At 41.9% G+C, this 269998-nt stretch overlaps 3 protein-coding genes across 4 annotated transcripts; 2 read left to right on the top strand and 1 right to left on the bottom strand.

Annotated features, from left to right (window-relative positions):
* Nucleotides 1-15783: 15783 nt before the first annotated feature.
* HDX (highly divergent homeobox) lies at nt 15784-52517 on the bottom strand. 2 transcript variants are annotated; one of them, XM_058032907.1, is made up of 11 exons: nt 52395-52517; nt 48481-48626; nt 44271-44417; nt 41267-42388; nt 37476-37529; nt 30244-30390; nt 26626-26833; nt 23639-23718; nt 21667-21750; nt 19505-19627; nt 15784-19293 (listed from the first exon to the last, which is right to left on the bottom strand). In XM_058032907.1, the coding sequence occupies exons 3-11, from the start codon at nt 44415-44417 to the stop codon at nt 19168-19170; spliced, it is 2091 nt and encodes a 696-aa protein (XP_057888890.1). In that variant the 5' UTR covers nt 48481-48626; nt 52395-52517; the 3' UTR covers nt 15784-19167. The 2 variants fall into 2 exon arrangements, with proteins under 2 accessions (XP_057888890.1, XP_057888891.1); XM_058032908.1 differs by lacking the exon at nt 48481-48626.
* A 19534-nt stretch (nt 52518-72051) lies between these two features.
* Nucleotides 72052-243926, top strand: LOC131088561 (connector enhancer of kinase suppressor of ras 2-like). The gene is made up of 24 exons (XM_058032712.1): nt 72052-72118; nt 134561-134724; nt 155381-155583; nt 156856-156943; nt 163267-163308; nt 165730-165849; nt 174647-174706; nt 179061-179129; nt 187739-187885; nt 191775-191908; nt 192462-192667; nt 196346-196431; nt 198527-198781; nt 208528-208562; nt 211696-211744; nt 214740-214788; nt 215856-216031; nt 217428-217501; nt 222834-222905; nt 232718-232788; nt 233522-233625; nt 234934-235441; nt 235721-235920; nt 236599-243926. The coding sequence occupies exons 1-24, from the start codon at nt 72052-72054 to the stop codon at nt 236812-236814; spliced, it is 3195 nt and encodes a 1064-aa protein (XP_057888695.1). The 3' UTR covers nt 236815-243926.
* Nucleotides 243927-244831: 905 nt separating this feature from the next.
* APOOL (apolipoprotein O like) lies at nt 244832-258652 on the top strand. The gene is made up of 9 exons (XM_058032900.1): nt 244832-244853; nt 247951-248055; nt 249480-249599; nt 250611-250665; nt 250805-250903; nt 251229-251320; nt 251674-251760; nt 253298-253454; nt 255097-258652. Exons 1-9 carry the CDS (start codon nt 244842-244844, stop codon nt 255192-255194), a joined length of 825 nt encoding a protein of 274 aa, XP_057888883.1. The 5' UTR covers nt 244832-244841; the 3' UTR covers nt 255195-258652.
* Nucleotides 258653-269998: the final 11346 nt, after the last annotated feature.

Below are 269998 nucleotides of genomic sequence, written 5' to 3'. Positions count from 1 at the left end.
TGGGGAGATCTCATGTGGGCTCTAAAATGTGGAAATCCTCTCCACTCAGGTCCTAAGGAGCACTTTCCAAAAACAGAGCAACATTTTCGCCATTTTAGACACTGATATCCCACTACCAAACATCTGTATATAGATTCAGTCGTGGAACAGCACCATGACAAAATCTTCAGTCAGTGCTACGTTAGTGTGAATATGAGATAGAAATGTGAGAGTCCCTATCCCACCCTGCATATTCTGATATTTACAATATGCACCTAAGCCAAGCTCAGGTATGTGCATGCACAGGGATGTGGTACCAAATACAAACAGTGGGAACTTGTTAAACAGTTTTTTAAACAGCTTTGCCCCAGTGTGAAGGCAAGAGGAGCAGCCAGAACCTCTCTGCTGTGGTTGTGTCAGAGTACAAAGTGTGAGGGAAGAGGCCCTTGGTGAGTCCCTGCCTCAGCTTCATTACATCTCCCCATCTCATCTCTGTGCTGCTGTAGCAAGGATTTAAAAGCTCACTTAGGGATAAAAAAAGGAAACCAGTTTGGAGATGATGCTCCCTGATCAACACCTTAAGAAAGATCTACTATTCCATTCTCACCGTCAAAACAAACATATTTGGGGGGATATTTTGGAACCACAGGACAGACTTAGCAGCAAATTTTGCCACATTTGTCCAAAATGAGCTCAAGAAATATCTCAGCCATATGGAAAATACAATGAATTTATCTCTGCTGATCACAGTGCTTTGACAGTAGGAGATGGAAACTGCACATAGGCACAGTGAATGAAGATTTTACTAGACATTATTTATGCTTGTATATACTTTTTTTCACTTAAAACCTTTTAGCTTTCCTTAATTTTGAAATACATTTTGAAATAAAATGTCCTACAGTTTATATTTTCCCCCCAAAACTGAGTTAATGCTACAAACCGGCCAACTGACACGTCTCAGGTCTTCTCTATTCCTCAAAGAAAAATATAAATTAAAGATGCAGTATCCTGTCTCCACACTGGCTGGTTTTACCCCATGAAGGGGCTGGTTTACACCCATGAGGGGGCTGGTTTTACCCCATGAAGGGGCTGGTTTACACCCATGAGGGGGCTGGTTTTACATCCATTATGGGGCTGGTTTTACACCATGAGGGGGCTGGTTTTACCCCCATTATGGGGCTGGTTTTACACCCAACAGGGGGCTGGTTTTACATCCATTATGGGGCTGCTTTTACACCCATTATGGGGCTGGTTTTACCCCATGAGGAGGCTGGTTTTACCCCCATTATGGGGCTGGTTTTTCACCCATGAGGGGGCTGGTTTTACCCCATGAGGAGGCTGGTTTTACCCCCATTATGGGGCTGGTTTTACCCCATTAGGGGGCTGGTTTTACCCCATGAGGGGGCTGGTTTTACACCCATTGTGGGGTTGGTTTTACACCATGAGGGGGCTGGTTTTACCCCATGAGGAGGCTGGTTTTGCCCCCATGATGGGGCTGGTTTTACCCCCATTATGGGGCTGGTTTTACTCCATGAGGGGGCTGGTTTTACACCCATTATGGGGCTGGTTTTACCCCATGAGGGGGCTGGTTTTACACCCATTATGGGGCTGGTTTTGCACCCATTATTGGGCTGGTTTTACACCCATGAAGGGGCTGATTTTACCCCATGAGTGGGCTGGTTTTACACCCATTATGGGGCTGGTTTTACACCCATGACTCACACTGCAGGGATGGACACTCAGCTTTGTGGGCCCTTCTGGAGTCTGAGCAGAGGAAAGCCCAGCAGACACCACAGGAATCCTGCAGCCTCCACTATGACTCAGTGAAACCCCAAGGCCCAGCTTTGTCCAAGCTCCTCCTAAGGACTCATAACAAGAATTTCTTTGGTAATTCATCTCTTCCCAAAAGCCACTGACGAAAACATGACCAAGTGTATTTCTGACAGGAACTCCCAAGGTTGGCTGAGCCAAGTGCAGTCAGAAAACGTCATTGAATACTGAAATAAGTCACTGCAGCAGTGTGCACACACCAACAGATGGCAAATCTACCACAAGCAATTGATCCTTTTTTAAAAAAACTGAATCTCACATACTTTTGTCTTTTTCCAGAACTTGCTTCGTTATGGTTGTCCAAACCTGATTTATCTTTGAAGCTGAAACCAAGCCTGAAAAATCCAGCTGGAATTCAGAGCGAATTTCGCCTTGGAGCGCAGAATAAACCACCATGGTGTTCCAATATGCAAATGTATCAACAATGATGAATACTTAAGGGATTGATTGCATCCAAAATCATCGTGATCTCCATCTTCAGGGTAGTTCTTGTGACAGCAGAAGGTGTTACTTCTGCAGCGAGAGAGAGCCAAAGATGTTGCCAGTGCCTAACTTTAGCTAGGAGCCCACATACCATGCCTCAAACCAGTATCCTAATCATCCCAGGTGAAAATTCTTCCCGTTTTGGAAGATTATAATTAACTTCCTACTGAGCCATGCTTAGAAAAATGCCTCAACCTGAAAGATTAAATAGGAACTTAGTATCTGTCAGAAATAATTCAGCAGTAGCTGTTTGTGTCTTGCAGTATAAAGATACCAATTTAAAATTATATATTTAGAAATTGTTTTCTCCTTATTGTGTAACAAAAGGACTTGACTGGATGAGTAATAGCAGCACTGCTGGAGCAGGGAGGAGGCCCTGAATGCCACTTGAGGGATATCAGTTTGGCTCTTCAGGTAATTGCTGCAGCAGCAGGGAGTGCTGAGAGGGTCCCATGCTGGAAGGGCAGAGATCCACAGTGACACGAAATCCAAGCTCTCACTTGCCAGCCCCTGCTGCTCTGGGGCTCCTGGGGGTCACCACAGCTCCTCTGCTCCCTCTTCTCCACCACAATCAAGGTTATTTTCCAGCCGCCTTGACTTTGCTCCTGCTCCAGTTGGGGCACAACTTGACTCATCAGTTCTTTATTTGGAACACACATCACATTTCTGCACTTCATCAGTTCTGCTCCCTGTGAGGTCACTCGTTTGTGGCCATTCAATACTTCCAGCTCTCAGTTTCACCCTTTCCCACTGCCCTGAGGCTGGAGCCACTCTTCAGCCAGGGATGCTCTTTGTGGCCCTGTGACTTTGGGCTCAGCAGGACACAAGCTGAGCACATTCTGGAATGTTTCAGAATCAGTCTCTTAAGCCCAACTTCTTTTCCCATTAACTCTGGTGACAATATTCATAATAACTTCAATGGGAGCATGATAATTCTGTAAGTAATTGCTATCAGGAATTTAATTTAAACCTCATTTGACTGACATTTCTTGTTTGCAAGATATCTATTTTAGGAACAATGTCTTGCTAGTATATCTCTCTTCATCTTAGTCATGACTGATAACAGAATAATCATCTCAACCACTTTTCTTTTCCTGCATAATGGCTTTGCTGCATTTTTACATAGCAAACACACAAGAATAGAAACAATTAGACAAATAACAGTATTATATGCAGATGAGCAGGTAAGTGACTAGAACTAACTTGAAACTCTTTACTAGGCTGAGAAGCCTCTCGAGCCATGATGGGGCTGTTGAAAAGATTAAGGAACGATGCAAGTTGTGTTTCTCTCAGCTGGGCTTGCCAGGTGTATTAAATACAGAATGTCATCATGCCAGAACTGCAGCCTGCTCCTGATTTCACTGCCAGAAAGACACTGAGGGGCTGGAGCATGTCCAGGGAAGGGAATGGAGCTGGGGAAGGGGCTGGAGCAGCAGGAGGGGCTGAGGGAGCTGGGAACGAGAAAAGGAGGCTCAGGAGGGACCTTGTGGCTCTGCACAGCTCCTGACAGGAGGGGACAGCCAGGGGGGATCAGGCTCTGCTCAGGGAACAGGGACAGGAGGAGAGGGAACGGCCTCAGGCTGGGCCAGGCTGGGCTCAGGTTGGAGATCAGCAGGAATTTCCCCATGGAAAGGATGCTCAGGCCTTGGAACCGCTCAGGGAGGTTTGGAGTGCCCATCCCTGGAGGTGTCCCAGGAATGCCTGGATGTGGCACTCAGTGCCCTGGGTCGGTCTCAGGCTGGATTCCATGATCCCAGAGGTTCTTCCCAGCCCCAGGGATTTTGGGATCCTGTGCTGCTCTGCAGGAGTTCACTGCCCATCCTCCAACTCTATCCAACAGCGCAGCAAAGTCAACGCTGTCCCAGCCACATCCAGGACAAACCTGAGGCAGCAATTTCCAGGCAATGGATCTTTGATCAGTGTCTTTGCTACAGGGAAATGCCACAAAACACTTTGCAGGTCATTGCCTTGTTCTCAATAACCAGCAGCAGCCACGGGGGAGTGCTGAGCAAGGAGGGACAGGGCTCTCCACCACTGCCACTTCTTTGTCAAATTTCCTCCTTTGCTGAAAACCTGCAGGGATGAGCCAATTATGAAGAGTCTTCTACAGGTTGACTTTGACACTGGAAGAGTTGCTTCTCCTGCCACTGAGGAGCTGTCCCAGGCATAGGTGGAGCTGTGAAAGGGGTAAAAATCTGAGAGACAAGCAGACTTCCAGGGATCAGGAAAAAATCCAGTCCATGCCTTGTGAGAGGCAGATCCTCACCGCCCTTAATGGAAGGGTTTTTAGTAGATGTTGTGAGTTGGCTTCAGTGAGAGGCAGAGCACTCAGTGGAGGAAACATCTCACAGGATGAGGTCAGACTTGCAAAGAATGGCTCAGCCACAGCCCAGCCCAGCAGCATGAGCAGAAATCACCTGTAAGCAGCAAGGATAATTCCAGTGGGGCATCTCAACCTCCCTAATGAAGCTACAAAACCCCAGCTCCAGCCTAATTGCATTTCACCAGTTTTGGGTGTTTTGAGGCAAGTATTTGAACTTTAATTTGAAATTTAATTCTGAGCATCAATATTTACCTTGTAAACGGAGAAGGAACAATCTTTGATTTTTCTTCCTGCAACAAGCACAGTGTAGTACCTCCCCTGGCAGGCCAGCAAAAAGCACCAGGGCAGGACTCTTCCAAAGAGGAGGATCTGCTATTTTAACACAAAAATTTAATAAACCTCACTTTAAAAATCTGCTAACAGTAATCTCGAGGAAAAAAAGAAATAATGCTGGGTTTGTGTGGGAAGGAAGCAGATTTAAATCTCAAATGAATGACGTACCTTGTAATTACAGGAGCCATTGAAAGAGATAGTCAGAATTAAAATACTTCCAATATTCACAGCGAAATATTACTTAGAAAATTTTCAAGGATGGATAACTGCACATAAACAGAGGCAGATGATCAAGGGCTGAAGATCAAATTAACTCAGAGAAAGGAGTCAGCCTTGTTAAATAATGATATCTAAAATTGTCCCTGAGCTCAGCAGCCAGGGCTGGGGGAGCAGCAACTTGGATTTACTGGGAGACTGAGCCTTTGTGAGTGCCACAACTGCCTTCCAACAATGCCTTTCAGCAGCACATGAACTCTGAGAATGCCTCGAAACTTAAATTAAAACACCTTTCCAGATTTTCAATCACCAAACAATGGGTGATTAAGCACAATCATTCAGCTGGCAGCAACAGAAGTAATGTATTTCTTCCGTTATGACAAAGTCCTCATTGCTTAATGCATTTTAATAAGACAATTATAAAGTGTTTTATGTTGCACCTAGCTATTAATATTGGTTCTTTAGCACTCTAGGTGGAAGGTGTTTTCACTCAGAGATGATTCCATCTGTATTAATGCTACAAATAAAACTATGAACCCATTTTATATCAATTAATGGCAGTTTTTTGGACTCACTTGGCCCAATGGACTCAATTAATGGCATTTTTTTGCACCCAATGGACTCAATTAATGGCATTTTTTGAGTGAGGGAGATGATTACCTGAGCACAGAACCAGCAGGAGACCCCCAGACCCCATAGATAAGATTTTAATGGGATAAAACACATGGTATCAAGTTTCTGTACAGAACCTTTTGCCATAAATATTTTCTCCACAGAGGATTTTTCCTCCATGAAATGCCACACTGATTGCTCAGCATTTCCCCGTGACTCCCCTCGTGTCACTCTGATGGATCTGCTGAGAGCTGTGCAAAGCTCGGGGGAGCCCAAGATTGTCACTCCCTGTTTGTCTGCCCGCGTTTCGCTCCAACCCCGCCGTTCTGGCTTCCTCCAAATTCCCTTGGAGACTCTGGGGGAGCTTTCTCAGAGCTGCTGGCTCCTCACAGTGACACCTCTGCTCCATTCTGCTCCTTACAGCTGGAAAACAGGGAGAGCTCCACGCACACACCTTGGCTGCTGCTCCCGTTCCTGGTGAGGAGCTCACACGGGCTGGGAAAAGCTCTGTGGGAAAAGCTCTGTGGGAAAAGCTCCTGCCAGAACAACTGCAGCTCAACAGCCCTGAAATATCCCAGCGTGGTCAGAGGGATGGAGCAGCTCTGCTGAAGGAAAGCTTGGCAGAGCTGGGGTTGCTCAGGCTGGAGGAGAAATCTCATTGTGGCCTTCCAGAGCCCCCAGGGAAGATGGAGAGGGACTGGATGGGCCTGGAGCGCCAGGACAGGGGGAATGAATGGGATGAAAGGCTTCAGACTGCCAGAGGGCAGGGTTAGCTGGGATATTTGCAAAAGCTGGGATATCAGCCAAAAATTCTTCCCTCTGATGGGGGTGATGCCCTGGCACAGGGTGCCCAGAGCAGCTGTGGCTGCTCCTGGATCCCTGGCAGTGCCCAAGGCCAGGCTGGACAGGGCTTGGAGCAGCCTGGGACAGTAAAAGTTTTCCCTGCCCATGGCACTGAATGGGCTTTAAGGTCCTTCCCACCCCAACCTATTCCTGTAGACCCCAACCTGTCCTACAGACACCTCCCAAGGACCCGATTCCCTCCTCCCTCAAGATGTTTTTGAGCTGGAAATCGTGGTCTGAACTTTTACAGGTGCCTTTAACCCCTCACTGCCCAGCAGGCTGATCAGCCCTGAACACGTTTATAATCCTCACTGGTTATATTGTAAATGACAACACACCTTGAAGCAGTTCAAGGAATCACCCCAAAAGCATGAATTAAAGTTATCAAAGGTCAGAGCTTGGCATGAGAAAGCTGGAATGACTCAGTTTATCCAGAGCATGAGTAGGATCTGTTCAAGCTCTCATACACTGGACTCTCATACATTTTCCAGCAAAAATACTCATCATTGTAAAGCCTTTAGGATATAAATAAAAAGAGTAACTCAACATTATTAGTAGATAAAGGTAAAAACAGCTTTTAAAACCTCTTAAGCAGTGGATTTTCTAATGAATTGTATTTTAATTTTTGCTTATTACTACACTGCTTTTAATACAAATCATCATTTTGCGCACAGATCTTCCTTTCCTCGCATGCATTCCGCTCCTAAAACATCCCAGTGAAAACTCCACAATATGCAGCTCATAGTGAGGCTTGAAGCAAACAAAAAAAATAAAATAAAAAGCCAGGTTGGGTTTATTTTTTTCCTGGTTGAGCTAAAAACCACCCGTGATGGCAGCCCACAGCTCCTCCCACGGCAGCGCTGGCAGCGTCACACATCCCCAGGGTGACACCAAGGGACACCGAGGGACACTCCAGGTGACACCCAAGGACACTGCAGGTGACACTCCAGGTTACACTGCAGGTGACACCAAGGGACACCTCAGGTGACAGCTCCGAGCCCTCCGAAGGGTCAGCCAGGGCCCCCCCAGCCTCGCTGGGCCCTGCTCCCATTCCCATTCCTGCTGCTCCTCTCTCCCCCAGAGGAAGGGCAGGGACAGCAAACACAATGACAAAATGTCCCTCAGCTGGCTGGACCAGTCACAGCCCCTGGGTGGGAAATCTGGAATCACTTGTGAGGGGAAATCTGCCATCAGTCTCTGGGTGTCCATGGTGGGCACTCTGAGCGTTGCCAGCTCTCCTCCTTGTTCTCCAGTTCCCCTTTCTGTTTCATTTTAACCTTTGTCACCTGCAGTTCCCCGCTGGATTGGTCCTGTTCTCTTCCTGCTGTGGGCTCCTGAGGCTGCACACACCCAAGGGATGGATGAGAGGGAGATTTCACAGAATCCTCTAGGCTGGAAAAGAGCTCTGAGTCATTGAGTCCAGCCTTGGGCTGATCCTGGGTCCTGGATCCCCCTCTAAGTCCAAGTGGCAAAGTTGGGAGGCCACAAATCCAAGCCTTTGTTTTATCTCCGTTCTTGGTGTATTTCACAGCTCGTTTTGGGCTAAAACAAGAAAAGCTCTGCATTGCCCAAGCTGGGCTCATGCCAGGCCTCAGGATTGGGGTGAACGCTCCTCTTGCTGAAGGAGCCCAAAGCAGGAATTTGGGAACTCGGCAGGCCCTTCCAGTCATTGCTGCTCAGAGCCACCCCAGGATGGGGTGACCTGTGTGTCCCTGTCCCTGTCCCTGTCCCTGTCCCTGTCCCTTCCCTGTCCCAGCCACCTCCCAGGGCACCTCTGCCCCTCCTGCCTGCTCAGAGCTGTCCCCTCTTGCACATACACAACTTTTCTTTCCAGGCATTGAAACCCCGAGCTCACAAGATGTGTGTGCAGCTCCAGGGCTCACAATGCTCAACCAGTTTCACCAATATTTCCACTTTTCTGGTGACTCAGAGGGGCCCCACTGCCAGAATTCCCCCTCAGAATTCCAGCCACACACACACCCTTCCCTGGGCAGCCCTTCCAGAGCCCATCTGAGCTGGCTATAAATACACACCCGGCTCATCCATCGACATTTAAATTTAAATATAATACCCTGCCAGGGAGAGAGAGGGCTTGGAAATATCTGAGGGATGTGGTATCTTGGAAACCGATTGCCTCGAGCTGCCCAAATCAATTTCACAGTGAATCAACACATGGCTGCGGCGTGGGAGCAGCGAGCAGCTGCTGCTGCCACCCCTCCCTGTCCCTGTCCCTGTCCCTGTCCCTGTCCCCAGCCCTGTCCTCACATCCGTGTCCCTGTCCCTGTCCTCAACCTGGCCCTGTCCCCAGCTCTGTCCCTGTCTCCAGCTTATCCCTATCCCCAGCCCGTCCTTGTCACCAGCCCTGTCCTCACATCCATGTCCCTGTCCCTGTCCCCAGCCCTGTCCCTGTCCCTGTCCCCAGTCCTGTCCTCATCCATGTCCCCATCCTGTCCTTGTCCCCAGCCCTGTCCCCATCCGTTTTGTCCCCAGCCCTGTCCCCATCCCTGTTCCTGTCCTCAGCCCTGTCCCCAGCCCTGTCCCCATCCCTGTTCCTGTCCCCAGCCCTGTCCCCAGCAGGGAGGGCACATCCATGGTTTTATATCAGCTCAGCTGCTAAACTAAAGAGGGGAAAACCCATTGAAAATAATCTGCAAAGGTGACAGGTGTCACTGACACATTTGATGAAAAATCCCTTTGGCCAGGATCTTTTCTCCTGAGAAGCTGGGAAGCTTCATCTTCTCCACAATGTGATTTGGGGAATTGTTTACCCAGCATGTGAATTGTTTTTAATTGATGGCCAATGACAGGCACCTGTGTCGAGGCTGTGAGCAGTCACAAGATTTTATTCTCCCTTTCCTTTCCTTTCCTTTCCTTTCCTTTCCTTTCCTTTCCTTTCCTTTCCTTTCCTTTCCTTTCCTTTCCTTTCCTTTCCTTTCCTTTCCTTTCCTTTCCTTTCCTTTCCTTTCCTTTCCTTTCCTTTCCTTTCCTTTCCTTTCCTTTCCTTTCCTTTCCTTTCCTTTCCTTTCCTTTCCTTTCCTTTCCTTTCCTTTCCTTTCCTTTCCTGCCTTCTGATGAAATCCTTTCTTCTATTCTTTTAGTATAGTTTTAGTATAGCATTTTCTTTTAATATAGTATATATAATAAAATAATAAATCAGCCTTCTGAAACCTGGAGTCAAAATTCTCATCTCTTCCCTCATCCTGAGACCCCTGCAACACCACCACAGATAGGAGTCTTAATTTGGGAATGTTTGCACAAATTGGGAATTTATTTGGGAACATTCCCATTTATTTGGGAATGTTTGCACAAATTAAGGGGGTTTACTGCTAATTGCTGGTGTTGTTTTGTATTTTCTATCTGTCTCCAGGCCATCAGCAGCACTCTGAAAATTGCCAGTCCTGCTTCTTGCTGAGGCCACAGATGAGAGCAGCCCTGAGCCAGCTCACAGCCTCCCAGGGCAGCAAGAAATGGCATTTTCAGCCACACACTCTGGGGTTTTGTATGAAAAAAAAAAAAAAAAAGAGATTAATTAATTAATATTTTAAAGAACGGAAAATCATATATTTCTGAAGTGCGGTTGTAGAACATGCAAAAATGTGTCCATCTTGTTCCCAGATGAGGCAAAATCCCATTCCAGTGGGATTTTTCCCAAAAAGGGGCAAACCAGGGAGCCTGGGCTGGGGCAAACCCTGCAGGTGTCTCAGGAGGAGCCACAGCCAGATCCCCACCCAGGAGCTGAACTCCTGCAGCTGCTCCATTCCTCCCGATCAGCTTTGGTTCCTTGGCCAGGCTCTGTAAAAAGCCTGAAATTTTAAATAATGGTCCAAAAATGGGAAGATGTAGCTGGGAGAGTGTGGGCTGCTGAGAGAAGAGAAGGCTGAGCTAAATATTTGGCAGAATTAAGCAAACCAGGAAAGACATGTGGGCATAGAGAAATAATTCAATATTCAATTTCTGGCAGAATTCATGAAATCTGTTTATAGTTCAGATCACAGTGAGCCATTTATTGCTATTATGGGAATGAAGCCTGGGGGGGTTGTGGGAATGGGTGTGTAACTGTGAAATGATTAACAGAACATTAAATTCAGGTTAATTAACCCGTGGTCCTTGACCTGATGGGGTGTCTGTGCCCAGGTGCCACTCCAAGGATTTGGCCTTCCCAAAATGGCTGTGGTATTTTGGAAAGGTGTGGTTGCTGCTCCCCTTGCTCTGTCCATCCTTAAGGGCTGGGACCTGTTGGGTGACTCCTTCAAATTCACTTCAAATTCCCCTGAATTCTGATTGAGCCCAAAACCTTCAGAAGAAAGAGGGGGTAAAAGGCTTTTAATTGAAAAATTCATATTTAACAGAAAAGATGAGACTGCCAGGGAAGATTGAGGCTGGGCAGAATTTTTCCTTCAAAGAAAGCCAAATGAGCTTTGTCTAGTGAAAAAAATTCTACACAGTCCCAGATTCTTCCAGATTTCCAGGAAGGAATAACCAAAAAGCAAGATCAAATAGTAGGTGAAATGTGAAAATTTTCCCATTTCTTGCCCTTTCCTCCCCCTTCCTTCCCCACTAAAATAAAAACTACAAGTAAATAAGCAGAAAACACCTTTTTTCCTCAGTTTCTTTCTCCTCTCATGGCTCTTTCCCTTAATCCTTGCAGCAGGAACGTGGATCTGGAGGGGCCACCGCAGCTGTCCCTGCTGCTCACACATCACCTCATCCCATGGAGCAGCTTTGGTGCTCCCGAACTTAAACCCACATGGGGAAATTAAAATATGCTCCCGGTTTATGGCTGCACCTTCAGTCTGATCTCAGTCTCCTCTTTCCTAAATGCCAGATTTATTTCAATATTTGATTTTTCATTGAGACCAAAATAGTTGTTCATTCTGAAATATGAAGTTATGGGGACAGTTCAAGGCATTTTTCTCCAGTTCCTGGGGTTTTTGCCACCAGGTGGCAATGGAGCTGCAGCACCACCCGACTCGCTTTGCTCCCAAAAACCCGACTCGGTTTTTTCCCAAAACACCCGAGTTCAGGGTCCCAGGAACGTTTGTTAATAAATCTTTAGTGTCAGGCAGATTTAACTCCTCTCCATCTATGTCCTCTCTGGTTTGATTCTCTCTCTGCAGCCGGAATTCCAAAGCTGGGGGGGCTGAGCTCGGAGTTTGGGTGACTTTGGAGCGTTCAGAGTTTAATGAATTAATCGGGATTGTGGAAATCGGCAGCGGAGGAGAGGAGCCAGGGGAGCTGCTGCCACCAAGGGCGGCCGGGAGCTGCGGGACCCGGGAATTGCGGGATCGGGAATTGCGGGATGCGGAGATGGCGGCATGTGCGAGTAGTGGGATCAGGGGATTGAGGGATCCGGAAACTGGGGGATGTGGGAGCTGCGGGATGCGGGAATTGCGACACGCGGGACTGCGGGATTAGGGAATTGCGGGATGCGGGAATTGCGGAATCCAGGAATTGCGGGACCCGATAATTGCGGGATGCAGGAATTGCGGGATATGGGAATTGCGGGACCCGGGAATTGCAGGACCCTAGAATTGCGGGATCCGGAATTGCGGGATATGGGAATTGCGGGATCCGGGATTGCGGGATGCGGGAATTGTGGGATCCGGATTTGCGGGATCCGGAATTGCGGCATCCGGGATTTGCGGGATCGGGAATTGCGGGATATGGGAACTGCGGGATGCGGGATTTGCGGGATCCGGGATTTGCGGGATCTGGGATTGCAGGATGCGGGAGCTGCGGGATGCGGGGGCTGCACCTCGCTCCCATCCCTGCCCGCACCGGGCCCTTCCCGTGCGCTCCCTCCGCTCTTCCCCAGCGCTCCCGGCTGGAATTGTTCCGGTCCCAGCCCCGGCTCCGGGGACTCTCCCCAGCCCCATCCACGCGCATTGGGGCACGGGCTGTAGGTCACGGGATTTCGCTCTGGAGATGATTAATTTAGGGAATGCCAAGGGATGGGATGAACAGAGCACAGAGAGCTCAGGTTTAGCTTTAAAAAACCCCTGGGGTGAGCTGAGCTGAGCTGGGCCAGCGCTGGGTGTGCGGTGCCTCCATCAGCAACAAATCCCATTTTGGGAAGGGACATTCGCTGCTCCTGGGACAGGGGGCTCCAAGTGCTCTATAAAATTCCAGTGGTCTCTATAAAATTCCAATCCTAAAAAGCCACTCCATAAATAATAATTTATATAGTGAGAATAGAAGAATTAAGGCTGAGCCCCGATGTGTATTTAATTCTTGTTGCTCTGAACAGAACCGAGCATTTATAAAGTCATTAATAAAGACAGAAACAGAGAAGTTCATATAGGAAAAGGAGTTAGTTCACCTTTATTTCATTTCTCCATAGTCCCAAACTTGACAGACGTAGAAAAATATCCTTGAGTCAGTAGACAAATTTACCAATGCTAAATAGCCCTTTTCTCTGACCATCTGGGCCACCCTAAATACATTTGTACAAGCATTACTTCAGGGGGTTTCAATAAAAGGTTCTTCTAAACTATAAACAATAAACTACAGAGGAAAAACTTGAGCTACCAAAGCATGCAGATGAAGGGATCTTCCAAAAATTAAAAAAAAAAAAATTAAGAAAGCAAACCAACCTTGAGATGCATTTGGAGAAGAAAACAAATCAGGACAATTTCAGGAAAAAAAATTAATTATTAATTAAGAGAAGTCAAAGCAAACTCTGTAAAGGATCTGTGGATAAGTTAAAATATCTATGGCACAACTTTTCACCAAAAAAAAAAAAAAAAAAAAATTAAGGCGAAGACCAACGTTTTATATAAAAATAGCTGAGCAGGCTTCTAAAGCAGGAAATCAGCATTTCCAATGATGACTCTGTTAATACAAGATTATAAATACCCTTTATATACAGAAAAGCAACTCAATACAAACGTCTGGACTGGTTCTCTGGGCACCTGGCACTGGAGTGCCCAGATCAGGAGTCCTGGACCATAGTGGAGGTATCTCCGTTGAAGGTTTGTAGTAGTTTCTTTGCTACACGTTCTGATACAAATCAGAAAAATGAAATATAAATAGTGATTTTCACACAGAAACTTAGGAATATGCTCAGATTACAAAGCTTAAGGAATTGGCCCAAAAGGAAATGATAAAAGATTTAAAATCATCAATTATTCTGTTTTGCAGGCGAAGGAAAGCATCCAAGTCATACAATAATATCTAAATCTTCAGAATATTTTTTTTTAAATGAAATGGATTGCTACAGTGAAAATAAAGCAGAAATTATCATTATCTCTTCATAAATACAGCAGTTGGTTTATTTGCCAAGATAACTTAAAAATATCATTATTATGGGCATTTTCATAAATTTCCAAGCCTAAAAGTTACCAGTTGCAAGGACATAACCAATAAACCATATTTGTATGGGTGTATTTGACTAATTTTCAGAACTATGCAATTGATATGCAGCAAGACACAAAAATAAGAGCAAATGAAATATATTTGAGAAGAATTCCATTAACATTTCAAGTTAAAATACCTTTGTAGAGCTACTGTGATCAGTGTATCTGTGCACATTGTAAATCTGCATCTGTGTGTTCACACACACTCAGTGATTCCAGAAATAACCCCAGAAATGATAAAATTCCTACTGGAGAACACAATTTTCCCCCAGCACAACTCAGTGGATTTGCCAATGACTTTTTGATCTGTATTTCACAAAATCTGCAGATAAAGCAGAAGCTCTTGTTTTCCACAGCACAGAAACCTTTTAGTTTATTGAAATTTTCCTGATTAAAACCCAGAACCTTCATTTCTGCCTCCTTGTGCCTCATTCCCTCCATCCCCCTTGTGCATCCTCCACCCTTCCCTGAGCTCCAGGGAGAGAAATGTGATGGGGGAAATTCAAGGAACTCTTTTCAGATGAAACTTGAATACAAACATGGTCTAAATCTACATTTGACCTCAGTTTGTTACTGACCCATTTGCATTTAACACTTCAAAATTCTTTCTACAAGGTCTCTATAAAGTTATGACAAAAAAGGGAAACAAGTGAAACAAAAATCTGTGGAGGTTTTTATGAACTGGGATGTCTCAGAAAGTGTAAAACCTTTTTCTTACAGTGCTGAGATCACTGATTGCTCTCTCAGATTAACTCATCTGATGCACTGAGCAATGTTCCAACAATCATTAATACCAGAATTAAGGATTTCACCCATTTCTCACAGGAACTGCACCAAAACCAGCACAGCCACCCCATCCTTCAGCTGTAACAGAAATATTTTCTCCCATTAACACATGCTAAGCTTTTCTCCCTAATATTCCATTATTTCCTTCTCCACAGATTGTGATGAGCACAAATACAGAAAAACAGCATTAAAATAAAAGCAAAGTAATGGCTCACACTCAGCAGAAACCAAACACAAACTGAAGGATGCATGTTGGGAATAATTTATTGCCTATAAAAGGTTAAAAAAAATTTCCTAAGTTCACATTTTCTGTGTAGGTTTAAGGGGTGTCACGTTTCAGAGGTAGCATTGTGTAAAATGTAAAACAGAGCTGGAAAAGAGTTCATGACTTAGTTCAGTGACATGGGGGACTGTCCCAGAGCCAAAGCACTGACCTGAACTGTTTCCCTTCCAGAGCATCCTTGCACAGCTCCTTTAGCCAGGAGGATTTGCTCCTTGGTGGGAACAGAGCCCCACAAGCCCAAGGCTCTGCCCGGTTTCTGTTGCCTTCTGACCAAAGCAGCTGCTGTTTCTCAGAGCAATGAACACTCACACTCTAAACTCCTGTTCTTCCATGGAAAACACCCATTCTGCAGTGCTGCTTTGACTATTTTTATCCCCCCAAACTTTTCAGATCTCACATTTGGTCATTGTGAAAACATTCTTGATTAAAGGGACCAACCACCACAACGCAGCCAGGTGGAATTTGCTCACTGACCAGCCCAGCCAAGCTGAGGATTTGGGGCAGAAAATGCAGAACCTGGCCAGGCTCCAGCCCTGCAGCCCCTGCTCTGGGGGAGCTGGGCAGGGCTGGAGGTTGGACACCAAGCTTTGGGTGTGAATTGCTCCAGGAATCCTGTGCTGCTCCCTCGGGGCACATTCCTGTCCCCCCTCACAGGCTGGGGCCAGCAGGGGTGTCGGTGAGAGCAGGGCTGTGCTCAGTGCAGGGACACACAGCACAGGGCAGATCCATCTGCAGCACAACTCCCATTCCCATTCCCATTCCCATTCCCATTCCCATTCCCATTCCCATTCCCATTCCCCATTCCCATTCCCATTCCCATCCCCAGCAGGATGCCCAGGGTGCTGCTGGTCTGTTCAGGACTCACCTGAGCCTGCAGCACCCCCAGCCTCTCCCCCTGGAGAACAGGCTCTCTAAAGCTGCTGCCCAGCTCAGGTGAGGACAGAACCAGGACATTTCTTCTCCTCACTCCCAGGGCTGCAAAGCCCCAAACTCCTCATTTCACACTTTTTATTGCCTTAGTGAAAAGAAATACTTGGAGAGATTAAAGTGCAGAGCTGGGGACTCCAGAGACCTCATACAGTTCATCTGCTCAGGTGCCTTTAAACCTGCCCCAAATTCACCTGCTGGAGTATTTATTGTTTTATTGGAGTATTTCCTGCCACTGTTACTCCTGTCAGACCTGTGGATGTGACTGAAGCATCAGCTGCAGGGAGAGGAAAGCAGGCAGAGCTCCAGGAAATGGGAATTTAACCACGAGCAAAACTTCCAGCACCCAAACCCCAGGGAGAGCCTGTGCTGCCTCTGGTGAAGTGTCTGCTCTGGGCTGCCTTCCCACCTTCAGAAAAACATCACTGATGCTCCCATGGGTGCTTTAGGGATGAACAATGCCAGGGAAGTCACTGTTCATGGACAAAGAGACTCTGCAGGATGGTCAAACATTGATACCTGGCCACAGAAAGGTGATAACACCACCAACAGGAGGCCCCTGATAATTCACATTACAGTCACTCACTGGGACAGACAGGGGGCTGATTTCTGGCACCCTGAGAAGCACAGCATGAGCTTCATCTCCTGTGGAAGGTTCTGGAATGATGAACTGCACTTACTGCAGGTGTTTGTCCATCCTACAGACAGGGAAACACTCTGAACCCAAACCCACCCCAGAGCCACCCCCATGCTCTGCACCAACATTGAACCACCACTAATGGTCACAGTCATTCAATTTCTGAAATACCCACTGCTACCAAAGAACACCAGCCAAGGAGCTGTGGAGCATCTCCCTCCCCAGATTCTGTTATTCAAGGATAGAATTTATACTCTATTTTTTTTTTTTGTTTTTTTCCTGGCTGTCCTGTGGTGTTGCCAAGTGTGCCAGGCTGTGTTTTGTCCCCCCACAGTCCATCCCCAGGGATGGGGTGGGCCTGGGTGCAGCTCACCTCAGCTGCAATCCAAGAGGATCCCAGCTCCCTGGAGAACAGGGACTGACATCACTGCTTGTGTCCAGCAAACAGCTCATTCAAAATCCATCCCTTCCATTTGTTTGGGTATGAAATAGCAGCAAGACAGCCAAGTAGGAATCATCAATGGAAGTTTTTCCTGCAGGAAGGCAGATGATTTAATTGACCATGAAATTGAGAACTCCTGTTAAAGAGTGTCCTGCTCTCTGTCATGGGAATTCAAGTGGAAGAGGCAGAAAAACAGGGTCCAAACAGTGGCAGCTCCCAGCACTATTTTATGTTAATTTCACAGAAAACAAGAGGTTTCATTGTCAGTGGCACAGATTTCCTGTCTAAAGAGAACAGCAACAGAAACCATTGTCAGCCTGGCATAGAAAACCCTTTATAAATGAGTTTTGCAGAGAATTCCAGCTCAGCCCTGTGTATCTGTGCAGGACAGCACTGTGAGCTCTGCTCACAAACCTCATTCCCACTCTGAGTTTTAAGGCCCCAGCTCACACACAGGCCTGGAACTCTGGATTTCCCTGTGGGAGGGTGGCTCTGCTGGGAACTTACTGAATGTACAGGGGGCAGAACTGTGAGATTTTGGTTTCTCAGAACACCTTTTAAAAGCATTCCTGCCCTTTCTGCAGCTGGTGTTTAACAGTATTGCTAAAACCTCCCCGTGCCCAAGGAGAGGAGAGACTGAAAACCTGAAAGATCAGAGCTCACTACTGATAATAAACAGAAAGAGCTGTACAAGTGATTAGGGAGGAACTGATCAGGCTGAGAAAACCCTAAAACCTGAGTTTAATCCCAGTATTAAAGGAAAAAAGGTGTTATTTCCCCAACACTCTGGATTTTCTGAGCTACATCTTGGACCTCCCACTGAAATTAAGGGAGTTACTCACTGCATGAACAAGGATTCCCCAGAGTCAATTATTATTTGGCATAAAATGGGAAGATCAGGTTTTTTACCAGACTGAAGCATCTGTGTGTAAAAATGCTTGCTGAGGGATATCCAGGTTGGAACTGGAGCATCAATGCCATGGGCAGGCACCTGCAGCATCCCACAGACCCACCCTGGAGGAGAAGAGCTCTAGGACTGACCCTGTCAGCTCAAGCACAGCACCCCTGCCTTGGCCAGGCATTCCCTGGACCCCAACACACCCCCTGAACCCACCTGGACACCTCTGCTCAGCCATCCCACCACAGGACTGAGGGGATTCAGTGCCAACAGCTCTGGGAAAGGAGAAAATTCAGTTCAGCCCCTGCCTGCAATCCAGATCACAGTTTAGAAATGGCATTGGCCAAAAAATGCACCAGGCAGGGCTTCAAAGCAGATCTGCAGAGCTCACCTCCAACACTGGGAAACCTTGCAGGGTGCAGTGACAGCTGGGGAATTCTGACAGGCTTGGTAAACTGGAGCAAAGTTTGTGGAGAAATATATACCCAAGAATTAAAATAATAAGCAGTACTTTAGCATTCAGGCTTTGACAAATAAAAACTGAGACTACAATCATTAAACTCTAAAGAGTGTAAACATCCAATCCCATTGCTACTGTATTAGGAAGTTGTGTCCTGCAGCTATCAGGGTTCCCATTTCCACCTCATTTCTTCCAACACTTATCACTGCTTCTTTGCATTAATAATTTATTCATGATAATTCAACTTTTTCAGTTAGCCTTTCAAGGTTTTTTTTCAGCTATTTTGGTCAGAAAAATGGAAGATTTAACAATCTCAAATCAGAAAACAAAAAACACTTCAGTTTAATTTCAGGTTTTCAAGCACAACTCAGAGAAAGCCCGTTATTCTATTTGGATCCCCAATTTTTAGTCCACCTACCTGAGTAAAAATGGGGAAAAATATAATAAACAGGCCTGGGGAGCACATGGAGCTGGAGAATTCACTGGGTGTGTTTCCCACTCTTGCATCCCTGCTCAAAAAAGACTTTGCTACAGAGCCAGAGTTGTTCTGGAGATCAAAGTTAATCCTACCCGAGGCCAAGCTGCTCCCGGTGCACCCTTCCCTCACCTCTTCCATTTCCCAAAGCCAGCACTGCCAACTCCTGGGCACTGCAAGGCTGTGAGGAGCCAGGCTGAGAACACTGCAGAGCAAAGCCTCTCTGTGTCTGTGTCTCTGCTCTGCACCTCCCTGGGGTTTGTGCTGGCTCTCCAGGACAGAGCATCACAAACTGTCTGAGGCGTTCTTCTCCGACAGCGACGAGAGGCTGAATGAGGTATCGTCGGGCTCCGGGGAGGTGTGGTTGAAATCCATCTCTTCCAGCTCAGGAGGTAAGTCTGAAAGCAGAGCCTACAAGGGAAAAACACTTCTAATATCTGCTATAGACACTTTTAGGTGTGGTTTTTGTGTTAGCAGTGATTTAAACAAAGTGTGAGAAAATTATTTGAGTTTTTCGATCATAATTTGAGCCTCTGGAATAAACCCAAGAGAGGGACACAACACAAAAGGACAAACATCTTCTGATATTAAAGACAGATATTAAACCTGCTCCAGGATTTACCTGCTGCTGTTCCTTATCATCTGCTTTAATTGCAAGTATCAAACTGCGGGTGAACGTCTGCAGCTCAAAGTATTTCTGTTTGTGGCTCTCCAGCTGACTCTCGATGAACCTGACTTCTTCATTCTGTGGGGAAACCAGAGGGTCTGGGGATGATCTCAGAACCAAGGAATCCTTTGGGCTGGAAAAGCCCCCTAAGGCTGAGCCCAGCCATCCCCCAGCACTGCTAAGGCCACCACTGTCCCCTTACTTGGGGACAATGCTTTGTCCCCAAGTGCCACATCCTTGTGTCTGTTAAATCCCTCCAGGGATGGGGACAGGACAAAGCACTGGAATAACCACACATGCACAGCCCTGGGTTAAAACTCAACTATTTTTAGTGACAATGACAACCAAAGCCCAGATCTCTTCCTAGAAGTGATTGGGGGGCTGTGAGGAGAGACAGCAAATAAATTCAATTATTACAGCAGAAGGCTTGACACAAAAATCAGGGAAAATCACTTGAAAATTCCTCAAAGCTACCACGAATTAAAAGATAACATCCTCCAGCAGCTGGTTTGATGTGGATCAAGTGTCAGCTCACCAAGCTCCTCAGCATCCCTCGGGTTACAGAATAAACAGGAATATCTCAGAGTGACAGAGCAGTTTGGAAGGGACCTTACAGATCATTCAGTTCCAACCTCCAGAGTTGTTTATTGGGCTGGAACTGAATGTAGTATATTACAAAGTAAGGAAATATCAATAATTTGTGTGCTTTGGCTAAAAAGCATTTTCCCAATCTATACTTGCAAATCTCTTAATTAAAAATTCAGACTTGTTAATTATTTCAATTTATTCCAAGTATCTCCTCTCTTTCAAACTTATTGGATCAAAATGCTGAACCTGTTGATTAGTGCAGAGCTAAAATTCATTTTCTCTGGTTACTCACTTTTGCAAAGATCATGAAAATCAAACTGTTTATTTAGGTTACAAGATCGAAGGCATTTCTCATTTTTTACAGAAGGGCTCTGCTTAATAGCACCAACTCATGAGAGAATAATGAAAAAATATGGTATTCATGGTCACACTGGCTGGAATTCAGCTTTAGGTGACATGAAAAGCTGTGACTACATGATGCTCTGAAGGTTTGCAACAAACCTTTAAAAATGGTTGTATTTTTGTTGTTTTTTTCCCAGAAAATTCTCATTTTTCAGTGAAAGCACTGCTCACCACACTGTTCAAGGTGATAACAGCTCTGAGAATGAGAGAAGAATATTTGGGCTGCAATTCTGAAGCTTCTATAAAAAATCAGCTGAGTTCTTCCCTACGAATACTTAGCAGTTGCCTGTTTAGCTCTGGATTTTGCCCAGCCCAGGAAGAATTCAGATTTAGGCAGAAAACTCAGGGAGTAATCAGTGCTGTCAAACAAAGGGCTGGCTCTGCAGGGCACTGTCACAACAAGGCTCTCACTGTGCTGACAGGTGACATTAAGAAAAGGTCATTCCCTCTCCTGATTCATTCTGCACTGCCCTTCCCAGGAAAACGCTGCTGGAAGGAGGAATTTCTCTTCTGAAGAGATGATCTGTTCATTATTTTGGTAATTGATTATTATCAGGAGAACAGATCTGGTTTCTTAGGGGAAAAATCAGCACTGGAGGTGAAAGCTCAAGGAGAGGTGGAATTGTGGAGACTCCTGGGAGAGCAGCACAGACACAACCTCAGCCTTGGGCTGGAGCTGGCAGGGTCCAGCTGCTTCTCCTCCTTCCCAGAGGCACCACTTCCAGCATGTCCTGGGGAATCCTTCTCCTCACAGCCCCCCAATCCAGCAGAGGATTCCTGCCAGCTGTTCAGTCCCTTCCAAGCTGGCAGCACCACACTGCAGGAAAAGTGTCACAGCATTCCCAGAACAATTCCAATGGGGTGGCTCCATAAATGCCTTTGTCCATAAATGCCTTTGCTGGGACACGGGGATGGAGCTGCAGCTCTGTAGAAATGGGGTTTTCCTGCCTCCATTGGGGTTGAAACATGGATAAAGTGGCTGGAGGTGGGATGAGGGAATGATGTGCCACTGGGAAAACAGCAGAGCAGCTCAGGATCCCACAGGCTTTTGCTGAATTCCTGACAGCTCCACGCCCTGAACTCCCTGGGGATTGTCCCACTGTCCCTGACATGGCCCGACCACTCACCTTGTAATCCAAAAGAGAACTCATCTGATCCACTTCAGAATTGCTGATCAGATCACTCTCCTCATCATCTAAAATTTCTATTTTCTGAAACAGAAACAAACAGTTCATTCCAACACACAGTGGAGACAAACAAACGGGGACCTACATCCCAAAGGGGCAGGAGGGAGGAGGGAGGAAGGATGAAGGATAAATGGAGGAGGAAGGATGAAGGAGGAAGCATGAAGGATAAATGGAGGAGGAAGGATGAAGGAGGAAGGATGAAGGTTAAACGATGGAGGAAGCATGAAGGATAAATGGAGGAGGAAGCATGAAGGAGGAAGCATGAAGGATAAATGAAGGAGGAGGAAGGATGAAGGAGGAAGCATGAAGGATAAATGAAGGAGGAAGGATGAAGGAGGAAGCATGAAGGATAAATGAAGGAGGAAGCATGAAGGATAAATGAAGGAGGAAGGATGAAGGAGGAAGGATGAAGGTTAAACGATGGAGGAAGCATGAAGGAGGAAGCATGAAGGATAAATGGAGGAGGAAGCATGAAGGATAAACGGAGGAGGAAGGATGAAGGAGGAAGGAAGGAAGGAGAGCTCAGTGCTGGCTCCTGAGCAGCTCTGAGCCATGCAGCCCCATTAGATGGCAATCATGCACCTCAGCCAGGAGAGCCAGCAGGAATCAGTGGGAGCTGCTGCCATGGAGACTCAGGCTGTTTACAGAGGAGGAGCTCCCTGGCCCAGCTTCCTGACTTTGAGTCCCACATTTATCCCCTCACAGCCCCTGCTCTGCTCTGTGGTTGCAAAGGAGGGTTTGGAAATAAACCTCTGGATAAACCAGCAAGTCCTGAGCTACTCCTGCCTAAAGAAATCAAGGATTCTCCTCTGACCCTGCCTGGCCACATCCCCTCAGCTGTAGGGGTGCTGATCCAAAGGACACTTCCAAATGCATAAATATGGACATTTTTACCTAATTCACAAAAATGTGGGGAGCTTTTTATACTGGGTTTCTAAAGATATCTAAAGCACAGTGTTAAGGCCAAGCTTAACACTAAGACTCAGAAATACATCCCAAGTTTTTTTACTGTTTTTAATTGTTTTGACAGTTGTGAATATTTATGAACCTGTCCATAATGAGTTACAGCAATGTTCCTGCTTTTTAGGATGGAAGGGCCCCCACTGACCCAATCCATGTCCATGGGTCATTCCTGAGGTGTTAATTCAGGTTTTTCCTGCAGCATGTGGTCCCTCCTGCCTGCACACCCTGAAATCACTGAGGAGAAATCCTTGAAATCCTTCCAGGGGCATTCCCAGCTCTCCCTGGCAGGACCCACCCAGCTCCCAAGCCTGTGCTGAGGGCAGGGAGGATAAAGCACATTTTGTGTGCTCAGTGTCTGCCAGCCCAGCTGAAGTGACAACACCCAGAGCTTTGATGTCCCTGAGTTCTGCTGCTCCCTCAGACCCTCAGGAACACGGGGACTCAAATATTTTGGGTTTCAGACTCAGCTTGAGGAAAAGAGTCCCTAAATAACTGCCAAACATTCATATTCCCCTTCTCAGACACACTTTTTAAAATAGGAGGGGAAGGAACAGATTAGAATTTCAAACAGGAAAACCTCTTATGCAAATACAATATATTTTAGTCCAATTTTAAGTGCATTTTTAAGAAGTTTTGTTACAGTGTTTCAGAACAAAGTATGCAGAAACTCTTCCTTGGTTTTGTTCCATTGTTGTATCAAAAGACAAAATTCAGGCAGGTTGGGGAGCTGAGTCTCTTGGGCACCATCTCTCCAAGCCATTTCTACTGAAGGTTTCAGGGTTTTTCCTGCCATGTTTTAGAATTTTTAGTACATCTTTAAAGCTCAAATAGGAAGGACTTTTAACACACACAGCTGAAGTTGTCACCTAGTGAAAAGCACAAATGCTGAACAACAACCTCAACATTAATTAAGGAGTTATTAATTGGTGGAAAAGGAAAGGTAACATACCACATTATCAGTGGAAACTGGATTCTGGTCATCATCTTTGTGGCCAATTTCTTCATTTTGAAGAGCTTCATTTGTCTCTTCTGCAGAAATAAATTGGTTTTGTCAGGTTTCATTCCCATTTTATGCTGAAGGACCATTAATGGTGTTTACCACTAAATGTCACAGCTGCTAAATCCAACAGCAAAGTCATGGTATCAATGTCTAATCATAAACAGAATATTTGCCTTATTAAAAAGACATCTTGTCACAAGCATTTCAGGCCAACATCAAACCACCTCCCCCCTGAAACAACAACAAAACTCTCAGTTATTCTCTGCACCAAAACTTTCCAATTTTTTAGGTTCAGGCTGGAATATTCAATGGTGATGCAGAGTTTCACATCAGAGATGTGCAGAAGTTGGGTTTGTTTAAATGAAAATGAATTCCTATGTGAAAAATCCTGCATTCTCTGAAATTCTGGGGTACATACCTAAATCCCACTTGCCCCTGGCAGACACTGATGGGTTTTGAACCAAAACCTGATCAGATTATTGCAAATTCTTATCCCCAGTAAACCTAAAGGATTTTTTATGTATAAACACTTGAAAACAGAGCAGATTTTATCCTGGTGTTTCAACCACAAAGCATGAGATGATTCCACTGACCTTAAAAGCCAAGGAGAACACAAACCCCAAAGAAAGTTAAGTTCTATTTGCCCCGAAAATTGAAGTTTGTTTTGCATATTTACTTGACTTCTGCATATTAAAACATAAATCTATGATACATGTTAAATATAAAAAGAGGGAAAGGGCAGCAAGGTTCTGGTGACTCCAGGGTCTGTCACCTCCACACAAACACTGGGATAACAGAATTTCCCTGGGACTACCAAAAAACAGGGAAATGTTTAGGCCAGACCATAGAGAGCCAGTTCATGGTTTTAAACAACTTTGAAGTTAAAAATCTTTACACTGAGCAAATCTGCTTGGGAATTGTTTCAAATGAGCTCAGTGTGCCACCAGTCACAGCTCCATAGGACAGACTGTGCCAGGAGCACACGGGATCACAGGGAGCAGGGAAGGGAGGAGGTGCCAGGGTGAGGTCACAGCTCAGGGACATTCCAGGGCACAGGAACTCTGTCACCCTGCCAGTCACCCCCTGCATTCCACAGCTGAAGGAAGCACCTCCCTACAGCATTCCCAACCCCTTAAATATTCATCCTGACCTCACAGAACCAGCACAGCCCTAATGGCCTCCACCTACACACTGTGGATTCAATTAACACACAATTAAAAAAGGTGAGGAAATATGAGAGCTTTCGTGATCCATTTTGCATCAGAGCAGAGCTTATTTTTTTATATTTATGCACTACATTTTAAAAGCAGAAGCCATCAACTTTAATCACTCTAATTAGGTGACCAAAAATTGCTTTTGTCTGTCTTTCAGAGTGGTTTTTTGCTGTTTTAGTTTTGTTTTTTTAATAAATTAGGACCAAAAGTTACAGTTCTCAAACACTGGAACAATTCCCTATCTGGGACTGAATATAACCCATGGCTATTGGGGGAAAATTTTCCAGGAAGTTCAAACCCAGCTGAGCTGCAGCAGTGGAACCTCCTCCTTTGAACTGGAGAAATGAACAGAAATAATTGTAGTGGGAGAATAAAGGATTGAAGGTGGGATTCCCGGATGCTGGGGAAATCCTCTTGTTTCTTTGCACTTCCTTAGGCTTTGGCACCAATAATGCTCCCAAATGTTCAGCCTCACCTTGCCTGTGAAAGCCTGGCTCAGCCAACACAGAGTTATTCCTCACTTGATCTGCAGACACTTCAGACTCTTCCCTGTCACCATTTCCTCTGAAGCAGATCTGACTTAAATCAGCTCCTTCCCCACCTCAGGCAAATCAAGAACTCTGAGATTCCTCATCTCACTTGGCTTTCAATCACTTGACCCATTTCTTTACCATCTTATTCCCTCCACACTCGAGTGTGACAAAGCTCCCAAACTCATTCCCAGCTGCCCCTGTTCCCCTGGCTCTTCCCTTCATGTTCTGAGGACATGACAGGACCAGCCTGGCACACTGAGAGCACAGCAGCAGCCCAGGGTCAGACTCTCTTTATCCTGCAGAGCAAAGGCCCCATTGATCTCTAAGCACAAGCACTGGCAGCAATCAGTGAGTGGGGATGTGCAGGGCTCAGGGACAGGAGCACAGGGAGACATCGATCCCATGGGCTCCTGGGGGGAAAGGGAATTCAGCTGGAGGCATTTCCCACTCCAGACCCTGCAGTTTACTGAGGACACCCCCTGTGTGTGCAGCTCCAGGGCTCCTGGGCTGTGCCCTGCTCCTGCTTTGATCTGCTGCTTGTGTTTGCCTGTCAGACAGAGCAGCAGGGGCCAGGGCAGCTCTGTGTTCCAGCTGAGCTGAGGGGTTCCCTGCCAGCAGAAATGGGAATGCACAGTCCCAGCAGCTCTGCACAGCCCCACCAGTGCCTGGGGTGGCTCAGGATCACAAGGATGAACTGTGGAATCATGGGTTGGGATGGAAGGGGCCTTAAAGCTCATCCAGTGCCACCCCTGCCATGGCAGGGACACTTCCCACTGTCCCAGGGTGCTCCAAGCCCTGTCCAACCTGGCCTTGGGCACCTCCAGGGATGGGTGTCAAATGGAACGGCCATCCCAGCTGGCTGGGGAGAACTCAGCAGTTGGCAGAGAGCATTTTCTAAATCTGGCTCTCAATTGCACCAGCAGAATGTGAACTCTTGACTTCGTTTCAGGTGAATCTGGCAGAAATGGGGCTCTTATGATCAAAGGTTTCTCCAATCCTTGTACAACAAACCCAACAAAACTCAGAGACACAGAGGCAGAAGAAAGAGACCAAACAGTACCTTCAGCCCAGGCAGGGTGGAGCACTTGTGACTCTGTCAGACGTGTTTGAATGTGTACAACAGAATCCAAAGCATGCACACTGCACAAAATTGAAAATATAGGCACAGTAGTAACTGCATTCCAAATACCTTGTGAGCTTCCTTCAGATAAGCAGATTGATACTTCATCATTCCTATCATTATCATCCCCCACTTCAGTAGCAGTTTCCTCTCCTGGATTAAGTGCTGATTTAGAAACAAATTCAGATTGATCAGAGAAATCAGCAGGACCTCCTCTAGGGGGTGGGACCTCAATCCCCATTAAACGATATTTCCGTCTTCGATTCCCAATCCAAGTCTTGTAAGAGAAATAAACATGAATGATATCAGAAACTATGACAAAAGCAAAAGGCCCCCAACCAAGTGACATCAGCACCTCTGGCCTACAGGAGCCAGGGTGCAGCCAGCAGCTCAGGGACTCAGCATTCCCCAGTGTGTCACCCTCCTGAGGCTGCTCCCCAAATCCTGTGCCAGGTTCAGCTTTCCAAGGGAAACAGGCAGGTGCACAGCAAAAGGAAAAGAAGCAATGGGCACAAATGGCAGCAAGGGAAGTTCTGATTGGAGTTGAGAATATAAAAGAAAAAATAATGTTTTACAGTGATTCAGAGGGACAGTTTGTCCATAGAAGCCTTGGTACTCCAGCCTTGGAGGTACTCAACATTTCAGTGGACAACATCCTGAGAAACCTGACTTGATTCCAAAGTAAATCCTGCTCCAGACAAAGAGCAGGACTAAGTGACTTTGTAAGGTCTCTGCCCCTCTAAATTATTCAACAAATTTAACATAAGATCTTTGATGCAGGTTCTCCTACTCTGCAACTTCCGACGACCCAAACACGTCCCCTGTTCTAGGATTTCCTACAGCACAGAGGGAGCTGGCCAAGGTGACAGATCCACAGCACTCCCCTTGGAGGGCAGAAAGGAACCTGGAAGGACAAAGCTCAGAGCAGCTCATCCTTCAGTCCCCTTTGCTGTAAAACAGAGCTTTAGGAAAAGCTGTTTGCAGTGTGTGCAGGGGAGCACACTGGGAACAGTCTGGGAGATGAAACCAGCCCAGGGAACCTGGAAACCCTCCCATGGTGGATGGAGATGGATGCTTTAAGTTCATCTTGCATCAATAAAACTGAATTTCAAAGGAGAAAATAAAAAGAAGAAAAGACCCACATTCTAAATTCTCCAAGTGGATCTGTACACCTGGTCATTAACTTGCCTTCTCTGATGAAGAATCATTTACACAAAAAATTATTAAAGATTCAGAGTTTAACACGATGTAACAAGAATTGTCTGCAACTCTTCATCTGCTGAGGCTCTCCTGTCCCTTGTGTCACTCAGACTTTTCAATTTCTCATCTCATCTCAACTCTGCCCAACAGCCCCTGTACCCCAGTGCCTGCATTCCACCAAATCAGCCTCCACTGGCAACCAAAAATCCTTCCCAGAGCCAGGAATCCACTTCTTCACCAACTGCTCCTCCCACTCTCCTGGGGCTGGCTCTCATCCCCTTCCCACCACCCACAGCCCCAGAAACAGCAGCAGCTCCTGGGTTTGGAAACATGACCAGGCCATGGCAAAATGCACATCCTTACATCCTGTCCATGAGGCCTCTCTTCCAAATGAGTAACCCAAGACATTAAAATATTTCAGGATTTTCTTTAAAGGCACACTAAGCATCACCCTGGCCTTATTTCAGAAACACCTGCCTTGTTCCTCTTCCTAGGGTTCTGAGAAAGTTGAATAAAAAACTTTTTGCTTATAATACCTTGATTACCAAAGAGAAAAAGTAAAGGAATATTAACAGCAGTCCCAAGTACTAAACACAGTTTCATGCTGTGCCAGCCTTGGAAAAAAAAACGAAGCCTTTTAAAGCTGCATCTCTAACAAGCTAAAAGATAACATGCTGAACACTATTTTTAGCAAATCTTTTTTGTTGGCTGGTATTTGCTTTCCCAGCTTGCTGATTTTCCTATTTGAAGAATGCACAACAGGTATGCAGAGAACTACCTAGATAATTTTTTTTCTATTACCTACAGTTTGGGGAAAAAAAAATAAAGAAAACCCCCACACAAGCAGCCCTTTGAGATCTAGGTCTCTTTTTTCCAAGCAGTGTATTGCCATTCTTTAAATTTTCCCATCATCTTGTGATTTTACCAAACAGTGCTAACAAAATTTAAAATTCAATCTATCTCTTTTTTAGTAAAGAAGGCACTTGGGAAAGGCAGATCTTTTCACAGGCTTTTCAAAGCAGAAAATCTTTCATTCAACATACTGAGAATGTCAGAGAAGATGAACATGTTTTGATAGTGTCTCAAATTAAATGGGGAAGAGAAGGTTCCACATCCTGTGTGCTGTGCTGAACAGAGAACATTCTGGAACAGCAAAACAGTGAGGGCAAGAGCAGACTGGGATTGCCATGTGGGAAATCAGCCTGAGAGCTCTATTCCTAAAATATATTCTCCTCAAACCCTTCCAGCAAGGTCTGTGAGTGGATGGGATCACTTGTGGTCTGCTCTGGTGCAGGTGATGGCAGAACCTTCTGGGGTGTCCTGGTCCCTGCCCTGGGCACAGAAACATTCCAGCAGGAGGAAAGGTTTGCACAGAACCCCACAGTGACACCCTGGTGTGCCAGGAAGGGAACACACCAAGGGTGTCACTGTGCTGTGCAGGAGGTGCTGCCAGGGGAAACAGCTTCACCTTCAGAGAGCAAAGGGAAGTCCTTGGAAAACAAGGAGCAGCTTTGCTCTCTGCAGAGAAAATGATTCTCTGCAGCTTCCAAAAGTACAATTGGGATTTTTAGAATTCCTGTGCCCACAAAAAGAAATACCCAGATTGGTGGTCAGCCCTGAAAGCAGCTTTGGGACCATGTGGATGCACCAAGGCAGAGGTCTCACAGCAGGAGAGCTTCACTGAGGGCTCAGCCCTGCTTCTGCAGCACTGCCAGGGATTCAGCAAACAGGTGCAAAAGGAGGATGAAGCCTGGAAGGAATAATCCCAATTGTCACACCTGTCACAAGGGAAAGGAAGGCTCCTGTCCTTGTCTGACTGCAAACAGAGGGGACATTTCCTGAGGCTGGGATGGGCAGAGACCCCAGAGGTGCTGCTGGGTGTGTGCTCATCCAGGACACAGTGACACAACACCCCAGCCTCTGGAGGAGATGATGAGCAGATTCTGGGAGCCAGGTCATCTCCAGCACACCTGGGCCTCCCTCAGCCTCCTACAGCAACCATCAAACCCAGCTGACCCAGAATTCCTCCATCACACCTCAACCTGCCCTCAAGACAGTCTTGTAACACAATTTTTTTTCTATTTTGGAGCATTTTCTTTCATACAATTTTCCCTATAAGCATGAATGAGAAGTATTTTCCCTGTATCTTTAGAAAAGCCCTTTTTTGGTATCTTATTAGCAATGTAAATAGTACCTTTCAGTCTTCTAGGATCTCCCTCAAAAATGTAACACTTGTACTTAAAATCTTCCTCAAGAGAATGTCAAACAGCTCCTAGTGCTGCTTCTGCTGCTGATCAATAAGACCCTGACCTGAGGGCTTTTACTAAATATAGACTGCAGAAAGAGCAGGAGAGAACTTCCCAACATGGTCATTCATTATGTAATACATGAAATCTATTTCAAGCCTCCCCATGAAAATTTTAAAGCCTTTCATCTGTCCTATTTTTGCTCCTGTGACAAGATAAGGGAAGACTCTGGATTTCTTACCCGAACTATTTCACAGTCAACATTTAATTCTGCAGCCACAGCTTCAATTTTCTCTCTGCAGACTGAGCCCAGGCTGGTCATGCCATTGTCCCAGTATTTCTTTAGGGTAGCTAAGTCTCGGTCACTAAATTGTGTGCGGTCCTGTAACTGCAAGATAAAAAAATACTGTTAGATTGAAAAAAATCTGCTCATCTGAGCATTCATGTCCACAGGTCTCCCACACAGTTACACACATGTTCCACTGTCTCCATGGCTCTTCTTCTCTTTTAAGTCTCCCTTAAGAATTTGGGGTTTTTTTGATTTCCTTTTTTTTTATCCAGGGCACTTCAGAGTTCCCTGGGATTTGCTGTAAAGGCAGTGGCAGCATTAACACAAAGTTTGAGGCACTTCAGCTTTGTTTCAACTCCACCTGATTTCTTTGGTAATTTGTTTTATCTCATTCTGTAAGGCCTTACTGAAAATAACTTTTTTCCCCCTTGTGCTGTTTACTCTCTCCACCCAATTTATGCAAATTACTCCTTAAAGGCTTTTCAAGTTTCTCACCCTCCCCCCTAAAAGTTCTTTTATCTTACTGCAAACTACAACACATGCATAATTCAAAGGATTCTGACTTCCTAAAGGGAATACTTTAATGTTTATGTGGTGAGCTTGAGTTTAAATTGGTTCCACTGTTTATCTGCGACTTCCCAAACTCTTTGTCTGCGTTTATCAAAACATGTGATAGTGGATCAGTGATAAAAGGAGTAACACTGAAAAGGAATTCCTAAACATCTTACCACTATTTGAACTGGTGTGAGCACAGAAAGTATTTCTCTGGTAGAGCTTCCAAGCTTTAACAAAAGCTTTTCATGCAGAATTTTATCTAAAATCTACAGTTTCATTGCACCAACCCATGTTGTTCACTTTTCCTGCTATTCAGAGGACAGAAAATCAACCACAAAGTCTGCACTGGTAACTTGAGCCCATGTGCCACACGTGTCATTATTTCAGTAGCTGAATTGTGTTCATCATTTCAATAGCTGAATTCTGGGTTTGCTCATTTAAACACCGTTAAAAGTTAGAAAGAAATAATTTTAAGTGGAATAAAAAGTAATTTTACAGAACTGGGATCATTTGACAGTCTTGTACGGTTCCCAGTTCCAGCTTTTGTTTATCTTCAGAATATTGTAATTGTTGCAATTTTCCTCTCTTAAAAATTACTATTTCTTAAAATGTTAGAAGCACTTGAGTCTCCTCAATGTATGAACCCAAAATAGGTGCATCAAACTTTTCTCTTCCTAAACTAGTCCCAGTAAAAAGAAGCACCAGATAAATTCAAATGTGATCTGGTTGCACTTGCTGACCTTGGAGGCCTTTCCAACTTTGATGAATCCCGAATTAATTGAGTGTCCACCAGGCACTCAGAGCTTTTCCTGGCTGTAGTTCCACCACCTCATCACTATTCAATGGTTTTCACCTCATAACTGCTGTATAATGATGTTAATGTAATTTATATTTTCTGCTTTGGAGTCTCTGTCTCATTTTAGCCATTTTGTTCTCCCAAGGCCAGCACTGAGGAGCCCCAGTGCTCTGCCAAGTGAGCAGCAGCTCTGTGGGACCTCAGAGATGCTGAAGGATCATCATTTTCATCATTTACACACCCTGCTCTCAATAGCTGCACCAGCATCATGAGATCAGTGTCACTCCTAAGCTCAGCAGATGTAAATGACACTTGAGCATGGCCAAATCTCAGCTCCAGATGAGCTGCCTTCTGTAACACGCTGTGCCAAGGGCCTTATCAGCACTTCCTTAGGGAAATCACAAACTACCTTCAATTACAGGATCATCCCTTGACATGGATCATGCCCAAGTTTGACTCCTGCATTATAAACTGCTTAAAAATTACATAATGACTTTTGTCAGAAAATAAAGGATAGAATTTCTACATTGTGCATGTAACTAAGCTTCCATCAATTTAGTTAATAACCTTCCCATGCTTAATACCATCAGAGGAAACGAGGGACCAAGAGCAAAACCTCAGAGCCCTACAAATATCATAATATTCATCATTATAGGAGAAAATATCAGAAGATAATGTTGGAAAGCTTCATATTTATGACAATACTTAGAGGTGAAGGCAAGCCAGTAACTCAGTTCTTGTTTTTTACATCATTAAGCTCTGAATACAATTCTCATTTCCTCTCTTCAGATAGCCAGCTTGCTAATTCAAGGCTTGGCTTTGACAGTGCTGGCTGTTGGCTGAATCCTTTACATTTCCCACTTCTGTTGGCCACAGTTTAGGAAGCAGCAGAGGCTTTGTCCAGCAGGATCCAGCCTATGCATTCCCAAGGAAAAGCAAATTGAATCAGCAGCTGTGCCGTGCAGGGTTAAACCCGGCTTATCCCCGACCTCCCAAGTGGAACACCACCATCCTTGGAGGAGATGACCCAGTTTATCAGAGACATTCCTGGCTCCTTGCCAGCCCCTCATCCCCCACAGAGCAGCAATTTCTGTGGTGCAAATCCGGTGTCTGTAATTGGGGTGAATAATTGCACACAGTGGAGTGTCCTCATCCTGCCTCTGCTCAGAGCCTGCACTTCCACAGCGGCTCTCACGCAGCACTCGAAAATGTTTCAGGCCACGTGCACAAAGCTACCCACAAATTTCAGATTATTAATCAAAGACATACTAAAAAATGGAAGAACTTGAGGTTTTATACATAACTTGCATTTATGCTGCAGCTGAGCACTGTGTGTGCTGTTCATTTCAATTGCAGTGAAATCATATTAAATCAACATTCAGTTCTGATACTTGCTGATGAATTGGGCTGAGGTAATGGTTATTTTTAGCAAACAAACCTCTCACAAACAAATTTGCCATGCCTTTGATCCCTGTCACTGCTTCTCTGTTATATTTTGGGAGAATGGGAAGATCAGAAGCACTCAAAGTATTCAAGGTATGAACAAATCCCAGATTCATCTGTACAAGCACAGTCTCATTTTGCCTTATTCACCTTTCCCAGTGACACCAGCATGGAGCTCTCTGAACCCTGACATTAATTAATACCTGTTTTCTTCAGAGATTATCAATTCCCATCTGAAGATCTTATTTGTATGTATTGACAGTGATTTCTGAATCATTCCACTACATTTCTCCTTTCCCATCCGTGCTATTCAATATCATTCTTGCTTTTCAGTTTATCATTTCTTGATTTCCCACATATAAATTCTGAAGGCCTGCATTTTCCCTTAACACACCAAGATATTTAACCTCATTAAAGCTGTTCCAGATGACACATTCCTTCATCCTGAGGTTTCAGCTTCAGGTTTCACCAGTGCCACAAAGCTGCCCCCTGTCAGTGACAGCCATGCTGAGCTCAGGCTGGACACTGCTGCTCACACAGCTGCACAAACTCAGGCACGGAGGTGTCTGAGGGCAGCCTTCCACTCCTCCTGCTCACACACTGCCAGGTTCCTGCAGCAGAGACTTTCTGCATCCCTCCCCACTGGCTGGGTAAGCATGAAGTTTGCTCTGATGGAAGCAGAGGTGATAAATATTTCATAGCATCCCATTGTGAGAAAAGCTGTAACTGCTTCAGCATGCAGCCAAAATTACAGATATTCTGTTAATATCTGTTTCTAAATCAAACTCAACTAAAAAGATTTAAAAAAACCAAAAAGAGATATCAATGCAATGAACAGTCTTGCAAAGAAATGACACTCTGAGCCCTATCTATCAATGTATTCCTCACACTGGACCAGACAGTTCTGCAGTTCAGGCAGGATGCATTCCTTGCCTGCAGGCTCCCAGCTCAGTGCCACAAATCACCCTGAGGTGCCCTGACTGCAGGAGTGTAATGAATCCCTGCCAGGGCTCTCTGAGGCTGCTCTGAGGTGTTTGCTCTCAGCTCACATTGGTTCTCCTGAGCCCTGCACACCCCAGGCCAAGGAGGAGCTTTCTTTAGGGTTGTTCTGATGTGTCTGCCCCAAAAATCCAGCTGTGCTCCCATGCCCAGAACAGCTGGGGCAGCTGTCACACCTCAGCCCCTCCACCTGTCCAAAGTGTGCCTGCACTCCTGTGACAGTTTTATTCAAATAGCCAATGTGCAAACAATGACACAAAAATCCAAATCTAGCACTCTCCACCCATTTCAGTATTCTCCTGTCCCCAGACACCCCAAAGTGAAGCTCAGGGCAGACAAGCTCCCCCTCTCTCCCCCAAAATGGAGCTTCACCACTAAAGCCCAGCTTACCCAGAGCCAGCACCTGTGTGATAAATGTTCTCCTTTAAATCTACCCCAAACAAAACCCATCCTGCTCAGACCCCAGCTGACACAGAACTGAAGCACAGTCAGTACACTCAAGACCTAAGAACAGAAGTGAAGATATTTTCTCCCTTTTAGTTCTCCTTAACTGGTACCTTCAGTGCTATTTTTGAATCCTTGTTATCCTTCCACCACCCTGTGATAAACCAAAAATCAATGCATTCATAAAGGCCACTGCACATGCACCAGGACACAGAACTCTGGCATTCCAAAGACACTCTCATGAGTTACTGACAGGGTGATATTTCTAGACTAATATTCATTAACAATCAGGATTACATCATCCTACAGCAGAGCTGAGCACACAAGAAAGAGTTTCTGCAGAACTGCACAGCTTTTATTTCTCTCCTGATACAGTTGAAGGACAGGGCAAGGGAAACAAAACATCAAGGCAGAAGATTAAAAATTCAGAGCATCTAAAAGACAATCTTCTCCATTTTAACCAAAATACAGATTAGCCTTTTTCCTGTTTGAATGGCAGTAATTGCCATAATGGCACTTCTACAACTCCATCCATTCTATTTCTGTTCCCTCACACTCTTTATTCAGAAGAATTTCACAGTTGAAATCAAAGTTTCTAGGAAGCAGGAGCTTCTTCTCCTTTGCTTGTCTCACCCCTGTGTGTACACAGCAGTTTCAGAGTGCCAAGTCCTCCACTTGCCCCCTGAAGGAGGCTGAATCTGCACTCAGGCTGGGAAAGTGCAGCCACAAATCTGGACACAGATGTTGTCAAACAGATTGGATTAACCAAAGGGTTTTATGCATTTTATTGATTAAAGAGACAAATGAGTAAAGGTTTAAGGAAAAAGAATTCTCTAATTACCATCCTTAATGGTCTCTCACTGCAGGGAAGACATTGAGAGGATGGGGACAGAGAAGGGAATGGAGCTGGGAAGGGGCTGGAGCACCAGGAGCAGCTGAGGGAGCTGGGAAGGGGCTGAGCCTGGAGCAAAGGAGGCTCAGGGGGGCCCTTGTGGCTCTGCACAGCTCCTGCCAGGAGGGGACAGCCAGGGGAGGCTCTGCTCCCAGGGAACAGGGACAGGAGGAGAGGGAACGGCCTCAGGCTGGGCCAGGGGACAATCAGGAAATATTGGATATTAGGAAATATTTTATCACTGACAAGGTTGTAAAGCATTGGAACAGGTTGCCCAGGGCAGGGATGGAATCACCATCCCTGGAAGTGTGGATGTGGCCCTTGGGGACACAGTTTAGTGGTGATCATGCTGATGCTGGGCTGACTCAATGATCTTACAGGCATTTTCAAACCTCAGGGACTCTATGATTAATGAACAGGCCCCTCCACATCCTTGAATGTTTAAATTTACTCCAGAAATGCCTTCTACTGCTGGGGTCAGGTATCCAGCATGACCACAATGCCCAACAACCCCCCGTGCTGCAGGCAGGAGCCAAAATCACCCCAGTCCCAGCCCTGAGCTCCCACTGCCAAATCTGAGCTGGCTCTGGCACACACCTGACCCCAGAGCAGCACTGAACTCTAAAAACAACCTCAGCAGCAGAATTTGTACCTGCCAGGTCACACACCCCACCTGGATAACCTTACAACTGGGTATTGGCTAAAACCTCCCCATTTAGCTGTGAAACTCTACCCAGGACACTCCCCAGCTCCTTGGTGAGATGCTCTGAAAGGTCATTAAGTGATAGAGGGAATGAGCCTTCCACAAAAGAGCTGCATTTTAAAAAGCCTCCTCAAGAGAATTAGCACTTAGGAAAGAAGGAAGATGGATTGAGCACAACAGGATTTGTACAAAAGTACCAGTTCCTCTGGGAGATGCTCTTATAAAGTGCTCTCTGTACAAAAAGAAGTCATTGTACCAAACCCTGCAGAAATGGGAAGTGCTTCAGCTGAGACCTAGAAAACGTCTGAGAGAAAACACCATTAACTGATGGTCCTCAGATTCCTACTTACACAGGAAACACTGCCACACTCACACTTCTTGAGGACTAAAGAACTGAAAATAATAAAGGAAAAAGTTCTGATACAGCAGGAGAAAGCAAGGAAAGGCTCTTCCATTGCCTGGACCTCACCTCCAACAGAGCAGTCACAGCCAGGACATTGCCAGGGCACTGCCAGGGCACTGCCAGGGCACTGCCAGGACATTGCCAGGGCACTGCCAGGGCACTGCCAGAGCATTGCCAGGACACTGCCAGGGCACTGCCAGCTCCACAGACTGAGCAGTTTGGTTTCCATGGCAGACTCTTCCCCAGCTGCTGCTTGTGACAGAGCTGGGGTGGCAGAGCAGCCCTGGAGAGCCTGGCTGTACCATCCCACCTGAGGCTGGCTTTGCTGCTGAGGAGGCAGAACTGACACCCATTCAAAGACAAGCTGCAAATGCTGAAGACTAACTAAAGAGTTGGGCAGGGTTTTGGGTTTTTTTCCCTGACAAAAGCTGTTTCATACCTTGTGTTATGGTTTGGAGTTGTCTGTGAATTGAGGACATCAAACTGGCTGATTCTGCTACTGTGAAATGACATTTATGTGGATAAAATTAGACTTGATCAAGTTCCTACAGCCAGCACTGACTGATTCTGTGCATGTGCAGAGAAGCTGCAGAGGGAGTTACTCTCCTAAGCATTCAGTTACTTCAATTAACAACCACTTCACTTTCAATATAAAAAACACTGAGCTCCAACCACTCAGTCCTGATCAATTCAGATGTTGTTTGAGCTAAGAGCATGATTCCTACCTGGGCATCACCTCACACTGAGTTACAACCTTGACCTGCTTTTAAACACAGACATCATCTTCACCTCAACTGAAACACTGCACCTGCAGATAATGTTTGTATCAAATGAAAAAGGAAAAAAACCCACCCAAGGTAAATAGAACTAACATTTTCCACAATGCATTTTTATCAACTTTTCATTGCTTCACGTGATGCATTAGATACTTAAATGGAAATGTACTTACTGCTCTCTTTCTGGAACAACCTGTAATCCAAGGCACAGTAAGGTTTCCTGAAATCTGCAGAGGGGAAGGAGGAAACAGAAGAGAAAACAAGAGCAGCTTAGGTTGATGTGAGAGCCAATACTGAGACTTCAGCACTGTGCATTCAATTCTGTAAACGTCTGTAAACAGGCTAAGACTGAAAACCAAAGTCCCACTCACCTTTACTGCCAAGAATAAAACATTGTTTCTTTGGGTGAGGGCAAGATAGCACAGTGACAACTGGGGTGTTCCTGTACTTTTGGTACCCCAAAACTTGTATTTCACAACAGCAGTTTCCCTTTCCATCTGGCAGGATGAGCAGACTGGAGTCAGACAAGGGCTGAGGACTGAGCTGCCCTCACATCTTTTCCAATTGCTTCACTTCAACTTCCAGAAAAAATGCTCTCGTGTTTGTCACTGAGCTGTTCAATGTCTCATGTTAAAGATCTGAGTACCAGCAGAAATTACAGGGATTTCAGGATGGAGAAGGAAGGAGAAGGGGTGTGAAGGCAAAGGAGAACTGCTGCCATTCCTGCTGCTTCTCCATCATTCCCAGAGGTCAGACTTCATTAAATAAAAATCTCAGAGTGTTTTCCCTGACCATCTGAGGGGTGTCATAGCCTGGAATATTTCAGGCTTATTTAAGATTCCATGTTCATCTTCTGCTGCAGACAAGCAATGCTTGAGAGACTAAACACAGCTCTGGAGAGATCAATCACCTGTGAGGAAAAAACCTGTGCACTCCTGACTGGCCCAAAGTGCTCTGAGAGTTTCTGTACTTGCAGAGTTCCTCACTGATGGCTCTGCAGCATGAGCACAACAAGCACAGCAGCCCTGCTACAGGTGGCTGCTCTACAAGTACATAAAACACTTTTATTCTTCAAGCTTTTAGCTGGAAGCACTTGGAGGTCACCCAAAGTCAGACACTTTCTCCTGACAGCACAAGGAGGGTGAAGGGGGATGAAAGGAGCACCCTCCCCTCTCAAGGACCATTAGGGTTTGAGCCTAAAATATTAATTTCTGCACTGCACACACTTTGTCTATTGTAACCCTGTATTCCACCAACAGCTTCACACCACAGAATCCCCTGCAAAGGCACCCTGAGGAATCACCCAGGCAGCTCCTTTTCATTCATTTAAAGGGGGCTACAAAAAAAAAAAAAAAAAAAAAGTGATTTTCTATGGGAATAAAGCAACATCTACCTGGCAGAGCTTTAAGGGTTGCTGGGAAGACAAATGCACTCAGTTCTGACAGGGACAGGGCCAAACCCAGCCAAGCTCATCTCAAGAGAACTCCCTGGAGTACAGCATGCACAGCACTGCTCTGAGCTGCCCTTGTCAAGGGCTGGGCTTGGGAACAGAGTAAATCAAAATACAGATTCTCAACAGTGTTCCTGTCCCTTAGGGTGGGGGCAAGAAACCAAGACTAACTCCCACCTCAGCCTGGAGGACAGCACAGGAACCTCTGCACTCCAACACACTCAAAGTCAAACTAAGACAAGCAAGTAGGCTGAAGAATTTGTTTACTGAAACTGCTCAGGCATTAAAATTGATCACTTAATTAAATTTAGTCTTAAGTTACACTAACATGAATTTGATTAATTGAACCAGTAAGGAAGCTATAACTAATTGCTAATTAGATACCCCACCAATATATGACAGTAATTGCTTCATCAAAACATGAATCACACAGTCCTGACTTTGAAAAAGCATCTGCTTGGATGTTCAACTACTCCAATAATCATTTAGCTCAGGTTTAATCTATTTTTAAACTCAAGAAGATTTCCCCAAGTTTAAGGATTTTCATCTCTGTGCTGATGGATAAATTAGCTAAACATGGGCACTAAATTAACATAAACTGGCTACAAAAAATGAAATGCCATCCTGTACAAGCCTAAAAGGATTCAAGCACCTTAGGAAGTCTCTAATTCCCAGAAGTGTCACCTCAGGGGCTCACAGGGTGTGAGCTCACAGCAATAAGGGCATTAACAGCTTCCTGCTCAGCTTTCCCAAGGTTTAAAACTCTGGAATGACAAGGGGTATGACAGAAGCTCCCTCCATCCACACTCCAAATCCAAAGAGCAGGGTGTCAGACAGGCATGGGGTACAGATGAATTCTTCACTTATCAGAAAACCAGGTGTGTTGTTACAACAGGGGGAAGTAAAAAATACCCCAAAACAAAATTCCAGAGATCTTGTTCTGATCCATAAAACACCACACAAGCAGATAAAATATCATCTACCATGAACTGTTCTAGCTCTTCAAAAAGACTCAGTTCCTACCCCATAAAACCCCCAAAAAAGTTATTCTTAATTTCACTTAAAAAAAATTAAAATAGATGAAATCAATCTCTCTGATGCTTTTTCAAGAGTGAAATAAAGCACCATGAGCACACAGCTGATGGAGGCATCAGTAATGGATTTCCCTTCCTGAAACTTTATAAAATGCCTTTAACTCAATTGTAAGCACTTTCACCAACCCTTTACTGGACTGATCTGCACATTTACAGCTTTTCCTCTCTGGTGAAACTGGGGTGGCAAAACTAAACAGCATTTCAGGAATTCTATAACCAAGTTATAAAAGTAACAGCAAACACTGAGAGACTGAGTGAGAGTAAAAGAGAGAAAAGCACATTTGACGTGCATCTACTCCCCAGAATTTACCCTCTGTCCATCAAACCTCTGCTTTACCCAGAGCAGTAATAATTCAGGTGAAAAGTGGCACTGACTTGGACTTAGAAGTTTTCCTTCAAATGTCACATGAGATAGGAACAAGTCCAGAAAAAAGGAAAAGAAAATCTAAAAAAATCTTAAAAAAACCACGATTCACAAAGTCTCATTCTCTACCCTGGTGAGCAAAGCACAGGGAAAGCTGATATGCTGTCGACATGGTTTATTTTCAGGAGAAAATAAAAAGGCAATAACAGGCAAGTGCATGCAGGTGACACACACAGAATCACATTCTGTCAGCCTTAAAAGACTTTTAACTCAGTGTCTCCAGGCTATGTCATGCCAGATGGTGTAAAAATCCATGAAAAATACCAATTTGGATGTTTCCTGCAAGTATCTCTCCCCTTGTAATACCAAAAACTAAAAAAATGTGTCAAGTGCTGCAGTTTCTCCTAAACATCTTTTAGTTCTTCAATGATCTGCATTTAATTTCCCCTCAGTATCACTAAAGGGATTTTAGTACAGGAAAAGGAATAAAGGGATTGAATGTAAAACTGATTATTTGAATTAGATGCTGTGGGAAAGGAAGCTGAGTTAACTCCATCACAGGGGATCCTAATCCCTGACAGAACACAGAGGCTGCCACCTGCACAGGGGGTACAGGATTCTAGGCTGACATCAATGGGGTGAGCAAATGCACAAATGTCAGCCTGAAACCACGTCCTGTGCCACGTGTGATGTGTTCTTGTGCCACGTGTGATGTGTGCCCACAGGACAACACCCAGGGAATGGCCACGGCATGTGCTGGAAAGCCAGGGCAGCACAACCAGCAGCTCATGGGTATGACCCTCTTGCAGACAAAATTTAGCCTGGAATCCATGAAATCCTCACTGATCTTCACCATATGGCTACCAGGGGTTCATTTAGACAGGCAGAAGTGCTACCACACTGCAGTGCTGCCTGCACTGGGTTTGAGGAGGAATTATCTCCACTGGAAGGCATAAAAGGAGCACAGCCTGCAGAAAGGTGCCAGCAACTCTGAAACAGCATTTATGTACAACCTCAGCTCTGAGGTTTGAAGACAGAGAGAAACTGATGGATTACCTGGTAATTATTTTGGTTTTGTGACAGCCTCAGTTGACTTGAAGATGTAAAATGAGGAGAAAAGGTACTTCTGGCTGCGTTGGCAGGGTTATAAATCGTGCTGGGTGCGGTGTGCAATGAGGTCCGTGCAGGCAGGTGGAACTCTCTGCTGTGGTACAGGAGATTGTCGGGCCCGTCGCGGGCAGGGCCCAGCTGTGCCCCGCAGCCCCCGCTGCGGCCCGGCCCGGCCGCGCTTTGGTTGTCCCCGCTGCGGCCGGAGCCGCTGCCCTCACAGTAGCGGGAGTAGCTCTGGATCTGCGCCCCCATGGAGGCCAGCTCCTCCTCGCGGGCGTACTCGTCCTCCACGTCGCCGGTCTCCATGGCGATGGACAGGCAGCTGCCCTCCAGCGAGGCCGCTTTCTGTGCCGTGCTGCCCGGCACCAGGCGCTGCGGCTGGTCCGTGACGGCCAGCGAGAACACCTCGCGGATCTCCAGGTTCTGGGTGCCGCAGCCCGGCTCCCGGGGGTGAGCCCTGGGCCCCGGGGGAACGTGCGGCGCCAGGGCCGCGGGCTCGGCCTTGTGCAAGCGCTGGCACGCCAAGGGCTCGGCCCTGCAGGGCCGGTGGCAGATCATGGGTTTCTGAGGTAACACCAGCTCCGCCGTCTGCACCGAGGAGCTGCCGTAGCTTTTCTTCGTGTGACTGTAGATGGAGTTTGCAGAATTGAGCACGCTCGTTTGCCTGGATAGAATAATGGTCTTTTCCCCTACCAAGAGGGAAGCGTTTTTACAGTGGGGCACCTGCCGTCCCAGAGGGATGTGCTGCTGCTGGAAGTCCGCGTCGCTCTTGCCCGGGAGCCGTGGGATGGAGGTTTTGTGCAGCTCCGCCACGGAGGCGTTCGTGTGCTTGGCGGCTCCCGGGCGGCCCGAGGAGCCGGCGGGGCTGTAGATCCCGGTCACTATCACATCATTGTTAGAAGAGGTCCAAGAGGATTGCTGGCTTTGGGATCGAGCAATATTCACCACGTTTCTCACGGCTGCCTCCGGGGGCACGGAGGGAGTGGCGGGAGCAGTGCTCGGGGGGGTGCCCCCAGATTCCACGGCGATCTTGCTGCTCATCTTCCGCCGCTTGTTGCCAACCCACGTCTGCAAACGAGACAGCAACGCCAACAAACACAAAACGGGGTGTCAGAGAGGCAGAAAAAAATTAGCAATTCCATTTTTAAGCAGGTCTGATGACATGTTAAGTGTTCGAGTTGAGATGTAAGTTTACAAATATGTAAATCATGTACTGATTATGCAGTGAACATGACAGGGTGGAAATACAGGCCTGAACAATACAGGGTAGAGATCCAGGCTCTCCTCTTTGGAATCCACAACTCATACACAGGACAGGCCCAGCCTCAATTCCAAAACCCCAGCTTCTCAAAAATCCTGATGCCTCCTGTCTTGAAGTGTCAAGATTTATTTAATTGACACCACCGTGACTAATTTCATACAGGAAAAAAACCATAAAAAAACCATCCCTGCCATACACTATTCTACTCTACTAATTTTTTGCAAATTTTACAAAATGTCTAATTTGAGGCACAATTTGTAACATGCAGTAAAATGTCAGTTACTGGTCAGCTTTGCAGTCCCATTCTCCTGACCAATTGTACTTAGGGAATTCATGTGCCTATTATAATCCTATCTGCAAGTGCCAGCTGCAACTCAAGTATCATTTTGCAAAGAACTCATCACTGACCAAGAGTTTTATAGGATAAAAAGAAAAAAAGGGAAAAGGGGGCATTTAGGAGAAGCAGAAATGATGGGTGTAGAGAAGAGAAAGGTAAGATCGTGCTAAAATGTGACAAATGCAGGACAGACACTGGATCTGTTTCCATTCTGAAGTAAGAAAAAGTTGAAGTGCTGCAAATCAGGGCTCAGGAAGAAAACAAGGAATGATCCTTGATTGCAGGAAGGGAAATGGAGAGGGAAGGGAAACATGAAGATGGAGAGAACTGCAAGGAGAGGGGAGCTGGGCTGCCTCCTCTAGGACACTCAATCAGCACAAAAATAGCAAAGCAGCCCTGGCTGCACCATCAGCATTCAGATTCCTGTTACAACTGCCTGCCTGCCCCAGGAGCCTGAACCCCTGCCTGACTTTCACAGCTTCTACCACCTCCAGCTGAGAAAGCAACTTGTAATGTTTCCAGAGTTCTGAGAGAGGGGAATCCAGGTAAGGATTTAGGAGTAGGGTTGTTATTGTCAATGTGCCACTGTTAAATCAACTAAAAACCAACCTAGCCTGGCCCCACTTGCTCCTCCTCAGTGCCACAGCAGCTCCTGGGAGCTCCACTGCCCTTTGTTATTTTTCCATCCAATGCCTCAGGATTTCTATTTCTGCTCCCTCTCGGACAACAGCCATTTTGTTGTCTAGTGTTTCACAAAGGGATTATTATTTCCCTTTCTGTGGAATTCATAGACTCTGGAAGAGCTCCTGTTAGCACTGGGACATTCTTGTTTTATAGGAAAAGAATGTCCCCACTGTGAATAACCACAAAGGATCACAATATTTATGATTGTGATGTGGAATGCAAGTGTGACAGAGTGCATCAAAAGAAATATTTCCACAATTGTTTCCCCCAAAATTATTAATTTATAGAAACTTATTTAGCTTAAAAATAGTTTCTTAATAACATGACCTTGCTCTGATATAATGTATCATACAAAGTTTCTATAGGGCAAGCCACCCTATAATTTAATAAATAATAACTTAAAAAATAATAACTTTGAAAATCCCAAAAAAAGGCAATAAAAATCACTCGTTGTGCAATCCAGGCCCCTGCTAAATTGAACAGTCATGTGAAGATATTTCAGTGAAAACAAACTCTAAATAGGCTCTCTGGGTATAAATAAATGTCACACACACACACTGAAGTCTGATCTACGACAAGGATAAAGTTAGAGACTCCAGACCTCTCTATATTTTCTGTAAAGCAATAAATGTGTATGCTTAACAAATCTGGAAGGCCTCAGTACTTACCCTGACCACGCTGAAATCCAGTTTAGTTTCTTGTGCACACTGCAATATGAGCTGAAAGCAATTTTTACTTTGATTTGTCATTCCATTTTCATAGTAACGCTGCAATATCCTTTGTTGTTCTACAGTAAACACAGAGCGCAGATTCATCTGAAAGGAAAAGGAGACACTGAAAGCTGGGTGGGAACTGAGCTGAGCAGGAGGCACAGCTCTCATCTGTGCCTGTGATAACACTCAGGACTGACATGTTTTCTCTACAGAACCTTTTACCAACACTTCCTGACTTTCCAAGAAAGCCTCTTGCAATCAGAGTTGTGTCAAGCTGAACAGTGAACTGGATGTTTGGAACAACAGAGACTGCTTTGCACAAATAAATAAGTATTACATGGTATTGCTAAGCCCATGAGGCTCTAGTTTGAAAGAGAAAGTTTCACCCTTAAAAATGTAAATGAAATAAAGGCATTAGGCAAAACAGAGAAACATGAGCAGCTCCAATATTGGCAGGTCGGTTTCCCACCCCTAACAACAAAAACCAGATACAATCTGGTATAAAATGAAGGTGACGGACATGAGTAAAGTTTCCACTGTCTCCAGCAATTCCTGCACTCCACAAGAGCCTGTCCTTCTGCTGTGTCAGTACTGGCACCTCCAGCTGCAAAGTCACAAGGATCAAGGACCAAAGACCAACTTGGGGGAAAGCCCCCAAGGAGGGGCTTTGGGGATCCCTGGTGCTGCCCACCCAGTTTAACAAACACCCCAGTTTAACAGAGGAGGGACACCCATGTCCCTGGCTGAGAAAGGCTCTCTGCTGTGACACCCCATGAAGACTGGAAATCTGGATGTTTAAGAACATGTAAGGGTTGTTTTCCTGGGATATAACCAATGCTGGCTTCAGCACCTTGGGATGTGTTTCTGCTCCTTGGCTCTGTCCAAAGTGGTGCTCGGCAACAACAGCAGAGGTGAATAACGATGGGTGTTCAAAGCTCCAGCAGCAAAAACCCCACTTTAATGTTACAGCCTATTTTTATCCTGTTTTCCAAGTTATCGTGTTTAATTCTAATTGGTTAGGAACTTTCTAATTGGTTAAGAACTTTCTTGCCACTCAATTCATTGGTGCTTGTGTGTGCACAAGCTAAGGCTCTCTCTTTACACAGGTGTTTACATCTTGTCTTTGTGCATTCTCATGGGGCAGGCTTCTTATTTTTCATAGATGCCTTCTTGCAAGAATAGACTGTTATGCAAACTGATTCCCATTCTTATGATTCTTTCTCATGGGAACTTAACAGGCTAGTTGTTAATTCAGCTGAAATAGCAAGGGCTGATTTTACAAGGCCTTTCTTTTATAATGTTTTACCTCTACACAACAGTGCTCAGAAGTCAACCAGGACAAGAGGCCTGGGTTCCTCCCGGGCCAGCAGCAACTCCTCAGGTCAGTTCCCAGCACTGGGTCCCCCTGAGCTTCACTGTGAGGACACAGGAGCTGGCCTGGACAGGGCAGCACTTTGATGAACACATTAAACCAGACATTGCTTTGTTATGTGTGAAAATTCATGCCCTGGCTTGGGAAAGGCAAACATTATTGCCAATATTATCAACATTATCAAGCACACAGCAGAATCCTAACAGCAAACTGGAGCTTGATGCTCTTGTTACACAATCTACACAGGCAAAGAGTGCAATCCTCTGGGTAGATATCAGACAAGAAGAGCCTCATCATCACAGATTTCCAAGGCAGGGCCTTTTTTTGTCCCAGACAGGAGGCCAGCAGCTGAGACAATGCAAGTGCCAGCAACAGCCTGCAGCCACCATGGTGCCTTGGGAAGCAAAAACGTCACCAGCCCCAAGTTATTTTAATGCAGTGCATAAATCACAAGAATACAGAATGAACCAAAGGAGAAGAAACCTGCCAACATCCAGTAGGAAAATAAAGGGGATGAGGGAACCCTTTGTAGCCAAGGAGTTTTGAAAATTCTGAATGGAAAGGAGAGGGATGATCTACTGAATCTTTGCACAAGAGCTGCATATATATAAAGCAAATAAAATTATCAGGGGCTCAAAAGCATAAGCAGACATCCAACTGCTTTCACTTTATTCTCCAAGATGATTATACTATGTAATGGTAATGGATGTTAAGAGTTCAACAGGCCTGTATAAAGAAAAAGATTGATATCTAGAATTTGGAGTAAAATGCTTGTAGGCCAGAGCTTTGACTTCAGAGTTTACTTTCCTCTCTATGTCAACAGGCAATAGAAAAATCAGTAATTACCAATTTGTATAATTTGCCGTTTCTTTGAAATAACAGATAAAATAGAAGATGATTTTTCAATTACATTTTTTACCTCAGTTCTCAACTCTTATTCCCCCTCTCAATCCAGTGCATTATTAAACACAGCACCAGCTGCATTACAAGTCAGGTTTGCCCAAGTTCTGCCTCCCCCCAACATTTATTCAGTCACAGCCAGAGCTGGCCAAAGGAGACTCTTGCTCTGAATAATCTACTCCTTAAAGAAATTTATAGCAAGCAACAGAGGAGACAATTATTAGTCCATTAACAAATCAATAAAGTTCATCATAATCTACTTTATCATGTTGAGAGCTGCCTTCAGATCTCCCATGTGGATACACAATGACAAGGCCACTGAATGATTTACATCACTCTGAAAGAACACAGAAGAGTTAATTTTGTGATTCTTTTTCCTCCTGCACAATTGGCAGCTCCCAGCTTCCACTCTACTCCTGTTTCAGCGCTCCTGTTTTATTTAGTGGAGCTCAGTTCCCACAAATGACCTCATCAGAAACAGTCCTGAAACTTCATCTGTCCAGATCCTGCTGAAGTCACCCCCAAGCTCCAGCATTTCCATACCCAGGCCCACCACACCACGCTCTCCAAACAATTCACAACTGCACTGGAGACTCTCCACTGGCAAGATGAGTTTTTAAAGCCAGACCTGATGACCTGCGAGGGAAGACCCCTGTCAGGTCCTTGACATGTTTTTTAATTATGTGGATTTCTGTATCCAAGGTCACTTCTGTGTTAAAATGCTTTCACTGTTATTTTTGACATCTGTAATTTAGATAAAGACAGGGTGGAGCATTTTGATTAAATCACTTGAACTTCAGATAAACCCTTGAGCATTGCATGACAGGCTTGGCCCAGCTAAGCTCAGGAGAGGTCATGCTCTGCTTTAATAACTCATTTTTACAGTGCATTTTAATCACTCAGGAACTACACCTGCCAACCAAAGTCCTGGTAAGATTCCTTGGTAGCCTCTGCCTTGAATCCAGTAAAGCAGAACTCAAAGGTTTCCTGCAGAGACCATTAGAAACTGATTTGAATAAACAGATCACAGGATCCTCCAACCACAGAGTTATGAACTGAGTCATAACTGCAGTTCACATTACAACATCTAAACCTTCAAACAAGCAGGTGAGATTTATTAAAGCTTTTTGTGTCATGGATATATCAAACCCTCAGTCAAGAGACAGCTCTGTACCATCTTCCACCAATTTCACACCAGTGTGAAGGACATCTAGCAATATTCTGTCCCTGGCAGGTTCTGACAATATTCTGTCCCTGGCAGGTTCCAAGCTCTCTGATTAATATTATGTCACCTGTAAATGCAGATGGAAATCAGTTCGCTATCAGCAGTTCCTAAGTGCTGATTCTGAATATCTAAAGCAGTACCCTGTTTAAAAAAACAATTGATAAATGTTTGGGAGCTCCCCTGGAAAACCACAGACTCCAGAGCCATCCCAATAATCCAGGAAGAGCTGGATTGTCTCTGCACATCCCACCTGCACAGGCAACAAGTTCTGCTCACTGTCTGTGCCTGACACACCTGGGAATTCACCTACACTGAGTATTCACACAGCTGTGAGAACAGAATGTTACTGTCTCTGAGACAAATTAATGCAGGATATGTTCATCAAAGGATTACACTGATTATTTTTTGGGGAAGTATTACATGTTCAGCATCAGTTTTCATAATTAGAACAAGAAATGAGCGCTTACATTTTCTTTAACACAGGAAGTAACTTGCAAAGTGCTAAATTAACTGAGCATTGAGGCATCAGAATGAAAGGAATGAGCAGGTCATTCACCTCCATCACAGACTATTATCCAAAACAACCTCAGGAACTTCCAAGGGAATAAATTATCCTTTTCCCAATCTGTGCACCTACAGAGCACTCCAGTCTCTTCAGGATTTCTCACCTTTGTCTTGAACCTCAGACTCCAAGTTAGAAATCCACATGGATTTTTATCATAATTTCATTTTGATCTTGACTTGCCAAGCTTAGCAAACAAGCCTGTGAGCTTTTGGGAAGCCAGGTGTCCAGCTGGTTGGCAACACATTGGCACTGAAAAGAGAGTGTGTTACAGAAAAGAACTCTGTGAAATTTAATAAAAATCAGGTAAAGCATTATGCAAACAAGTTCCATGAGCGTAAGCTGAATTTTCACTTTAATAAAAGAGGTGGCAAAGCTGTATTTAAGGATTCAACATCTGCCTGTTCTAATAAAATAAAGCAGCCTTGGCCAAGTGTGTTGGTGTCTCTGGCAGTGCAGAGAAGAACCCAGGACAGCTGCAAAAGCAGGGTTTCCAAAGTTCCCCTTGCTCCTGCTGCTTGTCCCAGGCCAGCCATCACTGGTAACTCTGCACTCCCACAGGCTCACCCCTCAGCCTGCTGTGAGCTCAACAATATAAAGATGTTTTCTCACTGCCTTTCTGAACTGAACACTAATTTAAAGATCTGCTCATTGTAAGATCCCTCTGCTGTGTTGTGGTTTGGGAGGTGTAAATGGAGCCCAAGTGCTGTCAGGCACTGGGGACACGGGGAGATCCCAGGCTGTGACTGAAAAGGACAAAGAGGGAACTCCATGGCCTTCAGTGTGTCCCAAGGACAACTCCATGGACACCCTGAGACCGTCACCAGCTCCCCAGCACATGGCATTGGGGTTGTTCTTACAGCTGAACTTTTTCAGGCTTCTTTAGTGGCTTGAGCAACTTCTCCCCAGTATTTCCCTTCCCTCCCTTCTCTGGGAATGAGTGGAGAGGGGAGATCGTGCAGAGCTCCAGCATGGCTGCTCCTGAAGCCGTGCTCTGCCTCATGGAACAGGGACTCAGTGCACAATCCAGCCCTTCCAACCCATTTACTTCATCCAACATTCCAAAATCAGCAATCTCTCCAGGGAGACCTGGTAAAGCCAGGTCATTCCTTTTTAGCAACTAATGGAAACAACTCAGTGGCAAGGAGTGCCACCAAAAAAGAACAACTATAAGGAAATGGAGAAAAACAATGTAACCAAATAATTCAGGAGTTACTGAGCTGTTCTGGAATTACTTGAGAGATCTTGGGGGAAAAAATAAAGAAAAAATAAAGGACCAGCATAAGAAGGAAAAATAATTTTTGCCTACAATGTACAGAACTATGGTCTTAGCCTCCAAAAGTCCCTAAATGTTTGCATTCCTGAATCAAGTCAACATTTACAAGGTAAATCTTTATGATAATACTAATTATTTGAAAAATAGGAAACAAACCCATGATTATACTCACTTAAAACAGCAATAGAAACTAGTCTTGGGTGTCAAATAAATAATAAATAAATCAATTAACTCAAGAATACAAGCCACCAGGAAGTAACTAAAATATAAAAATATTTATGGTACAACACATTCTAAAACTGTCAGGGATTAACACAGAATGATAAAAGGGAACAATCAGTTTCTGAGAGTTCTCTTTTTTAACTTCAGCTCCAAAAATGCATTTTCCTAGGAAAAAAGTCACCTTACAAAGCCTATTTCTGTTTTAGTCTCTCCATCTGTAAGAGGTACAAGAAAATTGGCACACTCCAAATGTATGGGGTTTTTTTGTTCCCTCCACAGATCTCCAGTGGCAAAAAATAACAAGTCTTAGTGCCAATATAAATGTGAGACAAAACTGGAACTATGGTAAGAAAACTACTATAGACATAAATAAAACAAGACTGCAGTAGTGACACTATTCGTCCAGCTTTAGAAACTTGAACTGAAACCATCTCATCCACTTTCCACCTTTGCCAAAATCTCACCATTTTTTGCACAACCCAAATGGAAAGAAAACAATCAACCAACCAATCCCCCAACTTACACACTATGTGGAGATACTGGACACACATCAAGGAACAACCTTTAATAATGTGAATTTGTAGGTTGGTGCCTCTCTCCTACACAGGCCAAACCAGTTAGAAGCACTCACTCTGAGGGCAGGGGATGAGGCTGATGCTTGGGTGAGTGTAATGTACACACCAGCTTGTAAAACTGCCTTTAAATATCCGTGACTCGCAGCATAATTGCTTCCCTCTCCTCTAAGTACAGCGTTTGCAGGATTGTATTACAGCCCTGCCTATAAAACGCAGCCCTTTATTAGGGACAAATTAGACAGCCCTCAGTAACTTAATAACATAATAACCCATGACCACAACACTGCAGGTTTATGCATCCCATCCTGCTGTATTGATGCAAATGAGACTCCTGACTGCAGCTGGATTAGCCACATGTTTTAAATAAAGTGTGTATGTGTTTGTGAGACCTATGTCAGAAAAAAGGGAAGAAGCATTACAATGCAGTGTTACTCTGAACATGTGGGCTGCTTCAGGACTGCAGCTGGGAGGACACAGCACAGCTTTAGGTGAGTTATGTGTGATTTTATCCACAGAATGAGAAACCCTGGGCTCAGCGGGCAGGGGACAGGGCTGGGACTGCTCAGGCAGGTGAATGCCACACAGGCACTTCCAGGGGTGAGACCTCAGGAACAGCACAGCCAAGGACACATCCTCCTTCTCCTCATCCTCAAACACCTGGGGAACAAAAGCGTGGCAGCACAAGGCCCCTCTCCAACTACCACTGGCTGTGCCTGGCACCACAGCAGGCCGATATCATGGAATCACAGAAGGGTTTGGGTTGGAAGGGACCTTAAAGTTAATCTTCTTCCACACCCCAGCCAACACAGGCACACTGAGCCACTGGGGACCCCGGGCACTAAGGACTGAGGCACCCATGACACAAGAGAACACAGTCTTAAGTTTTGGCAAGGTAGGTTTAGGTTGGACAGTAGGAAGAAATGCTTCATGGAACAGGCGGGAAGACAATGGCAGGGGCTGCCCAGGGAGGTTTGGAGTACCCATCCCTGGTGCCCAAGGAAGGATGGAGGTGGCACTCAGTGACAAGGTGGGCATTGGGCAGAGGTTGGACTCGGTGATCTCAGAGCTCTTTCCCAACCTCAGTGATCCTGGGATTCTGTGATTCCACCAGGGAATGAGGAAATTAGCAATGGCAGGAGCTGTGCCAGGGGAGGTTTAGGATCGACATTATAAACAATTCCTGCACAGAAAGAGTGCTCAGACATTGCAAAGGTCTGCCCACGGAGGTGGCAGAGTCCCCGTCCCTGAAGCGTTTAAGGCAAGGCTGGACATGGCACTGAGTGCCTGCTTCAGCGGGCGATGTGCTGGGGATGCCGGGGTGTTTCCCAGGCCGTGTGCCCGCGGTGTTTCTGTCCCTGCACTGTCCCTATGCCCGCGGTGTTTCTGTCCCTGCCGTGCCCCTGTGCCCGCGGTGTTTCTGTCCCTGCACTGTCCCTCTGCCCGTGGTGTTTCTGTCCCTGCCGTGCCCCTATGCCCGCGGTGTTTCTGTCACTGGCACGTTTCTGTGCCCGCGGTGTGTCTGAGCCTGAGGCACCCGCTGCTGAGGGGCCGCTGCCAGGCCCGGCGCGCACGCGCAGAGCGGTCCCGGTCAGCGCAGGCGCGCGGGTCCTCCCCTGGCGCGCGCTGAGCGGCTGCGCGCGCACGCGCAGTTCCTGCGGCGGCTCCCGGCGCGTGCCCGGCGCTGCCCCCCCCGCTCGGGGCCGCGCCGGGGGGGGCGGGAGGCGCAGCAGCGCCTGCGCGCGCCGGGCGGGTCCGCGCGCGCGAGCCCGCGCGGGCCTCCCCCCACCCCCACCGCCGGGCCCGGAGAAGGGGGGGGCATCGCCGGCATCATCATCACCATCATCATCATCACCATCATCATCTTCCTCCTCCTCCTCCCCTCCCGCCGCGCCCCTCCGCTCGGGGCCCCGCCGCGCTCTCCCCCCGGGAGGACTCCCCCGCGCTTACCGTGTAGCGCGGGGCCGGCGCGGGGGCTCCGGGCTCGGCCGGGCTCGGCTGGGTCGGTCCCGGCGTCACACAATGAAATCAGCGGCCCCGATCATTAATTCTCATCATGATCGTGACGTGCGCGCAGACAGCGGCCAATGGCGCGCTGCGATCAGCGCGGCCCGGACGGCGCCCGCCCCCGCCGCCCGCCGGGGGGGCGCGCACGGGAGCGCCGGCACCGTGAGGGGACGGGGCGGCCGCAGGGCCGGCCCCGCTGCGGCCCCGGAGCCCCGCACCGCCCCCGGAGCCCGCACCGCCCCCGCGCCGCGGGCCCGGCCCGCAGCACCCTGCGAGTGCTCCTGTACAGCCATCCCTGAGAGCTGGGGGCAGAGACGGGGAGGGAGCCCGCGATCCGTGTACATGTCCCCAGAGGGTGGTGCCGGCTCTGCCCAGCGACAGCACAAGGGGCAGTGCCCATAAACTACAACGCGAGAAGTTCCACCTCAACACCAGGAAAAACTTCCTTCCATGAGGGTGGCAGAGCCCTGGGAGGGTGTGGAGTCTCTGGAGACATCCCAAACCCACCCGGACAACTTCTTGTGCCACCTGCTCCAGGTGACCCCACCTTGCACTGGGTGATCTCCAGATCCTTCCAGCCCCATCCATCCAGTGATTCTGTGGGTGCCCATCCCTGTGACCCCATCCATCCAGTGATTCTGTGGGTGCCCATCCCTGTGACCCTGTTCCATCCAGTGATGCTGTGGTTGCCCATCCCTGTGATCCCATGGCAAAGGGCAAGTCATGAGGAGACTCCCCAGTGAAACCCCAAAAGCTCCAGGGTCCTGACGGACCAGGACTTGATTTACATCAATATTATGGCACTCAAGAAATAAACCTTTTATTTCTCAGAATGGATACATTTGGTCTGGGAAGGGAGGAAATACCAGTGTTTCCAGGTGGACAGTGCAGGGCAGGTGGGGCCAGACACCTCCTCAGGGCCATGGCCAGAGTTGGTGACAGCACAAACCTCACACCCTCACTCCTGTGTCCTTACAGGGTCCAGGTACTGCCAGGTGCATCAGTGCCAGCCCTCCTTTGGGCTCCATTTCCCCTCCAAATGGAAATCTCCTGAACAAAGAAGCAGGAAGCACCCTGCTGGCCCATTCTGCTGGATTCTGTGGTAGACATCATGTGAAACCACTGTTTATTGGCTCAGCTGTAGGAGCACCGAGAAGTCAGAAGCAGATTTGAGACCTGTGTTCATTCCAAAGCCTCCAGACAGGCCACATCCCTACTCCAAACTTCAGAGTTTCCTCTGAAAGTCACAATGTTAAAATATTAAACAGGCAATTAATTTTGTAGGATGCTTTAATCAGAAGTTCCAGTAAATATTTCTGCAGGACTGAAATGAAAGAATTGCTGCTGGTTCTCTGTAGGCAGGGAGGAGAAAAGCAGACAGTGTTTATTTTAAAATTGCAAGAAGTTGTTTACATTGTTTAAAAATTTTAACACGGAATCTGAACTAGTGGTGGCGTCCCTTTGGGGACTTGGGAACAGATGATCTTTAAGGTCTTTCCATCTGAAACCATTCTATAATTCTATGGTGTAGTAAACATCCTGAATTTAATAACAGGATTTTAGGGGGAGCCCATACATTTAAACCCTAAATCTTCTGTTGTGCTTTTTTGTCTCCTGGATATGTTCCCTTCCTCTGTGTGCCATCAACACTTGCCCTGTAAAAATCAAATACAGCAACCACAAAACTTCTACACCACTGCTTTTATAGAAAATAATATGGAACTATTCCTGAGAAACTTGGTATGTTTTGTTCTCATAATATCTGCAGCTTGGGAAACAAAAATGGTGAGACAGTCTCTCTGATATCCCTTGAAAAATACAGTGGTGTTTGATAAAATGCAGCCTATTAAACTCCTTTAAAATGGTGAATAATAGAAAGTAATATTTCAAGGGCTCTAATTTGACTAACAATGGGCTTACAGGTGCTTTTTCTATAGTTTTCATCAAAAAACTCATAGAATCGTTCCTGAAGGAGACATGAGATGTGTATTTAAGTTGTCAAAGAAACCAGTTTGCCGACTAGCAGCCCCAAAAGAAGATTTATTGATCACAGTAATGTTCTTTACAATGTAGGAGGCTGAACATACAGGTTAACAAAGCTGCTGTTTGCAGCACAGGAGTGACAAGCTCCATAAAGAGTCTCATGTTATGTATTTCCCTCCCTGGTAATGCCTCTTAAGGAGCCAAACCTTGAGGAAAAAAACTATGAAAGGATGAAATAAACCAAATATTCCTCTCCTGCTACCAGATCTAAGTGCTTCCTCCTTCATTAATGACAGATTTAAATTAGCAGGGGCTGGCAGATCGGTCTGGTGGTTTAAACAGCAGCCTGGAACATGAAAGGAGCCCTTCCATGAGGGAGTCAGCATCAAAGTGAGACCGTGCTGCTACTCCTGTGCAGGAGCTCATTAAACTGATGAACCCAGCTCACCATTAGTGACTGACCCCGTGTGGCTCTGCCCTGGGGCCAGGGCTGGGTGTGGGCATTTCCTGCCACAGCTGGGAACATCTGCATGGCTCCCTGGAACACCAGGGATTGGATTCCGCCCTCAGGAACCCAGCTGCAGGATCACACCAGTGTTCCAGAGCTTTCCCTTTTCCAGCAGCTCGTGGGTTCTCAGACCTTTAGCAGGTGAGAGGAGTCTGTAGGGATGGCTCAGAATTCCTGGACAAGGACTTGGGAGCTGCTGTGTGACAGCTTTGGTCACACAGTTTAGAGCAACAGCTGCTATTTCCATTTCTCTGCCTTTTTATGGAGCCTGGAAAACACTGAGGCAGGCGCAGGGGCAAACCCACCCCACTCCACAGAACCCTGTCCCAGGACAGCTTTATTCACTTATTATGCCATTATTTAGGGGATGTTTTAAGGGATGCAGACTTATTATGCCATTATTTTAGGGGATGTTTTAAAGGATGTAGCTCTAAGCCAGACCTTGGGCTCACCTATAAAGTCAGAGGCCTTTCAAAAAGGAGTGAAAACAGGGTGGAAAAGAGCCCATTTTCACCTGGAATTTTTGTATTTGCAATTCTCTGTCCCACTGAGTAATTTGGCTCTGGTGCTGCTCCAAGGCATGAAACCATGGGGCTGCATTGCATCAGCCAAAAAGGGACCTGCACTGAATCTGTCCCCTTGTCCCCAAAGGGTCCAACTTGTGCTTGGGAAAATGTGTGGAGAATCCAATATGGAAAAGCCTGGAGTTGATCTGGTGCTTGACCAAGCTCCTTTTGGGAACTTCTTGCTATCATTCATCCTGAATCTTCAATAAGTTCAACCCTTGTAAGAGATTTATAAACTTCAGGTTCAAGAGTGGCCACAGGAAAACCCCACTGGTCCTTTCATTTTGTTGGAGAAGTGTATCAGCAGTTCCCTGAGGAGCTCCTCAGGCAGTTCTGAGGCTTTGTCCCCTCCAAGAATGTGTCTGAGCATTCCAAAAACCCTGCTAAAGCCAAGATATGTAATATTTACTGCTTCATGTCTCTACAAGGCTCCTTATTCTGCCACAAAGGAAAGTTTGAAGTGATTTATTCTTTAAAATCCAATTTTTTTTTTTCACCAACATATGTATGTCCTTCTTTTCCTATTGCTGCTATTCGATTTCCAGGGAAAAAAGTTGCTCTGGAAATCAAGTTCTTGATTTAAGTTCCTGCTCTTTCCCAGTTTTTCTGCTCAATGAACACCCAAAATGACAACAGCAATGCTCATTTTACAGAAATACTATAAAGACCCACTAAATATGAGGAGTACAAGGGTGTAATTTAAAATCTACTAAATCAGGAGGTTCTGTGAGAAATGGTGATGGAGAAAGGATTACAGTGTGTAAACCTTAGGAAAAATGTTAATATGGAAAATTCCATGCAGCACATTTTCTGCATCTAAAAGCCCAGCCAGAATTAGTGGTCTTACAAGATTTACAAATTTTCTGTCTTCTTTGAACTTGGTTTTGCCATATTAATTAAAATTACTTGTTAATCCTCACCCAGTGCATAAACAAAGCTCCCATAAACTGAATCTGTAAATATGTCCTTTGTGCTGGTATGGAAAAAACAGCTGGTGCTTGTGGGAAAAAATGGAAAACAGCCTGGCTGGGTAGATATTTTAAGGATTTGTTCCACTTTTTATCTTATTGGGATATTTTTAAGAAAATCAGGGATGCTGTTTCCTTGCATTTTTATTGCCTTTGATAATTTTTCACACACTGAGCAGGGGAAATTATGAACTCGAGGAACATCTAAATTGCAATACACCAAAAATTTTTACAAAGAGGGACATAATTTCCGTATATTTATTTTTCACCCATTAGTATTCCAGGCATAGAAAATTTTATAGTACAAAGAAAAAGTTAAAATATTTTTAAAATAAAAATGCAAACAAAACCAGGCATGAGGAAGTAAAGAACCAGGGAGAGAACCATCATTAAAATAAAAAAATCTGTACAACCTCTCCTTTTGTCATTTATTTTTCCCCTACAAGCCCAATTCAATTGGTGAGATGATTGACCTAAAGGTGATGCCCAAGCAATTCTTATTTCCCATGATGTTTTTAGAAAAGCAGCCAAGAAAACTTTGAGTTGGAATCTTCAAAGCATTTATTAGTTTAGGCAGCAGTTTGCTTTTCTTTGCCTTGTATTTCTCCAGAGGTTAAGATGGTTTTTCCATGTGCTCAGGTCTCCCAACATCAAACATTCCTCTGTTCCTTCTCTTCCACCTGTGGGTCCACACTTTATTCCATCTCCACCAAAGAGATGGAATAAAGTCCAGTCCTTATTTTTTCTCTTATACCCCTGACTGGGCTGAAAGAGCCTGAAAAGTGGGGATTTTTTCCCCTTTAATGTAGTGGTTGTCCTTAATTCTTTGGAATAAAAATAACCATCACCCAGCAGTTCCTTCAAGTGTTTCTCCTTGCTTCTCTTACCTTGTTTGATTTAGTCAAGCTCATTTTTCTCCTCAGTCACAGCAAGCGAAAGTAAGGGAAAGAAATTATACAATAAAATAAAATGTAGGTTTAGTTCTAAAGGAAATAGTGCCTTAAAAGCAGAGATGAAGACAAAAACTTTGGAATCAATTTTACAAATAAAATAGAAGTACAAAGCACCTGATGGTCCTCAACAGCTCCACATTCCTGTTGAAGAGGAAAGGTGAGAATCTGAATGATTCCAGGGAAATCCTTTCAGCAGTGGTGAACCACAAGCACTTCCTGAAAGGAAAGCACAGAACTACTCAATCAATATTGACCCCACTGGGAGCCCTTGGGTGCCCTGCTGAAAACAGGCTCCTCACAGGACCTCCCAAAAATACAAGATTAGCTAAAAATGCCAGTTCTGGCAGTGCCAGATTTCAGCAAGGAGGGAAATCCCTGAGACAATTCCCATGAGACAATTCCCATCCCTGCTTGGCTGATCCATCCATCCATCGGTTTGCAGTTGGGGTTTCAAGAGAAGGCAAAGAGTCACAGTAGAACCCTGGTCAGAGGAAGTGTCCTCCTCGGGAAGGATCCACTCTCTTTTGTAGATAAAATTTCCGAATATTTATTCAGTCCCATAGCACCACTTTTATTTTACAACAAGACTTGTAAAGTTTGTCTTATCACCAACTGCTATCATTCATTACAGAGTTATCCTGTTAAATATATTTACAAAGTAATCTTCCATCTTTGTCTTTGAGATAACAATAAAGTTGAAGTATTGATGGCTTGATGCCAAATATTTTTCCCTTTATTGTAACCTTGTTTTCTTTTATCTACAGAGAAATTTGTTTAAATGCAAATTATTTCTTTCATGAAAGAAGACAGCTTTTGTATGAATGACTATTTGTTTAAGTAATTTCCTTAAATGAAGGAAATTAGTGGTACTTGTGGTAGCACTACATTATTGTTTCCAACCTGTTTTACTTCCTCTCCATTTAATCTTCTTTTATCTCAGCCCAGATAAAATGGAATGATGTGACATTAAAGGGAAGCTTTTGTAAGAAGGGGGGAAGGTTATTTCCCAGTCCCTGGTGATGTGGTTTGTACTTTGGGGTTCTGATGGATGCTTCTTTGGGAACAGCCATACCCAGGAAATGCCTTTAATCTCCTTTGAGGTGGGACTAAATGCCCAGCCTGGTTCAGGTGCAGGTGTCACCCAGCTGTCCCCGCGAGGCAGAGCTCTGGGGAGGCACTTAGGGCAGCATTTGGGGCACAAATGGAGCTGTCTCCTTTTAAATGCAAGGTAAGAGCACAGGAACTCAGGACAAATCTCTTGGATCATGTCAAAAGCCTTTTTAGTCCTGGCTGACTGTTTGGTGGGTGTCTTGTGTTCCAGCACAGGAGTAACTCCCACACAGAGTGATCCCCACATCTGGAATTCCAGCAGGCTGTGTTTGAGATGATAGAAATGCTGCATTTATCATATTTTAGTGCACCAAGGACGGGCTGTGTGATTTGAGTCTCCAGACAGTACCAAAGTGTTGCTGACCAGGGAATTTCCAGTTATGAAACCTTAATTAACATTACTCCTCAGCATTCATCAGTATCAATAACTGACTTTGATCTCTGCATTTTCCAATTAAAAATATATATTTAATACATTTTATAATAAAATAATAATATATTTTACATTCACATTGACCTTTTGCTTCATTTTGCCCCCACACTGTCCTTCTGGGGTCTTTCTTCTCCCAACCCCACAGACTCTTCCAGGACCCCCTTGCAGCCCCCCTGGGCCACCTCAGTCCTGGCTGTGACCCTGCTCTGTGGGGGCACCCACTCCTGGAAGCTGCTGCTTCCCCTGTGCCTTAACACATCCTATAAAAAAAAAAAAAGAAAAAAAGAAAAAAAGCTTTTTGATACAATATGGGGAAAAAACCCAGCTGTTAGCAGTGTATTTGAGTAAAGCTCCCAGAGCAAAAGCAGCAGTGAGCTGTCATGCCATGGAGCTGATGGATTTGCTCAGCAGCCCTAAATCACTGTGTTTATCTCGGATTCCCAGCTAATGAAAGGGTGCAGGGTGCTGCAAGCCACGGAGCTTAAGCTCCATTAACTAATCAATTTCTGACTCTGGGAATTAAAAAAACAGAGAGGGAAGCTGTGGTCACTTGTGCAGTTTCAGAGGAGCGGGGTTCAAAGCAGCATTTCAACAGCAGCAGGAAAATTGGGGACAAAGGAGATGCCAGATATCGCTGGGTTTGCTGAGGGAACAGAGGGCAGTGAAACAGGGCAATGAACACCCAGGATGGGCTTTGGCAGCGTGAAACACGGGAAGGAAGAAATAAATGTATCATTCTCAATGGGATATGGGAGCTGCAGCCCAGTGAGCAGCAGAAAATGATCTCTGTCCTTTGCAGGGTGAGAAAGGTGCCCTGGTGCCATTCCCCAGCCCTGGATATGTCCCTGCTCCTGGAGCATCTGCAGGCATCACCTGGGTGTTTGCAGGTGCTCAGGGAGGCTGCAAAGGCAGAGCAGCCCCTTCCCAGGTTAATTAGCTGTGCCCTTCAGCGGGGATTAGGGAAGATTTGAGAGCATCTAAAGCCAGGGAGGATTGAAGAAAAGCAAATAGCCCAACTTCATGGCACAGTCTATTGCCAGGGATTCGACTTAATCAGGATCTGTGTCAGCCTCCTTGATAGGCCCCCTCTAAGTCCTTTATGTTAGGTAAACATTTGCAAATGAACTTTTTGTATTCCTGGCTTCATTTGGGAAGGGATAAAAAAAAAAAAGGAATACCTTACCTGCAGTACTGGTGTCTGAACTCTGCAGAAACATTTAGACCTTTCAAACTAAATGTCAAGTTGTTCCTATTTAGTCAAATTCTTGCAAATTTAAGCTAATTAACATAACCACTTTCCAAGTCAGAGCAGGCCCTTATGCTGTGCTTAAGTGGTTTAATACATGAATTCTTTCTGATTGCCACAGCCCCAGTTTGTGTCTGTAGGAGAAGGGAAAGTTCTGAGTCCAAAGGATTTCTTATTCTGGCCAACAAATGGACATAAATGTCACTTCTTCATGGGCATAAATGTAACTTTGCTATGATCATTTTTAATACAGAATGATATTGTTTTCCTGAGCCAACTAAGAAATGTGATCCAGCTGAAATTTCTGGGACACAGAAGGGACACAACTGACTGGAAAGGAATATTCAAATAATCATGATTGGCTTTTAATCACAAGAGTGACCCAACAGGCCCACAAAGGGTGATGAACTGAGTTCCAGGAATGGGAATTTGATTCTGTATTACTTTCTAATGTCAGTCCTCTCCTTGTCACATCCCTGTGAAAGCTCACCTTGATTTTGTATCACTTTCTAGCTGCTGCACTGGCAAAGCAGTGTTTGGAAATTGAGATTCAAATCAAGTCATATTTTAGAGCTATTAACTTGGTACAGCTAAAATTATACAAAAGGGAATGCTTATCTTCAGCATAAAAAATTTATTTGCCTGGGGGAGATTTTAGTGTCCAAGACGTACATTTGTGATAAATAGTAGAATTTGAAAATGCTCTTTCAATCTACAGGGTCACAGCCTAGAAGCAGCAACTCAAAGCTGAAAAGATAGGAAAATGTGAGTCATTATTCCTGAAAAGTTTTGATTCTGGTGGCAATTTAACAGCAAAATAATTAACCTTTGTATTCTAGTCTGAAGATTGGAATTCCAACCAGGGTGATGTTCTACCAGAAGAGTTAATCAGAGATTTATTAAAAAACATTGTACAAAGTCTTTTACAATAAATTAATATATTTAAAAATTAATCTCTTTTTATGTCACTTTTTTCACAGCTAATGATACATATTTTTGTTTAAGTGTGAAAACATGTCACTTATAATTTTAGGGGAGAAAGCTTTCACCAAAATTTTCAGCCTAAGCTATTTTTAATCCTAACATTTTCTGTGAATAAGTAGAAATAAGAAAATGAATTGTGCTGTGAAAAGCCACTAAAACAGTTTTTCCCCCAGGAGATTATAAATATCTGTATATATGGGCAGAACATTCAATTAACATGAGAAATGTCCTGCTAAGTTCCACGATGATGTACTGGGAGAGAGCAGCAATACAGCAAAACTGGTGAGCTATACAAAAGGAGGAAGAACTTTCTTAGCAAGATACATGATTGCAGAAATTAGACATTTGTTAAAAAGATGTGATGCAGAAATGCAGCAAATGTGGCACTTCATCAGGAAAATGGGCAGGCAGCATTAAACATAAGTGACGGTGTGGGGTTTAGTTTAGAATGCAAAATGAATTTATAAATAATAGATGGAGATAATATGGATAGTTTTAGATAGATTAATGGAACCAATTTTTTCCCTAACTCTTTCAAATTAATTTAAGACGGCTGCACAGTTACACCCCTTCCCCAAAGAGTTAAGAAAATGTTAAATGGGTAGCTCACATGATGTAAAGTTATTATCCTGAGATGAGCCTTGGAGGAATTATGGGGAAGAGGGAGATAATATTGGAATATACGACTTTGATTTTTAGTTAAACATTATAATTTGAAATAGTCGCTAAAATCCTTGAGCTCTTCCAAGCAGAGGACACAGGGCCTTGTCTGCAGGGACCAGCAAATAAGGGGCAAGTCCTTAACAGGTTTCTCACCTGTCTCACCTTTTCCCAGCCCTGGCTCACAGCAGTAACACCTGCAGAGAAGCTGTGTAGCCCAAAATTGCTGCTGCTGCCATTGCACTGAACGGAAAAATAAACCCACAGCAGCTCAAACCACAGGAGAGGTTTGAAAAGCTGAGTCCTGGGGCTGTGGACTGGATTCAGCTGGGGAAAGAGCAGGAGCTTGAGGAACAAAGCTGGTGAAACTCAGTGACCTGGGGAATTGCTGGTGGATGTGCAGGAGGCTCCGAGGGCAAGGCTTGGTCGTGGTTATGTCTACATTAAAAGCCTTGGCTCCTTGGTTTAGGGTGAGAGGTTTTGATATGTGCATTTCTAATCATACTCACAGGCAAAACAAGCCCAACTAAGGGAAGAGATGAAAATGCAGGTTTTTCTCACTGTGAAGATGCTGAAAAAGAGAAGACAGACTCCTCATGGAGACCTGAAGGACTTGAAGATCCTGAGGAGATGCACAGGGGATCAGATATGTCAGAAATCAGAGAGCACTTAAAGAACTGTTGTTGCAGTAGCTGTTGAAAATCCCTAAACCAAGGGATCTATCCCTGGATTTTTGTGGCAGGGCTGTGGTTGGTGTTTGGTGGCTGCAGAACATGCTGTCCTTGCCTCCCAGGGGACAGGAGGACCGAGAGCTGCTGGGGTGTGGAAGGAAGGAAGGAGCAGGAGCTGCAGATGGCTCTGACAGCCCTTCCTATAAACAAGGTTTCTGGATGGCAGGCCTTTATTTTGGAGCTGAGCTGGTGCAATTTGTGACTGCAGGAAAGTGAGAGAGAAATGAAAGCTGGCTCTGAAGCACAGCTACAGAGCTCCCCAGCTCTTGGCAATTAGTTTGTGCCTTCCTCGGCTTGATCAGAGCACGTCTTGTCACCATCTAACATGGCTTCAGGTTGTCCAAAGGGAAAACATCATGTTGTTTGCTTGCCAGGCCCTTTCAAAATAAAACTACTGTTGCATGTAAGAGAGAGCAGAGCTGTTTGGAATGGAAAGAGCAGGGGAAGAGCCCTGAGAAATTAATTACAGGAGGAAAGCTGGTTGCTGATGCAAAGCTCCTGGTTAAGAGCAAAGGGCATGCTGCTGGGATGCAGAGGAAAACACGACAGGACACATCACCATCATCTCCTCAGTCTCTAAACAGCAAATCAAGTTAATTTGGAGAGACAGGCTGAAGGGAAGAGACCTTTTTATTCTGCATCCTTCTTTCGGATCAGTGTTTAACTCTGTGGCTGCAGAAAGGATGAAAAATCTCCAGCTCTGCACTTAGAGCTGAGGTTTCCTCCTTCACAGATGTATCAAGGGCAGGATAGGAAGCTTCACATCCTAAATTCTCTGAAGTGCCCCTGGTGAAGGCTGCAGCAGATGTTTTCATGTCAGGTTAGTCTGGCAAGTATTCAAGGCTCGCACGAATTTTCTTTTTCTACCTTTCAGATTCTTGTATCTCTATTTCTACTCACAATATTAAGGTAACACAAAACCTGGCTCCAGTCACACACTGGGAATATCTCTGTAGTCACAGCCAGTCCTCCAAGCAAATATTGAGTCTAACTAAACATGGAGAATGAAGAGGCTACTGGAGTATACAGCAGGAGCATAATCTCGGAGGTTTTAACCAAGGCATTAGGAAGACCTAATAATAGCAGGGCTTTGCAGAGATGGGAAGATAAAGAAAAAGCCATCTTGAGAATGCCTTGAAGAAAAGCTTTTGCTGTCACCAGTCACTTGGCAACATGAAAGACAAGCTTGGACCGAAAATCACGGGGGAAAATGAAGATGGGATGATAATAATTGTCACAATTTTATGAATCTGACATTCCCCGTGCCAGCACATCCTGGGTCACCCCATCAGATATCTCTACAAGGCAAAATGACTCTTTGAATATTGAAGTTCATGCTCAGACATTTCTGTAAGGCACATTTTGCTGTGGGATGGCAGAGAAGGAGATAATGATGGAACACAAATACTAAAGTGGTTTTTTCTCAGTGGAATGGCCCAGAGTGCACCCAGGCTCTCCTGGACACTTGAGTATGAGCTTGTCCCTCCTCTCCCACCACACTGAGGGTCCCTCAATGGCAAAACAAATCCATTTCCAACATTGCTGTGTCTTTTCTTCACACCATAAATGTCACACAGAATATACAGCCCAAGTTCCACAGAATCACAGAATATTCTGAGTTGTTTCCCTGAACGCTTTAGGAAAATCAACAGGCACTTGTGCTTCAAAGCCAACTTTCCAGCCAGCAGATAATGAATTGCAAGGGAATCTGGTATCAATAGTTTGGAAGTTTTATTACTGTTGTCAAGTTTTCCATTATTACTGCTTTTTTTTCCCAAAGTAATATTGTTTACCTAATGTAGTGAGAAGCAGATGGTCTATTGCTTAAAAGTTTTTATGTGATTCTTGCAGAGGAAGTACATTGAACATTTATTCCATTTTTATCAAATAAGTATTTTCCATTTATTTACTAGAGGAAGGGGAAAGGCAAATACCAATCATATTGTATATAAATGAATATGGATGTATTGGCAGGAAATTAAACATATTGTAGTAATAAATATTCTGACATTTTATTTTCCTCAATGAAAAGAGGCTGGAGTTAGCAGCACTCAAATTTTAAAATTCCTATGATTTTAGGGTCAAAAAGGAGAGGTCTGAATATTTAGTCTGATCTCCATAATATCTACAAAATAAAGGCCATTGATCCACGTGTAATAAATTTGGCATAACACAGATGATTTCTGTTGAGCTGGAACTTATTTTGGGAGAGATTGCCCAGTTTTGCCCTCAGAAATTCTCATGCTGACCCTGTAATGTCAGTGCTGTAAGCTCCATGTCATGGAAAACTGAATTAAGAGAGTGAATCCATTCCGAGCATGGAATTGCCTGCACAGTGCTACAGGATCCCTCTGAAGCTGCATGAGAGGCTCAGAGAGACTTGCTGCGAGATATTTCCCTGTTTCTCCTTAATTTAGTTCCTGTAGTCAGTTCTGAACTGAGCAGAGCTTTTTAGCTGTTCCTGGAGGAGTTCTGTGCAGGAAAACGATAACAAAGGATCTGTCTGCAGTTTCCCCTGCTTGCCAAACTGGTGATGGCAAAGTGAGGAGATCAGTGAAGCAGATGAGGCCCCTGTGCCCTGTGTTTCCCAGCAGCTCAAAGTTAACATTACCCAAATATCACCCAAATATCTGTGTCCTCATGAAGTTTATATGGGGAGGAAGCTGTGACTCACAGTGGTGGCACAAGTCCCCAAATGGAGACTTCCTTGGCAAGGTGGAAGCCTCTTCATCTGGTACTGCTTCAAGGGACTTTCTTCATGTGATGCCTCAGGTTTTAGATTTTATATTTTTCACACTCTGTGCTGCTTTAGTGTGTGGGTCTGGGCTTCACATCAGGGCATGGTGAGCTCTGTGCACAGAGCAGGGAGACAAAACAATTCCTGCTCCAGCTGGGCACCAAGGACAAATGATCCAAATCTCAGCCCAGGAGCACAAACACCGTGGGCTGGAGAGAGAAAAACAAGCAGGGTGGGACTGCCTGGGCTAAAGCTGCAATGGGACAATGAACTGCAAGGTGCAAATGGAGCAGAACTGATCCCAGGGACAGACCCCATGACCACTCGTGCATTTTGGGACCATTTTGGTTCATCTTGGGTGCAGCCCTGGCTGGGCTCTGTGCTGCCCAGAGTGTATCCATTGAGGCCTTTTAATAAATCCCTGCCTTATTCTTTAACTCTGTCCAGCCTCTGTTCTAGGGCAGCATTCACAAGGCATCACTTGTATCTCTGCTTTGAAGATTGTCTTGGGTATTCCTAGATGGGAACATTCCTTCTTATTTGGGGCTCTTTGGGAGACTGAACATGTTGGTGTATCAACAAACAGGCTGAAAACAGAGGATCCTGTTTCCCTTAACATGAAAATATTTCAGTGTTCTCTGCCATTTGTAGTCTGAGTCAAAGAACACAAAGTTCATCTTCTATGAGAAAAAATGACCCATATTGTAACTTCATAATGTCTTCACTGAAATCAATGGATTTCTCTTGTAGAAGAATGATATTTTTGGTTAATTTTTTCTACATTATATCTTTGGCATTAATACACTTCAGTTGCATTTAAAACTCTGGATAAGGCTGCAAAAAGTGATTATTTTTCCACAAGATGTGTAATCTAGAGAACCTGTTTTATAGAAAAGCTACTCTTGATGTCAAGGAAGTGAAGCAACAGCTAAAGGGCAGCTCCTGAAAAAAAAAGGTGATGTTATGATGAAAGTGATGCAAGACAGGAGGAAGTTTGCAGTGCCTCTGCTCATGATGTTCATGTTCTGTGGCTAAATAGAGGATTTCAGTCCCAAGAGGTCAGAGGAGGAGCTTTTGTGAGCACTAAAATACACAGAGAAAAAAGCAGCACACAAAACCATCTCAGCCATGTCAAATCACATTTTTAGCAAGTGATAATGAAATTATTTCTCTACATTCCTGAGAAACTGAGTATTTCTTGCATTTTTGTAATGTTAGCCCTGATTTCCAGACAATTTTTAAGGGTGTTTTAATACTCAATTAATGAGTAAAGTATCATAAATTATGACTAACACACATTAATAAAGCAGTTTTATCATCTAATGGAGCGTGAAAATATATAAATTTCTAATGAGGCTCCATGTAAAAACTGGGATACTAATACCTGTGATGGAAAAGCAGAGACTACAGTGAGTTCCTGTAGAAAAAAACCTTTATGTTGATAAAACATCAGTGAAAATGACATGCAATTAATTAATTAATTAAGCGGGGTTTATTAAGAGGGAGCTGCCGGAGCTGCCGGCGGGTGCGGAGCCAGCAGATGGCACTCCAGAATGTGGAACAGCATCCTGCCCATGCCGGGGCTCGGGCACGGGCAGCAGGGACCGCAGCCCCCAGAGTCCCCCCGGGCCAGGCTGGTGCCTCCCTGGCACGGGAACCTCGGCACAGGAGCCTCGGCTGGGGGTGCTGGGGAATCACGGGATCCTGGGCTGGTTTGGGTCTGAAAGGAGCTCAAAGCCCATCCAGAGCCGCCCCTGCCATGGCAGGGACACCTTGCACTGTCCCAAATTGCTCCAAGCCCTCGCCAGCCTGGCCTGGGGCACTGCCAGGGGTCCATGGGCAGCCACAGCTGCTCTGGGCACAGCAATGCACCCTAAACCCACCCAAGAGATTGGCACTGCTGGTTGGAGCGTGGTGCTGAGAGCGCCATGGTGTGGATTCCATCCCTGGGTGTTCGCTGAAGGGTTGGGCTCGATCCTTGTCCCTTCCAGCTCAGGATGTCCTGTGATCTGAAATAAACACTGATGGACCATGGGGAACCTATCCACTGACCCTCTCTGGGAGCTGGGAATGATCCAAACCCTTCCCTCACAGCCTCCACCCCTAGTGGGAACGTTCTAATTGTGAAAATGGAAGTCCTGATTCCAAAATAATAGTTGGAGGCCTCTTCTGTCATCCAAGGACAATTTGAATGAGTGGAATTATTCCCAGGCTGCTCAAAGCACAGGAGCCTGCCCCAGCTCTGTGAGAGCAGAGCCCAGCCCCTCAGTTTGAAAGCCAGGGTTAAGTAAGGCCGAGCTTTAGCCCTAAATAGGAGAATCTGTCAATCCCTATCCCAAACCTAAGCTGGGTTTTGTTCCTCCCAGCACATTTATTGCTCTCATGCAACTTCACCAGAGGCACTTTCCTTGCCATCTCTCAACAAGTGTCTCAAGGGTTGGAGGCAACATCAGGCAGAACCTGGCCTGGAACAGAACTGACCAAAACAAACAGTTTAGCTCCATTCTGGTTTTTAAGAATATGTTCTTTTCCATAAAAAGCAGCTGTATAATATGTGAATGTTACATGATAGAAAGCTTTAGTGATAACCAAGAGTTCAACAGTCATTTCCTTGGAGATTTTGCTTACTTTTCCATTAATAATATAAATTATAGATATCCTAAGTTATAACATTACATACCACTTTTCCAAGGCATTCATGACTTATTTAATCTGGAACTGCATGTTCTTGTTTTTCCATAATGGACATCAAATGCCATGTCAAGGCTTTATTAAACTAACCCTCTCCTAAAGGACTTATTTCACAACATGCAAGTTATTTCTTCATCAAAGAAGATGAGAATAATTGTTACCAAATGAAAACTGCGAGAAATACATGATTGTTCTAAGTGTTAGAGTGGCTGTGGTACCAGATTTGAACATAATCCTTAATTGGAAAGTTATCACTGGCCATGAAATACACAAGAACATTTAACTGCCTCCCACAGTGACCATGAAAATACAGAGACTGATGGTTTAATTAGCAATCCCAGAGATACCAGGCAGTGCTGAAAAGCTCCAGCACTCTCAGCATTATTGCAGGCAAGGAGGAGGGACTCCAAACCTTTCCACCAGTCTGTTCAGCCTTAGGCCTTTGCTGTCAAAGGCAGCAGCGATGATTATGGGCTGGAATTACCAGATTATTTTATATAGGCCTTTGACAACAACGCTGCCTCATGGTGAAAGCTCTGCTTCCTTTCTCCCTTTCAAATGCCTCCCTTTGCTCCAATGCTTATGCAGACTTCAGTCAGAAAGTATTTCTCATTTACATGACCTAGATAGAATAATAGTGAGAAAGATGTTCCTTGATCTTTTTTCTCTTGATTTGCTACATTCAGCCTGGAAGAAAAACACAGTCATGGGAATGCATTGTTGCTTTTATGTTGGCATTAGGAAGCAGTGCTAGGTAGGGTGGGGGATAGATCTAGGCAGAAGCCCTGCAATAAACAGGCAGAAAAACACATGGCACAGCTTTATGGATTGCACAGTTTTGCTTATTTTTTTTTTAAATTTCCTTGTTTAGTGACTTGAGCCACTTGATCCCACTGCAGTGACCCATGGCTGACAGGAATGGTGATGGAACCTGTCAGGGTGAGGTGGCAGCTCAGTGCAGGGGTGAATTCCATGATTTCTCATTCCAGAGTCATCACCTCAGACAGCAGAGTGACAACCTGCCTGGATCAAGACAACCTGCCTGTGTCAAAAAGTGCTCTGAGCTGACTTGAACCGTGGCTCCAGAAATAGTCTGGGCTCCATTTGGCCTTTCTGGTGCTCAGCTGGATCCATCACTGAGTGCCATGGCCTGCCACAGGCCCCTCTCCTGATCTTGCCGTGTTCCTGTGACATTCCCATGGGTGTGAGGAGTAAATCTTTCTGGAAACAACAAAAGAAGAAGCAGAGGAAATCCCCAGGTAGAACCATCACACTGAACACACCTCTGGGAATGGATGAAGGAACATTTCCCTGGGGTTGGAATGATGCGTGACAAACCAGGGCCATGTGCGCTGATCTTTGCAACAGAGAATGAACCTGAATAAATCATCAGGAAAGAGAGAAACTGAGCTTTTTTAACAGCTTTGAATATTTCATTCCAAGAAGTAGAACAAAAAAGTAGATGGTTGTCCTGGAGGTTGTAAAATCCCAGCATACAGGCAAACTGTGGCTGGTGATGATAAGGAAAATCACAGGAGTTTAACAGCCAGAGTCTCTTTCAGCCAAATTATAGCTCCTGTCTCAGCCAGCACCATGAATAACCCTGGGAATAAATGAAAATGCAAACCTTCTTTGGAGGGAGGAGCCTCAGTAGCAGGACATGAAGGATTTAGAAGGTTCTCGTTGTGAAAATGGAAGTCCTGATTCCAAAATAATAGTTGGAGGCCTCCTTTGTCATCCAAGGACAATTTAAATGAGTGGAATTATTCCCATTGACATTGATGAGCTTTGAATTCAGGCTTCATCCTCTTTCAAAAATATGTCCAAATATATTTTAAAAAGTGCCCAGTCAAGCCTGGGTAGGAAATGTGAGACAAAGGGGCATTGACAGAATGTCTGTCAAATGACAGGAATTAGGGAAATAGTCCAAACAATCATGAATGAAGATTTTTGTTGTTGTTCAAATGTCAAAAATGTCAAAATACCAAGTTTGTACACAACATAGCTTATCTCAAATTCTTCCATGCTGCTATTGAACTTTAAAAATTAAGAATTTGAAGAAATAATGGCCTCCAAACCACTTGCACAGTTTCCAATAGCTAATAGAAATATATATTCTCAATTCTAGCCCACTGTTGCCTAAAAAGAGAAGTATTGTGCCTTTGAGATCTTTGTCATTATGATGTCCATTGTAAACAGCTATTTAGACAGAACTGAAGCTGCTGAAAGTGGTTTCCCAAAACTCAGAGAGGGAGCTGACATGCTGTTCAGCCTTCTTGAAGGAGAATTGATGTGAATCCTTTTGTAAAGAAGATCTGTGCTCTGAGCACTCCAAATACATCATAGAATACTAATCACACTATTTCCCAAAGCTAAAGAAAAATAAAAAAGGATGGAGTGCATCACTGAGCTGAGAATGGCACATCTCTTTGGAGACGCTTTAGTGGGGGGAAGGATGCCTGTCTGCATCCTTAACTATATCAAAAAGAGCCTTGAAAGGGTGGAGAATGAACTGCCAGGGAGTAGGTTAAGATTGGATTTTAGGGAGGCATTCCTCCCTGTGAGGGTGGGCAGGCTCTGAGGGTGCCCAGGGAAGCTGTGGCTGCCCCTGGATCCCTGGAAGTGCCCAAGGCCAGGCTGGATGGGGCTTGGAGCAAGTGGAAAGTGTCCCTGGCCATGGCAGGGGCTGAAACGGGGTGGGCTTTAAGGTCCCTTCCAACCCAAACCACCCTGGGGCTCTGTGATAAAGATTCCATTGATATTTCGTGTTCCTCTGTATGAGAGAGAGAGAGGACAGATCTCAGCCTGGGGACTTCAGGCCAGCCCCAGGGGAGCAGAATATCACCATCCTCTTGCCCCGATGTGCTGGAAAGCTTGGAGCAGTGCAGGAGGAAAAGGCACAGAGGAAAGATCACTGAAGGGAAAGGTGGAACTGTTTTGTTCTGCTTTTATTCTGGTCTTTGAGTTTCTCCCCTTAATATAAAATAGTGGAGCTGCAGATCCCAGGCAAAAGGTTGGAGCCTGCAGCACTTTCTCAGCCACAGGCTGCAGAATTTGTGCTGCATGAGGTGCAGAGAGTCACAAATGGGTCCAAAAAGTGCTGTTTGGCATGTCTCATTGAAATGTTTCACCTTCATCTGTCAGAAAGGTAGTAAATTTAGGAATTAGGAATAATTAAAACATTTTTTTTCCTTCATAACAAAAGGGAGACGTTGACTAATGATCCCGGTACTGGGAGTCAAAATACTTGCTGTACTTGTCTATCCTAAAGTGCTGTAGTAGTACGAATTGCCCCCTCAATGCTGTCATTCTTCCCCTACAAAATGAGCAGCTCATAGGAGGAAATATCCTGGCTCTGAATGTGGCCAGAAAAAAAAAAAAAAAAAAAAAAAAAGAAAAAAAGAAAAGAGTTTTCTCCCAGCAGTTTTTTTTTTTTCTTGGGTAAGACTTTTCATACTGTGTTTGACATTCTGAATTACATGATTACACAGTACAAGACTCCAGCAACATTTCGCATTGTAAAGATGGAGCTGCTCAGCATTTTGCCAGATGCCAGGCGATATCCTGACGTTTCTCTCCTCACTTTAAGCCGAGTGACTGTCAGCATATTCACAACGAAGCCGAGGCAATCTGCCGTCAGGTCCCAGCAGTGCCATTTTCCCCGATGAGGATCCCGGGGCCGGCTGGAGCGGAGCGGGGCGAGCATCGCTGGCTCCGTGCGCGATCCGCGCCCGATCCGTGCCGGGCTCGGCGGGCTCGGGCTGTGGTAAGTAAGTCTGTACTGCACCATTTCCTGGCTCGGTGCTCCGGGTGTTGCAGGCTGTGTGCAGTGGGGGAGGTGCCAGAGCTGATCAAGCAGTGTAATTTTATACATTACTGAATCAGTGCAGGAGGAACCTGGAGGGACAAAGCATCATCTTCTCTTTGAACTGCACTGTAAAACCCGACCGCTCTCGTAGCCCAGCCATGCTCTGATACGATTTTTCTCTCCTTTTTCCCCTGATTTTGGTGTGAATGATAAAGTGATCTGATGATGGCTCTCGTTATGGAACCTATTAGCAAGTGGACGCCCAAGCAAGTAGTGGATTGGATGAAAGGTAGGATCGTTTATTGCCGTGTATTGTCTGTGCTTGGGATCCTGGCAATTTGCATCCGTGCTCTCGCATTCTTTGTTTTGGGAAGAGTTTATTCAGTTCCTAGCATCCCTGCGCTGCTTTTGCCCAGTAGTTGTTGGAGACAGGGCTGAGGAGAGGCTGCTGGAGCTGCGCCGTGCCCTGGGAATTGCTGCCGGCAGCGGAGCAGGGATCAGCTGCATTTGCTGGACAATGCAGACACCAAGTGTTTGTGTCTCACGGCTCCATTATGCCTCGCACAGGGTAACGCCGGCATGTTTGGCTGCTTTAAATTTGCCCTGCTTAGCTCTGGTTTGCTCACATCAGGTGATGTGATGCAGTGGCTGTGCAGCGCTGCTCTGTAGTTTTGGGTACCACAAGGAGCACCAGGAGCCGGGGGCTGGACTGAGGCATCCTGCTCCTGCAGGGACGTGTCCTGCCCTGTCCGGGCTCCTCCAGGGACGTGTCCTGCCCTGTCCGGGCTCCTCCAGGGACGTGTCCTGCCCTGTGCAGGCTGCCCAGCCGGTGTGCGAGGCTCCGCGCCCGCGGCAGGGAAGGCGCAGGGCTGAGCGCGGAAACTCGCCGGGATAACTTGACAGGAATGATGATTTCCCTGCTCGTTCGCAGCTTCGCAACACAGCCGTCAGCCGTGACATGTTTTGCCTGACAATGCTGGGCTGTGCTGCAAACAGAGCGGGATGGATGGCAGGGCGAGGGATCGTTCTGATGATAAGTGGTTTAAATTTCTGCGGAGAATTCCCCCCCCCCCCCCACAGTGTATTCCCACAGTGGGATGCATTAGTGTTGTTGTACAGTGCTTCTGATGAGCTGCCCGTCTTTGAGACAAATAATTCCTGCCACGGGGGATCTCTGTTATATAAGGAGAAGAGGTGCAAATTTGGGGTGTAGGTTACTCACGGAAATGATTCCTGTAATGTGATGACCGAACTCTATGGGAGGGTTGAACTGGATGCCCACTCGAATGCCCTCAAAGCTTCCAAAGTATTCTCATTAATAAGGGAATGGGTCTGATCTCATTTTGCCGAGCTGCATCTCCACACTTCGCTGATATTGGGCTGTTTTGGTGCTCATCAGACACGTTGCCATTATCAGCTAATTATTCCTCTACAAGCACAGAGCCTTGTGAAGCAAACGGTGTCTGGGGGAATGGATGTACTTTGTTTCCCAGGTGTTTGGGAACTCGGGGTAATTGGGAGGGTTTAAGCAGGTCATTGGGATGGATCCTAAGCCTTTAGATATAGAATTGATTCCACAGCTTCAATGTCATTAGGTGATAGCAAATCGTAATGTATTTGCAGAGGAGTTTACTGACCCACACCTTCATTCCCAGGACATAAAAGAGTTAAAAAGTGGACAGATCACTCTGCTAATTTAACTCCTTACTTGAATTATAATGTAAATTAAGTGTCAAAGCATGTAGAATACTTGTTGCTAAATTTAAAATTACTTCCTGCTACTTTTTCATTCTTCCTGATGCACAATAATGACATATTGGGGAGCAGTAACCCGTGGTGTGCAGTGGAGGAAGGTCACACCAGCAGCAGGTTTTTACATGTCTGGAGTTGCCTGACAGCTGGATTTCCATACCAGCCTGCACAGTGCACCATCCACAGGGATATCTGGAGTAGGCAGCACTGTCAGTGCTCTGCGTTCAAGCATTGGTAAATACAATGCAGTGAACATTGAAGTATTCACAACGTTGGTATTTTCCTCGGTAGCATGAGCTGCACGTCCACAAACAGGAAAGTTGCACATTTGTCCATTTCCCCCCACGTTGATTTTACAAGCCTCCTTTTTGTCCCTTTGCAGATGCATTGTTCAGCTGCAGCCAAAGGAAAGACCTAACCCACACAAATGGCAGAGCAGAGTCAGTTTAAAACTACTTGTAACTACCTTACTTTGCAAAAATTGCCCAACTGTGGCCACTGTGTGCCTGTAATTTCCATGTGTTGTGCAGCTCAGCTCTGTTTGTTACAGTCACTGTGCTGAATCCATGTGCAGGGAGGCTGAAGGTCTGCACAGGCAGTGATTGGCAGTGATAAGGTAGATTTTATGTAGCTCTTCTATTCTGAAAGGTCACTTCTTTCACAGCATCAAGAGATAAATTAGAGACTCTTTCAAAAAATTACCACTTTTGGAATGAGCATTATCTTGACTGTAGAGAGCAACATGTTAATAAACAATGGAACAAATATTGCCTCTGTAATATACCTTTGGGGGGCTTAAAAATATGTAGACAATTAGTTTTATTTGTAGAGATTGTAAATGACATTTCACAGGGAAATTTTGGCAACGTGCTTTTAAAACTTGCATTTATCACATCCCTTGAAGCCATTAGAACTTATTCCTAAAATCTGCTAGCAAAGCCCATGTTTTGAAGATAACTAGCAGTGAGTACCAGAAGCATCAAATAACTGTAGAGAAGATGGAAGGGAGCCACGAAAATGATGTTAATGGTTTGAGACCCAGGTCCCAGAACATGTCCTGGTTACAGCATCCCATGAGAGCAGCAGCTGCAGCCTGAGCCCCCCCAAGAGGAGACACCCTTCTGTTCTTTTCCTTTAGGAAATGTTACTTGCCAAAAAAGTAAAAATGGGTAGGCTTTAAGGAACATTGTAATGACAAGTTGGCATCTTGTATTTATCCCCAGCTCCTTTCTCGGGAGCGCACTCAACTGGAATTCAATTAGGGAGCTGCATCTGATGGTGTGGACAACCTGAAAAGGCCATGCAAGTCTGGGGAAATTCATTGCTGAGGCTCTCAGGGCTTCTAGAAGTTAAAACTCTGCGTACTTTTGCCTCTATACAAACATATTTTGTTGAGTTTAGCAGATGCAGCACTGTGGTTGAAAGGGAAGGTTTCAAAGGAGCTGACAACATTAATTGGGGAGGTGTTTTTAGCAACAGTTTTTAGTCAGTATTCATTTTTTCCCCCAAATTTTCCAACATTTTAAACATCTCCAAATGGTTTTCAGGTGTTTTCCCTGGTTACAGCCATTTCTTACATAACTTACCTGTTTTCCTGGGGATGTGTTCTGTGGACCCAAAAGAAAGGGTTTTTTAGGAAAAACCTTTGCCTTGCTCAGATTTCCCCACTGGAAAACAAACATTGCCCATAAAGCTCCCCAGTGCCTTCAGGCTCAGAATGTTTCCAACTGGTCACTTTTCCCTGGATCAGGTTTAACATATTAAATGGGAGTAAATGGCAAGCTGCCCTCCAAGATGTGCATCTGGAATGCTTTACCTGGGGATTTTTGTGGCTTTTTGGTGCAGGAGCTCCCTGTGAAACTCAGGAACACTTTGCAGGTCATCAATGAACACTCCAAACCCAAACCCATCCATTTTAACCTGCACTGAGAGTCCTGAACAGAGTCTGGGGGTTTGGGGTGCAGAGGGGAGCTAGGATGTCTTACTGAATTAACAAAAGAATGAGAGTTTGTGTTTCCATTGGAGGCAAAATCTGAGGGGAATTCTCTGTGCTTTTACAAGCCAGAGCATTGGAGATGTTGTACTTCCTGAGGGGAGCAGTTTACAAGTAGGTCATTTAAAATGTGAACTCATTTACAGGGAAGTGACACCTCTGTCCAAATAAACACTCACTTTTCAGAGCAGTCCGAGGAAATGAAATTAAACACAATGCAATGAAATACTGCTGTAACTTTCAGAGAATGCAGTGCTATTGAACAGCTGAAAATTAAAATGGGAAACCAGCTATTCCTTAAGTACCTGTAATAACTCCACACAGAGGCTGTGATTCAAAGTCCTGGGGGCTGACAGGTTTGTCTGCCAAAACAGCCTGCAGTGGAGGTTTCTCTCCTAATAAATGGTCTGCTGTAGACACTCATTTCACAACTGCGAGCCATTTTTTCCCCTTTAAATCCAGAATTTCTGCACCCTCAACAGGAGATGCAGACATTAAAAAAAAAAAAAATTAATTCAGTTGGTAAACTGATTAACTATGCTGCACTGATCCTGTGCAGAATAATTATATGTTTAGCTGAAGGGTTTTCCTTAGCATGTAATTCCCTGATTTCAGGCTGGCTCATGAAAGGGAAGGCAGGGAGGGAGGGAGGGGAGGATGGTGACGTGAGAGGACTCGTTAACATTCCCGGCACATTCCGGGCTCGGCAAACCCCTCTCCTCTCCCCCTGCTGCCCATTGGATCAGTACCTGTGCTGGAGCAGCCAGGGAGCCTCCTCTCTCTGCAGGACAGCATATTTTATCACATCTCAGAACGTGCTGGAAGCACATCGGGATCCGCTGTGGTCCTGTCTCACCCTGTGGTGAGATGCTTGGCATCCCTGATCCCCCTCCTGCCCTCAGCATCCCATGATGCAGGGGCACAATCCCACCAGGGGCAATTTGGAGCTGGAGCAGATAACCCAGGTCATCCCTTATGTAGAAAAATGTAGGATTTATAGCATTGGGCACATTGGCATCCACTGTGGTCCTGTCTCACTCCGTGGGTGCTGAGCTGGGGATGCTGAGCATCCTCGATCCCCCTCCTGCCCTCAGCATCCCATAATACAGGGGCACAATTCCACCAGATGCAGTTTGGAAGTGGAGTAGATAACTCAGGCCATCCCTTATTTAGAAAAATGTAGGATTTATAGCGTCTTTTCATCTCTTTCTGAAGACAAATAGGTTTGGGAGAGACCTGAGCCACAAATGCAGAATTAGAGTTCAATTTCCAAGCTGTTCTAAAGTAAAGGTTTCACTGTTTTCCTCTGCTCTCACCACTTGTCCAACTGAAACAAACAATTTGCTCTTGTGGCTCCCCCTTGGATTCCTGTGTTCCACTGGCACCACATTTCCAGTTGTCTCTGAGTCACTGAATCACAATTGGCTGCAATCCCTCCCCGGTTTCTCTCACAAGTTTGGGACTCTAATGCTTCTCAGTAATGAATTTTGCGAACAACTCCTGAGTGCTGTAAACTGTTTGCTTTTAAAGGGTCAGCAGAGCTCTCCTCAGAGCTGACAGCTTTGCAGTGTGAGTGCTAGAGGTCGGATTCCAAGGCACAAATTCCCAATATTCAGCACAGTTAAGTGTTGGAATGAGCTCTCCAGGCAGGTTGGGCCATTACCCTTGTAGGAGATTTGGATACAACTGAGAAGAGCTCCAGTGTCCCTCTGGAAGTGTTCCTGTGCCCAGTCTGTCCCCAGCAGAGTGACCTAATGTGTTCTCAAGTCTTCCACCTGCTCAGACAAGACCTTGGGATGGTTCTTGCATGGGAATCATCACCCTCATCTTTGAAATGTGAAAAGTCCCCAAGAGATTGCAGCTCTGCCTTCCTCCTGGATATTTCACAGTTTGCATTTCCCAGAATAACCATGGAGGATGATGCCCAAATTTCTAAATCCTGGAAGTTTTTCCTGCTGTGTTTCACAAGGAGAGCAGCAGAGCTGGCGATCATCAGAGCTGCAGCCCCAGAAGCGAACCCAGACCTGCTCCACTTCCACCAACATTCCCAAAATTCCCATTCCTCCCTGCCCCAGAGGTTAAGGCATGAAACAGAGCACGATTACCCAGAGCCAGTGCCCTCAAGGCTTTGACTCAGCTTTAATTCAGTTTGTTTAATTCAGTTTGTGCACCCCTGGCAGCCTGGAGGGACAACAAAACCCTTTGCTGAGCCCGTGGCTCCAGTTTGTGTCCTGCCAGTGACTGCAGCCATGCTTGGGGTCATTGCCAGCTGGCCCACAGCTAATGTTGTACAAAGACCTTCCTGAATCAAGTCTATCTCTAATTCTCTATGGAATTTTTTTTGGCTGATGTATTCCTGCATCCCTGTCACTATTACCTCATTTTCACTAACTCCACTTGGAGGACCAATTAGAAACTGGTCTATATATCTTCCAAGAACCAACTGGATTAGCTCTATCTCCATAAAAGATTTCAGCAGCATTTAGCAATTTAATGGTCTGTATTTATGATCAGGCTATTTAGGACTGTAATCTGAAATTTCCCTATCTATAAAGCAGATATGTTCAGACATTTTTAAGAAATATAATTCTGCTCCCAGAGCAAAGTCTGAGCTCCAGGAAAGTCTCTCAAGTCACATTATCAAGCGTAACTAATCTTTCAGGTCATTATGTAAAGAAATTTGCTTTATTGTCTTGCAGCTTAATACCAGCAGTCAGACAATGTGTCACGCCTTGCTGGGCCCTGTAACCTTTACCATGTGTTAAAATTATGCAAAATCCAAACTCCCTCCCAGTCCTGACCATCCCAGGGAGGGCAGAGTGGAAATGCAAGTTCAGGAGAGCTCAGCCTTCTCCAGCTCTCCATTACCTCACAGTGCTTCACCTTCTTGGAGCAAAATTCAGGATAAATTGGCTGCTGTGGATGACACTTTCAGACCGCATTAAATGAGATGTCAGGAAGCTGCAAAGACACTGGATCCTGCTCAGCAATGAGATGCTTTCATGGTTCCTTCCCAGACTTTCTTGCCCCACTCTTTCCAATTTCTAAATTTTTCCTTCCTTTGGCAGGGTTGACATCAGCCCATGTGCCATAACACTGAGAACTCTGTGTGTGACACTGCCACCAGTTTGTAAAATGTAGATTTCCTAGAAAAAGGGCAGAACATCTCAGTGCTACAGGATTCCTGGCTGCCTGGGTTGGAAAGCAGTTTGAGAAACATTGAATTGTGCAGAAAAATATATTATTAATATAATTTCAGTGCATGGCAAACCCTGCCTGGATGGGGGAGCAAATCTCTGCTTCCATCCTGTCTCAGACCCCATGGAAGGCAGCTCCTTGTTCCCTGGGCCTGTCCTCAAGGAATGCTTCCAAATGCTCCCTGTGCTTGGCTAAAGGAATATTCCTGACTGAGGAACCTCCTTGGGGCTCATTCTGAGGGGTTCAATGCCTTGTGCTTCTGTTTGCAACGAAGGAAAAAAAAAAGAAATTTAAAAGTAAACTGAGATTTGTCCTTTTGCAAAATTGTTTTAGCACCTACAAAGATTTCAAAGCTAAAAAAGGCAGAGTTTATCCTTTTAGTGCCATTCTTTCAGAGCTGCTGTTCTGCCACGCTGACAGAAATGGAGGTTGTGGCTCTGCTGTTGAAATTAGTGACTCTCTTGATATTAAATGAGCCATTTGACTGAATTAACCACAGTAGTATCAAATATTGCTGAGCAATAATCTGCATTCATCCTCTCCACCCAGAGTGATTTTGTAGATATTTTCTAAATGCTGCTTTGCATTACTAATTTCAGTTGCTGCTTTTGCAGTTTTGGTTTTTCAGTAAACATGACTTTCTCTTCCCTGAGGCCATTGCAGTGAGGGCAGGAGCTGGAAGGGGAAGGTTCAGGAGTTACTCTCAGAGGATTCAGAGAGAGGTAAAAATTATGGGGTTGAATTTGTGAAGGGCTCTAGTGATTAATCAAAATGAAATTATTTCTGATTAACTGACCCTCAAACAGCTCCTAAAACATATCCTCACCGACCCTCTGCAAAGAAGAGCTCAGGAGGATTCAAGGCCAAGGCAATGTTTGGGTTTTCCTACTCAAATTCTCCACCAACTGTTTTCCAGCAAAGACGAATTATAAAAAGACTGTGGAGCATTTTTAGTTCCAACGTAGGTGGTATGTTTGAAATAAAAACGTAGCAGGCAGTAATTTTACAAAATACATTCAGCTTTATTCCCTACAAATATGTCCATCTTTTTCATTCTAAGCACCAAACAGAGCCTAGAAAAAGTGTGGGGATTCCAGGAGTTCTTAAGGCAGAAATTGTGGTTTTTATAAGTGTGCTGAAACTGCTACGGCTCCAGAAAAGATTCGTTTGGCACACCTGCTTCTTTTACATGGAAAACCCTCTGAGAGCAGGCAGACAGGGGTGCCAGCCCAGACGTGCCAATGAGCACCTGAATTAAAGCATTTTTACTTCTCTCTCTCCCCACCAGCTTCCCCCATTCCCTTTTGGCCTCTCTCCTGTTGATTCAGATTTCTCTCCATTTTTCTTGCCTTTTTCTTAATGACATGGACAAGAAGCATTAAATTGTGAAGGAATTTGGTCATTTAACATCAGAATTTTTAAGCTTTGAGGACTGCAGTGATCTGGAAGTGAAGTGCATCCAAAATCCTAGGGGAGCTGAAACCCACCAGGCTCCAGAAGCCAAGCCCAGCTCCTGGGAGCTCTGGAAGAAGGCAAATGTTGCTGTTTCACTGATCCTTCATTAACATCTCCTGCGAACAGCCTGGATGTTCCTCGGGTCTCTTTCAGCCCATGAAATGCCGGTTCTCTGGGAGATGTGAGGGAGGCCCAGCAGTGATATCCAATAATGAAATCCTGCCCAGTGGTATCCAATAATGAAATCCTGCACAGTCTGCCCAGAGAAGTTTTGGGTGAATCATCCCTGGAATGTCCCAGGCCAGGCTGGACAGGGCTTGGAGCAATTTGGGAGAGGCAAGGTGTCCCTGCCATGGCAGGGGTGGCTCTGGATGGGCTTTGAGGTCCCTTCCCACCCAAACCAGTCTGGGATTCCAAGAGTTTGCACCACACTGGAATGTGCTGCACATTCCCAAATCCAGGAGAGGCCTCTGTCTGTCACTGATCACTCAGCACCATCATGAAATTGCCCTCAATTCCTGAGCACTGAGGGAGACTTTAATTGCCCATTGTCAAGAGATTTCAATTGTTCATTGCCAAGCCACACTGAGAAATTTCCTTAGTTATTAAAAACCCCCAGCTTTGTAGTTTACAGAGGAAAAAGACACTCAAACCAAAAAAAAAGAACCCTTGAAATTTGCATTTGTATCATGTGGTTGGAGGGAACAGGTAGAGTAATGTAAGAGAAGTTCAGAACCAACAGAGTTTAGAATCTTCATTACTTGAATGTCACATAGAAAGAAATGGATCCACTTAGGGCAGCAGCTCTGCAATGCTGTTCTTGCAGAAATAAACCCTGGAGAAGGAAAAGAGCTAGTGAATAATCCATCAATAATGTAACAAATAATTGTCTGAGTAACAAAAAAGATAAATTAGAATAATAGCCAGGAAATTTCCACATAGGATAGAAAAAGAAAAATAAACTTAAAGGATAAGCTAAAAAAATTACTGGAAAAATGGAGGAAGAGCCTTCTCAAATCTTTCATAAGTGGACTTAAAAACTTTGGGAAATGTGCTAAGGAAGCCATCACCTAAAGACAGAAATATACATTGGGACATCATATTAACTATTTCTTGTTTATCTGAAAATTCTCAGACCAAATTATCAATGCCTTTTGTGGCAGCAATGAGGCAATACTTTAATTAGAAACCAAATTGCTCAAATGATCCTGCAATGAAAGTGTTTTAATTCAATCTGTGAATCATTCCAAGAGCCATCAATATCACTCAGCACGTGGAAAGGAGTTTTCTATTCCCCATCTTCTTTGTGTGTCCCCCCCTTGCCACATTTTATTTATCTGAAGGTAGATCTGTAGTTTCTCCATTAAGAAGGTCTCCTCTGGTATCAAACCAGCAGAGTTTCTTCTTAAAATATTTTCTATATTTCCTTTTTCTTTTATGATCAACTTTTAGGATAAAAGGATGCTGGTAGATGAGGAATCCTGGCTTTTGGAATGAGTTAATTCCACATAACCTTTGCCATTTTATCAAATGGGTTTGAATATCCCATTATGGGTTTGAAAGTTCTCCAGGTTCCCTGTTAGGACATGCAGGCAGGAATTCCAGGAGAACCAAAGCTCTCCAGTTCTGTGCTCTGCCAGGACTCACCCCAGTGCTCTTTGCTTTCCTTTCACCCTCCAATGTCATACTTGATTTGAATTGCTGAAATTCTCATCAAATTATCCTTTCAAATCTCATTAATGTCCCATCTTTCCAGGGGAAAATGATAGACAATATTTCAATTTTTTTTTTGTTTTTGCCTGCAAACTGGCAGGCTGTCACATAAGAGGACAAAATGAACCCTTGTAGCTCAATACTAAAGCCTGGAACAGTCTCTGTTTGTCCTCATCATTAAATAACCAACAGTGGTGGAAGAGCAGAAAAATATCAATTGCACCTATGGTTAACCCTAGTAGGCATCCATGCCTGATAACATAATTATTACCATTTGGAGCAGTTCAGAATATCCCAGAATAATTTATATTTGACTGTCAGACCATCACTAATTCTTCTGGAGCCACTGTCTCTCTCTGCTCCACAGTTACCATCCCCAAAAACATGGCAATGAAGCTCCATGACTAAGCGTTCCCAAAATGATAACAGAATTTGCATAATTAAGATTTGGTGCAGAGAAAACCTACAAATTTATCAGAAAAAAAAAAAAAAAAAGCACCATGTAGTGGATATGTTAAAATATTGGCCAAATACAGTTTGAAACAGGAACTGTGACTCTTTGGAGAGTTAAAAATAATCAAGGTTTCCAAAAAACATCCAAGAAGAACAGAGGGGTTTGAAGGTAAGATTATTTCATATTATTTTGGTCTGAAGGACATTTTACCACTTCCTGTAGTCAAGGGCTTTTGGCAAATAATCTTGATTTGCATATCTAGATGATCAGTTATGCTCTGAGATAAATTAATAAGATGCCTCAAAAGTACTGGAAATTACGTATTTGAAAATAACTTATGTTGTCTTCCTTAATCTCCTGTAATAATCTTGGGAATTGGGCATTAACTGAGATTTTTCCTGAAGAATCAGAATTCCATAGTATTTACAGCTGGGCTGCTCTGATCTGTGTTGTGTTCAATCCCAATGACTGTCAACACCCCTTGCACCATAAAACACAACAAGAAAAGCATTTTTTGGTTTTAAATTTTCTGCAATATGTCTCCTAAACCTGGCTGAAGTTAAGCTTGTTTTAGTGAACCTCACACACAGGTAAACCTGGCCTAAAAATCAGGCTGATGAGAGAGAGAGAGACAGCTCTGAAAATAAATCCACTCTTGCAGTGCAGGATCCTACAGAAGTGTCAGTCCCTCCTGCAGGCTGGCTGCACTGATTAAGGTAATAAAACTGATCAAGCAGTTTAATTAGGAAATATTCTTGAGGGACACTTTGGATCACAGTGCAGTCATGCACTGGTGTAGACACATTTTTTTAATTTTAAAAATTGTAGTGATCTGCCAAGGGTTGTCTTGATAGAACCAATTTTAACAAGCAAGGAAGCAGAGTTTGTTACAGCAGCTTGTTAAACCAGAGTTTAGTAAAACAGGGTTTTTTAAACCAGAGTTTAGTAAAGCAGGGTTTGTTAAAGCCAGCATCATTTCCAACCTCCATTATCTTCCATTTTGCCTCTTTGCAATTTCTGTTTCCCACTCCTGTGTTTTTACTTGTTGGTTTGGCTCTAAAAATCAATAAATGCTTATAGATGAGCAGGATACCAACAGGACTTGAAACAAAACCTCCCTAGAAATCCTAGGAATAGAAATGACATGGCAGTCTGGGACTGCTATGGACAAATGCTGCAATGACTTCTGATAAAAGACACAGAGGAAAATATGCAACTGAAATTTTTAATTAAATAAGGACATTTAGTGCCAGGACAGGGGGAATGGCTTTAAGCTGAAGCAAGGGAGATTTAAATGGGATATTGGGCAGGAATTCCTGGCTGTGAGGGCGGGCAGAGCCCACACCAGGGTGCCCAGAGCAGCTGTGGCTGCCCTGGAAGTGCCCAAGGCCAGGTTGGATGGGGCTTGGAGCAACCTGGGATAGGGGAAGGTGTTCCTGCAGGACAGGGGTGAAAGGGGATGAGCTTTAAGGTCCCTTCCAACCCAAATATTTCTGGGATGCTGTGATTCTATGAAGTGAAAAGCACTGTTTGTGTACAGGTGCACTGACTCTGGTTTGCAGAACATCCAATTAGAAATGGACACGCTGATGTAAAGGTAAATATGGGATTTACAGCTCAGAAACTGATCATTTTTCTCAATCTCCATTAAACCAAGCCATCATGGTGGTATTTCCATTTTTTCCCTGATCAAAGTGTGATCCAAACAGATTCCAGCAGCAAGCAGTCGGAATGCTCTGAAAAACAAAGCTGAAAGCTGTGGCCTGGTCCCCTCCTGCAGCCCCTGGGGGAGGCTGGCACTGCATCATCCATCGAGCAGGGCACAAAGCTCAGCTTTAATGGACAGCCACGTCGTGTCCGTGCTGCATTTCAGGAGGGGATGGCACTGCCTGTGTGCCGGAGCTCGGAGCTGCTGGGATCATTATCAGCATCCTGCTGCTGGGAGGTTCTGCTCCTTATCAGATCAGCCAGCCTGGCACAAAGCAGTATTTACTGTCAAAGGGTAATGACAACCTTATCTGCACCGTGCACCGTTAACTCTTTTTTGGCTCTGGAATATGGCAAAACTCCAGGGTTTCATTGGTTTGGGATTGCTAAAGGGGCAGAAGGAGTTCTAAGGGGCTGAAGCGCAAACCAGTGATGCAAATAAAGGTTCTGAGTTTTACAGGTATTTCACAAGTCTTTTGCAGGTATTTCACAAGTCTTTTAAGAATAACAGTTATTAATAATGACAGGACAGCACAGGAAAATGCAGAGAAATGGCAATTAATACCTTTAGCATCTGCAGCACAGGAAAGTTTCATTTCGGGTGCTTGCATTTCAGAATTCCAATCGTTCCACAGTGCAGGAAAGATCTGGCCAGCAATGGCTTCACCAGGGAAACCACATCTTGCAGACTGAAGAGTTTTTGTGCACACACACAGCCCATTAATCAAGGGGGGAAATTGAAGTGTGTTATTCATCATATTTGCTGTGTTTGGGTTTGAAGTGATGAGAATGATAATAATGATCCTGAGGATTATTGCTAAGTAATATGAAGTGGTTTGTCTGAAGGAATAAATATGATCTGGCCTGTGAAGGTTCAGACATCTGGTACAGGCATATGGGTTGGAAATCATTACATGATTGTTACAAAAATACAAGGGAAAAGTCTTTTTAGTGATAGAACTGAGGCCATCAGGAGTGCTCCATGCGCTTCCCTCTGGAATGGAACCTTCCTGTCCCTGTCCCAAAGCTCTCTAAAAGTGGAAGAAAGTTTAGAGTTTCAGAGTTAGGGTATAGAAAAAGTGAAAATAGTTACAAAGGTAAACAAAGAGTTTAGAATTAGGTGCTGTATGTCATAATGTGCAGGATTAGTGTGTCATAACACAATTAGCTAAGAAAGCTCACACCGTAGCATGAGTCCATAAGTCAAAATATTTAAGGAGTGGGTCAAAAGCTTAAATATCCTTGTTGGCACTGTTTTATTGGTCAATAAATCCTTAAAAGTTCTTGTAACTAGAGGGTTTGTGACCTTCTGAACCATGCAGTGAAGATGTGAGCCAAACTCACCTTTCTTGCATATGTTGAAGATAAAGAAATAAATCACATAATCAAAAACAATTCAGAGGTCCCGTGTCTAACTCATCCAAAATTCCTTCCAAAAATCTCCATAACAAAAATCTCCTGAGGATTCTCCATCCCAAGACTGTGCTGAGCTGTCCCCAGGCCATGGAGAACATTCCTGTCTATAACCAAGCCCTCTGCTGGGCCATCACTAATTCACAGCCCAGCATTAACCAGGAATCATTTACAGATCTCAGCACCACAAACCAGGCACTTGGTGAACCAAAGCCTCTGGGAAAATACAATATTAATTCTCTTTTCCTTGCTTTGTGTATTTTGATTTCCTCTCTGATTCTGTTAAGCTGAAACATCTTCACAATTTATTCAACAAATATGACTTTGCTGCAATCTTCTTTATGCTAGGAATTTAAGGAAAAGGGCCTTGGGCTGCACAGCATTATTAACATTGAGAGCACCTGCTGTTTGCCAGGTAGCTGTCAGCTCAGCATAAGGAAAAAAGCTAATTATTCTAAGCAGGTCATTCAGGAAGAAAACTGAAATTCTATGTGGCAGGTAGAAACCTGTGCCCCTTGACTTCAGCTGAAATTTGCTGCTGCAGAAATCTGTGGCTGATGAAGAATGTGCTGGTAAAAGTACACAGTGCAAATATTTAACAGTGTCATCTTACAGGGCTTGAAATTAAAGTATTGCATACAAATAAGGTCCTTGATTTGCATTAGGGTGAGGCTGAGAAGGATGGTGAGGAAAACAAGAAGATGAAAATAAAATAAAATAAAATAAAATAAAATAAAATAAAATAAAATAAAATAAAATAAAATAAAATAAAATAAAATATAATAAAACAAAACTGTGGAGGTAGAGATCATTTTCCTTGATATAACAACATTTTCCTGTGGTAAAAGTGAATAATAATTATAGAAAACTTCTCAGAGAGTAGATAAGTCATCCTAAGTAATTAAACCATGATATATTCTGTATTTTTATAAAATATTTATAAATTTTAAAAGGCTGAAATTACACTTGGGAGTGTCAAATCCCTTGGAATTCAGAAGCATTTAAATACTTCAGTGTATTTACTTATGTTGAAGGAACACTGCTAGATTAAAAACTCAATAAATGCAACAAAAACATGAATTTCCTCTATCATGTGGTACCAAAACAAGTTTTAATAGAATGAAACATTTTACTACTCAGACTGCTTTTTCCAGCATTGCATGCTCAGCTTTGATATTTCCTTTATCTTGAGGGATGGAGCAAGTTGGAAAATTTCCTTTCCAAGAGTTACAATGGAATTATGGAATTTTTAGTCCAAGGCCAGGTTGGATGGGGTTTGCAGCGACCTGGGACAGTGGAAGGTGGAACTGGGGGGGCTTTAAGGCCCCTTCCAATCCAAAACATTCTGGGATTCTGGATTTATTTAGGAAAAATGATGGGATCCCAAAAACTGCTTATGAAACCAAACCGATTCAGAAACAAATGTCTCATAAAACACCAAGGAAATTATTTTTGTTATCAGATAATTCAAATCACTTTGTCACCCCATGGGTGACATCAGCAGCCCCTGCACTGAATGGGGACTCAGATCCTGGGACCCCTCCCAGAATATGGAATTATTCCATGGTTTTTTTTTGTGTCCATGACCAAACAAACTCCACAAATCAGCAGTGTTTGGTGGAACTGAAGAGCCCAATGGCAAAGGCATTTTTTGATCTTTTTGAACAAGAGTTAAAGCCAGGTTTGTGAGCTTGCTGTGGCTCTGGGAGCCCAGAGAGCTCTTGCAGAGATCATTTGTCTGTTCCTGAGAACCTCCAGGCACCTGTGGGCTCAGCTTGGCTCTGATCCCAAAACTGATTGCAGCAGAAATTCCTTGACTCCAGGAAACTCCCCTTAATAGCGCTTTCATGGTTTTAGTAATTTTTTAAATGGCATTAATTCACATTTTCACCACTTCGAGAGCTAACCTTGTATCTTAAACTGTGCATTAAACATATATTTTTGTTATTTAAATATACATTACCTGTATGTTCCTCTTAGAAAGAACAAACTTGTTTTTCCTTTCAAATGCAGGAGTGGAGTTTTTCAAATTACCTCCATTCCAGATATCTTAGGGGCTGCAGCCTCAAGAGAGATGCAGATACAGAAGGGGAAAAAAAAGAGGAAAAAGAGAGAAGCCAGTTCAGTTAATAAAAGTGATGAGCTGCCATTGATTGCTGCCAGACGGATTCCAGCTTGGGGCCAGGTTTTCCTGAGCGTGCAGTTCCCAACATCCAGGTTGGCTTGGAAAAGGAGGGAGAATGGGAAGTGCAGCAGGGATGATGGGAATGGGATCCTCAGGGAATGGTGGGGATGGGGAATGGATTGGGAATGGGAATGGGTTCCTTAGGGAATGATGGAGATGGGAATGGGATCCTCAGGGAATGATGGAGATGGGAATGATCTCCGTTAGGGAATTATGAGGATGAGGAATGGGCTCCTTAGGGAATGGTGGGGATGGGGATGGGAATGGGTGGGGATGAGGAATGTGTTCCTTAGGGAATGATGGGGATGGGGAATGGGGTCCCTAGGGAATGGATGGGGATGGGGAATGGGATCCTTAGGGAATGATAGGGCTAGAAATGGGCTCCTTAGGGAATGAGGAATGGAATGGGCTCCTTAGGGAATGATGGGGATGAGGAATGAGTTCCTTAGGGAATGATGAGGAATGGGCTCCTTAGAGAACGGATGGGGATGGGCAATGGGCTCCTTAGGGAATGATGGGGAATGGGCTCCTTAGGGAATGATGGGGTTTGGGCTCCTTAGGGAATGAGGAATGGGCTCCTTAGGGAATGGTGAGGAATGAGCTCAGTCCAGGTGCCTTTCATTAAATCCTGACCTGCTCTGTAGCAGCAGCAGAGATTCTCCCACATTTGCATAGCACAGGAGCTGGATGTGCCCAGGCTGCTGGGATGTCATCCCTAAAAACAACTTGACATCAGCATGGAAATGAGAAAGGAGGAGTTGGAGCAGGCTGGGGAAGACATCAGACAGACAGATGGACAATTCTGGAGCACTGTGTTTGAGCAGCCAGCTCTTTGGGAAGGATACAGCTGGAGCTTTGCAGGGCACTGTGCAGGAAACGCTGGCCTGGAATGTTGATCACTCTCAAAAACTGGAGTTGCAAAGATCAAACAAACATCAAAAACCAACCAAACCCCTTCCTCAAGTACATTAAGCCAATAAATGTAAGCACCACAAAGGGGAATTGTAGCAAAACGAAGAATTTTCTGCCACAAAACTCCCTGGAAAAGCTCTGGCTGTCATCTGCTTTGTCAAAACTCTTTAGTGTTCCTTTTTGATGGGCTATTTTGGAAGGAAAGAATAAATTTTAGGCAGAAAATTATTCTAGGAGAGCAGTGCATCTCCTCAGTCAAACTTCTCTTCCTACATTGAGAATCTGACACTGTAACAAATCCCAAGCAGGAATTCTGAAACCTGCACAGGTGATTAATGGCAGATTCTGGTACTCCTTGCTTGGTGTCACCTGGGGATCCCAGCAGCAGCTGAAGCTCCTGGGCCACATGAATTTGGGAGTGGGAGAGCTCTGTGCCCTTTGGAAGGGACTCAGGAGGTGACACAGAGCAGGAGATCTCATTCTCAGGGCCAGGAGAGGTGATTTTCCTATTTCCATTTGAACAACACGTTTGATCACCACTGAGACACGTAAATAATGGTCTCTTTGTGCATTAATTCCAGCTGTGGAACTCCCCGAACTAAAGCCATAGGTGATGTCCAAAACCAGAATGATTTCAGGGGCTCTTTCTTCATATTGCCAAGAACTTTGCCAATTGTCCCATCCTCCTGTCTCCCATGGGTGGGAGCATTATCCCTTCACAACCAGCCCTAGACACAGAAATATTTCGTCTTGCAATTTAATAGAGTGAAAATGCTATGCTCAGTTTCTTTTCAGTCCTGCGCTGCACAGATCTTTGAGACACAAAAATCCCACTCAGTGTTAGACATTAACAGAATATGTAAAATTTGCTGGTTTCTCTCTTGGTACTCCCTGCATTATAGATTTTTATTAGCTCATTAATCTAGAGAACACACTGGTTTTGTGTCTTGTTTCAAAAAAACACTACCCGGCCTGTCTCTTCTTCACTCAAAGAAGTGCATATAATATTTTTTTGCTTTTTCTGTAATAAATATATCAGGAAAGATTGCCACTTCACAGAGAGTGCAGCTGTCTGCGCTGCCATGCGTTGATGCCTCTGAGTTCAAAGAAAACTCCAGGCAATCCCCTGTGTTTCTTCACTCACTTCATGATACCTCTAATCACAAAATGGATTTTATAGGAATTTCCATCACATCTCTCCTTCTTGATTCTATTTTTTCCCACTGATGTAATCTCAGTCTCCGTTTTTAGAGGAAAAGAAAGAGAAGAGCAAGGAATTATTCTGACACTTTTTTTCCCCATGTTTCAGCCTTTTTTCCCATTTGTCAGGCCTTCCACTAATGGTTGTTACAAAATTAAAAGGCACAGTGAGAATGTGGAGCACTAAACACAGTCTGAGTTACACAATTTTCACTTCAGTTTTTTTGAATTTCTAACCAACAGCTCCATTTTAACAGTTCCATCAGGAGAAAATGGAAGTAAGCAATTAAGAGGGAAGAAAAAAAAAAAAAAAAGGAATAAAATGGTAACTAATTTGATTCCAGAAGAATATTTGTTTATTTTACACAGAGTTTCAAGGGCTTGTTCCTCAGTACATTTTGTCTCAGAAGAGGGAGTGCTTCAAACACAGGAAGCAGCTTCTCAGAATGCTCCCTAAATGCAGGCTGATGGGCATGTTCTCTTCCTGAAATGCCTGATCTTGCTCATCCTGAGTTCAGCTGAAGCTGAATCAACCCTGCAATCCCCAGTTCACCCTTCAGCAATGGCCCAAAGCCCAGGCAAAGTGGATTTCCCATGACCAAGGCACGGAGCTGCAGTGAGAACAGGACCTCAGGAAAGCCTGTGGCTGCTCTGAGAGGCAAAAACATGAATTATAAATGTGCCTGCACTTTGCAGAGGGGCTGAGTGGGAGCACAGAGCCCTGGGGAGAGGCACAGATCAATGCCAGCAGCAAAGGGGCGAAGCTGCACAAAGGAGCACGAGGGGAGGCACAGGTGAACAATTCCTGCACAAAACAATTCCCTGTGCTGGAAAAGTGGATTTCAAATCCCACAGAACAACTCTCAGGAGCAGGGCAGCTTCTGGATGGTTCTCTGGTGGTTCCTCAGACGCTTTTGGGTGTCCCTTTTGGCAGATGACCAGTCCAGGGAAGGTCAGTTCAGAAACACAAATGACAGAATTAGACTTCTGTCCATGGGTTTTCAAGGTATGTCTTTTCCTAAATAGCAAAGGCTCCCACATAATTTTTCAAAAAAGCCCCAGATTTAAAAGTAACCTTCAGCAGAATTAAAATCCAGTTGTTTGCTTTTGTGTGTTGTTTACCTCAGATACATCTGGTCAGAGGCTCCCACTGAGTGTCTACAACATCTTCACTGGGGTGTTAATTCTGGAATTAATTTGGCTCAGTTAGGAACATCCACAATTCACACTGAGTTTCACAAGGATGACTTGGCCAATTTTCAGAATACAGGCTGGGCCTTCTTGCATGAGGAATTGCCTCTCTCAGCAGCAGGACTTCACTCCAAAGGAGTACCTGTGATTCCATGCAATCCTTTGACATTTGGGTCATCTGCCTGGAAAATGAAGGCTGGTTTTGCTCACCACTGAAATTCCCAGCCATCACGTTACCTGTTTGGCAGATCTGATCATTTTTACTGAGTTAATTTCCATCTCAAAAGAAGTCCTTTTCCCCCTGACTTTTTAAGCTCTTTCTGGCTGCTGGCAAGAATTCGGTAATGCTTCAGATATTAATGTTTATTTTTAAAATAAGTTTGTCCTTTAGGAAAAAAAAAAATTAAAGGTACATGTGGCTCCTTAAACATTGTAGGTCTAAATGTTAAGTATAACAGTGGAGAGACCTCTCTTTATAGTTTGACACAGTTTAAATTTGAATTTGTTCAAATGGGTTTTGACCAGTTAATTTGTCCTGACAGCTCTCAGGGTCACATTTAGTTTATCCCCATAGGTGCCGTGTTCTGTAGAAGAATAAAGTGCATTTGTCTCATCCAGTTGCCTTTGATTTCCATGTTTCTGTGAGTAACTTTGAAATCATAAGAATTATGAGAATTGGATTAAATAAAATGTAAAATACAATAAATAAATGCCCGTATTTCCGTAAAGTCTTGCCTGAAAGATCCTCTGATGGACAAAATGACCACTGAGAGTATCAAATGTTGGAAACTTCTGATTGCACCCATAAAGAAGAATATTTCTTCCTTTAGTAAATAACCAATCTCAATTTTTTTCATAGAAGTATTTCCATTACGGTTATGGAATGTCTGTGTGTGGGAGGAGGCTCAATTTGGCTCAAATGATGATATTCCATCATTGGAGGACATCAAGTTACTCTGGAGGAAGCAAATCAGGAAGCACATGAAGCAATAGTTCATTTTGTGTGGGCACGAAGTATTAGAGAGTATTGCTCTCTAAAAATATATTGAATCCCAAACCAAGCTCTGAGGGCACAGAAAATCTTTGAAAATGAGCTGCATGAAGGGAATGCCTTTTAATGTCACAGCTGTTTGTAAAATGAAAGCAAATAATGAGTGGAGTTCCCTGGGCTCAGACACCTCGAGGAGCTTATGACGGAAAATGGGTGACTAGAACAGACTGGGGCATGCAGGAGCTTTGTGAAAATATATCCATAAATTGATTAATCCATAAATTGATTAATCCATAAATTGATTAATCCATAAATTGATTAATCCATAAATTGATTACCAAACCTACCAGCCATTCCAAATGGCAGGGGATTTTTCCATTTGACAGAAAATGGGTGACTAGAGCAGACTGGGGCATGCAGGAGCTTTGTGAAAATATATCCATAAATTGATTAATCTATAAATTGATTACCAAACCAAACCCAGCAGCCGTTCCAAATGGCAGGGGATTTTTCCTGCCATGGCTGTGGGAGCCATTCAGGCTTTGCTGTTGCTGTCAGCTGTGTTCTCCCACACACAAAGGAGCTCCGTTCCCTGGGACAGCAAACTGCACATCAGCACATGCCATGCAAATCACAGCCTCTCAAAAGCCTCTCCCTCTATAGAGGAATATTCAGAGACTCATCTCTCCTAATAACAGGCGTCTACAGCTGCCAAGGGGTTGCTATTGTACCAAAATTCAAAGAATTCAGTGTCTGCACAGAAGGAGCTCGTGGGTTTGCACGTGAGTGGCAGTGACAGTGGGAAGGACTGTCAGGCTACAGCACAAATTGGAATTATAGGACAAAAAGGGTTTATCTCACAGCCCTTCCAACAGTTTTCTTTAAAACTTCTACTCCTAGAACCCAGACAGGTGCTTCCATCCGTAGATAGGAAAAGATGTAAATGGTTTTTAGATGCACAAATCCCCTGAAACTTGGTGGGGTTCAGGGTCTTGCTCACACAGCAAATGTGAATTTCAGCTCAGGCCCCCCTGGCCTGAACCCCTCACAAAGTGAGCACCTTCCACTGTGAGCTGGAAGCAAAAGTCAGGGCACTTAATGAAGGACAATCAGTTCACATCAAGATCACTGCAGCAGGCAAATCATCCAGCCCTTGTGTTTTCAGGGGGAAAAAAAGACACTACAGAGGAGAGAGGTATCTGGCATTTTTCCAGAAAAATGAAGGTAGCAAAGCCAGAAGCATCTGTACAGAAAAAGGAGAATATTAAATAATTATTTAGGATAATTAAAGAGAAGCAGATGCATAGTGAATGACTGTGAAAGGTTGGAATCTCATTGACACAGTAATCAATAAAATACTGAAGGAGAAGTGCAGAAAAAGCAAGATTAGGTCATGGGGGTGAGATCTTGGCTGTGCACCTGGGGGATTCTTACAGGATCATGTTTGCAACTGGAAAAGAACTGACAGAAGGTTGTGCAGTGAAAGCCTAAATTTATTCTGCTGCATTAAATGCTCAGCCTTGAACTGGGAAAAGAATGATTTACCTGATACTGAGGGCAGTCAGAGACAACTGTGTTTAATAAAACCACAACAGAGCTGCCAATATCTGCCTCCATCTGTTGGTAACTTCCACCAGGACAGAATTTACTGGAACAACTTTCCAGCCTTTCAGTCCACTGTTTTACAGGAGAAGCTTTCCCAACTCAAACTCTCAGGAATGAACCACTGAACTAAAGCTGACTTGCCAAGGAAAACTGATCTGGATATATTCTATTTCCAGCAGGCACACTGATTGACATGAAACCTTTCAAATGGGGAGCAGAGTGTTAAAAAGCACATTAGTGTCTCAGGGACCCACATTCCATGTAAACCCTGCTGGCTTACAGCAGCTGAGGAGCACTCAGTGGTTCTGAGGCCTTTTCCAACCTCGATGATTCTGTGTCTGCAGTTTTGACAAGCAGCTGCATATCTTCAGGATCTGCTCCTGTGGAAAGTCAACTCTGAAAATTCTCTGGATCACTTTAGTCACTCTAAATGGGTTTAACCCATAGTTAAAACCATGGCAGGGATTTAACCTGGAGTTTTTGACAATCGAGTTAAGGAACAGCCACCACCTAGAATGTGGTGGGGAAAAGATGAATAATTTTGAAAGAGGATAAAGAGACTTGATGGAAACATGATCAATCCCCCTGTTGGTGCCTCTTAATGTGCCACTGAAACCCCCTGAATTCCACATCCAACCCTGGACTCAGATCCTAACGCATTTAGATGATCTTAGAATTTGTTTTGTTCTTCTTTGAACCTTCAGGTTTGAGAGCTCTTCACAAGCTTTGCAGTGTCCATCCTAACCCTGGATGGTCCCCAGGACATAAAATGGCTTTTGGTTCATCCATCTGGGACAGGGGATGACTGGAAACGCTGGCACAAAGTGAGAGCTGGAATATTCCCATAAAATATCCATGGGAGGAGTGGAAACCCACAGCAGGAGGAAGGGAGGAGGTGGAGCTGAGGGGTCTGTGCTGATGTTCCTTGTAAAGTCTTCCCAGGAAAAGTCAGTGAGGGAATTCTGAGCAGTGCCCAGCTCAGCAGAGCAAGGGCTCCTTGTGCTGCCTTCTCTTGAGAATGAGACCTGCAAGGCTTTTCCATGGGAGAGCTCTGCAGGAATGCTGTGAGCACACACTACTGCAGGGCTTGCAAGGGTTCCTCAGGGGTGAGGAGAGAGACGAGAATCTTGACTCCACGATCAGAAGGCTGGATTTATTAATTTATGATATATAATACATTAAGACTATACTAATAGGAATAGAGAGAGAAGTTCAGAAGCTGCTAAGCTAAGAATAGAAAAAGGAATGAATCAACAACGGAGCTCTCTCCAATTCTGTCCCAGAGAGAGGTTGTCTTTGATTGACCCTTAATTGTACACATGGAACATGGGCCAATCACAGATCCACCTGTTGCATTCCACAGCAGCAGATACCCATTGCTTACATTCTTCTTCTGGGGCCTCAGCTTCCCAGAAGAGGGAAAAATCCTAAAGAAAGGATTTTTCACAAAAGATATCTGTGACAACACACCTACCAAACTCCACCTGGATCCTTGGGGCTGACAGGTAAAGTGCACGTTTGGGTGGCTTTCACAGCTCATTTCAGTCCACTCCAAGGGTTTCACAGGAAAATTGCTTCCAGCAGCCCAGCACTGCCTTGGTCAGGGCTGTGTCCCTGCAAAGTGTCCCACAGGCTCTGCTGCCATTATTAAGAATTTACACCACCAGACCTTCATGATTTACCCAACGATTAGGTTGTTTAAATTGACTTTTTACAATTAACTTCACTGGAAATAAATGGGTCAGTTATTTCCTTTCATACCTTGTTGGCTTCAAGCATGTTTCTCTTGGTTTTTAAGGCAATGGATGAAGAGAATAATGTGGGTGCTATGAAATGCAAATTCACATGCATATGTGGATAATTTATACACATTTTTTGCTCATTTGTTTATTTGGTGCTTGCTTTTTTCTCATACATAGTTTTCTTTTGATTCTCCCAGATTTTAGAAAGGAAATGTCCCTGTGCAAATAGCACTATTTTAAATATACTACCAAAATTGCTTGCTCCAATAATCCATATTTTAATGATTTTATTGCATGATGGGTCCCAGCCTAACATTGAGCTGCTCTCAGAAAATTCAATCAATGTGCTCAGGTATTCAGACTTTAAACACCCAATATCCTGAGCACACAGGAACAGTTCAGGGTAGAAAAGAGCCTGAAGATTATGATCCAGTTCTCCCTGCAGCCTCCAGAAAGCTGTTTGGAAAAAAGGCTCTGGAGGCTCTTTGATCTCCAATACACAGAGAAATGTGTGAGGGAACAGTTCTGAAAAACTCTGGCTTTTCATTACCACCTCCAGCTCTTTTAGCAAGAGCTGCAGCACTTGTCACTGATTAAATAACACACTTGGTCATTTAGTTAATTGCCTGGGTCTCCAAGATAAACAAAATCACTTGAGCAAAACTTGCTGCTGATTTTTACATGGCTGTGAGGTATATGATAGTGGGCTTGTGTGGATTTAAAACATAATTTTCCTTAAACACTAAGATGATGTAGAGAGAAGATGCTTTAAATATATAAATCTGAATTTTCACAGCCTCAGCATGCTTCTCCTCAAGATCTCCATCCCTAAACAACCTAATCATGTGAACAAGCTCCGTGCATTTTGCTGTGCTAAAACATTCTGTGCAGGATACGGAAAATACAAGTACACTTCCAACACATAGTGCTGTTTGGAAACTGGATCCCTCCAGAGGCAATTCCTGCCTTCTTAATTTCATGTTCCTGTTTAGATTAAGTATCAGGGAGAAATCCTTCCCTGTGAGGGTGGGGATGTCCTGGCACAGGTGCCCAGGGAAGCTGTGGCTGCCCCTGGATCCCTGGAAGTGTCCAAGGACAGGTTGGACAGGGCTTGGAGCACCCTGGGACAGTGGGAAGTGTCCCTGCCATGGCAGGGGTGGATGAGATGATCTCCAAGGTCCCTTCTACCCCAGAGCATCCTTGGTGCAGGGCCAAGGCAGAAAATGTCAGGAAATGCAGGTCTGTGTATACATGGGTGCTGTTATACACACATCCATACATCCATGTACACATTGGTACCTCAGCAGAAGGAATGCCAGCCAAGTGTGAGGGCCCAAACTGTGCCCAAAATGGGTGGGAAGAGCTGAGCCATGCATGGCTGCACAGAGGGGCTGGGATGTGAGCCTGGAGCTGGGATGAGGCATGGCTGCTGTGAGCCATGAGCACACCCTGCCATGGAAATGCAAGAGCCTTTGCAGGGCTGTGCCCTGGGGGTTCCATGCCCATGTCCATGTCCATGTCCCTATCTATGTTCGTGTCCATGTCCATGTCCCTGCCTATGTTTGTGTCCATGTCCATGTCATGTCCATGTCCATATCCATGTCCATGGCTGTGTCCATGCCATTTCCATGTTCATATCCATGTCTATGCCGTGTTCATGTCCATGTTTTGGTTCTTGTCCATGTCCATGTCCATATCCACGTCCATGTTCGTGTCCATGTCCCTGCCCATGCCCCTGCCCGTGTCCATGCCCGTGTCCATGTCCATATCCATGTCTGTGTCCATGTCCATCTGTCTGGGTGCTGCCAGGCCATCTCCAGGTGCCAGAGCCTGTTCAGGACCATCATCCCAGGGATGTTCCCAGGTGTGGGTGCGTGCTGGTTCTTGCCTTCTTTTTTCTGTTGTGGTCAGGACTGAAAGCGCTCAAGGTGATATTTTGTGTTTAGACTCAGATGTGTATTATTTCCTATCAATATTACAGTTTCACAAGGCCTGAGTTCTGCAGCATTTTACTAACAAGCTACAAAATGGCCCTGTATCTATCTTTGTAAAATCTTTTACAGAAAAATTATCCAATTAAGAAATGACACCTAAATTATTTTTACTTTTAACCCATAACTAATGACTTGTGACCCACAATGTGAACTTTTCTGTCTAATTACAAAACACCACCCAAATCCAAGGAGAAGAAGGTGAAGAAGAAGAACTAGCCTCCATCCTAAAACCTCCATCTTGCTTCACATATATATTACTATATTCTAAAACCTCAAACTCTAGGTTTCCCACCACATGATATTACACACTTCTAATCAAACTTACAATCCCAGTTCTATCATTCAGCTTTGGAAGACTTCTCTGCGGCCTCAGGTCAGATGCAGGCACAGATTTGTGCACAGATCTGTGAGGGAGATGCTGCTACTGCTTCTGTTTTCCAAATATTGACGAGGAGCTGCTAAAAGCAGAGTTGTCACTCACCTCCTTTGCCTGTTTAGTTCCTAAAATTGAGCACAGATTGAGTAAGAGCTGGCTGTTAAGCAAAAAACAAACCCCACACTCACTTCTGACCTCACCCACACCTTGATTTTCTACTCTAATGTGCTTCCCAACAGTTTTATGTGCCTTCTGCCAAAAGGAACAGCTCGCTGGAGGGCTTGCAATTCCTCCCTTGGGTATTATTAGCTAAAATATGCCTATATTCAGCCCCAGGATGTTTGATGCTTGTCTGTTTATTCATATATCACATACAAATAACTGTAATTATGTACTGTCCTAAGAGAATGTGATGGAATAAAATGCCAAACCACATTTTGAATTCCTCACTTGTTGTCAATTTTTTTATGTGTAATTTTCTAAAATATGATGAGGTGTATTCAAGTTTAAGCCATATTACTTTCAAGCTGTTGAGGGAAGCACTAGCCCATTATTTTCCACTCCTCTCCTAGTCCTTTACAATCCATATGCACTGCAGTCAGGCTTTGGTGATAAATAGCTCTGCAGAAAGTAAAAGCTTCTCATTTCCTTTGATTCCATCTGCAGGTTGGCAGCTTAGTTTCAACCAATATTTCAATCCCACTGTTTAGCTCAGATAAATTTCAGTCAGGTGCATTCCACGCCATTTTTGCTTTACCAACAGGTTCTTGCTTCCAAAACAGTACTGGTTTTTTCCTTAAAAAGAAATTAAATATACTTGAAACATCCCAATTTAAGAGAGGGTCATGTAGAAAAACACAATTTTAAAAAGTGAGTTGGGTATTAATAGACAGACCTGGATGTCTTTTTATCTGTAACCAGTGGTATAAACGTTCCAGGAGTGAGTCATGCTTTGAGTTCTTGCCAAGAATGACGTGAGTAAATATCTCCCAAAGCCAGCTCTTTTTCAGCAGACTATCGTTAACTGGCATTTGATATATTATAGCAGCATTCATCACAGCTCTTCAGATAAGGCTCAGTCAGGAGTCCACTTACATTTGATATTTTCTTTTCCCTCCATCTTTTTTTTCAGACCATTCAGCTTTGTTTACAAACTGGAGCACTTGACCCAAAATAAAATAGTGGCGCAAAATTTCAGGCAAATGTTTTGTTATATCTGTATCTCTATATCCATCTATATATCCATTTATCTATCTAATCTATCTATCTATCTATCTATCTATCTATCTATCTATCTATCTATCTCTCTCTATCTCTATATCTCTATATCTATATATCTATATCTATATCTATATCTATATCTATATCTATATCTATATATCTATATCTATATCTATATATCTATATCTATATATCTATATCTATATCTATATCTATATCTATATCTATATCTATATCTATATCTAATCTATATCTATATCTATCTATAGAATCTATATTCATATCTCTCCACTTGAAGTGTCCATGGTTTAGCTTTCTCCAGCCTGCATTTCTGTGGCAGTGAGTGTTTCAAGCTGTGAATGCCACAGACACTGAAAACAAGTTTATATTTAAAAGCCAGAAGATGATTCAGAACTATCTGAATTGCTGTTCTTAGAAGGACTTGGTTTCCAGGAGCTAATCCTGGGGTAGGGTTTAAATTAAGGTCTAAAAACACCAGGCTACTATTCACAGAGGTTTTTGGGGCAAAATGACTGAAGCTGCATATTTTCAGTTCTGTGCATTATATGGCAGCAAAACCAAAGCCACATCCCTAAGAATATTTATTGAATTTCTCTGAGATTTTCTAAGTGCATAATTTCTGGAAGGCTTCAGTTACATCTTCAATATTCCCAATATTTTGTAGACAATATGGTGCTCAAGGAATTTTTTTGGTAAAATATTGGTACAATGTCACTAAAAATATTTGATAACAAACTGAAAGCAAGACCTTTGTAATTTAGGTTCATGATCATAATTTATCATCTAATGTAAAAATATAGTGATTGAAAAAAGCTTGTTTTTATTTTAACCAATCATTAAACTGGCAGCAGAATGCTGCAAATACACGTGAAAAAAGAGTGTTTAAATCTTGTATGGCATTCCTCTGAAATTCTGCTGCTATTTCCTGCCAGAGCCAGCTGGTAAATCCTGCCAATCGCTGCAAACCACAATGTCAAGCTCCTCAATCCCCCAGTTACTCCAGCAGGTTTTCAGATCTTGGGGCACCAGACAAGGAGCTCTTCTGTGAATCTCCAAAGAGAATAACTCTGCAGCAGAGATGTGCCTTGAAGCTGGAACATTTATTCATGGATCAATGGGTGGCATTGCTTGAGAGGAGCCAGCAGCCTCCCAGTCTTATTCCTGTCAGTGTGTTTTGATGTTAGACTGGAGGAGATTTGTCTAACACTTGAAAGGAGTCTTGGGATGAAGGAAAAAAAAACGGAAATGAGATCAAACAGAAGCCTGATTGTATAGTGTTTAAATAGGAGCTTCCAGGGCATTTCGAGCAGTTTTGAAATATTCATTTTATACCCATTTTTTTTGTGAAAGTAAAACTATTATACTTCTAAACAAACAAGTAATGGTCCAGATGTGCAGGGTGGAGGCCTGAGAGGTGAGCTGTTATTTTCATGTGGGAAAAAGGGCTATTTCACTGTGTGCCTTGGGATGTCAAAGGAAGCCATCACATTGCCCAGTTTACATCCTGGTCAGAGCTGCAAGTTATTCCTTTTTATAGGGGAAACATTATCTGGATGCAATTTTTTTTTGCTATTCTGCTATAGAAAAAGGGAAATGGAACTGAAGTGTGAGCACTCTTACAAGAAAAGAACCTGCTCAGGAGTTCAGAGCAGCAGAATTTTAAATTAATGCTCAGGGCTCAGATGGATCCAGTAGGAGAAACTGTTCCTGTGTGGGAGCAGGAATTTATAAATTCCTGGCAGGATTTTATAGAGGGATATTTGTGATGGGAGAAAATGTATAACAAAAAACTGGTCAGCTCTGGCCTGCAAACACTCCCTGCTGATGGGGCTGAGTGAGGGTCATGCAGGATTTAAACATTGCTCCAAAAACATCTCCAGGTTTTGCTGTGCAGAAAATCTTCCAGCTGCAACCTGGGGCAGAGCTCAACCTCTGCCTGTGCTGCCCAGGGAAATAACTCCTCCAAATGAACTGAAATGCTGCACAAACTGTAGTGCTAACATGGACAAATCTGATCATGAACATCTTGTTTTTCCAAGACCTCTCTTGGCATTAGGGATTGATTTTGGTGCTTTTTTAGTTATTTTTTTACATGTTCTGGGGTTGGTTTTAGCATTCAGGAAGGAATCAGTCAAATGTAAATAAAGGAGGTGTCTGTACTGAAAACTGCAGAATAGGGCACTGAAATCCAAAATATTTTCAGATATATCCACAGCAGGAAAAGTGAACCAACCCATGATAAGAAGATTGGTTCTCTTGTTCTAGACAGGTTTTAAGCTCAGCCATTTGCCTCCATTTCAAGGCTCCATTGCAGACACCAGAGCAAACACTTCCAGAAATATACCTCTTATGAACATACAGATGTGGGAAATTAAGAATTCACCCTTCGTGGCTTTATTAATGAAATTCTCTACACCTGTGATAGAGGAATTTTAGTTAGCTTACAGTGGTCCATAACCAATTTTACATCTTTCCTATGGATTGATCTCTGGGGAGTAATTCCCCTTTTTTAAACCAGAAAGTCACTGTGCTCCTCCCTGGGAAATTTTGCCTCAGCCCTAAAGGATGATTTTCTGATTTCCAGATCAGAGGCCTGGCAGCAATGTTGTTCCAGGTCTTGCTGGTGTGAATAAAGAAAGTGTTTGGTATCTCATGAGGAGTGAAAAATTAACTTGGACAGCACCATTGTAATAAGTTTCTCTTTATTTGCTTAGACTCTTATGTTTTTCAGTCATATCTAACAATCAAAAAGTATTTTAATTACTCAAGAAGTTCTGTGAATCCTGAGCAAATCAATCAAATCTAGATTCGGAAACCTACTTTTCTTTTGTTTTTTTTTTTTTTCCCTACTATTAAGAACTTAATTCACCCAGTGATTGGCACTCGGTGTTTAGCCCTTATAACTTATAAACTTCCAGTTTTATACCATAAACATTTACATCCAGTTTATTCCCTCCTGGTGAATAAGCAGCATCAGACGGGGGCAGGAATTAAATCCATCAAACTGAGCTTTGTCAAGGGGGCTCTGAGTGACAGATGCTGACCTATATATTCCTGAAAGATCTCTAAAACTTGCTCCCAGTTAGGAGATGGTGGTGATGCCTTAATGGCTTTGTGATTCCAGGAGTTATTCATGCTCCAGTTTTCCCCTCTGTGTTGATGCCAGCACAAGTATTCTCTGAAGGGGGTTTGGAACAACAAAACTGCTGCAAATGGAGGCGGGTTTGGAGCAGAGCTCTGTCACAAGACCTTAAACAAGAATAAATACATATTTTAAATCTATTTTTTTTTTCATTTTTAACAGCTATAATCAGAGTGAACTCAAATTTTCACATCTATTTTCATGGATTATGGTGTTTTCTCCCTAAATATATTAAACTAACAAGGGAAAGGGTAGAGTTTGGAGGAGTTATGCAATTGTTCCTGTTGCTATTTTTGTTGACATAATTACAGAGAAATTCTAAGTGAAACATAACCTTTCCCTATTATCTTTTCTACTTTCAGCTGCTTATTTGACTAAATTTTCAGTTTACCTTTAGAGTAGCTTGAAACCAAACCAAAAAATGCAAATTTTAAAGCGCATTTCCAATGATTGCAGATTGGCTCCAACCTGAAAGGCTGCAAAGGGGAATGAGCAGATATTTGCTCATTTCAATGCATTTTCTGAGGGCAGATTTATCCAGAACATAAAATATGAATTAAAAATTTTGCTAAGATATGCAGAATATCAAACAGAATATTTCCATTCCTCCATATTTTTTAATTCCAGCGATTTTTGGCAAAGCTGTGGAACGCTGCTGTTTTATTAAGGAAAGCAAATTACATGGCCAGTTGTTGAAGGAAAAACAAACAGCAATTAATAATGTTTATAAGCAGTTTTTATAGTGTTAAAATTCAGAAATCAGTCTTGCTGAAAATATTGCTGGCTGAGTAAGATTTTCTGATTTTATTAGTTAAGAGAGATTCATATATTTTCATTATTGTCTGAGTTCATGAATAGGATGTGGAATCAGAATAAAGGAAAAGAAACCTATCAGCCATTACAAGTTTTATACAAGTTGGGATAGAAACCTTCTCAGTCTGTAGAAATAACATTTTTTGAGGTACATGTATATTTATTTACTATACCTCTTCATTTTAGAATAAAAATTATAGGATGTAATGTTTTATATATGCACATTTTTATGATTGGCCATATTAATGGAAATTATTGAGTACCCTATGAAAATAGAAACATTAAATATTTACATTTTTGTCTGAATTATTTTGACCTAAATTAAGAATAAAATAGTTGTGAAAATGGATTCATTTAAGGAAAATTTCTTTAATCTTTTGGGAGTGTGTAAGTGATACAATGCTGTGTTTTCACACAACTATTGATCATAATTCAATTTTTAAATTATTAATTAATATAAATCAGAGCAGGACATTCACAGTCCATATATTCCTTTGCTTTCAGCCAAAGCACGAGAACTGCAAAGGGGAATACTGCTAAAAAATATAATTCCTACGATGATGGAAGCATTTATATTAAATTCTACATCAATGCAGCACCTTGAAGTCACTGATAGAATAACTGACAATTTATTGGGCCCCTTTGAAGGGGTTTGTGGATAGGAAGATCCTGAGGTTGACTCCAGGTTCTCCTTTTGAAAGGGAGAAAATCCTGTTGCCAATATTTAAATTAAGTCAATATTTTATTTATTTATTTATATAATATTAATTTTATTTATTTCAATATTTAAATTGATGGACTTGGAAAATTTCTCAGAATGCAAAAACCAGAAGATTCTGATTATTTCAGAGCTTTTGAGGGATCCCCACAGATGAAGGCAGACACGGGGAACTGGAATCAGATATAATGAAAAATATTGAGGAAGAGACATCTTTTTACAAAGCCAACAGGGATTTGGGGGTGAAAATAGCACCAGTGCAGGGAGCTCTGGCATCTCCTCAAAGCCAGAGAGCAGAGGGCTCCTGTGGAAGGGATTTTCAGCATTTTGGGGTGCCTGGCCAGCAGACATCTGCAGGCAATGCTGGCAAATCCTGCTGGCATTGCTTCCAGATCTGGAGAATTCTGCTGCACGTTATTTTTAATGCACAAGCTGTAAAAAAAATGATACTTTGGAGAATTCCATGTTTATGTTTATGCCACATTTGCCTCCAAAATAAGGAGCAGGATGTGTAATTCAGCAAGTGCCTCATTAGATGTTTTATTGCTCTTTTCTGTGCTTGCACAGCCCTGGAGCTGAGCCTTGATGGGTTTTAATACAGGAAATTCTCCCCTTTTCCTGCTTAGTATTGATTTATTTGGGGGCTTTCAGGGGGGGTTTTGTGTGTTTTAAAACCTGGTTTGAGGTCAGCTTCAGAGATGTGGCTACAAGGATTTCAGCTGATGGCAGCTTTAGGTCCCTGTTAGAGGGAAATGCATTCAGGGGGTGCCAGTAATGAGATTGGCAATGCCAGAACAGGGAAATGATTCTCAGGGTGATGAACCACTGCTACCCACTGCTAAGTTGGGTGATAATTTCTGAATTTAATTATGGGAGATGATGTGCTAATGATGAAATCAGCAGGAGGAGCCTCAGCTGGCAGGGAAATGAAGGCTTGGCCTTTCTCAGGTGCAGACTTTTGTCTCCATTATGTGATTCTACCTCATATCCTTTCTATGAGAGGATAAATACAGGCAGCCCTTTTTTTTAGGGAGGTATGAAATGTGGGTTTTTTTTGGTTGTTACTGGAGCTGCTCACCCACTCCACAGTTTTTATGAGCTTGGAGTACCATCTCCTAAACACTTATAGAAATTTTTGTTTTTAAGCACAAAGCTACTTCTGGTGCTGATGAGGATATTTGTAAAGCAGTTCCAGAATTATTTTTTTTTTAAGTAATACTTTTTAAACAGCCCTGTTTCATTCCTGTAGAGCACAGCATGTGCATGATCATAGAAACTGTGTCAGTGAGTTTGGGACCACTGGGGAATGCATTTTGTTTTCTGTGGATGCTCGGCTTCGAACCAAACAGGAGTTTGGTTCTCAGGTATGTTATGTCAAGTGCTGCATGCAATATTCACTGGATTTTTCTATTTCATTTGCTTTCAGCTATGTTTGATACTCCCAGCTATCAAACCAAGTATAGGGTAAAGTAACTGAGGAATATTTTGGATAAACTATGAAAATGTCAGATTATTTTTGGCTATAACATCAGAGCTGTGTTCTTCTATAGAGTCTGGATGGAGATGAGTAATTTTAATGCATACAAACAACACCTAATTTATTCTTTTTTACAATTGTTTTGTACCCCTTTCAATGTCTGTAATTTTACATATTTCTGCCATAGCATAAGCCACTGCAGAAGAGTCTGAGTCATAATTTCTGAGGAGTGAAATGAGGAAAAGCTCCTGGTCACTGTGGTTTAGGCAGCTGTTTTTTAATTGTGTATGTGTTATTCTCAAGGAAGAAAGAAGCCTTACCAATAGAGAAAATAATTCAAATAATTGAAGTTTTAAAATCTCCTGAACTTTGTCCTCTGTCCAAAGAAAGTTCTGTGCTGTTTGTGCTTCAGTGCCAGTGTGACATTAATTAATGAGCTGTCCCTCATCACTGCTGAGCATGGAGCTGTGAGCTCCCTTCTTTTGATCATCCATGACAACTCTGATGCTACTGAAACCTGGTGGTTTCAGAGAAGCTGTTTTAAAAAACAACTCTAGAAATGTAAGTTTTCTTGAAAATGCCAGGTTTCCAAGCAAACTGACTGTTGCTTTAATGAGAAATAGGGATTTCATTTCACCACACCCTTTCACCCCCCAGTTCTGTGTTGGGGCTGTGTTTGGGTTGGGTTTTGTTTTCCTTTAAGGGACTCACTGGGGAAGATTTTGATTCATATCCGAGTCAATAGTAAGAAAGTGCTTGGTAAATTTTGGTTGATATGTGAAATACTTGGCTACTCTGCCTTTCAGCTATTTGCCACTGTTATTTTACCTTCTGTGACTGAATTTTTATTGCAAAACTTTGCTGTAATATTTTGGATTAATCTTGGGGGTTTTGTGCAAGGAGGGAAGGGGATTAAAGCTCTGATTTATTGCTGAGCTCCATAGTGCTCATGGAAGGTCACTGTAAACATCTCCACCATCCTCTGCACCCTCCTGGCTGGGCTGGGGCCTCTCTGGGGCCCCACAGCTCCTTCCTCACCCCATTATCTGTGAAACCCCCTTTGGAATGCCTGGATGCCAACACCAGCACCTCCACAGCCTGTGCTGGATGTCTTTGGCCAAAATGATTTTTGCTGAGTCCTGGGACATCTGACTGCAGCTGGGCTCACTGGTTCTGCTCTTAATTCATCAAACCTAAGTCTTTACCTGTGATTGTCCTAAGAAAACTCTCCAAAGTCTCACCTACTTCTGAGCTTGTTTTAGTTGGGAAATTTACCCTCTATGCCCAGTGGGGCCAAATACAGCAAATAGAGATGTCAGACACTGTATTCAACCCCAAACAAAACTGCCTGCAGATGTGTGCTGTGGGGTTTTGGGGGTTTCCTATTCATTGTTGCATTTTTATCTTGCTGGCAAATGTGAAAAATTGATGCCTTTAGCACCAAGTCCGTGCATTTGAAATTAGAGTACAAAGAAGCTGCAGCAATGAGACTTTGAGATTGAAATTATAACAGGGAGTGGTCAAAGCATTCATTAAAAGGTAATAAATGAGCACCCTCTCCAGCTTTTTATCATTTTTAGACAATATTGATTTATTCCTCTGAAGTTTAGGTTTGGTTAGTTTTAATTTTATTACAGCCTGAATAAAGCCAGCATTGTTTGTTTTTATATACTTTTCTTCATTTTGGTTATGACAAAGGGGTGACTTCTACAGATGAGGAGATTTCAGGTGGAGATTATGGTTATTGATGCTTTAATTAAGGAGCTTGGGTAGTAAATGGCCTTCTCACTTACAAAGAGTTAGTTGCTTTCACATGGTAGTAAATTTAATAGGTATTATTTAATTCAATTGAATAATTAGTTCCATAACTCAAACTCAAAGTTTAGCTGTTGGAGCAGAGTGCAGCAATATTCCATTTTTGTCGTATTTAGTGCTTACTGTAATGCACAGATTTTCAGCATACACACGAAAATCTCTGCTGAAGAGCAAAGATTATAATTTTCCCATTAGATGAACTCACACAGTTTAATATACACTTAGATAAATCTAACTGAAGTGAGATTAATTAAATTCAGCTTGATCCAATTCAATAGGTCCCCATCTCCCTGACTGTGGTGGCAACAACCATTTGCAGGGTTGGCTGTGAAAACATCCCTGCTGAAAATGCCTCTTTCCCCTGCTCTCCTTCCTGCAGGGTCAGTTTTAAGCAGGATCGTGGCATTAATCCTGTTTGTAACAGGGATCCAGGCGTGCTCAGATGGGGCAGCAATCCTGCAAGGAGGGCAGAGACCTCTTGGAGTGGTTGATGCTGATGAAGGGGAAAAAGTTGCACAGAATCTCTTTTGCCAGAGATGTGACTTGCCTTGCCTGGTTCTGCTTGTCAGCCTGATTTCTGCAGGACTCCTGCAGCCCTAATTACAGCAGAGCCAAGATGCTCTTCAGAGCTCTGAGTTCTGTAAGTTTTTCTGCTGTGTCAGCAAATGAAAATTCAAGTCACAGTCTGTCTTTAAAAATCAGGCTGCAGCCCTAATATGATAGCAAAAGGGCCCTAAAACTGCATCAGCCTAAGCAAATATTGGATTTGTCATGATCTCCATTCAAAAAAAAAAAAAAAAAAAAAAACCAAAACCCGGAAACAAAAAAGTAAACAAAATTCAAAGCCAACTCCTTCACCCCAAAAAGTTCTGTTTCACTGTTCTGGATTCCTGAAACTGTTGACTGTTGTTCATCATTTTGCTCCTGTTTAAAAGTAGAACAAAAATGTTCTAGTCTTAGAATAAATCCAGACTGTATTGGAAAGCGATGCAGAGAGCATTATTGTTGTAATTCTGAGAGAATCTGAACTCCACACACACAACCTTCAGCATTATGATAATTTCTAAACTCTTGTTCTGTTATTATATTTTCATTCCCCTCCTCCTCCATTCATTTCTTCAAAAATAAGTCACAGAGATATTGAAGAGCAGCCAGATTGCTCAGCTTCTTTATCCATGTAATTATAAAAGAGGGTAAATGGGAGCACATGGACACCAAAATCCTGTCTGGAAACATTGCTGAGAGCCCAGGTCCTTATTCTGGGGTTTGGAAATTATCTGAATGGATAGTGATCAATAGTTCCCTAACACAGCCCCTCTAATGTTCTCCTTTCCTGGCCCCAAATCTGCTTTTTCACATGTTCACATCCTGCAGGGTCCAGCCCCAATACCTCAGATCTGTGTTCTGCACAGTTCAGAGCTTTGCAGCCCAAGGCAAGAATTTATTTACATGGAGCAGAGTTCCTGGAAGTGTAGGTTAGGATCAACCAAAAGTAATCTCAGGCAGGGAAGAAAAAAAGGATTATTGATAGAGCAGGGTGATGTTGATAAAAATAAAATCAGAACCTGCAGAGCACTGGTGGGAGCACGGCAGTTGTTTGGCTCTTTTCTTACATGTCTGATATATTCTCCATATTCCTTTAGTTTTTCCCACTTTTGGTTTTCTAAAGTTTTTTCCTAAGGCTTGTAGCAGTTGAGTTGATCTTCTTGCAGGTCTGCAGTGACAAGAACTAAAACTGGCAACTACACAGAGTATTTAAATATTTATTTCTATATATTGGTAATAAATGATGTGATCAATACATGATGAACTGTAGAGCTGGTGGCACCACAACTCCAGTGAGGATATTCCCAGAGGATCAGGTTTTTGTGCCACCATTTACAAAGCACTGGGCCTAAAACCTCTTCCACTAAAGCAGAATTTTCCTTCATATTTGAAAATAATAAGAACCAGAATTTCCATCCCTTCTCTGAGGTGCCACTTCTGTTTAGGAGCATTTGCTGGCTGGTTTGCAGTGTTCTGCTGTTTGTTTGTTTTCTGAAGCAGCTCATTTCCATCTTTTTGTCTGGCTTTAATCTTCAGCCTGTCCTCCACTGCTGAAATGAAAGTGCTTCAGTTCCTGGTATTTTCTTCCTTTGAACAGGTACAAATAAATTGGAGTTGGATCACTCAAGTCTTATTTTTATAAGCTGAATGAAGGGAAGAGATGAACCCATGATGTTCCTCTAAATCCTGTACCATTTTTATTCATTTTTTCTGATTGTTATTTTACCATCCTAAAACTACAGGAGCCCAAACTGGGTGCAGTATTTAAGCACAACTTCACCCATGGTGCATCCAGAGGTAAAATCCCTCCCCTGTTTCAGTCAGTGCAGTTTTACATATTTATCCAAGCTCAAGTTGAGTTTTTCTCCATGGCATTTTAACCTGAGGCTCAGATTTACTCACTGGACCATCTCAAGTCTTTCCCAGAGTATTTGATTTTCCCATTCTCCAAGTGTGCCCTTCAGTCCTCAGTCCTGCATGGGCAAAATGGGTTTGGCCACTTAAAAATTTATTCATTTGTGAAGTTCAAACCCACCAAACAATCCAGATTGTACTGTATAACTGCCCTAGCACCATCATTATTTACATTTACATTTTCTTATTTCTTGCTGGAATCTGTCCGTTTTATTTGCAGTGGCCTGATGTTTAATACCAGCAGAAACTTTTAATGAGGGGCAGAAAGAAATTGTGGTAATTGCATGTCAAAAAATGAATCACCTGCCAAGGGATGGGAATAATGAAAACACAGAAAAACTTGGTTGAAGGGAAGCAATGGAAAAAATAAGATTAGTAAGACTATGAAAATAATTGAATGGGGTCAAAGATGCTTGCAAGGTGAAAATGAGGATTTTTACTCAGTTGCAGAAGAAGACAAGGTGTAAATACTGCAAATTTCCTACCCAGTTCCAACAGAAAAAGAAGAGACTTCAAGGTCTCTTATGTGGTTAAGAGAGAAAAAAACCAGAACAAATAACTGAAATTAGGCCCTATTTGGCTGCTTCTCTCTTTTAAAGATCAATTTCAGTGTCCAGTCGGTATATTTTTCTTTATAAATCTAAAATACACTGAGAAAACCCCCAGAACTTCTCCAGGGATGGAAGCTGGGGGATTTTCCAGCTGTGTTTTTCAGCCAGGCTGTGGTGAGAGTTCTGTGAGATTTCCTGGCTCTTTCCCCTCTGCCCATGGAGGATCTGCTGGCAGTGCTGTCTCAGAACCTCAGAGGGTGAAATCACTGAGCTCAAACTTGACAACTGAGTCCCATATAAAATATTTTATGATTCCAAACCTTTAGGATCCAGCTTTATCTATATTTTTTCCTTAATAGTGATTTTTTTTTTCAGACATGCTTTCATTCTAAGAGCAAAAACCTCACAAATTCCCCCCTCACTCTGGTTAATAAATGCATTGGGTGGGGAAGGGAGGCAATCAGAGCTTTCTGGGAGGTTTTGGGGATGCAATCATGGCCAGGCCAGATCGTTTCCTAGAGGTGAAGTTTTGCATAATGCCTCCCCAGCATTATTGCTCCACCAGGAATCCCCTGGCTTTCCTTTGGAAGTTAATTAGAGTCTGTGCAGAGAATGAGTCAGACAGAATTGTGTGGCTGAGAGTGTGTGTTGATTACAGCACTGAAATCATCCTAATGGCTTCTCTGTCTGCTGCTAAAAGCAATTACTGGCTGGTAAATTTTTAAGCTGTGAAATGTAATTTTAAGAAATACTTTGCTTAAAATAACATTATGAAAATAATATACACAAAGAAGTGGTGGCCTTCACGCTCTGCCATGCTTTCAGCTGAGCAGATTTTTTGGAGACAGTGACTCCAGAACCTGGATTTGGGAGAGACTTTTTGGGAAAATATGGAAATAAATTCACTGAATTGAAAATGCTGTGAAGCTGTAAATCCTTTATAATATTAGAGATGGCAGAAATTGGTTTGAAATATTTGTAAAAGTGAAGGACATGCCTTTTAAAGATCTGACCATGAGAGTGTTCATTCCCTCACCTACTGAGCCAAGCATTGCCTTTTGATTCATGTATTTTGCCTTTCGACTCATGTATTTTGCCTTTCATGAAAATGAGCAAATTCAGACTTGAAGTGAACCAGGCATGAAGAAACAGATTTTTTTTTTCTTTTTCTTTTTTTTTTTTGCTATTCCATTTCTTTCCATCTGAGAGAGCCCAAGCAAAAGCCTTTTCAGGCTCCTGGATGGCTGAGTTCTCTTGCAGCAGTTCTCAATAGGAGATTGTGATGAGAAGCTGAGCATGGGAGACTCTGGTGAGGCTTTTCTCACAGAATGCCATGGATTTTACAGGCAGATAAGGATAATCTTCCTATGAAGACTTCACTCACATTAATAATACTTTGAATAATGGTGTGATGGCTATAGGGCTCTCCCAGATGCTATCAGAGGATATATTATCCCACTGGTGCCTGTATATTTTATTTTCCCTTGTGTGGTGATTAGCTTTCAATTTTTTTCAGTTAATTCCTTTTATATAGATCAGCTGTGGCTCAACAAAGTGATGTTTATTAGTAAATTATCATAAATTCTTTTTGTGTATATATATTTATTTTCAAATAAGGAAATGATGGCAGCATGGATGGATTGTGCTTTCCGAATTTGGTTTTGCCAGGAAAAGGAAAGGTTCCACTGAAGTTCAGGTCTGAGTCAGGAAGAAGCTGTGGAGCTGAAGCATTCCTGCAGCTCCCGTTGCAAGGCTGGGAATTACAGAATGACTGATATTCCAGATGAGCCATTTAAAGTCATCACAACATAGCAGGGAAGTGATGACTACAACTGACAAATCCTGGTTTTCTTCAGAGTGCTGTGATTCATTTCAGCAGCAGTCAAGAAGTAAGAGGTGTTTTGTGCCTTTTAGAAAAGCATTTCCTTTTTAAACCAACATTTTAAGGCTTATCCCAGGTTCGCAGCAGCAGCAGCCTGTTCCCTCAGAAGTTCCCTTTGTTGTGGTGCCTCCTGCTCTGTTTCACCTCCCTGTTTACTTTAAGGAAGAAAGGATCTCGTCTTGGGGCAGCAGGATTTGTTTTACCTCCTTGCTGAGCATCTGCTGCAGTTGTGCCACGCTGCGACCTGGAGCTGGGCTGGCAGCATCCAACCTCTGCCAGAGCTGGCTCAGGAAAGCTGAGCACACAAATAAAGTACAAGCTCTACAGAGGTTTAATGGATGTAATCCTGCAGTGAGGGCAGCTTCCCACAGCTGCAGGGTTTTGGGGCTTTTCCCAGACCTTCCCTTCTCTGAGGTTAGCTGGGCTCGCTCCCCAAACCCCTGAAGCCTCTTTGCAGTGGTTGTGTCCCACCTTCACCTTGCAGCTTCCAAGTCCTGTTACATTCCACATTACAAACATTTTCCTCTGAAACCTCTGAGGGCAAAAAGCTCAACACTTTGGTTGGCAAAATTTCTGCTTAAATGCAGGATTCCCTCCTTACTTGCTGGAAAACTCAAATTTCAAGAGGCTGTTGGAGAGCAGGACCCTGTTAGCAGAGTCATTACTGTCTGTGTTCCCTGCAGATTGACTTGCCCCCTCCCAGGGATTGCTGTGACCTGCACAGGTCTCTTGTATTTAAAGCAAACTTAGAAACATTTCGACAGCTGAGGTTGGTCACAAGGAGACTTCGTGTGTTCCCTCTGTCTCCCTCCTTCCTCTTGCTCTGTCATTGGAGCAAACACAGAACAGGCTCAGCATCCAGGTGTGAACACTCTATTTGCATTTTAGACTCTTTATTCCCTATCATTTCATGTTCTTGCTGTTTTCTGAGTATTTTTCTTACTGTTTTCCAAGAAGGTTCCCAGCTTCCCTTTCCCCTGCCTTCATTTTCCTCAGCCTGTTCCTCTGCTGACACAATCCCTAGAAACCACTAATTTGGAAATTAAGTTGCATAGCTGAACCCTGGAATTACTTTAGAGGGAGGAAAATCCATGCAGGTATGAAATAATTGGTGAGAGTGAGTTACTGTGAATTATGTGCTGTGGCAGGAGCTGATGGGGTGCAGATGAGCCCTTATTGGGTTTTCTTTGTGCAGTCATTTATCCACTCATTTTTCATCTGTTAACAATAGAGTTCCATTTTGATAAGAAGTTTAATTTGTCTGCTAATGATTCATTTCTATACTTGGATATCTGCATCAATTAGGGAGCTGAGGCCTGTACACAGTAGAGGAAAAATATTGGGAAAAGAACCTGATGGAGTTTAAGCACAATATTCATCAGAACTTTTCACAGTAACTGCTTAATTTGAGCGTTATATGTTCTTTTGTTAAACCACATTGGACACAATACCATTTGTCTCTTGTCTGTTGAGTTTAAAATATAATGTAAAACAAACAACTCCTTGCAGGAGGAGATCAGGAGGATGCTTTTACAGGAAATGTGTCTGGATCACTGTCTCCAATGGAAGTGGCAGCAGCCAGCTGATGTAATAAATTGGGGGACAGTAAGAGTTTGGCACAAGCTTTTGTACTGAAGTAATTTTGGAAGTTCTAATACTAAACCAAACAATATGTGACAAAGCTTCAAATGTGAGCTAACAGACGTGTCATGGTTTGTTCAAGTCAGTCCCAAAACCAGAGGGACAGAAATCTTTAAAAGGGATTATCACCTGACTGAGGTATAGTGGAGAAATAAATCTGATCTCCCTGCTGGGCAAGTTTGGAGGGAACTGCTGTTAAGAATTAGGATTTACATGAAAAAATATTATATGTTGGGAATAATCAATAAGGCTTTTATAAATGGGCTCATTGCCTTCTAAGTTAGAGTTTTTTGTGGGAGTTGTGAGTCCTTGATCAGCTGATGGTGTTTCACATCTCACTAGGATGTAATAGGCAATTCTTGTCATAGCTCAGGAAGATTCCCTTAATTTTTATACAGGTTTTGTTGCAGCTGAGTGCTGTTAGAATTCACTAAATAAAGGCTTATTTTCCCCTGCCTCATTCATTAGAACAGCAAATTCCTTTCCCTTGAAAAAGGAATCTGAAATTTTCATTTTGTATTTCCCATTTTTTACTGGTTCCAGCTGAAGGAGTTCTAAGAGTTTTACACTAAAACTTATGTCCAACTTTTACTTCTTGAATATTTGTGTGTTTGGAATTTTAATGTGCAACCTCATGGCTACAAACTGTGTGCATTGGAGGGAACAGTTTGTTCTGCTTGTTTTCTAGAGTGTAAGACCTGAAGATCAACAAGTTTTTGGAAAAAAAATTAAACCAAATTTTGAAATAACTTTTACATAGCTCCAAGCTTGTTTTTGCACAACCCCTTCTAATTATTGCTTACTCCAGTTCTTTACACTCACAGACCTTGCTGTGTTTATCCTTCCAAAACTGCACATTTGTGCAAATAATTTTGCCTTCAGCTCTACCTTTGTTAGTGCATTTGTGGTATTTATAGCCTTACTAGTTGTGAATAAAGTTTCACAGGCCTGAAAAAACTTATGTGGAAGTTGAATAAAGTGTGAGGTAATAGCAAATCATTCTGTGTTATATAACAAGCCCTGCAAGCGTGCTAGAAAAATGTGATAACTTTGGTAATCTGATAAATTGATAAACGTGACAATACCCAATTTTACACTGTATTAATATAATGTGATGTGAAAAAGTGCCTGGTTAACCCAGAAATTATGCTGGCAACTTACACTGGTAGCTGCAGATCTGCTAAATTCAGTGGCAGTGAATTAAATATCTCCTAAGGCACTCGAAACCTGACAAGGCAGAGGATAATTCTTCTGAAAGCTTGTAGGAGCAGATGTAGCAGGGAAAGAGAACTGTCCCTATGGGATCCCTCACTTGTTCCATACAGCTCCCACTTTATTATTTTTCTTGTGTATAGGTCTGTCATAAAGAAAGATCTGTTGATCAGTCACACACGAGGTTCTGCCATCACTGCTGCTTTTCCTCCTCCTCCTTGCTTTTTTCCCAAGGAAGTTTCCTTGATGTAAAACCACTGATTTGTGATAAATCTTGAAATCAGAATTGCGGTGAGCTGAGCAGAAAATCAGAGCACCCTCAATATGATCATCTAAATCTTGTGATTTACATTTTTTTTTTCTGGGAAATGAGGGGCTGAAAAATGCTGATGGAGCAGGATGCCTTGCATAAAACACCTGGAAGTGGGAACTAATTTTTCTGAGTGGTGCTGGGAGAAGGCTGCTCTGCTGATTTGATTGTGACCTTTAAGATGTTATTTGAAATTTTGCATGCTTTTACAAAAATTAATTAAGCAAGATGAGTCTGCAGCTAATTCTTGTGTTAGTGGGTGGGAGACGAAGATGAATCTCTCCCTCTGTTTTGGCCACTTTAGGTGTAGTGGTTTTTAGGGAAGGAAGAGCTGGAATAGGGATAAAACATGTGGACTTGTAGGTCTGGGTTACAAGACAATCCAGTATGGCATTCCAGACTTTTAAAATATGAAATAATTAATACAATCAGCTTGTAGGATGTGCTTCAAGTAATTTATACATGACAAAAACTGAGCAGAATGGTTTTGCTTAGCAGCAATAAAACTGATTATTAAGGAAACTTTGACAGATGTATAATAGAAAAGGAGGAAATCACCACAGATTTTTAATTAATTTTAGTATGAGTAAATTAAAATATGAAAAATTTATCTCCCTATTCACTTGAGCTTTGTATTTCCCTTCCTCCCAGCCCCTCTTAGCACTGTCAGGAGTCCTCTTGGAGTACTCAGGTTCTTCCCTTCCCCACTCCTCTTTTTTTGCTTTATCTTTTTTCCCTGAACTGATGACTCTCCTCACAGTAGTAGTAATCTGTTAATAGTCCCATGATGACACAGCCTGTTGTATTTCTGTATTTCATTCATTTCCTACTGGTCTAGTTCTCAGTCACACAGATCTCCTCAGACAATATTTCAGCCTTTTTATTGATGCAGCCTTTTAAGTTTCCTGTTAATGTGTTTGATGTGCACACCCTGCCTGCCATGGCTATGGAAATGAAAGGGAGCAGTTTGGGTGGAATGTGAAAGAAGCCAATTTTTAAAAGGCAGGGGAAAGGGAAAATAACGTCATGAGACTTGGAAGGTGAAGTGGTGGAGGAGCTATAAAGAGTTTGGAGGTGGATTCCCAGAGAGACTTGATGTTTTTCAAGAGAGAGGGAAGCAAAGGCTGCTTAAGATGAGAAAGGGCTGAGTAATTAAAGGACAAGGAGAGTGAGACTGAAAGGGGAAAGCAATTTGTGTGTGTGTGTGTGAGGCTTCACAAAATGGAACTGGGAGACAAGTGTGAATTGGAGGAAAATTGTCATCAGTTTAAGGTATAGCAGCAAATCCAGCAGCAGACAAAGAAAACAATTTAAAGTTCCAGGCAGGCCTTGCTCACATCTTTAGCAGTTGCTGTTGAGGTGAGCAGGGTGAAATCACAGGAGTTTTCTGGAGGATGCCCCTACAATGAGGAGTCTTTCAGCTGAGGTGTGAAGCTCTAAAACCCAGCAGAGAGGGGTTTCACATCACCTTGTCTGTGCCTCTGGAAAGGCAGGGTTTGCACTGGAGCTGGGGGTGAAAATCTGAGCTGTTTTCCATCCAGGGGGATGATTCGGAGCTGCTGCAGGTGCAGGAGCACCTCATCCCCACCTTGCCTGTGGAATGAGACAGAAATTAAAATTCCTCATGGTGCAGTCTAGGATGGCTTTCAGTTATGGAAACAACGTTGAGATGCTTCATGTATTGATGAGATATTGCAGTTGTGCATCTTCCTGAAGTGTTTCAGATTTGTTTCTTACTGCAGTTGGAAGTTGAATCTTCCATGGGCCCATCAGAGCTGGAGGCTGTGGAGGCACAGAGCCCTGGAGAACCTGAGAAAAGGTTCTGAGAACCTGTCCTACCTCTTGTAGGAGAGTTCCGAGAACCCTTTGGGCTGAAGTTATTGAAAAACAAGGGCTGGGAAAAATCCTATTCTAGTGCACATCTAAATTTTGGAGAAATATGCAGTAAAATGTATTTCTGGTTTATCAACTTGGCAATAAAGCCTGTGGAGGGGATGAATTTTGTGCTGTTTGGGAGGAGAGAAAAATGGCAACGGTGCATACTTGGAGTGGAATTAAAATTGTTTGGAAGGGGATGGAGTGGATTGCACAGAGGGATGGACTGCAAATTGTAACATGCCTGCATCATTACTGGGCTCTCAGCAGCCTCTCAGCTGAGCCTCGGTGGAAATGGCACCACAAATTGCAGGTTAGGAAGGAGGAATGGAGCTGTGGTTGCAGGATGCAAATGGAAGGAACAGAAGGGTCGCTCTCCAAACTGAGGTAGTGAGATAAAGAAATGGGAGTACAGAGGATTAAACTGAAAAAGACAAGATAACATTTGCAAAATGAACAAGAGATGTGTGGGAAAACAAGGGGAGTTAAAGAGCAAGCGACAGAATGTGTGAATACATAATACAGTGTAATTTGAAATTTTTGGCATGAAGAATGTGATAAAGATGTGGTAGACCAAGTGGATGTAATTTTCCATGTCTCATTTGCGGTACTTGGAATTTATTTTGATTATGAACACTTGCAAACTAAAATGCATTAGAGGAAAATGTGACTTGAACAGTGCTTATTGCAAATATTGAAAGATTCTTTTCCAAAAACAGAGGGTGAAGTGCATGTCATAAATTTCCCTTTATTCTCTCAGAGCTCATTAATATTTTGGTGGAGGATCAGGTAGTGTGTGAGCTCCCTTTCACTTCTGCTTAGAGAAGTTTCTAATTTTTCCCAGTTAATTAAGCCTATACATGAAAGCTGTGAACAGACACAGGGCCCATTTCTAGTTCTCCTGCTGCTCTTTGGTGTGATTTGATGAAAATTGCTTTACATCTCTTTCGTTCCGTTTTCCTACCTGTGAAATAGGGAATTTTAATGAGATCTGAGCTTTGCTAACAAGGAAAGTGCCTCAGAACGTGCAGGCAAGAGCTGGAGAGCAGCAGCACCACCCTTTCCAGCAGGAGGGTGATTGCAGCTGTGGAAGGAGCTCTGGTCTCCAAAATATTTCCTCTTTATTTATTTAATTTTTTTTAGGTGAATTTTGTCTCTCCCATTGTGTTTTCTCTGTTGGACAGGCTTCAAAGGAGAGAGGTCTCATTTCAGTGAGGTTTAGAAAGATTAACAGCATCCATATTCATTGTGAGAAATGAGATCCTTACCAAGGGCTGAACTCTGAATTCTGACTCTGCCTCTTCCCAGCCTGGTTCTTCTTTGTGCATTTTTAACTAAAATTCTGAAATTCTCTCTAAAATAGATGTCTGTATTCTCAAAGGAGCTTTGCTTCAGTCTGAAACCCCTCCTCAGACTGGCAGGCCTGATGTCTCCAGGACGGGAGGATTTGGTGGTGTTTGCAGCAGCTTTGTGATATTTGTGTGGCCATGGAAGCCAAACCCCTGCTCCAGCCAGCACAGGGACACCACATCCCTGCTGTCCCCTGTCCCCAGCCCCTGGAAATGGAATTCCCTTTCTCCAGGAGCCATTCCATACAGATCAGAATCTCCTCTGATTCTCTGTCAGTGAATTTGAACACTGAGACAAATTCAGCTTTTTTTTTTTTACTTCAAAGAGGAGATCCTTTGACTGTCTTTTTCCCCCCTTTTCTTTCGTAAGCAACAGCTAAATTCAGCTCTTTGGGTTGAGAAAGAAGTGTGTGAGAACATGGCATATGGCTGCTTGCCTGAGAACTGTGCCTCGTGTTTACTGAGAGAAATTGTAATGTGTTCTTGGCATTCATTGTAATTCAGCTTAACTGGGAGCCTGCCAGAACCCAATCAAAATGTGTTCACAGTATATCCAAAATATGGCACAATTGCCAACTTTGTAGTAGCAAGATGTAACAACCTGTTTGACAAAGAAACGTGACATTTTCCCAACATGCAAAATAAACTCATTACAGGTTGTTTTCAGCTTATTTAGCACTCTTTTAAAAGATATTTTTGTAATGGAACTGGAGTTGCTTGAAGAGAGTCCTTACGACACCATTTAAATTAAATTTGGTGTTTGATTGGGCATTTATAGCTGCCTTAACTTGTCCTCTGATGAGCTCCACCACTGGATTGCTTGTTCAAATATGGGTGATCACTTCATTTTGGAGCCAGTGGAACTGATAGAATTGTTTCCTCCTGACTCTGAAATGGGAGGTGGAAGCAGCTGAGCACCTTTTGAAGGTGTTTAATCATAAAACTGATGAAAAAAACATCCATTGAGGAACCATCTGTTATCAGTCAAGTCTCCAAGAATTTTTCCTTCAATCCTGGGAGAAGAAACTTGTTTTGACCTTTTGTCTTTCCATATGTAGAGCCAAATCTCTTTGATTTCAGTTCAGACTCGGTGTATTTACCAACCTGACCTTGCTGAGACAGACTTGTCCAGGAAAAATGGAAATAGGAATTTCTTTCATGTCTCTGTCTCACATTGCTGTCCCTGGGCTGAAAAGTGCCCAGCAGGACACCTGCACCTCTCTTGGCTGCTCGCTGGCTCCAGGTCCCCAGAGCTGACCCAAACATCAGTCATGGTCTGGAATTTTTTTCTCATCATCTCTTTGTGGTCAGTAACTTCACTTTGAAATGTGACCATTGTTCTCATATTTTTATCCCCTGGTGATTTTTTTTTTCCCTCTCAGTCCACTGAAAAGCTGTGAGTCCCTAAAAGGTTATGCAGTATTTTTCTGAGCAAACTAATATTTATGGACAATTTTAAAGGCTTTTGTAACAAATTTCTTAGAGTACTTTCCAAAGGTTATTACAGAGGAAGACAATTAATAGATTGAGATATAATATGAAATTTTCTCTAGTGTTTATATCTTTCTTCAATCAGCAGCCTAGTAGAATTGCAAAGAATGTAGTTTAAGTCACAGCACATCAAGTTCCTAGAGTGGAAAAACATTGAGAGGGGTGCACCAGTCAATTCTGGAAGATGTAAACACATTACCAAAAATCATCTTTCCTGAGGAAATTGGCACTCATGTGTAGCAGGAAGTATCAGGGGACACATTAATTCCTGTAGGGGATTTTTCAAAATGGAGGAGGCTCTAAGTGAGATATAAATTTTCTGTGGGGTGTCCTTCCAGAGACAGGAATTTCGATCTGTGAAATTGGATGGGACCATCTCCAAAGCTTTGGGCAGCCTGGGCTCAGCCCTGCACTGCTCTGCGTGCTCTGGCCACGCTCCAGCAGAGCACTTCAGTTTGATTTGAATCGTGAATATTCCCATGAAATCAATTGCAGGATTAGCATTTTACAGAGAAGTCAGGCAGGCACTTAAGTTCTTGGTTGAATCAAGGCCACGCTCTCACAAATCATCACTGCAGTGCTTCCTGTATTAAATAATGGCTGGTACCATGGAGAGGAGCCTCCACAGTCAAACCAGAATTCATAACAGAAAATATTTTTCAGGTATCTTTGTGTCCAGTACTGTTTTCCGTGGAAGGGGAGATCTTTGGGTGGGAATTTTAGTTCCAGTTATGGTTTCCAGAGATTCCAATTATCTGACAAACATCAAACGGGAGATAAATCTAATTAAACTTCTATTTTAAAAGAAAATGTGCTTGGTGGGGAGAGTTGTACAGGCTGGCAGCTGTTTCAGTTATGAAATTAAGCAATCACAGAATATGTCAAGTTGGAAGGGACCCACCAGGATCAGCTCCTGGCCCTGCACAGGACCATCCCCAAAAATCCCACCTTGTGCCTGAGAGCTTTGTCCAAGCCCTTCTTGAGATGGATTTCAAAAAGATTTCCTGTAACTGTCAAGGATTTAACCTGAAAATTAGGTGCTGCTGAATAAGAGTGGCTCAGGAGTAAGGTAGACATAGAAAGTACAAAATTTTGCATGAAAACAGAGGAAAATGGCAGAATGTAGAGCAGAATATCTTGGGTGATGAAGCCTTGGATTTCTGGTGGCAGACATGGAGATAGTAAAGGCAAACATGGAGAGAGTAAAGTGATTAGGTCTGAAGTCCTGAATTTCAATTAGATTTTATTTTAGTATATCAATTCTGTATCAAAAACTTGGTTAGCAGGATTTTCACAATACAGTCTTAGAGAAAAATTAAAAATAATCATATCATCAACAACATTTATTTGATGTATGAGTTTCCATACGTGCACTGCTTTAGATCTGTTAAATTTTGAATTCATGTTAGTATGGCACTAAGAGTTTAAAGAAAGTACTGATTCTCATAAGGAGAAAAATTGCAGGAAAACAAAGTTAAAATTGATTAACTTCAGCATTTCTGGTAACAATAATCACATAACCATCAGTTCTGGATTCTCTCAGCAGCACTGGGAAGTGAGAACACAAATCATGGCAGGACCATCAGGGCTTGACCTCTGCTCTCCACTAATTGTGAGGATTTTTGCCCAAAGCAGGAGGAATGAGAGCAGCAAGGAGCCTCTGTGACCCTCACCAGCACAGCCGCTCAGTGCAATCTAACTCTGACTTGGGAAATAATACAGATCCTGAAGCCCTCTAGAGGAAATACTAATTTTTCATTCTGTCCCTGAAAATGACTAAAGTAAGTCAAGGACATTCAAGTTTTGGAGATGACTTTTAGCAGTTTTGCAAGCACCTATTTTTTTCTCCTTTTAAGTTAGAATCTGCAAATTGTTCACAGAGAGAAAACATGGTTAGATGTGTGTTAAAGGTCATAATTTGAATTTTTTCCAGTCCCATTGATATAGTTTTAGGGAAAAGGCACACTGAATAGTATTGCCAATTTGTCTACATTATCAAGTTACTTAAACTACATTGGAGAATGTAACTTGTTATTGATAAAAGGATAGCAAAGGAAAAGTCCAAATTCAATCTTAAATAGCTGGTGTGTTTAAGATAAAAGTGACAACTTTTTGTTTCTGAAGTCCTTTAAATTCTTAATTACAGAGGCCATGAACTAGGGAGGGATACGTGGTAGACATGTCTTATCTAAAGTAGATCTCTTCAAAGCTTTTAAAAGGGGGAATCTTAATATATGTAAAATATATGAAATAAATTAATTTTCAGATTGAAGGTAATCAATAGCTTGTGCTCACTTCAGGGAAATAATGCACTTAACCTTTAATTTTTAAAAGAGACCAATTAAGACTGTGCACTGTGATTAATGCAACCTGAAATGATTTCACACGAGTGAATCCATTTCCATAATTCTTTCCCTGTGCTGGTTTTGCATTTTGGGCTGAGTCTGGGAGTGCCTGGAGCTGGAATTGGGCTTGTGTTTGGGGTCGTTTGTGGGGTGTAGGGTGTTTGGCTCGCAGATCTGCCTGGAGCCACGGTGGGAATGACACAATTCCAGCAGAAAATGGAGCTGGGAGTGAAATCCTCTTATGTTGTGAAGCCATCCGTGCCGGGGGCTGGAGCCAGGCTGGAGGTGCCACATCCACCTGCCCTGTCCCCCCTCAGCCTCGGCGTCTGTTCTCCTCCAGGCCTCATGTCCACCCGGTGTCTGTCCCACCCCTCAGCCCTGGTGTCTGTCGTCCGCCCAGTGTGTGTCCCCTCTCAGCTCTATTGTCCCCCCAAGCCTGGTGCATCTCCCCCTCAGCCTCGGTGTCTGTCCCCCCAGGCCTGGTGTCCGCCCTGTGTGTGTCTCCCCAGCTCTATGGTCTCCCCCCCTCAGCCCCAGTGTCCCCTCCAGCCCTATTGTCCCCCATCAGGCCTGGTGTCCCCGGCCAGGCTGGAGTGCCAACCATGGCTCAGTGCTCCCAAAATCCTCTCAGTGCTGTGGGGATCCTTTTGGGGCTACCTAAAAACAGAGGGCAGGCAAAATTAAGGGAATAAAAGCAGTGATATTTATTGAAGGGCCTTCAGGGACATTTGGGGCAGATGAAGCGCTCCACGGGCTACCCCCAGAAATGGACGATGGGTCACGAGTTTGCTCACTTCTATAAGTTTGGGCCCTTTGCACATTGGGGGTTAATCTTCCAATTACAGCCTCAGGTAATGAAGTCATTGATCCCAAGTTTGCTCCCCTCAATTCCCTTTGGTTTCCATCTCTCAGGGCCTGAGGCAGTGAGGTGTCCTTGGTTGCCAGGCCTGGAGAGGAATTGTTGTGTCTGCCCAAAATGGGGAGACAGTAGCTAACACTGTACATGGAGTTCACAGTTATTCATTAAAGAACTGCAGGGTTACAAATACATGAAAAATGTAAAAACTAAAATCTCAAGGCATCAAAAGGGACCAGAATTGTGCTGTGTCTGTGGGATCAGACCCCAGCTCCATCTGGTCTTTGCTGCTTTTTGGGTGGGATCCAGCCCTGGGCAGTGCAGAGAGCCCCTGGGAGGACTCTATGGGATGGACCCTTGGTTATAAATGGCAACACTTCTTTTATAAATGATACCCATTATAACCCTCACAGAAGAACTTTTCAAGGTTTTTTTATCAATTTTATCTTCGCTTCTCCTAATATTTAAATGTTGGATAGAAAACCTCATGGATCCTGGATGCACTGAGTGTTTCCATATGTGCTGAGAGTGATTGAAGCGGCCAGATTTACATTTTAATTTACCAAGTAGTGTTCCAGGAAGAAGAAATTGCAGCAATAGGTGGCACAATGCATTTTAATGGAGAAATTAATAATATCTTAATTTCTTAGGTTGAGGTTGTCTTTGTTTCGTGTGATATTTCTAAAAGTTCAGGAAAATGGCAACTTAGAAAAAGCTAATCACGCAACAATTTCAAGAAAAAATGTTTCATAAATATGAAAGTCATGCTTCTGACCTTTCTGGAATACCTCAGTCTTGGTTTTCCTGCTTTTTTCTCATCACAGCTCTTTTATACAGGAACTTGTAGTTTGTACACTCACCTTTCTCAGTAAATCATTGTTTGTGTGTTACACTTTGCTTGATCCTATTAGAGCAAACCACTTGCTCAGTGAGCTTAAGGAGCCAGCTCACCTCTCCTGTCCTTCATGTTCTGTTCTCTGGCTCATATAAAAAATAAACCAGAGGAGAATTTCCTTTTTTGAGGCTTTGCTGGGCATGGCTGTGAGGGAAGTGAAAAAGAAGCCGTGGGGAATGTCCCCAGAAACATTATTTCATATTGTGCTGCTTTTGCTGACACAGAATTGATTTATCCTGCTCAATAGAGTATTTTTACAGTTATTGCATTTACCTTTTCACCAGCAGCTCTATTTAGAGGGTTTATGGACAGCACACACACTGATGTGTTACTGTTGGGTGTCTCTTACTCCTTGTCTGATGACTTGAAAGAAATCTTTAACTATTTATCTGTGCAGAGCATAAAAATAACCAGGACCGGTAGTTGGGAACTCTGCAGTTCTTCCAGCCTGCTGCTTCCTTGTCAGAGAGGTTGGAATTCAAGCACTAGGTCTGCCCTATGTCCCTTTTTTGCATGCTGCCATGTCAAAGATTTAATCATCTTTAAGTATTTTAAAAAGTCTTATATCAAACATGAGTGAGTGACATTCTATGGCTTTGAAATGTTTTATAACTTGGTTTTTACTTTTTTTTTTTGTACTGAATTATTGCTTTGCTGGATGGATTTTTCTTATATGTTGAGTTGTAATCATATTTTATTCATGGACTTTAGGCTATGTAGTTCTTTAGGTATGATAAAATTCTTGCTTGTTTCATGTTACCTCACAGAACTATTTAATCTTGGATAAACTATGTCCAGATCAAATAGCAAAACATTTAGAAATGTTTTTGTTTAGAATTAAACCACAAAATAATAGTGATTTAAGATGTAGTAATATCTTTCATCATGTAGTTGAAGCCAGAGACTTAATCTATCTTAATCTGGCACTGCATGCAAAGTGGTAGTGAATAAAAATTTCTAACTCTCATTTTGTTCAATAACAACCATAATAAATCTGTCTGGTATAGACATGGGACAGAAACATGGAATAAAAATGGGGAAATGTAAGAAAAGGGAAAAGCTTCTTCAGGAGGATTTACAGGCTGTTGAGTTCTTCTGTGATTTCTTCCCATTTGCCTGCTTTTGTTAGTTTTGTACATTTCCTATTGATAAAAATATAGATTCCTAGTTTGGGAATTGCCTTAATTGACAATTCCTGCCAATGACCTGACTTTTAACTGAGCTCCCCACTGAGTGCTAGAGCTAATTCCTGCAAACTGCAGAAGGAAAGAGCCTCGTTTAAGATCATTCAGATTTACAGAGTCAACAGGATGACATAAACAAGGGCTGCAGTGCTTGTGTGGCATCCTTGGAGAAAAAGGAGCAGGAGAGATGTGGGTGAAACCTCAGATCAACTGATCCACAGCCTTTGCTGAGTAGGTGCCAACAGAAGCCATCACCAAAGCTTCTAAATATCCCTGAGAAAAGATCAAATGCTCCCCCTTTCCTTTGCTTCTTGCAGCAATCTGATTTTTGGCTTGTCTGTAAAGAACTGTGTGAGTTGCCAAGGCCACCTTCTACTTTGGGAATTTGCATCTTGCAGGTGTCTAAACTCTGACTCATGAATTAGGTCATGGACTCGTGGCTGCTGAAGAAATTGGGTTGAGCAGAAATCTGATTTGTTTGGGCTTTTCACTCCAAACACCCACGCTGGATTTGGCTGTTCTTTTGATATCTGGGATTCTTAGTAAAATATGTCAGTGAAGTCAAAACAAGAATTAATGTATTTTGGCACTGAAACATCTGTAGCACTTTTTGTTTGATTCTCCTCTGTCAGCTCTTTATCCCCCTCAGCTCTGCAAACCTTAGCACTTGTGGGGGGAGGATGTGACCCAGGGATTCTGCCTGTCCCACATGAGTTTGGTTGATTGAGAACATTCTGTAGCACACCTGTGGATGTGACTCGGAAAATTTCAGGTTTTTAGACATATTCTGGCTGGGAAGTCTGTTCTGAGGCATCTGTGACCCTGTGCCTGGATGGCGTTTGATATGATGATGAACTGAATTTAATGTGCAGCTCTGTTGCAAAGTGATCAGAGATACTTTTAGGGAAGGACTCATTTCACAGAACTTTAAATGTCTGTCTTGCTGTTACATGAATTTTGTCTGACAGGTTACCTCCTCTCTATTGATTAGCTCAGACAGGCTCGTTATCTCACTCTTCAGTAATTTTTTTCTTCACATTTAAGACAGGGACAAATGGGGCATATCTCTGTAGTACTTGTACAAGAACTTCCTTGGCGTGAGGGTTTTGTTTGATTTTCTGTGATACCAAAGTCGCTTTTTGAAGGTCAATCTGTGATTAAGACTTTCCTGTGCACAGTACAAGGTGGATAAATCCTCAGAAGCATGGAGGAAGGAGCTTTCAGTTATATTTATTTGTTCTTGTACTTTTGCTTTTAAGATCAGTGCTTGTAGATGAGACATGGTTAATGCTGCTCCTTCCTTATTAGACTTGTTAACCTTTCTAAAGTGGAAACTGTCTGAAATAAACTCACCTCAATGTGCTCAGGCTCTAGTGAAGGAAATACTGATTCCCTGTTTTACTCTCTGCCTAAGAATTGTTCCTTTTTCCTGATGGTTTTGGGGTTTTTGTTTAGTTTTGTTACAGTGAGAGGTTTTTCCCCTCTGCCATCTTTGGCAGCAAGTTAATGGTTACTGCAAAAACACTCTGGGGAGCAGAGAGCTGGAAAAGTCTCCCCTGTCCCTGCCCTCCAACCCAGGCAGAGGAGAACACAACCTTTGGCACTTGCTGCAACAAGGAGCAATGTGAACCCTGAGCACATCAATTCTCCACTTGTAGGCAGTGCAATCCCTCGTGTTCAAAGGGTGGATGTTCTTTCTCCTCAATGTTCTTACTGATCCCAGAGATCAGAGATGTTTGTTATCACCTGAATTATTCTGACACAGAGATCTTTTGTGACTGCACAAAGAGTTTAGGAATGTAATTGTGCTAATTCTGCACATTGGTTTTGAGTTGTTAATTGGCAATTGTTTGAGAATAAATCATGAAGATTCTTCTAGATAGATTCACAAGTCCAAAAATATGTTGTATTGTCTTTTTAGTTGGTTCTAAAAGTTTTGTTAAATTTGGACATGTATTCCAGGATGTCTGTGCTGGAGCCAGCACTTCTGCCAGGTCAGACTCCCATCAAACACTGACTCAAAAAAATAAAGCTGTGTTTATGTAGTCCAGTGCAGCAAATAAAGGCACTTGCCTTGCACTGGGCCAAAACATTTATCTTTTAAAATAAATGTAACAAATTCAGGGTCCCATGTCCTCAGCTCAGACACTCTGAAATGTGGAATAATTTCATTAATTACACAGGAGATCTGAACCTGGAGGCTTTGGAGGCTCCTGAGCACTTCCAGGTCATCCCTCAGCCATGCTGCTTCAGGAATGACTAGGGGCTGCGGTTATATCTGCATCAAGGAGAAAATTAATGAAGATAAGGAAAGATGTAGATTTTCATTAGCACACAGAGCTAATTAAGATGCTTCTGGGTTTTGTCACTTTTATGGGAAGTTCCTCAGTAACAGCATCAGTGACATATCTCGAGGTTAAATTGTTGGGAAATGTGGCAGCAAGGAGCACACACTCGGGCCTGAAAATGTGATCCATTCTCTGTGCATGACACTTGTGTTCCAGAAACCTCTTTGTGGTCAGGTCTGGTTCCAGCAAGCTTCCTGAAAATGCTGTTTATTACTTCTGTGGTAATCCCACAGCTCCACGGCACCTGTCAAGTGTTGGGGACAAAGTTAGAATGGCTTCACTTCCTATTATTCATTCATAGGTAATGAAGGCAGAGCTATATAAAGTCATTCACTTCATATATATGAATGTCAATTTAAGGGTGATGGCATAGCATTAAATCAAATTTTATTAGTTCAGCAGTTTGTTCGTTTGCTATTAATATTGCTTGACACATCCCCTTACAGAACCTTCTCAGCTGCTGTGAACTCTTAAAATATTGATCATTTGAGCCCAGCTTTTGTCTTGATAACACTTGGAAAATTATCTTGGAAAATGATCTTGGAAAATTGCTGCTGGAAAGATCTTGGACTTACAGGCACTGAGATTGTGGGAAAGCCTCTTGCTTTAGCCATACTGAAAATAAAATAATGAAGTTACAGGGGTGAAGTGGTTTTGCTTATGGGGTAGAGTTTGGAAGGCTGGTCTGTGTCTCAGACATGCCCTGTGGTGAGGGGACAGTGATGTTTGTCCTGATTTGGAGGAGGAACTTTGGAGGGGAACAACAAGGGCACTCAGGAACTTGCTGTGGGTTTTGCTGTTCCCTGAGGAGTTTGTCCCTTTGTGATCTGTGAGTGAAGCCCTGACCTGGTCCGGGGAGACAAGAGGAGCAAGGTTGGAAGTTTCCAGCTCGTGCTCTCCCAAATCTGCTTATCTGCTGGTTACAGAGGAGGCAGAGCTGACAAGCTCTTGTTTTTCACACATGGAAAATAAAAGAAGAGAGGCAGCGTGGAAGGAGAAAAAAATGAGATATGGGGAAATGGGAGCTGGCAGCGAATGGAGGGAGTTGAAGATATACAGGGCTTTTTTTTAGGCGAAGAATCTCCAGAATTCTGTGCTAAGAAGGGGAGAGGGTTCTTGTGGCAGGCACAGTTGAGCCAGGGACAGCTGCAGGATGAGGAGCAGAAATGCAGAAGTGCTCCAGCTGTCGAGAGCCCAGCTGGATCCTGGAGCTGAGAGTGTCTGCAGGGGGCTTGGACAGGGCAGATCCCGGTGCTCCTGTGGATCTGACACTCTCAGGAGAGAAGAGTGGAGCAAGGGCAGCACCTCATGGACTGCCCAGCCTGGAGCAGTGGCCTGACACCAGTGGAAGAGTTTATGCCCAGTGCACTTCCACCCACGCTGCAGCCTGGAAAGGCAGCCAGCACTTTTGGTGTCAGTTGGTGCCCGGGAAGCATCAATTCAGGGTGCTCATCCCGCCCCAGTTCCTGTTCATGCAGATGAGGATCTGTAAATTCAAGCAGCACAAGCCTGCCTGTATTTGCATCTAAAACATCCATCTGTATCCCTGTGAATATCGCGGTGACGCAGAGGAAACTCAGCCGGGAAGCAACATTTAAACACATTCTACGTGCACAGTCAAGCATTCAAAGGTCACATAAAGCCAGAACTGAGGCGTTCTTCTTTTCAGAACAATTGGAATTTTTTTTTTTCCTTTTCTGTGATGGTGAATTTATGCTGTGAATTTCTTCTACATTTAAAATCGCTATGTTGTGACTTTAAATATACTTTTTTGATGAAATTCTGTCATCTAGCTACTATATTTCTCTAGGTCAGGTTTGTGACATGTAGGCTTAAAGATGCAAAATACTGAAATCCTTAGATTTCAAATATACTCTGAAGTTTAGGAGAGTTGAGGCCTGAAATAGTCCGGACTTGGTGTTTTCCAGTGTTTTTAAACATGTTCCATCTGTGTCTTTCTGAATTGTGGTAGTATGAAGATACTTTTCTCTTGACGCTCTAAATAGTTTTGATTTTTCCTCCTGAAGAGCTTAAGAACAAATATCTGGTATTCGAGAGTCAGCTTAGTGTGAACATGGCCCTGAGGATTATGCCTTTTCTTTATTTGGAATGAATAATTCTTAAAAGGCTTTCGAACGTCACTGGCAAAAATACCCACCTGATGATTTTCCTTGTTACCAGTTACGTAAGAATTGGAAAGGCTCCACTGTGCCTGAGCCCAGGGTAATAAATCAAAAGGGTTTTGATCAAGAACACGGCTGAATTGATGTGTGTATTCAATAAAATTGCATTTAGGAAAAGGCATGAATTCTCTCCAGTCTCTCAGCCAGCCAGTCAATTCCTTCCAGATCTTTCGAGCTAGCTGCTGAATATTGCTTTACATGGAATATATCCCTTGTTCTTTAAAAAAAACACCAAACCCAACTTTTTTTTTTTGCTTTCTGCAAAAATTACACTTGGACTGAGCCTTTGGATGCTGTTAAATGCTGGATGTATTTAAACAGATCTGTATATATAAACTGAAGGTTGTGACAGAAGCAGAATTTCATGCTGCCTTCCCCAATTAATCAGAGAATTTCCAGCACAGTAATGAGAGATTTTATATTTCTTATGCGGGAAGGGCTGATTTTCTAGACTTGCAAGTCCAGAAACAACAGCACAACATTAGAAAGTTGATATTTGTCCCTGTTTCTCTTTGATCTCCTGATTGTTCTCAAGTCACCATTCTGCAAGAGCAAAGATTGTGTTGTATTACAGCTTTTAATAATCAAATGAGGCACATTAATAGGTTATTAATTTGTCTTGGCAGGCCAAAGTGTAATTCTTCTGAGCAAACAGATCATCCCATCAACTTCCAGCTTTTGTCCTTTGGATCCAGGTCCCACAGACTTTTCTCAGATTCTTCATTATATTTATTCTATATTATGTTCGGATTCTATACTGTATTTAGTTAGAGGCCGTTGTGCAAATGGGACTTTAGTGTGGTGCTGTGTACTTTTAATTCCTAGATATGCTTTTGATCAGGAAAACCATTGAATACTTTGTCAGTGAGAGAGAGGATCTCACCCCTCTTGCAGCAGTGCTGAAGCCAGGAGTGATCATTGCATTCCCACCAACTGATTTCCTCCTTTTTCACCCTAAAACCCAAAACCAACACTGCATTTTCCTGCCAGAGGGGGTGTTTTGCATCCCCTCCTGTGCCAGGGAGTGCCCCAGTGGGAGCTGCTGTGTCTGTGCCAGGCAGAGCTGGCAGGACCTGCCCTGCCCTGCCCTGACCCCCCTTTCACAGCCAGGCTTTGCTGCTCCAGCCAGCTGCTGCATTTTCCCCTGGGAATTCTCATGGAGCAGCAACAAGCTCATCCTTTGGGCAGGGATTCTTCAGGAGAGATTAAAAAGCCAGAGGAGTTTCCAGTAAGTTGCAAAAATCTGTTAAAATAGAGGAAAAAGGAGAAAAGAATAAATGAGTGTAAGTGATAGAGAGAGCTATGAAAAATTGGAAATTACAGATTTTAAATTTAGGAATTCCTGCTGGGATGGATCACACCTGACAGAGTTATTGCTCCTGCAGTTCTCCTGTGAGAGCTGTCCTGGCTCCACCATTCCTGCACAAAAGGCAACCCCTTGGGCTTTCCCTTCATTCATTTTATAGTCATTTTTTCAATAATGGTAATATTTTCACTGTTTCCATCCAGTGCAGAGGGGAAGGGACAGATATTTTTATAAATAATGGTAATATTTTCAGTATCTCTGTCCAACAGTGGAGGGGAAGGGACAGATGTTTACATAACATGGCAGCAATGTTTGTGCTTTTAATGGAAACCAAAACTGGCATTTGTTGACATGGATGGAAAGATTCATTTTAATCTCAGTGAACCTTATTGCCCACAATATGTGACATCTCTTCTGTAATGTTTGCTCTGAGTTACTATCTAAATCAGATTTAGAGATATTTTTAAGGCTTTGCTTTGTTTTCTGTTTCAATTATTCCTTTTTTCTTAATTATGCATTTCTAAAAATACACATTTTCAAGCTGACTGGTTCTTCTTTTCCTGCCCTTTCTCCCTAAAATTTTCTAACTCCTTTTTATTCACGTTTTCTTGACTTTGACTTTAGATGCTCTATTTGCAAAATAAGTTTGCAGTCAACATATCAGAGTTGCTGCCTTTCCTCTGCTCTTTGAATATGGAGATAAAGTTTTCCTAGGCCATGTGGATTCAATATGATTTTTTTTTAACTTAAAAATGGAAAGAGAGACTATGGAAAAGACCTTTGAGATCATGGCATCCAACCATACAGCAGGAAAATGTCAGAGTTTTCAGGTGGATGTGGTTTATGGGGTGTTTTCCCTGATTTCCCTCATTTTCCGAGCACAAGGGTTTATACAGCTTTTAATGCAATGTTCAGCCAGAGCTGACTCAGTCAGCACTTGGGCTGATGGATAACTCCTTTTTTCTTGTCCTCTCAAATAACACTGAGAGTTTAGTAAATGTCTTCAACCTTCATTGATTTTCTGTTAAAGTGAATTAACTCCTTGAGCCCATCTGGGTTGGAGAAATAAAAATTCTCCAACCCCCAGCTGTAATTTTCTCATCATGGGCTTTAAAGGAAAACAGCCATGTTTAAACAATTTTTCTTCAATCACTTTATTGTACTCTGAAGGAGATGTTGGTTAGTTACAAAATGCACACAAATAAAATAAGAATGTGCAGCAAGAGAACTGCAAATTTCTGTGTTTCTTGCCTGACACTGATGTTGTGTATCTTGGGGCCAGTGGGTTAATTTTATTTACCTACATCTAAGCAGAGCTAAAACCTCTTCTTTCTTCAGTTATGAATCTGAACTGCCTTAATAGTTATCTGTAAACAGAAATGATGTTGAAGGAAAATGCATAAAGAGCACTAATGAGACCTGAGAGGCTTGAGGAAATAAATATTTCATTGGGTTTGGGTGAGTCAACATCAGCTCGTTCTGTACCCTTTCTAATTTCATCTTGGATATTTTCATGTAAAAACAATTGGAGCCTTGAAAATAAAGAAGATTTTCCTGATGCTGAATTCCTGCTTTGGAATGTTTCACTTTTCAGTGCTTGGCTCCCAGAGAGACAGAAAAGCAGAGAGAAATGGGCAAATCTCTCTTTTTGGTGTGTATTTATTAAGCGCTGTCATTCTGTGAGACAGCCTGGCCCTTTAATGATATATTTCTATATTCTCTTGTCAACTGCCACACTGTTTGCACCAGTAAGTAAATGCCTTGTAAAGGTGCCCTGGGGAGCTATTACAGAGCAGCACAAATAATACAAATTTGATATTTTGCTCTGCTGTCATACATTCTCCCTGGCACAAAGGCAGGTTTAATACATCTGACTGCACACTTCTCACAGCGTGGCACATTCACTTGGGTTTTCCTAAATCTCTCTTAATGCTTCAAATGCTTGTTGGGGCTGCTGATCCTAAATGTTTTAATTAATTTGCTTTTGTTGAAAATAATTTAATATGTAGTAGCACTTTTGTGACTTTTTTTCTGAGTTTTGGGGCAATGTCCACTAAAAGCAAATCTGGGAGGTGTGGGATTTGGAATTTTTGCTCTAAAATGGTTTTAAGAATTGTTCTTGACCAAGAGAGAACAGAAATGTGCAACAGCTTGGAGTTGAAAATGTTAAATAATAAACAGAGAATTTGCAGTGACTCAGCCAATTGAACTGAACTATACTTATGTAAAATCATTCATGAGATCATTAAAAATAATGAACAGATGCAAAGAAGTTGTTTCCTATTAGCAGACCATTCTAGAATAGAGAAAAGGTTTAGGTATTAGTTACAGACTGCTGATTTGAGCTTTAAAAATCTCCCAAACTGCCTCATGCTTTTGAATTAGACCATAAAATATGACATTTTTATCACTGAACTAGCTTTGTATGGGACATAGGTGTAAGTGAATACAAAGCTGAGCACTTGGCTTGGTAAATGAGCTTTATCTATAACATAACTCAGGACTATCAGTTTGCAGAGCACATAATTGGATCGTGTTGAAAGAAGAGTTAATTAAATGGAACTGCATGTATCCCCTTGTATTTACTGAGTGAGGACAAACACTTTGGTTTGTTCCATTCTCGCCACAGTCCTTCTGTCCCAGCTGAGCTGTGTTTATTGGGGACACCCAGCACACCCACTCAAGGTGGCAGAACTCTTTTTCTCAGTTGCTCTGCAAACTCAAAATCTATTTGATGATGGCTGTGTGCAGAAATTACATTTCAAAGCTCTGTCATAAATGCCCAGGTTGGTTATTTCTGTGCTTTCTGGACCTCTGTAATTTTATGGATTTTGGATTTACCTGCATCACTGCAGGGCAAAAAACTGAGAATGAGTGTTTTACTTTCCTTGGTAGATGGAGTTATTGAAGATGCATTTTGCAGGTCTCTAGAAGATCATGTGCACATCAGATTTCTGTTGAATCTGACAGTCCTTGAGGGACCTCATGTAGCTTTCAGCAGTAGATCCCTGTGTTCAACTCATTGTTCTGGCTGGAAATTCAAGGCTTGTGTGGTTCAGAAACAGATTTGGGGGAAGAAAAAATCTTTCAGTGTCGTTAATCAGTTTCTTCTCTGGCATGAGAAACAAAATAATCTGTTTTTCTCACCCTATCAAGTTTCAGGGTGAAATGGAACAATTCCTTGTGCATGGGTAAATTGTATTCTTACTTGGAGGTGTTGTAACAAAACCATTCTTGTGTTGTTTGGATTCAGAAATCTGGATAATGTGGGATGAGAATTGGCAATGGGTGTAGCAGAGTCAGTGTGGGTGGGTACTGAGCCTGAAAAACTCTTCCTGGTCAGGGACAGCCAAACTCTGACCTTGAAGAGTCCTGGAAGAGTTACAGGAAGAATTTGTTCCTAATCATAAGATAAACTTATATTTAGGTCTTTGTGACATCACGAGAAAAAGGTTTTTTATAATGTCACTCTCTGTGCTGCTTTGTCCTTCCCTTGTCTCCATGAAGGTTTTGAATTACTATTAAAATGTTTAAAAATGTTGAAAATAATATCAGTGATACAAACTTCTCTCCCTAGCAGCACGTGCTGGGTTATCTAAGTGAAATTTTAATTTTCATTGCATGCTCTCCATAACAGCCCCAAACAAGGAAGCACGCTTGCACTCCCAATAAGTTTCTGTGTTTCTGAGCTACAGAACTGTTTCATTGGGTTTTTCTCCTCTCTCTGAATCTGTGCTGTTGGCTTTTCTAACCAGGCCTCGATGATTGCCTCCAACAATACATCAAAAACTTTGAGAGAGAGAAGATCAACGGGGAGCAGCTGCTGCACATCACTCACCAGGAGCTGGAGGAGCTGGGGGTGACTCGCATTGGCCACCAGGAGCTGATCCTGGAAGCAGTGGATCTGCTCTGTGCATTGGTGAGTGACTCCTTGCATCGCTCACCTTGATCAGCTGTGCTTATACATGTGCAAACCAAACTAAAAACTGAAAAACTGAACTAAAAATAATGTAGAGGTTGCTCTACAGCCCCACGCTCAAACAGCCTTTGCTTCAGTAAAGGACAGACATGTCCTGGCTTCTCTCAGCTGCATAGAAACTATATTTATCCATTTAATGATTATGTCTGATGGTCTTTGATTGCTTTTCCTCTGACTTTCTTGGTCCTGCATTCAAATGCTGCTGACTATCACTCCTGGCATCCATATGGTTCTGTAATTATGTGCCATATGCCCTCGTATTTCACTGACATTTGCCACACTGCGCTGAACCAAGTAGACCTGAGTGGTTTAACCATGCCAGCGTTCAGAGGGATGGTACCACACAGCCAGAAGGGAATGCTAATTAGACTGGAAGATTGTTTAAAATGAGCTTTAAGATGAGATTGGAGTGGTAAAATTGACTTTATCTAAACTACAGACACGTGTGTCAGCTAAAAGTTGGTTTTGGGTTTTTTCAGCAACCTGCAAGCTCTTGGAAAGACATTATTTGTTCATATTATTAATTACTAGGTTACTAATTTGGTTAACCTCTTAGCAAAGTATTTGATATCAAAAAGTTCTTTTTTCTTCTTTTATTCCTACCAGCTAACAAAATGTGATATATTAACTCAATTCTAAAAACAAAATAGCTTCTGTTCATGTAGGTGGACAGGTGAAAATATTAAAACACAAAATAACAAAATTACATAGGTAAATGACATGTGACAATCACAGGATTTTACTTTTTTATCAGCAGTTCTTCTTTTGAATAACTGGGTTATCCTGTGGGAATTTGATAAAGAGAAATTGATTCCAAGAGGGAAACTGGCACTTAGAAGTAAGATAGAAAAAATGTGAGGTAAAATGCACTTGATCGGGGGGAAAAAAAAAATTTAAGTACCTTTAATTCATCTTCTTTCCTGTACCTTGAATGACAAAATACCCTTGGTATGCCTTGAGATCTGCCCCTCCAAGTGAAACAGCTTTGTCAGAGCAGGGAGATGCTTTAGGGGCAGGGAGATGCTTTAGGGGCAGGGAGATGCTTTAGGGGCAGGGAGATGCTGCAGGGGCAGGTGTGTGCTGCAGGGGCAGGTGTGTGCTGCAGGGAGATGCTTTAGGGGCAGGTGTGTGCTGCAGGAGCAGGGGTGTGCTGCAGGGGCAGGGAGATGCTGCAGGGGCAGGTGTGTGCTGTAGGAGCAGGGAGATGCTTTAGGGGCAGGTGTGTGCTGCAGGGGCAGGTGGGTGCTGCAGGGGCAGGGAGATGCTGCAGGAGCAGGGGTGTGCTGCAGACCCCAGCAGCCTGGGCCTTTTGGGAACCCCTGACCCCAAAGTGGGGAGCTTTTCCCTGGACAAGATGTCCCACAGCCAGGAGCCAGCACAGCCCCTGTGTCACCCCAGCAGAGCCCTCTGTGCCCTGACACTGCAGCCCCCTCTGGGAAAACCTCTCCCTTCAGCCCAGTGTGTCCCCGAGGAGGGCCCTGCTGACTCTTTTATTGGGATTTTTTTTCCTTTTTTGAGCACAGAAAATGTTCCTCTTGCTGCTGGTCAATGGTGCAGCTCTCGCTGTGCTGCCTTCTGACCTTACTTTTCCTTTTGAGGCAGGATGGGGATTTTCCAGCTCCTGGTATCATTTATTTTGCCTCCTGCCTTTCTGCCCTTTCTCTTCCTTTCTCACTCTGGCTCTAAAATGCCTTTTTCTTTTTTTTTTTTCCCTGCTTCTAAATGTTTCTCTCCCTGCCTGTTCCATGTGCTTTTCTGCTGCCTGCAGCTTTGCTCCTGGGGGTGTTCTCCTGCCTCTGACATTTCTCCTTGCCTCTCTGCACATCATCTCCTTCAGTTCTTGTAGGATCACAGAAAAGTTTTACCAGACTCAGTAGAAAATCTATTTTAAATCTGTACTCATTTATTAGGATTTGGATCCATGTAATCAAAAAGCATTATTAAGAATCTAATTTTAATTATTTTAAATAATGGCAATAATTGAATGAGAGAAGAGCTGATGCTGCCTTTATGAGCTGAAATACATTTCTAAAATATCACTATTGTTTTCTTGTTCTGTGCTAACTCTTGAAAAATTAATAGATTGTTGCACTAATATCTGACTGCTGGCCAAGCAACCAGAAAAAATTGTGACTCAGAATTGCTCACTGATATGGATTTTTAGAACAGCTAGTCCAAAAACCTGAGGAAATATCTTATTTGAAATGTAATTTTTAAAGGGGCTAAAGAGTATCTCTATTTTGTTTATGCCCACCAAACAGGAGTTAACATATAGGAAATTATTGAAATCAGAATGTCTTATGGAACACGTAATTTTGCCCCTGATTCACTGAATTGCATTACAAATTTAAGACAGTTTATGGGCAGGTAAAACAGAGCCCCAGGCAGCCAGGAACCAGTACTTGAATGCCCTCTTTAATGTGTGCTGGAAATATGGACAGGGTGCAGAGCACAAGCTCTGTTTGTACATTCATAAATATAAATACTTGAATTTTATTTTCAACATTTTTAATGGAAAAAAAGAGCGGGAAAGCACCAATTCCAACAATCTGGTCTTAAAATGCCACCTGAGGAGGGGAGGCACCATCAGCACTTTGCTCTGTCCCTCTGTCCCTCCCTCTGTCCATCCTGGTGTGCTCCCAGTGGATCTGGGTCTCTGCTCTTGTCCCTGCCCCATCCCTGCCCTGCTTTTGCCCTGCCTGGGCTGTGTCAATGAACATTGATTTTTTTTCCCCTGCATGGATTTCTGGATGGATTTCTGGTTGGCAGTGGGCAGTGCCCAAGTTCATGACCCATTTCTCCCCGGCAGCCTCAGCAGGATCTGCAGTCCATCCCTGCAGGGTGGGCTGTGAGAACAGGAGAAACCCCCCAGGAAAGCTCAGGGTGGTCAGGAATTCACTCTGGGCAGGGGTTACTGCACAACAGCTCAGCTGCTCCAGGAAACCCTGGGAAATGGGACTGGGGGAGCTCCGGCCCTTGGGACACACTGAAATGTGCTTTTCCTGAGGGTGTTAGGGCCACTGCTTTTGTGGGATGGCACTGGGGTTTTGTTGGGGTTACACCAAGAATGGTGCCTCAGCTGCAGTTCCAGGGATGCAAGCACTGCAGAACCCCCCCAGAACCAAATGCTGACCTGTAAAGAAGGTTCTAAGTGCAAGAAGAAACTAAAACTAAAGGAGGAAACTCCTGGTTTTTATTTCTATTGTCACACCACCTATTAGCCAGGTTCCAAATGCAAATTATTAAAGGCAGGGAGGGTTTGTTATGTTGTGCATCAGCCCTTGACATGATTTTTACATCCACTTTTCTTTTGAAAGCAAGCTGAGTTCAGATAGGAAATTTATATGAGAATCCTGGCTGGGAAAGATTCCACACTGAAACATGACTTGCAGTGGGAAAGACAAAAAAGTCAGAAATGTGAAAAGGGAATAATAAGAGTATTCAATATTCCCGTGCAATATGGTGATACAGAAGTGTATGTATTTTACCTGCAAGTTAAATAATTTCAAATGTTAAAATAATCTCCTTTCTGAAAGGGTAAAATCAGAGTGCAAAAGGTGAGAGGAACTTTCTCAGTAGGAAAGAAAGTCCAGGCACTGACTGGGGCTTGCTGAGGGGTGAATTCATGTGCTATGAAATGCAAAGTCACAGGTGAGCTTTACTTTCAGCTTCAGTTCTTTGACCATTCTGGAAAGACATTTCTGAGTTGAGCTTTAATTATGAAGAAAATTGGGAATGATGGCTGTGGGGAAAAAGTCCAATCTGGAACATCAAAGTCCTTTCTTGCTAGGGTGGTCAGAAACTGCTCTGCAATTATTTATTTGAAGTGACCTAAATAACATTTAGGGACAAAAAATTGTGGGCCACTTGGATTTGGATTGTAGCCTTTATTGAAGTTGAAATATTAATTGGGATATCTATTGGAGGACTTGTTGCAGAGCGGCTGAATCTGCAGAAGTAGCAGGGTCTGGGGGAAAGAACTTTTTGATAGAGAGTAAAGTATACTGGAAACAAGAAAAAGGAATAATTTTGAGGTCAACATGGTTTGCTGTTCAAATCTGCAAATAAATTTAATTTAATTAGGACAGTATTGGAGTCAGTATATTGTTAAAGCCTGCACGAATTAAAATATAAATAGGGAAGAAAGATAATGAAAGGATGAAAAATGAATGGGAAATGAAAAGAATGCTCCAATAGAGATTGTATCTCAAGTAATTAAAAGTACTGTTAATTCACAGGCATTCAACTTGTGAAATAAGGCCTTGTGCAGGGGAGAAATTTCAAGGAGAAATAAAGATTAGAAACTTTGTCTGCAGTTTCTGCAAGGCCACAATCCAGGCAGGGTGGGATTTCCACCAGAAGGCACAATAAAGTCACCATGGTCAACATGTTTACAATAACTGTAGGAATTTCATTTATTTTTATATTTAAATGGGTTTTTAAAAAATAATATATGGGACACAGCTACCAAAAAAATTTCCCCCCTATAATTTTTCTAACATATTTCTTTATTAAGCATCTCCCTGAGAAAACTACAACAGCAAGGAATTTTTTGCAGTGATTTAGTTTGAATCACTCATGGTGAAGGTGAAGTCTTTCATGGCTGCCTCTGTATCTATTAAAACATTGTTCTTCTGAATTAAAATTATTCAAGTTTTCCCTAAATTAATACCATTTTAATGGCCACACCTACAATGATCTCTTGAGATCCTTTTAATTTTTCATTCTGCAAATACTTGACTTTTTGATTTGTCAATTTTGCAAGTATATTAGGAAGTATTTTTTCTTACTTCACCTGATTTGTGAACAAGTTTCACTTTTAGCAAGTCATTCTATGCATCAAATACTTCTTTTCCACCCATATTTCAGGGGTTATTCAAAGGTAATTATTCTAGACTAAAATCTTCATTTTATATATATATTGATGCTTGAGTAGGTGGAAATAAATCTCATATTTTTGGAGTGGAATGCCATCCCTCTTGGTGAGAGATGAAGAGATTCCATCTCCTCAGTGGAATGAGGAACCTGGCACACACATTATTTTTGTCTCCACAAACATGTATGCATCCAGAGAGTTTTATTAATTTCAACTGGAAAAGAAGTTCAGCTTTTGGCAGTCCAGTGCTATTTACTGTGCTGTGCCAAAACATTGAATTAATACTGTTGAATTGAGTGGGTTAATTATTGCACATATTAGAACATGTGTATCATCTTTTGATTAGTCTAATTAGCAGCTTCATTCTTTCTTGGCCTTTCAAATCATGGAACTTGGAAAAATAACTGATTTTAAGGATTGGGTATGGGTTTGTTTTTTGGTGGGTTTTTTTTTTCCCTTTTAAAAGCCTGTTGACAATTTTGGCATTTTCAGGTTTCTCTTAGGATGAGGGCATTGAAAAAGGATAATTAAGTTTGTACAAATAATTCAGAGTAGCTTAAAGTCCTGGAATTTTACAGGTGTGTACTTGACTTTTCTGTCTTACTTAAAAATTTCATGGTTTTTCTAAGGTGTGCTGGAGAAGTCTGGATGTAATTACAAATTATGTGTTGAGTAACCACCAAAATTAAATCTGTCCTAAAATCACCAGGCTAAAGGCAGCTCTTGGAGCTGATCTAAGCAAAGAACAAGGTAAAGGAGAATTTTTTCTTGGTGTCTTCTCAGGGTTCTCTTCAAGAACCACTGATTCCACCCCAGCTGTCCCACAGTAACACACAGCAGGAATATTTTGGGTACTGCAGCAGCGCCAGCAGTGCTGGTACAAAAGTGCAGAAAGCAAAATTTTCAGAAGTATATCCAAGCACAAGATGGTTACAAAAGGAATTTAGGACAAAATTGACTTTTGGATTTGTGTTTTTGTGTTAAATACGTTAACTACTTAGACTTGGACTCTCTAGAGAAGCTTATCCTCTCTGAATTTGTCACTCCTGCAGAGCAGCCATGGCCACACAACCTCTGCTGAAGGCCCAGATCCCTCTGGTTATAGGATGTGTGTTTATCCTGTGGCCAAACTGAAAATGATCCTGTTCAGGTGTTCCAGGGAGAATTTCCTCCTTTGCCATAATATGAGGTGCATAAAGTGGAAATAGGAGAAAGGAAGTTGGCTGCATTTTATTCAAATTTCTGCTCCTGCACACAGTCCAAAGGGGAATGCAGGGCAGCTGAAATCCAGGAGACCACATCTAATTCCTGCCCACAAACAATGATAAAGGGCTGTCAAGCTTCTGATAAATTACTTCAGGCTGCTTCTGTATTCTTCCTACTTACGGTTTTGTTTAGGAAACCAGGAAAAATACAAATTTGCTCTGTTGATTGCTGCTAATTCCTTGAATTTATGCATGTCATTTGCCTCTGGAGCAAGACAGTGTTAGCAGGCAAATGAGAGGAAAGAAACTTCTGTTTTTCCTGTCTTTTGACATAGTTGAGAGGTTTCCTCTTGTCACACAATAATTCTTTTTCACAAAATAGCGAGAAACATGTTCCATTCCAAGTGTTAAACCTGTTCCAAAGCTTGTAATTTTCCTCTGAAAATGCATCTGTTTAAGTAGCAGTGAGAATGAGGATCCCAATCCATGGCAGACTTGGCTGGTGAATGCTTGAGAAAGAAATGTACTTATTTCTATTTAGAAATTTATAAAAGAATCCATTTATAATAATCCATTACTGGATTTCATGTTGGTTCTGTGTCTGGTTAAGCTCAGTGGTATTCTGATCCTGAACCTTTCATTCCTTTTCATGCTGTGAGCTCCTGTCACTCACTGGCAGAGAGCAGCCCCCCAAAATAATTGCAATTAAATTGTATTGCTACTTATTAGGCCAATGCAGGAGCAGGAATTCATGCAAATGAATAGGTAGATAATGAGCTGGGGTTAAAAACCACGTGTGTGCAACTCTGTAGGGCAGGGCATGAGGGCTGAAATTCACTTCAACTGGTGTTGGGATAATATAATAGCATTATATTGTAATTTCCATATGTTCTTCTATCCCTGGTTTAGGAGATATTAATGGAACACTCATTTCTGACATAATTTTGATTTCTCTCGAGGTTTGGAGCTGGAAGTCAGGGATTGTTTTGTAATTTCAGCCCTTCTGGGTGTCTGGTTTCTCCAAGGCTGATTGATCCCAGTCACTGCTGGGGATAAAGAAATGGAAATTTTCTCTGCACAGGGATAAAAGAAAAACCTTTATAGCAACACCCTGTTCCAGTTCATGGTGTTTCTGTTGACACCAGCTGCCCCAGCATGGCATGGTGCACTGTTAAGGGACTGTCTATTGCTTTTGTGCTTTGATTTCTCAGGGTTTCACAGGCATCCTTTCCTGCACAATAATCCACTCTGCCAGTACCTGTGGAGAGCAGAAAGCAGGAATGCCAACTTTAATGTTTTAACCTTAATTCTAACCTAAATTGCTCTGTGTAAGCTCTCCTGAGTCCCCAACCTCAGAATAGCCAAGATTTGGATACTTGATTTTTCTGCAGCAACATGGAGATCCCTTGTGGTCTCCTAAGTCTGCCCACCCAGCCTTTGTGGAGCAATTAGAATTGACATATCCAATTAATTAATATGAATTATTGCTCTTCTAGAATCTCAATGTGAAGTGTATGGAACAGCCTTGCAGTGACACATGAACAAATTGTGCAGCAGACCATTCACATTTTCTTCTCCATCATTTTCTTTCTGCACTAAAGGAATTAGAAAGAAGGAATCTTGTAATATTTTCATCCTGTGTCATCTCTTACTCATGATAAAATGTGTTGCTGGATTTCTACATTTCTTTTAATCAAATACATGCAAATCTTACAAAAAAATTTTCTGAGTAAAGCATAAAAATCCAGATGTTGCGAAGTTCGCTTTGGTTTCACAAAAATGCAACTATAACACCAATCTTTCATGGAGGAATTGAGCTGAGTAATTTTAAATTCTAAATTCTGGGGTGGTAAGCCTTTCACTCTGATCTTTCATTGCAAACACAAAAATAAGAGTTCAAGTGGGGCATATGAAAGGAAAATATTGGTTTTCTAAAATCATGGCTTGGAGCACCGAGGGCTTTGTGCTCTCTGTCAGAAACCAGGAGAGGGTTTGGGTCTATTGCATCATAGCAACACTTAATTGTACACTCCTGTACGAAACATTTAAATACATTATTTAAATCCATTAGCCAGCTGAGGTTGCTAATCTTGACTTGGCAGCTTTATGAAAGGTCTTTACCAAAGCTGTGTGAATTGCCATATTTATTTGGGTGGGAGAACCAACCCCATGGGAGTCATTCTCAAGGCAGGTGAGGTTTCCTGAGGCTGTGCTGCCCAGTCCATCCCCACAGCACCTCTCAGTTTTGGGAGTTTTGTTTAATCCCAGCCCAGCTCAATGGAACTGAGTCCATGAGGATTCCTGCCAGTGCTGAGGAGGTCCCAGAGTGACATTCTGGGAGAAAATTCTCCTCATCCTCGGGGAGAGGCACCAGCCCTGGGCCAGGGGCACTCAGCGGGGCTGCTCCCGGCCCCAGGGCTGTGCAGGTGTCCTGGGAGCCATGTGGAGAAAGATGTGGGAAGGAAGAGGATGCAGACCATGGAAATGAATCCTTTTCAGTGGAGCTGCTGCCTTGTGAAGGCTGCCCCAGAACAGAGGCTGGATGGAGTTAAAGAATAAAATAGGGATTATTAGAAGGTCTCAATGGATCCACCTTGGGCAGCACAAGAGCCCAGCCAGGGCTGCACCCAAGATGAAACAAAATGGCCCCAAAATGCACAACCTATCATGAGGTCTGGCACTTTTATAAGTTCTGCTCCATTTGCACCTTGCAGTTCATTGTCCCATTCCAGCTTTAGCCCAGGCAGTCCCACCCTGCTTGTTTTTCTCTCTCCAGCCCACGGGGTTTGTGCTCCTGGGCTGAGATTTGGGTCATTTGTCCTTGGTGCCCAGCTGGGGCAGGAATTGTTTTGTCTCCCTGCTCTGTGCACGGAGCTCACCATGCCCTGATATGAAGATCAGAACTGCACACTAAAGGAGCACAGAATCTGAAAAATATAAAAGCTAAACCTGAGGCATCACCACTGCTCCCCAGAATGTTTTTTAGTCCTTCCAGAGGATGCTAAAGCAGCGTGGATGAAGATCTGTGCCTGAACCCTTGGAGTGCTCCAGGCACTGAGGGACAGCCCATTGACTGCACCCAGCTAATGGAATATTGATTCAGTCCTAGGTAATTATGTTAAATAGGAGGGGAATATTAGATTATAGAGGATAGAGGAGTCTATTTTTGGAACAAAAAGGAAGAATAATACACACTAGTGCAGGAAGAGATAAGCTTCCCCCCTTTAAATGGAAAAGGTGTTTTCACACTAACAAAATTTAAATTTCTTTTAGACAACCCGAGAACTCAGTGATATTTCCTTGGTTTATTCAGGTGCTGAAAGTCTTAACCATCAAAGAAATTGTTCTTTCTAACAATCCACATGAAATACTCTGGTAATTCTTAGTCTTTTAATGAAAAATAATTGCACAGTTTCTTAAATGGTATTTCAGATATTTAGGTACAAACAATATTATGAGCATTTGAAATCAGCTTTTAATAGTTTTTTCTAAGACTTTCTCTTTCCACTGGAAAGGACTATGTTGCCTTTATTCATTGTGTGTTTCATTTGCAAAAACTTTCCCTTGCAGAAAGCACCAGTTCCCTTTTTCCCTTTTCAAATCAATCTGATTGGAAATCTGTCCCCTGCAATGCATGGCAGCAAGCACTATACCCTGTAGCATCTCTGTGCCAAGGAAATAGAGGGAGTAGCTCAGTGAAAGTTCAAAAAAAGGTCATTTTTCTCTACCAAATAATTGCTTTTCTAATTTGCAAGGAGCGTTTTCTTTCATAAATTCCTGGTAAGATATTTTTCATGCCACTGTGTTACATTATCAGTGTCTATGAGCTGCCTGAATTCCTGAGTAATTATCTGTGATCAGTTATTGTCAGGGATAAATTCATCTGCATGCAAATATCTGAGCATGCACATGCATATTCATGTCACTGTTGTTGACTGAGTTGCTTGAGCAGCCTTCAGCAAATTCACAATCCAAATAGATAAATGAACTTTTTTCATACTCTCATTAATGCCCATTCAAATGAATCTTGTTACTAATTTAATTTCTATATGCTGCTCTGAATTGTTATGAACATATGGAACATTTCTCCAGATTTTGTGTGGTTTTTATGTGGATCTACCACTTCTGCAGGGATCTAAGCTAAATGTCTGACCCAAGTGAAATGGTCAGTGTGGATGTAAGATTTCCAAAACCAGCTTATAATTTATCCCCTGAACTTTGAATAATTCACCATTGATTCAAATTCTAATTTTGTGTTATTTACTGAATCTCTTTTTCTCTGTAATCTTACATTTCTGCCTTATAATTCATTTTAAGAGATACTTTAAAAAAATGAGGAAATGAGGCTTTCTAGGGTTGGATGGTTGGTTCTGCACAAAGCGGTTATGAAATAAATAGCAAAGTTTAATTGACCACAAGTTTTTAGTAATGAATAATGAAGGTTTGTGGTTATTAAACAGTGCATTATACATGTACAGCTCCCTTAGATATTGCAGAGAAAGGTGAAAAAAGAACACTGATCTGTACAGCAAACACTTGAGATACTTTATCCTTGCCACTGGAGTTCCCTGGATTGGTAACTGGGAATGCAAAGAGGACTTTGGTGTGATTTAGGTATTTCTGAGACAGAACATATCAACAGTGCCCAGTGCACAGCAGGGAACAGCAGCAGGCTGCTAATGACTCATGCAGGCAGGAATTGCTGATCATCTTTAGAAGTTAGCTGATGATCCAGTATGGTTTTGGAGGAAATATCTCCTGCCATCCTTTGCTGTTGTTTCTCACAGCATCCCCAGCCAGCAGATTGCTCAGAGCTTGTTTTCCTACACATATGGAAGAGGTCAAGCCACCCTGGCTGTCTGGCTTGCATGTGTTTTGTCATGAAAGCCATATGGAGATCAGCCCATCCTTAACACTGAAATAAAACATTGGGAACAAGAATCCTGGGGATGTGGAAAGAAGCCACAAAACACCCAAACCCCCTCCATCCTCCTGGGCCTCCCTTTTGTGCCCATCAGAAAGGAAATGCTGCCACAGCTTCATTTCCCGACTGGTGTTTTCCTGGGAGTTGACATTGGAGATGTTCAATGTGCCCAGGTGTCAGCTTGGCACTGCCAAAGGCTGAGTGGATGCTGCAATGCACCCACCACTTTGTCAGCAGGGCCATGAGAAGGTTGTTGTGGTCATGAGAAGGTTGTTCTGGTCATCATAAGGTTATTCTGGTCATGAGAATGTTTTGTTATTTCATGCTGCTGGGATATTAAGGTTTTGCTCAAAGAAAAATATTAGAAAGCATTAAGTGCATTTAGAAACAAAGAAATTTTTTTTAAATGCAGATTTGCTTCCAGGGATTTTAGATCTAAACTCCTGGTGAAGTCAGAGCTGAGCAGAAAATGTGAATTAGAGTGGGAGAGCAGCTCCAAGGGATGCTGTTGTGGTGTACAGGAAAAGCAGGAAAAACCTTCTCCCAGAGAAATCAAATCACAGGTTTGGATCAATTCTCCTGTTTCTGAATCTGAGGGTTCATCACCTCTGCAGAAATAACAAATTGGTGCTTCAGATATGTAAATAATCATTTATTATACAACTGAAATGAGATATGAGCTCTCCTCTCTTAAAATTTTCCTCTCTTAAAGCTTTGGTGAGAATGGGCATTAAATAGCCAAATAGCTGGGTTGATGATTAGATTATTTACAAATAGAGTAAAATTGAGAGACTTGCTGAATGAGTAATCTAAAACTATGAAAAATATAAGGAGGTTTCAGACGTTAATTAATATTTCTTCAAGGAGGAGGGGAAAAAAGGAAAACAGCCAAAATATACATGGGAAAATTGTAATTAAGGCATTCCTTGAGCATGGTCAGCAGACTCAAGAGTGGCAGGAACTTTAAAATTAAATGCACTTTCTTTATACTTCATACCATTATGGCAGTCAGGAGTCTGCATAACTGAAGAGCAGATCTCATATTTTTACAGACCTTATCCAAAAATGACATTGATGATGTGTCACAATGTGCTGGATCTCATGTGGGACAGAGAGAGAGAACTCTAAGATGCATTTTTGGAATATGCCCACAGATCTCTGTCAGGCTGCTCAGTGGATCAGATTGGTTTAATTCTGTGGGACATTTTTGAAATCTGTTCTGTGTGTAATGAGTTTGCTTTCCTCACAGTTTTTTGTGGTTTAGGCACTTGGCTCCTCTCTCTCCCCATAGATCCCTGTGCAGCTCTCCACACCCAAACCAGGGACATGTTCCAGTTTATTCAAGCTCACCCAATTAGGGGAGTATTTGTTTATTCCACAATTGAAATCACGGTGCTTCATTAGGATTAAGCAGAGCAAGGAGGCTTTGTGCAGTTTGCTCAGAGATCTGTGGAAGAGCTGCCAGGTAAAAGCTCCTTATAAAATGTTGAGGCAGGAGATCAGGGATCCTGTTAATTCCTGCTCATCTTAATCAGTCCAGGGCAGGAACTGGTGCATTGTGCAGCTTTAGGCTGGCCTAGAGTGGGGTGAGCCTTACATAACCTGAGATCCTTGAACAATAAATCTGCATCTCCATCTCTGACCTCATCTGCTGCTTTGCTGTCACCAGGAGCCCAATCACCTGACTCTTAAACATAAAGTTTAAATATAAGTCTTATACATATACATCTGAAGTCTTAAACATAAAGTTAACAATTTATTTTAAAACCTTATTCTGAAAAAATACCTGTTTCAATGGCTGGCCTTACAATCTTTTTGAGTCTGCTTATTAAGGAAAGACTATAAAGTTCTAATTCTTATCTGAAATAAAAATCATGTTTGTTAAAAATAAAAAAAAAATCCAGGACACCTTAATTATGCTTGATGACGTATCTATATCTAGATATCTGTATACCTAGGTATCTCGATATCTCAATTTCAGTGTAAATGCTAAACCTTCTTCTGTAGACAAAAAAAATATAATACAGATCTTAATTTTTAAAATAGGTTAAAATATTTAATCTTATTTCTAGATCTGCTTAATGTATCTATTTACAAGATAATAGGAAGGTGTGTGGAGTGCTGAGGAGCTCCGTGACACGTTCCAAATTACAGACTCAGGAGACAAAGAATTGTGACACAATTTGCTCCAGCAAGGTGGGATAATTATAATGGAAGGGAGAACAAGAGGGAGGAAAGCTGCACATAAAAAAGCATCGAGGTGTTTCAAATAATAGACCCTAATTTGTATTATGATGTTGCATATTTGCATAGCATCAGCATAGTTATTAATGAACTCCGTACTTTTATTTTGATGAAATGTCACGTTCTGTGCACATAAACTGTGCTGTGATACTGCAGTTAACTGGAATGATGGGCAAATGTTGTTAAAGAGAGGCAGAAGGATGGGGTTTATTATATATTTATGGTATGTTATTATGCTAATTTACTGATTTAGAAGGAGAAAAGCTTTTAAAGAAAAAGTTGAACCAAATTTGGGCCATATTTTACTGGAGCTGCATTCCCCAGCCATGAATGGAAATTATTTTCCTAATACATTTATAGTTTTCAAAACAACAGCACTAGGATTTTATATATACATATAAAATACATAAATTATTGAATATATCAGTGTATCTATAGACTGAATGAACTAAATCTGATGCATTCTCCTTAACAAAACTTTTACTTTCTTTGATTTATTTTAACTTTTTTCAAGTGGTGTCATGACTTGCATCAGATTATAATAATTATCCCTATTTTACCATTCAGGAAATTTTAAGTTTTAGGTTCCAGTCTCTTGACCTGAAGTTGTACACTGGTTCATAGGATCCCTCATTTAAAATTTATTTGGCTTTTTTCAAATTGCTATTCAGACAAAGGATGAGCAGCCTGTAAATTCCTTAAGAGGAAATCCAGGCACACCTGCTGGAAATGCACTTGGACTTTATGCTATTTCAATATCTTCAGTGTGAAGTTGTCTCATAAAAACTTCACCACAAAACTTTACTGAAATCAAAGAAGTGCTTACAGAGACAAGTTTTTCAGAATCAGGTTTCCACTGTTTCAAAGCCCCTTAACCTTTAAAAACATCCCTCCAGAAAGGAAATTCAAAAGAAAAAAAAAGTGTTTTGACAGTTTTCATTCTATGTATGTGCCAGAAGTATTTGTGCTGAAATCAGAGCGCATGATTAACTGTGGCTTTTGCTTTTATGATCAAACACGCTGTGTTTGCGTGGCTTTGTCAAGAGCTGACTGGCTCCATGCTGTCCCCAAAACTCTGATTCTCATGGAGCAGCAGCCAGAGCCCTGCTGCAGCAGGGGCTGCAGATCCCACCTGGCACTTTGGGTGTTCCCAGGGACAATCCCAGAGCTCCTCTGGGGGTTTCCCAGCGCTCTCAGAGCTGTGACCGAGCCAGGGGTGGCTCCAGGCCCTGGGGACCAGGGAGGGAGCAGAGCATCCCCACAGAGCTCTGAGCTGCTCCACACCCACAATAAATCAATTTATGGCAGATCTGAGAATGGCTGGACTGGGGAAGAACTCCCTGGAGATGGAGCTTTTAAATTCCCAATAATTTAGAGCATTCTTAAAGATTTTGCATGAAATGTAGAAATGGGGCTGCAGCTCAGTGCTTAGGCTATGGTGTTTTAAATGCCTTGAATGTGACAAATTCCATGTAAAGTGCTTGAATTTCAGTCAGTGCTGCTTCCTTTCACCTCCTCAGTCAGATCTCTTGTTCTGCCCTTTTACTTCTCTTTTATATTCAGTGAAAATTGTAACAGTCTCAAAGTATCACCTACAGAAAAAGCTGTGCATGCACCCATGTGTTTGTATATTTATACACATATATATATTTATATATATTACACTGACTACTCACACGAATGACAACATGAAGAAAAATTACTATAATTAGAAAGAAATCTGTTTTTAAGGTAAGTTAAAGTCATTACTTATGCAATATAAACTGTTTAGTTAAAATTACATCCTGTGTCTATTAAATTGCAATGTGCATACATTATTTCTATCTCTGTATGTCACATTATAGCAAAACAATTTCATTATAGCTCTACCTGTAAGAAAAAATGCTGGAGGAGGGTTTCCACAGAAGAAATAAACTCTTCATATGCTGTAGGTATTTTGTGCTTGACTTTTGCTCTTCGGGTGCTGGTGTTTGCAAAAAACTGATTAGCACTTGGATTTTTTTCCCCATTATATTCATTATTTTTTATCTTGATGTTGGCTACAATAATTTGATCTATTTTATCCTTGTAGCTAAAATTCTTCCAGATTGCTGTGTTAGCATAAAATCCTCCTTTTTATGTTATTGCTTACCTGCAGTAAGGTATGAGAACACCTGAAGCCACAACTGAAGATTTTTTTTCATTCCATTTCTTTGGATATGTAAAAAGCTCAGATCTTATATTGTCAGATGGATACAGAATTTGCTCAATTATTTAAAAATGGAACTTCAAACCAGAATGTACAAAACAGGCAGAGCTTTTAGCTGGAATTGTGGCACAGGGCAGGAAGGTTCTTTGGTGAATGTGTGTTTGGCTATTTCTGCATTTTGGGTTTATGACATTAAAAAGAGGAGGAGGCCGATTTCAGTTGCAAGATTCTTTTTTTAAGATTATCTTTTTGGAGGCAGATTTCAGTTTCCAAAATTCCAGTTTTGACTGTAGGGAACATTCAACAACTTCTCTTTTTCATTGTATCTTCTCTGAAAAACAAGAGTCTGGTTCAGTTTGCTCAGAAAAAAAAAAAAAGGCATTTTCTCCTGTCACCTGAATTGTACAGTTTCTGACAACAGCCACCCGTTTTCTGCTCTTCAGAAAACCCCACCAGGTGTGAAAGCCCTGTGGGGATCTGCTCCCTCAGCACCTGCAATAACCCCAGCCACCAGCCCAGCAGGAGAGGGGAAGCAGGACAGGGAGGCTGGAAATGGAGAATTCCAGGGGAAACAGCTGAATTTCAGAGCTGTGCTCTGCAGGCTGCCAGCAGAGTTATCCTCCCCAAAGCAGCTGCACACCCCAGTGAACGGTGGCACTGCAAGCACAGCTCCAGCCTGGAGTTGTGCCGCTGATGTTCCTCCCTGATGAGCTTGTCTGGCCCTGGTCTCAGCCTCGTTTGTGCCTCCTGCAATCCTCCTCTGCAGCTGCTGTCATGGAATGGGGCACCAGGAGCTGCTGAGCTCCAGCCTGGGACAGGGGATCAGTCTCTGAACAAATCAGATAATCTGTGCAGCTCTTTTGCATGTGTGCAGGTAATGATGCTGTCAGTGCAGATACAGAAGTTCTTACTGCTTGAGCTCTGCTTTTGTATGAAATAACTTAAATATTTAACAGATTTGCCAGCCATCTCTTTCTGTGTTCAAGGTGTGGTGTTATTTTGGCACTTTCTGCAGTGTTCCTGTCCAGATCCCTCTTTCTGAAATGGAGTGTTGGTGACTTTAGGGAGCTTTCTCTTCTCATTAAGCAGTTCCTTGATCCAGATTTCAGGATAATTTGACAAATTGTGTGGCTGTGTGGTTCTAGACAGGCAACATCTGGGGTCGTTTTGGCAGTCAGGATTCATTCTCTAAACTTGTATATTCATTTCCACTGATTGACTCATCGATGATGGAACAACCTGAAACATCACAAAACAAACCCTGCAAATGGAGCAGCCCTTTCTTGTTTATTTTCCCCTGCATTTGGGATGAAAAATAATCCTGCCTATGCTAATGGCACCCTCTTGCCCCCTTTAGAGGTTTTCTCTTTTATTTTTCTGTCTTACTTTTAAAACCAGAAATTACATCTGGGATTTACAGTGCCAGAAAGGAATCACCTGAATCTCCTGCCAGGAGACAGAATTTTCCAGGCTCGGGAGCATCATTTCCATGGTGTGGCTCACAGGAGCAGCAGATATTTAACTCAGGGGAGGCAGAGTGTGTGGCTGGAGAGCTGAGGTCTGGCCTGGCAGCTGTGATCATGATTCAGTCTGGCAGCTCTGGGGCTCCCTCAGTGACACCACGGGGATGAGGAGCCTGCAGGAATTAGAGAGGTCTGGATTTTGGCAGTGCCATCCACGAGGCTCCTCACCTGCTTCATCATTGCCATGAACTACTGTGGCTGTGAAAAATGAAGGGATGGGAGTAATTCAACTGATGTTGAATTAAGAATGATTTCTTGTTTAGATAAATATTAGTTTTAAAAGTTGTGAAGTTTTAGAGGAGTAAGTAGTTGGTTAAAGTTTGAGTAGTTACAAGTTTTTTTTGTTATAATGTAATATAATTTTTTTAAACTTAATATATAGTTGTTATAAAGGTTTATTTTATTTTTTTAAACTTATTGCTTTTACTTATTTTTGTTGTATTGTGGATACTTTTGTCTAATAGGCATTGTTTTACATATATACTTCTTTCTCTTATAACTTTTAAACTTTTAGTTTATTCTATACACCTACACTCTTACATTGTAAACTCTTTACTATTTCATTGGTACAGTTTTTCACTTAAGGTATATTCTTATAGTTATAAGTTAGAAATATATATGTTAGAAATATAAGTTTAATAATTTTTTTTTAATATCTGTGTGTTGTATTTTTACATTAATCTAAGTTTCTTTTCAGGTTGCAGACTAAATTTTTCTGGTTTTTTTGATTCCCACAAACTACAATTCTTTGTTTTCAAGCATGGCCACTGAATTAGAATTGGTGCAGTTTAAATTTGGGGGACACCCATTTCCTGGCTCTTTTCCCCTCTGGAGAAATCTCCTCCCTTCCCCATCCCTTTGGCAGCTTCCTTCAGTCCTCTCCACAAATCCTGCCACAGTGGGCTTTGGTGGCAGCAGAGCATCAGGATGTGGGGATAACTTTAATAACTTTCAGGGTTTATTTGCAAACACATTTTCTTATCTGATGGTTGATTAGAGTTGTTGGATTTAAAAATTAAAATTTTGGATTTAGACGTGCTTAAATCTAGAACAACCCAATGTCTCTGTCTTCTACAAAAGCATTGCTTTACTGTCATTTTCGTAATAATTTTATCTTTTCCCCTTTATTGTGCCCCACTCAGTCTCAGGTAACCACTGACTTGCATCAGCACTTCTGCTGTGCTGAAAAATTGCCTTTATGGATACATTTTTCTGTGTTTTGCTGTATTTTAAATTTTATATTGACACTAATTGAAGTTGTCATTGGCATGTAAGCAATGAACTCCAAGATAAATCAAAGCCCTTATTCACTAGGTGGATTTCCTCACACACATTTCCTGCTCAGTTCTCTGTGTTTTGCAGATCTCTCTGGCTGATTACACTTGCTGGGATCTAAAATACCCTCTGGTATTTATAGATACAGTGACCAAACTGTGTCCTTTGCTGCTTAACTCCCCTTAAAAGCAAAGTGACAGGCTTCCAGAGCTGTTTTGCAATAACAAATTATTGGGAGAGTTTTTTTCCTGCTTGTTTCCACAGGAATAATCAACCAGGAGGATCCAGTTCATCATCCTTGCAGTGTGCTGCTGAGTGTGCAGAATGAAACCTGTTCTGGGGGAAGCCAGGCCCTGCCCAGCTGGTTGGGAGCTGGAAAAGGCATCCCAGTGCATCCACTTAGTCATCAGCCTGGCATGAGTGCAAGTCAAGAGGAAAATAGAGCAGGGGAGGGAATTCCTTCAGTGCTGTAATGAGAAGTGATATGAAACAGATGACACACTACTGTCACATACAGCTTGCTCTTTAAACTTTTCCAAAGGAGAATTATTTTCTTTGGTTATACTCTTTGCTCTTGGGGAAAAGAAAAAAATAGTTTTTTCTCATCTGTAGCAATTTAGTCTTGAACTGGATGATCTGGCCCTTACCACGGAGTTTTAGCTGTGATACAGCCTAACAATGAAATTAATTCTCTCCCTGGTATTTCAATCTAATTCTCTGCAGTCAGCTAAGGTAGCAAAGTGTTTCATTTCTCCTAGATTTCCCTCCAAGCTGGAGGCAAAGCCTTGAATCATTTCTCAGAGTGAACTTTGACAGGGAGAATGGCTGGCAGGGAAGGCCTGTCCCCAGTGCCAGCTGTCAGAGGTCCAAACACTTCACCAAGTGCTTGTTTGTGCTTTGTTTGCTTTCCATACAACCCCAGTTTATAATCTTCTTATTGGTCAGCCTATTTCCCTTTTCTGCAGTTGAAAATTATTATTTCTAGTACAAATATCCATGTTGGCATCTGTCAAGAAGGGTATTCTTTTCAATTCTTTATTCTCTGCTTTGAGGAAGAAGTTTAGGCAAAAATATTAATGATCATGCTCTAATATAAGCATAAATTAAAAGTGGGCAATCAATTCAGGTTCTGAGAGTTGATTGTTTAAATGTTCATTAAATTCTTTCATGTTCTACATCCTGTGGGGGCTGCAAAAAATCTGGGTTCAATTCAGCGTGTTTGAGACTTTCTGTGTGAATTTGAATTATTTAATGGATTTGAACTACCTTTGTGCTTGTTATCTGAATCTAAGTGAGGAATAGGCCTGGTGATAAAAGGACTGGGACACAGATGAAGGAATGTGGATAAAGGGAAAAGGAACTTGTGTTTGGAAACCTACATCAAAACCTTCTTCTGCCATCAGAACCAGAACCATGAACAAAAATCCACTCAGAACTCTTAAATATGGAACCCTGGAAGTGGCTGGTGTTTCTGAGCCATGAGCAGCTGTTCCTGAGCAGCTTTGGGAGCAGGAGCAGCGCTTGCCCTGCCCTGGCTGGATGTTCCCTGTTCCAGATGTGCACAGCTGCTGTCCAGGGCTCAGCTGAGGCTGCTCCTGGGCTCCTCTGGGCAAGGCCACGTTCCACTTTACTCCTGGTTCACAGGGGAATGCTCTGGAGCTGGGATCCAGCAGTGGGGCTGCTGCAGAGTGAGGTGACAGACACCCATGGGCTCAGCAGAGAGGGGACAGTGCCTCCCTCAGCTCCCTCCCTGAGAGGGGACTGTGCAGTGCTCCTGTTCCAAGGAGGCAGGAATTTGAGCATTCTTGTGCTGCTAATAACTCCTCTCTTGACCCAAACCCTAAACCCTGTAAAAACCCCACAACCCTGCCTTTGCACAGTCCTTCATCTTCATCCTGTCCTTCCTCCCCGGGAGTAATAAATGGATTTTTGAGCTTTGTGAAAACAAGACCTGTCTCAGTTTGTTCCCATGCCCTGCACCAGCAGCTGCACTGTCCCTGGACATGATGAACTCTGTTGCAAGGTGACACAACATGGGACAGACCCTGAGATTCAGCACGTGGGATCCTCTTTTCCCTTCCCCAGGGACGTGGCTGAACCCAGTGAGTTATGTTGGACCATGAGTGCTGCTGGCAGCAGAGGCTGTGTCCCAGACTGGGTGTTGTTAAAGTTGTAAAGATTGTTTTTAGAGATCTGTGTGTCCCAACCCAAATATTCCTGTTTAATCTCAACCCAGGTACCCACAGCCACCGTCCCAGCCAAGGAGAATGTTGGGGAGAAACATCCTCCCTCCAGGATGTTTCTCCTCACAGTTTGGTTCATGCAGCTGACCTCACACTCTGTCCATCTTCTTTCCCCCAGAATTACGGTTTGGAGACTGAAAACCTGAGGACTTTGTCTCACAAGCTGAATGCCTCAGCCAAAAACCTCCAGAACTTCATCACGGGTAGGAGGAGGAGCGGCCACTACGATGGCAGGGCCTCCAGACGGCTGCCAAATGATTTCCTTACCTCTGTAGTTGACCTGATTGGTGCTGCCAAGAACTTACTCGCCTGGCTGGACAGGTAATTAACTGTTCCTCAGTCCCTTGTGCATGAGAATAATTCTTTGGGGAGTTTTGTGTTTGTTCTTTCTTTGCCTCTTGGACTCTTTTATTTTCGTATTAAAATGGCACGTCTGGAATTATAGCTCTAAATTTTTAGAATTTTGTGACATATTGGAAGCAAAATTTAGTACTCTTCTATGTCAGGAGAGTGTTAAAATTTGCTCTAGATACCTTTTGAGATTCTTTCAGTTGGATGTTTTGTGAAATGAGTATTTCTGTGCTATTCTCACTGCCACAACTGGTAATATCAGAAATTTTAGAATGAAGGGCAAGTAAGGAAAGCTTGTGGAGTTTGAGCTGTCTGTCAGCCATCAAAATGACACAGAAAATCTGGAGTTGAGCAAATCAATTAAGAATGCTCAAAATAAATGACAGTACTTGCTCAGTCTGAAAATTAAATGTTCTTATTTATCAGGAGTAGACTGAATGTGTTAGGTACAGGTGTGATGGTTAATGCTCAACAACCAGCATTGGTGTTTTAAATTTATAAACTGAGAATTTCATTAAAAGTATCTCTGTGACTGTGGCAAGACAGAAACCAAGACACAAACCAGAATTTTTCTTATTTGTAAAAAACCAACACTGGCTTGTTTTTCTTTGTGGTTCTAGCAGTGAATAGCTTTATTTGGAACTGGAATGCTCTGAAACATTTAAATGGCACCTTAGAAATCACAGTGAGAGTGAATCACCCTCCTTTACAGGATTTGTATAATCCTGGTGACATCTTCCTAACCTAATGCCAGCAGTCATATTCTCTCAGGCTATGACCTTGTCAGCTCTTATAGCTTCAAACAGGGTCAGATTCAGCCAGAATTTGGAAAGCCTGAAGAGAATCTGAGTGTGCAGGAAGCTGTGAGTAAGTGAGCATCACTGGGCTCTCTGAATTAAGGTGCTGGTTGCTGCTGAGGAGTGATGTCACACCAGAAATGCCATCTTTTAATAAGCACTACAAAGAAAATCTGGGCTGCTTATGTTATTTGAAAGCTCCTATTTCTACTCTGCATTAGAGCGAGAACAACTGATATTCTGGCCAAAATCCAGTTTGCATCCTGCCTGCATTTTTTTTTTTGTTTCAAAGGTGTATATTACAAAAGTTGTGCCACTTGCTGCTGGAGATGAAAATGATTTGGCATTTCTGTGCTGTAGGACTCACCCCTGTATTAGATATATCTGCCCGTAGTGCAAATTGTGGTCCCTAATTCTGCACAAACCTGTCCTTGCCCTGCCCCAGGTCTCCGTTTGTCAGCGTGACAGAATATTCACTGCTGAAAAACAACATTGTTCAACTGTGCCTGGAACTAACAACCATTGTGCAACAGGTAGGAGTGGCTCTCTGCCCTGTGGCCTTTCACATCACTGCATGAAAACTGCAATAGTAAAAATAACCCTATCAATACAGCTCTAACATCAGCAGAACAGTTGTTACAGCATTACCTCTGTTCTTTACTACTCTCCTTTTTTTGGGGGAGGAACAGGAAGATTTTTGGACTTTGGGGATCCTCCTGGATAGATTGAAGGATGGTGTGAAGTTAAAAATAATCCACTTTGCTCTTGAGTGGACAATTTCATGTCAGGTGCTTTGCTACCATGCAAGTGTTAGACAGAAGAATAAAGCCACAGTGGGAAACAGCTTAAGTACTGCTAGCAGGTTGTTCCAGATTAAAATGTGTGTGATCCAAAACGTTTTGGGGAAAAGTTCTTAAAATGCATGCAAATACATCCAGAACCTGCACTGGCTTCTTTACTGAAAGGAGAGCCAGAAGCATGGAAGTTTTTAGGGATGAACACAAAATATTCATAACATTAAACCAATTAACTGCAGAACAGATAATGGCAGCAGTGTTATCATCACTGACAGTCATTAGTTAATTGTAATATACAAGTCCACAAGTACATAAAAGTAATTTATGTGGTCTTTAGTTCTATATAAAATATAGAATTGTGGAATATCCTGGGTTGGAAGGGACCCATCAGAATCAGCAAGTTCAGGCACCCCAAAAATCCCACCCTGTGTCTGAGGGCATTGCCCAAACACTCCTTGAATCAGGCTTGGAGCTGTGACCCCTATAAAAACAGAATAGAATACAATATTATAATAACAGTCTCTAGCAATGTCTGCCTCTGAAGGGAGACAAGAGGTGACACACAGGTACTGAAAGACTGAGGGTAAATTAATTTTACAAATATTTACAATGAGCTGCTCCCCTTGTGAGCAGATAAAATATTGATGAGGCAAAAGAGTGTCACTGCAATATGTGGAGAGGTCAGAGAACAGGCAGGGCTGTCTTGGAATGAAGAAAAGGAAAAAGATGAGAGGGTTGAAGGAGGGCAAGCAAGAGGAAAGCTTAGCTTCAGCTGCAGTTATGGGGCTCTAGGCTGGGCCTGTCTCCCTGCCTGCCTCTGTTCTCTGCTGCCACAGATTTCCAGGCACATTCCCAACAGATCAACCACAGAACTCAATTTCGAATGTTTTTTGGAGCAGTGATAGAGTAGTAGCTCGGAGAACTTTTTTTTTTCCCCTCCACTTCAATTTTATTTCAGTTCTTGGAGCTAAAGAGCTAAGGCTGACAAATATGTCATTGTATTTTACACTATTATCCTTAATTTATAATAGTCAGCTTTATTCCTCCTGGAAATCCTGTCCTTTATGCATTTTTTTGCAGCAGAAAATAAAGATCCTTTTTCTCTTTTCTTAGTTTAGAAATTCCTGTGTCGGCATTTAATTATTTATGTATCTTTATTAAGCTTTCTCTTACAAGGTGCTTATAGCACCAGGCTATTTTTGATTTACAGACTAAGCAAAATGAACTTCTCTACAGTATAAAAAGTCCAGGTTCTGATCCTGTCCTTCAGCTGATATTGCACTTTGTTTGTGTGAGTTTGATTTTTCCCTGTGGTCCAGGTGAAAATGGAGTAATTTTGAATTGCTGCCTCCACTTCTGTTGTTCATGTCCCAGCTTTTGGCAGATGAAATTCTATTCTCCTCTCTGAAATTCTGCCAGCAATAGTTTGGTTCTTTGTTTTTTCCAGTCCTTCAGCTCCAGTCCCACAGCTGTCCTCCTTTTGACAACTTAAAAACAATCTTTTAGCATAAACTCCAAGTCATTCCAAGATGAAAAATGCCTGGTTAGTGCACGGGTTATGCTTTAAAAATGCTTCAGGTTGCAAACCAAGTTTTTTCTTTTCTTTATCTTATTGTCAGATCTGGCTTGTTTGATGGTTGTCTATTAAGTTCTTTTTATGTTATATTAAACTTAGCACCAGAAAGAGCAGATAAAACCAAATCAGTCATAGAGAGACAACGTTGCTGTCACTAAATCTGAGAAAAATTGACCTTAATGTGTGAAAGCAGAAATGTCTCACCTAGACCAGAACTGCAGGCTCAGCTGTAGGCTGGAATATGAATTGAAAGGCATAACTAATAGAAACCTGGGTCTCAGATCCTTTCAGATGCTCCTTGTTTTATGAATTATATACATTTTAAATGCCTCCTTCAGCCAGAGTGAAAGTAGCAGTCAAGGGTACAGATCTGGCACATTAAGTGGGAAATGTCTTTGACATTTTGTGCAAATTGAACATGGTTTGTGTGCACGACTTGCAGCTGCCACTCCAGGTGAATTTTCTAACAGGGGACATTACCCTGTAACCTTAGTTTAATGCAGAAAGTGCTTATGAATCTTCATGCTCAAATGTCCTGTGTGCTCTGGGTGACATAACCTTAAATCAAATATATTTTAACGTATTATTACTATTTACATACCATGCAAATGCTATGATGAATAGCCACTTATTTAACTTTAAACAGCATCTGCTCATGCTGGTTAGAGGAAAACCTCATTCTCTGATTTTAGAGGAGATCTGCAGCTGTCCATTTCTGTTGGGAAATGTGCTTTATTCTGCTCAGTTTTCTGGACCCTTTTGATCAAGCTACAGTAAAAGAATTATGTCATGCACAGAGCTGCAGAAACATCCTGATTTTGAGGTGCAATGTCCCATGAAAATGTGCTTATAATAATATAAAAAACCACAATAAACAGGATATTGAGATGTTTGAGCTCTCTGCTGCCTTTACCCTGAGCTCTATCTCAGTTCCAAGGTGCACTCACTGCTCCAAATGGGATCCACCAGAACCACTGAAACAAATTTGGGCTGGTCATAGCACCAAGGCTGCCCTGAGGGAAAAGCAGAGGAGCTGGGGAAGAATAGATTTGGATTTTTGTTCATAAAATGCAGCCATTGGTTAATTTTTCATGGAGCAGGAAGAGTTCCCCAGTCCCAGAGGCAGCTGGGATTCTAATTTTCCCTCATTATGTCCAAGATGTTTAAATCTGAGGTAGATGCTTTTGATACACCTGAAGAACAAACTTTCAACAAAAAGAATCTTTGTCTTGCTGAGGATGTCAGCACCACTCAGCCTTTTGCCAACAAAACCCAAACAAAATTCTGCTTGTTCTCCCCTTCATTACTGTCTAATTAACCTCACTGAGATAAATTCAGATGGATTTATCTTATAATGGATTTTTTTTTATAATGGATTTTTAAAAATTACCTTATAATGGATTTTGCCCTATTTTTAGCCAAATACTGTGTTTAGAATGAAGCATGGCTTTTCTGGTGTTTAAAAGCCATCTAGTTTGCACTGCAACTGACAGGAATTGTTGTTTCTTAGTAACTTCTGTATTTGGTGTAAATTTTAAATCAGCCTCCCCTGAGAAGGTGGTTGGACCAGATAACCTCCAGAGGCCACTCCACCTGAATTATCCTGTGATTCAGCAGCTGCCATGCAAAACCTGGGTGTTATTTTCAGTTTGAACTTTGCAGACTTCAGCTTTCAGTCCCTCCATCTTATTTTGCTTGCATTTGCTAAAGAACCTTTCATCAAACATCTGTTCACTCTTTTCTAAAAATACACTCTGATCAAGTCCCTACCTTTGAACCAAGGAAAATGAGTCAGTTATGTGCACTTGCATTGTGTATTTGCCTAATTCCAGAGGGATCTCTTTCTTTAGAATGTCTGAATTTCAGAAGTATTTCATTTTATGCATGCCAGCATTGTATTTTGAAATATCTCTTTGTCATATCCACCACTCAAAGGCTGCTGTAGAACTTTCCTCTGGTGTTGTGGTGGGAAATGCTCCTTTACGGGGTTTTTGTTTCTTTTCAGTAGTTGACTTAACTCATGCTGTTTTATAGAACTGAGTTAATGAACTTAATATTTCACTTTTTTTAATGTTTTAGTTAACTGTCCTCAAGAACTTGCCATAAAACACTCTTTATGGTATCTGCAAAATGTTGTGGTACTTGCACTTTTTACTTTTTTCAGAATTAGAAATTGAAATTTTGAGTAGAGTGTGGGTGAGCACAAGTCCCACTGACCTTTCCTCTTTATGAATATGCAGAGGAGCAGTTTCACTTTGTCACAGACAAAGGTGGGCTTTGTCAACTTTGGATATTCAATTTTAGATATTCAGGACAGTGCAGTCCTTCCCTGGCTTGCAACACTGCTCCTGTGACTGGTTTTGTAATTCCTGGGGTTTATCCTCTTACAGAGGGGAAATACAACACAGCTACTAATTTAAAGGTTATTTTAAACTTCAAGAACAAATATTTTTATCATGTCATCTTTCTACTGTACAGCATAGAAAGAATGTGACTATAACTATTATTTATTTTCTAAGAAAAATACATCAACATCCTAAAAATGGTTGTCCTGGAAGATTATTTTTTTAATGAGATCCCTAGTGCATTACTATGTATCAGAGAAAAATAAATCAGAAGGATTTTGTGACCTACATATCTTAATATTTCAGTGTAACACTGCAAGTGCTTTTAACCTCTCAGTTAAACTAGTCTGATGTATTTTAAAAAGAAGTCAATATGCATCTATTTTGGAAGGAATCCCAAAGCCATTAACATTTTTCATGCTAATGTAATCTTGAATGTGCAACATAAGTACAGCTAACATTAATTCTGCTCTACAAAACAGTAAAATTTCAGTTTTACTATACATAAGTCTTCTATTCTTTGACCTGAAGTAATTAAGTTTGTTCAGAGGGAGGTTCATATTGTATTTCTAGCACAGAAATTAAAGGAATCATTTAGACAGGAGCATTAGCTGGAAGCCCTGCTGTGATCATTTTGTTCTCTTGGTACGTGCAGGGTTAAAAGGAGATGGTGGATGAGCTGTTTGAAGTGTGCAGAACTTGGAGGGAAAACTGCCTTGGGCATTGCCAGCCAAACTGGCTAATTGAATTTTTTTTTTTGTGCTCTAGAAAATAACAGTATGAATACAGAGGAAACATCAAAGGGATACTTGACCATGAAATGCTAATATAAATTCTTCTGTGTTGCTTGGCACTCCCAATCTTCTGATTTTGACTTTCTTGTTCTGTAGCAATACTCTATAAACTGTAGCCACTTAGAAATTAATTTCTCCGCAGGAGCAGCAATCCTCCAAAATAAATATTGACCTTGAAAGCCGAGGGAGAGGCAGCTCCTTGGGCTGAGGGTTTGGAGCAGCTGCCTCAGGTGGGCTCAGGGGAAAATGCTCCAAGGGACACCCAGGGAACAAGGTTTGGGAGCTGGATGGGAGCAGCCAAGGGTTTGGGCTGCTGGAAAAGGGGGGCAGACACCTCCAGGGGTGTCCCAGCCCAAATGAGTGTGCAGGGAACAGGGAATGAGGGGTTGGAATGGTTCTGTGTGAGATCTGAAGCAATTGACTCATTGCTGATGTATTAAGATGCAGTAAAAAGAGGAAACCTTGAGAAGTTCAGGGAATCTCAAGCTGCTTGAAGGGATATGACAGAATATTCTGAGCTGCAAGGGACCCACATATCAAGTACAATCTTAAGACAAAACCCTCAGCCTTGGTGTTGTCATCACCAGGCTGTGACCAACTGAGGGAATCTTAAATTCCTTGAAAGGACCTTTCAGACATTATCAGTAATTTAAATTTTACTTAGAAGTTTATTTAAAGGAAAAAAACTAAATAAAGAAGACAGGTTTTTAAAATTATTCCATATCTTGCTGTGTAGAAAGCCTTTTCCAACATGGAAGAGCATTTGGAGAAGGATTTAACAATTTCCCAACAAGAGAAGGGGAGAGGGAGCCTGGCCAGGGCTGTCCTCAGGGGGAACCAAGGCTTGGGGAGACCCTGTTCTAATCTCACTCTGCTCTGAGGAGATATTTTCCTGTATTTTCCTTTTTATTTTTATATTTTAGCAGACTATAACCTGAGATTTGGAGTGGAGCAGAGCTGCAGGGGATGGGTCAAATCCCTTTGCCATGGCTGCCCCAATTTCCAGAGGGTCACACTGAGGGAAATTTCAAACATTAAATAAGTCATAGAGGCAGTTTAGCAATTTGTATGGTTTGTTTCATGAAAAAAAACCCCAATATTTTAACCCCTGTAATAATACTAAAGTAAAAAGCAAGGTAAGGGTGACACTAGAATTATGGAGTGTAAAATTGATTATTCTTAAAAGGATAAATAAATAGGAAAATGACCACTCCAAAAGTTACAAGTCTTAAGGTTCATCAGGAATTTGTAAGAGATTATTAACAGCATAAAACTTCCTTTCATTTCTTACTAGGAAATTTAATGTGACATTCATTTAATTGGTTTTGTTCTGTTTTACCACAGGATTGTACGGTGTATGAAACAGAAAATAAAATTCTTCATGTGGTAAGTAATTCTGCTTTGGTGTTCTCTATTTTTACCCCACACATGGAAATTATTTTTTCAAAAAATAAGGTTGCCATAGGAAAATACTTACTCTTAAGAGTTCCTTACTCTTTGGCATAATTTCTGATGAATTGTATCAGTTGCTAAAAATTAATATTCCCTGCAGTAATGCTCTGTGTTATAACTGCAGTTAATTACAAATACAGAATTGTTGATTGAGGTTTAGAAGCTGCACAATATTCTGTATATTGAATGTTCTGTATAGTGAGTATTCCTACCAGAAAGGCTGGTCAGATCCATGGACCTGCTGCATCACTGATTGTCACACTGAGCATTTTGTGCCTTCAGAACTCAAAAAAATCTGATGACAAAAGGGAGTGGAAGAATCTTATTCAAGATTATTGATTAGATATTGGCCTTTAAGTCCAAATACTTTATATTTTCCTGGTACCAGCACAGAAACCTGTACTGACACTGAGATAAAGCCTGTGGTGAGAGGGAACTCTCAGAGGATTTACAAGTTCAGATAAGCTTTTGACAAGCTCTGCCCAAGTGCCTGACTCTTTTTCTTCTTCTATTTTTTAAAGCCTTTTGCACATACTCTGCTTCCAGCAGGGATTAAAATCTGTCATAAAACATTGATGTGCTGTTAAATTTAGCAAGTGTGCAGTGACTTTTAGAGGGGGGAAAAAAAGCTTACTATAGCAAACCTGGGTGTGAATAGAACTTTTAAAATCACCTGATACCTTCTGGGTTTTGGGGGGTGTACACACACACACACACACACACACACACACATATATATAAATATGTTTATATATTTGCACATTTTAGCCCACAATTTTGACTGTGGCAGGGACACCTTCCATAGACCAGGTTGATTTGATTGAAAACTTCTTTGTTGTTTATTTTAATGAAAAGAGTATTTCCATGAGGCAACTCTAAGGTTAAAGCATTACAGCAGAAATTAAAAAGTGTTGTTCTCCCTGGGGTTTAGTCTGCATCTAATCTGGGCAAATGCTCTCCAGTGTTGAGGCATAGAGGGATTTTCAGTTGGAAATTATGGAATAAGGATAAGAATAAGGATAAAAATAAGAATATTCTTACACTGGAGATTTTCGAGATTTTTTGAGTTTCTCCATCCCTGCTGGGAGAAGATGAGACCCAAACTCTGCTCAGGGGCTCTGGCCCCGAGCTGAAACTGTGGAATATTGAAATATTTGAAATATTTGTGGAAATGGTGACCTTTATCTGCAGCCACCTCAGTGGGATGCTTTGCATCTTGCAGCTGATACAAAACCCAGATGCCGCAGCCCGGGCTCCAGAGCTGTCCTTGGATTTCCAGATGAGTAACTGCACAGTGAATGGAAATCCAACCTACACATTCAGGCAGTTAACTTATTCATTGTGACAACTTTATTTGTTTAACTTCTGTGGATAGTGTCAAATGAGATATTAGAAAGCCTCATGGTTTTGCAAATGTCTGAAACAAAACTTCCCTAAAGGGATTTCACTGGGATTTGCTATAATTAGGAAAAATGAGAGTACAGTCCCCAAAGCAAAATAGATGCACACAGCACAGCCTTGACCAGAATCCCATCCTGAAATTCTGTTAAATGAATTCTTTCAGGCACAGACTTCTTGAAGGAGTGTGCTTTAAGCAACACACAGAAATTTGGGAATAAATCTTTCCAAATGAAGGTTGTCTGAGAGTCCAGCTCAGCTCCTCTCTGACCTACAAACTTTGCTCTGACAGATGGGTTCAATCTGCTGCCCATGCAATGGGGCTCCTGCTCTGAAGGTGTTTCTGTGGATTTGCATTAAGAATTTGAGATCTTTAGCTGGAAGGCAGGATAACAAAGTCATTGCATGGTTGTGGTGATGTAGAATATCAGTTAGAGGATGTGCTCAAAGATGCATAAGAATTTTACTGCAGGAAATGGGTTAACTCAGGCACTTCTCTGCCAGGGTAATTTTTAACAAAGGAAATTTTCCAAGTTGAAGAGCACAATTCACCTAATTATCACAGTTGGTAGGGATGATGTCATCATTGGGTAGCCAAAATAGGTTATTCAGTTGCATAAGACATTTATTTTGACACATTTCATTCAACTCCCATTGAATTTATAATTATGAGGATAAAGTCCATTTGATTTGTTCTTTTATTTTTAAAGTGCACATGGTTGGAGTGGAGAAGATAGTTTAGAGATACAGATATTCTTCTACAGCAAACTGTAAATACATGTACCCTTCCTTGACATTTATGGATATTTTCTATTCCTTTACTTAGATACACTGTTAATTTTTGCAATGCTAAGAATTAAAATTATCTGTTTATCCTTGGTTAGTTCTTAGAAAAAGAACTTCCCTTGCAGTACCAGTTGGGTTGGAGGGATTCTATTGAGTTGTTTTCCTTTGCAGTGTAAAACCCTGTCTGGGATCTGTGACCACATCATTTCCCTCTCCTCTGACTCTCTGGTGTCCCAGTCTGCTCATCTCGAGGTCGTTCATCTCACCAGCATCATGCCCAGTGAGGGGCTGGTAAGTACCAGAGCAGCTTCAAGTTTAACTCTTAGTATGCCCAGCACAAGCCTCAGTTCTTCAGGGGGATTTGGTTCTGGAATTTATCAAGAAATCAAAATGTATTTTTTGTGAAATGTCATAATTTTTTTTTTTGTAAGCTGAATCAGATTTCTGAAGGTGGTTTAATTGGCATTTATCTAAACAAAGGGATTGTTTGGGGTCTATTCAAATTAAGACCTGTTTTACCTCCGGCTTCATATGTAACTGTATGTATGTTAAATCTATGATCCTTTGCCAGATTGCAGTTTTTGGAATGTACTGAAATAATCCCCAAATTCAAACACACACAAATAAAATTAACTAATGTCATTCATGTGCTTTCAAAATGATCCATGGAAAGTTTGTGCCTTGCACTTGCATAAATGGAATTACATGACTCTCTAATGATCAGTTCCAATAACTTTCAGAAGTATCCTCCCAGGAACCAAATAAATCTTTTATTTGTAAATTGTTGCTCACTGAGCAGCCTGGTTGGATGGCTCTGGACTTTCCAGCTGCTCTGCATTGTTGGTGGGTCACAGCAGTGAAATGTTCTGCAGGAATAGTTTCAGAATTATTGGGCTCCAGCTCTCAAATATTGATGTACTGATACTTTTTTTTTTGGGACAATGAATTTTTGTGACATTTTAGTGGTTGGTGGGTAAAGATTTCTGCCTCCCCTCTGCAGTCCATTACTTTGCAGCCATTTGCTATTGGTGGGCTGTAGGAACAGAAGGATTGTGCTTGGGAACCAAGGCCCCAATAAAAGCTGGGGTGGAAGGTTGCACTGCAGGCACTGGGCTGTTCTCGTTCTCCTCAAGAGCCAGGCTGCTTTTCCCAGCACAATCTCCTAAACTGCCTCCAGCTGCCTTCTCAGAATTCCTTTTATTTTTATTTTCTCCCTACAAGAAGAGTAATTCAGGAATGTTGCTTCTGGGTTGAAGGAAGCAGTCGTAGGAGGAAAATGAGGGGGAAGTGGGGAGTGAAATTGGCAGCCATGAGGCTCCTCCGCAGAAAATCCCCAAACTGACAAATCAAAACCCACTTGAGTGCCACTCTACACCTTGTGACACGTTTCCTGTTTGTAATTCAGCGTGATTTACAGATTTTCAATTTCTGTTCGTTGAGACACTTTGTATTATTTCAACATCTTCCTCTTTGTTCTGACATTGAATAGCGACAAACGTCATATGCAAATACTGCCAGAGTTACAAGGGCATAATTACTCTGAGGTATGCATATTAATCTGAGAATGACATATTTTAATAACATGAGGGGGTGTTGTGTGACTGCACAAGTTTGCTTTATTCTTAGGCTGATTTAGTCAACAAAGAACATTACCACAGCATAAAGCACATTCAATTTTCATTCCGTGGCATCGCAGATGCTCAGCCCAGTGTGTAATCCTGAGCACAGCTACAATGCCCTCCCTGTGCTGCTGCATCCTTATGGCCAAACTCGTTCCCTTTATGGCCCAGTTTCCCCTCTAGCTCTGATTTCTGGGTTAGCGCAGGGTGCCCAGGAAATACAGGTCAGTACATTTGCAGGGGATACACTGTGAATGTCCCAGGGCTTTTGACTTGCACTAGGATTCCTACACCCTGCAGACCAGCACTCTGCATGCCTTTCCTTTCTGTGCAGAAATGGGATGGATTTCTGCTGGTCTAATTAGGGGAAAGTTCATTGTCAGTGCTGCAGAGGAGGTGAATGCAGAGATGCATTTTCCTCAGAGATGATGGAGCGCCATAAGCAGGGCTTGGTGCTGCTGATGCTTCCCATGCAGTGATGGCTCTGCAAAAGGCTGGAGCAGGACAGGAGTGGAATCTACCCCAAAACCAGCATTTTCTGTGGGGAACTGAGATTTCTTGGTGTGCAGGCTGAGGCAGGTGTCTGTCAGGAGCTCTTGGAAGGAACCATAAAGCGCCATAAACTGTTGGAATGTTATTTGGGCTGTGGAGTGACCAAGGTGAGAGCTGTTGGCTGAGATGTTGGCACCTTTCCTGTGGTTCACATTCCCTTTTTCCCTGCTAGAACTTGAGGATCTGTGCTGGAATGGCCCTGCCTGGATGGGCTGAAGAACCCCTGTGTGGTTGTCCATCCACAACGTGCCCATGAGTTGAGAGCCAACAAAGGAGCAGGGAGTGGGCACTGCTGACAGGGGACATGAGACAAATACTGCAATCAAAACTGCCTGGCAATTTCTCCTCTTTTTTCCCCCTTTTTCCCTTAGATGAAGTGAAATCACAGTGAATGAGTGAGTTTTCTGTGCCTAATTGTGAAGGCACTGTAACGTGTTAGGTTGGAAAGTTCCTTGTAATCAATTTTGCTGACACTGTGTTCTGTTTAGAAGAAAATATGAAAAAAAGGACTATAAATGGGAATAAAAGAAAAATCATGTGAAAAGGAAAAGAAAACATTAATCAGAATCAAATATAGAACAGAGTAATGAATTACAAATGGCTTTCTCATGATTGTATAGAGGATTTTTTTCCACAGGATATCTGCTCCATTCAAGAGAGAAATGAGCACTATTCAGCGAATGGAAAGTATTCAGAGTTCCATTTTTATCCTTATCATTCAGTGTAGGGGTTGAGGCCTGATTTACCACACTCCAGCTAAGCTCTGCACTCCCTGGAGTTACTAATTTCATCGTGAGTTGTTTTATTTATTTTTTATATGGCCTTCCTGAGTGCTTCACAGACACTAATTAATTCATCCTCACAACACACTTGTGAAAAGGATACTGTAATTTTAGTTCTAGAGGTAGGAAGCTAATGCACAGCAGTTGGTGTCAAAAATCACCAAAAATGTGTTTTTCAAGAGCGGCTTAATGTACAATATTTCCGAACATTTTTTACCTTTATAGCATAAATTTAAAACAGAGGTTCTCTTGGGTTTAAATGTAGCTCTAATTTTCAGAGCTGCTGCAAACAGGGTTCATCCAGGGTTAGCACCTGGAAAACAAACACAATTATTTGCCATTGAAGAAAAGTGTGTATTGTAATTCACTCAGATTTACCAAAGAATTCAGTTATCTGGAATGATATTCGGCTGACTGAATTATGAGTCTTCCCAAGTTTTCAGAACTCCTTTTGCAAAATTTTTACTACATGCCTTCTAATTTCTCCCCCTATGAGCCAGGAATCCTATTGATGCTGCAGAAGCTCCCACATAAATGGAATTAATTTCCAGGTCCAGTTCCACGCAGTCTGCACGGAGTCAGAGCTCCTGCAGGGCACTGTCTGTGTGTTTAATTGTGTAAATAAATTCTGGACCATAAAGCATTTTCACAAAGGGACTCTGAGCCTTTGGAATGTGCATCTTCAGTTGTAGCATTTTGAACTTTTTGTCTGTGCTTTTATGAGCTTTATGTCACCCTTTTCTTTTTTTCCTCTCTAAAATACCTTCTTTGCATTCAGCTTTATTAAAGCCCGGCCTTATCTGCAGCCTTCCCAGGGCACTCTGTGTGCTGTGCTTTCCTGGCAGTTTGCTGGACAAAGGAATTTGCATTGGGAACACTCGGTTTGGGGTCTGTTCCAGCTCCTGGGGACTCTGTTTGCATCCTGATCTCTGCAGGCATTTGTTGGCCTCCAGAAATATATTGGGGTTTTTTCCTTGCTTTTTCCATTCCTTCCCCTGCTTTACCAGTCAAATTGGTTCCTCCTTTTCCCTATTTACCACTGATTTTTCAGTGGAGAATACTGAAACGCCTTCCATGTATTTTCTATTTCATTTTGAAGTAACTTTAAGGATTGTAAAGCACTTTTTCTCCTGAATTCTAGTACTGGCTGTGGTAATACCATTAATATCTGAAGTGCACAACATAATCAGCATGAACAAGATGTCTGGAAGGCAAAGCTTTGTTTCAAACAATCAATTTGACAAACTTCAAATAAATTCCTGCACTAAGAAAGTATTAAATTGTGAGAATCACTGTTAGCTCTGGCAGAACATGCAGACATAAATTTTTAGGAAATCGAATAGAATAAAATAACTTTGTGATTTAAGAAAATTGCCTCCCCACTTTAAATTTTTTGGCTTGATGGATCCACAATAAGCCCTTGAGCCAGGAGTTTGGGTTGCTGTTGGCAGCTCCTGAGCTTGCTGCTAAATCCTTGGGGATGGAGGTTGATGAAAGGCTGGAGAACCTTGCCATGATTTACCTCCTCCTGTGCCCAGAGCCAGCTCTGGAGCAGTTTTGCTGTCACATTAACAGGCAGCATTTTATTGGAGATTTTACAGAGATACAGAATGGGATCATAGAATGGTTTTTGAAGTTTGGGGCTTTTTTTCCCCCCCTCCTGCTCTTGGATGATTGGGGATTGTCCATAGTGAGAGATTATTACAGCCAGCATTATTTCAGATGAAACTTATTTTTTTAATCTTCTGAACTTGATGTCCAGCTCATGTACCCAGAGATACTTCTGTGTAAGATGCAGCTTTAATCTTATTTGATGAGATTAATGATTCCTCTTAAGCAGGAGATTCTGAACAGGAAGGCAGTTGGGGTTTTGTTGTTTGGATTTGTATCTTCTGATGTCTGTGAAATGTTTTTCTTCTTTTCTTCTGGAATAAAGGAGGACTTTTATCCTCCTTCCTTTCACTTTTTTATTCTTTTTTTTCTCTGTTGTCTGAGCTTCCCCCTGCTGATAGAATCAGTGTAATCAGACACACTTTAATTAAGATGTATGCTGCTAATATCCAGAGCCTTCTTAATTTTTCTGCAGAGGAAACCTTTCCTGTTTCATTGTAAGAATTTAAGGAAAGCAAAGATTTTTGTTTATAAAATTAAATTTTTTATGAAAGCAGCTGTAATGTTGGAAAACAAAAGAAACTGAACAAACAGCCAAGCTGTCATATGCACAAATAGATTATTCATCTATCCAATGTCCAGTTACCCTTTCAAATAGTGCTTCTCTTTCTGTGGCATTTGTAATTTAAGGTGATGGAAGCCAATCTTTCCCATTTTCACCAGAAAGGAACTGCAAAGTAAGCAGGAAGAAAAAGTAGAATATGAAGGCATATTTTTAATGGGAATATGCCTGGCCTGAAACTGTCAGGGTGTTCATCTAATTATTTCGAATTATTTTTAAAGGCTTACAGAAACTTGACAAATTTCCATCATGCTTGACATATAAAGGTTCTCATAGCCTAAAAGCCCAAACAAAACCAAATTTTCTCAGGCAGAAGAATAAAAGAAATTATTATCTTAAGTATTTTGAGAAGTGGAAGTTGTCTTGCAGGAAGGAAAGTAGATGTGTTTAAATTTGGGCAAAGGACTGCAACATATAAGGCAGAAAAAAAATTGAGAGGGACTTTTTAATGGTATGAAATTTAAACAAAAAACTCCACCACCTTCTCAAAGCACTATCATGGCATTCATTTAAATGCATTTGTGTAACTTTGATAGTTGAAATAAGATTAAAGAACCATTTTTTATGGGGCAAAAGATCAAGGGGTGTAAGAGTTCCCTGGCTGACTGTGGCATTACAAACCTGCATCTTCGCTGTCACTGCTTCCCTGTGCAGGAATAATTGTTGACACTTAAAAACACACTGCTGTCATTATATCCTGCTTAATTAGCCAGATGATTCTGCACGAAAATTTTCAAGGAAATTCCCCTGACAACTGGATATGCTGTTTTCTGGGGAAAAGTCTCTTCAAAATGGGGTTTTAAATGCTTGATGCCTTCCCATATGTTTTCAAAGGTCAGATTTTAATTAAAAACCTTTAATTCACTTTGTCACTAGGGGACAGTGGCAGAGTTGCTCAGAAACAGCCAGGATTCTTGATTTGATGGCTGAGAAACATTTCCCTGTTCTCTAACATAGGTCAGTGCCTTTCTGCAGAGTTTAATAACTGATGTGTCAGGCATAAAGAGCAACTATTTATTTCTAAATGTTCGCCAGTCTGAGCCATCTTCACAGAGGAGAATCCTTGACTCCTGCCTTATCTCAAGATAAGGGGTACAGCTTGTTGTTCTTTTCCCTGAGATCATTGTTGGCATTCAATAATAAACCAGAGAGACTGAAACCCTATTCTTGGGGGGGGAAAAAAAGAAAAAAAAAAAAAAAGATTAATCATTTTGGAAAAGGATTAATATATTCTGTGATACTTTGCTTGTAAGGGCAGAAAACAGACCGGTAAGGAACAGAAAGAAAGCTGGGAGCTGAGTCACTGGGATGGACAGGGTGGGACAAGCCTGGTGGGATGGGAATGGACATTGCAGAGTTTGCAGAGCAGGAGGGAGGCAGACAGAGCTGGGTGGAGAGGGCAGAAGTGGAAACTGGAGGGAAAGAGGCAGGAGAACCCTCTAGGTGCCATTCCAGAAGGGTCTCTCACATTGGCCAGACCTATGCATGTCTGGTCACTCCAAGGTGACCAAACAATTCTCTGGATATCACTGCCTAAGCTGAACCATATGAAGTAAAAAATTAATGAAAGAACTTTCATATGTTTTTACATAGAATAATCTTTCCAGCTTTCCAGGTAAATATATGTCAAGGGGACGCTCTGCTCCTGTAATGGTCAACAAGGAACAAGCTCATTATTTTTCTTTTGGGAAAACGAGGATGAAAGCTCTGTGTAGGGTAATTTGAAGGCTATGAGTCATTCACTAAAATTGTTTATTTTTAAATATATTATTAAATTTTAATAACTAGGATGAAAGAGCAGATAACAAAATGTAGGGTAATTCTGTGTGATTAGTCAGGTTTTATGACTCTCCAATGGCATCTGTTAAGAGATAAAATTATAATTTGAATTTTTCCAAAAATACGCAGAGATTAACAAGAGTCTAAGAACTCTAGGAAGAAGTAAGTGGTAAAATTTAGTGCAAAATTTAGCACTCTGTCCTCTTGTGGCCCTAAAGATTTTAATCTGTTGGGTTTTTTGAGCAGGGAATAAATCTTGTCAAAGCAAGTGGGATTTTAGGACTGGGATATTAAATTTGATATAAAAGTGTGGCTTGAAATGTGTTCCTGAGGTTGAGCAAGTGCTAAAAGAGCAGGAATGTTGTGTAATATTCTTGTGAAAAGTTCACTGTGGAAATTCAGCATAACTCACACTAGATGGGCAAAACTTCTGCTCAATTAAATAAAAAACTAAAATAAAATTGGGTTTTAATGGAGATTCCCCATCCCATTGTCTATGGGAGCTTTCAGTTTCCCAGGATCCTCTTTGTGTCCTTGAGTTGGCAAAGGGAACCTTGTCCTTTGCTGCTGAAGGGACCACAGAGACAGCAGAACAGCAAACACTGATAAATTAAACAGCTCTAAAAAGGAAATTCTGAAAGGTTCACCAGCAGCTTCTTTCTTCCAACTAATCCCAGTTTGTGAAGCTGATTTCAAGACTGGCAAGGTTTAGTTTGGATTGTTGGTTTTTACAAATGAAGTAGTTTGTAAAGCAGACTAATTTAAGAGAACTGAGATGGGGAACGCAATCTAAGGCAGATTTGTCTATGCAACATTGCAACCTGACAGCAATCAGGTTTGGACAATCTTTATTTTTAAGATTTCAATACATTTAAAAAAAACTTGCTGAAGTGGAATTAGTTTACATTGAGGCAGAAGTTACATTTTCCCATGAAAAATCCAGTCAGACCCAGCTGGAGGAGGTTGCTCGGGGCCTCATCCAGTCACAATTTGATCATCTCCAAATCAGAGATTCCACAGCTTTGCCAGCCTGTTCCAGGCTTTTGTTTTCCTGATGGTAAATCTGAAAAAAAAATCCTTACCCAAGTTCCAACTTGTCTCTTGCTTCTCTCATGCTCCCACTGTGAGGAAGAGTTTGGCTCCATCCCACCTTCCAGTTTAGGCACTTGTGGAGAGCAATATCACCTAAACTTCGTAGGATTTTCAAATTTTGGGTTTTTCTCGAGGGGTTGGGAGGTGGTGTTTGTGTGCCCACCCTGCCTGAAGATCTCCACTAGCATTCAGGAATATGGAAATTGCTTTCTCTGAACAAAATGTTCTTGGTTATTGCTGGGGACTCTAAACTTTGGGGCTGTGACAGCACAAGGTGATGCAGAGCTATCGAAAGAACAATAAATCAGCAGCACAATGTACCAATTAGATTAATTAGATTTCCAAAGTGATGGATAAGGATGCTGAGGGGAAGCTGTGGCCTGGCTCCTGAGAGGGAGGCACAGGAGCCACTGAGCATCCCTGGCATTGGGCTCTGAGTGTGCTCAGCTCCACAGATCCCTGCTCTGCCTGTCCCTTTCCATCTTGTCAGTCTCCTCCTGAAGCAGAATTCTTGATGGACTAATTACAAAGCTCCTGTTAGTTCACTAAGCTCATTTCCCCCATAAATTAGCAATATGAGCACTGGCTCCCGTCTTTTCTGAGTCTGGCTCTGGCTTCACTTTTACTGAATCAGTAACTCTTTGAAAATGGGGCATTTAAGTTTAAAAACTACTCCTGCTCATGCTTTCAGTTTCAATACTTCTTTTATGTCATTGTAATAAAAAGAGATCATGTTAAATATTTCAAATACTGAACAGGCACAAAGTTTTTATGCTGATGCTCCATATTGAACTCTGCTCACAAACTTTGGAATAAAAAAAAAGCATTAAGTGAGAAAACTCTGCTATTTATAGTAGTCTTGAAATAGATTTCTTAAACTTAGATTTGCAAATGTTAATTGACCACGGCTCCTTCCAGTCTGTCCAAATGTTATGGTCCTTAGAGCAAATCTATTATTTTAATTATCATGCAAATGTCCTGTATTTGTTTCCTACAATTATTAATTACCCTTTTTGCTCTTTATTTTGCAGGGAATGTATATCAAATCAACATATGATGGACTACATGTAATCACAGGAACAACAGAAAACGTAAGATCCTTTATTTTAAAATAATTTCATCATGCTTACAATTATTTTCTGTGTATCTGCAGTGCATTTTGTAATATGTAAGCTTGCTTTAAACCAAGCCACTTTTTATTAATGTCTTTTTTCCTTTTTTAGGTATATGTATCATATTACCTTTTTAAAGACTTAGTGCCCTTGAACACAGACATAGAAAAGCCACTGTGTTGAAATTATTAATAATTAATGCTATAATAAAGGAAATTCTCAAAATTCTGCCCTCATTATTCCTCAAATTCTCCTTTCTAACAACATTCACACACTTTCTCTCTGGCAAAAGTGGTTTCCTTGTACTTATATTAAGTACATTTTTTATATATATATATATAAAATGTACTTTATATATATATACACACACGTACATGTATATATATAATGTATTTAATATATATATACAGGTACCTGTATATATATATTAAATACATATATATACATATATATTAATATATATATGTACAATATATATACAGTACATACAATACATATATATACAATATATATTTATATTAAGTACATTATATTTTATATTTTCTATCATTTGTAGTAAATACACAGACGAGACCAATTATAATTTTTATTGTAGCCCCAGAGGCATTTGAAAAACCTGAACTAAAATCACAGAGAGTTTTGCAGCTCAAAGATCTGTGTGAGGTTTGAGGGGGCACTAAAGAGTGTGACAGGAACAACAGCTCAGGCTCTAAACATTGTCCTCGTTCCTTAACGTGCAGTTCATGATTATAAATTTGAATAATTAAATTGCCTTCAACTGCTGCCATCTAATTACTGTGACAGACTTTATAACACAACCCTTCTGGTTCTCATCTTCCAGTCACTGCTCCCACTCAGGCTTGGGTCTGTCCAGAGCTCAGAGCTGGGCAAGTGACAGCTTTAGGTTTTATCCAGCTAATATTGGATTTATGGATTGCTGATGCCCAAGGAGCATCACACGAGCTCTGTGAGATGTAAATCCTGCCTGGCAAGTGCCACTGCTCTGCTGGCCCATATGGGTGAGCTCCATGTGGGATATTTTAATTGATTTATATACATTTAGGGGAGTTTATATGGGCTTTGTCAGTGCAAACCCATGGAAAGCCAGATGATTTGTATGTCACAATTTGGGAAGACAATTCTAATGCAAATTAAACTTGAAATTTGTTTGTTTATATTGTCACCATTGGCAGCATTTAGAAATCTAAAAATAACTACATGTGTATCTTGGGTGCTCAAAATTATGATTTGATCCATCTTGATTATGTTGGAGAGATTATGTTCATAGATTGAATTACTCATGCTATAATTAATCCATTTTTTTACTGTAATTCTAATTCATTTCAGAAATATAATGCAGTTTGTAGGGGAAATATTGGTATATTTACAATTGAAATTCACAGGAAGAGTTACTAAATTGCCAGCCACTAGAAATAAGTTCTTTTAATTTGGATTGTCAAAACTTTTTGCTACGACACCACCAGAAGAAATTGCTTTTTTTGGTTTTGCTGGAAGTGTAATCACATGCGCAGATAAACCAGCTTCAAAGACCTTTAACTTCTGGTGTTTCAGCAAATTGATTTTTCATTCCTTTTGAAGGGATAATTGACCTCAGAGCCAGTGTTTAATTAGCTCAGCCTCATCCAAGTCAGGAAAGCAGCTAAAAAGAGAAAGAGCCAGGCCTTTGCTGCTCAGCTGAAGTTAACCATTGTGGATGGAGGTGTTTCCTGCAGCTTCCTGCTCTCCTCCATGCCCCACTTAAAGCCAAGGAGTTTGTTAAAGTCACTTTGAATTCCAGGAATGTTTCTGTTTCATGTTTGCTCCTGGGCTGCCAAAATTCCACAAGTTTCTAATAAAAGGAGAAAGTGGCTCTGGAGCCAGGTGGGTTTTCACATCCCCACCTGAAGCGTGGGGTAAAATCCTGTTTGTTGTAGGGCAGGAGGGCTCGGGGGCTGAGGTGGGGTCTGATCTGCCCAGGGCTCAGCTCAGAACTGGAGCCCAGAGTGAACAAAACCCTCTGAGAGCTCGGGCAGGTGAGGGGCTGGGAATGGAGAACCAGAGAAAAGAATGGGAATGGAAAACCAGAGAAAAGGCTGGGAATGGAAAACCAGAGAAAAGGCTGGGAATGGAGAACCAGAGGAAAGGCTGGGAATGGAGAACCAGAGGAAAGGCTGGGAATGGAAAACGAGAGAAAAGGCTGGGAATGGAGAACCAGAGGAAAGGCTGGGAATGGAGAACTAGAGAAAAACTGGGAATGGAGAACCAGGGAAAAACTGGGAATGGAGAACCAGAGAGAAGGCTGGGAATGGAAAACAAGAGAAAAACTGGGAATGGAGAACCAGAGAAAAGGCTGGGAATGGAGAACCAGAAAAGGCTGGGAATGGAAAACCAGAAAAGGCTGGGAATGGAAAACCAGAGGAAAGGCTGGAGGTGAAGAACCAGAGCTCAGGCTGGGAATGGAGAACCAGAGAGAAAGCTGGGAATGGAGAGCCAGAGAAAAGACTGTGAATGGAGAACCAGAGAGAGAGAGAAAGGCTGGGAATGAAGAACCAGAGAGAGAGAAATTCTGGGAATGAAGAATCAGGGAAAGGCTGGGAAGGAAGAACCAGCAGTGGGCAGAAGATAAAAGCTGTGCTTGGAGCAGCCCAGTCAGGCTGGGAATCACCCTGTCCAGGGCTGGCTGATTGCCCTGTTGGCTAATTGTTGGGTAATCAATAATTGGGTAATCTCCTGCCCCCAGAGCCCTGGCTGGCTCTGGCAGCACAGGCTGGCCCCTGGGGGGGATGAGTCTCTCTGGCATTTGATTCAGAAATAATTGCAGTCATTTCCCTGTCAGTGGCAATTTGGGTTTTTCTTGTATTGCCTCCTCTTCTCTTTGCTCCTTTTATTTATGTTTTATGTTTTTAATCTCCATTCACAAGAGGAATGAGGGGGATTTTGGGTTGAAGACAGTGCAGCTGAGGAGTTCTTGCCTGCAGTGAGGTCATGACCATGAACTTCTCCACACACTTGATGAACATCACTTTCAGTTCAGATAAATCCTTTCTTCCTTTGTGTTTGACACGTGCCTCCTTTATTGTGTTTAACAATTTGTGTTTTAGGCTGGCTGCAGGAGCTCTCCAGGAGCTCAGCTACATTTTGGTAACAGCTTTTTCTCTGTGCAGCTCTTCAGCAGGTTTAGAGCCAGGCCGCCCCCTCCAGCTGCAAGTGGCTCCTTTTCTGCCTTTCTTAGGAGCCTGCTTGCTTGGCAGGGAGCTTGAACTGTTTATGGAAGATTATTTTGCTTTAAAAGTTTCAGCACTTTTTGTTTGACAAGGGACACTCAGTCCTCTCTTCTCTCTGACCCTGCATCTCAGGAGTAAATTTCCCCCCTTGTCCAAATCTCCTGACTGAACAGCCAGCCAACTTCCACTGGGTTTATTTTCCAAGGTGATGTCTCAGCTCTTGAATTCTTTGTGTTTTTTTCCTCCTGAATGCCAGGTTGGTGTGCTCTGTGTCAGTAGAACATCTGTAAGCCAGGGCACAGTGCAAACAATTTGCTTGAGTTCTCAGCTCTCTGAGAACTGCTGATCTCCTGAATGCCCCTGGTTTCTCTCACAGATTTAAGATTTCACCAAAGCTTCTAAAAATTATTTGTGCAATAGTAGTTGCCCATGTTTGAGTGGTTCCTCAATGGGTTTTAATCCATTTTCACCTGCTCAGAGCAAGCTATATTTAGGATAAGGGAGTTTTCCAGCTCCAGAATTGCAAATATATGTGAATTGTGTGTGTACATAAAATCTCCTGAAGAGCAAGTCCCTTGCACCCATTTGTAAATTAACACATTCTGTGTTCAAATGGTTCATTTAGCCCTGTCTGGGAAGTGCTGGAGCTGCATTTGAAGGTACAAATACCCTGAGTGTACAGAGCATCTCCAGCTCCCCTCAGCAGTGACTCTGCTCTGGAGAGGACTGAGCCCTGACTTCTGCCCACACCTGGCTGGTCCTGGGTGTGTTGTAACAGATTTAACTCCATGGGATGTGAATTCACCCAGGGGAATCCCAACAAGGTTGTGGCTGCTCAGCTAAACAAAATGGAATAGCTCAAATGGCCACAAGTGGCAGCTGGAATTCTAGGTTGGAATGGCAAATGGAATTCTAGATAACTCCATCAAATGTTACCAGAAAAAATATTTTTCCCTTATGAATTTGACCAGTTACCATTATTTGACAGCAATAAGACTTCTTTTGGCACAGCTTTCTTGCCTCTTTCAGCATTCATTGTTTTAATTCCTGCTCTTTCCTTCCACCTCCACATCCTCCCTGTAAAGTGAATTTTTCTCTCTTGTCCTCAGTCTCCTGCTGACCAGTGTAAGAAAATCCATGCTGGTGATGAGGTGATCCAGGTCAACCACCAAACTGTGGTAAGTATTCTGGAAATTCTGTGCTCAGGCTTTGCAACACAGAAAAGTAAAAAAGCTGGTAAAAAGTACTAATTCTTCTTTGCTCAACTATATTATTATTATTATTTATGTCTTTTTAAACATCATATTCACTGCTTATTCTTAATAAGAAAAGGCCCAAATTGAGTCCATAACCAGCCCAGAAGGATTAAGCCAAATTTACATTTTGCACAGCTGCTGTTCAACATCAAACTCTTCTTATATAAGGAGATCCAAGAATATTTCCTTGAAGTTCTTAGACTTCTCATTATGCACTTGCCAGCTGGTTTAACTTCTCCTCTTGAACAGAATTTTGCATTCTGTTTAATGCAGGATCCAGATTAATAATGCAGAAGTGCTGTAACAGCCATGTATGCTGAATCTGTTGGGGGAAAGATATAAAAATGATTAAAGTGTTGATAGAAATCTGCCAGGGTTGGGGTTTGGGCATTCTTGGATGGAGATTTATTTTTAAGACAACCATAAGCAGGTGGATGCTGAACCTCAATATTGAAGAATGTAATTTAAATGTAATTTAAATAGTTCCAGAGTTGCTGGAGGAAGGAACACTGGTATTTATTATTTCTTAGGGATAACTAGTGATAAGGACAACGGTAACTTCCTAAGGAACTCCTAATTTAGCTATTTCACTTAGTCCTGGTGAACCCCATCTCCAGACAGAGCAAATGCAAAATTAAGAAATCTCTTTCTGTCTGTCACTTGTGTGAAGTGGAAATATGAAAGTCTGGCTATTAAAATCTTATGATTAGAGAGCAAATATTTTCTCTTGAAAAGAAGTATAACTTATTCATTTACACTTTAAATGTTAATGCAACACACAGCTCTTATCTGTATTAGAGAGTTGTCATAGTTACAGGCTGAAATATGCATTAGGCTGGCTTTCTCCATCAAACACACTCTTCTAGTGACAGATCTGATTTAATCTTTACTCCCATAGGTGAAATCCCCCATTCAGCTTCTCAAGAATTGGCTTTTTTAGCAACTCTTTCCATGTCTGTTATTACAGCAGGCTCAAGGTGGTTGATACTTGTAATCCCTTTCCACCTGAGGGCACAGGACCAACAGCTGAGTCAAGAGCCATAAAAGACTTTTTTTCTAAAAGAATCCCCCCCATAATAAATTAATTATTCATTCTGAAGTTTCTAACAAGCCAAGGAAATAGATAAAGGCCACTGGAAACTTATTCTTGCTTTAATAATGGCTGAGAAAGTCTCATTATGTGTCCAGTTTGGAAAAATCAGGCAGCAATAGTGAGTGTTTGCATGGTTCAGAGGTGTGTGTCCAACTCTCACCCCTCATGGATTAGGAGTTTTAATATTTTAAATATCCCTTAGATCTTCAAGTGTCACTTCTGGCACTCCTTGCTGCAAGCCACCGTCAGCTGTGCTCCTTCTTCCCCCCACTTACCACGATATCATGATCCACATTTTGCTTATAATTAGCATTATTTCCATTAGTGGACTGGAATTATTCAAAGGCAACAGCTCATTAAATTTCCACATAATCAAAATTCTAATATTAGCACGACCAGCTCATAAAAAGGGGTGTAACCCATTTGAAAATAATGGCTGGGGGGGGCAGAGAGCTTGCAGATCTCTGGTGTTCCTACAGGTTTTCCAGAGAAGATTTTATTTTGGTTATCCTAACCAAGACATTTGTTTAAGGTTGATGTTTCTGGAGCATTTTGGTACCAATATTTTGCATTATATCAAATGTAAATCCTTCAACACAATGTGTTTGGAAGAAACTGTCCTGAAGATGATTAGAAAATGTCATTTTTCCTGCCATTGCTGGAAACACTTCCCTGGGCAGAGAAAGCATGGATTCCTTTTAGCAGATTCCAATCCCATAGCTGGCTTTAAATTTAAAAAAACCAGCACCATTAAATCTGATTTTGACTGAACTAGGCCAGTGTATTTTCTGGATAAATTCATATTCATTTAATGTGATCATCTGAGTTTTAAAATTTTCATTGATGTTCCCACAACCTGTAATAAATTGCTCCGGTAGTTAATTATTCTCATTGCTGGGGGGAAAAAAGTCATTTTATTTGTAGTCTATATTTGTCTGGCACAAGCTTCCAGTCCTTTGATCTCGATGTATTTTTATCTCTTAAATTGGAGAGCAGGTTTCTCTTTTAGGTATTTTCAGGATGCAATCAAATTAGCTCATCACTCTTTTTTTTTTTTTTAGTAAGGTGGATAATTTGAGCACTTCCAGTTTGTCATCCTAATGCATGACCCTCCTCAGCATCCTGTTTGAATTTTTGAATTCCAGCTGCAGCACTCTGCATTTCTCACAGGAGTTATGGAGCTGTCCAGGGCAAGGCTGCACTCATGGGCAGGGCAGAACTCAAAGAATAAAAATGAGATTGCAGAGCCTGGAGCTGCTCCAGGGCAGGGTCAGGGTGGATTTCAGGAAATGCTCTCCCTGCAGAGGGTGCTTGGGCACTGAACAGATTCCTCGGGGAATGGGCACAACTTTTCACAGTTTTACTTCATTTTTCTAAAAGCTTTTCTATGGAGCTGAGAGTTAAAAACTGTTCAGGAGGTATTAAAGGACAGCTGCTTCCAAATTATGTAATGCAACAACTGAAAAGGGGAGAAATAAAAGCTTTTCCACGTGGAATCTGGTCTAACCAAGGAACACTCTGTAATACAATTACAAAGATCAAAGAAAAAATAATAGTACTTTAAGCAAGAAATTAATTAAAGCAGGCAATTCACCACTGGCTGTTAAGATCATTTAATCATTATCCAATTTCCTTATTTGCTTTTCTGCTTTTTCTTGCTTATAAGATTTTAATAAAACAGTGTAAGAAACTTTAAGAATAAGTTATACATTCTAAATTTCTGCCATCCTAACTCTATTTTCTCTACAATCCAACAACAGGCACCAATTCTGCCAGTGCCTTGTAGATTTTTACTTCCTTTCTCATAAAATTCTACAGAAGTACTAAAGATGCCACTGTAGCACTTCTTTGTTTGCAAAATTAACAATTACTTTTTAGGTAGTGTATTTTTTGCTACTTAGTTGTAATAGTGGATTTTATATTGCAATTATTTTTCAACATAAACTTATGAAAATTAAATTGTGTTAATTTTCCTTTTTAGATAGTTTTTCAGACAATGAAAATATTGGAGATCAAATAAATATTGATCCATTTACCTGACCACCTGTACAATACTTAGTCTCCTTCTGGATAGAGAAGTGATTTGTAAACAAGGGAAAACTGAATTTCTCTGTCTTCTATTCTTTGTATTTTTTTTTTTTTTTTGGTGAGGGTTAGGATTTGAAGGTTATTTCATAGGACAGAGAGCAATAAGAAGGCTTTTAGTAATTCCTGTTGAAAGCTCGATGTTACTCAGGAGCACCTGGCAGGACTCCAGGAGTCAGAATGTTGTAATTAATCCCAAACCAACTGAGCACCACGGAGCTGATGTGACTGAAAATGGCAAAGATGAACTTTGAATTAATCAGGAACAGGTTTCCAGGAGAAACTGAGTTTGGATACCATTGTCTTGACATTAGTAATATCTTGTCTGAAATAGTGTGTGATCTCCAGGTCGTTTACAGCTATCTAAGGTGTTCACTTAGATAGGAGCATTAAAAAAATGTAATGGGTAAAAAGGAAAATGTGTCATCTGTCTCACAGGAAGAGGAATTATTTAAGGATTTCAGTTTGGTTAACTCAGCCAGCTGGGGCTGAGACAGAATTCCTCTTTCTCCACAGACAGAGGCAATAAAGACCAGAAAGAGAAACAAATCCTCAAGGCATAAAACACTGCTGTGCCAGAGCAAGAGGCCACAGAAATATCTGTAATAAATCTGTTGTGCTACTTGTTTCTTATATTCTCTTGAAGCAGCTGCAGGTTTTAACTGAAGGAGCTGCATTTTCACACTCGAGGTTGTTCTTTGGAAGGATGGACCCTGTGATTTCAAGGGCAGAGAAGAAGGATGGGGACAGATTTTTAGTAGGGTCTGTTGTAGAGGGGCAATGACTTTATACTGAAAGGGGGGAGATTTGGATATAAAGAAGGATTTTTTTGCAGTGAAACACAGGCACAGGGTGCCCAGAGAATCTGTGGCTGCCCCATCCCTGGAAGTGTCCAAGGCCAGCTTGGACAGGGCTCTGAGAAACCCACTTGAGAATGTCCCTGCTCCTGGCTCATTTTAAATGACCTTAAAATGTCCCTTCAAACCCCAAATATACTTTGATTCCAAGTACATGCTCAGCAGCCTAATGCCCTTTCATACTCTTCACTGTCAAATTACATGCTTGAAATTAAGTGTGTCAAGAGCCTGGCACAATGAAATCATTTCAGCACTAATTTATTTGTGTGAAGACAGTCATTGAATTAATACCCTTGGTGTCTGTTTGCTGAATTGTAAATATGAGTCCTAATGAGAGCTCATTTTAGGTGGAGGTAATTCTGCAAATGCAGAGCCAGGTCACACCATCTGTGTTTCAGCACACTCTGTGTTGGGAGATGCAAGCAGGGGGAAAAAAAAAAGGACAAAAGCTGTCATGAGAATTTGAACTTCTTTCCCCAAAAGATGTCCTTCTGTTTCCAAACAAAGCGCCACATGTTACTCATTCTCCAGACCCAGCCTTTCAGAAGGGCTCAGCAAAGCCTCTCTCCAGCAGTAGATCTTGCTCCTTCTTGCATTCTTGCTGTGTTTCTCCGTTGGTTAATGAAAATAACTCTGTAAGATAATGGGAGAACATTTGGTTTTAAATCATCAATTCTTGTTAGGAGCAGCTCGAATATTAATGAGAGTGAATCAGCTACAGGTGTTAATGACGAGCTTCCCCTTCAGTGACAGAAAAGTCTTATGATCTTCCAGCACATTTTTGTCTAATAATAATTTCTGATTTCCATCTTAATCAAACCAGCTCTCTTGATTAATTCCCTAATGAGGCAAAGTGAATTACTTAAAATATGAAAAGCTGATAGTCTGCTTCCTTAAGAAAAGTTGGGTTTACAACAGCTGGGTTTTTTTTTAATGCAAATATGAAGAGAGGTCAAACTTTGCAGGTTCAAGTAAATATCCAGATGGCTTTGCTTATGTATTTGAAGAGTCATGAGGGGAAACATCTGTCCTGGTTCCTGTGAGGGGTTAGTGCAGTCATGGCAGAATTACTTGTTTTCAGGTGCTGTGCAATATAGTAGGATATAAATATTTAGAAAATATTTGGCACAACTGATTTCCAGACCAAATGCCTGAAAAGGGAGTTTTAAATTCTTGTTAGTTATTGCTCTGTGTGTCCCCACCCCAGGTGATGCAGTGAGCAGAGCAGGCACAAATCCCCCAGGCAAATTCAGGTGTAACCTCCCTGCCTGCTGTGAGGGACACTCAGTATTTCTGTATTTAAACTTTTATTACTCTGTATTAAAACTTTTCCATTTTTCAGAGTCCTGACAGGGTTTGGTAAAGAGTGAAGGAACTGGGGAACCCATTCCTGCCTTGTCCCCAGAAGTTTCAGGGAAAGCAGAGGAAGGAGCAGATCCCTCTGTCCCCTGTGCACACCCAGCTCCACCATCTGAGCTAATTTTTATTTTCGAATTCCTACTATAATAAATAGGTACAATGTGTTTGGAAGCAATTGGCAGGGAGGTGAATAACTGATCTGGAGGCTCAGACCTCTGGAATCCTCTGATAAACACCACCCTGTCCCACAGTTGAGCTGTTTTCTCAATTCCCTTTCATAGACAAATATATCATGCACTTCATGCCTCTGCAGACACCCAAAAATGCACTGATTTTTTTATATTTTTTGTGTCCATCTGTAGCATTAGGAACTTTTTGTATAAATTTTTCTACAGTGAGTCATCCACAGGCAGGTAGGCTTCCTTTTGAAAAGGGATAAAAGCATGAGCAGAGTTGGGATTTATAACAATGCTGAAATCCCTGCTGCTGGGAGGATGCTTTCCAAATCCCATTCATGCAAATCCAGATCTTCTGAATGAGAAGGAGCAAAGTCATTATGAGGAGAGTCTAAAGGAGTTATTGGAGAACTAAAAATCACTGCTTTGCTCTTAATGAAAATGGGTTATGCCTTTCGTGTTTTTCTCAACATATTAGTTAAGGAGTCCCAGCTACAAAGTTATCAGGTTTGGGTATACAAAATTACCTCAGCATTGTGGAATTTCCTGGTAAAGGAATTTATTGTTTTAGCAATTAATACTTTTGAAACTAATTTTTTAAAAGTTGCTGTATTCTTAATTTTCCACCATATAGTTTCTATGAGAAAACTAACAAATCCTTTAATGCAGACAGGAGGCCACAGGTTTCTTTTGTCGGATTTTGTTTTTCAACATTGAGGATGTAAAAACAAAAATTAATAATTGTGCCAATCTTAATCGTAAACTATGAAAATTTCAAACATCTGTCTCTGACCATTTTGAGTGAATTCTTTTGCATTCTTCTGTGTTTCTGCCATCTTTAGCATCTAAATTAGCATCCATTTTCATTTATGGAGGAAAATGAAAAGTATCACGTTGGTCTTTTATTTCTTCATTGATCTAATGTGAATTTACCTTTGCTGAAATATCTCAACCCATTTTGTAGAATTCAATTTTGACTGTATGTTCTAAAAATCTTAAAGGAGCAAAATACCTTTGTGAAGAATGCATCTTATCAGAGCTAGAAATCAGTAATTGCTTTAAAGACTGATTCTTTAGGAGTAAATGTCAAAATCTGACTCAAGGACTGGTTATCAACTCAGATTTTTAATCCACTATAATGACTTGTCTTTATTCAAAGCTATTTTTAGTAATACAATTTATAATAAGTTGTCCAAATTCCTGAGAGCATTTTATCATTGCCCAGTAGTAATGAGTGCAGACGGTGCTCTGATAGATCTTGGTATTTAATGGTTTTGTCATTAAGGTTCTCATTGGAATAATTTATCCTTCACTTAATTATTTATCATTCTTTTCTAAAAGGAGCCCATGGAACTCTAAGGATTTCGGCAATCTGAAAATTACATCAATCTATAAAAATCAGAGAGAGTTCCACTTCATTTCTGTAATTGAGTAAAAGAAAAAAAAAATATATGGCCCCTGTGTTTTATAAACACAGCCCAAACTGGAGGAGATTTTTGGGATGCAAGCTGCCATGCTTGCATTTGTCTGGATGTGCCCTATTTACAATTACTGCTGTTGTCTGGTTTCCTGTGGCCACTGCATTTTTAGAAAGTTTTCAATAGAACAGCAGCATTAAATATAGAACAGAAGTTTTAAAAGCTTTTAAAAATCCTTTTTGGAGTTCCAACACATCTTGCAGTTCTGTCCCAGGGGGATGCTCACAGTGGGATCCTGGCTTTGGCCCTCTGTGGAGGCAGCTTGGAACCTGACAGTCATATCCCAAATTCTCTCCAGCCCTTAGAAACCATTTTTGTTCCAATCTCTTGGAGTTTGTTTTCTATTTTCCCTTCAGCTTTTTGTGTAATCAGATATTATCTTCCTCTAAGAGGAAGTCATTACAAACTCCACCTGATAAAACAAGGGGGTGAATGCAGATGTTCTGTGCCTGAGCACCTAAATAATTTATTGCCCTGCTTTTTAATAGCAGTGGGAATTCACTCTTTGGTCAGAAGAGAAACTATGATTAAAATGTTGAACCCTGACAGGTCAAACATGGCCAGTATATAAATATTTAGTGCTTGCATGTATTGGTGCTGGTTCCGTTCTGGGATTCACTGAACCTTTCATTCTCACAGGTTCATGTCAGGGCTGGTGCAGCTGCTTGGGAAGGTTGTGTCTGGGAATTGTATGGACACAGCATCCCAATTCCTGCAGTGCAGCTCTGTCAGATTTGTGGCAGTCACAGCATTTATGGCAGGTCTTTACCATGGCCATGAACTACTGCTCTAAAAATCTGCTCTGAGCGGGACAGAAAAGGCAGGGGAAGGAGAAAAGCCCTAAAAAGAAATTTTATATGGCTTTGTGTATAAATAATTCATAATAATATAATAATTCATAAATTCCTATTTAAATAATCAAATTGATTAAGATATGTCTCTAAGTATTTTTTTTTCTGAGTGGCACATCCTTACAGTACCAGTGATTTCCTTTTTTATGGCTCTGTTTGCAATTTACAGTAACTTGGAGGCTCAGCTGTGCCCAGGGGCTGTACAGATAAATCAATAAATGATCATTTATCTCCAGGCAGGGGCTTGCAGCTCTCACATACATGCTGCATTTGTTGTTCCAGCACAGTCTGGCTCCCTCCTCAGCACTCCCTGTTAAAACTCAGAGCTCAGACTGAAATGATTTCATGACTTTAGACCTCACCTTCTGATTTAAAACGTTCCATGATCTCACAAGTTATTGAAAGGGTGACAGTGTTCACTTCTGCCTTATTTTGTTCAGGAACATGGCTAAAGAAAAGAAAGATAAAAATCCAGCTGGAGCAGCATGATTATAGTGCAACAGGGTTTATAAAAACTGCTTGTGTTTGTGAGGAGCAGGCTGTAATAGACCTTGTTGGTTAACAGAACATTTCCTTCACATTTCAACTTAAATGGAAAGCTTTCAAAATTCAATTATGGACTTTTTCCTTAGGTTGGCTGGCAGTTAAAGAACCTAGTAAATGCACTGTGGGAAGACCCAAATGGAGTGATTTTAACCTTGAAAAAACGTCCTCAGAATACCCTGGTTTCTGCTCCTGCCCTTCTGAAGAATGTGAGGTGGAAGCCTCTGGCCCTGCAGGTAAGCGGTGCTGCAATGTCATGGTAAATCCTTTATTCAAGAGGAAACACTGCAATTTTACCTTCCAGTGAAGGGAACAGGAGCCGTCCCAAACTCCTCTGAAGCAGAGTTCTGAGATAAACAAGTGTGGCAATGCTCAGATTGTTTTCTCCATATTTTGGTGACTCTGGGAGCCACAGGAGTTCAGAAAGGAAAGAACATTTACAGAAAGTTTTATGGAGAACAAGGTTCAGAGCCTGTTCTGCCTGGCAGTGCCTCCCTGTTTCCATTATTTCACAGTCTGTCACCTACTTGTTTGTAACCAAGTGTGTCAGATCCATTAAATTCCAGGAGAATCCTGCTCCTGTTGCACACCTCTCGTGCAGGTGGAGTTTTTGGCAGCAGGGATGACAAAACCTCTGCTATTTTCTGTGTACTCACTCCTTGAAAACCTGCAGATGCAAAAAAAATAAAAGACAATTGTGAACATCACAGCTGCTTCTTCCTACAGCAGGAAAATCTGAACTCAAAATGTCATTTTTAAAGGAAAGGCTTGCCAGTAAGTCAGTAACTATTGATGGTTGTCTTTAATGCCATTTAAAATCCTGTAAGAAGCTGATGTCCTTCCATCATGTGGAAGCTTCTCAGAGCTGTTTTGTTTGGTTCATAGGACACATGAATGTGTTTCTGAATGATTTTTAAATTAATGAAACAAAACAAACCCTTCAAGCTTATCCAGGCAGATTTCCTCCCTGCCTGGCATTTTCTAAATCTTTCATTTCTCAGAGTTCCTGAATCCTGCACAGTGGCTTCACTTCAGGAGTTTGTGCAATCCTTGCAGCCCAGGAATGCTGACAGTGGGATTTAGGGCCACCTCTCCTTCTCTGTGCTTGCCCTGGGGGAGAGGAACGGGGCCCTGGGACCCCCAGAGGGGATTTTTCTGTCACAACTCTGCAGGAATAACATCCTTTGCTCTGGCAAGATGCTCATGTATCTGCTTGTGAACTTCAGATGGAGCCTCCAGGGGCAGCAAAATGGAAATTGCAATGGCACAGGGCTTCCAGAGAGATCTTCTCTTTAGATTTGTGCAGTAAAGAATCATAATTCAGGGGCAGCTCTGGATGTGAGGCTGTGGCACAGTGAGCAGTGTGTGCTGTACGCTCTGCATGCATGGATTTACCAGCAAAAATGCAACTTTTGTTGTGGTAGCCAGAGAATTGAAAGTGCACCAAGCTGCTTTCGTGGAATTATCAGCAGTTCTGGTTTTGTGATGTCTCCTCTCCTGATGAGCCCCTGAGGAGCAAAGGGTGCTTGGAGTGTCTCCTTCCTGGGATGTATTCCTTATTTATCAGAGAATAGTGGGGTGAAGCATTTAAATAAAAATATAAACCTCTTTGGAAAACAAAACCAGCCCTGCCAGTGTTATTTCTCAAGAGTAGGTTCTGTTATGAGGCATGGAAAACCGGTTTTAGATCTTTTATTCTTCCTGCCCCAGAGACGAGCTCGAGTGTGAGGAGCTGGATCCGTGTCAGGGCGCAGGTTTTGGGTTTGCCTGCTTCCCGCAGCTCTCACCTGGATCTGGTGTTATTTATTATTGTCAGTAATGACTTGGAAGCAGCCTGATTAAATTTCAAGATGCCACTGAAGCCTGTGCTTCCTGGACAGCTGACACAACAGCTTGTTGCTGCTGGAAGCAGTGAGCTCACTTCCCTCTCCTGTTGGCTGCACTGCCCTCACCTTTCCGTGACTTTGGCATTTTTCAGACTCTAGAGCTGTGGAATTGTAGGAGAATTTCTGGCTTTGTTTGCTTGGTTGTTGTTCTGGAGGTTCTGCTGCTCAGGGATTAAATGAATCCTGCAGAACAGGCTTTGGGACAGCAGAGAACACAGCTCAGACAGGAGGGTCCACAGCGAGGGAAGAGCAGGACAGGGAGCGGCCACACAGCCCCAAACTGCAGGAAAACACCCCAGAGAAAGCAGATTGAGAGAGAAACAGCTCAGCAAAAGTCAGACTGTCACAAAAAAGGGATAACACACATGGGTGTGCTGCACTTCATGGCATATTCCAGCTCCTCATCCATACATGTTTCTGTGCACATGCTGTTTTCATGGCGCACCCCATAGATCGATTTCTGCGTCCACATGTGGAGCAATTTTTCCATTCTGATTTAAAATAGAATGGAAATCATTCAATTTTATGGAAATGAATTTTTTGCTGGTAAAAAAACCCCCAAAACAACCAAAACAAAAGCAGTACCTATTTAGGGAAGGCAAAAAGGAAATAGGGTTTAAGAAGTTGAAATCGTATTTGTTACCTCAGGTTGGTGCACAGCAGGAAGTTTTAAATAAAAGTTGTCATGTTCTCTATTGTTGCTTAAGGCACTTAAAGAGGTTATTAATATTTTTTCTGCAATAATTAAGTTTAAAATTATACCACATAGGTAATTTATGAATTATTGATGATACAGAATCTCTGAGGCCTTATAAAATTTATTACTTGGCCTTGTTGTAGTATTCTTTTGCTTTAGAGGGTTTTCCTTGATGCTGAATTACAACAGCAGAGTTTCCATTTGTCAGTTCTGTGTTCTTTTATCTTTCTGTGATATTTGTGACACCATTTTTTTCCCCTTTTGTCTCTGGCTGACATTATGTGATAGTGGAAGATTATTTGAATTTTAAACTCCCTAATTATTTTCCCACTCAGGACAAAATGTTTTTGCTTTTGTTTTTTTAATTGGCAATGGCAAATAGGCCTCTGCACCCTACAACTTCACTCAAATAAAATATAATATATATTGGTTTTTTTCTTTTTATTTGGAGAACTTTTCAAATTGGAATAATCCTTCTGTCACAACTAATTTATCCAGAACAATTACACCATTTATTATTTCGTTTATCAATAAGCATAGTTAGTAATGTAATTTTGATCCCTTTGTAGAATGACATTCTTATAAAAAAACATCATTTTTTGGTATTTAGGACTGCTTTTACTTTTTGAACTGCATAAAAAATATTTCAGTGTTTACCTCTGGAGGATAGAAAACATTTTATTTAGAAAGAGATCAGTGTTTATACCTTTCATCCAAATTTTGAGTCACTGGCTTTTCCTTCCACCTGTAGAAAACTGGTTGTATCTATTTAAACATAACTTCTATAAATAAAAATATTTCCTATTTCTTGAGTATCAACACAGACTGAACCTTGGTTGAAAAATATTCTTTGTTTATATCTCTGTATCCTGCCCAGCATATTTGGTTATCATCCTTCTGGTCCTTGCAGACCATTGGCTTGAGTTTCTCTGTGACATCTGAATCAAACAATTCTGTTCAATGCCATGAGAAAGTTTAAAAAGTAAAAATCTTAACCTAAACAATAAATAAATATCCTTTAATTTCTATTTCTTTGCTATTTACCATAGCTTTATAGCCATGGTATTGTATCACCATGGCTGTAAAGCCAAAGGACAATGAATTCTGCTGTCTTAATCAAGATGTTCTGTCCTTGCTAACAATAAATCTTCCACTGAAACCAACACAATCATTTCATTCAGTGCAAGTATTCCAGAGCTCTGTAATTAACTTCTGTATTAATGGCATTTAATACAGTGTGTCCTTTCTCCTCAGATAATTGATTTTCTGCATTGATTAAAGATCATATTTTGATTGAGTCTCAGATTTTCCCTTGAGGTGGTTTTCAAATTAATTTAATGGTCGTTTATCAGTTTCTTTCATAACTTTCTTGAAGTCTAGAGTTTCACTGGACACCTTTTTGGAAGAAACCTCAGAAATTAAAAAAATGGCTAATCCAAAAAAAGAGGTCAAAATTCCTAAAATTACACACACTGATTTTGTTGTTTCTTGTAGCACGGAAAACATTAATTTATTCTTCATGTGCCTTTTTGATTTTTGCAGCCTGTGATTCCAACCAGCCCCACGAGCAGCTCTACAACCCCAACGAGCACGATGGGCATGTCCTCAAAAATGGACAACTCTGCACTCCAGGATGTTTTCATTCTCTCCCCTATGTCAGGACTTTATGGCCCCAGGTATTTATGTCCTAAGGAATTTGAGGTTTTGAAAAATAAAATTTTACACTTTGATTTCATTAGATTTATAAAACAAAACCAAAATTAACAGACCCATCATCAAGGTAAATAATTAAGAAAATTAAGAGCTAAAAATACATTAAGCACCATATCATTGTTTTGAGTAACTTAATTTTCACTTAGCTGAGAAAATGTGGGCTTGTTCCTAAATCAAGAAAGTATTTAAAGAAGTCTTTAAACAGTTGGTTAGATTTACTTTTATGTGTCTACTTCTATCTTATTCTTGAGCGTTTCTGCAAGGGAAACTCTTGTCTGCTCATATTAAAACAATTCCTCATGTTCTCCTTCAGATCCCAGAAAATTCCTGAATGTTTATCTCACAATTAAAGTGGCACCTAATGATGGTTTTCTTAATTTACATTTGTTGAATTGCCTCTCTTATAAAGTGAAGATTTCAATTGCAAAACTTGTGATTTGTAGCATTTGGGAGGGGCAGTTGCATGCTGGAAGTTTCCCTTAAATGGTTCATTTCTCCATCATCTTCTGCTTTTAGGGATGAAATTGGAATCATGTCTTGTGACGACATCAGCAAGTTTGGAAAGCCTGGGATGAAGGGCTCAGAGTCTCCAAACTATTTCCTGGAGCACGAGAGTGGGAAATTCTACACGCTGATAGAGGGGGAAGGACACCCCGGGGGCTCCGAGTACGAGAGGAGCAGAGCCCCAGGCGTGAGGAGAAGGGAGAAAACCCCAACCCACGGTAGGCTGCCCTTTTCACCCCCCTCCTGCCTCACAAACCCTGCTCTGAACTCTGAAACACCCCCAAAATCTGCCATTCTATGCCAGACCTGCTGGCTCTGAACAATAAACAGAATTTCACATGAAGGAATAATTAGAAAAGTCACACGCTAACATTCCTGGTCAGAAGTTATTTATACAGTTATTTTGCAGTTCATTCTGGAACGTTGAATGGTAATTAAATTCATATTATTTGAATAGCCAGCATCTTTATTTACTCAATTTCCCCTCCCAAACTCCTGGAGATTATTCCACTTGCAGTGTTCTGGGCTGTTAAACTTCAGTGAAGGAACTGCCTTGTGGTGTGAAAGTGTCTGTAAGATGGAAGGCCCTCCAAAATTCAGCACTGCATTAAACGCATGAGGAGTAGCCTACAATGCACTCATTAGAGCTAGAACTGTATTTCAAAATCTTAGCATGAGGATGCCTAAATATATAAAATGCTAATAAACAATGATTAACTCTGGTTTTCCATAGAAATCCAGTGTGTACACAAACCTGAGTGGACAGGTTTACAATCACATGTGCTTGTGTACAAGTGTATGGATCTATATTTATGGATCTATATAAAAAGTGTTGTTGAAAATTAACTGATACATTTTTTTGCTTCTCTGTTTAAACTGAACTGCTTGGTATTTAATGAATTTGAGAAAAATCCTGCAGAAACACAGCAGTGTATGGGCTGTGCATTTTCAGCTGCTTTATTTTCAAGGCAGTAGGACAGTTTTGTAAAGCTTACAAATTTCAGATAGGAGATTTCTTTTGAAAACTGGAATTCTGTCTGATTTTGCAAATGGCATTATTTCTGTACCTCAGAGAAAGCAAAGACCATGGTATTCTCTCTGGGCAGCTGCTATCTTTTGAGATCTATATGGATATTTATTTATATATGGCAAGCCATCCAGAAGTCCTTTATTCCCCAACTCTGAGATCTTTTTTTCTCTCATTTTTAAAAAGCCCCAACAACTCCCTAAGTTTTTGTCTTTGAAATTTAGGGAAGGGAAAACCTCTGAGAAGCTCATAGCAGTGAAGGAAAATGTGCCAGTGAAGAGCAGAGGCACTAAAATCCTGCTGCAGTTCAGGGGAGAGAGAGAATCCCAGGAGAGGTTCTGGTGGAAGATCCAACAGCAGCTGGAAGGGAGCACAGTGGGGGAAAAAAGAAAATTCCTAAAGCCCTGCAGTCCCTGATTCTGCTGCTCAGTCTGGTGTGGGGTTTGATACCAGGGATGTTCTGAAATGCAGCTTCTCTGCCTCCTGCTCTCAGTATTTATCTTGTGTTTATCACTTACACAGAACTTCCCTCCTGCTGCTGTAATTTGCTGATTGCAGCTGGATTTCTGGCAAAAGTGGCAAGTAAAATGGACTTGATGGTGTGTGTGTGTATATGCACACAGAACCTTTTCAGGAGAGGAAATCTTAATAAATCTTTGTTATAGGCAGGGTATTTTTAGCAACTGCTTCAGTCATCTGCTTGATGCTTGGAAGAGCTGTGATGCTGAGGAACAGGATTCCATCTTGGGACCAGTAATGTTCACTCTTTATCTCCTTGGGAAGTGACATCATTTTAAAACAGAATTAGAATGAAAGATAAAGAGAAATCTTAACTGTGATTAAAATTGGAGCCAGATGGGTGTATTTGCCTTGCTTTCATAAATTCTTCCTGCATGGTGACTTAAAATATTGGGTTCCCTGCCTGATCTCAGGAGTACACAAGATTTTTTTTTTGTCTATGATGGAAAATTCTGATTGAAATCCAGAAGGAATTTCGTTTTGAAGTCTCTGAAGTATGCCTTTCTCTCAAATATGACTGCTACTGCTACACCAGATTTTTTTTTAAACTACAGATTTAATTAATCTGTTGATTACCAGACATGCAAATGAAGTTCTACTGTAGTGGAAGGTTTTGTACTGTCTGCCACTCTTGACATCCATCACCAAAGTGACAATGTGTCTTTCAGTAAAAAGACAGGATTTATGGCAGCTCCAGCAAACTGATGCTGGAACCACAGAGCCATGAGCAAAGAAATGAAAACAAAACTTCTGAGGCCTTTCATGGCCAAGCAGCCACTTTCATTATTGCCTGGGCTGACACAAACTACTGCTCCAAAATTCCAGCCTTGGACCTATTAGGGTTCCAGCCATTATTAGAAATCAGTCTCCTGTGCAGGTGGATGGATACTCAGGCAGGTGATGGGTATTGAGAGCACATGCAAAATACAAGAAGATAAATAATAAATCCATTTTTCCAATGTATTTATGAAAATTAAGCTTGTTTTTAGCAACATTGAAATGCATTTTTTGGTTTACTTAACATTATTCTCTGTTATTTTCCTGACTCTAAAATGCTCTGGTCTAAACAGCTCTTGTGGCAATGTATTTCAAACCTCTTCCATTTATGTGTTAGAGGCAAAAACATCATAAATATATTTTTTTCTTTCATTTTATTCTGGTATCCTTGTACACAACAATTTTTTGCTTCTCAGAAAAATATCCAAGCTGCAATGTCAAAACAATTTATAGGTTACTTTTCATTGGGAAAGGAGTTGGAAGTGAAATAAGCAGTTTACAAAATCACTTGTTCATTTGCCTTGTGTGATTCCTGGATTTCTATTTCTGATCTCTGTTGTGCTGTGGTATCTGTGTTTGTGTATAAATCATTTCAGAGCTTGAGATCTTTCCTTTCTTTACAGAAAAACTGTTCAGTTTGGTTATGTTGATCTTCACTGGCTTTGTGCCTGTTTTCCTTTTATAAAATTTTTTATCTTCTTTCTCTATTTTTTTATATTATTGATTTTTTTTTAATTGAGTTTTTTTCTTAATTGATATTGTTCTTCTAAGGATTTGGAGTTGAATCCCATATTTGTAGTTGAAGGTAGTCTCAGGTGTGAGGCAGACAATGAAATGTATTTTTCCATAGGATTATTTATACACTAAATTTCAAGGTGTGCACAAAAGTGTAATCTGGGCAAATCTCCGTATCCCAAATGTCACCCCTCTGATTTTCAGGATATCTGGGGGTGCTCCTGGTTTGGTGCCCTCCCATCCCTGCTCTGTGCTTGGGTAGGGAATGGTTTGGGCACATCAGGGTCTCACTGCCCCAGCCCATGAAATCCAGGGGTTAAACCCCCAGGGCTGAATCTTCTTTGCTGGCTGCTGTCCCCAGACTGAGCCCCAGGTTTTCCTCCTGAGCCACTGGAAATGAATGTTCCTGGGAATGAGATCCCTCATTTCTCCCCCTGGGATTTCCCAAGTCAGGCAGGTTTATGCTTCCCTGACAGATCTGTGTTATTGCATCTGTATTAATTCTCTCTCTGCTTTTCCTACAGCATTTTCACTTAAAATCTTTTTCTCTCTTTATTCCCAACACCTGTTTAATGAGTGAGGAAGTTCATACAGAGCAGAGTTCTCAAATAAATTTTTAATCCGCTTTACATTTACAAGGAATTTCACCAGAGCTGGTGGTGCCTCCCTTGAGGTGGGGGAGATAAGAGGAGGCTCTGGGATGTTCCACTGATGCTGAAGGCCACAGCTCTGAGGGGTTGTGTCACACCTGGAATTTATTTAATTTACACTACTGACCCCACAGCCTGCCATTCCTAACCTTCCAAAATTCCATTGGTTTTCCTTGCCTTGTTTGCAGGAGATCTGAGGCCAGTCTCGATGCCTACTGAGTACAGCTGGATTGGGGAGCCCAAGGAACAGAACATGTACAAGAGGGGAAGCAGAGGTGAGTATTTTCTTTTCTCTCCTCTTCTCCAAGATGTTTTTCCTTTGTTGCTTAAGGAGCATCACAGGAAAAAAAATCCTTTATTTTCTTTTTTTTTTTTTTATTTTTTTAAGTGTCACAGAAGATCTAAACCAGCCTGTTTAGTGTCTGTGCTTTTCTGTTTCTATTTCTGAGAATTAAAAATTTGTATTAGTAGGAGGAATTTAATTCTAGTATAAAGAAACATAAACATCAAGGGGAAAAGTACTTTGAAGGCTCAGATATGTGTTAAAAGCAATCAGTTCCAAATCTGCACAGCTCTAGAAAACAGTAAGTGATGTTGCAGATGTAAAATAGCATCCTCTGAGAACATTTTGATCAGTATGAATTAAAATTTGGAACAGGAATGAGCAACTGTACTGTCAGTGTTTAGACCAGCAGTTCTATCACAAAAACTTCCATTGATCCCAGTGGGAATTATGAACTTTGCAAGAAAGAAAAGTGATTGCACAGGTTTTTTTTTCCTTTATTTCTTCTGGCAAAAGGAAAACATATAATTCAAAAATATATTCTTCAAATATACAACCATATTTACACTGACTGTTGAAGATTCTTGAATACCATTTTTTAGAATCTTTTAGACATGGTCTGAAAGCTGAGAAGAGTTCAACTTGACTCCTAAAAATGTGACAAAAAATGAATGATATTCTTGAAGATCAATACAGGATTTTAAACTAAACTTTCATTCCAAGAGAAAATAAATTTCATTTAGGCACAAGCCTTTTCTGATTTATTCCAAATCTGTTGATGTGTGTTTAGCTCATATTTCACTGCTGCAGACAGCAACAGACTTGTTGCCTGGCCAGCTCCCATTTTGAAACTGTGCCCAAGTTTGCTGCACATCTTCTTAAAACCGTTATTCCAGCTTGTCAAATTCCTTGAAATTACAATCCTGGAGTCTGGAATGGTTCCAGAGGTGCTCCCTGCATGATACAAGCCAGTGATATTTTCTGTGTCTGCTCCCTTTCACCACCCATGGTGAAATGTGGGATGGAGTGCAGGGAGAGCCCTCACAATTCCCTGGACACTCCCAAGATTTTCCCAGTTTAACAGGGCCCAGGGATGTCTCTGCCCAGCCAAAAATGGTTCTCTGTGCCATTCACATTCTCTGGACAAATCCTTTCACCCAGGATTTTTCTCCTGGGAAGCTGAGAGGCCACAGAGAAAAAAGGAAAACAATTCTTATCTCATTTGCTTCTCCTGTGTGGAATGTGTTTGGAGATTGTGTACCCACAGGCGATTGTTTCATTGGACTCTGCTGTGAATTATTTTGACTCATTGGCCAATCAGGACCAAGCTGTGTTAGGAGTCTGGAAAGAGTCAGGAGTTTTCATTATTATCTTTTTAACATTAAGTATCTTTTCTGTATTGTTTAGTATAGTATAGTATTATTTAATATAATATAGTTATAATTATAAATATTATTAATAAGTATGTAATAACTATACAATTGTATTAATATTAATAATATCGGTATTATTTATATAACGATATTACTATAAAAATAATAACATTATATATTATTAAAGAATATAACTAATATAATTATTCTTATAATATTGTATTATATTATGTTGGATCATATTGTATCAATTTTATATTATTATACATTATTATATATTATGTTATTAGATATTGTACTTGATATAATGATAATTAATATAATTATTATTATATTATAATATAGTAATATTTATAAAATAATTACTTAGCCTTCTGAGAACATGGAGTCAGATGATCATTCCTGCACTTTTATTTGAATTATTAAATTATTATAATTTATTAATAATTATAAAATAATAATAATTATGAAATAATAAATTAGCCTTCTGAGAACATGGAGTCAGATGGTCATTCCTGCATTTTTATTTGAATTATTATATTATTATAATTTAATAATAATAATAATTATGAAATAATAAATTAGCCTTCTGAGAACATGGAGTCAGATGCACCATTCCTGCCTTTGTTGGGGCATTCCCAGCATTTACAACGGTTCTCTGCTTGTTTCCTCTTCCTAATATTTGTTTTTCCCTTCCTCCCCCTCCAACCACTGACTCTGAGAACTCGCTGCTGCGCTACCTGAGCGATGACAAGATCCTGGTGATCCAGGAGGAGCCCCTGGCGCAGAAGGACAGCAAGAGGGACACGGCCAGGAGGTCCAGGAGGAAGGGCAAGGGGCCAGGGACCCCCGGCTTCCCCATCAGCCCCTCGGTGCTGGCCTCCACCATGAGCATCAGGATGGAGCCGGGGCAGCAGGACGTGCTGGGCTTCTCGCTGGCAGAGAACAACACCGTGCCCCTCTACCACGTGAGTGCCCAGCCTGCTGAGCCTGGGAGAGCAGCCAGGGCTCTGCTGTGGCACTGATGCACAAATCCAGGTGTTCTCCTGTGGGAGGGATCCAGAAATCCAGGTGTTCTCCTGTAGGATGGATCCAGAATTCAGGTGTTCTCCTCTAGGATGGATGCAGAAATTCAGGTGTTCTCCTCTTAGGATGGATCCAGAATTCAGGTGTTCTCCTCTAGGATGGATGCAGGCACTCAGGTGTTCTCCTGTGGGAGGGATCCAGAATTCAGGTGTTCTCCTCTTAGGATGGATCCAGAAATTCAGGTGTTCTCCTGGAGGATTGAACCAGGCATTCAAGTGTTCCCTTGTAGGACTGATCCAGGCATCCAAATGTCCTGTTAGGATTGAACCAGGCATTCAAATGTTCTCCTGTAGGATTGATCCAGGTACTCAAGGGTTCTCCTGTGGAATTGATCCCGGAATTCACAGGTTCCCCTGTAGGATGGATGCAGAAATTCAGAGGATCTCCTGTAGGATAGAACCAGGCATTCAGATGTTCTCCCCTTAGAAGTGATCCAGGTATTCAGATGCTCTCCTTTAGGACTGATGCAGGCATTCAGGTGTTCTCCTGTAGGATTGGTCCAGGCATAAAGGCTCAGTCCTCTACTCCATGTTTTCATGCTGTATTTCAATCTGAGAAAGGCTGCTCAGTGTTGGTGTCATGACGAATTTCTCCTAAGAGTGACTTTTTCAATATCAGTATCACGACAGCTTTCTCATCAAAGTCAGGACAGAACAGCAAAACACAAGGCAAGAATCATTTGCTGTCAGATGCTTTAATAAAATCGTGCTCTTAATTACTCATCTCACTGAGTTTAGTTTAATTAGACTGTATTATCTCTGAAGGTTCATAAGGATCCTGCACTCAGCCTCTGATAATGATTTATTATACATTAATTTATAAGCTTTTGTATTTTCACTTTGATTACTGTGTCTTGTAAAAACAGATGAGTTTAATGGAGCTACTGTTTATTTAAATTTATTTACTTAAATTGTGGATTTCAATCTCTCTGACACAGATTATCAGCATCATAAAGTCAAAGCAAAGGATTTCAAACCTGGAGACAAAATTAGCAGGCAATTTATCAGGATGAATGAGAAAATTATTATACAGCCCTACAACAAACCCCAACAATATTTCATAACTTGGTAGATGAATCAGCTGGTTTCAGTCAGTTGTTATAATTCTGTTGATGATCTGTTGGCTCACCTGAGTTCTGAAGAGAAGGAAAATAGGTTGTTTGTGGTAAGATGCAAATTCCACGCCTGATTTCAGGACTGAAGTTATATTTTCTTGCATGATTTCCACCTTATAATGCAATTAATTGATGTGACAGATTAGCAGTGTGATATTGGATAATAATAAAGTAAATATTGAAAAATACCTGAATGACATAAAATGTCAACTCTAAGGGGTCTGAAGGAAAAGCAGGAAACTGGAAAACAGGAAGAGCCAACATGGAGTGGCTGTTCCACCCTAAAAGTGAGTGAGTGTTCACAAACTCAGTTAAATGCGCAGTGATTACAGGGGAGGGCACAGGTAAAATGATTCTTCATGCACTGACAGAGCAGGATTAATTCTTTTATCACCATAAATTCCTGGAGCAGCATTAAAAGAGACCTTTGCAGTCCTTCAGGAGATAATCACAGGAATCAGAATATCTGAGGCACTTTGTCAACTGCCTTATAAATATACAAGAGGAACTGAGTCGACAAACACACAGAGCTGCTGACACAGATTTTGTGGGTTCTTGCCAGCACAGAATCATTCACATTAATGTCTTTCCATTTGGAATACTGAAAGAATTCTGAAAAGCCAAGCAAAAAAAATGGGCATATTTATCTTGAAAGAGAGCTACCCAGAAGAAAAATGTGAAATATCAAAGAACATTCCATGGCAGCTTGATAGCAAAAAGGAAAAGTAACAGAGTTGTTGTGCTCTTAGATATAAATTTATAAGTTTTAAGTAGGTCAGCTCATTTCCTTAATATCTAAAGGTGTTACCAGGATTTCCATAAGCATTTTGATATACAAACTTTTTTGGATAATGAGACCAAATCACCTTAAAACAGCTTTTGCTACATTTTTATTTAAAAAGTTGACAAAGCTGGTTTAGCTCTTCTTCTTACCTTTGCTCTGTGTTTTTCAAGGGAAGGCAGAACTGGTGGAATCCCATTTCCATGAAATCCTCTCCTCTTAACACATGCCCAGTACAACTTCTGGATATAGATCAAAATTCCAGGCCAGATAAATGCTTTGGGAAATGGAGAGCATAAATAGGATTTTCATAATCTTCAGTGAAGGGAAGGTGATAATGTTTTGTAATCAAACAAAGATGGCTTGATGGAAGGAGGAATTGAGCATCACTTAGCCATTGCTTCATTTTCTAAGCACTTACACAAATATGTAGCAAAAAACCCCAAAAAGGCACTTACTTAACAGTAGTTTAAATTACCAGACGTAAGAAGGTTTGCAAAATTGGTAATTGCAGAGATTCACCACTAGATTAATGCTTTGGAAGGAATGTTGATTTGGAACCCAAAATTAAACAATTAGCCTGATTTCATAAGTTGCTGGGAGGATGCAGAGTTCCTATATAAAATGGATATTTAGGTAATGCAATATTGGCAGCGTGCCCAGGATATAAAATGATGCATGAAGCCATGTTGCAGCAAAATATTCCTGTCAAGAAACACTGCCCCCTTCCAGGATATATTCATATCTCTAATTTAATTGATATGCAATGTCACAGAACCTAAGCAAGAGTCAATTACAATTAGCAAGGCTGTTATAAATAATTATTAATTAATAGAGTATCTCTTGGAACATGACTTTCTATGTTTACTAATGCTTCACTTCTGAAGTGACATCATTTACCAGGTTGAACCTAAATATGGGCTTACAAGGATAGAGTTAAAACCTGAATATGCTTTTATTTTGTATTACCAGAGCTCATTCTGCAGAAAATTAACTTATCACACAGGACTCTAGCTCAGCTGACCAGATATACCTGGGAAATTTTCATTTTGCATTTCTGACCATAAAACAAAACACAAAAAGTCTTGGAAAATCTTCAGGATTTCACAAAAAGTTATAGAAAACTGTACCCATCCTGCTGCCCAGTTCCATTTTGCTCTGTGGCAACCAGCTTCCATCTAAAAGGAGAATATTGAAGTTCTCCTTCCAGATCCAGTCTGGAAATCCACACAGTGTTCAACTCTGTGGTTTTATTGCACAACTTTCTGAAGCTCTGAAATTCAATTTGCTGGTTACCACATTAAATTCTCCAATTGGATAATGATCTCTCATCTGGTTTTACTTGGTGATAAATGTTCTGGGCCTATTATCTACAGAGTAATTGGATATTTTCCTTTGTAGTATCATATATTAAAAAACTGGAGAATAGATTGGAATTTCTAATATTTTTTTTTTTGTGCATGAATTAGAATTCAGTGTGTTGAAAAGACTTAATTTTTAATGAGTTTTAAGATCAATTCTTTCATTTCAATGTTCCCTTGACCGTCAAACAGAAATAATGGTATTCACTGAGAGTGCCAGACCAGGATTCACCTTTTATTCCTTTTATTTGAAAGATCATTTGAAGCATGACGGTGTTTTAGGGTTGGTCATTGTCACCTAGCACTTGCTTAACTTGCTTTTTATTCCCTTCTTGCTGATCCCAGGACGTTGGTAACTCATCCCTGTGGCACAGGGTGATGGAAATGCTCTCTCAGTGCTCCTGGGGCTGCAGAGGCAGCTTGACAAACGATGTAAAGTTTAGTGGTACATGCTGGGAATTAAAACCTGTGCAAAAGCAATGTAGAGCTGGGTGTTGTGTAATGGGTGCACGCTGGGATGTGCCAGATGTTCCAGATGCTTTTTTGGGCTGACAGGCAGTCTGAGTGCTGCTCTGATAAGTGGAATAATTAAGATAGTCTGGGAGAATCACACATATTCAGCTCCAGTGACTGAGGGAGGGGCCTTTTATTGCCAATTTTGCAGGAAATGTGCTCATGTTTTATTTATTCCTTCCTGCTCTTGCAGAAAGAAACAAAACTGAGCATTACTTTCTTCAGAGTTTTATTTCCTTTCTGAATTGCTGAATAAATTCTATCTTTGCTTTTTATTTAAGTATCTGTAATATGGAAAACCTTCTCCTACCTTGCAGTTATGCTGGGAAATCACTCTGGGGGTGATTGTGTAGCTTCTTTCTTAGCCAGAAATAAGTATTTCTGTGTTCTGTAGCTTCAAAATGGGTCTGCCCAGTTGTACTGATTGCAAAATAATATTATTTTTCATTGGGACCGTGCACATGAAGGCTTGAGTTGACGTGTCTCCCTCATACTTGAAGAGTATCCTTGAGTAGCAATGCCCAATAATGTGTTTATTTAGAGTTCTGTTCAGACCTGACTCTCTAAACTACACTATTCATTAATCTGTAAACAACTTAAAGGGGAAAAAGGTATTTTTAAAAGGTGCTTTACATTATGAGGGGAAATAAAATATTAATAAAGATTCTTTTTAACGGTAATATATTAATATCATCAGTCTTTAGGTTTCCACATGCAGTAATCAAGAACTTCACAACTGATTTGGATCTAGGGAAAATAAAAGGACTAAACCAGTATTAACCCAGAACTCAGGCTGTCCTTGATTTCAGCCCCTTGCAGAGCTCAGCAGAGGGGCTGGGGTTGTTTGGAACAGCCAGGTTGGGATGGATGTGTCTGCAAACGCAGCCCAGGACAGGCTGCTCATTCCTGCAGCTTCCAAAGGCTCAGGCTGCCTGGCTGGCCTGGAATTCCTTCATTTGCAGTTATATCAGGACACTTTGCACAAAGCAAATATGAGGCTGCCTTTATCCAAACATATGCAGTGTTTTCAGAAGCAATTCTGCTCTATTAGAGCATATTTAAATGATGATATTCTGCATCTTCAAACAAACCACCACCAATGCAAGTCAGCAAATGAAGCATTCATTAACCTGCTGTGACTTCATGGGTAAATTGCCATTTGTAAAACATTCTGGAGTCCTCTGACTCCAGAGAACCACAACACAACTAAGTTGTAGTGCATTGTATTATTTTAGTAAGTGAATTTATGTCCTGTTTTTATTGTTTTGCCAGGCTACCAAAAAAACCAGTTTAGATATAGTCTAACTATATATATATATATATATATTCTAAACCCAAATTTAACAGCTGTTTGTTAGTAAATATATTAATTGCAACTGATATTATTGTTATGATAATTACAATATTTATCCTCCAGAAGGTGCAAATAGAAATCTCTCCCTTACCTCACAAACATCATCTCCTGCTGCTGAAAGAATCAATGTGCAGGAATCCAGTTGAAATCTTTTGGGGACTCCTCTGAATTTTCTCTCTACCCAGTGGCTCAGCCTTGCTCCCCTGTTCTTTTCTCCTTCTTTCCTCCTTCAGCAGGAGAACCAGGATTTGGTTTTGGAGGGCAGGAGCAGAAAGGCAGGGTTTGGGTTTGGAGGACAGGAATATTTCATGGCAGAAAGGAAGGATTTTGGGTTTGGAGAACAGGAACATTTCATGGCACAGATAGGAATTTGGGTTTGCAGGACAGGAGTATTTCATGGCAGAAAGAAGGATTTTGGGTTTGAACCAGGAACGTTTCATGGTAGAAAGGAAGGATTTGGGGTTTGAAGAACAGGAGCATTTCATGGCACAAAGACAGGATTTGGGTTTGGAGGACAGGAGCATTTCATGAAACAAAGGCAGGATTTTGGGTATGGAGGACAGGAATATTTCATGGCAGAAAGAAGGATTTTGGGTTTGGAGGACAGGAGCATTTCATGGCACAAAGGTCAGCCTTGGGCAGGGAATGGGGCAGTGAGGAAGAGGAGGGAGGAGGAATTGCCTGTTTTCCCTGAGCTGCCCTGCTCCCTGTTTGCTGGCAGTGTGATCATCTCCCATCATCACAAACTCCAGAGGATCCCCTCCCTCTGCCCCCAGCCCATTTCTCAGCTGCCCTCTTGTTTCTCCTCAGCACAAATTTGGGTACCCCCAACAGTACACAAATGTAGATTACAGCGGGTGATTTCCTGTCTCTGTTATCTCTCCCCTCAACAAGGGGGAGTGGAATGAAAACCTCAAAGGCCATTTTTATTTTTAGCCCAGCATGATAATTTTGAAAGCAGATTCAGTGGGTGAAAGCATCAGCTCTCTCAGGTAGAGAGATAAGTAAAGCCCCTTGTAACAAGGCCACAGTTTGATTGTTTTTGAACAAATGTGATATAGAGAAATCTTCAGGATAATAAATATATGAGTTAAAGAAGCAGAAGAACAAATAATTTTTTCTCTTTTTACTTTTATTAATAATAATTAAGTATCTGAGTATAGCAGAGTAGAAGAACAGAACAATAAAAAGCCTTGGAATCTTTCCATCTGAATAAATGATGTATGTAGATGGAATAAATATCTTGAATTTGGCCACTGAGATTAGTAACACACATGAAACTATTCTAATCTCATTATCTCATAACTAACTATTCTTATCTCTTGCTTAGGAAACAAGTAAATAATGGGTATTGAATATTTTCACAGCATCTCTGCAGCTCAGGGTTCTGTTCTCAGTGGTTTATCTGATTTCTTTACTTAGGAGAAGAAATTCTGATTCAAATGAAATTTTTGTATTTTTTTTTATAAGTTATTTATAGAAGTTTCAGGTAAATGAGACTTTCTGCAAGATTTCCTCTGGGAGAGGAGCCTCAGATCTGCCTGTGGCCCCACAGAGGCTTTGGTGTCCTTTCATCTCCACTCCTGCAAGGCAGCAGCAGATCCTGGGGATCCCTGGAGCTCCAGGAACGTGGAGCTGACTAAAGAAGGCAGATAGGTGCCAGTGACCTGAATTTCACAGAGTTTGTGCTTTATAGTCTCTGACAGCACGACAAGACTGGTGTCTCCTGAGCCTCCCACATGTCTGCTACTCATGAAAGTGGCCTTGTAGTAAGATGAAGTAAACTTCTACTTTGGGAACTAGGAAAAAGCAATTTTCTTTTTTTTCAAATGTCACAAAGCGGTAAGAAGTAGCTGCTCAAAAAAATGTATATATAAGGTTGCTGGAAATGCAGGTAGGAGCCTTCCACATTGTCATTGTGAGCATTGAATCTGCATGTAATTACAATGACACAAGGAAATTAATTTTAGCTATAGGGAGACATTTATAGAAATGCCAGGGCGTGGGTGTTTCCATGTATAGTACCAGAAATCCTTTATAAAGGTTGGCATTTCAAGCTGCCAACAGGATTGTTCTCCCAAGAGAGCTTCTTTGGGGAGAAAATCAATCAAATGAAAGATGATAAATATGTGACAAAGGTCTGTAGTAATCCCAAATGTCCACACTTAATTACTGGTAATAATCTCTGTGTTAGTGATGAGTTGGTCAGGAGCTGAGACTTTTTTCTTCTAATAAATTAATTACTGATAGACTTTAAAAGGTGTAATTGTGTTTTATATGCTTCAACTACTAATATCAACAATTTTCTCTCCCTCTGTATTTACATAGATATTCTTCTTTGCTCTTTTCTAAATTACAGCAACTAATAATCAGTTACAATAATCTATGAGTTGTTCAATGGTTAAATAATATTTTTCTTTTTCACACTGTTATAGAGTCTTTTTAAATTTCCCTGCTACAGACTATGCTTCAGTTAATGAGATTACATTATTCAATATCTTTGGAAATTAATGCTTGGTAATGCAGAAAAATTTGTGGTGTTGAAAGACTGACCTCTAGAAAAATGTGTTTTATTATCAGAAGCAAATTTCTCCCTAGTAAGTCTTTTTTCAGCCTAATATATGCAAGTTCACATCCCACTCATGAAATCCATCTGATCAAAAGGAATCTGGAGCCACAATCCAAGGTGATCACGTGGGGCAGAAGTGGATTTTGTGCATTTTCTTGGGAGGAAATAAAAATCTGAGTTCTTATAGCAGTGAGAATTGGTAATTCAGGTGCTGGAAAGAGCAGCCAGAGCAGGTGAGGGAGGTTTATTTCAGCTGTGCCAGGGAACAGAGCGTGGGATGGGACCCATTTGGGGCAGGGAATGAACCCTGGTTTGGAAACACTTTGCTTTGACTTTGGGAGCGTTTTCGGAAAAGGAAATTAAGGAATAGAATGGGAAGCACTCACTGAATTAGCAGTCCCACTTTTAGCTGCTAAATTTAGAAACCTTGGAAGTCAGAGGGATAAGAGAAGGAAAGCTTTGAGCCTTCTGGTAGAATAAATTCTATTTTTATAACAGCAGCATGGGGAGTGCTGCTGTCAAAGTTCTTCTGCTCGCTTGGCCACACAATATTTTCCTGGGCTGTCCCCAGCATTTCCAGGGATGCTCAGACTGCTTCGTTTGTGTTTGGCAGAGCATTTTCAGCACCAAAACAACCTCTCTGAAAGAGCTATTTTGCTTTAGCTGTGCGCTGTTAACACTTCCAGTCTGCTTTGAGAAAATGTGAGTATTTCTACAGGGTATTTTCAATATCTTTAAGTTCTCCAGGCTACATTTCAGCGTGCTCAGAGGAGAATTGAGGCATTTCTGGCTCTCAGGAAAGGCTGTTAGGGTTTTTGTACTCAGTCACTCAGTGGGGAGCTCTGCCTTTGCCTGCTTTCCACAAGGAGTGTCAGAGAACTCCTGCTTTTAGTGTAAGGGCACTTTTCATTATTTTTCATCAGATAAGGCCCCTTATTTGAGTGGGACGATCTCTGCAGCTCCCATTTGCTGGAATATTCCAGCTGAAGCACTAAAAGCTGATAACTGGTTCTGTGCTGGGCTCCCAGGGCCAAGGGGGCTCCTTGGAGGAGGAGGAGGAGGTGGCAAAATGTGAATGTGTTTTCTGAAGCTGCCTTAGAAACCCTGCTGCAAAAATGCACCCAGCAAACTTCCTGTGCTCTGAGCTCATCTGAGGCTCAGCATTATCTGTCAGCAAACATCTGCTGCAGGCACCAAGCAGTGGCACCAAACCACAAACTCTGCATTTGCTAAAATGATCGCTTTCCTATTTGCTTGTCCAGAAAGTCAAAGATTTTGTAGATTTCTGTATTTATAAACAAATACGTGTGAATTTTACAACCTATCTGGGGGATGGTTTTTTTGTAATTTTGGTTTTTGTGAATTTCATTTTTTGTGAATTTCAGTATTTAGCTGAGGGGAAAATCTTCCATCATAAAACTTGTTTTAAAGTTACTTAAACTGTCTGAAGATTTTATTTTTAACCCCGAATCAGCTGCTGCTTACTCCACAAAGACAGGTTCATTTCCAAACGTCACAGGAATAACCAGTGTGGTAAATCAAGTTATTTAAAGCTATGTAAGAGTGATGTCAAAGAAAGTTTGTCCTTCTGAAATTCTGTATTTTACATTGCAATATTTGCTCTTTGCATTCAAACTCCCCTTCAAATATTAACACTTTTGCAAACATTCAAACAAATTTTAACTCTCTTATTTTAAAGAGTTTTGGTCACACTCAGAGAGCATCTGAAATTCGTTTGTGAGTGCAAATGCAAGTTGTTTTAAGCATGATCTTAATTTTAAAATAACTCTTACCTGGAAATTGAAATAAATGTTCCATTTCCTTTGCTTTAGAGTTGCAGAATGACTGTGGTTTACCTCTGTCATTTTTTCACTGCGCTCAGAGCACCAAGGAAGTCTGGTCTTTGTGCTTAATGCTCTTTATTTTTCTTCTACAGAGACCAGGGGATCCAGTCAGTGGAGATACTGAAAGGTAATTACTTCTTTTATTCTGTATTTAAATATATACACAGTTATATTTGTGGATTAAACTGCATTCTTTACTTCTAGAGACTTTGTTGGAGTATTTGAGGAATACATTTTCAGGGTTTAGAAATATCAGTGCTGATATCATTTAGCAAATGTTCATTTGCCAACATCAAATGTAAATAGAAGTTACAAAGGTTTAAAAAATTCTTCAGATAAAAGTTTATAAAATATTTGTAGAGGGGAAAAATTCTACTTTTATGTTGCCAAATCTACTTTTTTACTTTAGAAATTCAGTATTTCAGACTCACTCCGAGGATGAAAAAAGTAATGTGTGTCTAACACAATTTTCATAACCAACAGGCAGAATGTTTCCATGAACATCTTTCAATGAACATCTACCTCTAATTCAGTCTGTACAAAATTAGTGCTTATATTTGTGGTTTGGAGTACACAGATATTAAGAATGGGGTCTTCAGTTTGGTCTTTAGGTCTGACTTGAATCAATTTATTCTAATGAAGAAAACAGTGATTTTGTCTGTCATTTCTTTGCTGTGTATCTGATGAAGTATCTTCATGTTGCATGCAAAAGTCACAGTTAAAGAAATGTTTGAAGCAACAGCTATTTTGTCTCATCATATATTCTAATTAAGTTTAGTTGTAATCTATGATAATTATTCTTTTTATGTTTTTTCATCCTGTATATGGCCTAAACCCATTTAAGAAGCAGAATAATTAATTAGATTTAGAGTGCTTTGACCAATCTAAAGGATTTATGACTGCTGGTGATTCCTTCAGTGCTATAAACATCCCAGAATTCAGCTACAAGTCTGAGGTGTGACACTATCAGCTGCTGACCACCTCACACTTGATTTTCAGGGCAGACAGCATTTTTACCTCTTTATGTGTGTTTTAAACATCACAATGCAGTTGAAAGGCAGCTGTGGTGGTGCCCATTGGCTGCTGTTTTCCTGGTGTGCTGTGCATGGTTAAAATGGCATTATTAACCCAATGAGCAGAGATTAAAGTGAAATACAGATGAAATTCCACCTCATCTGACAACAGCCAGTCCTGTCTCTCCAGTGCCAGCACTTCATCACCTCAGCAAAGAGTGGAGGTTTGCCTTTATAGGAGATTAAACATATAAATATTTTAATATTAATATTTTGTTCCACTTCACAGCCTCCCTCCTGTGCAGGGTTACCTGGTGGGAGAGCGAGTTATTCTTGCTCTCTTTTGAATTAAAACTTCATGTCACATTTTGCCTTCACCTCTTACGCCTGAGTGTTCAAAACCTGCTGTTTTCTGTAAATCTGACTGTTTTTATTTAGCCTCCCATCCTCTTTAAAGGTTCTGCTGTCCTGTTCTTCTCTCCCACCTGTTTCTCCACATTTTCAGCCTGGCTGTGCCCTCCCTGGGCTCCTTCCTGCCTGGCTTTGTGCATCAGAGAGAGACCCCCCACCCTCCCCAGAGCAGCCATGTCTCCATCACCATTTCATTTCCTCCTCCACGTCCCCATTTTGCTGCAGAGGAGTTTGTTTTTCTCCTGAGCAATTTTGTTTTTCCCATAGCAAAGGGCTCCTGGTTTTTCCCAGCAGGTTGCACAGGCCCAGCTTGGCAGGGACATTTCAATCCAGATGGAACATCCCTGGTGGACAGGACAGGGCACCTGCCAAGAAATACTTTCCAGGGACATATGACTTGTGAGAATTTTGGCAAACTTTCACAGCAAAAGGCTATGCTTTTCTATTCTTTAATAGAAGAATGCTTCTCCCACACATTTTAGATCTCAGGCCCAAAACATGACCATATTATGTCTTTTCAATATGTTGAAAAATATTTCAAGAGGCAGAATTATATCACCTTCCTAATAAACTTATTTAAAGTTATTTAAATAGCTTAAAACGAAATAAAAACCAATTTTCAGATATTTATCCCCTAGAGTTAAACTTTGGCAACCAGGAGACAAACTGTGCAGATAGACTGACATATTTGGGTGAAATATCGTTACCTTCCATGAGTGAAAGAGGGGAAATTTAGGTTGCATATACAGAAATTCTTCCTCTGATGGAGGGGAGGCCCTGGCACAGGGTGCCCAGAGCAGCTGTGGCTGCCCCTGGATCCCTGGCAGTGCCCAAGGCCAGGCTGGACAGGGCTGGGAGCACCTGGGACAGTGGGAGGTGACCCTGTGAACAGAACCACACAAGGGGAGACAGGCAGAAAAGCTGCATCAACCACACAAGGCACAGCTGCTGCTTGGATGAACATTTTGCTGAATTTTTTTTCTTTATTTTTTATATGAAAAATGATTTATTTTTTATATGAACTGCTCAAGTTCTTTCTCATAACACATTTTGTCTTTGTAAATAATCCTTAAAGATTCTTTTCGTCTCGGTCATGGCAATGTGCTTTGGAAATTACTTTTTGTAGTTGTGGTTAATGCTGGAGAGATAAGAAGAGATAAACATTTTAAAAATGACTCTCAGACTTGACATTTTTGCTGTCAGTATTGCAGGTTCAGATGCACCTGCGCTGCAGAGATTTACAGGTGCACCTGAGTTGCTCGAAGCATCAACAGCCCAGAGCAGAGAGCTGAGCCAGGGATTTCAAACCTCACTACAAAATACTCAATAATTAATCTGCAGTGAGAATTTCCCTGTTGTAACAGGAATATATTATATAAGAGATGGAAGTTCTAGTAACCTAAATGTAAATCATGGATCCAGATGAGGGGATAAAAAATGCATTCCTGTGACCAGGTAGATAAATCCAAAATGCTACATGTGTGTATTATTCCAAGTTCTGAAAATGGATAAAAATTACAAATCTGACCCTGATTCAGTGTCCTATTTCCATTATGGCCAATTCTGTTTGCACAGGACAAGGAAAGGCCTCTGGTGCTGCTGCCCTGCCTTGATCTCCAGTCTCTACAGAAATCACATATATCAGAGATGGTATCTTTGCATTTTAAAGTGTCAATTCTTGGTATCTGTGGCATCCTGTAGCAAAGTCTTACAGAATTTGGTGCTGCAGGATGCTGTGGTTATATTTAGAGATTCACAGAGTGTCTGTAATCACTATGTAATCAGTTTGGGTTTTTTCCCTGTGGTTATTTGACATCTTTCTTCTGTTTGTTCTAGATATGCAAGTTCTGCCATTGACCATCCAGGAAACACATCCATGAGGAAGGTAATGATTTATAAATGTGCTTGAAATAAGCAAAATACTCCTCAACTGTTCAATTCATTGCCATATTTTTAAAAGACACCTTAGATATCCCAAACCTTGATATTTGCCTATGTTATGAAAGAGCAGAAAACAAAAATCTAGGAATAATTTCCATATTGAGGAAACTGGCTGCTGCAACCACAGCAGGTCAGTGTGCCTGAAATGCTTTTAGTTAAGGTTGGGAACTTGGGAATTCAATTAAGTTTGGGAACCTTGGAGTGTGTTCCAAGTATGTGATGGTTTGGGGAGGAGAATCACACACCACATTGGGCTGGAAGGCACCTCTGGAGGGAGGCTTACCCTGAAGGTAAAGAAAACTTTTAAAACTCTTAGAGTATTTAAATAGTACCAATACTATGATAGGGAGATGGAGGATTAAGATTTTCCAATATTTTTTATGGTACCAACTTTGAGGTGCTCCATTTTCAATGGAAAATAGCTGTAAAAAAAGCCTTTTTTATAATTTAGCTTTTGTAATTATTTCATAGAAAGGAAAAACAACAGAACCTTCATTTGCAGAATGTCAGTTCTTCATTCTGACTTGGCACTTTTTACACTGATTGCGTTGGACAGTGCTTGGAGCACCCTGGGACAGAGGAAGGTGTCCCTGCCATGGCAGAGGGGATGGGATGAGCTTTAAGGTCCCTCTCAAACCTTTCTGTGGCTGTGATGACTCAGTTCTAAACAATTTCCCCTAAAAACTCCTTAGGTTAAAACCAATGGAGGTACAAGCAACCAGTTTTACTTTTCATTGAGTGTTTCTGTGCCAGCACTTCTCCTACCCCCTGATTACACTGAGAACTCCTTAATTTACCTTCAGGAGCATCAATTCAATTCTAGCGGTTTTTAAATTTCGTTTTTCCCTGTGCTGGCTTTGGGTGGGGTGGCAGGGTGGGCACTCTCAGGCTGTGGCCTCGTGGTGTGGTTCTGAGATAAGAATTGAAACACTGACGGCCCCAGTGAGTTCTCCATCCTCTGTCTGTCTCCCATAGCAACTCTGAGTCATTTGGAGTTGTGAGTTCTGTTTCCTTGCAGTGTTTGCCACCAAGTTAATTATATTACAGTGGTTCTTTTATCTCTCAGAGTGTGGAGTTTGAATTTTTACCTTAGCAGTGCTAATTAACTACTGATTCCCAAGGTATTGCAAGCCTCTCACTTTCCCTAGTTTCCTTGGTTTGAATACATTCTATGTGTGCATAAACAAAACAGGAAAAATAATTAGCTAAGCATTTTAGAAGAAAGATATTTTTTGTTTCAGAAAAATATTTTGAGCTCTCCCTTGATTTGTTGTGCTGTTTCTTTCATTTCATCCTGTAAGCATGTGCACTGTTATGGAAGTGAACAATCTTTCTTTTCTATTGTTTATAAACACTGGGTTTAAAATTTCCCATAATTTGACAGAGTTTCTGCTGCTAAAGGGAAGATAGATGGCAAAAAGTAGTGTTTGCATCTGTGTACAGATTGTGCCACACTCTGAGTTCCTGACTGAGGTTAAATAAATACATTTTTACTTCGCAATGGTGCTGTCCTTCCAGGAAGAATAATTAGCTAAGTGTTTTAGAAGAAAGATATGTTTTATTTCAGAAAGATATTTTCAGCTCTCCCTTGATTTGTTGTGCTGTTTCTTTCATTATTTTTAAAAGTTTTGTATTAAAAGATGAATACCAGTTTCTGGTGAGTATCCCCTCCAGATGCTTCATTTGTCTTGCAGTTCATAAATTCACCCACATTTCATTACAGAGTTTTATTCCATCCCTACATTTCTCTAGTCTAAATTTGGGGGAAAATTTGGTGATGTCTTTATCAGAACACACCTGCTTTGCCCTGATGCATTTCCCTGGGCAGAGGAACATTGAGCAGGTTGTTCCAGCCCCAGAACTCCAGCTGACCCAGCAGGGCAGATCAATATTGCTGCTGGGATTTGCAGCCCATCCCCAAACCCCCCAGAGCTGCTGTGCACATTTCATACCTTCTCTCAGAGAATTTTGGTTTCATTTTCTGGATTTTGCCACATTTCCTCCAGCACAGAGCATTCATCTTTGCCTTCTCTGAACGAAGGGGCGCGTTTGCAGAGATGAAGTGAATTGAGGGAGATGTGCTGAGTTAGGGGATGCTGCCCCATCCCTCACTGAGCATCCCTGGCACAATTGTCACATTTGGTGGGACATTCCTGGTGCTAAATCAGGGTTACAGACAGGGCTGGGCATGGCCAAACCCACTCCTCCCTTTGCTGCTTTCATTTAAAATCAACCTTTGTCTCTCTGGAGCTGGAGTCTTGTTTGCACCTGATTATTTTATAGGGTTCTTAAGTATTTGTTCATTGGAGGCAAATCCTTACCAGTTTTTGAGTACTATGCCTGGTTTTAGGTTTAAATAAAGACCTGATTTTAGGGTTCTTTTTCCCCCCCAACATTAAAATCAATTTTTTATTGCTGCCACAAAATGAAAGAAATATTTTTGTTTTTCTCCTGGGACTTATTCTGTCAACCAACAACCCAAAAAACTTGTTTCTGTGGTGGGAAGTGTGACTTAGACAAGTCATTAAGCACAGGATTTTGTGTATAATGCTTGTGGTGAATATTTATTTTTGAATGCATATTTTTATAATTATTTCCTTGATGCAGCAAACTTCAAATACCAGTCAGTTCATCAGCTCCTTCGTGGGAGTTTATATCTTTAGTTTTCAAACCTCTGCACAGCTTTCATGCAAAGAATCCTTGATGCTTTCATTGCAATTGTAATTAATATTTTTAAAGGTATTTTAATTTGCAGATTTAGTGGAGTGTTGTTTTCTTCATGATGTTGAGGAAAGTTGTAAGAGGAAAATGACAGGAGGGAGATCCTGTGATCACTGATGCTGTGGTAACCCTGGAGAGGGGAGTGAATGAAAGCTCTTACATGTTACTGCTCTTACTTGCACTGGTGTTTCATAATTTATTTATTTTTTTCCTTACAGTCATTCCATTACGCTTCCCTCAGGGTAAAAAGCAGGAAATGGTCAAAAGGTAACTTCTTCCAGTTAACATTCTGAAAATGAGGCTCCTTCTCTGAGAATAAAAAAGTGATCTGTAACAAAAGTTCAACTTGATTCAAATATTTCTAAATTTGATAGTAAGCAATAAAGGAAAATACCAAATTAGAATACTAAAAGAAATGTTTTATGAGTATAGCATTTCTTGGGTGGGTGGAAAAATTTCCTCTTCCTTAGGAAGAAGGCAAAGAGCATCTATGGACAAATTGATGAGAATTTGCCTGTGGAACACTGCAGAGCAAAGGATGGTGTTTTATATTCTCTAAATTTCTACCCTGTTTCACAGCTGTAGGACAAATTTAATTCTTGTAGCATCATAAACTTGATTTTTCACAGAAAAAAGTCTGATATGTTAAGGGAATTTCCCACAGAGTTTTTTTCAGGAAAATAAATTAAACCATATTTATTAAAAACCTGGTTTTATTAATATTTACAAGGCAATCTAAGCTTTTTAATTAGGATTCATTGAAATAACACCAAGAAAAAGAACAATAACCCTATTCCCGGTGCTGTGCCTTTAACAGGATGCTGTAAAGTTAACATATTGTTGCTCACTTCAGGATAAAAATCATGTAAGCATGTGCATTGTTATGAAAGTGAGCAATCTTTCTTTTTTATTGTTTATAAAAATTGGGATTAAAATTTCCCATAATTTGACAAAGCTTCTGCTGCTAAAGGGAAGATATATGGCAAAAAGTAGTGTTTGCATCTGTGTACAGATTGTGTCACACTCTGAGTTCCTGACTGAGGCTAAATAAATTCATTTTTACTTTGGAATGGCGCTGTCCATCTTAATCAGAAAAAAATGCAGCCCTTAGAGGAATTAACCCTCTGGAGATTAAATAAAGAATTGCATAAAGCAGGCAGTTTTCATTGTGGTCATGGGGAAACCAAGCTCACAGGGCACTGCTGAATTTGGAAATTGCTCATTGTGAGTCTGGGAGGGTTTGGCTGGGAGGGGAGTGTTTGAACTCATATGTTCATTGAAGAATGTTCATTTTCATTGCATTGGGACTGGAGCATTGCCTGTGTCTGTCCCAGGGGGGTCCCTGTCCAGCGTGAGCCGCAGGCGAATCTCCTGCAAGGACCTGGGCCACGGCGACTGCGAGGGCTGGCTCTGGAAGAAAAAGGATGCCAAGGGGTATTTCACCCAGAAATGGAAAAAGTACTGGTTCATCCTGAAGGATTCCTCCTTGTACTGGTACACAAACCAGAATGTAAGTACGGGCCATGCTTGGAGAAAGGCAAAATGAAACCTTAAGTTTTATAATTATTTTAAAGTCTATTTTCACTGCGTGCTCGGGTGATCTGCCACATTAATTGCCAGGTCTGGGGCACTCTGGCTGGAAATATTTCAACTGAAATTCTTTATTAAAGTCACCAAGTCCATGTTCAAGGTTAATAAAATAGCAGATGTTCATGGCAGTCTTTAAGAAATGAGTATGTCTGTAGTTAATCCTTCTCCACAGATTTATTTGGACTAACACAATGTTCACACTCAGCTCTCCCCAGTTTCACTTGTGAGGGGGGATGTGTAAAGTGCAACCATTTGTGTTAATTAAGCATTCTGTGAAGCAGATGTGAAAATCTGAATTTGTAAATCTCTTTATCCAGAAGTTATTTTTATATCAATGTTCCTCTTGCTTTTTGCTGAATTAGTCTGGAGTTTGCAGTTTCTCATGTGCAAAATGCTGCTCTTGGTGAAATTTTCCTGAAAACCAATGGGCCTATGCTGGTGCAATCTGCATAAATGTAGGGAAATAAAAGAGAGGAGAAACCCAAAATGGTTCAGTGATGCTCTTCCCCTTGTGAGCAGCAGCCCCAGTGCTTGGGCTGAACTCTGCAGCCTGCTTTGGTTACTGAGCTTTCACTCCACCTCTCCCATTCCCTCCAGAGGAGGTGTTCAGCAGCAAAATTGCCCTCAGCTTTTGTGGGTTTTGTAGCCCAAGAGGGGTTCAGGCTGTGGGTGATGAAGGGATTTTGTGGGGTTTGACATTTCCCATGCCAGATAGGGGCACTGTCTGTGTCCCCCTGGCTCTCAGGCTGTGCCTCAAACCAAGCCATAACTCACTGTGCCCTTGCTGACACCTTTCAAAACCTGCCCGGTGTTAATTTAATGTCTCTCTGCTTTTCCTCCTGAATTGCTTCAAAAGGAGCAGAAAGTGACAGGATGCATTTCCTGGTTATTTCCTCCCCATTTAATCAGAGGTGACCTCAGCAAGGAAGCTCCTCAGGGACTGGGGTGTGACAGCTGTGACTTTCAGGAGAGACAGCCACCAAAGAGCTGTAAAATCAGATTTATGGGGAAGAATCTGAGAGCTCTCCTCTGTTTAGGGGCTGTGTTTGGGGCTGAAAGGTTTCCTGTGATCTTCAGCAAAAGGGATTTGGGATGGCTGTGCCTCCTCTGAGAAATTACCAGTTTAGTTACCTCACAGAGGTTATTTACATTGAATTGAATCCATTCCATAGGAAAAACAGTTTGTGCAAAATGCATACAGTACCTCCTTTAACTGGGTAGTTGTTCTTTGTGTAAACCCCAAACAGCAGCTGCTCTTTTCTCTTTTCTTTAATTCTATATTCATTGTCAACATTTTATTTTTCCTCATTCAATAGGATGAAAAAGCAGAAGGATTCATTAGTTTACCTGAATTCAGGATAGACAGAGCAATTGAATGCAGACGAAAACAGTAAGTAATGTGTCAATTATATTCACAAAGGATTGCTCTTGGAGGTTTGCTATACTGAACACATGCAAAATCCAAAGAAAGAAGTTACAGAGAAAAAAAACCTTGAAAACTGTAAATATAACATCATAGATCCACTTAAGCTTTAGTATTTCTCTTTATTATAAAAGATGCAATGTAATGTAAATTCCATTTACTGGATTAAAATGAATTTAATAATTCTTTAGCCAGCTTGCCAGATAGTCCAGTTACAGCTTAAGCTAAATAAGTAAATCAAAAAGCAATGAATACTTTAGTAAAGAGATAAAACTTTTTCAGGTTCAGTAAGGCAGTATTTTCCCATAGGAAATAGCATAACAAATATCATAGCAGGGAATGGTGAATATAATCTTAATTTTCTCTTTTATGGGGGAAGCTTTTCATACCCAATATTGTGTTGCTCTCAGCTGCTAAAATATTTAGGTTCCATATGCAAAATGAACTCTGCATTATTGCTTATGTGCATATTGCTATTGTTACATTCCACTCCACTAAAAAGCATATTATAATCTTTGCACAATTAAAGAATATTTAATAACAGACACTCATTGGAAACTGCTCCAAACAATGTTGGGATTGCAATCAACAGGTTTAACAGAACAATTCCAATGCTTTGAGAGTGGTACTTTGCTGGTATCTCCTGAATTATTTGCATTTGTCTTCTGTATGCTTTCCTGCTTTTAACTAAGCATCCTGGATTTTTCCTCTGCTTTCCCAACGATTTAATGCAGTTTTGGTCTGAGGAAACAAGTCCTACAACTGTGAGCACAGTACAATAGAAATATTGAAGGTATGAATTACAATAGAGGCTGCTCATCAGAAAATCAAACCTCTTCAGTTGCCTGTTCTTGTCTGGGGATATTATTACTGTGTCAGAGAAGTACAAGACAGTGCAATTTACACTTCTATTTCTCCTTTCAGCTGAGGGTATCACTGTAGAAATTAAACATGAGCTGAGCACTATAAATACCTCAGAGCCATGAGTAGATATTAATAATGATATTGAACAAAAATACAGGGAAAATAATACCCTTTTGTTAGAATCTAAAGCACTTAACAGATTTCAGTGAATTAACCAAGATCAAACAGAAGGTCATTGTGCACAGCTACAAATAGCTTCCAGAGCTTTCCTCAAAGCATGAGAACACAATCCCTCAGAACTCAGCTTAGGGAAGGATTTCTGTAGGGTGTGTGCGCAGGGAAAAGTCCGATTAACTGAAACTTTGCACACGACTGAAAGCTGAGAACCTCCAGGCTTTGAATCCTCTCAAAAAGGGGCAGGTCCAGAGGTAAAAGTATAATGAAGATGTTCATAGTATATTCCCTTTTTTCCTGAGCTTAATTTCTGTTTGATTTCTTCCTTCACGGACTACCATTTATGTATTTCCCCCATCACAAGAGCTGCACCTGACCTTAGCCACTGTTTTACCTGGAAGTGAGTGCAGTGAAATTCAGAATATTCAGCACGTGGGCGTGGGGGCCAACCCACAGCCCCTGTGAGCACACCTGGAAAACTCTTACCTGTCCTCTTCTGTTGTCCTTCACGGCCAGGAGTGAGCATCATCCATTGCCTGATCCCAGAGAAAAGCCAAAACCACAATGCCAGTTTTCCCTCAGCTCTCCCCAGTGCAGAACTAGGAACATTTTGGACCTCAGTTTGGATTTCCCCTCAGATCTCTGCTATTTTCAGAGCTATTGATGTGAAATGTTCAAACCCTTTTGAAACTAAAGGATGTGAAGACTTACTGGGATAATTAATGGGTTTCTCTCTCCCACTGTTCTGTTGGAGGGGGAGCTCTGCCCCTGATGTCCATGGCCCACAGTGATGGAATAGCCTCAAGAAAGCTTTCACAAAAATATAGATAATTGAATGCATTATTTGGTATGGTTTGATGATGTGCCTCACTAATGCATTTAATGAAGGTACCCTGATTATTTCAGGGGCCCTGGCATTATCTCAGGCTGCTCCAGCTGGACAGGCAGTGACCCTGTCCCTGTGAAAGGAGCCTCTCTGCACTGCCACTGAAAACCTTCCCACTGCTTTCAGGCAACACCTGCATCCTCCTGATTAAAAGTGATCACAGAGTAGGAGAAATTATAGTTATTTGAGTTTGTGTGCTGTGGCATGACAGGAATATCGTGTTATTTTCACAGATACTGATAATTATAATGCCCCATGATGATGCTGATCCCCAAGTATAAAGATTAATTGAGCCACAGGTGTAATTAATCCTTATCAACTGGTGCCTTGCCTGAACCTTCAGCAATTTCCACCTAGTGAAAATTTTCATTGCCTAGTTAATGCAAATTTGGGTCTTAAATTTATCAAGGATATGTCACAGTGTTGGCACTTCATGTTGGAAGTGTGCAGTCAGAGCTCTTTACAAATGTCATTGTAGTACAGGCAGACAGGAAGGTACAGCTTAAATGTTGCTGCAGTTTCATAATTTCATTATTTCTGAAAAGAATTTGACAGTCTGCAGACAGCAAAGCCCCCTTGAGCCACCAGTGGGAAGAAACTTCTGGGTTGTGTGAACTGGAGTGCAGCCAATGGATGGAGAGGGATTATTCTTTAACTGGCACTCCCTACCCCACATCTTGATTATTGCAGCCAGTCTGGGCCCTCCAAACCAAGCCAAATGTAAATATATAGATATAATTCCTCTAAATTATTCACATTTATACATCTCAAATTGTTCCCCTGGAGACTGCAGTTCCTAATGCTAGAAATGTATCTAAACACTTCCCTAATAATAATCTTAGTGACACTGCTGGGAGAGGAAGATGGATTTATTGTTTTGCAGTCCTCACAGAGAACTGCAGCACATTTAAATCACAAGTTTGCACAGAACTGGGATCTCCACTTCATAGCAATAAAGATCTCTGGTCTGCAGCCTGCAGATGTGCAACAGTGCAATGCACGATTGCAGCTTTAATGTTCACTACCTCAGGAAAGGATCTCAATATCAGACAGAAAGATCTCAGGGAACACTCACACAGTAACCAATTAGAGCTGTTTGCAGGGACCTGGCATGTGGGAACTCTTTGCAAAAGCAGCCAGACCTGCAGCTTTTCCCTGATTTACCCTGACAACATTCCTGCTCTTTCTGGCACCTTCACAAGTTCTGTAACAGCTGAGGCAGGAGCCTGCAGACAGTGCCTGACCTGTTGCACTCTCCTGATTTCACCTCTCTGTGCCTTAACTGAGGCAGGGTCCTGCGAGATGTAAAATATTCCAATAATCACAGGATCACAGCCTTGTTTGGGTTGGAAGGGACCTTAAAGATCATCCCATTCCACCCCTACAGTGGGCAGGGACACCTTCCACTCGAAAATGATCCACTAATCATAGATTTTATCACATTACAGGAGCACAGAGGAGCCAAATTACACTCTGTTTATCACACTAACTTCCACCCATTAACACTGAAACCCCAATACTGGCATTTAAATGCCTGTATGTGTTTAAATTTCCTGTCTAGGAAAATAATCCTATTTACAAGCAGAAACTCCATCATGTGATATTGTCTCAGGATTAGCCAAGGGGATTAGGATCTTTAGATCCAGCACCTAATCCTCTCCAATCTGAGCCAATGCCACTGGAGATGGTTGGGCAAGTGGAGCAGGACAAGGTGCAGATGCTGCAGAGGGTTCAGACCAACAGCAGAACGATGCAGGAGTGTTTGTTTAGTCATGATTTTCTATTTTCAGCATCAAAAATGTAGTAGTGTAAGGAATTTCTGTTGAAGGTACAGTGTTTGCTCATCTCTGTGTAATTAAAGATGTGCCATGTACTGCTCTGATTCAGACACACAAAACTGTTCCACCTTTGTCACCCACAGCTGTTGGCAGAGAACCAGCGGGAGCTGCTGGTACTCAGTTGACATAGAGGGATTAAAAAGACTAAGAATGATAAGAATTCTTGACACTAAAACCATATCATACCAATCAGTTAAAAGAAAGCATAAATTTGATCAGAGCATACATAAAACTGCATTTATGTAATGATCAGAAGAGAGATAATTAACAAGCCTGTGCCATCTAGTGGGCACCAGGGATCCCTGTGTGGGATTTCACAGCCACTCGCTGCTTTTATTTACAAAGCACCAGCAGCCAGGGCAGTGAGGCTCTGCAGTGGAAATTATCACTGTCCAGATCCCAAAACAACGCTTAAATACCTCCACAGCCTCCTTTTGTGGAATTTAATATTTAATGATAACCCTCTGCGCAAAGATAACGTCACCCCCGATATCCCTAATCTCATGAAAAAGGAAACTGCACAGAAATACAGAATTCTGCTGTAGGGCTTTTGTTAGGAAAGCTGTTGCTGGATGCATTTGTATTAATTATATATATTAAAAAATCACTCTGCCCAGGTGAAGCTTCTTCAGCTTTCATCTTGTCTTTGAAAACTGCAATAAGTCATAGTAATTAATAAAACACTCATTTGCATTTCAGCTATTACTAGTGGAAACATTGCATCACAGGTTCTTCATAATTCCACGTGTAATGATTCCTAATCTAATTCTTACATCTGGTAATTACCATATAAATGTCAGTATTTTAACATAAATGTTATGAATGATAGTGTGGCATTTTTTTAGCATTTGCCAGCTAATCAAATTAATAGTCTTTAATGCTGAGACCTTCTGGTTTCCTTGATAGCAAAACTCCTTTTCATTATACCCTCACAAAAAATTATAAAAACTGTGATTGTTGTTCTTAGCAGTTTTCAACTGCTCAGCTGAGGGAGATCTCAGGGATTGGACCACATAAAAGCATTAATAAAAAGCATTTATGTGAACTATAATCACCTATGCCATCTGATTATTATCTATAATTCCAGTGATTTCTAGCTCAACTTGGCAGCCCTCTGCCTTTCTTTTTGTAGAACATAAAACTGTCATCAAATACACGAGAAGAGGTGGGGGGGATCAAACATTTATTCCTTTAGTTGATCTTTGGAATACAACTAAGATGTACTTGAATATACTCAGTAAGACTTTCAAATTAACCCAAGGAGATTTTAGACATAGAACATCAGTGGTTATCAAAAGGATTTATATTTTTAAGTCATTCAAGTGCTTTTGAAATTTTTGTAAAGTATGAAGCTCACAAATGTAGATGAAATCAGATTGGGGGGAATCCATTGATAAAGTTAGGCAGCAAAATTCAGACTGAAGATGACAAATGCCTGTGAAACCTGAGGAATCATAGAGCAGGACAGTCTGGTGAATTTGTAGACAAGATGTTTGAAAGAAAAGGTGGTTTTTATTCTTTGTGCTCTTTTTTATAGTGCCTTCAAAGCATGTCACCCCAAAATAAAGAGCTTCTACTTCGCAACCGACTGCCTTGAGGAGATGAACAGGTGAGTTGTGTGTCCCCTTTGTTGTGGGATGTTCTTTATCCTGCTGCTTCAATACTTCATCTGACACAGGAATATCCTCCTGGAGCCTGATGGAATGCTGGCTCATGGTGTTCTCAGGAATTCATTTTCCATTAATTTCAGTACATACATTGCATTCTGTGGCTCAATTTGCTGACATTTCCTGCCACGACATGTCTCAGTTCTGCAGAGGAAAGTTACTTGTGTTGGTCTCATCTGGGTTAATTAGAATTTTTTCTCTTATTGATGGACTTAAGGTTCATCACCCTTGTGCAGTTTTGTGGGTGAAGGCTGGAAGTCTCAGTGGGATCAGCGTTTCTGGTTTATTAAACAGTGCACCTACACCAAAGCTTGTACAGAGAACACCCAGGTGGTGGGGTGTGTGTGTATATACATATATATGTATATATACATATATATATATTCCCCTCATAATGCCAAGAACACACCCCAACAACACAGAAAATCAGCATTAACTAATTTTATTCACCACATCACTGTCCCAACACAGAGCAGAGGCAAGCAAAATTCCATTTTTGGTGTTGTAGTGAGTTCTAGATGTCCTTGGATGTGCTGGGGGGACATTCCAAACTTCTGACTGGACAAGGCTCTGGACAGCCTGATCCAACATTAAAGCTGGCCCTGCTGGGGGTGGCTGTGGGAACAGGCACCTCCTGGGAGCTCTTCCAGCCCAAATTGCTCTGTGCTTCTCCTTTGTGATTCAGGGGTGAAGGTGGGACAGGGCCTTAGATCCCAAAAGGCAGGGTCAGATGTCCTCCCTCCTCCTGTTACCTCAGAAGTTTGTTTATTCCCAGCTGAGGTGGAGAGCACAAGGACACCTGGGACAAGGTCACATCCTGGGAAGTCTGAAATCTTTCCTGGCACAGATAACTGAAACTTTGAGATGTTCTCACTTACAGTTGTTCTTAATGTTTGCCAGCTTGGGAAGACAAATATGGATGGGGTTTTTCCTTTGGGATATTAAGGCCTAAAAACCATTGTTGAATTAACATTTATATTCTGTGGCTTACGTGGCTCTTCAGGTATGTTGGGCTGTGAGCCTGGCTGGGGTGAAACTGTGGAGAGCTGTTCATCCTGCACTGAGGAGGGGGGCGAGCCTCACTTATCAGCAGTGGGATACATTCAGGGTTTAAGTTTGCTGAAAAATATTTTTTGAAGGTTGTTAATGTTCCATTGCTCAGTTCTGTGGGGTGGTTCAGGTTTGTTGAAGTGAGGCTGTTTTGCTGGTTTAGCTCTGCCTGGTCTCCCTTGATTTCAGCTGCTGGGGTAGCTCTCGTTTGTTGAAGTGCCATTGATCATATCTATAAATTATACATAAAATGTTCTCAAGGAAAAGCAGGAAGTCTTGACACACATTCAATGAGCTGCTTTTACAACATCCATTGATTTTTCCATGGGGAGCCCAGGAAGCTGCAATGAGGCCTTGGAGCACAGGAGCAGCTGGGAAGGTGCCAGTGTGTCCTTCCATACCACACTATCCTAAACATCATTGACTTTGGAATTTACAAGAGCCTTTTCCCTGATTTTTTGGGAAGAAGGCAAAGGGTGAGCTTCTACTTGAAGTGTTTTGTGCAGTATTTTCCCTTCAGCAATTCTGTCCCTGCAGAGCAATTGGGATTTACTCCCCACCCCAAAGATGGATAACTCTGCTACCTCTGACATCCCTGGGCACCCTGCAGCTCTTACAGCTTTCCTGGAATTCCTTCTCCCAGAGATCCTGGGTGAAATTTGAAATGAGGAACAAGATTCATAGATGAAAAATGCGCTTAAAATACTGATTCCACAAATCTCTCTCTTCCCAGCAAATTGCTAGCCCCATAATGTGAGGAAATAGAGCAAATATTTTACATGGTATCTCTCACTCCTGTTTGCAGCACAGAATTTAGGTGGATTTTCCCTGCTGATGGAAGGGGAGATCCCTCATGCTGAAAAGTGAAGGATCCTGGCAGGGAGAGGAAAATTCCTCATTCACTATGAGGGGAATTTTATCCTTTCTTCAACCACTTTTATTTTAACAGCTCTTTTTAGAGTTTCTCACCCCAGATTCACTATTTATTAATTTTTTTCCACTCTGGTATATTTTCCTGTGCCTTTAACCCCACATTGCTGAAGGAAGAGCTGGATCCCCGTGAGTGGGGCTGGATTATTCTGTGGCAGACCCAGGCACTGAGCTGGGGCTGAGTTTTGCCTGCTGTGTTACTCAGGTTTGCAGGATTCACGCTCGTGCTGTTTGTCAGCTCTTACACGGGCAGAGCCGTGTTCTTAGAAATGAATTAATAATGAACTTGATGAGCTCATCTCTAGCTTGCTACTCCAAGCTTGTTAAAGGCCTTATTTCCCAGAAGTGCTTCATCTCCTACCACACCACACATAACCTGTTTATGGCTATAATTAGCATTGAATTTAATATTGGGCTGTTTTACAATATTGACTTTATTTAAAACTTACATGCCATCGAAAGGCAGGGCAGTGCATTTGCAATCTCATCCTGGACTCCAAATATTAAATTTTTTAAAGTTTCTATTTTAGGCTGAATAATTTGATCACTTTTGATTTGAATAACTGGGTTAACTTCGCAATTTTAATAACTCCCATAAATCTTTGGCGTTCATTCAAGAAATATAACAAATAGTTGCTACTCAAACAGAATGATGATTAATTTTTATAGCGATCGCTCCTATATTTTCCAAGACCTGAAAGACTATAGCACAATATTTATCTTGAAAAATAATTGTGTGAAAATTGAAGTGTTCTGAACCAAGCAAATTTTATGGTGACTCCCATCTACTTTTACATATGGAGTATAACCAAGTGAGTTACTCAAGACTTTCCCCAAATCATCCTGTTTATTACTAAAGTTAATTCAGTTTTCTCCCTTAAATTTCAGGCATGTTGGTTTCTTTGACAGGTCTTGGCCAAATCAGATGGTGAGCCAGGGTTAACACATCTTTTCCAGTTTCAATGCACGTAGACTTCACTTTATATAAACTGGCACCCAAGTAAAGCTTTTGGCAACTTAAAGTTTCAGCTATTAGACACTTTCCCCCTTAAACTGGAGAAGTGAGCAGGAGGTTGTCAGATCTGTCTGGCTGATTCACCAGCTCTTTATCAAATAGAGCTGAGTAAGTGTTACACAGCTCTTACTCTCAGCCCCTCACCTGCTGAGAAGTCAGGAGATAATTCTGCAGAACATGAAAGGTGCTTTTCAAAGAGAAATCCCTGGAGTGGAGCTTCCCAATGGTGCTGTAAATAATCATAAAGAGCAGGTTTTCCTTTCTTCCTTTTATGTTCCCATAAACTTGTTTCAAATCTGTGCCCGAGGCCACACCAGCCCTCTAATTTATTGTTCTCACATAAGAGCTCCAAAGTGCAGCACGAGTAAAACAATTTTCTGATCAGAATTAGCTGCAGGCCCCAAGGACTGGGTGAAACCATGATGTTCATGGGAGAGCACGGGGCAAAATACTGCACCAGGAATTCCCAGCACTGAGCTGGAACATTCCAAATATCATTTCCTAGGCAAAATACTGCACCAGGAATTCCCAGCACTGAGCTGAAATGTTCCAAACCTCATTTCCTGGGCAAGTCACCTGGCTCCTCCTTTTTAAAATTAATGAACTATTTACCCCAGACTTGTGGAGTTCCATTTGCCCCTCAGCCAGCCCCAGCCCCAGTGGCTGATGGAGTTTGCAGTGCCCAGTTGTGATTTTCCAGCACTCCCAAATCTGGGCTGGGGGATCCATCCCTCCTGCAGGAGGCAGGGGCTGCCCTGGCTTTCTGCACCAGCTTCAATTACAAAATTCACTTCATCAAATTCTGCTGCAAATAGCGCCAGTGGGAATTGATAAGGTTCTTCTGGGATCCAAGCAGTTCAGCTGCATTTCACAGAGCAGATTTGGTGATTCCAGCCCTGCACCTCTGAGCTGAAGGCGGTGTCACAGTCCTCTTGTGACCTTATGCTGGATATACAGAGTTAACTCTGCCAAATCTGAAATAAGTCATAGAAATAAGAAATTTCATCATAATGAATTATATTTAACAGACATTTAACAGCGTTATTTGGCCTATTTGAGCTGAGTTTTTAAAAACTATGTAGAAGCAGATTATGAAATTTCACAAGTAAGTCACCCCATTTCTTTAAAAAATTCACCCTAAACCCCACCCATAGTTTATGTCATGCTAAACTCAGTTTTCTTGCTTGTGAACAAAGCTTTCTTTCTCCAGAGCTTTCCTTTGGGCCAAACATTTGGTGAAAGCTGGGGCAAAAGTTTGAGAGAGTAAAGAGAAGTTCCAGTTGAGTGAGGTTTTGTGACTGTTTTGGTGAATTCTTTAGGGTTTATTATTGGTTCTGGATCAAATATCCTATCAGTTATTGTGTGCTTTTACTCTCTGTGATACACAACTGTATTTGTACAGTAAATGCTGGTACCAGAAAGGTAATTTATTTGCTACAAAGCAGTGAATTTCTTTTGTCTATTACCCACTGGGGAAAACAAAAAAAAACAAAAACAAACCACCCACACCAAACCAGACTTCTGAGTACAGAGACATAATTGTGCATTTGTTTGACAGAGTCAAGTTAAAAAAATTAAAAATAGAAAAAAAATCCCATTAAGTGCATGAAGCAGATGCACATGCAAAGAGGGCACAGATTGGTTCACTTGTCAATTCTTAAGCTGTCTCGGGCTTTTTTCCTATTTTTCCAGCCTGACAAATCTAAGAAGACAATGCATGAAACAAGATCAACAGTCATGTCAAATTGTCAAATCAGAGAGTACTCAGAGTTTATCCCGTGAATGATTTTGCCTAACAAATCCCAGCAAGTGTGACAAATCCAGCAGCAGAGGCAGAGCTGCTGGGGCTGATGCGCAGCAGAGATGAGCTCACGGAGCAGGAGCTGCTCAGGGTCACATTTCACCAGGAGATGCTTTGGGGCTCCTTTTGTGTGGAGGAAAATCAAGGCATCATCTCAGCCACCCCTGTTACAGCAGCCTTTATTCTCTTAAATCAATGTATTACCTGCATAAGCATTGAAAATAGGGAAAATGATGTACCTTAGGAAGGCAAATGGGAAATGCATTGATTTCTCAGGTGTTCAGTAAGAAAGACTGGGCAGAGAAGTCCACATAACAAGTACAAAATCAATTTTTAAATCTAATTGTGAATTGCAAAGAATTTTACTGTGAATTCTGGAATCTGATTATCCCAGTGATGGAAAACACATAATACAAAGCTTTTGATCAGAAATTAAATGTAAACTGCACTGAATAAATTCTATGTATGAAATAAATGGTTCAAGGGAATCTCTAATAGATTTAAAGATAACTTGATTTAAGTGAAATTTAACTTCCACTTAGTGCTAGTTTTTCCTTTTAACCAAATAATCTCTAATGTAGATGCAATCTCAAAATGAAAAAAATATTTCTGCACTGAAACATTTCTAACACAAAACTGAAGTGGTGTACAAGGGCAAGAATTAATGATGAAAAGATGCAAGGAAGATAGGAAGTATATTTTATTCATTCTTTCTGTTAATGTGTCAGGATTTCACAGACTTAATTTTTAAAGGAACAATTAACAGAGAGAAATAATGAAAATAGTTGGACTTTTTCTTGAATTTACACCTTTTCAGGACATGTAATTTTTTACATATTCATTTGAATTAAATAGCTTTTTCTAAAACCAGCCACCTGGTATGCGCAGTAAGTGGGAAATCAAATCAAACTTTTCTGAGCCACAGAATCTCACTTCTTCTCCCCCTCTTCTCCATGGTTTTATGGAACAGTTCTAACTATAACCTAAAAATTCTAACTTTTCACCCCTTTTTTATAGGAAGAGAAAAAAGGTTTTCCTCTTCCCTTGGTTTTCACTCTCCTACACTAAAAAATAATAGTTCTCTCCAATTTATGGCTACTGAGATTGTCCAAGCTGTTATGTTTTTTTTTATTTGTGCTTTTTCACTCTGGGCTTGTATAAAGGAGCAGCCAGGGGGGTGAGTGTGGTGCCCCTGTGGAAACTTTAATTGTCTTCACTCCCAGAACCTCCCACTGACCTAGGGCTGGCTCAGCAGAGTAAACTCTGAAAGCCAGGAAACAGAAATTCATTAATTTGTACATTGAGGAGGGGCATATTCTGGTTTTCAGTGCAGTGTTAGGGGAGCAAAGCAATGTGCAATTGTTTCCAGCTGCTTGGCCCCCTTCAGCATTTCCCAATGTTTCTGTCGGTGGCTGAATGTGCTCCTGGTTCCTGACAATTTGGGGATTTTTGGGATGATTCACTCCAGTCTCAGGCTGTGACAGCTCCTCACTGCCCTGGTGCCTTCACTCAGCCCAGGCCTGGGGCACAATCAGACTCTCAGAAGAGGCCCTGGGTAATAACCAGAATTATCTCAGTAAATTTAACTTAAATACTACCAGGCAGCTCTATTTTATCCCAAAGCAATGACAGCAGTGCCTGTTTGTAACCATCAGAATTAATTACAACCAAGCCTGATTTATTTAGAATTTAATTGAGACAAAGTACAAAATTTACTTGTGCACTTTGATGACTTTACTTGAGGCTCATCTTTCCCTGCCTTTGGTTCACTGGAGTACAGGCAATAAAAAACAACCCATTTCTTGGTTGTTACAATGTGCCTTGGTAAGTGATTATGGCTTATGGGGATTTGCACAGTCCTGGAGGTAAAATGTTGTGGCAGAGGATCCCTGGGACATTTAGTGCTGTTCTGTCATCACAATTCCCATCCAGAATGCAAACCCATGCTCTGTTGGGTGGCCTAGACTCAGTGAAACATCCTGGTTAAGTTGTTTAATTATCAAGAAAGAGTTGTTGCAGTTTTCCAGGTAAAAAGGCAGGATCTGGGGAGGGAGCCCGGCCTGGGGTTGGGGTGTGGGATGTGCACCTGAGATCCCAAAGGTGCCCAGAGCTCCTGGTGGCCACAGGGGAGTCCCAGAGCAGGTGGGGCACAGCTCCAGAGCCCCAACAGCAAGGCTGGGGCTGTGCTGGCAGCTGCAGCACCCAGCCCCTCCCCGGGCTGTGCATCCTCCATCCATACAGAATCGGCTCTGCCAGGAGCCCCAGGGCCAGCTGGAACCCAGCCTCTGCCCACAGGGCACCTGGGACAGCTCAGAACCAACTGCCTGCCTTTCCAGGCTCTCCACAAAGAGCTTTTTATAACCTTGAAAAACCTGCAGTTTTCTGAGAAATGGAAGTGGTTTGCTCATCAAGGAAATTCATCAAGTTTATGCAGGGTTCCTTCGAACTGAGCTTGCATTTCCTTGGGAAAAAAAAATTAACTGTTAGAAAATGAGCTGTAATCTCACCACTTCTATATCTCCTGATTAACCTCAAAAACATTCACTCATGCTTTTCTTAAAAACACAAAACCTAAAATGGAGATTCTAGTTCTTTTATCAGAAGAGATTTTACCATGATAAGCCACTGAATGTCATCAGATAACCTTTTATGTGGGCTTGGCCAGGAGCTGACTCTGAATTGTGATAAATGAGGTAAGAAAGTCCTTGTAACTCTGGTGGGGATGATCTTGGCCTTTGCAAGAGAAAAGCCTGAGCAGCCTTAGAGAAGGAATATTAACTTCAGCTAATTCCAGATTTGGCCATTGAGGCCATGTGCTTAAAGCTGATACTCTGGGTATCCTCAGAGCATCCCTGGCTCTGGGAGGTTAATCCTAACACTTCAACTGGTGTCTGTGTTTGCTTCCAACATCTGACACCCTAAAATTAACAATGAGCAAAAGAAATTCAGCAAGAAATTTAAGACAATATAAATTTCCATACACTGACCACACAAATGGCTGTGTCTGTTTTAACTTTGAAAATGGTAATTAGTCCTAATTTATCATTGGTGCTTAAGCAGAACCTCAGTTGAAGGCACTGAGCCATCCTGCTTAATTACCAAAGGCATATGGCAAAGTATGACTGAAACTATTTTGCTCCAGTGCTAATGAGTTCAGAAATTCAGGAACAAATGATGAAAAACTGGTGAATAGAAATGCTGATAAAGGAGTGATGTCACTGCCAGTCCTGCAGTGAAGGATCTGCCCTGCAAGGGAAGCAAACCCCAGGCAGTGCAGGCACCGTGAGCTGAGGGAAATGATGCTGGAGACCACTGTGCTAAAGCTCTTCTGGAAATCTGTTAATCCATTTTAAATGCACTTCCCTCATGATAAAGATGAGTTATTGATGTGCTGATGCAAACAAGGGCTGTAAGCAGAGCTAAGCCTGCATTTGGTATTTGGGAAAACTAATCATCATTTCCATTTTCATCTCCAATTTGCTGACTTCTGCCTTAATACTGAGAGGCAAAGCAGCATGATTGTACAGTTCTTTATTTTCATAGTTCTGCAAGTAAATTAAACTCTCTCAGAATTCCCTGTAAGAAGTGAATGTTGTGGTCCCCTTTGGCTACTTGGGAAAGCCATGAGATCCAGGCAGAGCCTCTGTGAGCCGAGGCTGTGCCAATAGCAGAGATGAGGATCATTGCTGGGAGCGGGGGATCAATACGTGCTCAGCTCTGAGCTATTTTTAGTGCACAGTTCACTCTCCCTTCGCTTTCTGCCTCCTTGCTGTGCCTCCCATCTCCCACACACCCCTCTCCTGGACAACAACAGTCACACTCACGTCCTTAAAAGCTTTTTTTCCTCCTCTAGTACAAGTGGGAAAGAATGACACTGAAGAGTTTTCTTGTTTTGATCTGCAAAACAACTCGTCCTTTTGATATTGCGTGTACTGTTCACTAATGTCTGACTTGAGGCCTGTGAAAGATGGCTTTGTCATTTTAATATTCATTAACCAAGAAGATAATTATTAACAAATTTGATGTTGCAAATGTTCGAAAAGGAAAAAGAGCTGCTTCTAGATAAACTCTCACATCAGTTTTCTGGGAAATTAATTAGATAATTAAGAATTTAGTCACCAAGGAAGGGAATGGTTCAAAACATCCCAGGCATTATAGATGTCACAATTAGGGCTTTTTTCTTTGGTTATATCTCCTTGTTGATGAAAATAAGATAATTCTTGATTTTCCATTTGCTGAACATTAAGAAGTGACTTTTCCCTCTGTGTGTTAATTTCCTTTTCCTCCTAGTTTTTTAATTATATATTGTGTAAACATCTAGTAATCTTACATAAAGAAAACTCAAAAGGTACTTTCCCCAAGATTAGCTATAATATTTCCCTAAGGAAGTAAAGAATCTTCTTTTCTATCAAACTAAATAATTTGAGGACAAAGAAAGAAACCAATTTCACACATCCAATGTGAAATGCAAATATTGAAGCACTTGCAGTTTACCAAGACTTTAGAAACCCAAAAGTCTGTATTAAACAAATTAAGGGAAAATAATGTTGATATCACAGCTCAACAACACTAAGTGTTTATATCACCAGCATTGTGAATCCAGACTAGCAAATAACCAAACTGCCATAGGCTGTTTTAGCTTTCTGAGGATACAAGTTTAATACAACTTTAATTTCCCAACACAGGTTTTCAGACAATAATTATCATAAGTCTATTTTATTTTATAGTCTTTTGGCAATTCAGGCAAGTTCTTGAAATAAATATCAATCAGAATAAATGTGAAAAATCCTTTATTCCCACTTATCAAACACACAGCAAATCTGAATCATGGGTTTAACAGCCTTTTAGTTTAGGTGTTGTGTCCGACTTTTCCAGATGTTAAGGATGTGGATGCCTTCAGATTTACATGAGAAGTTCCTTTTAAATACCTCTCTTCCTCATTTTTATTGTTCTGTTAGATGGATGAATCGTTTGGGTCTCGCAGCAATTGGTTACACACCTGATGACAAGGATATTCACCCAGATGAAGGTAATGCTTCAGTGGTTATAATCAGGAGAAGAGAGCAGACAGGACAAATCTGTTCAGTAGTTCACTAAAGCTGGAGAGTTCATAATTGACTTTATCAACATATGGCCATATCATTCTAAATATCAATTTTGATAAGAATACATTTCCTCGAACTACATTTATTGGTGCCACCACCAAAGAAAATAAAATCCTTAGCAGTAGTTTTAGGAAATATTTAAAATTGGCAGTAAAGAGAATGCGGGGTTCAGGGTGAGGTGTGATCTCCCAGATCCCAGCCCTCAGGGATGTTCATCCCCATAAAACATGGCAGAGACTTGGGGCAATGTGTGCTTCAGCAATATTTGTTTGCACCTCCCGAGCTCGGGTGCCAGCCTTGTCCTCTCCCCATCACCCACAGTGGAACCTGTTATGCCCAATTAAATTAAGTGCTCAGGCTTGGCTCTACTTCAGCATCTGGAATGAGGCTTCTGTGTGAAAGTCTGGGAGCAGAAGTTGGTTTTTATGTGCAGTGGGAGTCAGGTGCCCGAGCTGCCTTCTGTAACTCATTCCTAAATCATTCAGAGCTTCCCTGTTTGAGGGGCCAGACCTTCCCACCAGCCCCTTCCTGAGCGGCTGCCAAGCCCTGCAGTGACTGGGAAACTTTACCTTGCCCTTAGAAGAAGGATGTTGCTGAAATGTGGGATCTGTTTTGTGGTGGAAAAGCACCCGAGTGAGAGCTGGAATGCTTTGTCAGCAGATTACTGGAGCGAGAGCGACCAGGACGACATCGAGGGCTCGCTGACGCTGAAGCAGGAGGGCTCCTCCACGCTGTGTGACAGCTACCACCGCACCCCCTCAGTGAGTGACACCCCTGCATGTGCCAGGGCCACCAAAAACAGCCCTGGGCCTGGGCTGGCTCCTCCCTTGTCCCGGGATAGTTAAACACCGAAAAGGTGGCGAAACAAAGACGGATGTGTTGTTAAAATGAAATTACTGCTGCTCCTTGTGAGCCAAGACCTGGATTTTTCGTTAGCAAATCAGTTAGGAAGGAAGGAGAGGTAAATGTTTCCTGACACACATCTCTCACCAGACTGGAAATATAACCTTTTTTTATAGGATTGGTGAAACTACGCATCATAACAGAAACAGAATATTCAAATTTTACTTTCACTGCAGAATGTGAAAAGAATGTGATGGATGGGATAGTTTGTATTAACTGAGACTGTTTTTCAATTATGAATATTGGATACTGGATGCTATAGATTAAGATCAGCTCACATTCACCCAGTAACCATGTTTTACTTCTTTTTTGAAGAACAAATCTTTCTAGGACAGGGATTTTTTTTTACAAGATTGTGTACAATGCCGTGGTGATGACAATATTGCAAACAGAACATTTCTATTAGACAAAACACAGGCAATTATGATAATTGTTCTATGATTCCAAGCACAGATAGGACTGTTCTCTATTTTTCTTTCAGATTTTTCTTCAGCGTGAATGACATGATCCTCACACAGCCAGAACCAAAGAAAGAGTGACTGAGACAACAGCATCACATGGGTGAAGCTCAGACTGATTTTCACCCATGTGATGCTGTTTTATCAACTGGGATACAGGTTAAGCCCCTCCCTTTCTGTTTTTCCACATTTTTGCCTTTCTCTTTGTTTTGAATGAAATTTATACACAGACCCAGAGAATTCATTCAAATAGTTTCACAAGTTCAACAGTCCCCCAGCCAAAAATCTTCCTGGGTGCTGAAGTTTTTGTTGTTTGAGTTTGGTTTTTGGGTTTTTTTTTCTGTTTGGCCCCTAAAAAAAAAAAGAAAGGAAATCCAATTATGGTTTCTTTTGGAGACTTCCACTGTCCTCAGCTGCACTGCGTGTAAGCTGGATGGGTCTTCAGGAAATCTGCACCAGTGTTACACTTTCCTTTCCATCAGGAGTTGCTTGTGGGCAGAGAATGTGCAAAACAAGAATAGGGAGTGGTTCAAAGAGCACTTGTATAAAAGTTGTCACTGCTAATTCTCTTCTGTTTACAGTGGTTCATGTTATGACCAATCCAACCCATGAGTCCATCTGATTACTAGATATCACAGAGTGTTTTACACTGCAGTCACTTCTGTTCCAAACACCATCTCATGGGCAGGTGTTTTTGTGTCTTTCCAGGTGAATTCCTCAAGCCCATTCCCCGAAGCCAAGCAAGGCCGACACTTTTCCAGCGAATCCACGTACTCCCATTCCTCGGCCGAGGAGTCGCGGCCGGAGGCGGCGGGCAGCACGCACTCCTCGGGGTGCCGGCCTCCCTACCGGGAACGGCGCTCGTGGCAGGACCTGATCGAGACCCCCCTCACCAGCTCAGGGCTCCATTTCCTCCAGACCGTCCCTCCGGAGGCAGAGTACGCGAGCGGCCGGCCCGGAATGTCACCGGACAGACGGAGACAGGCCACGCTGCCCGTGCAGAGGCGCCACAACTTTGAGCAGGATGGGCCTTTTCCTCTGGTGGAGTGTCCCAGGGGACACAGCTCCCACGGGCGGCCCCAGAAACCGCGCAGCCAAAGCCTGCCCCGGAACAGAGACGTGCGCGGGAAGGGACGCGTGAAATCCATTGAGGACACCGACGACAGCCTGGATGAGAAGGTTCCTCTTAGAAGGCACAATAGTTTCTGTGCAGAAGGTAAGCTCTCCACTTCAAAATCCAGAGCGGTATTGCCACTGTTCTCAGCAAGGATTTTGTGGTTGAACTGCTGGATGTTGACAAACACAGGAGTTTGTACTTGAAATGCCAAGATGTAGTGCTAAAAATTGAGCTTTGGGATGATGTTCTTGTCTCACCAAAATTAACACTGCAGAACTGAGTAAGAGGTTAAGATAGTACTGAATTGCAGTATTGCTGATTTTAGAGACTTCATCTGAATGATCAGGTTTGTTGTTAGGGTTCTTTGTTTCCTTTCAGAAAGCGTGAAAGAAATTGAAGATATCACAGATGGTCTGCAAGAGCTCTACAGAACTCTGGAAGAAGCCAGTCTGTCAGCTTTCGGAGAGCAGCGTCCCTCCACCAAGCAGGAGTTCCGCAAGTCCTTCGTGAAGCGATGCAATGACCCAGTGATCAACGAAAAGCTGCACCACATCCGAGTCCTCAAGAGCACTTTAAAAGTAAGGCTTTATCCTGATTTTGTGTGGCTTCATCCCTGATCTGTATGCAAGGAATATAAACTTTAAAAGTCTAATTGTCCATCAGAGAATGCTGATGGGTTGAAGGGATCTTAAAGCCCATCCAATTCCATCCCCTGCCATGGGCAGGGACACCTTCTGCTATCCCAAGTTGCTCCAAGCTCTGTCCAGCCTGGCCTTGGACACATCCAGGGATCCAGGGGCAGCCTCAGCTTCTCTGGGCCCCTGTGCCAGGGCCTCCCCACCCTCACAGCCAGGAATTCCTTCCCAATATCCCAGCTAACCCTGCCCTCTGGCAGTGGGAAGCCATCGCCCCTTGTCGTTAATGTCACTCTCTGTCTTTAATCTTTTACATTTCTATTGTTAATGATTTTTTTGTAGCTTTAAAATTAAGTTTCAAAGAAACTAAAAATCCTTCAAAGCAAGTATGTTCCATCTTAAGGAAAAAAAAGGAGATTATTTGGCACTCTGTGTGGGCAAATTGTAGCATGTGGCACAGACTGAGCTGTCAAACAGTTTATGCTGTAATAGTTCCTGAATTTAGGTAAATATTAAAGTTTCCATAGTAGTTTTCCTGGCACTTGGCATTAAAGAAGAAATAAAGTGCTGGAATACAGAATTTCATTTTGACCTGTCCTCTGTCTTTGTGGAATTTGCCAGGCAAAGGAAGGGGACCTCACAGTTATCAACAGCCTTCTGGACGATCCCAACTTAACATCCAAGAAGTTCAAAGATTGGAAATTAAAGAACTATGAGTTTTTCCTGGACATTTGTGAGTACAGTGCTGCTGGGAAGTCTCAAAACGGAGCCTCTGAACTGGCAAGCTCGGCCCCAATGCTGACACACACACACTCCTTCATCGAGACTCACGTGTGACCGGAGCTCAGCCTGGCCACTGCTGGGTGCCTGACAGAGGCAGGCAGACAAACCCTGGTGAATTTAAGGTACTCAGCAGTACTGTAAATACTTGGGTAAGAGAATAGTGCCACAGGATGCCTACTACATTGCATGATAAGACAATGATATTCTTTATGAATTTTTTTGTTTGCTGTTATCAACCAATGTCCGTATCGAGCTCTGCATTAGGAAGAAGCGGTGCAGAAGTGTAACTGAAAATAAATACCAGTATATTTAAAGTACTGTACTAAAACTCAGCTTATAGTATGAGCTCCTGCAATCATTTTATATATTTAGATATATATAAAATCATATCTATGTATATAAAATGTAACATGGTAGTTGACATTTCCTTTTAAAATTCCCTAAAGTTCACACTTTCACACATTTTTTCTTGAGAAAAAATATAAAAAATGAAAACATGAATACATTGGCCACTCTTAGAGATGAACATTTATTTTTGCAACATTTCCAGGTAGTGACCATCTTTGCAAATAAAAGGACAGAGTTATCAAAATGTAAACTCAATCCCTATAGTGTGCCTTAAAATGTACACTGTACATCTAAGAAATAGATCCCAGTCTGGCCCTATGGGCACTCTGTACATGCCATTTAAATACTGTGTTTGTAACGTGCTGTGCCTGCCTTTAAACGAACGAACACGAGCAAGCAGGTTTGGCACAGAGGTAAGATACGAGTAGAACAATATTGGTTGTTCACTAATGCTGCAACTTAAACAGGTTTTAGTAGGATTTGAAGTATTTCATGGTGAAAGAAAAAGAAATCTGCACTGAGTAAGGTACATACTGCAGGTTTTCATCATTTCTTCACTGTGAATTGAAGTGACACATGACTGTGAGTCACAAAATTCAAAAAAGCATGAGAATGAAGCTAAAAAAACCTCCTGAACTATTCAATTACATTCTGTGATACACTGACATCTATAGCTGAGTTAATAATTCAAAATTATGTAATGTCTGGCAATAATTTTTAACTGCTAGCAGTACATTTGCAAGTGGGTGAAGTTATTCAAAACATCATTCAAAAACCAATCGGTATTGATTGGTTTGGGAAGACACACAAGTCACACAGTGGATTTCACTTCCTTGCCTGGGTGAGAATGGTTTGGAAGAATCAGATTTTGGGGAAAATACTTGTATTCTTGGGGGGGGGAAAGATTGCTCTGGATGCTACTGAACATAGATTTCAAAGCCATTCACAGTTTGCTTTGACTCTGCTTGTAGAATAGTTCTAAAAGGCAGAATGAAGGGGATGTGAATACAGCTGATGTCATTTCACTGAAACAGATTTCACTGATCATTTTTTCACAAGATAAACCTAATTGTCTCTCATCCATCAAGGACTGTAAAATTCACGCAGTTCAGTATAACAGAGGCAAAAATGTCATCTCAGTGAGGTCCTAGTATCCAGGAGGAGATTTCATTGTTCCAAAGGCAGACCAGGTGAAGGTGTCCTGGGTGTTCAGTCCTGTCTCCACAGAGCAGCTGAGGGGAGCTGACCTTGACTGGACAGGAGGGGGAAAATTGCCACAGGAAAGCTCCTGGGTTGAGACAAAGACAGGGAGATCACCTGCTAGTTATTGTAGGCAAAACAAGCCTGACTTGGGGAGAATTCATTTATTAACAATTTAAAATACAATTGCATAGCAAGAAACAAAGACAAAAACACCTTTCCTTTGCCTCCCCCCTTCTTTCCAGTCTTAATTTCATTCCTTCATTTCCAGTGAGCAACAGAATAAATTATAGAATCCATTTAGAAATGAATTCATATTATACATGCAAGCAGTGATGGATAGTCACAGAAATAGTTACATAGATTGAACTGTCTAAATTCCTGAAGAAATGTAAAAATGCCTATTGTTTCAAACTCAAAAGATGGTTTGTGCTTTCATAATGAAAATATCTATATTGTTTCCAAATAGCTTTTCAAATGCCACTGCTTCATCACTCAAGACATAACTGAGCATATTCAGTGAAGTCACAAGCAAGCAGAGAATACTACTGAGTGATACAGCTGAAAATGAGAAACATAATTGGGAAGACAGATTTCTCAGAAATGACACAAATAGTAGGGAAAACAGATAATCTCTGTTTTAAGTTTAAATACAATTTCTGTAATATGAATAGATGAGATAAATAGTAGATAGTTCATACTTTTGCTCAGCTTATCTTTAAAAATCTTTCAGTGTCATGAGATCATCTTTTCTGAAATTCTTGGAATTGTGAGTCTGCATTCTGCTCTTGCAGAGCAGCTCTCAGCAAATGTGATTTGCACTGAATAGGCCAAATAAATTGTCCAGGAGATTCATGAGATGAAATGAGATGAGATACACTGGAGAAATTCCCTCTAATGGGCTTAAGATTAACTGGGAGAAAAGTCTGAACCATTTGTCTGGCATTGCTTGTGCCTTAGAGCAAGCAAAATCTAATTGCTAAATTAAGCAATACAAAGACTCTATTCTTTCACAAATGTCAGCTGGCATTTGGAAGCCATTTCACAAGAACTTGTCATTCTCCTGGCACATTTCCTGAACCCCACCCTGCAGCCCTTCCCTCTCAGCCATGGGTTCTTCCTTCTGGGTGTTGGTTCCAGTCTAAGTGGACTGCAGAGAGGAATGTGCACAGTCACCACAGCACAATTATTTGGATTTTCACCACCTTTGAACTCACTGGAATGCAAAGTGTAATACAGATAATGTATTTAAAAATTCATGCTTATGTATTAAAGTACATCCAATTCTCCTGGACCAACAGGTTCTCGAACACACAGTACAAAGCAGCTGGAATGGTTGTGGTTGTTTTGATCCCACATTTTTAAATAGGGAAAAAACAACGCTTGGCTGTTGAGTTCACCAAGGGAAATAAATAGCACCTGTACAATAGATTTATTAATTTACCAGTTTTCCTGCCTGAATTCTCAGGTAAAACTTGGTTTTTAACATATACAACATGGAAATGTTGTTTGGATGTGCTTTATTTAATTGGATCTTATTAAAGTTAGTGTCTTCATTCAAAATTGCTTCAGGTAAAATGTCTCAGCCCATACACTTTCTCTGACACTCCACAAGCTGAGTCTTTTTGTTCCGGCTATTTTTCATTACAACTGATTTAATGCGCCCCCTGAGCTACTGATTCCCCTCCTTTTTTAATACTGTTCTGTATTCAGTGACATGTCAGATCTTTAAAAGTGTCTTAATAGCTCTCTCGGCATCACTTCCTGAGAGAACCAAGACATTTCTCTTGGTTTCATTACTTTAAGTGAAAACTACCCTGAGCTTGCTCTAATTGACACGAACAAAAACCAGAGGAGGAGGAGGAGGAGGGGGTTGTTATCAGGACATGCAGCTCTGGCTGCTTTTTGAGCTGGGAATGTGGTGCTCCACTGGCTTTTTCCAAGGAAAAAGAAATGAGTGCTGCAGAGAATTGTGCATGGCCAGCTAAGCCTCCTCTCCCTCCTCTCAGCAGTTACAGCTCCTTCTCCAAGGTCCTGTGAAGGACAGCACAGGTACCTTTGAAGGAGTTCCTTTACAGGCTCTGGGAAGGGCTCAGCCTCCTCAAAAAGTGGTACAGTTCTGCTGCTGACCTTTAGGAGATTTCACTTTAAATGTTAATAGGACCTCTGGGAGAAAAATGAAGAATCTGGTAAAAATTGTTTAACTCAACAGAAATCTGAGGAGAGCAAAGAACATTCTTTTCTTTGTCTCAAGTAATGTAAATGCAAAAGGCCAAGATAATCACAAACCTTATTTGCCATATTCTTTCCTCATGTGGTCTTACTGTCTTCCAAAGTGATAAAAGCATTCTTTCTGCCAAAAATAGCAGTATTTATGACCAAGGTGATATAGCTGGGGCCTGTTGATCCTTGAGGAGAGACAGCAGAGCTATTTTGTGATAATTCACCAACAGTTGGTACAAACCCTTCATGCAGTGGGGAACAAAGTCCTTCAAAGATGGTTTGTGTAAAAGGACCCTTGGCTAAGGCACAATGCAGCACAACAAACCCAGCCCCCTCTGCAATGCCTGTCAGCTGCCCCTGAACTAGAGAATGACACCAGGCAATTGAATTATACTTTAAACACTCAATTTTTCAGTGAACCAAGTCTTGTCTCTCCACAGAGGTTCTGTCTCCAGAGCCAGTCCTAGGGAGATCCCTTAAGGAAGAGAGCCCAGGCCTGTCTGTATTGCTGGGCCCCAGCCTGAGCCCCATTCAGGGCATGCCTGGGTTCCCCACATTTAATGTTAGAGAAATAAGAGTTGCCTGGGTCTCCTAAAGGATTTTATTCTCTCCTCAGTTTTCACAGTAGGGAATGGTGCTTCAGGGCAGCCAGAAGGGCACAGGTTTTCCATGGTAGATTGTGCATGTACCACATGCCTTAGGCCACAGCACATCACCTTCCCTGCTGCCAAATGATGTTTATTTACCACTAGGACCAAAAATGGGAAATAACAGGAAAGACTGGAGAAGCAATATTAGCTATTTGTTTATATTCAGTATTAAAAAGCTCTTTTTCTTCCAGAATGTTTCCCTCACCAAAGCTGAGGCTCAGGGTAGGTTTCCCAGGCAGGATGCTGTGGGGAAGGGTTCTCCATCTCCTCTCTCAGATGAATTCACACTGTGTAATGTGAATTCACAGAGCCTCAAGGCTGAGGCTCTTGATGGATGTTAAGTGGGCACAGATCTGAAAATCCCTTCTGAAAATCACATCTGAGCCCTATCAGCAGTTGTATGGAAATTTCATGGCTATTTAAACCAAAACTAGTAAGTTGTATTTCCTTACTTGATGTTTATAGTTATTTTCTTTGCTCCCATTACCCACAAATGAAATGTGATGTTTCTGATCAGTTCCACTCTCTAACATGTGGGCAGGGAACACTTCACTCTGGATGTAACTAATAGAAAAATAAACATGTTTTAAAGCTTATTTTCTATATTTTACGGGTTATACCACTCTTGCACATCCAGGAGGAGGTTTATAAATAATATTGTTTAAATTTTTATCAGGTTTGAAGACAGATGATATACTGCTGGGACCTCCTCTTAATAAAAATATTTAAATAAGTCAGACAGAAACTGCCTTCAGGAAAAGAACCATATTCACTCTTAATGTAGGCCAGACAGATATATCTTTATTTTTATGAAGAACATACATGTGTTAGAAGTGACAGTTAGGGACTTTAAGCATTAATGCCACTGTGTGAGCAGTATTTGAAAGAAAGCAATGTTGTAAAAATGATCAAATATGTCGACAACCTGCTGTTTGACCAGCTAAGCCCTGTAGCTTCTGTCCTCACATTTCTAGAATATTGTTCATGCTCAGGCGTTGGTGAGGGTATCAATACAGATCTTTTTACTAACAGTAAATGTGTCTGTCCGAATGCTGCAGATTAACTAAGGATGTCACATTATACATATTAACTATTGCATTTTTTCACTAGCAACCACAAAACAAATATGTCTTAACAAACTGTGTTCGCTGGCCAAAACACCAGTAAGACCCTGTAACCAGTTAAGACTTCTGTTTTACTGAGAAACAAGGATTTCAGCTTGAAAATCTGATGAGAAAACAGGTTAGGATGTAAGAGAAATGCACTAGTATTAATAAACGTTTTACATTTGACACATACTGTATTACAAAGACAATATCCTTGTAAGACCATTAATTGCTGGGCCATAGGTGACTTCCATCTAGGTTACTAATAGCTAATAAACCTTGTACAGAGCCTTTTTTAGATAACGCTTACATGTATGGAAATGTATGACACCCTTGTACTATGGCTTGCACTTTACTTGCATTAAACTGTGAAGTAGGCTGTAGTAATGTCTTTGTATATTCAGGGGTTGAAATACCAAAGCACTGGAGTATCGTACTGCTGGTGTTCAACCTGTCCAACGTGCTGACAACGTGTATTTTGCAAACCCCACCAACTTCAAATCTTCGGCAAATAACGCTATGGGGTCTCCATGGTCTTTGTTTCTTTGTAAATATAAACATTCTTACTGTTTCTGTAGCAATAGGAGGTTATAAACCAAACTTTCACTAGGACTGTTTTCAATAACAAAAAAGAAAAAAATAAATAAAAATCTATAGCGCCTTGTAAAAAAATCATGGAGACTCCATGACCTGTGGGCATTTTTGTTTACAAGCAGTATGTATATATGTATTAGAGGCAGAACTGTTATTTATCACAAAGTTATATTGTGGATGATTCTTTCTTAAATAAATATATGTTTTCTGTCATTAAGAAAAATAAGTATTTTAGAGCCATCCTGAGAAGTTTGAAGTGTCAAGCTTCAAATACGAGTAATCTTCCATGTTTCAGCCTTGTTTTTCTAATCAGCTGGGAGATGAACTGAGAGGCAATGGAAAACCACCTGTCCATGCCAGGGAAATGCTGGAGTTGTATGTTTTTGAGCATTCTGCAACTTTTCTATAGTGCCCATCGTGCTTAATGCTTTGACAAGCAGATGCTCCATCAGTACCACAGTAAATCCCTCAGCTCGTGGATGCTACAGAGAGAAAACCAATGGTTCTAGACTAATACAGGTCAAACGAGGTTTCAACCCCTGGATAACACAGTATTTCTTCAGTTTCACAACAGTATTTTTAATTTTATACTTGTCTATGTTGAAAGATAATCCAATAGTTTCTATAGGCAATGACCATTAGGTTTCTTTTTTCCCTCTTTCCAGATGAGTTCTGTGTGAATTACTGTAACCGGCTGCGTTTTCTATCACAGATTAATAACTTGTTAACTTTTTGTGTGTCTACAATGAAAATTTATGAATGGAAAACTTCACTGTGTGTTGCTCACTGGGCATATACCTCATGGTACATTGCACAGACGTGTAAGTCGTAAGTTGCACTGCAACATTAAAAAAAAGGAACATATTGCTCTTTTTTCAAAGATATTAACTTATTTAAGAGATATAGTCTGTACATTATTAAAAAAAAAAACAAAAACAAAAACAAACATTTATTCTTCCTAAATTCAAACAAAGCTTTTGTTTTGGGGAAAGAAAAAAAAAAGTTGTAAACTTCCGTTGTAAATTTGGACTTCAATAAACGAATTATCTGCACTTAGATTGTGTGTTTATAGGGGATTTTGTGTGTTCTGAGGGGAATCCTGGCTGAGCGCGATGCGGGCTGAGGGACATCGCTGTCGATCTGAGGGGGATCCCGGCTGAGCGCGATGCCGCCCGATCGGGGCGCGATCCCGGCTGAGGGGGATCCCTGCCCACCCTAGGGCGATGGCGACTGAAACAGATCTCTGCCCCATTTAGGGCGAGCCCGCTGCGGTTAAGAGGGATTCCTGTCCGCTTTGGGGCCATGCCGGCTGAGGGGGATCACCCCTGCCCGCTTAGGGGCCATGCCGGCTGAGGGCGATGCCCGCTCCGGCTGAGCGGGATCATCCCTGCCCGCTTAGGGGCCATGCCGGCTGAGGGCGATGCCCGCTCCGGCTGAGCGGGATCATCCCTGCCCGCTTTGGCACGATGCCCGCTCCGGCTGAGGGGAATCCATCCCTACCCGCTTTGGGATGATGCCCGACCCGACTGAGGGGATTCTATCCCTGCCCGCTTTGAGGCCATGTCGGCTGAGGGGAATCCATCCCTGCCCTCTTCGGGGCGATGCCAGCTGAAGGGAATCCATCCCTGCCCGCTTCGGGGCGGTGCCGGCTGAGGGAAATCCATCCCTGCCAGCTTTGGGGCGATGCCAGCTGAGGGGAATCCGTCCCTGCCCGCTTTGTGGCCATGCCGGCTGAGGGGGATCCATCCCTGCCCTCTTCGGGGCGATGCCCTCCCCGGCTAGAGGGGAATCCATCCCTGCCCGCTTTGTGGCGATGCCGGCTGAGTGCAATCCATCCCCGCCCGCCTCCGGGCAATGCCGGCTGAGGGCGATCCCGCCCGGCCCGAGCGCGGTCCCGCCCCGGCCCCTCGGCCCCGCCCGGCGCGGCCCTTCCCGCGCGCCGTACGCGGCGCTGTCCAACATGGCGGCCAAGGTGAGTGTCCGCCCGCCCTCAGGCCGGCGCTGCCCCGGCCCCGCGGCTCCGCTGCCCCTCAGGCTCCGCTCCCGCTCCTCCGCCGGCTCGGGACAACCGGGGCGGCTCCGTGCGGCCCCTCGGGAGCGCCCGGCCCGCCCGCGCGTCCCCCGGTGCCGGCGGGAAGGAGCCCCCGGTGCCGCGGGAGCCGGGGTCAGGTGGCGGAGTGGGGCAGGGAGAGGTCTCTGGTGCTGTGGGACTTGGCGGGGAAGGAGCTGATTCGAGCGGTGGTTAAATTGTGCAACAGGGAATAAAAGCGGGGTTTCTCTTCTGGTGCTTCTCCGTGTACTCGCAGCCCCCGAAACACCTTCAGCTCGAGGGATATCAAGATGATAGTTTGGTAGTGACACGATAAAGTGCTAGTGGTGCTGTACATCACCGAAACAAGGCTGTTAAAATCATGCTGTTGCGAGCTAACAGGGTTACAAGTATCTAAAATATCGCGAGTTGTAGGAATAATACAGTGTCTTTAAACAGAACAACATGCATGTAAAGATCTAAGCCTTCTCACAAATATTTAGACAGGTTTTCCAGTGTTGGCAATCAAATTGATGAATAGGTTGCTCTCACATGAATCTTCATATTTACTTTTTTAAAGCATTTTAAAAGTAAAGGATGGTACCAATGAGGACAGAAATTAAAATAAACCATTTGCTGTCTGCCTGGGTGATCTTGAAGTAATTTGGTTGGCTTAGTTCACAAATCTGAATGATTCTGTACCTTTAGTGAAGTGACATAATTTTATGTGTGTTGTTTACTATTTACTATGAAATATTTATTAATAAGGGTTTTATTCTTCTTAAGATTTCACTCTCTGTGGGTCACTTACCAAGATTAAACCCAAATCCGTGGAGCGTCAGGGAGCTGAGGTGAAGTGGAAGGATCTGTTCCATTTGTGGGGGAGTTTTTGGTGGTTGTCACCAGAGATTTATAAAGACATACCTGAATTAGGATACTGGCTTTGGCCTAGAAGCTTTTGCCAATCATGTCTTGTGTAACTTGTGGGGAAAATAAAGCAAAAGGATGTGAGACAGTTTTGTGATCCACTTCAAGACATCTGAGTGGTAGGAGAAAGTCATATACCTGTGACTCTTTATTCTTTAATTAACATATTTTCATGGAAAATTTGATACGAGGTAGCTGCTAAATTTTAATCTTATTTTACCCTGGCTGGTAGATTCCCATTTTATGATACAGAAGTTGTATTTTTTTATATAAATCCATGCATCAGATTTTTGCATATACTCCATCCTTTGATTCCCTTTGTTTTGAGGCAGTTCCTGCCTTCAGGGCAAGTTTCCTGCTCCAATTCTTGAAGCAAGCACACAGAATTTGCAGTTTCAGTGGGAAACAATGTCTTGGAGATTAGCATAAATTAACTATGTGGTTTTATTATGGTTTAGTTTGTATTCTGCATCTTTTGAGTGGAGGATAGTGAATTCTTTGTAGTGATGTAGCTTTTTAACTTTTTTTTTTTTTTTAATAGAATCTGTATTTTTGATTGTTGATAAGATTCCAACACTTTGAAGCAGATTGTTTGAAATGCAAAGAATTAAAGCCAAAATTATCCCGGTACATTTGACAGTTTTATTGTTATATTTTGATTGCTCTTACTCCAGTTCTGCTGTTAAGAGGTATAGCTGTAACAATTTTCTGCTAGAGAGCATATCATGCATTTCTTCAGCAAATAATTGCTGTTCAGGCTTCTCATCAAAAATGTCTGTTTGTCTTGGGTGTGTTATTTCTGGGGAAAAACCTTCAGGTTGTCAGTGTTGCAGGTCAGCACCTTGGCAGTGGTGTCACAGGGAATGTTTTATTGCTGGCCACTGACCTTTGCTTCTGGTGATGTTCAGCTCTGTGTGTGTGCAGAATTCATCTCCAGAAATGTCACCTGGCTTTTGTACCCACAGCAATTTCCTGGGTTCCTCAAAAAGAAGATTTTTATTTATTAGTCAGTTATCAGCTGATGTTCTGGAGTCATTCTGGTGGCTGAACATGCAATCCCAGGCTGTTCCACAGCTCCAGCCTGTTGCAGGGGTTTTTCTCTGGGCTTCTTTCCTAGTGTTTGGTAGAAAAATATGATCCTGCCATTTCTTAATTGTCAGTAACTTCTGTAGAAGTTTTCATAGGTAAAAGACTTACTGGTTTCTTTAGCTAAACAATATATGATTGTCTTTGTTTTATACATAATTCCTCATAAGCAACTTCTAATAAAATAATTTCAATAAATTAGTACTAAAAACCACTTAGCTAACTGAGGTCTTTTAGTGCACCTTGTGATTAGATAAGGAACAGCTCCGTGCAGTGAAGCCTCTTTAGTGCAGTCAAGGTGATGTTGCTTTTTCTTTCACTCTGGTTTTTTGTGATTTCAGTAGAAAGAGTGAAACCCTCTTGGGATAACTGCCAGTGTAAATGTTAGCCAGTGCAGCTATTTCCTTGGATCTTTAAACATTTATGTGTTTGTCTGCAGGCACCCAAAAGTAAAGCAATTACTGTCAGTCAGGAGCTGGACCACTTTGATCATTCCCTGTGTAGCTTTCTCCTTTACATTGAGAACAGAATCCATTGGGACTTTTAAAAATACATTATTTCTTTTATGTGAACAATGCAACTTTCTCATGCTCTATCATTTTTAAATTCACTTTTCCTTCTAGTGTCTACTGAAAATTGGTGTCTTGTTCTGGTAGCATGCTGTATGGAAATAAGCAATCTGAATTATGATAGGTTAAAATAGTTTTTCTTTAATAACTCTTCAGAAATGGAATTCCTGCATGCTGAGTAAATTACAGCTGAATTTACCCTCACAGGTGCTGGAGGCATCAGTGTGGCTTTGCTGGTTTTTCCTGGTATTTTAGACATAAAACTGTTCAGGGCTCTTCAACCTGTTCTTTACCATTATAATTTAAGAAAATCTTTGTATAAGTCAGAAGACATTTCTAAAAGGCATAATGCTTAAAAAAGGCTTTAAAAGTGACTTGTTTAATCCCATATTTGATCAATCCAAAGGGAAATTTTAATTTCAGCATTAAAAGGCCCTGTTTTCATCTCTCTGTCCCAGGTGGCAAAGCTGGCAGCTGTTTCTTCTGGGCTGCCATTGATATGTATTACTGTATATGCAGCAACAGAAGAGAAATCAAAAAGTCAGCTGGTGAAGCCAGACAAGGTATGAATCTTCCTCTTTTTTGGTCTTTAAAATAATACAGAAAAACCTGCAGAATAGCAGCTCTGTCAATTGAATTACAGTATCTGAAATAGATAGCAAATATGTGATAATAAATAACTGACCACTATGGCTCAAATAAACCACAGAGTGTTATAATGTTAAATTGGTGAAGTTTTATCTGATTTTCATTATTACAGTATTTAAAAAATGAAGTCAGAAAAGGTGAAAATAGAATACTGGCTGATGAGTCCTTCTCTAATGTGCAATTTGTAGTAGTGCACACATCCACACACATGCCCTTGCTTCACACTGAGTAATTCTGCTTCTAGGAACCCACACCATTGTTTCAGTTCTCACTTCCAAAGAGTGAAGTCCACTTGAGTAGGGTCAGTTGGAACTCTGGAACTTCATAATTCCATGGGGAGGCTTTGTGTGCTGCAGGGGCAACACTGAGGGTTTGCAGGCTTGGAAAACTCCCTTGAACTGCAGCACTGGACAGCTGTGTCCTGCTTCTCAGCTGTGTTTGTTTGCAGCAGTCATGGCAGCAGAACTGTGTCCCTTTTGCTCAGCTGTGTGTGTTTGCAGCTCCCCATTTACAGTGCACCCCACTGAGGTCCAGGGGTGCTGCAGAACTTTGTCCCTCTTGTCCAGCTGTGTTTGCAGCACTCAGGGAGCAGGGCTGTGTCCCTTTAGCTCAGCTCTCTGTGTGTGCAGCACTCACAGGAGCAGAGCTGTGTCCCTTTAGCTCAGCTCTCTGTGTGTGCAGCACTCAGGTAGCAGGGCTGTGTCCCTTTTACCCAGCTCTCTGTGTGTGCAGCACTCACAGGAGCAGAGCTGTGTCCCTTTTACCCAGCTCTCTGTGTGTGCAGCACTCACAGGAGCAGGGCTGTGTCCCTTTTACCCAGCTCTCTGTGTGTGCAGCACTCACAGGAGCAGAGCTGTGTCCCTTTAGCTCAGCTCTCTGTGTGTGCAGCACTCAGGTAGCAGGGCTGTGTCCCTTTTACCCAGCTCTCTGTGTGTGCAGCACTCAGGGAGCAGAGCTGTGTCCCGTTTACCCAGCTCTCTGTGTGTGCAGCACTCACAGGAGCAGGGCTGTGTCCCTTTTACCCAGCTCTCTGTGTGTGCAGCACTCACAGGAGCAGGGCTGTGTCCCTTTTACCCAGCTCTCTGTGTTTGCAGCACTCACAGGAGCAGGGCTGTGTCCCTTTAGCTCAGCTGTGTGTGCAGCACTCACAGGAGCAGAGCTGTGTCCCTTTAGCTCAGCTGTGTGTGCAGCACTCACAGGAGCAGGGCTGTGTCCCTTTAGCTCAGCTCTCTGTGTGTGCAGCACTCACAGAGCAGGGCTGTTCCCTTTTACCCAGCTCTCTGTGTTTGCAGCACTCGGGGCAGAGCTGTGTCCCTTTAGCTCAGCTCTCTGTTTGCAGCTCCCCATTTACAGCGCCCCCCCGCTGACGTCGCGGTACATCGAGGAGCAGCCGGGGCCCCTGCAGCAGCAGTTCACGGCTCTGCGGAGGACGACCGGCCGCTACTTCGGCTGGTGCCAGGTAAGGGGTGCACCCAGCCTTTCCTGCACTTCTCTCAGCACTGAACTACTGAAAAGCTGGGTTACTTCCCCCTGGAGGGTTTTTTTGGCAGGTCTTTGTGTTGCATAAGGTAATTTTGGGTGGAAAAACGAGCCCTCCTTCTACAGCAGGGGTTACATTGGTCAATTCTTGCTGCGAGAACTTGAGGGTGTTTTGGAGTCTGGAATTCCCTGTGCAGTCCGTGGAGAAGGAGCTGCTTCCAAAGGGCAGTGCCTGACATAAAAGACAAACAGTGCATCCCTTGTATCAGTTGTGGCAGGCTGTTCCTCAGGAGCCATCAGAAACTCCTCCCAGCTCTGTTACTGCATGTTCCAGCTGGAGAGGGAACTGGTGCCTGTCCCTGCTTTTGTACCTGCTGGGAAACAGCAGCTTCACCCTGGCTGTTGGCCAGAGAAAATTTTGTGTTTTCCTTTTGCAAAAACTGTAGACCCTAACAGTTGAAAACAAAATTCAAAATGTCTTCATTTTTTCTATAAATTGTGATTCCATTGGTCCGTGACTGCATGACTGAAATACTCTTGTTATGAATCTGTACCAAACTTTGTAATGCCATTAATCATTGTGAGTTCCTGCCACTGAATAGCAGTGACCTCTGGTGGTACAAATTCGGTGTTGTTCTTTCAGTTTTCCTGGGAAAGTCTCTAGGAAAGAGAAGATTGTATTTTATAATTGAGTTTTCCTATACAGTTGGCATCCAGGTGTTTTCCTATTCTAGAGTTGATGAGATTTCAGTTTTGAAAGGGAGCTTACATTAGAGAGATTTTTTAAAATTTTTTAGTTGCTAATGTAAGTTTTAAAAGTATAAGTGTTTGTCACAAAGAGGGTAGATCTCTGCACAGCTTTTCTAGAAGGTCACTGGTTTGGGTTTTTTAAAGTTACACAGAATTTCTTTGTCTCATTGTGCTGAGATCTGTGTGAACAGCTACTTTTACAGAGATTTTACTTTCTGGTTTTGTTTTTCTTTCCTTGTAGAGTGTCTATAACTTTATTAAAAATGGAATAACGGATTCAATTCAGTTTGGAAAAGGTAGGCAAGTCACATATGTGTCTCATTTCATCTATAAACTCTCAGTAAAATCAAAATTTTCACCTTTATTTCTTAAGTGGGAACTAAAATGACCAATACTGAATTGCCCTGCTTCTTTTTGTCTTTTTCCCATTTTTAGATGCTTATGTTTACCTGGACAACCCCCCCCCAGAGTTCCTTCCCAGAGCCGCTGTGATCACGGTGTCAGGCCTGGCTGGTGCCGTGCTGGCAAGGAGAGGTGGGGCTGCCCTGTTTCATCACTGCCCTGGGGGGTGTGGGGCCTGGAACAGTTCCAGTGGTCAGAATGCTCTTCTCAAACATTGGCAAATGCCTGTGGGACTAAAATAAATTCCTGGTAAATGAAGGGACATTGCTCATTGCTGTTAGGAGCTGGCAGAGAGCTGACAGAGCAGGACTAGACAGACTAATGATAGAATTCTTCTCATTCTTCATAATATTGGAAAACCTAGTTTGGGATTATTTGTCTTTGCATTTAATTGCTACAACTACTTCATTTGCATTTCATTTTTGTCTAATTATTGAAAATATTTGGCTTTGTTCAGGTTCTAGATTTAAGAAAATTGCTTATCCATTGGGGCTTACTACTGTAGGATATGCTGTTTGTTACCCAGCTCAGGCAGTGGTCATTGCCAAGGTAAGGTTCTGCTTTATCTGGGGTCATTTCCAACACAGTGGGACAAGTGTGGATCCTTTAACCTGGTGCTCCATCTATTGTGCCAACATTGCCAGCACACTGTTTGCTGGTCAGGGTTTGATTTCATTTGGAGTAGGTGGGTTTAGCATGGAAATGTTCCCTGTGGATTCCTAATACCAGTTTGAACATATTTACAATTTGCTTGGTGTAAGGGAAATATGTACTAGATCCTGAAAAGTCAATGCTGTAGGATGGAGTCGAGCATGTTCTCATGCAAACATGATTAATTTCATTTGAATAGTCTGTCTTTGTATTTTAAACACTGTTGTTAATTATGTTTTTCTAAAAAATAGGTAACAGGGAAAAAGTTACATTATGCAAGTCACCAGACCTACAAGGCTGTGAAGTCACTGTGGGCAGACAAGGAAACTGCCACCAAGGTAGGACTTGGGAAGTCATTACACCTCACACCTTGAGAGGGAGCTTAGAAAGTTGAGGTCTCTTCTGCTGATGCTCTTTAAGGTTTGCTGATGGTGTTAAGCAAGGCACAAACCCCAGTCTGATCTTTTTGTCCCTTCAGTGTTTAATTGTTTTCACATCAGTGGATATTGAGATCCCCTCTCAATAGCAGTCCCATGCAGGGTGCACCAGAGAAGATTGAGTTTCTCTTTAGAGCTCCTTTTTTATCTTGGCATGAAGGATCCATTTTGATTCAAGCTTTGGTCTTAAGCAGGCCCTGAATTTAGACCAAAGACACTCAGGATTACAGTAGGTGTGAGTGGCTTGCTGCTCTACAACCCTTGCAGGAAGTCTGCTTTATTTACCCTGTGATGAATTGTCCATGGCTGATTTATTCCTTCTCCTTGCCCTGTCCTCGTGGCAGCCACAGTGAATAAATGGTCAGTAACCTCTTTATAGGGACCTACTACACATGGAAAATTATCAGGGTTTTCACCTGGTTCTCTTCCCCACTATAACTTCTCTTACAGAGCAGGCTTTCTAACTCTGACATAATTATTCTTCTCCTCAGAATTTCCTCTAGTTTCTCTCCTTTTTCTGTTTTAGGGGATTTTGTGTGTGGTTTTTAAGTGAGGCAGTCAAAATAGGACATATTAAACAGCTGAAGCCTTGCCAGCAGAGAGTAGAGGGCAATATGAACCTTCTGTAAATTACATATGGAATTTGGGTTGGTAATCCCAGAATTAAATGTGGGTTTTATCCAACTCAAAAGGTTTTTTTTCCTCAAGTGGAAATTTATAAAACCTTGACAAAATAGCACTTCCCAAGTAAAACTGCAGCTTTGCACAGTAGTTTTTCATTGCTCTTTTCAAAGAAAATTTCAGTTTCTCAGTTATATGTAGGAATATTTTGCTTTAAATTTACAGTGCTCATAGGCCTGCAGTCCTCACCCTTTACTTCTTCTGAGAAGCACAAATGGAATTCTGAGTTTTGAAAATGAAATTCAGATAACTGTCATTAAACTGGTAGCAAAACAAGAATTGATGTGGTACAGACACTTCTATTAACTTTACGGTTTTTTTCCTGAGTGAAGCCTCTTCCCAGGACACTATTTCTCATTACTAGGGTGTACCCATGATTTATCTTTCCATCTCCTGCTAACTAGGGCTGGTAAGTGTTCTGTAAACACTCAGGGCTGTTTCAGTCTTGTGTAAGGCTAAAGGCTCCTCACTGGAAATGAACTTGTGAAGGTCTTGGAGGGTCTCTGGTAAAACCACAGCTTCACTCATGGCAATTTCCCTTCTCCATGAATTTATTCTATCTGATCTGTGGGGTTTCATGAATTTTACTTTTTCCAGCTGTGCCCCTTGTGTGCAGCTGACTAGTTGAATATCATTGCATGATGTCATATCTGAAAATAATTTCATAAGATAAGCTGCCAGACTTGAAAGCTTTATTTTGCAATAATGTATTAAGCATATACCCATGTGCTTTCTTTTATTAATGTTTGGTTCACAGCTGCACCAAGAGTCAAAACCAATTATGCAAGAAGATAAGAAAAAGAAGGGAATTTCTAGTGCCAAACCTGAGTCTGCTGTTGAGTCAGGATCATTTAACAGAACTGAATCTTCCCCAGTAAAGTGTCGGAGTAATGAAAACCCAGTGCCTTCATCAGGTGAATTAAACATTTCAAGTGTAATCTCAGGGCAACTTGCAAATCCAATTAGTTGACTTAATTTTGCACTTACTCTTGCTCTAAACTGGAGCAGGCTGTCAGTGCATATTATTCTTGAGAGCATATTTTACATGCTGTCATTTAATACATATTTCAGAGCCTCAGGGAGGTGATAATTTTCTCACTGTGGACCTTGTCATAATAACAGAATTATATATTTGCTGTTCTCTCTCAATAATGTCAGAGAACCAATATTGATGTAGACCAGTTTCTTTCAATGGCCAAAATAAGGAATAATCCAAATGCAAGTCATACAAAAAGGTTTTAATTTGGATTATTATTAGAAAATTGAAGGCTCAAATGGATTTCATTACTTTTAGCCTGTGCTAACAGTGCAGAGAGGATCCATGGTGGAATGAAGGAGGGGTGTGTAGTTGAGAAATGAAGCATTGGGATTCATTGTGCTGGGTTTTCTGCAGTGGTTCCTGGTGCACCTTAAGTGCTTGAGATAATCAACTAGATCACATAACAGCCTGTTTAACAGACAGAAATTTGGTGGTCCAATTTTTAAGAGAAAACAGTGGAATTACCTGTTAAAGGAGAACTAAATTTGTTTTAAAGTAATGTTACCTTTTGTAAGGGCAGCTTCTAAATTTTATTTGTTACAAGGAAAGCACTTGGAAGGAAGGAATTGTTACCAGAAATTATTTTTTTTTTCTGGAAAGCAAGCAGAACATACTTGGATGAGGGTTTTAGTATTTTTTTTCCTTTATTTTCACTGTAGTATGCATTCACATCTTTGCTTTGCACTTGAATTTTTTCTGATTTAGTTTGTGGAATGCTTTGATCTGTTTTTACACTTGCTCCAGGCCAAACTGTCTTTATTGGGTTTGTGTTTATAGATCTGTCGTTGCTTTCATAGGTGGAATTAGTTCATGTCCTTAATACAGCCAAAAATATCCCTGCCCTAAATGAATCTGTGTTGCCAGAGATGTTTATTTTCTCAGTCCACGTGGGGCAAAGCTTTCAGGAGAATGTAACACCCTTTGTTGGATCAAGTGATGCAGCTAGAAAAGCAGCAGATCAGGAGCAGGAGGCACAGCCCCAGAAAAGCTGCCTTTATATCCCCCAGATGCTGTGGAATTGCAGCATCATTAAATGTGTCAGCTGTGCTCTGTCCTTCAGTGAGTGGGAGGCTTCAGGGGTTCACTGAGCTCAGTCTGTGCTTTTTGGAAGCTCAGAAGTGCAACCAGCTGAGGGTGCTTGTGTGCATTTGGAACTCTTGCCATCTGGCAGGGTTGGTTGTGGGATCTGCTCCTGGGCAAGAAACACCAGGGAACTTTTTCCATGCCTCAAACTTTCCCTTCCTTTCCTTGTGTTGGGCAAAGCATCACAATTTCTGCTCTCACTCTGCTGGGGTAGGAAGGGGTGTTGGAGAGTGAGAAGAGGTCCTGCTCTCCATCCCCTCTGTGCTCAGTGTCCCAACCTGCCCTCATCCTCCTTTGAACTGGAGCAGACAGATGTTGATCTTTTCTAAGTGTTTGGTAGTACAGAAATTCTCAACATGTATCACTAAGCTTTTTTCCTTACAGCTCAACAATAAACATACTTTTTAACCATATTTCTTCACTGTCTCTAACAGGAACAGTGAAGAAATCAAAATTTAAGCCTGATCCAAAACTTGCAGACCATGGTCAGTCCAGCCCAGAAGATGTGGACATGTACAGCACCAGGAGCTAAGCCAAGTCTGCTTTACAAAATGCAAAATGTTACAGATAAGGGGGAGGGAAGAAGGGAAGGGATAATCTTTACAATGCATACTCTGTGAGGTATAATTTCATCAGATATTTTCTTATCTCCAATTTGTATTATTGACTTACATGATTCTGTTTAGTGCTTATTTTGTTCCTGACTCCATATAAGCAGTGGGAATTCACTCAGTGTCATTAGTGAGACACTGAGAAAACAAGATTTGTCAGTGTCTTCTCCCAGTGGGGCTTCTCTGTGCCAAACTTGCTAATAAATGTCACTTCACAAAGGATATTTGAAAATGCAAAAGTATCTCTGCTTTGGCTCAGATGTTCCTTGATCTGAATGAAGAATGTGAGGGATGGGGTTTGCAGAGGCTTCTTTGTCTTTTATCTTTCATCTCTGGAATGAAGTGCAAGTTCCTGCTGCTCTGAGTATCCTTAAAATCTCTGTGGTTGTGTCATGTGAGCAGCATTGGCTTTAAAGCTTGTGTAAAAGAGTCACTTTTTTCATTACAAAATAATTTGGTACTGTTTGCCTCTTTCACAAAGGTGCATGGAAACAACTCCTTGTCCTGCACACCTCTGCTGTGGGCAGATGTCTCTGAAGTTGGGCAAAACCACACAACTGATCTCTAATCTTCCTTTCTAGACTATGCATCAGCTTTCACCTACTTGTGATACTTGGAAGAGCTGTGTTTGAATTGCTTAATCCATGAAACTGATACTGAATTTATATAAAATCCATTAGAAGTGTTTAGGAAGTTGGAGATTTGTAGTTTCAAGGTTTAAACTGCTGACAGTAAAAATGCAGAAATAGTAGGCAGCCAACTTTTTCATCCACAAGTTTGTATGCAATATCTCATTGATTTTGGTAGGATTTCTGTGAAATTCTATGTTTTTCCATTAATGAAATTAGAAATTAAGTTTCCTAGGATGAAACTTTCAAACATTGCTTTGATCATAGTGCATATCCCTGTACTTCTGTTTATCCTCCATTTTTCTCCATTCTGTTGCCTTTTAATGAAGGAAAATCTGGGCTTTGTTGTAAAATTGAGGGGGAAGCAAGAGAGAGCAGATAGTGTGGGTGGAAGGCTAAAGCCTGAAGTGTTGCTGTTCTCAGCACTGGGATGTGATGGGATATTTGCTCCTGCTCTCCAGAAGAAATTTCACAACCTGATTTCTTCTCCAAGGCTGCTGATGCCAAGTCAAATGACCAGTGAAATACAGGCAGAATTCCTGGTGTCCCTGTGGGATCAGCAAAGTTGTGAGGATGGAATGTGCAGAAGGCACAAGTGGTGAATGAGCAAAAGAAGAAAAGCTTTTAGGATGGGTCAGAAACAAATTGATATTTTAAAATCCAAATTTTAGGAAGTATTGGTCTTTTTTACACAGAGTCCAGTGCAAGTTGAAGTCAGAAAATGTGAAGTTTAAAAGAAGAATTCTAGTAGTGAAAATTGCCTGGAACAGCTGACAGGATTTAATGTCTTTTGTTTCTTTAATCATCTCTTAAAGGCCCAGGCAACTGTCAGAATTCAGGCAGCAATCAGAGGATATTAAATCAGTCTTCAGAGAGCTCCTGGACATGACACATTTAGTGTTTCATCACAGAGAGAGGAGTAGAAAAATTAGATGGCTGGGCTTCATATACCATTTCCAGGGAAACAGATGAAGACATAAGTGAAAATTGTGAAGAAATTATCATTTTCAAGTGCATGACTGAATGCCAGAAATTGTATTATCTGTCTCCCTTGGATAACATTCTGGATAAAAACATGAAGGAAAAGCCATCTGCTCTGCTCCTAAATTGTTAAATTCTAACTCTGAGTGATGTGCTAGCACAGCAAGTCGACAGGAGAGGTAAGATGATGCAGATTTGCTTGGATGTTGCAGGAGTTTACTGTGGTGAGATTTTTCAGGCCATAATGAAAAACTGTGCCCAGGGGTTGGGCTGGTGGGAGCAGGGAGAGGAGCTGCAGGGTGGCTGTTGTGAACCAGCACGTCCAGGAGAGCAGCTTTGGGACACAGCCTCTTCCCTGGAGCCAGAAACTGCCCTGCACTGCCCAGGTACTGAGGGCATCTCCACTCCTGGAATGCTGAGGTGCAGGTGGGGCTGGCTGGGCTCAGATGCCCTTGGGCTGGGCAGGCAGGGGCTCCATGGCAGCCCTGGTGCTGCTCATGCTGTGCACGGCCCTGCTGCCCACAGCTGCCCTGGGGCTGCAGTTCAGGCTCTGATGGCTCCTTAGGGCAGCACTGGGGTGGAACCAAACCTCAGGGTTAAACACCATCACTTGAAATGAGTGTTCCTGCCCACTCTGATGGACAGCACAGGAGGGATGCAGTTCTGTGGCTCACAGAAAGGAGTCCCTGGGCTGTGCCATGGTTTGGTGGGTGAGAGGAGTGATCAGCACAGGATTGTTCCAGCTCAGGTTTGGAGGTGGCTGCCCCATCCCTGGGAGTGCCCAGGGCCAGGCTTGGAGCAGCCTGGCATAGGGAAGGTGTCCCTGCCCAGGGCAGGAGTGGAAGGAAATGGGCTGTAAGGTCGATGGTGATGCTGCTGATGTTATTGTCACTTTCTAATTTAGTTTTTTCATCAGCTGAGATTTCTCTTTCTCCTCAAGGCAGGGTAATTTTCTGTCTGTTTCATTTATATCACCTGTTTTTGTTTACTATCCCCACACAGTGGGGTTAAAGTTAGAAGGTTTTGGTTGTGAAACAGGGACAGTTAAAGACAACTCTTCCCTAATTGCAGCCGAAGAAAGTGTGAGAAAAGAATGGAAAGTTTTGTATTCTGGCTGGGTGTGTCCTCTGCTTTCAGTTCAGACATCTGAACCTCCAGGGTTATTTAATACTTTACTCCTGACTGCAAGGAGCTGTAGCCACATATCTGTATTAGTAATTTCTAGTAAAGGTGCTATGCAATGGCTTTAAAAAAGCAAACTCAGATCTGGATGATGCCACTCTGGTGAGTCCTGGGTAACCACGTGCCTGACTTGGGCTCTTGAAGATTTCAGACCCAATAGACAAATCTGTTACACTGAGAAGTTAATATAAAACATGGGAAAAGTTTCATTGTGGGACATGGTTTTATTAATTTATACTGAAACACTTTGAAATGCCTCTTAAATGTATCCTTAATAGTCACTTAAGTTCATTTCACAATGCAATAATACAGTCACATAAAAGTAAGAATGTATATTGTAATTTTTATATAAGTTATATATTTGTGAAAAAATCGATGTCTTAAAGAATGGGGTCACATGGTATTTTATAATACAGAAATAGCTTTAATGCATGGGGGTTTTATTTATGGTTAATTGTATTCAATATAGAGAGATTTGAGTTTGTTGATATTAATTTTTTATTTACATAAAACTGATTGTGATACTTTGTCATATCACTGTGAGGCACCTGGCAATAAAGGGTGATAAGATACTTTTTAAAAACTAAGTTTAATTTTTGTCTGTTGTTTTCATTTGTAGGAAAATTGTCAATTCCTTCCCTTTCAAGTACTTTTTAAGAGTTCATTTCTAATGACTAAGTCACACTTGGTTTATTAATGTTGGGGGGAAAGCTTCACCTCTGCAGTATTGAAACACTCCTGGAACAAGTCTCTGAAGCAACAGGACAGATCAATGCTCAGTGGCCTCAATTTTGAGAAGTGCTTCCATTTCCTTCTCTTGGTAGTTTTTTTAAAGAATGGTGTAGTTCAGGACTTGGAAAAACCAAAGTTTTATCCATGCTGGAGGAGTGGCACTGCTCAGGAAGGAAGCAGGTGGTAAATGTGTTTGTCTCAGTGTGACTGTGCCAGTCCTCCAGATTAAGTAATTTGCCAAGCAAGGGTCATAAATTATGTAATCCACGTGTAAGCTGAAGAGTGAATTACTCAATAGGAGAGCTGTGTGAATGAGTCATGGGGCTGTTTTAATGGCACATTGTCCCTGTGGGTCTTGAACAGCTTGGGAGAGACTGGAAAGGAATTGGAATGCAGCAATGTTATCTTGTTGTGAAAGTTTGGAGTATTTTAGTGAAAAGCTGAAAACATTTTAAATCCAAAAGAAAGTGGGGCCCCCATGAAGCCAATAGTTTTTAAAAAGGACAATCAGTAGGCACTGGATTGTGTGTGGTTTTTATTTTCAAGTGCAGGATTCCCAGAAGCCAAGCTCAGCTATGTGCTGATGGCAAGCTGCAGCCAAGGAAGGCTGTGGTTGAAGCCATTCCAGAAGTCAGTGTGTCTGTCTGTGCTTTTGTTGTGGAGCAGAGGCAGAGAACAGACCCAGTGAGACCCTGGGCAGAGGCAAACACCCCTGTTCAAGGGGCAGTTACTCTTTGTCCTTTTGTTTACAGACACAGGAGATGGATTTTGCTGCAACAGCTGAAGGAAATTCCACTGCTGTGAGCAGGGAATAGGTGTAAACTGAGCCTGCCATGGATTCAAGCCTTGGTAACCTTTTCTGGCCTCTATTTGTAGCAGTCCTGACCCCAGTGCTTGGGGAATAGATAGCTTGTGCTCAGTTTGTGTCACTCTCAGGATCCCTGCAATGCTGCAGGAGGAGAGACTGGTCTTAAACCAGATCTGAATTAAGATTAAAGATCATGAGCAGTTCCATCTTCCACCATTAATTTTGGTCAGTAACTTTGGTTTACTTATATTCCTCTCTTTGAAGAAATTAAATGAGCCTGGATGTTGTTACAGAAGGAATAACTTGGCACTTGATTGTGCTGAGTTCCAGAAACTCAGACAACAAGAGGAGGAAATGGGTGTGCTGTGCAGTACAGGGCTCTCAGCTGCTCAGGTTTATTTGCTGTTACCCAAGTGGGCTCTGGAAACAGAAACTGCCTCTCAGCCTCTGCAGCCCTTCCTGAGGCCAGGTCCAAACCCTCTGCATGCAATAAAAGCCAGTGATGTAGCCCAGTCAAGAGTTTGGGGTTTCTAACCTGCCTCATTAGAACATCTCACCCCAGGAAAAACTGCCCACTGCATTTCTGCATCCTTGAACCAAACCTGGGAGCCCAGGTCAAGGTGTTTGTTCATCAGTGGGGCTCCCACTGAGCAGCTGGAGCTGCAGCCAGAGGGGAATTCCCTGGCAGCAGGAGGATGAGCATCTGCAGGAGCTGCTTCTTCACACTTGTGCCTTACATCTGAAGAAGGATCGTGCAATTTCTTTCACTGAGGTAAATATTAATTTCTTTGTTGTGGTCTGTTGTAAAGCAATCTTCTGGCAGGACTGAGAATCTCTTATCTACTGCTGTAATAAAGTGCTGTTGGGCTTTAGCCAATGCAGTATTCTTTCAAGAATTTGCTAGGCATTGATTTTCAGAGATCATTATTTATCCTTTGAGAAGCAAAGGTTAAAGTTTAGCTTTTGCTGTTAATGTAACTGTGCTTGGCATGTTTACATAAGCAGGCAGCTCCTGTCAAGCTAGGAACTCCACGCTGGGATTTTATCAGTTATGGATTAGTTTTGAAAGCCCTGTGCTAAGAGCAAGGCTGGTTCTAACTTCAGCCTTAATGCAGTCAAACTCCACAAACTTTGGGTGTAACCTGGGTAGTGTTTGGGGTGACCACAAATCAGGATCTTCCTGTGCAGGGAATGTTGAGAATTCTTAAGGACTCTTTAAATAATAAAGAAGAAAGATGACAGGAGGTGTGCTAAGGTGTGAGTTTTTGTCATCACTCATCCTTGCCATCTGGGTATTTTCTATTCTTTTCTCAGAAAAAGGAAAAATGAATTGACAAAGCTTAATGGTAGATGCATCCAATTACAGGATTCCCTCCTTCCCATCACATCCATCTTTGATAGCTTCAGGACCATGGCTTTGTCTTTTAAAACAGTGTCAGTTCCAGGAAATTGGCTGCAAATAGTCCAAGTTTGTTATCTGTACAGGTAACATCAGCCTAAAGGGAGAAGAAAGAGGCTCCTGACAGGTACCTTAGTGTGTTGAAATTTATGTCATTAAATGAATACCTCACATCTGATTACAAAAATTCAGAAACAGCAAGATTAATGAGGTATTTTTATGGAACTACCTTGTTTTATAAAGGAAAATATGCTGGGCAAGTTATCAGGAAGTTGTATCAGTTTTAAGTTAATTAGTAATTCTTTATTAGAGAAGGATGCTGTAAAACAAGCTCAAAATCCACAATCCACAGCAGCAGCAAGGGAAGTTCATTCTGCTGCTGGCAGAGTCTGGAAGAACAGGCCCAGGATGTCCTTTCTGAAGGTGCTGCTGTGTGTCCTGCTCCTGGCCAGCCCCTTGCTGGGGGAAACTCCACCACGTAAGAGCTGCTGCAATTCTGCTTTGGCATTGCAGTCCCTTGGGGGGATTGCTGCCTGGGAATTCTCCTCGGGCTTTAGGCTGGCTTTATTTTAAATAACAGCAAAACAATGCAGATGTGAGCACCTTGGTGAGACAGCTCTGTCCTGTGTTTGGTGGCACAGGGAAGAGGTTACAGCCATATGAATTAATTACAGCTGAAACTCAGTACCCTGGTGGGTTGGGATCATTTTGAGTCAGTCTCTGAATTTCAGAAGGGTGTTTTTAAATTAGTTAATTTATTTGGTTCTTTTTCAGTGGGGAAAAAACCACTTGGTATCTGGGTTAAAAAAATCATACACTTTTTAATAGCAAGTGTTCTTAGACTTTTTTTGATACTAACAGGGAGAAAATCATCAATAATTAAGAGCATGACAACCAGAATGCACTGGTTAGAAAAGTTATTTTAAGTGAGTACTGAAGTAGTGAAATTGTTTCTGGTTCTGTTAGACCAGTATTGGCCTGCAATTATTTTATGAGAAGATTTCCCACATATTTTACTGATAAATGTATTTATTTTAACATCCCTGTTCTCTATCTGGTACCTACCAGTTACTTGTAATTGGGTATTTCTAAGCCCAGAGTGATGTGAACCAGCTGCAGTTGTTATTTTTCTAATAAGAGTTTTGTTTGTGATCTGAGGAATTTTTTAATGCTACTCTAAACTTTCATTTGCCAAAGAAAGTTACCACTTGAAGGCTAACTTGGCATTTATGTAGACCCCAGAGTCTGGAAGGGCTCAGCAGTGAGTTCCTTCATCACATGGAATATTCAGCATTAATAGCAAAGGGCACACACTCCCTCTCTCCCAGCAGAATCACAGCTGGGGATTTTCTGCTGCCTTAGTGATTTTTGTATTATTGCTAAAAGAATTGTAATTGTGTTACTGATCAGAGGGGTAGCTAAAAACATTGCTTATGTCCCAGATGAACCATGCCAAGTGCTGCTTGGGATTTTTCACTGTCCTGTGTTTACAGCCATAACACAAACTGTAGTTAGGTTTTCTTGGGAAATGTTCCAGTGCTGATGACTCTTGAGAGGAGAGCATGCAGGGTGTGTAAATGGAGTGGGACAAGCCTTGGTCACTGGAGTCAGTTAGATTTATCTCTGATAAGCACCAAGGGCTGGATTAGAGGGACTTGGACAGTGGAAAGGAAGGAGGTTTCCATCTCTTTTCAGTGCAGGCTGCTCCCAGCACAGTTCCTGTGGCTCATAATGCATCAGTCAGGAGCTGCTTCTGGTGGGAAGGCCAGACAGTGACAATGACATTCCACCTCTCCAGTGACAGTGACATTCCAGCTGCTGGGATCAGAGGGGTCTGCTCAGGGATCTGGGCCAGTTCTGACTCTGGCTTCATTCCAAACGTGGCTCCTCTCCCTGGGACTGTTGTGCACAATTGGATTTGGCTCTGGTGGCAGTTTGGGGACTTTTCTGGGTGTTCAGGGTGGTGCCTGGTCCAAGTCCAAGTGCTGAGCAGGAGAGAACAGGTAACAAAGGATGTGGGGTGGGAGTGCCAAACGTGCTGGTGTTTGGTGATGGTTCAGGCTGCTGAGGGAGTTCTGTTTAGCCAGCCAAACACCTGTGAAATACTGTAAACACTCAGATTCTGGAACATAATTTACAGCCCAGTGTTTACACAGCAAAAAAGATAGAGGAGGACCAACATTAATGCAAAGCAGATCCTTTTGTAGGCTAAGCCAAGGGATAATCCCATTGCAGAACTCACAAAAAGCTTCTAATTTGGATTATAATGGAAAGTTGGAATCTCTAATGAGTCTCTCTCTAATGAGTCTCATGACTTTTAGTCCTTGTCAACAAGCCAGACATGATATATAGTGGAATTCAGACACAACCACACTTATCATTATGAGATAAAAACCATAACAACACAAGCCATACAATTTCCTGGCCAACAGGAAGATGGGTACACATTCAGGGTAAAGTAATTTAAGCTGGTAAATTTTCATTTCTCAAATAGCTTCAAAATTTTCCAGAGACAAGTCACAGGAAAGTAAGATTTAGTGTCATCTACAGAGTACATCTGAAGCATAAATTTCTGGTGTAATTAGCAACACAGCCCACTGACAGTATGTTACTGTATAATTGCATTAAAAACTTGCTTTGTTTTAATTCACAGCCAGCTGCAGTGGAGTTGTGGACTTTGGGGCCTGTCTGGGTAATACAGATGAATTCTGTCCTGAAAATATTCCTTGTCTGTGTAAAAATGAAGAACCTTTTTGCAGGTAGTGTGTGGGCTTGGTTTGTTTGTTTAAATATGCACCATGTAAATGTCAAACATATTCTAAATGATGAAATAAATTTAGATCCTCCAAAGTGATCCATGAAAATAAATGTTGATCTTCATTCACAATCTGCATAAATTTATAGCTCTGGTACAAAGCATCAAATCTGGGATTTGGGCATAGTGTTTTCTTTTTAAATATATGTGTGGGCTATGTCATTCCTAATGTAGGTAATCACTGTAGCCCTTTATTTTTCCTGTTCTCCCAACTATTTTACTTTAGAACTGAATGAGCTGTGTAATCACAAGTTCAATTTTTTCTCAGGTTGATCAATTTTTTTTTTTTGAGTTAAAAAAAATTTTAGATATCTTAACGTTCTATTCTCCATTATGTAGTCGGGATTTTTTCCCTTTTAAAAAAATCTATATCATAATGACAGCCAGAAATGTGAGGAGCAGCTCTGCCATGCTGAGAGCAGACAAAGAGATCTTTGACCTGAGCCAGGCCATGACTTGGGTGCTGCACCCTGTTCCCATCACAGCTCCTTATCTTGGACTCCTGAAATGCCAACTTGGACTTGGTTTCTCAGAGCCTGGCAAAGTACTTTTACATCAAATCTGGAAACAGATGGGTGTAACTAAGATTAAAAAACACCTTTAAACAAACAGGAAAAACAGTGAAACTCTTGGCCCCTGCAGTGTTGAATAATAAATAATTATATTGCAGAATATTGTACTTTTTTGGTATTGCTTACTTTTGATTTAAAATGCTGTTCCTAAAAGTGAATATTTTTTATTTGCAGATGTAATTACTACAGAACAGGCTGGATGGAGTACTGGTACATGGGCCCCAAATGTAACCACCTTTGGAACACTCTGGATTTCATTTTAGTGGCCACTCTTCCTGGAGTGACACTGGTTATCATAGTGGTTGTAATATTTTCTGCTGTCTGCTGCTTGAAAACGAAAAAAGTTGGGTAAGTGACTCTGGGTGCACTTACAAGGAGTTTTGTACTCAAAATGGAAGTTCAGCAAAAGAAGTCTGGTATTCTGGTTAATTTTTAACCTCTGGATGTTTAAAAGCACAAGGTTACCATACTGCCAAAATACTATTTATACAATTCAAAACTAACTCAAAGCATCTTACCTGAGCTCTCAGCACTTACTCAGCATTTTCCCACCTCACTCTCAGTCATTATTTTTCTTTAGGGCTCACCAGGCAAGCTTTAAAGATTGATAAGTACATTTACTACTTAAATTCAACACCACCAAATGTGTGTTTCTGATTTATTTGCTCTTAGGGATTTTTTTCCACAAGTTAAAAAAAAAAAAAAGGAGTAAGACTGATAACTTGACAAGAGGCTTGGTGTTTAAATACAATTCCTCCCACTCTTGGGTCTCAGATATTGGCAATTTGAGCTGCTTTTTGCTTCCATCACTTTTTCCCAGTGACACCTCTCCCAAGTAGACAGACAATATGGGTTTTTTCTTCTGTCACTGAGCCCCAGAAGTGTGTCACTGGCACTTGCTCTGACATAGAAAAGCTGTAATAATACCCAGCTCTTGTACAGCCATTGCCACAGGACATCTAAAGCTCTGACATGGCTGTTGAACCAATCTGCAGCACAAAAACATCTGTCAGGACCCTGAGCATTGCCAATGCTCTGAATTGCCATTGTTCCCCCAGGAAGCAGCCAAAGGCCCCACCCAGTGGAGCACAGCAGAACCCTGCATTCAGCACCGACACAGCTGCCAGCCCAGGGCATGGGCACCAGCAGCCACCTGAGGTAAGAGATGGCACAGGGGGCACAGCACAGCCCCCAGCCCTTGGGGATCCAGCACAAGGAAATGGGAATAGAAAAAATAAAATAAAGGGAATTTGAGTTTAAAGTCTCCTAGCATCTGATTTCCAAGGTCAGCTGAATGCATGTGAGAAGGTGAAACTGTTCATCAAGGATTAAGTGAAACTAATTTGCATAGGAGAAAACAAAGAACTAGGGATTATTTTTACAGGATGTTCAAACAACTATTGCCATTTTTGGCCAGTTAGAAGAGCAGCTTTAAAAAGAGATCATGCTCTGCTGTGCCAGTTTTCTCCATTAGGCAAGATGTAGTAGAGATCATGGCTTGAACTAGTGGGTGTCAAGAGAAAAGATGGATAAATACCATTAAAAAATCAATATAAAATACAAAGAATCGCTGAAAGGGAATTTGTGTGTGTGTGTTCATTTTCTCATTTGATACTTCAAGGGATTATTTTACATATTAAGGAACACACAGGGTGTGAGAAGGAGACATTGCAGGCTGTCTGAGAAAAGGGAGAAAATAATCTAGACTGCTACAGGATTTTGTGCTAAATCCATCTGTAGAGTATGAATGGTTTGGCAATGCAGCAGGTCTGAGCCTGCCTTTACCAGGAGATGGTGCTGTTCAATTTTTAACTAATTCACATTTAGTCCTGCTGATGCTGTTGTTCCCAAGGTGCGAAACAGACCCGATTCTGCAGTTTGGTAGGGAAGAAAACCCTTTGTTAAAGGAATCTTTTCGGGTCAGAGCTGCAGAGCTTAGGGCTTTCTGACCCCCAGACTCTGAATTGTAGCCTAGACATTGTATTTTGTAAGTGAAAAACGGTTTTATACCTTCTAACATTCTGTACCTGGAGAGCTGGTTATTCTAATTTGTTGTCATTTTTCTCTGTGTAACCACCTGATCTCCTTCACACAGGATGCCTGGGTTGGACAAATTCCAAAAGTTGTACTGAAAAGAGAAGATTTTAATGATGCCTCAATCCCAAATCAAAGGCAGGATTACAGGTATGCTGTTATTTTTTGTCTTTTGTGCTCATTCTCACTTTATACTCTGCTTTGGAGACTCACAATGACTTTGCAGCTTTGCCAGTAGCCCAGCAAGCAACAAAGGTCCAGTAAATGACAAAGCTTTTGACTGGATTATTCACATACAAATCCTAAAATACTTCTTTATCCAGAGGCTTCTCTGGTTTTCCTCTAATCCCAGAGGCATTGATTTCATTCCTGTTTAGAATCACAGTTTTCTGCTTGTGCTTCTTCACTTGAATCCCCCTCAGCACCAACTGCTGCAGCTCTTACTGCAACTTCTGCAGAGAACTTGTTTGCCAGGGTGCAGCTCAGTGAGAGCACACCAGTCTCCTCACATAGCAGGGCTCTGCTGCAGAGACAGCCTGCAGCTGGCTGATGTTTCAGTCCCTCAAGGAGGACTGGTGTTTCTCAATATAAATGTTGAAAATGTTGAAGGTATAGCTATGGTGGATTTAAAACCCTTTGAAAATGATTGTAGGAATATGGAAAATTAGGTACTGTGGCATTGTTTGTTGTGAAAAGAAAATAAAAGCTTAAAGAGAAAGCTGCTTCTATAAATTCAGTCTTCTCTGTTTGCAGGATGAGGGTTTGACAGTAAAATGAACTTAAAAGACCTTTTAGATGTTATTACCTCAGTGCTGTGCATCCAGTAGTGAGCTTTAATATTTTTATTTTTCAGCTTAAACTATCCCTTTGTGCAATTTGCAGTATATTATAAGGTTTAATATATAAGGTTTAATAACCTTTTTCTCTTTTGCACAGTCCCATGTATGATCAGCCTCTAAGGACAGCAGAACCAGCATCAGATTATTTCCCTCAGTCCCGAGCCCAGCGGGAGGAGTTTGACTATCCCAGGAAGGATTTGCCTTATCCAGTTTATCCAGAGGCCAGACAGTACCGGGTACGCATCCCTCACATCCCTCTGCATATTAATGACATACTCTGCATATTAATTACATACTCTGCATATTAATTATATCACCCATCCTGGTGCTGAATACAAATCATCACTAAATTGATAGTGTTTGTCACTAAGTAAAGATGTGAGCTAACAGAAAGCCTAGAGCCACCTTTCACTGTGCAGGTGTTTTCTTCAGGAATGTTACAGACCCTGCTGAAATGTTTCCAAATATTTCCAAAGCTGTTTCAGTTTGTGTGCACACAGTGGTAATGCTTTCAGTTATTTGCATGAAATGCATCTTCCAAAGCTCTTGGTGAGTGAACACTCAGAAGCAGCACATACTAAGAAAAGAAATATATAAAAATGTAGTTTGATTAGATACAGATTATTATAATAGGAAGCATACTGGGGAGTGTGTGTCATGCTACTGATTTAATTCTAATTTCTTTACAGAAATACTAAGAACAAGTGCATCCTGTATGAGAAATGTCTTGGAATGCTGTGTGATCACTGGACAGTGCAGGTGCTGAGAGAGCAGTGAGACCCTGGTGGGACACAGAGGAACCTGCCATCCCTATTAGAGAGCACTAAGTTATTGCAAAGAGAAAGCATGGAGGATAATTGTGAAAGGAAACCTGGTGAATCCCTGATACTGCAGCACACAAGGCTTGGCCCTGGCAGTGTGGTACAAACACAGCCAGGAACTTGGCCTCTCTCTGCCCCAAGCTTTGCCAAATACCCACAGACCCATTCCCTTGTCCCTTGTCTTTTGTGCTTTGTCTTCCTTCTGTGTTGATCCCAACAGCTGGAATGGTTTCCCTTTAAAACTGTCCTGGCTTGCTTTGTAACTTTTTTGTAAATGAGGAAAATAAGTGAAGCTGTGGAAGATTGACTACCTTGCCACTAAGTAACAAATAAAAGAGACTGAAGACTGGGATTTATTTCCCATTTTCCAAAAAGTCTAAAACGTGTTACATTGCGATTTCTGTTAAATCATCTTCCTTAGTATTAGGTTATATGTGAAACTATATGACAAAACCAGAATTTTAAGGATTTTAGAAAGGTTTCTTGATCTTTGGTTTTCCCTCAATGTAAAAAAATGCAAAATGGGCAAATTTCACTGGATTTACTTCTACTGCTGCAAATTCTGTCAGAAATAAAAGAAGTGACTCTGGTTCCCTCTCTTATCATCAGAAACACACAGAAATGGGGTTGGCACATGTGTTTAGAGCCCAGGCTATCAGTTCAAACCATTCTGACCTCCAAAATTCAGATCCAAAGGTGCCAGAGAATTGTGTCAGTGAATTGCTTTTTTCTGTCATTTCTCAGCCTTGGTGGTGCCACAATCTGACAAACTGTGCTGCTTGTTGACCTCAATCCAGCTCTGTTGTTCTGACCTCAGAGCGACCACAGCATGTGAGTGTTCAATTTTATACTCCAGCACTGCTCCAAAAAGGAGTAGGAGGAACAGATAAGGCAGTGCTGTCAATATCCATGGTGCTGGCAAGAGCAGAGCTGGCTAAACTGAGTCTCCCTCACCATTTCCCCCAGTGTTCAGTTTTGTCATTGCCTTTTCCCGGTATTTTCCCTTTCATTCCTTAATTGCATTGAGCAGTTTGAAATTATTTCATCATAAGAATGTATGTCTCTTGCTAGAGCTAGACAAAATGACTGGAATGTCCTTTGTACTGAATTTACTTTGGTGTGTGTTGTGTTATGTGGCTTTACTCTTTAAAACAAAAAAAAAAAAAGGGAGAGGAAGGTCAAATGTAAGTCTCCATGTTCTCTGCTAAGGAAGATGAATCTCCTGGGAATTACAGAAGCTCCATGTCTCTCTTGTCCTGACGAGCCCAGAATGGACACAGCACTACTGTCAGTAGGATCCCCTGGGGCTGCCCCATCTCAGGATGCCCACCTTGGTCACCAAACTCCCAGAGCCCAGGTGGTTTAGGTGCCCTCTAAACCCCAGATAAAAGCAACCCTGCAGTCCCTCAGGTGGCTCTGAGCAATCCCCTCAGCATCTCAGGGCTTTGGGTCACATTTCCCAGGCACCCACTTCTGCCTTTACACTTTATTTGGAAACACAACACTGGCTCTGGATTCCTCTAAGGAATAGAAGACATGGAACAGGCACCAAGCATTGCCCACGTCCTCCTTTGCTCAGATTTGTACAGCAGCCTCTCAATCTTGTCACAAACAGCAAAGTTTCCAAAGACATGTTGCTATGCTTCTTATAAGAAGGTTCGTGTCCGAATCATAACTAGTTTTATATATTAAAAAACTAGTTCAACTCTGTATTTACTTTTCACGTTTTGTCAGGTAAGTCGGGTTTTCACGCTGGTAAGAGACCCACGGAACAGAAACTGTTGCCCGAGCTATTTAAATGTGCAGTGTTTTATTCACAGCCCTCACGGGGCGGGTGTGTGTGGGGAAACTCCCCTCAGTGCCCCTCACAGTGCCCCGGGCGGGAGCGGGTTGCCTGCGCGGTGCCCGGGGCC

The sequence above is a fragment of the Melospiza georgiana genome, chromosome 12 (assembly GCF_028018845.1).
Source record: "Melospiza georgiana isolate bMelGeo1 chromosome 12, bMelGeo1.pri, whole genome shotgun sequence".
Classification (NCBI taxonomy): Eukaryota; Metazoa; Chordata; class Aves; order Passeriformes; family Passerellidae; genus Melospiza; species Melospiza georgiana.
The sequence above is the reverse complement of the archived record's forward strand: the minus strand, read 5'-3'. Positions and strand labels throughout refer to the sequence as shown.

Excerpts from the sequence above, each read along its gene's own strand:
- HDX (XM_058032907.1), bottom strand. The coding sequence starts at position 44,417 with ATGAATCTGCGCTCTGTGTTTACTGTAGAACAACAAAGGATATTGCAG. Across the intron at positions 37,530-41,266 it reads AAAACCAAAATAATTACCAG|ATTTCAGGAAACCTTACTGT; the intron begins GTAATCCATCAG and ends TCCCCTCTGCAG. Across the intron at positions 26,834-30,243 it reads TTGACTGTGAAATAGTTCGG|ACTTGGATTGGGAATCGAAG; the intron begins GTAAGAAATCCA and ends TTCTCTTACAAG.
- LOC131088561 (XM_058032712.1), top strand. The coding sequence starts at position 72,052 with ATGATGGCTCTCGTTATGGAACCTATTAGCAAGTGGACGCCCAAGCAA. Across the intron at positions 217,502-222,833 it reads ATTGAATGCAGACGAAAACA|TGCCTTCAAAGCATGTCACC; the intron begins GTAAGTAATGTG and ends TCTTTTTTATAG. Across the intron at positions 235,921-236,598 it reads TCCTCAAGAGCACTTTAAAA|GCAAAGGAAGGGGACCTCAC; the intron begins GTAAGGCTTTAT and ends GGAATTTGCCAG.
- APOOL (XM_058032900.1), top strand. Across the intron at positions 251,761-253,297 it reads ACAAGGAAACTGCCACCAAG|CTGCACCAAGAGTCAAAACC; the intron begins GTAGGACTTGGG and ends TTTGGTTCACAG. Across the intron at positions 253,455-255,096 it reads AAACCCAGTGCCTTCATCAG|GAACAGTGAAGAAATCAAAA; the intron begins GTGAATTAAACA and ends TGTCTCTAACAG.